General features: G+C 39.7%; 3 protein-coding genes, 1 long non-coding RNA gene and 3 pseudogenes across 33 annotated transcripts; 4 read left to right on the top strand and 3 right to left on the bottom strand.

Annotated features, from left to right (window-relative positions):
* Positions 1-67,933: 67,933 nt before the first annotated feature.
* On the top strand, positions 67,934-68,725 carry LOC118661474 (annotated as a pseudogene).
* Positions 68,726-93,407: 24,682 nt separating this feature from the next.
* On the bottom strand, positions 93,408-95,223 carry LOC118662013. The gene is made up of 2 exons (XR_004969571.1): positions 95,107-95,223; positions 93,408-93,629 (listed from the first exon to the last, which is right to left on the bottom strand). It is a non-coding gene; the product is annotated as an uncharacterized LOC118662013 (long non-coding RNA).
* Positions 95,224-117,558: 22,335 nt separating this feature from the next.
* RAPH1 (Ras association (RalGDS/AF-6) and pleckstrin homology domains 1) lies at positions 117,559-169,037 on the top strand. The gene is given in 14 exon segments (XM_036320598.1): positions 117,559-117,678; positions 121,014-121,119; positions 121,864-122,369; positions 144,830-144,907; positions 145,331-145,490; positions 147,909-148,030; positions 149,665-149,730; positions 151,057-151,200; positions 152,059-152,169; positions 156,462-156,560; positions 157,772-157,892; positions 158,878-159,020; positions 161,888-162,028; positions 162,030-169,037. Coding segments are annotated over 14 exon segments (3,726 nt in total). The 3' UTR covers positions 163,839-169,037.
* On the top strand, positions 127,635-133,103 carry LOC118662011 (annotated as a pseudogene).
* Positions 169,038-171,229: 2,192 nt separating the features above from the next.
* ABI2 (abl interactor 2) lies at positions 171,230-237,398 on the bottom strand. Of its 28 annotated transcripts, none has more exons than XM_036320600.1 (12): positions 237,091-237,396; positions 218,443-218,610; positions 212,870-213,046; positions 211,317-211,334; positions 205,133-205,230; positions 201,780-201,926; positions 200,952-201,073; positions 199,717-199,899; positions 192,559-192,717; positions 185,988-186,074; positions 182,473-182,646; positions 171,230-174,352 (listed from the first exon to the last, which is right to left on the bottom strand). In XM_036320600.1, the coding sequence occupies exons 1-12, from the start codon at positions 237,205-237,207 to the stop codon at positions 174,177-174,179; spliced, it is 1,626 nt and encodes a 541-aa protein (XP_036176493.1). In that variant the 5' UTR covers positions 237,208-237,396; the 3' UTR covers positions 171,230-174,176. The 28 variants fall into 28 exon arrangements, with proteins under 28 accessions (XP_036176493.1, XP_036176492.1, XP_036176499.1 ...); XM_036320599.1 differs by having other exon boundaries at positions 200,952-201,076; positions 237,091-237,391; XM_036320606.1 differs by lacking the exon at positions 201,780-201,926 and having other exon boundaries at positions 237,091-237,398.
* On the top strand, positions 196,320-198,650 carry LOC118661434 (annotated as a pseudogene).
* An 11,574-nt stretch (positions 237,399-248,972) lies between the features above and the next one.
* LOC118661721 (cytochrome P450 20A1) lies at positions 248,973-286,952 on the bottom strand. 3 transcript variants are annotated; one of them, XM_036320044.1, is made up of 13 exons: positions 286,804-286,952; positions 283,473-283,522; positions 282,457-282,623; positions 278,493-278,635; positions 275,893-276,060; positions 273,069-273,147; positions 269,328-269,443; positions 268,136-268,190; positions 262,214-262,334; positions 257,329-257,440; positions 255,689-255,753; positions 251,939-252,028; positions 248,973-251,852 (listed from the first exon to the last, which is right to left on the bottom strand). In XM_036320044.1, exons 1-13 carry the CDS (start codon positions 286,873-286,875, stop codon positions 251,705-251,707), a joined length of 1,386 nt encoding a protein of 461 aa, XP_036175937.1. In that variant the 5' UTR covers positions 286,876-286,952; the 3' UTR covers positions 248,973-251,704. The 3 variants fall into 3 exon arrangements, with proteins under 3 accessions (XP_036175937.1, XP_036175938.1, XP_036175939.1); XM_036320045.1 differs by lacking the exons at positions 283,473-283,522; positions 286,804-286,952 and adding an exon at positions 279,600-279,806 and having other exon boundaries at positions 282,457-282,543; XM_036320046.1 differs by lacking the exons at positions 278,493-278,635; positions 282,457-282,623; positions 283,473-283,522; positions 286,804-286,952 and adding an exon at positions 277,594-277,671.
* Positions 286,953-288,358: the final 1,406 nt, after the last annotated feature.

The raw sequence follows: 288,358 nt of genomic DNA, 5'->3' as shown, positions 1-288,358 counted from the left end.
TCTTTCTTATGGCTGAGTAGTAATCCATGGTGTCCATATAAATGTTTAGAATATTTGTTCTAGTTCTGTGAGATACACAACTAGGGATGTTTTCAACCATTATTTCTTCAAATATGTTCTCAGTCCCTTGCTCTCTCTCTCTTCTCCTGGTGGCCCTATGATGCAGATGTTATGTTTCATGTTGTCCCAAAGTTCCCTTAAACTATCCTTGGTTTTTAGTATTTTGGGGTTTTGGTTTTTTGTTGTTGTTGTTATTTCTCACCCAGGATGATTTTCCCATTGAGTTTTTAGAGAGAGTGGAAGGGAGAAAGAGAGAGAGTGAGGAACAACAATGTGAGAGAGAGACATAGATAGGAGCCTCACCAGAGCTGGGGATCAAATCTGCAACCCTTCAATGCGCAGGCCGACACTTTAACCACTAAGCAACACTAGCCAGGGCCTATCCTCATTTTTTAAAATTCTTTTTTCGTTTTGCTGCTCTGATTGGATGTTTTCTGCTACCTTGTCTTCCAAATCACTGATTTGATCCTCTGCTTCATCCAACTTACTGCTTTTTATTCATTCTATACCTTTAACTCCCTGGACCTTCTCCATCGTGCTCCTCTTGCAAATCCCAAGCCTGGCTAAATCCAAAGCTCCACATTCTTTGTACCTGTACTTGAACATGGCTAGGGCCAATCATACCACCACTTTGTTCTCGGTTTAAAGTTGTGACTCTCCTTATTGACTCTTTTTGAAGCATTCAACTTTGGTTCTGTAGAAACAATAATCCTCTCCCTTTTTGCATTCAGCCTTCCTGCGATTTCACTAAATAATAACAAAGTATAGTAACAAATGCAAGTGGAGTTAACAGGTTGGGAATAAACCAAGCCGACTCTTTGTAAGCATATAAATCAACTGGGAAGGAGAGAAGCATGTGTAGCCTACTAGCCTGGGGTGTTCAAAGTGCCATGGGCCTCAGCCAGGATGTATAACAGAGGGCACAGAGAACCTCTATTAATCTGCCAAGTTTGTTAACTGGGGGGTCAGGTAAGAGAGTGTGTATAGAACATGTACACATGAAAACTATGGGCTCTGAAAATAAAAATCTGTCAGTGACATTCTGAAAATAAGCAAAACAGGATTTACCTCCTACTACTTCTTTATTGACAATATGAAGTCAGTTTTGACCCAGGTTTATTGATTTACTAGTAGAGTAAAGCTACTGAGAAAGAAGCCTGTCAATTTGCCTCAGACTCTTTCATCATTTATTAGCCATTTTGGCTTTATCCCATCATGATCATTTCCTAATTGATGCTATGACATAAATATCAAATTCTTTAAGGTTAAGAAGCTTCACCCAGAAGTAAATTATCTCCTCTGTGCCGAACAAAGATACCATTATGAGCAATGTTTCTCAACCATTTGTTTTCATTATTGCCTTCCCTCTAAGGAACCGTTTTTCTAATCCCTCCCTGACCATGAAATGTTAATATAATAGGTATATTGTGTATCTGTTTACATACTGTACATCTATACTTTATACATTAAGAAAGTAGTATTACACACACACGCACACACACACACACACACACACACACACCCCAATTGTCTCCTCCTTGGAGATAATTATCACCCTGTTGAAACTGCAGGATATAGGGCATCCTACATAGAATTCATTTTTTAAATAAAAATTATATATTTAAGGTATACAACATGATGCTTTGATATACATAGAATAGTGAAGTGATTACTACAGTCAAGCTAATTAATGTTTCATAGTTACCTTTTGTGCATGTGTGGTAAGAGCACATGAAATTTACTCTCTGAGCAAATTTTCAATACTCAATATAGTATTATCAACTATAGTCATCATGCTGTGAATTAGGTCTCTAGACTTATTGACCCTACGTAACTGCAACATACACACTTTGACCAACATCTCGCCACTTCCCCCACCTCCTTGCCTCTGGTATCCACCATTCTACTCTCTGCTTCTCCTATACCATTCTTATTTGGCTGTTATCTGACAAGGGGAACACAGGGAAAATTGATTTCAGAAAGTGGCCTGCCTTAGTGGTGAGGCTGTCAGTAGTGGTTCACACTTTCATTTTTTTTCATTCTTTTATTCTATCTTTCTTAACTTGCTATCTTTATTCTTATCAATTCAGCTCTCATATTTTTATTAAAATGGTAAGCAATTGAACCCCAGACTAAGACTAAAGATTTTCATCAGAATAGCACAATATTTACCAACAGTTGCAAATAAGCTTTTCCTTTTCAGATTATTAGCAGTGTCCTTGACCTAAGAAATGAAATATCTGTGAAAAGTATTCTTCAGTATTATCATACCATTCATGTGCCCACTCAGCTCCATAATTTTTTTATCATCAGTATCATATGTCATTAGTATTAGCAACACATCCCAGAGGTTCACATGGTATCATTCAGGAAAAAGAAGATATGCATAAAGGAAAGGAAAAAAGGTAAACAAGACTAGAAAGAAAAAAATGCTGAGGGGGTTCTTCTAACGCAAGCATGTCAAACTCACGACCGGCGGGCTGCATGCCTCTAATGTATACCTACAAATTGCAAAGGGAGCTATGAAACATCAACTTAATAAAGTGTGTTGTCCTACTATATAAAAGAGGTCAGCTTGCTCCTCCAGTGTTCACCTTCTAATACTAAAAAGTGAATGTAAGTTATTTTCTTAGATCTGGAGCCAGAAAAAAAAATTTATGTTGTGCTGTATACAATTATTTCATGAGTAGTCTTTCTGACATTTGGAGAGCAGTCCAAATGACTGATACTCTTATTTTCTCCCTCCTGTATCTATTTGTCTTTTCCTATTCTTAATGTGCAAGAATATACACCACTGATCATAGATATCAGCATTTTTTTAGAATTCAAAAACTTTCATGCAAAGTAAGGTTCAGACTCACTAACTATCAAGGCCATTGGGAAATAACTTTGGGGGAATCAGACTGGTGTTTACCAAAAAAAAAAAAAAAAAAAAAAAGTGTTTTTCCATAAGCAATTGATCCAAGCCAAGCAGCTAAAATAACTATAATAAATATTAATGCATGTGCTTTTTCCTATAGAAATTATGAATCTTGAGTTTAAAAAGTTAATTATTGCAGGAGGGTAGGAAGGAAGAGAGAGAGAAAATATGAGTTACAATTCTTATAGGCATCCAAAAATCTGATAAAATTTCAAAATTTCCTGTCATGTTAGCTAAAATCTTGTATTTCAATATTTTTACCTACATTGCCTCTTTTGATAGAGTTAGGAATTAGATACTTGAGCGATCATTTATATAAAGTCTGTCTTCCTCCATTAGACTGCACACTCCACAAGAACCAGTGTCATGTGCATTTTGGTCACTATTACATCCCCATGACAAACACAGGGCCTGCACACAATAGATGCTCAATAAATGTATTAAAATTTGAATAAATTGGATATAAGGAGATATATTTTGATATAAGACTTTTCTCAATGCAAAATGTTTAAAAATCATCTGTTTCTTTTATCCATCTATCTTGATTTTATTGTTTACTCATCAGAGAGCTGTAATGTGCCAGAACAGAAACCACAAGATATAATCCCTAACCTGAAGAGATTCACAATCTAGAGGGAATGACAGACAATTAATCATAATATAGTGAGATATGAGAAATAAATATCTATGTAAGAGGTAGAGAAAGAGGTAGCAATCCAATTGTTTTCTATTGAAATCAGAATTTTCTCTCTGACAGATTACCATAGAAGCATAGAAAAAAATAAAATATTTAAAATGAACTTTTGTTTTGTTCTGTTTTTGTAACAGGACCATTGAAAATGAATCCAAACTAAACTGGGGACTTTGTCCATCTAACCATTTCTTGTTCTTGGCTTGAACATCACTCCTTCAGAGAAATCTCTGATCCCTCTTGACACACACATACACTGGGGTAGGACTCCTGCCATGTACCTTCCACTAGAGTGGGAAGTTCATGAGGCCAAAGAACATGTCTACCTAGTATACTGACTATTACATATCTAGAGCCTAGAGCTGTCTCTGGCACATACTAGGTGTTCCATAAATGTTTGATGAAAAAAAAAAAATCTCCCTGCAATACATTTATTTTTTCTCTTTTCAAACCAATTTATCTCATTTTTCCATTCTATAAGGAGAAAAAATAATTTCCCTTTCTAAATACTGTTCTTTTGCCCTTTCCTTCAAAATGACTGTTTCTCTAGTTTTCCAAGACATCATCATTGAATATCTAGAAGTAAGTTGCATTTTATGCATCTACATAAGTGGAGAATTGAGCCTGAAGAGGATATCTGAGGCTGTTGGCCTACTTGTAGACTTCCAGAATTGGTTCCCCAGAGCTCTTATTCACACATTTTCCAAGGGATTTGGGCTACAGAAGGGAGACTTTCTTCTGGGAAGTAGTTAAAGATTAGTTGTTCTCAGGGGAACGATGAAAGATCAGCATTCACTTTCTGTGCCCAGAATTAATTCTTACCCCCTCCCTTCACTAAAGGGAAGAGGGAAAGAGGAGCAAGATCCTGGTTGAAGGCTTAAAGTGTTCAGATATTTAGAAACAGAAACTGAGATGCCATGAAGGAGCCTCCCGTCCTAAAGCATCCAGCTCTGAGGTCAGTGAATCCTGTGTTTGGTGCTTCCCCAGGCATCTGGCTGCCAGAGAGAGATATTTTAAGTCATGGCAAGGCCATGTGGCAACCTCAAAAACCACACCCTTTGAATATCAGCTTCCTCCATCAACAAGTCTGAGATGGTGCAAGAAATAAAGGCTGTGCTATGGGGATACTAGTAGGTCCCACTTAAATGCTGTTGCCTTTTTTTAAAAAAAAAAAAAAGATTAGTAAGTTCCTTGAATTTTTATTTACTAAATGTTCTGCTAAAAACTGGAAAAGCCCAATTTGGATGTTTTCAAATGTCCAGATGTGTCCTAGATACAGCTTAGATGTCAGGAAAAGATTTGAATTGATTTAAAGATGAGAGGTTTTTTCACTGCAAAAATATCTCTTCTGAATTATATAGTCTTTCACATGACCCTTGGAGGAAATAGGGGAGAAAAGTAGAGTTACTAGGTGTACCGGTTAATAATGCGGATTTTGTAATGAAAGAAAACACAATAATTTCAAGAGAAACATCAAAAGTGCTTTATTCAAAGTAATGTCCATCGCTAGCTACACATTTCCCCCATCTTTCATATTTGTGGATACCATCCCAATAGAACTTTTCTGTTTTAAGGCAAACCATTCAGAGACCCAATTTTCCACTTCTTCGTACATTTTGAAGTGCTGCTCAGAAAGTGCATGTGCCATCTATCAGAACAAGTGGTAATCTGAAGGAGCAAGGTCTGGTGAATACAGTGAATGGGTTAATACTTCCCAGGCAAGATCTTTTAACGTGTCTTTAACTGGTTTTGAAGTGTGTGATGGTGCGTCATCAGGAAGCAAAATTACTTCGCCATGTCTTCTGGAACATTCTGGTTGTTTCATGATCAAAGCATGGTTCAAATTGATTATTTGTTGTTGGTAGTGATCAGTATTAACGGTTTCACCTGGTTTTAGAAGCTCATAATACACCACACCTTCCTCATCCCACCAAATGCATAACATTGTCTTCTTTCTGAAACGATTTGGCCTTTCAGTCGATGTTGATGGTTGACCTGGATCAACCCATGATTCTGTGCATTTGGGATTCTCAAAATAAATCCACTTTTTGCCGCCAGTCACAATTCGATGCAAAAAAGACTTTCTTTCATGCTGTTGAAGCAACATTTTACTGATGACTTTTTGGTTTTCCATTTGTCTTTGGTTCAGTTGATGTGGCACCCATTTTCCTTCCTTTAAAATCTTTTCCACTGCATGTAAATGATTAGAAATTGTTTGCTGAGCAATGTTTAATCTTTCTGCAAGTTGTTTTTAAGTTTGACACGCATCTTCATCCAATAATGCTTGTAATTGTTGGTCTTCAAACTTTTTCAGTTGACCTGGACATTCTTCATCTTTCACATCGAAATCATCACTTTTAACGCGTTTAAACCAGGGTTCACAAGTATCTTGAGATGGAGCATGTTCACCATAAGCTTTCCAAAGTATTCAGCAGCACTTTTCTTCAAAATGAAGTAATGAATTAAAACTCCCCACAAATGCTCTTTTTTTGGCATGAAATTCGACATTTTTAAGCGTAAAAATTTCTATGATGTTAACATCTTCAGAAAATTTGACATATGAAGTTTTGAAGCATGCTGTCAATACAACAAAATAAGATACATATCAAATTGCATATATATCAACATATGTAAACTCCAGCTATTGAAAAAAATCTGCATTATAAACTGGTACACCTAGAAAATGAAAATATACATTTTTTGCTGTTTCAGTTAACAACATATAAGAGGATGTTATACTGTTATATGCCAATTGTAACAACTAATACACCAGAAGTCTGCGGGTTTGATTCCCAGTCAGAGTACATACCTAAGTTGAGGGTTTGATCCCAAGTCAGGGCGGGTACAGGACAACAAATCCATGTTTCTCACTCACTCACGTCGATGTTTCTTTTTCTCTCACTCCCCTTCATCTCTCTCTAAAAAAAATCAATGAAAACATATCCTCAAGTCTTAGATTATAAACATCTTGGGGACAAGAACCATTCTTGAACTTTCTCCCAGAATATAGCACACTCTTCTGCATAGAAGAAGGAATAGTAACTATAAAATATACACTGTTGGTCCATTTTTAGGATAAGGAAGAATGATTTTGTTTCATGGGTATTTTATTTTTCTTCTTTAAACTAAAGGGGTTGCTTGTCCTAATAATATTAGACTCACATATAGAAAGACAATTTATCTAGAATGTGCAAGCAAAATCTCTCCTCTCCAAAGAGCTAGAGGACCAGCAAACATAGGATGATTCAGTTTAGTAGATTTGATATTGCATATTTCTAATTTTGCTTTAGTTAGAGACAGATTTGACCACTCCCCCGTCTCTTTTAATGATTTGCTGTGAATAAATCCTTGAAGAGTCATATAACCCATGCCCATCCTCAAAATATATCAACTCTTCCATTAAGTCCAGGAAGAGAATCCATTATCCTAGTGTACTTATATATAATGGTAAAGGCCATCAAAACATGAGCCAGTGTTCACAATGCCTAATAAGAACCTTACTAAAATAGTTTCCTCTCTTTGCTACTTCATGTGAGAGAGAGGACATCTGATCATGAGCCAAAATCTCGTTGACTTGAAGAGCAATCCTTGTCAGGGGTCCCAGGTCAGGAATAGATTATTACTGCTACATCTGTGGCAGGCCTTTGAAAATACAAAGCCATAAAGGACAGATTAGTGCCAATTATTATTTTTTAAATAATGCTAAATGTGTTTAGGCACCAGAACTAAAATCTAAGAGTCAGAACCTAAGCCTTAAGGATCCAATTCTTGTTTTCTGTAACAGAAAAGTAAATTACTCTCCAAGTAAAACAATCTCCTGTTTTCTGAATCAGTGGTTCTCAAAGTATGGAGTCCCCAAATTAGCAGCATTAGCATCACCTATGAACTGGTTAGAAATGCAAATTATCAGGCCCTATCCAAGACCTACTAATGCAGAAACTGGGGGTGGAGCCCAACAAATCATGTTTCACAGGCCCTCCAGGAGATTCTGGTGCACAGTAAAATTTGAGAACCACTGCCCTAGATAAGACCAAAGTGTGGTATGTGGACCAGGGCATCAACATCCCCAGAGAACTTGTTATAAATGCAGACTCTCAGGCCCCACAGACCTACTGAATCAGAAACCACATTCAACAGGATGACCAACTGATCTGTATATACATTAAAGCTTGAGCAGCACCATCAAGGATGAAACTGAGAAAATCAATAATCGGAATAAATAAATTAAATAAATAACAAGTACTTCTTCCTCATTTAATTTACTTTCCTCACCTACCACTTTCAGTACCTGGTGGGCCACGTATTACAATTTCCATCTCACATGTGAGACACAGGAGACTGGATGATCGCCCTGATGTCACAAAGCCAGCAAGCAGAAGAGCCAGGATTTAAATACAAGAAATTTGACTCTGAAATCTAGGCTCTTAGTCACCACCAATAACTATTCTGCTTATAACTCCAGTAGGGTTTAGGTTGTTGTTTTTTACCACATCACATTGCCTCTCTATTGGCAATTTCATTCATGAGTAACCAATCTAAGCCTTTTCCTAAAACTAAAAATAATATATATCCATTTTAGTTGAACAAATGTTTATTAAAGTCTGTTTTATAACAAACAACCCTGACCTTGTGGAGTTTATAGTGCTAGGCCAATAAGAGTAAGTGCTCAATAAATATTTGCTGAACCAATCCATCAGTGAATTACTTTTTTATAATATGCTAAGTGATAAGGAGCAAAAATGAGACACCTGTACACTTTCTGGATATTAAGATGTTTCCTGTAAATGATGTATGCTGAGCTGAACCCATACAGAGAAGAAGGGTCAACCGGACAAAGAAGGAGGGTAGGAGATCCCGGGCATACTAAGAGCTTGGGCTTTATCACGGGATTATAAGATTCACTAAAGTACTTAAGGGGAGATATGGACTTAAATCGATATGTATGCATGCATATATACATAGTTATACATAATAAATTCAAAATATCAAGAATGAAGCCCCCAAAGCAATCAGATCTTGAAGTCTAAAACTAAACCATAGGATTTAGCTTACTATTGATCATATTCTGCCAGAGGGTAGAAATGTGTGGTTTGTAATTGTTGTCTTACCTCTCTGCACCTGGGAATGAAGAGAAAGGGATTCATACCGGTTGTCTGCGGGAGGGACAAGGTCCAAAGGGAGCTGGAGGAAATGGAGATTTGACCTGGGAGCCATCAGAAAAAGAAAAGGGGAGCCCTCCCTTAGTTTCATTATCAGCTCTTAGAAAGAATTATAGAAAATAGGAGCAGGACAGCTCAATTTGAGTGAAACATCAATTTTCTCTTTGACACCTAAGTGATACCTCATTAAGATGTCTGCCCCTGAGAATTCCCCCGAAAAGTGGAATTCTTCTCTTCTTTAGCTTTGTGTGCAATTTTTAAAGTAGATTTTCTTGGAACTTTTATTAAGAATTATAGATATCCCAAGAATAATTTCCATATCTTAGTATCTCTATACAGTAATGGAAGAAAAAACCTATTGTTTTCCTTTCTCTCCTATTTTTGCTTATATCTTGTTTTATCTCAATGTATTAATAGATAAAGTAACATTGTTTAAGAAGACAGGGTTACTTGTATTATCCGTTGTATACGTCAAGCTTTTTTCTTCATCAAAGAAACCAAATTTCCTATGTTCTTTATTAGGGCTTCAGTGTTACAGACCTTCCCCTTGAGGTATTTTGTAAAGCACAAAGGGTTCAAAAGAAAAATGCTTTCATTCTCAGTTGCCCAAACCAACCGTCAGACTTGTAAGGCTTCCTCTTCAATAGGGTGTGTTGGAATCTAAACTCGTGTTTGAGGCCAAGCACCCCACAGTCAGGAGTGCGGGGATGGCGTTTTTTCTTTGTCCAGACACCATCGGGAATAAGGGACATGACCTTCCCCCAAAAAAGACAGACATGACCCAAGAGATTGTAGGTCCAGCAGAGATCAAAGCAGCCCTCCTTCAGAGAAACCCCTCCATAGCCTGTCCTCAGAGAACATCAACAACAGTCTGTGTGAGGGCAAAAGGAAAGGAGGCGAGGGGTGGGGCAGGAGGTGGCCAGTTCACTTCCCGCCAAATGACAGGAAAGCAACTAGAGAGAATGTCCACCCACCTGCAATAGCCTTGCTTGCCCTTAGTCTCTTTTCATCCCTATCTTGGCATCCCCAGTGAAAAAATAATAGGTCACCCAAATATTTTAATAAAATATTTTGCAAAAGCAGATTCAGAGTATTGGAACTACCTTAAAACAAACCAACACAGCAAAGAGAAGCCTCATGTACATTGTTCCTTGGTTCAAACATCAATTCTTGATATTCTTGTGATATCATAAAAGCATTAACCACATTGAAGAGAATTTTGATGAATAAATGTTTAAATTACCTATAAATTTCTACCATGTTAGTACAAATATTTTCTTGTGTATGTATTTTCTTCAGACTTAATTATATGAGCAAGTAAGGATTTATAGACACAGTTACGGGTCTATTTTTGAAACTACCTGTGCAAATATTTTGCCAAGTACTAAAGCCAAATAAGAGGATAATCAGTTTAAACAGCATATGAAGTTGTATTGACATTACACCAAATTTATTATCTATTCCAATTACCCCCAAATTTTGGAGACATAGCAAAACTGGTTATTAATGGATTAATAAGCATTTGATAAATGTCATCTGCTTCATTTCCCACACTTTAGAAAGCCATGTGCTTTGAGGGTGTGTGTTTTTATTAACCTCTTAGCAGTTAGACATTTCTTGGTCATATAAACAAGTGGGTTGTTGAAGAGACTAATATACTAACATTTAGTTTTTTAAATGCAGGGATAGCGTTTATCTCTAGATAAGAAGTTTAAGAAATGACAATACCATACCATGTCAAGTGGCTGATCATGTACTGTGATATTTTATCTCTATGAGCATGGCCCAAAAGTGGACTGTATGAAACCATGAATCCTCCCCTACAATAATACTGAACATTTCAACCACCAAAGTACCACTTTGCCATTGTCCATGGCTGTTCCTTCTGCCTGAAATATTCTCCACCTCCCAAATCCTCTCCACCATTAAATGGAAAAAAGCATTTCAATTTCTGCATTTTCTGTGAAACCTTCTCTGTTCTCTTAGAAATTTCTCCTTTATGAGACTTAGAAGTCTGTTACGCTAAAATAAATACATGTTTTTAATAAGCTTACAAGTTTGTGTAGAAATTCTATTTTGTGCCAAATGTTATATTCAGGATATAGAGAATATAAGTTTCTGTCTTGGGGAGCTTCTGCCTGTGAAGGAAGAGAGAGAACATCTAGCTAAATAAATTGTAATAATGTGTGTGCCTTTCTATGCTAGAGATACTCACAGGCACATGGAAGAAGCCCTTAACCTGGCCTGTGGCATCAGGATAACTTTCCAGAGGAGTAACACCTAAGCCTGGGAGGAAGGATTGTTGTCCAGGCAGATCGGGTCATGAAGTGTGTTTCAGAAATAGAGAATCACATATCAAAAGGCATGAGACACCATGTCCAATTTCAGGAATTCAAGTAAAGTGCCTGGAGTGTAAAGTGCTTTTTTAAAAAATATATTTTTTATTGTTTTCAGAGAGGAAGGGAGAGATAGAAACATCAATGATGAGAGAGCATCACTGATTGGCTGCCTCCTGCACATTCCCTACTGAGGAGTCAAGCCCATAACCTGAACATGTGCCCTGGCTGGGAATCAAACCATGACCTCCTGGTTCATAGGTCAATGCTCAACCCCTGAGCCTCACCGGCTGGGCTAAAGTGCTTTTGGGGTGGTGGGACATGAAGCTAAAGAGGTAGACAGGACACATTGGGAAGAACCATTAGTGCCTGTATCAGTCATCTGCTGATACAATGAAACTGCCTAACAAAATATCCCTAAACTGTGAGGCTTAAAACAACAGCCATTTATAGTTACTCATAAGTCTATAGGTCAGCAGGGTGGCTCTCCTGGTCTCATTTGGGTTCCCTTACACGTCTACAGTCAGAAGTGTGCATTGGGGAGGCACTCCAGCTGACCTTAGCTGAGCCTTCTCATGTGTTTGGGGGTTGGCTGGCTGTCAGGAGGTTTAACTGGTCTTGGCTCTTCTCCACATTCTTATCATATATCTGAAGTAGGTTAGCCTGAGCATGCTCTCATGACACACAGCAATGAAAAAGATAATATGTCCGGCCAGCATGGCTCAGTGGTTGAACGCAGGAGGTCACAGGTCAATTCCTGGTCAGGGCACATGCCTGGGTTTGGGGCACAATCCCCAGTAGGGGGCGTGCAGGAGGCAACTGATCAATGATTCTCTCTCATCATTGATGTTTCTATCTCTCTATCTCTCCCCCTCCCTCTCCTTTCCTCTCCCTGAAATTAATAGAAGTATATTTAAAAAAACAAAGCTATGGCAAAAGAGCTGACCAGCAATGAAGAAAGAGCGTATGTTTTCTGAAATGTGTAAACATAATAAGACATCAAGGTAAGGGTAGTAAACAACTGTCCTCACACCTAGACATGATGCAGAAAGTCCAGCATATAAGCCATGCCCGTGCTATAGCTACTATTATGGACATGAAGAGATAATGTTTTATTATAATGGGGATGGTGGTGTGTTTTGGTCCCTTGAAACCCTTCATTTGCGTTGCCAATAATTCTAGCTCTTGAACATGGAATACAAACAGGAGGCTGAGAACCTTGAATATAACAGAAAGCTTTATACTTTTATTGAAGATCTGGAGAATACATACAGATTTTGGTTATCTGGGCATTCTCTCTCACATGAAGTATGGAATAAGGGAAAGGCTTAATTTAAGGACGGATTCTGCATCCCAGAGGCAATTTTCAGAAATGAGTAGTCAAAGTAAATTAGACCAACCCTAAAGCTGGTGTGTCTAACAAAGGACATTATATAATCTAAGATGTTCTCCTTTACTCTAATTTGTGCTTGGAGATGTAACTATCCCTCAGGGTGCCAGAAATAGAAGAGAGTGCTCAAAATTCCCAAAAGTGTTCCTCTCCTCCTGCCTCTCTATCTTCCAACTAAATTGTATCGGCAGCCCTTTTCTCCCCTGAAGGTTTTCGTCTGAACCAGATACAATGCTGGGGCCTCTCTTGGAGAAGCTTTTGCTTCAATAAATTTTATATGAGAAATAAATGTGAGAGCCTCCCGTCTCTGTCAGTCACATTCATTCAAAATAATAGCGCATGCCAGGACCGGAGGTTGTGGGGAGGAAAGAGAGAGGGGGGAGGCGGTAATGTCATGAATTGTTTTCCTGCAGCTGGTACTGCTCAGTAACAACTGTTCATGCAAAACAAAAGATCACTTCAGAAAACCAGAGACAGACAGACAGACAGAGGCCAACAGAAAGAGATCATTATAATCATATTTTAGAGATCAAACAGTTTGAATTATGTTTGCTAGAGCCTATTTAAGTTTCCCAGTTGTTTCATATAAACATTACAATTTAACAAACCATTCCATAATAATATGGTATTAATGTAATGGCAAATGCATATAAGAGTACCTCCAAGCATCTAGCAGGTTTCTTATCTTCTATTATCTTCCCCGGTGCTGGGGAGGAAAGAGAAAAGATGTTAACACAGGGAGGCAGTATAGCACAGTGGTTAAGAGCACAGCCTTGGCATCACATCAGAATCAAGTCCCACCTTTGCCTCTTACTATGTGACCTTTGGACAAGCTTCTTAACCTCTCCAAAGGCTCAGTTTCCTCAACTGTTAAATGGAGGTTGAAAATTGATCCACTTGATGGTTATTGTAAGAATTAAGACAGTGAATGCACATAAGACATTGAGCGCAGTGCCCGGACCCATCAAGAGCACTTAGTAAATGCTTAGTAAATGCTTCATAATCAATAAATGAAGGAAAAAATACTTTTTTGTAGACCTCTCATTTTCTGCCCTCATCCCATGCCCAATCTAAGCAGAACGAGGGGAAGTTTTTGGAAGTAGCTACAGCAAGTCTTGTCAGATTGCTAAAGGAGAATGAGATGGCTCCAATACGCCCGACTCAGCTGTTGGATGAAAGGCCTGTTACACAGCTGTGCTTGCTGCAGAGGATCCCTTCTCTCACCCTCCTTCCCCAACCCCACCCTGGGCAGGTCTCTGGTCACACAGCAGCCACCACGCCTGTCCACATGGGAGGTGAGTATTACATGTCTGCACCCAGGTAATTCTTGGAAGTAAGGATTACACAACTTTTATGTAGGGACTCAGTCCCCTGGAGCAAAAGTCCATAGTGATAACAAGAGACAGGTGTGGAGGGCAGGGCAGAAGACTTCTGAAAAATCTTTCTTTTAATATATTTTTATTGATTTCAGAAAGAAAGGGAGAGGAAGAAAGAGATGGAAACATCAATGATAAGAGAGAATCGTTGATGGCTGCCTCCCGCACGCCCCATACTAGAGATTGAGCCAAAAACCCAGGCATATATCCTGACTAGGAATTGAACCGTGACCTCTGATTCATAGGTCTACTACGCTCAACCACTGAGCCACACCAGCCGGGCCTTGTCTCTCTTAAAATAGAAAAAAATTATGAAGCGTTCCTAGCTTTAGATCTTAGCTATTCCCCTAAGATGTTTACTTAACTGTCTACAACTTCAAAACAACAGCAAGAATGACCACATACCACATAACCTGGGGAAAAAAAAAAAAAACAAGGGCACATTATTTAGGTCTATGTGGACGATGAAATGCAAGAGGAATTTTACAATTACAGGTTGCCTTTGACAAAAGAACCAAACGGCCCTCTGCACGCCGAACTGGTTTTATCATTGCTTCGGCCTCAGAAGTGGGCACTGCGGTCACTTGCAATCGATTATAGACATTGTGAACGTCCACCCCAGGGGAAAAGAATCTGCTCACAGGCAAACCCGACTGCTGCTTCTAATGCTTCCCAAAAGAATACAAAATACTTAAACATAAAGCTACTGGCCTGTGTCAAAGGTACAGGGCTGCTCAATGACACTGAGCTCAGCTAGCCTAAAGCCGAGGGAAGCACTGCACCCTGTCAGAAATTACAGCGCTGTCATGGTGTCGTAACAAGCCTCTATCAATAATAAAGCACTGTGTTCCTGCTGAGTCTTGAACAAAAATAAAAGAATGACTCAGCATCTGGCTTCCTTGAAGGAAGGGGGGAAAGTGCGTCTTGGCTTCCATAGAAGAGGACATGCATTTGACCTCCTGAAGTACACATCTTGCTCATCATTTTTGAAATTCTGCCTTTCCGTGGGGGCTCCACGTGACCCAATTTGAAAATGCTTCTTATGTGCAGAAGATGGTGCCAGCTCCGGAGATTTCAGAAGGGCACTTGCTGTCTGTATAACTGGCTTAATGTACAAGAAATCCAGGTGGAGGCGGGAGGTATTGGAAACATGACACGTGGGTGAGGCCACATTTCCCTGAGCCAGCGAATGCAGAAACCTGGTGGAAATTTAGTGAGCATGTCCACAAGGTGTTTCCCCATTTTTGAGACTCAACTAGTTATATGGTAACTAAACTCAAGCGCATGTGCTTAAGTACGTACAGTAAGGCAACCCTGGTGAAAATCTAGGCCAAAACAGGCTGTTATTCCGAAGGGTTTGTTGCTAGTTAGGAAAGAACAAAGATCGCTAGAGGTTATTCCCTGGAGTTGTATGCTATGGTTGGTGCTTTAGGCTAGAGATGGCCTCAAGTTATATTTTGCCCTAATAAAATATTCTTACGGTTACCACGACCTAGCCCAACCCTGCTCTTCCACTATATCAATACTTCGAGCACCTCTTTCGCTTTGAAAACATAGAAACCTAATTTTTATCAGCAGAGGCATGTTCCAGATTGGTTTTGCTGCGTCTCAGACCTAGTCGCTATTAACATTTAGTTTCCGCTGGCCTCCAATCCAGAAGCGGATGTGTCCACTAGAGGGAAAAGCAAGAAATAGCTAATGGTATGGCATCTTTTGTGTTGTTTTTGCTTTCTCGGTATAGCTGTACCTTTGAGGAAATAATAATAGATATAGCTACCATTTACCAAGTGTTACGCTAGGCACCTTGCTAAAGTCTTTAAAGCATGGCCGCCTTCCAGACGGTGCTGTGAGGGGAATAGTAAGATTGGATAGAGAAGAGAGGAAGAGAGGCATGGCATCACACAAACTGTTGCATTGTTGACGTCTAGCCAGAGTTAGCAATTTGTGTGGTACCCAAAGATCCCAGGCATAAGAAGGCAGGGAGGAAGTTAACCAAGGTTCTCATGTGGGTCAGATTGCCTCCAGTTTAGGAAGGAATTCCAAATAAACAAACAACAAACAAACACGATCTCTTTTAATCTGTCCATTTTTTAAGTAAAACCTATTCTCTTCATTTTACAGAGAAGGAATTAGAGGCGTTAAGCAATTTTCCCAGGGTCAGAGGGCTGATGAATGAGAGCACAGAGTTAAGCCAGGCTGGTTTTGACATCCATTATGCAATGCAGCCTCCCAAGGCTGTTTGCGATGGGCAAACATTACACTTATATTTCAAAGGGCAAGGAAAAGAGGGAGGTGGAAGCTGCTAACTGGGAGAGAAGCGAATGGAAATTTTTGTGCTGTTTACTCACCCACAAAGTTTACTGAGGGACATACACATTTTCCGAGATCTTTACAGGGTGGCAGTACGGTGCCCGCCCTCAGGGTGCTAATGTTTTAACTGGAAAGATGCCTAAGGATCTGTCAGAGCCAAGTAAGTGCTGCAATAAAGTTATACACAATTATTGTGCATGAGAGGGTGGAGGAAGAAGGGATTTTTCCTGACAGCTTGGCAAACAGTTGGGAAGACTTGTTTTGCCTACTAATCATTACTATCACATCTGTTTTAATCTTCTTATTAAGAACATTTGGCATGTGTTTGCCAAAATTAATGAATATTTATATTGAATATTTGAAGACTTCCAAGTCCATGAACTAAAAAAAAAAAAAAAAAAAAAAAAAAAATCTGGCCGAAACCGGTTTGGCTCAGTGGATAGAGCGTCGGCCTGCGGACTGAAAGGTCCCGGGTTCGATTCCGGTCAAGGGCATGTACCTGGGTTGCGGGCACTTCCCCAGTGGGGGATGTGCAGGAGGCAGCTGATCGATGTTTCTCTCTCATCGATGTTTCTAACTCTCTATCTCTCTCCCTTACTCTCTGTAAAAAATCAATAAAATATATTAAAAAAAAAATCTGTTTCTACATTTGCAGATGCTTTGGTAGCAATGGAAACTGGTAAAATTTACAAAGAAATGACAGGCTATAAAGTTGAAGGTAAAGCTCAGTGGCTGAGTGAATTACTCAAGCTTATGCCATGAGGCAAGTGGCAAATCCACTGGTCCTAGCCCACTGTTCTTTCATGCAACAACTTACATCCTCTCTGTTTAATTTTCAGAGTGTTTGATAAAGTTATTCTTTTTTATATGCTGGAAGGAAATGTGTTCAGTGAGCATTTACTGGTGGAGAAACTTTTAGAAATTTCCTACTGTTGAAGATGCAAACATTGAGACGTTATGAAAGGATAACCTAAACCACTTGAGCATCTGAAAACTTTCTTTTCATTTTGGTCCTGGGGAAATGTGAAAATTATATGCTTTTGTAGAAAATTCTTTGGTTTTTAACCTCAGAAATGTGTGAGTGTTAAAGATTGTCTTTGTTTTGGAACTTGTGGATGATAGAAGATGATCTGGGACAATTTAGGGATATTCGTATAAAAGTATAAACTGCATAAACCTCTGTATCATTTTTGTTATAGAGACTGGCTTTCTTTTTTCGGCATATTTCCCCTCAATTTAATTCATGAGACTTTTTTAAAGCTCCTTTTTCTATACTTTTCACTATTAAAAACACTCTTTTTTTTTTCATTCTCCTCCTGTTGATAATTTTTCCACTTCTCATTACTGAATTATATAATGTTTTCATTACATCTCAGCACTTGGCATGAGGTTGTTTACATCAAATCCACTTACCCATACTTTAGAGATTGATAATTGTGCTCTTTTAGTAACGACAGGAATGTAGCCAGAACACATACTCCTCATATAATCTGCTCACTCCCATAATTGGAAAAAATCCTATTCTGAAATGTTATCTATTGGGAACCCGGCAACTTTTAAAGCCTAAAAAGCACATTTGCTAGAATTGTAAACCATGGAATCTTAGACCATTAGCCGTTGAAGAGGCCTAATTTTACACAAGAGGACACAAAAGCCTGGAGATCTTTGTACAAATTGGTTTCTTTCACCTGCTAGCAATGTGACTTCTAGGACCTGAAGTAAAAGATGTGGTGTCATTACTCATTGATTAAATGAGTAACGCGTGCTTCCTTGGTGGATTTGGTTTTGGAGGTATGTATTATAATGCGGGAGGAGTTGGGAATGCCTTTGGGCCCTCCTGTCCTTTAGTTTATAAACATAGAATCACTGGTTTAAAAAAGAAGAAGAAAAGAAGAACAAATGTACAGCATTTTTTCCCCAGCTGCGTGGGATCTTCCACATGAAGCCGGGTTATAGGACAGCAGAATCACCTTAGAAACGCCCTGCAAGTTAGTGACATGTTATTCCTTGTTGCTTCAAGAGTGGACATGAATAAAAAGTATGGACCTATGTTTTCCCTGCTGGAATATGCATCAGATGTGTATGGCTCTTTTTGACTATCTCTGCATTGAAGAACAAGAGAGCCAAGTCCAACCTCAGGTCACCTGTCTTTGATACGTCATGATTTTCTGATGATGGCAAATCCACAAAGCAAGTTCCAGTCTATGACCTGACAGAGAAAAGGGTTTTGTTCCAGGTGAATCATGACTATTTCAATAACAACATTTGGAATGTTATTTCTGCAATGTGTTATATTATGTTATTTTATGAGATGTAAATCTAGAAGAAGATATATTCCCCTCTTTCCCAAATAAGATGATTCTCTTTTCTTTTTTGACTCTGCTACTTACCAAGTGTGTGTGAATGTGGGCGGTTTCCTTACCTTTTGAGTTTGTTTCCTCATCTACAAAAATGGAATAAGGATACCCTCTTCACAGAGTTGTGGTTGATAATGAGAAATTATATAATATGCTTATAAGATAGAAGGTACTTAATAATGTTACCTCACTTCCTTCTCCACTCTTCTTTTCTATATCCCTGTCCTATTTCTTCAGAAATATAATTTAATACTTTATAATATCTTTAAAGTATAATGACTTTAATCACATTTTAAAATTTTTCATTGAGGTAAATTTATGTACAATAAAGTATATAAAGTACACAAAAAAGACAATTTTTATGTGTTTACACCCATGTAATCAGCAGCCAGAGCCAAACATAGAACATATATAGGCCCCCAGAACATTACACATGCCACCTCCAATTAATACCTAATCCAGAGGTGATGATTATTCTGACTTCCACAATTATCACTCATCTCAAATATTTTTAAATAGGAAAAAAATGATAATATATCCATACCCAGGAATTTTTTTTAAATGCAATAGTTCATGCATTCTAATGTGGAAAGATTCCGAAATACATTGTTCTGTATAACTGAAAATTAATAACAGAAGTGATCATAAAAAGAATGACAGATGGAGAGGAGAAAAGAAATATTATAAGTAAAGCTATTCTGAGTTTTTGAAATCCTTACCAAGTGTGGCCTCCCTTAATAACAGAGGAAGAATCCACAGTGAAGTCAGCCACCAGCCACCTAAAGTGGAAGAAAGCAGGCAGCACTGTGGGACCATATATTTCCCGCAGCAAATGCACTCCTCTCCCTCTAACTCGGACACCACCACTTCCTGCGCTGAGACTCCTTCTCACAGTACTTGCCAGGCTCCACCTTTCCTATCTCCATCCAAAGAGCATAGATGGAAGGCAGGGAACCCTTCTTGCTATGCCATAACATGGGCACCCCACTGCGGTTTATAAGACTCTTCCTAAAAGTCACAACCCAAGTGGATTCTTCCGGGATGTGGTGAACAAATGTAGCTGCAAAGAGCCTGTTAGTCGGTGTTAGCCAAAACCAATGTAAAGGGGCAAAGCTTTGTCTCAGAAAATCCCGAATCTATCTAATTTGCTTCTATACCTTCAGACTAAATTTTTGTTAATAACTGGATTTAGGAAGTCAACAACAAAACCATTTCAAAGAGTAGCTGGTTTGTTTTCAAAACAATCCAAAAGCTAGTATTTGAAAAGCACCTTCGTTCTTCCTTTGCAGGTAAATGTGAATGAGTGGGCACACCCACAGTTGTGCATTAATCATTTCCTCTACAATCACCAGCAAGAGCCTTGAAAGCCTCCTTATTAATAATTCTCACAGCCCCGAACCTTCTAGAGTGCCATGTAAGCTTCTCTCCTCTTGTCCTGTTATTTATAGAGATGGGAAACAACCGATGTCTTTTTGGTAATGACCCTTCAACTCTGTTAGACCTTTATTCTCCGAGCTAAGGAGCCCACAGCTTGTTGGCCTTTCCTCTTAGCCCTTATTTTCTAAGCCTTAATTACATTTTTGCTCTTCTCTGGAGTTCTGCCAGTACCCCACATCCTCCTTAAAGGGGAGACACAAAGTAGTCACAGTTGGGGTCAGACGAGTGCTGGGAAAAGCTGACAGGCCACTTCCTGCCCTTTGCCTTGCATGCATCCCACTATCTTGCTGGCTTTATAAGTAAACAGCACTTGTTTAGCTAACTCTAACAGGGCTGCCACACTGGCTTAAAGTCAACCTGTCCCCATCTGCCATGGCAGCTTTTGGGTTTTGTCCTGTAAACTTGTTGCACTTACCCCTTTGAACTTTATCGAATTCAAAATATCGTACCCAGTGAAGTTTCTGGGTCACTTTGCATTTGATCCCTACTTTCTCACTTCCTCACAGAAGATTTTGCAAACACAGGAAGTGCCTTCCCAGAAGCCAAGCCATTGATCAAGATTTACCGGGATTTTTTTTTTTTTTCTATCTCCCCCCAGCCATTCACAAGGCAAGTGCTGACAATAAGGTGATAATAACCACCATTTATGTAGATATTATGCTAGGAAATTTTACATGCATTAATTCATTATCTCCTCACAACAGCCATATGAGGCAGATCTTACTACCCCATTTTATGGAAGAGAAACCTGAAGTTAGCTAACTTAAGGAATGTGTTATGGCCACAGGATTCAAACTCCGGTCCCTCTGACTCCAGAATGCACTGGACCGCAATGCCGGGAAACCAGTGCTCACTGGCATTTGGGTGTAACTCACTAAGCAAATATGACTCTGCCTATAAAATATATGTATGAGTTATCCTGAAAGTCAATAGCAAGCATGGGTGCCTGACAGACTTAGGGAAAGGAAAAGGGATGAAAGTAAAAGAGAAGGCCAGACAGACAGGAAGGGGAAGAGAGGGCATAGTGGAAGGTCATTCAAATCTGTCTCCGGTGACCCTCTGGGAGGCTCCCGAACACCTTATTCTTTCTGATCATGAAAGTAATAATGTGGGGCAGAGACCAATTGTTCAGTGGCCCTGACAGAGTGTGGCACATCTCGTACATTTCCTTGGACACTAACAAAGAATTACCCAATTGAGGACCAGAGAAACAGGAGATTCCCTGATGAGATCCATTTATTTAATCAGGTCTTGCAACTGTTAATCTACTACTGACTGTTTGGAGGAGATAAACAGTATTTGTCCTGTGAAGTCTGTTACTGCTTTACCAACAAAATGAATTTCATGATTAAATGGAATCGAAACGGGGAGTACTTGAAAGCCATTTGTCGATATGTGCCAATAAAGCTGTACAGACATGTGAAAACCTAGAGAGAGGCAGTATGGGAAATGGAGGAGGGGCATCTTTCAAACAATACCATCTGAATGTTTTATTCCAAGATGTTTGCATATTATATATATTAATTTTTAAAAAATAGATTGTACTTAACATGTCATCTGCTCAAAACCCATTTTAAGAAATTTTATTGTTTAAAATAGAAAAAAACTCGCTTCTGAGGGCAAAATATTAAATAAAATACAGTAAAATAATATAAAGTAAAATTTAGTAAGAAAAGTGGATTTGGGGAAGGTTATCTTTTAGAAGTAGATTCTCTGAAATCAATTTTTAAAGTGCCTAAGCAGAAATGGAATTCTTAGTTCTCGATCGATATAAATTCTACAAGCCCAGTATGATTAGGAAGAGTGACCCAAATGTCAAACTTTCCCTCAAGAATTTGATGAACTTTCTCTACTGTTTTTTTCAAAGTCCTATTTTTTAATACCATTTCTAACTAAAGTTGGACCCATACTAAGTCAAATAAGAATTACTTTAAAAATGTAATACTACTTTCATGAATTTTCTAACAATCTTAACCTTACCTGTCTCAGAACACAATTTTACAGAGACCTGACAAGCTTATCAATACGTATTTAAAAGTTGACCATCAGAGAACTTCTATCATGCAGCTGTTCTGATTTAGATGTTTCTCTTATGAAATCAGTACATTTGTTGAACTTTCTAAACAAAAGGGTTTCAGGATTGCTCAATAGTCCTTCTAAGTCTGCTTGCTTTTGTATCCCGCTAGTTTACAAAAATAAATCAATTTCAACCACTGCCTGGCCAAAGTTTAAACTTAAAAGTAGACTCAACAAGTTAATCAATGGGTTGATCTGCTGATGCCGTAGAGTGTAGTTAGGCCTGACCAGAAGGCATCCTGCTAAAACAGTCAACAACATGGTTTTGGTATAATTCAGCACAGAGAATCTAACCTGGCAGTAAAACTGCATCATATGAATTAAGTGATATTCAGGTCCTCAATAAATGTTTGTTGAAATTGATATTGAATCAAATCTCTATGTTCCTCCATTATATGATATGATAACAGTAATTTGTAAATAGTTTACTAATAGGTCTACAATTAAGGTACAATCTGTTTTACTACAGTAGAGTTCCTTTAACACGGTAGTATTTATTATTAGGTAGTATTTTGAAAAACAGTAAATATATTAATCTAGAGTCTCAGCCAAAATTAATGTTGTCTGAGTTAATGGCTGTTTCTGTGTAAGAAAAGTTTCATAGTAAGAAGAATATATATAGTTGTATGCAACCTATATGTAATTACCTTAATTTAAACATGATCAAAATAGACCACCTCCTGGTTGACTCTGCATCAGATTGCATCAGATTTTTAATTTGTAAAGATGGTGTTAGAAGAAATTTAAATGGCAAGCATCTATTCTCAGTTTTGTTCTTCTAAACTTTATTTGCCTGGATTATCTGCAGGCTCAAAATGTTTGGGTATCTTTCACTATAGCTTTGAGAAAATCATGTGGCCAATTTGAGTTCACAACAAATTTTCCGCATCCGATGGTGACTGAGGAATGCCAGTAAAACACCAAACAATTTGGCATCAGATGAGTTCCAAAACTCCCATTTTGAAATTAAAGGCATCCTCAAACCACTGAACTAAAGCCAAGGAGGCCAGGCAAGTAACATCATTAACATCTCATGGAAAGCAACAGGGCAGAAAGAACTGCATTTCCTTACTTCTCTGCTAGAATGTGATGAACAGTCATGAGGAGTATATTTTATAGTATTTGTGCCTTATCTTTCCCTGCTTGGCTCACAGGTATCCTCTGAAACAGATGCAAGGCATCAGCAAGTGTTTGGAGTGTCTTGAAGTCAACACCTGGGCAAGCATGCCACCTAGGGTAGACGTCTGTATATAAACATAACAGACAGTGAGGCAGAGTGACGTCAATGGTCCCAGGCTGAGTCCCAGCCTCACTACAATGGCAGGGAAAGGCCAGGGACCAAGCAGCTGGGCTAAAAATTGCTGGAAGGCAGTGCAGATCATGGTTTAAGGGGAGGCCCTTGCAGCCAGCTAGTTTGCATCCCAGCTCGGACACTTCCTAACCAGATAACACTGAGCAATTTCCTTCACTGCTCTGAGACTCTGCTTTCTTTTTTGAAAGAGTGATATTTCATAACATCCATCTCAAAGTGTTGTTGAAAATATCAATGAATGCTTATAAAGCATGTACAACAGTAGTTGGCATAGTTGACACATGGAGAGCATGCTATTAATGTTAGCTATTCATTATTATAACTAAGTATCTCATTGTCACTATAACTCTCTGGGGGGTTTTTTTGTGTGTGTGTTTTTAAATATATTTTATTGATTTTTTACAGAGAGTAAGGAAAAGGGATAGAGAGTTAGAAACATCGATGAGAGAGAAACATCGATCAGCTGCCTCCTGCACACTCCCCACTGGGGATGTGCCCGCAACCAAGGTACATGCCCTTGACCGGAATCAAACCCGGGACCCTTCAGTCCGCAGGCCGACGCTCTATCCACTGAGCCAAACCAGTCAGGGCAACTCTCTGGTTTAATACTTAGATTTGTTATGCTTGATTCCAAGGCTCTAGTCTCTCCCTTCTCTGAACCACCTTACGGATGTCTGCCATGTTAACCTTTCTAGAAAGTCTCCTCCATCATTTCACTTTCCTGCTCAAAAGCATTCAAGGACTCGCTACATCCAAGAAAATGTCTCAACTCCTCAGTCTACCTAGCAAAGCTGCCTATACAGTCTGGTTCCAATCTGCCTTTCCAACCTTCTACTCCAACTAGACTGATGGCTCTCTTCTTGGCATCAGCCATCTGATACATATTTCTACTTCATGTTTCGTACACACACTACTAAGGACGCAACATGTGGCTGGTACCTCTTTGCTGATCTTATTTTTGCTCCTGCAGCCTGGAGTATAAATGTTATGTCTGACTGCGGCAGAGGATCCTGAGGCTGTGGTCTAACCGGAGAAAGGTTTGCACAGAAACTCCAGCCTCATCACAGTGCATCCTGGGAAACTTGGCAACAGTAACAGGGGTAAGCTAAGGCCACTGTCATAGAACTACCATAGTGTTTAGCCTCAAAAAAGTGTTTTTAAAAAATACATATTATCTATTAAAGCTATATATATATCCCTATTGAGAAGTTTGAGAGAAATTCTCAGGTGAGAAATCTAAAAATAAGGCTCTAGAGTCCTAGAGGTTTGAAAAAGCCATAGTGTGTCCTGGCCTAAATATTATCCTAACTGTAAATCTTATCCATTCAAGCTTCTCTCCATGGAGGCACCCACTTTAAGAGGAATTTGTTTTATCCCACCGGTGTGGCTCAGTGGTTGAGCATCGACCCATGAACCAAGAGGTTACCAGTTTGATTCCCCGTCAGAGCACATGCCTGGTTGCAGGCTCCATCCCCAGTAGGCGGCGTGCAGGAGGCAGCCGATGGATGTTTCTCTCTGATCAGTGTGTCTATCTCTCTATCTCTCCCCCTTCCTGTCTCTCTAAAATCAATAAAAACAAATTTTTAAAAAATTATTTTTTTAAAAAGAGAAAATTGTTTTGATTTATTCATACAAAGCTACAAAGGAATCTCTCCTTCTAATCAACGAAAACCTCCGGCCCCATTCAGAAAACTGACTTAAAACTCACTGTTATGATGACTTGCTTCCTTTATGGTGCCACTGGGATTTGGAGAGGACATAGCAGAAAGCAGACTGTGCCTGGGCTTAAGGAGAGGCCCAGAGTGGTGTGCCGATAACCCTGGAGGTTGGGGTGGGACAATGGAGGCGGATTCTCTGAGTGTTTACTCCTAGCTATTCACTGAGGAAGTGCAGGGCTACCCCCTCTGACAGTTTGCAAGATGAACACCTTCCTTCCAAGGACATGTTCTGCTTTTCATGGCAATAGAAAAGGGACAGGGGGAAAATAATTTTACATAATGTTAAATTGTGACAAAAGGTTGGTCAATAGCTTTCCCTTATACAAAATAGTTTTGCAAGCCACTTTCAACAAATAAATGCCCCAAAACTCAGACCCTCAATGTTGAGCTCTCACTAGACAGCAGTCACAAATTGGTGGCCTCGAGCAAAACTACAGCTCACAGATGTGCTTTGTTTGGTCCACATGGTGTTTTTCATTTTTTTAATATAATTGCCTTTATACCCAATATTTGTTCTGCAGTTTGACACAGTCCCCACCATTCCCTATGGCATTCCACTCTAACATTTACATTATCCACTAGTCCCTGCCTAGAGGCATTTGATTTTGCTATTACTACAAGAGTCTGTCTCTTTGGTAGCCCTCTTACGAATGGCCTTAGGTAATATGTCAGCAAGTGCCCCTCACACATATCCTCATTCCCCTTCTACCTCTGTACATCACTCTCTTCAAGGGTCTATCAATTTTATACTTGGCTCTTCTTAACTACACCTCAGAGGTTCCTGGGCACTTGTTTTTTTAAAATCATGCCATGATAGGAGACCATCCCCACTTCACACTCATCAACTCTGCTTTTCTCAACCCTCACTTTACCCACAGGGCTCTGCTAGGCAGTGGGTTTCTATAAGTTAGTTTCTGCTCTCCTGCTGAAAAGCCTGGGCTTTGGATGTGCCACCAAGAGCTTTTGGCTTCGCAAAATATCCTAAGAATAAGGCATCACCTTCTCTAAAAGGAGACGGAGAGGATGGTAAACTGGAAACTTAGTTCATCATTTTCAGTCTGCCCAGAAACTTCACACTGCTTCTCTAGTACTGCCCGCCTGGTCTGGCCCAGCAAGAGAGTGAAGCCGCTTTGTTGCTCTGGGTTCTACCAGGACATTTCATTTAAGTAAAATGCATGGCATTCTATTTCTTGGTCATGGGAGAGGGTAAAGGACAGAGTGGGCCTTTGACATAAACAGGACTCATCCAGTAAGTAGCCAGCGGGAAATGTTGGCAACGTGTAATTAGCCAGCTGGTCATCCTCTACTTAAATCCACCCTCTTCTCTAAATGCCAAGTTTTGAAGAATTAAATATTTTAGCATACCAGGCATAGTTCAAAACCAGATGTTTTAAATCTGCCTTCTTGCCCCCTTTCTCTTTCGTCAGTTGCACATACAAACTAGCAGTCAAGTAAGTTAATACCTTAAATAAAAGGCCGCTGAAACTTTTGGTTGGAGCCAATTGTGCAATCAGTATAAACTTTTCCTGAACTCTTGTTCAAGAGGAAAACTTCTTGGGTCTTAATTTTTTTTGAGGCAGGAATTCTCAGTGCCCATCTCCCAATCCTTTGCCTTTAGCAAAACCAATATTTCCTTTCTGCCAGGGTCATGAAAGAGACGCTTGGTTATCGAAGCAGCTGCTTGGTTCTCCAGAGCATTCATGGAGAACCCGAAAACCCTGGCTGCACTTGCTAAGACCCAGCTCTCATCTCTGTGCCTTTGCAAATCCCCATCCCTGTTCATGAGCCTGGGAGGTAAACAGTCTTCCCTGGAATTCTGATAGATGTCCATCCCAGGTCCCCTCCTTTAGGTTCAGCATTCCCGCAAGCCACCTCCTCCTGGTCTTTCTCCTCCACTGGTAATATGTTTACTTCAACTAAACTCATCTCAAATGACTTTAGTTGGTCCTAATCAAAGCAAGAGCATTTCAGCTCATCAATGTTTCCTTTTACCTTCTGATATTCAAGTGTGAAAGTCTCCATAAGTTTAGGTATTCTTGGATCAGAAATGTATAGCAAGGGATCAAGAGTTAAAGTCTCTTATCATGGAAATGTTAAGGTCTGTCCTCCATCCTGCTCAGATTAAACAGTGAACAGTTCATTTGAAGTTTCAGGAAAAATGACTCTCACAAAGGAAGAGCTTATGGGAACATTTCACTTTGGGGTATTCGTTGACTGAGATCATTTCCAATTTTGTTATTAATTGCTCTTTTACCATGAATAATAAACATGTTTTAAATTCTGGTTTCAAAGAGAAACAACAGCATATCTTCCTTGGCTCTTCAAACCCCAGAGCTACATGTTGTACATCAAATTTGCCACAAAACCACTTAGGAGAATTTAATCTCTCCCAAATATGCTACCAATTTTTATGGGCTTTATTTGTCAGAAAATACATGATTAAGACAATTGGAGAGTATGTTTCCCACAGACCCTGTGATACATAGAACCAACACAATGTGTTTCCCACAGACCTTGTGATATACAGAGCAAACACATTATTCTCTTTTATGACTCCGAAGAGAAAAATGCTTGGCTTTTTCCTTACCTACTTCACTCAGTGCCAAAACCCCTAATGTGTGTCTGGGGTCAGACGCAAAGTAGATACTATGAACCAAAGACCACCGGATATGCTGATGATAAATAGGCTAGGGAAAAATAGAAGTCGTTGGTAAACTATAACAAATTGCTCATCTCTCCCCCCAACCCCAAATTCCTATGGATAAAAAAGGGGTTCGACCAGAAGTAACCTCACAGGATGATCGGATCATAAATTCCTAAATGGACGGGTCATGCTGGGTAGTCAAACCCCAGGCATAAAACTTCTTTAATAAAGAGCTTATCTTTGCCTTAAGCAAGCCCTGTCCAATGTTTCTGTGCATCTAGGTTAACACACCTTTGAAATGCCTCTTTTCAGACCCTTCAGACCACCCTCAAGAGAGCACATAACCTTGTAAATGATCCTGCAATCCAATCCCCGCCTTGCTTCCTCCCGCCTTCATATGATCTTCCTTACATCCGCTCCTTAATTCCAACGGCCTCCAAGAAGCTGCAAACTGCCATGCTGAGGAGCATTTGAGATCTTGCTTCCCATAATTATCATCAGCCTTAACTCACATGAAACCTTATAAAAATTCTTCACAGGTTTGGACCATCTTACGTTGACATTTCTGTCTCCCCGTGCCTGGCAACCATGTCCAATTTCTAAAACTGGGTTTCTTCCTTTCTTGTTTTTGGACCCACCTGCTTGGCTCTGCATGTCCCTGCCCAGTTGTGCCCTATGGATCGCAGCCTGTCTGCTCCTGGCTAACTAGGGCTGATAGTATCTCAGGTGCCCTCTCTACCCGGTGCTTGTGTTATGCTGGGTACATCAGCTGGTTATTGCCACTTCACTCAATGTCAAGTTCCCTACAGCTTCTGGTGTGGATTGAGTTGTGTGCCCAAAAAGGATGTGTTCAAGTCCTAACCCCAGGTCCTGTGAGTGTGACTTATTTAGAAAGAGAGTCTTTGCAGATGCAATCAAATTAAAGATGAGGTCACACTGAGTTAAGGTCATACTGAATCCAATATGACTGATGTCCATATAAGAAGAGGGAAATTTGGGCATGGGGGCACAGACACCCAGAAAACAGAGGCTGCATGAGACAGCTGCAAGGCAAGGGATGCCCGGGTTGCCAGCAAACCCCAGAGTCTGAGAGACAGGCATGGAGCAGATCCTCCCTCAGAGCCTTCCAGAAAAAAACAACCTTGGCAACAACTTCATTTTAGATTTCTGGTTTCCAGATTAGTAAAAAAATAAATAAATGTCTGTCATTTTCAACCGCCCCATTTATTGTACTTTGTCATGGCAACCCTGGGAAGCGAATACAGTTCCTCTCACACTTTTGGAGAATTGCTCAGTTCATTTACCAAACACTTATTCGGCACCTGCTAGCTGCCAGGGCCTCTGCTGGGTGTTAAGGAGGCCGCCATAGGTGACAAGGTGTTTCTGCCCCTCTGAGACTCCCAGGCAGCCTGGTCAGTGAAATGATGTCACGGATAAGTGCAGTGACGGGTATGCACGGAGCTTGGAGGGAGCAGGAAGGACGCTGACCCGGCTCAGGGTTGGAAGAGGGCATCCTGGAAGAGATAATGGGAAGCATTTTGAAGAACTCCCTCCCCAGGGGACATCTGCAGGCCAGAAAAAAGAGAGCTTTGCCTCCACCACACCCACCTCTAAAAGCAGCCTCCTCCCCCAGCCAAAGGGTTTAAACGGCAAAATGAAAGCCATGTGGCACCGCAACGTGCTCTCCTCCAAGCGCTTTTCCACGGCCGGACGTTTCTTGCCAGCTTAGTGTTCATAAGCCCGTTTCTCCTTAGGCTTGATTTGGAGGGAGAGGGAGGGAGTCTGTTTACCTTTTGGGGTTTTGTATCTCCACTTTATGTCCTTGGAAATGTTCACGCAATATAATTTTTTATCTGTAGATATTATTGCCCTCTGAAACACAAAACGCTTCAGATAAGCTAGACAGGTAGCTCTTTCAGAGAGGGGGGCGTATGGAGTCCTTATTGCACAAGTAATGTATATAAAAACAGTAAAACAACTCAAAGAAAAGGTGATGCACAGATCATTTGGAAAATAGAAAGATGATTTTTTTTTTTACAAAAATACTCTCAGCCCCACTATCTAGAAGCTATTATTGTATTAACATCCCGATGGATTTCCTACTGGATTGTTTTTCATGCATAGTTTTTATTTTGTTTCTTCGTACTCTATAAACAACCTTGTATCCTGCCTTTTTTCGCACACCATTATAGCATAAACATTTCCCCAGGCCTTTAGAAACTCTTTATAAACATGGTTTTAATGGCTGTAAAATGTTTGGCTGCATAGATGCCCATGGTTTACTTAACCAGGCCCTGTGGTGGCCCTTTAGGTTAGAGCAGTGGTTCCCAACCTTCCTAATGCTGCGACCCTTTAATACAGTTCCTCATGTTGTGGTGGCCCCCAACCATAAAATTATTTTTGTTGCTACTTCATAACTGTAACTTTGCTACTGTTATGAATCATAATGTAAGTATCTGATATGCTATATGTGTTTTCCGATGGTCGGGACCCACAAGTTGAGAACCGCTGGGTTAGAGAATAACTTCTTAAATAGCCTGCAGATAAACTAACTAAGCTTCAAAATGGAGATTTCACTAAGTCATTTCATCATAGACTGACTGTTGTGTCATGATACAAGGGCCATTTTATCATCCGGAAGTTGATTTTAAAACAAACAAGCAAACAAAGACAACATCAGAGGCTGCTCTCTCTGCCCCCAATCGTCCTCCATCTCCTCCCCTAGGGCCACAGGTCTTCCCATCATGGGCTTGTGGCTCTGTATTGCTGGGGCCTATTAGTTTACCCCTTCCTATTCTACTCCCCCACCCCGGTTTCCTGGTCCAGCTTGGTGAGAGTAGGCTGGGCTCAGCACCCCTCTCCTTGGGCTGAGTATCACTGATCACCTCTCCTGTCATTCTGGCCCATGGCAAGTGCTTCAGTGCTAACCCAGGCTACTGCTTTGCACTCCGAGTCAAACTCCTGTGGGGTTCACGCAAGTTTCTCTTGCTGCTACTCTGGCTCAGGACACTGGCAGAGCCCAAATTCTTTCCAAATCATCATTCCCACCCCACCTCAAGATGTTCTCTAATCAAGAACCTCTCTCATCCCAGTACCCCAGCCAGTGTCATGTGGACACACACACACACACACACACACACACACACAGTTTGATAGAACTGAGCTTCTGCATTAGTCTGTATTGTTTCAGTTTCTATTATAGTAACCCATGTCCCTTGATGTCCTAGCCCTTGCCCTGACTCTCAGATGACACTTGGTACCCAGAGTGTCTTACCTGTGTTTACTAACCTGGGCTCTTGGAGAATCACCTACCTGTGGAGACACCTGCTGCTTCTTGAATCCCTGAAGCCAGCCATTTGCCTGATATGTGGTGAGATTGCTGTGCCCCTCAGGTGAAACACCTTGCCCTCCCAGCTCAAACTTTGCTATTAGATAGGCCCCCTCCACCCTCCTCAAGGTCAGTGAGCAATGCTAGCAGTGATTCCAGGCCTTACGCCCTTCCTCCCCCGCTCTCCCTCCGCCCCCCCCCCCCAATAATTCTGACTGGCTGTGAATGAACAAGACAGCATTAACAACCACGTTGAAAGATCCCTGAGTGCCGGTTCTAGATATAGGTCCACAATCTCTTATTTGTAATTCCCAAACTCATAAAACTGAAAACTCATTGGCTCAGCCTCATTTCTTTTCATAAATCATTTGGCAGCAAAACCTGACTGTATTAGTTTCCTGTGGCTGCTGTAACAAATACCACAAGCTTGGTGGCTTAAACGACAGAAATTTTTCTCTCACAGTTTCAAAGGTCAGTCCAAAAATCGGTTTCACTGAGCCCAAATCGAGGTGTCAGCAAGGCTACCCACCCAGAGGCTCTAGGACAGAACTTGTTTCTTGCCTCTTCCAGCTTCTGATGGCTGTTGTCATACCTTGACTGTGACTATATCACTCCGATCTCTGTCTCCATGGTCACATCACCTTCTCCTCTTCCATGTGTATCAAATCTCCTTGTGTCTTTCTCTTATAAGTGTACATCTGATGGCATTTAAGGCCCACCCAGACAATCTAGGATAATCTCACCTTATCAATCACACCTGCAAAGATATCCAAATCCTTACTTCAATCATACCTGTAAAGATCCTTTTTTCTTATAAGGTAAACTTTACAAGTCCTAAGGATTAAGGTAAACTTTACAGGTCCTAAGGATTAAGACCTGATATTTTTGGGTGGCCATTGCTCAGCCTACTATACTGACTTACATGAAAAAGAAGCTATTTATGATTCTTATGTATCCCTCTTAATATGACCAGCCATGTTTTACTAAAGAAATATTCATGTGTGAGATCACAGGGTGCTGCTATAGACCTCAATGGGGGTGTTGGGTAATGTGCAAGGTGGAAGGTACTTTTCCTTCCTAAAGTCATAAAAACTCGGCCTCATTCTGAAATACATTTGACCACAAAGGTTTCAGATAAAGATTTGTGGACCCATATCACAGTGTTGCACCCTGTCTGAGGCATGACATAACGTAGGAGGTTCTGAAATGCCCTGGCTCAGGAACACCAGTCCGTGCCATCTCAGTTAACCTACACATCAGTCCTATAAGGTAAGCAATGCAGGTGTAATTATCCCTGTTTTAAAGACAGGAACTCAAAGGGTTGAGTCTCTTGCCCAGGGTCCATTCATCAGTAGCAAGGACCAGAATCAGAATCTATGGTTTTCTCAATCCAGTATTTTCGGCTCATCACAACTGCCTCCTCAGAGAGAGAGAAAATGAAGCGAATTACTATTTAAAGCATGCAATTTGAATATTTTTATTGGTGAAGGTTAGAAATAGTACTTTGAATTCTGTCAAATGATAAAACAGATAGGCCCTGAGCCAAGATTAAAGAAAGGAGACAGGAAGGGTACAGAAAAATATTGTCTAAGAACTGAAGGCAGCTACAAAGGCTATACTGCTTATTGACTTGCCTTTTCATTTCTCCATATTATTTAACTTTCTATTTCTGCATTGTTTAGTTTTGAATTTGAGAAGAAAAATCGACATTCACATAGAAATTTACATCATGTTAGGGCAAGCTGACATTTTTTTAAAATAAGGATAATCGTGCTTCCTTTGCAGAATTATCATGAGAATTCAGTGAAAGTATATGAAGTGCCTGACATGGAGCCTTAATAAGCATGAATTTCTTTCCCTCCTCCCTTTCCCTCTCTCCCCCTGTTTAATCCCAGTTCAAGGAACCAACCACACAAAGCTGTGCTTTCAGAGACTGCCTATCTCAACATCCCCAACTCCCAGGCTGTTGAGCCTGTGTGGGACCTGCAGCCATGCTTTCCCGGTAGGGTCAATCTGACCTTTACCACCAAGCACACCATTCCATTTGGAAGCTACATGAATCCCTGCCATCCTGGGACAGGAGCCCAAGTGTAAATCTTCTCAATTCATCCCCCTCTCAGCCTTGAACTCTGACCCCATTACCCCCATGGTGTTCCACTTCTCTGTAAGTGATGGAAATGAAAAGGTAGCATGAGTAGCATGCCCAAAGGGCTTATGTCTTAAATGAAGAGAGAATTTTATATGTTGTTATTTGCGTTTCTCTTTTCTTCAAGCCCTGTATTATTCTTCAATTAACAATGTGTAAAATCTAATCAACCTTGGCATCAAATTCCCATGATCTCCACTGTACTCTGCACTTCTACTCCACCTAAGTCGCTCATTCCAGTGGCCTTATCCAGGGCCTTGGCATCAACCTGTAACTGTTTCACCTCTGAACTCTTGAGCACCCATACCAAGAGTCTCCTTATCATCCAGATCTCTCATACCTGCACTCCAGTTCCATATGCTCTTCCATAATTTCAACTTGCTCACATTGGTCAATCCCTTGCTAGCATTGATTTCTCTCCTGATCCAACCTCCAAGCCTACAGCTCATAGTGGATCACCTACTCTACTCTATTACCTGCACCCCCCCACTCCCATGCACACCTATTTCTTCTAATTACTTTGCATATTACAGAGCATTAAACCCTGACCCCAGGTCATTTCCACAATCTACCTCCTCTGCCCACTAGCTGAGCTGCTAACTTCTTCTGGAAGAAAAATCATACAACCTTGTATATTTTTGCCACTCAGCATTCATGACCAACAAACTCAGCTTTGCCCTTGTGCCACTGGACAATTCTTTTAACTGTAATGCTCAGCAGCCTCCTGCATTCACTCCTAAGCAGTTGGAATACTCCTAAGTATTCCAAAGCCTCAATACTTCTTAAATCCCCAAGCCACATTATTCTCCATTCATTGTCAGGAAGCTTATTCTCCTCACTGAAGAAAAAAAAATTTTTTAAGCCATCATGACCTACCTGAACATCCCAATTACAAACTAGCCCATATTGTCCACTATCTCCAGCTTCAGAAAATAAATCATCTCATTCCTGGTTCAAGGTCAATCCCTCCACCTGTGCTCTTGATCCCAATCCTTGCTTGCACCATCAGTTTTCCCTTCTCTCTTATATTTCTCATCTTTCTCTCTCTAGTAGCTCCTTCTCTCAGCCCATAAACATTATCTGGTGCTTTTAATTAAATATATATATTTGAGCCTAACTCCCATTCTAGCTCCTACCTTCTCAGGTTGAAATGTCATTACATTACTCACTCTCTACCTTCACTTCCTCACTTCTCATCACCTTTCAACTCTCTTGAATCTGTTCTATATAATGCCACCAAAGACTTCCATATTTCCAGTTTCAGTGGACACGTTCAGTCCCTCCCTTACTAGACTTCACTGCTGCGTTTGAGGCATTGACACTCTGCCTTTGTGGAACTCTCTGCTCCCATGACTTCTGCAGAAATATGAATTTAGGAGTAATGAGCACATAGGTGGCCATACAGGACCAGTGGCGAAAAGGATGAGCTCACCCTGTGGTGTCTAGAAGAGAGGTGAGGAAAAATATATATATATATATATTTTTAAAAAGCCGAAATGGGTTTGGCTCAGTGGATAGAGCGTCGGCCTGCGGACTGAAAGGTCCCAGGTTCGATTCCGGTCAAGGGCATGTACCTGGGTTGCGGGCACATCCCCAGTAGGGGGTGTGCAGGGGGCGGCTGATCGATGTTTCTCTCTCATCGATGTTTCTAACTCTCTATCCCTCTCCTTTCCTCTCTGTAAAAAATCAATAAAATATATTTTTAAAAAAATTATATTAGAAGAGAGGTGAGGAGTCTGCAAGGCCTATGGAGTGTATCAACTTGAAATCCATAACCTGCCACGACCAGGGTCCCAGCATACCCTAACCAAATAGCCTTCCAAGTCCCCTGCCCAAATCCTGAAGGCGGCCTGCACCACCAGGCTGTTCACACCTAGGCCTGAGGAGTGGCAGGTGGGAAGCTGTTCACAGCAGTGTGAGCAGAGCTTGGAGATGCAGGTTGAGGTGACCTCACACTCGCACACGAGTTCCTTCATACTTTTCAGACACCAGAAGGAATGTGGTAAGCCGTGGCCCATGACCGTTTCTCCCCCTGCTGCCACATTCCAACATGGAACTCTGAGGAGCAGGAGAATTTGGGGTTGAAATGAAGCTATATTTCTCACAGTTAGGAGAGTATATTGGCTTGATTTATAACTTTAAGGTATTTAGACATTTATAATATGTAGCCTCCATTTGTACTCTTATCCCAGACCACAAATGTTAGGAGTAGGCCTGTGTGGGAGCTGAGCATTCATATTTACCAAAGACAGTGACTAGCTTTCACCTTTCCCCTTAGGTGCCACCTCCAGTGGATCCATAGCACTTGCCAGGGGAACTGCAAGAATTCCTGGAGTGATTAGTGATGACTGGCCTGGGGCACACCTAACCCATTCTCCGACCTAGTCATACCGCTTCATTTCATGTAGGAGAAACTTGAAGTCAAGAGCAGTTACAATACTGTCCTGCGCTAGAGAGGGGCAGGACAACAGGAGGACTCGGGCCCTCTGGCTCCAGCTCAAGGCATTTGCTCTTACCATGCTGGAGGCAGGACAGAGTCACCTCAGAAGGCAGGAGGGAGAAAGTTCCTCCCAGGCTCCCCACAGAGCTGCTGGGCGTGTGCTGAGAGAGAGGATATACAGAATGGAATAATTAATTCAAAAAGATGTCATATGAGAAAAATTACAGGGTTTTTCCCTAACAAAGCCAGTAGTGTTCTGAATAATGTAGAAATTATTCTGGTTTAATTTTAATGAAAGGGATTTGAACAATCAGTTTGGAGATACAAAGACATATTTTACTGGCAAGGCTGGAGTGTGCCGAGTCTAAATGGGGATAAACTAGCGAGGTCTTTTAAGTAGATCATCTTAAGAAGACATACATAAGCTAATATTTAATGTTACTCTTGTAACAGGTCCTAAGTAGCAGACATCAGCTGAGCAGAAAAGCTTGACTGATATGGTGTGGAACCTGCTGAACGGCCTCTGATAGGATAAAGCCCTTAATTACTCTAAACTTCAGCTTCCTCGTTTGTAATGCAGGGGACATAATATATAGCTTATACTGCTGCTATGATGATTAAAAATAAAATGAGATAGAAACTACACATGCAGAAAGCAAACATTGGTGTTATGATCTATGTAGACGGTATCATTCATTCAGTCATATAACTAGCCTTTACGGAGCATGTATTATGCACCAAGCACAGTCGTGCTGTGTGCTGTACTTCCCCATCAAGGGCAAGAGAAACAAAGCCAGATACCATCCAGTTGGAGCCAATACTCAACCAACTAGACTGCAATCCTGCTTTTGCATATTCCGGCCTGTCTGCCTGGAAAGCGAGTTCTCGGAATGTTTCCAGTCTTCTTCCTAGGAAGGTAACAAAACCTCTGAGGATAATGAGGACAGGCAGTACTTTGTTTTGTGTCCAAGGCAGTTCATGCAATGGTGAGACGCACACTATGCAGCCCAAGGGCTTGGGTTCAACTTTTAGGTACACCGCTTACGAGTTGAGTCAGTTGCTTAATTTCTCTGTGCCTCAGCCTTTCCATCTGTAAAATAGAAATAATAAGAGTGCCTCTTCATAGCACTGTGCGGTCTAAATGAATTCACATATGTGGATGCAGCTCAAATAGGGCCTGGCACATGCTCAGTGCTATATAAATACCGTCACCACTTTAATCTCCACTAACCACTGACATGTAAGATTCTCTTATTTCCATCGCACACATGAGCCTTGTCCCTCCGTAACTGCTCCTCCACAGGGAGTTGCTTAGAACTATAGTGTGAAGAACCTCAAACTACTGGCACTAACAGGAAAGCAAATTATAGGTGCCTAGAAAAATCCCAGTACCCACCCTGGCACCACTTAACACAGGGTCTAGCTTCCCCATAACCATCTGTTTCACCCCCGAGTCAGCCCAGTCATTTTCCTTCAGTCTCAAGGCTGAGAAAAACAACCAGGAGCTTAGAATAAAAAGACTCTTTTCAAAACCTTTGAGCCAAGGATTCCCCTTCTGGAAAACCAAGCTAAGATAAATTACCATCCTAAGACAAATTTTTAACAAGAATTAAAACTGAAGCTTCAGCTCTGACCGGTTTGGCTCAGTGGATAGAGCCTCGGCCTGAGGACTGAAGGGTCCCAGGTTCGATTCCGGTCAAGGGCATGTACCTTGGTTACGGGCACATCCCCAGTAGGGGGTGTGCAGGAGGCAACTGATCGATGTTTCTCTCTCATCGATGTTTCTAACTCTCTATCCCTCTCCCTTCCTCTCTGTAAAAAAAAAAATCAATAAAATATATTTAAAAAAAAAAACAAAAAAAAACTGAAGCTTCAACTGAGGCACAAAAATGTAATAGTTGCTGCATTTTACCGTAAAGGAGGTGGGAGTCCAAATGCAAAATGTTGTAAGGATTTAGCTGAAGTTATATAACTTTTGAATTCCTGAGTTGCATTGGAGATATAAAAAGGGCTGAGAGAGCCCTGGCCGGTGTGGCTTAGTTGGTAGGAGTGTCGTCCTTTGCTTCGAAGGGTCTCGGGTTTGATTCCCAGGTTGCAGGTTCAATTCCTGATTGGGGCACATATAGGAGGTAACTGATGAATATTTCTCTCTCTCTCTCTCTCTCTCTCTCTCTCTCTCTCTCTCTCTCTTTCTCTAAAATCAATAAAAATGTACCCTTAAGTGAGGATTAAAAAGGGGGAGGGGCTGAGAGAGTGGGAAAAAGGAAGGTTTTCAGACAGAGAGACTTGGACTTGGGAGGAGACTGTGTTGTGGGTCCCCCTTCCCCAGCAAAGGAGGAGGTGGTGCTTCCCCTTCCCTTCAAGCCCCAGGAAGGAAATTCAAAGGGACCATTGATAAAGCTTGGGATGTGCTCCCTGCAGTTCAGGCACCAGGCACTGGCTCCTCACTCACATTTGAGAACGCTGTAGTGACGGGCGGCAGGATAGAGGGCTCAGTCAGGGAAGTGATGCAGTGGATTAAACATGTGTACCTCTCAGGAGTCAGATGCAGAACTCCTGAGGTGTGTGAAGAGGGATGTTGGGCACGACCACCCAGTGGCAGCGACAGACTCCAGCAGAGAAAGAGTGTGTGGAGTGGACTGCGAACACAGGGGCCCCAGGGAGAGCTGCTCTCCAACTGCCCTCAGGCACTGAAACCTCAGAAGTCGTGTTTGTGGGAACTAGGTCATTTATTGGGACCTGCCACGTAGGCCTAACAAACCCTTGGAGAATTAAGACAAACTTCCAGTTTGTAAGAAGCCCTATGGAGATGCCCATGTGCCAAGAAACAGATGCCGCCACTGAACAGCCAGAGAGGAGCTGCCTCCAGCCCCGGGTGAGCCTGGAGCAGATCCTCCCTCCGTGGCGCCCTGAGATGACTGTAGCCCTGGACAAGACCTTGACTGCAGACTTGGGAAGGTCCCTGATCAGAGGCATCCAGCTCAGCCATGCCCAGATTTCTGACATAACAGTAAAGTTTTTCCTTTAGCCACTAAACCTAAAAAAAATAAAAATAAAAACACTGAAAAACTAAAAATCTCCTTTGGGGGTAGCAGTTCCCCCTTGTTGATTAAGGCATCTCTTTCTTTCATGCTTTGCTTTCTTGAGCTGTGAACTGCCATTCCAGCCATTTTATGAGAGTACCCGTTAAGTAAGAACTTTCCCTTATCATCCCCCTGACCTCTCATTCCTCTTCCTGCCCCAGGTCAGGAAAGTAGCTACAGTCTGCCACTGGCCTACCTGGGAGTGAAAGGCCTCTTACTCTTTTTCCTTTTCTAATCCTCTGGAGCAGTGGTTCTCAACCTTCCTAATGCAGCGACCCTTTAATACAGCTCCTCATGTTGCGGTGACCCCCAATTTCATTGTTACAAATTGAACACTCTGGACGATAGGTTTTTAAATTGATTTTTAATGAGAGAAGGAGGAGGGGTCAAAGAGAGAAGGGTGAGAAACATTGATCAGTTGCCTCCTGTACGCGCCCCAACCAGGAATCAAACCTACAACCTGGGTATGTGCCCTGACGGGGAATTGAACCTGCAGCCCTTTGGTGCATAGGTCCGGATGACACTCCAACCAACTGAGCCACTCAGCCAGGGCGAAGGTGTCTTACTTTTAAATGAAGATTAGTGTGGCTTCTTATTTCAAACTGGATATTTGAATTTCTGAATGGAGATCATGAGACTTAAAGCAATTGGAAGACATTATAGTCAGAAAAGTCATCGAGCTGCCCAAGTTTTTCATTCAGCGTCAGGAAAATACTTTTCCTCCCTGAATAAATTTCGCTCCATGGCAAGAGTAGTGGGAATGGTTCTTACCCAAAAGGGGCCCTTAATCTGACACACACAGGGGCCAGAAATCTAGGTCAATCAGGATCCCTCTACTACCTCACGGTCTCTGCTTCCTTTCTCCCTTCTTCACATTCCTACCCCAGTCACGCTTGGGGACATCCAATGGCACTGCTTAACCATTGGCAGTCAAGAAGTAAATGATGTCCACAGTTACGCCACCTGGCATGGGCCACTTCTCTGCAGGTACTCTGATGTTCATAAATGATGTTCTGCAAACCGTTAATTCCAAGTCATCTGATTCATATTAGCATATTAAATATTTTTTAATGCCCTACAGAAAGGTAATTCCTTGAAATTAGCTCAATTTAGGATTTTTCACTTTTATTTTTTTTTTTTTTTACTATACACAATGGTTAATATATATATTAGCAACTAGTGTTCTAGAGAATCCTGTTTGAGAAGTGGCATCCTGATTTCAATTGGCAGGTTATTGCTAAGAAACTGGGTGGCTCTGGGAGGACACTCCATCCTTTTCCTGACATAAATCGTACCCTCTTGCCCTTTAATAGGAAACCGGAGAGCCCCACCCATTTAGCTAACATGAAGCAAAAGCAGGCCCTTGATTGATGGATGCATCAAAGAGGACTTTTAGAAGCGATGTGGTAGCTTGGAGAGTTTCTCTGGACTTTATTACTTTATACCTCAATGCTTTATTCTTTTGAAGGTTATTTCTCCACTATGTCTCTGGTAGATGCCACCATTTGTCTTGTTGATGTCCAAAACTGGATTGCTTTAAGTGAACCCTGTAACTGATATAAACCTGCCGCTACAGACAGGAAGAGCATGCTGGTCAGAGGAAGGAAAGTGAATATTTATCTAACCCCATAAATTCAGGCACAGTGATCTCCCTGTTCCTTAAAGTTGTCTGGAAGTGATGACTCCCTGACTCCTTTCCTGTTATCAAGTCCCCCAGAAGTCGTCTCCAAGGCCCGAATACCTATAGGGGCATGAAAAACCCTCAGAGCCGCTAACACAGCAGCGCGTCTGGAGTATGTCTAGAGTGCCTGATGGGTCCTTTTCCCTTTGCCAAGCAGACAATGTCCCACAGGGATTCCACCCAGGGGCCCGGGTTCCTCTGCAAGGACTGACATGGCTTGGCATTTCATCACACCCACCCATGACCTTAACCCCGCTGAGGACACGACTTCATTCCTCCTGACCACAGAAGGACCAGGCCTTGGATTCTCTGACACAATGAGACACTTTGGGTTGGTGTTATTTTATGTTTGTTTGTTTGTTTAGGGGGCATGTAATTTCACTATATGGTGATTAAAGCATTTTTCTTACACATGTGTGATGTTTATTTCATCCAATTTTATGTTTCTCCAAAACTAATCTCTTAAAATGTCGACTCTATCTCCATATTCCCACTTTCAAAACTGAGCAGGGAAAGTCCCGAATGCTGAGCATTAGCAGATAAACACTTACGCCCAGAGGGAATTGGAGGCACTTTTAAGACCAGCTGGAAACCATTTCGTAAATGCGTGGGAAGTGTTTCCTTTTATAATCTATATTTCATTGTAGAGCCATGTGACTGATAGTGGCAAGAAGTTTGTGGTTAAAACACAGTAAATGGGCAACAGAGTACTGTGACCAGAAAGGGGGGGGGGGCGGGGGGGGTTGTTATATGAGAAAAAAACACAAAAGGCATAAATAATAGATTGAGGAGGAGGTCACCCAATGTGAACAACTAAGTCACTCAGAGTTATGAAAGTCATAACTCTGAGTGACTTATTTATGGACCCATTGTTATTTATGGACCCATTTTTACGAACCAATGTTCTTCCTTCCTCCCAAATGTGCTCTGAATGAAGGACCCGCATGCTGTCCCTCTTGTGCTACTCTGGTTAATTCAGGGGTTTGGTAATTTTCCTAATGGCGAAAGATCAAATTCATAAAAAATGTTCACTGACTACCTGGCAGAGGGCCTGAGACCATATCCAGGATGTGATACAACACATCCATTTGATTGCTCTCTTTTGCAACACACACTGAGCTCTCCAAAGTTAGCTTTGCCTCCATTCCAAACTCTCTTGGCACAGCTCTTTCCTGGGTCCGCTGATGGAGTGAAAGAATCCACATTTGGAGTCTCATCCAAGGAAACAGATGATGTGAGTGAAAAGATCCAAGTGGGAACAACCTAATATAGATGTCGGGTGGGAATTTACCTTGATGTGAAGGTAGCCACTGAGAACACTCCCAGGCAAATTATCCCGGAAGCTACAGAACAGATAGGCTCAATTTCAAGCCTTGAAATTTATGCTCAAGTTGCATGTTTAATAAACTAATTTAAAATACATCACAGGAGCAAAGGAAACAACATGGGGTAAGTGAACACACTTAAAATAAGGTGCAAGTGAATGGAAAGATCACACTGATAATCTCTCTCTCTTTCTCTCTCCTCACCACCCCCTGACACCTACCCCACCCCCACCCCTCGACCGCAGTCCCACATCAGCCTACCTCCACATTAATGGCATGATTATGAGGACCAGAGATGAGGTCGCAACAAGGGGGCTCATAGAGAGAAGGTGCCCTGGGCAAATATCTCTCTCTTTTTTTTTTAATATATTTTATTGATTTTTTACAGAGAGGAAGGGAGAGAGATAGAGAGCTAGAAACATCGATGAGAGAGAAACATCAATCAGCTGCCTCCTGCTTCCCCCATTGGGGATGTGCCCGCACCCAGGTACATGCCCTTGACCGGAATCAAACCTGGGACCCTTCAGTCCTCAGGCCGATGCTCTATCCACTGAGCCAAACCGGTTTCGGCCGCAAATATCTCTTGATAAGAGACACAGGGGCAAGTTCATCTGGCCACAGCTGGAGCTTCCAGTTAGCCTGAGTAGCTCTGGTTTTATATTTGTTTCTTGGGTAGAGGATACGTGAAACTAAAATGGGTGTTGCCAATGGATCATGACTTGATCTCTCCATCCCTTTCTATCTATAAATAATATTCTTATTTTTCCCATCATATGTTTCATTCTGTCTTTCTCTAACACAATCTATAGATTGTTGGCTTATTTTTTATATGTAACACATCTTATGAATCTGCCTGTCTCCCAAGCTATTTCCTTACTCATTTTCTATACTTAACATTCTAGGAGTTTTACCAATGTCTCATAAGCTGCTAGTTTACTTTCTATGTATACTCACCATTTTTTGTGAACTTTATCGTTGGCCTTCATTTGTTTTCTTGCCTTCTACAGAAGAATTGAATATACAGAATTGAATAGAGAGCGGACAAGCAGTGCAACAAATGTATGTTATATCTGGACCTTCTCTAGACCTCTCAACAGAACCTACAGATAACATCACAAGAGGCAATGAAACACTCAGCATGGTCTTCAGGCTTTCTCTTATAGTTTACAAACTTTGATGCCTTCCAAGAGAGCATGAATAGTTAAGTATATTTTGAGTGTTAGTCTTGGGGACTTGACCTGGAACAGGGAAGACTGATTATGCTATGAAATCTTAGAGACCATAAACTGTTTCAATTCCAGTTTGGGATTACTTAGTTGAGCATGTTCAAAAATCCAGCCCTTGGCCTAATTCTCCTCATAAAAGTCACTTAGTATAAATCATCCATGTAGATTTTAAAAAGGAGCCTGGAACTATCGCCCCATGGAGACAAGGCACAAATTAACAGTGTAGAATCTGGCTAAGCTAATGACCTGATAATCACACACTTGGCAGTCCTTACACTGGGATGCCAGAAACAGAATTATTCCATTGCTGCTTCTATGAGATGGAGACTCAATCAAGACATTAGTTACCACCTAATCTCATGTATAGGGCCATCTGTGCAAGAAGGGCACACAAATCTACAGAAAGAAAGAAAGGTAAAGAGGACCTCTGACCTATTTCAAAAGGGTCCCCCCCAAAGCTTAGCTTTCTCCAGTATGGTACCAAGGGTGAGTCCATGACCAGTCTCTGAAGACATACAGTCATAGAGTCAAATCCCAACTCTTTAATGCTTACTAGCTGTATGATCCTAAGCAAATTAATTAACCTCTCTGAGCCTCGGTTTCTTCATTCATATGTTGATAGTTATATCAATTATAATAATATCCACCTTCAAGGGTTGTGGTGAGGATTGAATGGAATCCTATATAATAAAGAGCTAATATGCTAATTAGACTGGACAGCAGAACGACCTTCCAGACAACCTTCTGGAACAACCAGTGGGCTGGGCCACAAGGCCAAGAGGCAGCTGGGGCTGAGGAGGACCAAGCGCCTTGCATGAATTTCGTGCATTGGGCTTCTAGTAATTTACATAAATTATTTAAATAAGTGATTTACACTATACCCTCACACATGCCTTTCCAATGGTTGTTGCAGTCGATATTATGATAATTGCTGTTCTTGCTGCTATAATTAGCAGACCAACTTTATTTTTTAATTTAATTTTATTTTTTTCATCACCATTTATCCCCTCTATGCCCTCTTCCACCTCCACCCACTCCCTGCAATCACCACGCTATTGTCCATGTCCATGAATTCTCTCTTTCTTTTCTTTTTTACTCAATCTCTCCACCCCCACACCAACAACTCTCACCAGAGCTGTCTGCCTGCTCATGAGAGCAGACCAACTTTAGAGTAAGAATTATATTTCTTTTTTAATCCTAATCTGAGGATATGCTTATTGATTTTAGAGAGAAGGGAATAGAGAGAGAGAGCGCAAAAGAGAAACATTGATGTGAGAGAGAAACATCAATTGGTTGCCTCCCATAGGCACTCTGACCAAGGATTGAACCTGAAACCTAGGTATGTGCCCTGACCAGGAATAGAACCTGCAACCTTCTGGTATATGGAGCAACACTCCAAAAAACTGAGCCACAACAGCCAGGGCAAGACTTATATTACTTTTAAAGTAGTGTTCCCAAAATGCATCTCTACCTACTGAATAATGCTCTAAATGCCTTCAATAAAGCAAAGCCTTTTATTTTAGAACTAGAGGCCCAGTGCACAAAATTCAAGCACTGGGCAGGGCGGGGGGGTGAGGGGGGGCTCAGCCCAGCCTGTGCCCTCTCACAGTCCAGGAACCCCGTGATTGATCACCCCAAAGAGGCAGGCCCTTCCCACCTGGCCAGGGCTCCTCAATGGATCACCCCAAAGAGATAGGCCCTGCCCACCTGCCACAGCCCATGGGTAGGTGGCCTGGGCCTCCCTCTTTGGGGCGATCATGGGGCAATGGCTGGGCCCCCGACCAATCACATACCACCCACCTTGGCTGGCCTGGTGCCAGTGGGTGTCATAGTGTAACCGTCCAGAAGGTTGTCTGGACAGTCGTTCTGCTGTTCAGACGTTCAGTTGATTTGCATATTATGCTTTTATTATTATAGATTGGTAAGGAATCTTAAAATGAGACAATCTCCTTGGAACTGTGGCATGTTGATTTAAAGTCACACAAGGACTTAAATGTTAATGGTAAATTACTTTCTGGTGGAGGTTTTGAAGAGGATGGAATGAGGAATAGACAATATGTGTAAAGGGAGAAGAAGGGCAGAGAGGGAAGACGGGCAACTGTTCACCTGGGCTTTGAAACCTGGGATTTGATTCCAGACTCTGTCACATCACTGTTAGTGTGACTCTTTGGCACCTTAAGCTCCTCATTCATAAAATGGGAATAACTATGGAACTTGCCTCTTAGGACTTTTGTATGGGTTCAAAAAGACACAGCCTATGAAGCACATTGGATGACACATAGCAGGTTCTCACTAAGGCAGCGGTTCTCAACCTGTGGGTCGCGATCCCTTTGGGGTTCGAAAGACCCTTTCACAGGGGTCGCCTAAGACCATCGGAAGACACATATATAATTACATATTGTTTTTGTGATTAATCACTATGCTTTAATTATGTTCAATTTGTAACAATGAAATTGGGGGTCACCACACCATGAGGAACTGTATTAAAGGGTCGCGGCATTAGGAAGGCTGAGAACCACTGCACTAAGGGCTGCTTTCCTTCCTGCACAGTTACAGTGCTGCCGAGAATTGACTCATTTTCTCACCCTGGATTCTCCCTCCTGGCAAAGTGCTGGATTCCCTGCAGATCAGGAAGAGAAAGATCCAGAGGTTTTTAAGCTTGGATTTCTATATGAAAGAAATAGCAAATGGAAGCTGATGGTGCAATTTAGCTGAGAACATCCAAATCACTCTGATACCACTGCTAGGAAATAGCTAAAGCCTCTCTACCCCTAGATGAAATTCCAGGCTGGAAGTTTTCTTCAGTTCATCCAACCCTAAATGACCTTCCCAAGCCTTGAATTTCCCTGGACTATGGAATTCACCTAAAGTCAGCCTGGTTAGCAGATGGAGCTGGGAGCTCTGCTCTGCTCTATGCACAGACGAGAATCCTCCCTCAAGAACCTGGGCTCAGTGAAGGTACTGGCACCTCAACAGGCCCCCAAGAGCCTTGGAGCCATTCCCAGGTCCCCAGGGCTACGCCAGGAAAGGAGGAGGGCAGGCAGGGGCCATGAGGGCTCTTGCACAGCTAAGGTTTCTGCTGCTACCACTTTCTCACCAGTGGATGTGTTCCTGCTCAGGTCCCCCAGGAGAGAGGGAATGGGGTTTTTTGAACGGAGGGTTTTCTAGTAGCTCACATTTAAAAAGAGAGGTTGAGCTGCCCCAAGATTGGGGGTAGGGAGTGGGGAGAAGGTAAGTCAACAAAGTTCTCTTTACAGAATAATGGGGGGGAAATAACACTTTATGTGGTGCTCACTGAACCTGGCAGTGTTCTAAGGGCTTACTTACGTCATTCAATCCTCACAATAACCCTACATGGTAGTCCCCCCCTCTTTTACAGCTGAGGAGACAGAGGAATAGAGAAGGCGAGCAACTTGCCAAAAGGTACACAGCCAGTAAGTAGTAAAGGCAAGACCCCAAGGCAGACATGCTGGCAGTGGAGCCTGTGAGCTTAACCATTATGCTAAGCTACAAAGACAGCAGACATTAATTGAGCCCTCTCTTTCGGGCACTTCACTAAATGCCTATTTCACATGGATCACCTCATTTAATCTTCATAGTAACCCCATATGATAGCACTGTAATCCCCTTTTCACAGAGGAGTTCATGGCATTTGGGGACCTTGAGTGGTTTGTCCAAAGCCCCCGTGGTCTACTTGGTCCAGGCCTACAAAGAGGAAAGCTACTCATCTGGAAGAACCCTCTGTCATCCCATATCATAGAGCAAACGTCTTAGGTTGTTACGAATGAATAAACATTAGACAGTTTTTGCAACATCTCCTTCCAGCCATATTCATTTTTGTTGTTTATGGATATCAAGGCATATTTAAACGAAAAGGATCTACTGGAGGATGCAGAGGTTCTATGCTGTGCTTTATTTTTATTTTTTTAACTGTTTAGTAGAAATCCTGCCTGCTCATGCTGCCTCATACCATGGTCTTATCTGTTTTGCTTCCACCCTGATGTGAAAGACATTAGCTAATGAGGTCTGTGCTTGTGTCAGAGAGGAGGGAACTCCATTATCCATCAGCATGACAGCAGAATGAATCTAGTTTTCTTGCTGCCTAAAAAATAAAGCAAATCTTTGATTTCCATACTTTTGGTAAGTTTTTTTTTCTTTGTTTTTGCAACTGGTGTCTGGCTGCAGTCACTCCTCAGGCATGCTCTAGCTCCTCAGTGACTTCCTCAAGAGTGGTGAAATGATGGTATTTTGGTTTGGGGTTTGAGGTAGGGGAAGTTTGGGAAAGAAACACTAAACCATCTGTGATTTCTTCTTAAGTCACATGCGCAACTCATATTGCCTCTAAAAAGAGCAAAATTAAATGGAAGAAGGTCAGCCAGGCCTGACTCTGCCATAGGAGTCTGAGATAAGTCTCCCTGGAAACCTGGTTCGCAGAAGACGCAGCTGTGCCTGAGGGATGACAAAGGGCAACTTCATTTTGCAAAGTGATGAGAGATGCTGCTTGTGACAGGAAGGGTTTGCTTAGTGTTTTCCCCACAGGATCCAGTGACACATGTCTGGTCATCTCCTACAGATCTCGGTTGCTTCTCTTTTGTAACTCCAAATCTACGCTGAGCCCTGGCCTCATCACTCAGACCCTACCCCTAACCCCCACCACCACCTCCTTCCGCCCTTTCCAACCCCCTACACCTCTGCCAGCCCAGCCCTGGCAACCAGCAGGACCCAGAGGTGGCTAAAAGAGCCCCAATAAGCTCAGCATCTTAGCCTGTGGAGAGCCCTTGTTCACGTATGTGTTCCATAGCCATTAGAGAGGACCAAAGGATTAGGAGCCAAAAAAACTGTGGAAAACTGATGTGCCCTTGAAGCACGAGAGAAAAAAAAAACAGGTGTAAGAAATGGTCTCTGCATTTGCAAATTCTTTGCTTCCTCTTTCTTTCCCTTCTCCCTTCTCTCTTTTATGGACCATCTTCTCCATGCTTCACTTCCTTAGATAAGGCCTCTTTCTATTCCTTGTCTCTGTTCAAGTAAGTAAAAGAGCATTTACCTACGGCAGGCCCTATGGGGAATGCACACAAAGATCTGACAGGCCCCCTGCCCTCAAGGAGGATAAAAACGCATTGGGGAGATATGGCAAACACAGGAGTAATACTTAGGGGACAACCAGAACCACCACTAGTCCATTTGACATCTTGTGAGATTCTGAAAAGTCGCTCCTTCCTCTAGAAGGCCTGTTGGCATGGAGAAAGGAACATGGGCTGGAGCTCAGCCCTGACTCAGCCTGTTGTCCAGATGCTCTTGAGCAGAACACAGAATGCATGTGGGACATGTGGGCTAACGCTGGGAACAGTAACAACAATGTCAGGCCAATGTAATCCACTGCAAACAGGCATGGTTCAGAAACTACCTGCCATAGCCGCGAGAAGTAGACGTTGGTTAGTTTTATTGGGAAGGCTGTGTGTAGAAGGCGGGCATTGGACTGTGAGGGAAACTAGGAAACTAGGAAAAGGTCACTGTTCTGGATGGCAAAGGGCATTCCGAAAAAAGAAAAATGGACAAGCAAAGATATGGAGGTGAGAAGGAACATCAGTCCCCATACTGCTTCAAACCCTTTCTCCCTTTTACTCTTAGATGCCTTCATTTAAAATATTTCCCCAGATTCCTCAGTTCCATGAACCCATCTTTTTTCTGCATCTCTTCTTCATAAAGGTTGGGCAGACACTGTTTGCATGAGGAAGCCTGTTCTGATTCTGTCAGTGCTAAACCTCCGCAGTGGTAAATAAATCACTCCGGTCTCCATAGTTACGAACCCCGATCATGTCCTAAGCTTCAGACACACAGTAAAAATAAGGATACTTGAGGCTGCAGAAACATAGGACTTGGTGAGCCTTTGAGGTGACTTGGCCCTGTTCCTCAGCCCAGGCAACTCAGTTTCCAGAGCGTGATTTTTCATGATTATTCTCTTACTCTTTCGTCTCCATGTGTAGCTGGTGTTAAGGGAAATGGCTGAAGTGTAAGAGACATCAACGCCAATGTACTAATCATCAGTGGATAAACAGGAAATCAGATTGGCATAAATAGATCAATGAGTCTTTTATCTGCCACCAGCCTAAATAATATTTTTCAAATGGAATTTTATTTTCAGACCTCAGCTCTAGTTAGCAAACAGATGAAAACATAGCAGGTTGCCAGAATATTTATGTTTGTTTCCTTCCCAATCCAATACAAATAGAGTGACAGTTGTGGAAACAAAAGAGGTTGTCCAATGTCTTTTTCCATACAGTAATCTTTCCTACAATATCCTTGGAGGAGCATTATTTCATCTCCACTGGAAGAGTACCTGTGATAGAGTTCACAACTTTGGGGGCCACCCCTTCCATTGCTGGAAAGCTCTTAATGTTTTTTAATTCTTCTTTATATTGCATTTATTGCTTTCTGGTTCACCGACACTGATTGGTCCTAGGTTTGCCTTCCACAAAAGCATAGAATGTGGAAGCCTTAAGTTTTCAGTTACTTACGGTAATTGAAAGAGCACTAAACATAAGCCAGGGAACCTAATTTATTGTCCCAAAGCCTCCATTGAACTGCCATACTATGTCGAGCAAAATCAAGTTCATCTTTTTGAGCCTCAGTTTCCTCATTTATAAAATGAGAGCAGTATCTGCCTATTCTACCTCACAAAGACAATGTAAGAATCAAGTTAATAAAAATCATGAGATGCAATATGAATAATGAATAAAGGTGTTACCGTTATTCACATGCAAGCCCTCCAAATACAGGGTGGGAGGCGGGGGGGAGTAGGTTCACAGTTGTGAGTAGACGAAACACAAGAGTTTATTCTTTTATTATTATTTATTAAGTATTGTGTTATTTTCCATATGAACAACTCTAAACCTACTTTTGCCCCATCCTGTATTTGAAGACAATGGGTTTTACCTTGGTGTTTGCTGGCATGATAGTTTCTAGGTTACTTTTCCATCACAAGCTTCCAATTTACCATTGTCTCTTCTAAGCTTAGTGCTCAGAATAAAGCCAGCAAAGGAGAAGGGAGTGATTTCCCCCCTGCCTCCCAGGCTGACCACAGAACCACAGTGATTACTTCTGCCTCAGATCACATTGGTGCTTCTCCCAGCCTCTTCAGACTGTCACCAAACATTACGTTAAGGCCACTGAACACCTCTATGTCTCTTTCCACGTGAACTGCTGTCAAACCAGGTCTACCCTGTCCTGAATTCATTAATGTTAGGATGAATATCAATAAGTTCATAGTTATTTCCATGGAATTGATCTCTATTGAATGTCATCTTATTGGTGTCAGCTCATTGTCAAGGAATCGAATGCTATTCCATTATTCTTCAGCGACTTCAACTGACCTTTGCGTCTTGAATGGGGGTTTCTGCCAGAGTGTGTGACAGGAAGACTTCTGAGAAGTCCCAAAATGTTCAGTAAACAAAAACACTTAGAGAAAGATCTGTGTACCGCAGAAGGAAATCTCCCTAATCAAGGTCTCATAACTAGCATTCCTGTGGTGAGAAAAGATTGTTTTAATAAGATTTTAGTATTAAAATGATTGATAGTGGAGTATTTTTAACATTAACAGACATTTCCGCTTCTAGAGAGTCACAAACATAATTGCAGTTCCAACTTCTGATAACATTTTTCTATGCTCTAAGCATTTAACATGGATTTTTTTTAATGAAAATACTTTTTCAGTAAAGTAACACCTTATCCATCATGTGACACAGGAGTGATGAGACTTTTTCCAAAGGAGAAGCCAATTACTGAGCTGAAAGTATGGATGGATGGAGCTGAAGGGACATCAAACATCCTACATTATCCTTGGCCTCTCCAAAGGGAATTAGAGATGGCCCTCACCTCCAAGGGGCAAGGATTAGGCAGGAGTCCTTTGATCACAAGCCACACAAACCCATTGCCAAGTGGCTTACGCAAAAAAAATAATTTATTGATCTGTGTAGTAACTAAAACATCCAGAAGTTAGTTTCAGCAATTCCACTCCTGGGTACACTGCCAGGCATATATGAAAATGTTAATGACAGCATTGTTTACGGAAGCTGGGAGTTGTCATCAATCAGGAGCCCTAGCCCAGTCAAGTCTAGAGTTATAGACAACAAAGGCAGTTAGAACTTAAAAACACAGTATTAGGTTAAAAAGAAAAAAAAACGTACTGAAGTCTATAATACAATGTAATTTATATTTATTTAAAACATACACAAAAATCCATGCCAATATATGTTCTTTGACATGTGTGCACCCTTGAAAGTAGACAAATACATTTAAGTAGGTGCCTGTAGTGGGAAAAGAATGGGAGGAGGGCTGGGGGATGAGGATGAACAGTAATTTTTATAATGAGAGGCATCTTTTACAGACCAATAGTGATGTATTCCAAGAACTGAGGAGTATGATTAACTCAACTTCAGAGGCCAATGGTCCAATCATTTTTAAAGAATTTTCTCATCAAACAATGTAATCACGAATCAGATGGTCTCTGTCTCTCAATTCACTCCTCTCTGGATTGGCTTCATTCTCCATCAAGGTCTAACCACATAGAGGGAAAGGTGATGCTGGAAAGAACAGGTTTGTGTGTTTGTTTTCAATTTATGATCTCAGGAGGAGAAAGATTTACGACATTCCTACAAGGACTCTGCTTGCCACTGCTTGGGTCATGTGTCCATCACTGTCACCTGGAAGCAGGTTATTCTTAACTGGTCAGCCTGGTCACCTACCTGTTGATGGGTGAGACAAGGCCCTTTGATTGACAGCCCCACTAGTGGAGACCACCACCCACTATAGCAAAGCACCACTACCCTAATCCAAAAAAAAGTCCGAAGCAGTCCAAATTCAGAGATAACTTTACTCTGACAAAAATATGTTTATTAATCATGTTGGATTCTGTAGAGTACAATCAGGAAATGGCTTTCATTTTTTTCCCATTCTGGTGCTTCAAACCTACTCTGTCAGATCTCCTTTGCCTGACCCCAGACAATACATTGAGCAAACTGCATGACGTCTCCAGTTGCTTTTTACTTTTGTAACAGTCTTATCTCAAGATATTATACAGGTTCAATCTTCTTTAATAGCCAAACTTAGCTCTTTTATCTTCTTCACATCTTCCTCCCCTACGTTCCAGGCCAAATCTCTTAATAGGTCCCAGTAACCTGCAGTAGGGAAGTAGGTCACAGTCTTACTCCGACCACACCCAACCTTGTTTGTTGTTCCTCTCCAGTGAGGGGTGGAGGAGAAAGGAGAAGTGAAGAAGCAAAAGGTCTTCATTATTTAGCTGGTTGTGTCTTCTGAGATAGATGTTCAAATTCTGGCTGACTCTCTCCTGTGAGGAACTTACATGTGTTCTTTAGAAAAAAAAACCAGACCCTACTGGGGATCCCCAACACTTTCCTGTTCCCTCAAGTGGACGATATGTTGTCCTGTTGACCACTAATGATTCTCCTTTAGCTCCTGCGCAGACAGTAATCACACACACACAGAGTATTATTGGTCAGGGTCTTTTCAAGATGGTTACACCTCCTGCAGTGTCCACTTAGTCCTCATAAAATACAGTCCTTGCCTTGCTTACCATGGAATGTAGTTTGTACCCACTACAGCCTCCTCTCTTCTCTTTGCTATGAGGGGCAGCTCCAGCCAGCCTAATGTATAGACAAGGAGCAGACTCTATGCCCTGTGCTCACAAACTCCAGGCAACAGAGGTCAAATTGTCCCAAGACCTCACAAAAACATGAACATGAATGTTTATGTAGCATTATTCATAATAGCCCCACAGTGGAAACAATCCAATGTTCATCAGCAGATGAATAGATAAATAAAATGTGATATATACACAATGGAATAATATTCAGCCATTAAAAAAAAAAAAAAAGTAAAGTTCTGGCCCTGACTGGTGTAGCTGTTGGTTAGGCGTTGTCCTGTGCACTATGACCCAATTGCAGGCTCCATCCCCAGTAGGGGGCATGCAGGAGGCAGCCAATTGGTGTTTTTCTCTCCCTCTCCCTTCCTCTCTCTCTAAAAAAAAAAAGAAAAAATATATGTATATATATATTTTTTTTCTTTTTTTAAAAAGAAGTAAAGTTCTGAAACATGCTACAATATAGATAACCCTTAAAACGTTAGGCTGAGTAAAAGAAGCCAGACACACAAGGCCACATTTTGTGTGAATCCATTTAAAGGAAAATGTCCAGAATAGGCAAATCCATAGAGACAGAAAGCAGATTGATGATTGATGTTTGCGTTGGGCCAGAAGAAGGTGACATGGGAGTGACAACAAATGGGTTTCTTTTGGTAGTGACAAATATGCTCTAAAGTTATATAGCTATAATGGTTGTACAGCTCTGCAGGTATACTAAAAACCACTGAATTGTATATTTTAAAAGGGTGAATTTGATGGACTGTTAATTATATCTCAATAAAGTTGTTATTTAAATAAATTCTCCCAAAAGCTCTTGCTGGAGTTGGGTGATGGACAACTGGTCACAGAAACCGTTTAGGGCCCCTCTTAGCAAGCTCCTGTGTTGGTCTAGCTCCCCTCCCCCAAATAAGGAGGTACCATACTTGCTCCCTATTGTGCTCTGCGTGGGTCTCTCAACCTGAGACAGGAAAGTCCCATCTAGCAATTTCACACGGGATTTTATTTCCAGGCTCTAAGAGAAATAAGATGCATATACTAGTGTCCTCACCAACCTTCACATGGGCTATTCGCTTTTCAAGTTTTTAAGAAGTAGAAATCCCTGCCTACTTAGCTGCAGAAACTATCCCTGTCTATTCAAAAACCAGAGGCACTCCTCTGCTTTGAGATCTCAGCAATAAAGGAATGATATTCACTAGGTATCATGACTGACTCTATTACATGAAGCTCTAGTAGCTTAACCTCACACGAAGAGGTAGGTTGTTTTTTTGTTTTGCTCCCCTGATGGCATCATTCAACTGTTTCCACGGTTGATGATTACAAACATTGTTTTCCTAGTTTTAGGAGGAATTGCTTTATTCAACCACAGTTTTTCTGAGGGGCTCTGTTAGTGAGCACACAGGTTCCAAGGCTGAATGACATAGGCAGTCTCCTTGCCCTTACTGATTTTGCCTCACCTCACCTCCAGTTAAGAGGTATTCTAATGAGGCTGCCATACTTCTGTCAGCAATTACTGGTGATCAAGACAATTACGGCTCTAGGAGATACCAATGAGTTGCATTATATAATCAGAGGAAGGATCTAAGCTATTAAAAATATAATAACACGTAGACACACACACACCCCACCTCACCACCATGTAAGCACCAGAAATGAATTCCTACAAGATTATGTGTTACAAAACAGATGCTCTGTGGTCACGCCCTTTTTTGACTAAGTATTAGTGCCATAACATTGTAACTAACACAATGAGAGGAAGAGAAAGGCTCCCTTCCCCGAAACGTTATGGCAAGATTTTTATGCAAAGATTAATAAACCCATTGTTTTTTCCAAAGGCCTCTCATAGTGTTGCATTTATAGAAGTAGTTATACTTTGAGGTGTGGTGTTTGTTTGTTTGTTTGTTTGTTTGTTTGTTTTGTTTGTTTCCAAAAATCTAATACCTTAGTTACACTGATATTGAGTGAGGCTCTGCATGTGTGGGGGCTGAGGGTATATGGTAAATCTCTGTATCTTCCTCTCAATTTTGCTGTGAACCTAAAACTGCTCTCTTAAAAAAAAGTATTTTTTTTTTATTAGTTAAGGTATTACAAATGTGTCCTCATCCCCCCCATTAACCCCCAACCTCCCCCCCACACACACTCATGCTCCCATCCCCCTGTTGTCCATGTCCATTGGTATGGCTTATATACATGTATACAAGTCCTTCGGTTGATCTCTTCCCCTTACCCCCGCCCTCCCCTACTTTCCTTCTGGGGATTGATAGCCTGATTGCTGTTTCTCAGTCTTTGAGTCTGTCCCTTTTCATCAGTCTATGTTGTTCTCTATAATCCACAAATGAGTGAGATCATGTGGTATTTAAAAAAAATTCTAGCCCTAACTGGTTTGGCTTAGTGAATAGAGCATCAGCCTGCAGACTGAATGGTCCCAGGTTCAATTCCGGTCAAGGGCATGTACCTTGGTTGTGGGCACATCCCCAGTAGGGGGTGTGCAGAGGCAGCTGATTGATGTTTCTCTCTCATTGATGTTTCCAACTCTCTATCCCTCTCCCTTCCTCTCTGTAAAAAATTAATAAAATATATATTTTTTTTAAAATTCTAATGGTTACCATGTTTCTATTGACCATCATGCAGTGAAATTTTGTGATTGATATCCAGTTTGTTTCTCCCCTAAAAGGACATATTTTTCAAACTTCTCCCATCCTCTAATTCCTCCAGGTTTGCATTGAACTGGATCAAACACTGTCCCAGTCAAGACTTGCCACCTCACTCTACCTAAAATGAGTATTACATCTTTTCGAGAACAAGTCACCTCTTCCTACATCCCATTTCCCTTGTTCTCCCAGCCAACACCCCTCACAACTCTTGGTCCAAAGAAATACTTGGTGAGTGTGTGCGTGTGTGTGTGTGTGTGTGTTCACATTCCTCACTTGTCAGAGGTTGAGTAGGGGAGGTAAATATGAATATGCATGTTTGCACGATGTCATCCAACTTAGAACAGGAAGAAAGTCTATGGAGCATCAAATCTAAGTCCCTCACTTTTCAGATGAAAAGTGTTCCCTGGAGGCACACACTTAGTGCCAGAGCTGCAAGCTGCACTGGATCTTCAGGCTCCCCCTCCAGGGAACACCCCAACCCTCCCCCTCCATGCACTTTTTACTTATCCTGCCGCAATCCTTCTCGGTGCCATTATTTTCTCTTCTGTAGAATAGGAATAAGCACAGTTCTGCCTACCTCACAGGGTGGTTGTGAGAATTAATGAGGTAATATACGTGAATGTGCTTTGAACCCCCTGAAAATGCCAGATGCTGTTTAAAATGAAAGTTATTTCAACCAAGAAAATAAATGCATACCATAAGAAATGGATAATAACATAATTCACCAATGAGAAATACTCTGCCGATGACTTCTAGCACTTATAATTAAGTTTTCAATTAAATCTAAGTACCAAATAGGACTGAAGGGAAAATAAGATTGTTTTCTGTGCGTGGGGGCTAAAGAAATCAGCAGGTGCCTAATGGAAATTAGACAGCTACATGGGGCCTAACGAAAATTAGGTCATATCACTAAACGCAGGAATTGTAGCATGCCCTTTATTTTTCCCCTACTATTGACTCACTTTCACAACCACCTAGTTAGTAATGGAACTTTGAGCTTATTCTCTTAATAGATATGACTGGATGTTCTACCAAGAAGTGGCCATGTTCAACAGAAGTGAGTCCATGGAAAGAGAAGCTCTTTAGGCTGACATTTAAACCATATTCACATTTTGGAAAACTGAGGAAGCAAACATGGCAATGGGAGAGAAAAAGGGGGAACCCATGGCTTCCTGAAACATTTAACCTGCAGGTAAACACTAAAAATGAAAAATATGTAGAAAGAACTGAAGCCACAAACCAGAACTGCAAAACTATGACTTCATTAATTTAGGAGTACGGGGACAACATGCATGATTGGTATTGAACAAGGCTGGTTATTCAAGGAGATAAATTAGTCAAGAAATTTCCATCAAGAAGAGAAAGCCCACAAGTCACAAACTTTACACACAGCAACACCCTCCTAAGTACACCTCTGCCTAGACGCCGTTATTTATTACAGCTACCTCTAACACACACACGCCCCAAACCCCTTTGAACCAACTAAACTACACAGGTCGCTTCATGAGCAACACGGAGAATATATGACTCAGCCCTTCTCCCTTGCCATCTGCTTTCTGTCAGGAGGAAGGTTAAAGTGATGGCAGAACAGCCCTTAAGTGAGATGAAAAAAAGAGACTAAACACATGCCTTTGAAGGGCAGGCAGGCACTTATGAGAAACCAGTCTCATGAGCAGGGCATAGTGTCCAGAGAGAATAGGCATATGGATGCCTGAACGAGTGGGAGGGACATAGCAATGGAGAATCCTAGAGCAAGTAATTCAGAGATGTAGGCAGCCAGGTCTGGCAGCAGGGAGGTGGAACCCTGCTTGGAGAATGGTATGGAAGGGCAGACTGGCAAAGTCATGGCAGGACCTCTGCTCCAGAAAGTAAGGCAGAGACTTAGGATGCAGAAAAAATAAGACAAAGACCCAGTCACTACACCAAAGATACAAGGTGAAAGTTTGGTGCAAGGAATGGGGCAAAAGCCTTATTTCTACAAATGAAGTACAAGATCAAGACAAGCTGGCCTGCACCAACAGTCAACCTGATGCTCAACAACCAAACTCTGGCCTCTATTTTTGTATTTTTGTTTGTTTGTGGTTTTCTTTCTATCCGCCTGAGTGGGAAGAGGTCCTCAAACCTGGGACAGGGCTGAGTGGAAACAAAATGTTGATGTTGCCAATGGAAGTAGGTACTCCTACAAGCCCTGTGTATATCTTTATCGTTGCCCTTACTTATTTAACAAACACTTATATAGCATTTCATGCATTCTCCCACATATTTCATAAACATTAACTCCTATGACAACCCTATGAGGTAGGTACAGTGACACTCCCCACTTTAGAAATAAGAAAACTAGACACAGAGAAGTAACTCGTTCAAGGTCACACAGACTGGAAGTGGCAGAGCAAGAATTAGAGCCCTATCTGAACTCAGGTTCAAATTCCATGTTTCTAACCATTACCTCACACCATTTGCTACCTTTGTCATGATCTATCTGTGTTTCTGTTCCCTCTAAAGACTGATATGGTCTCTGCTATAGAGAACTTGGGTCACATCTTTGCATCTCCAGGGCCTAGTGCAATGCCTAGTACATAAATGCCTGATGGTTTGAATGAATACATGAATGAATGAACAAATGAGTATGGGCCTGGCATATCAAACACACAAACCCCAGGGACGGAGGAAGCAGCAGTATACTGGATTTGGTTAACGTGATCTGCAAGACTGTGTGACGGAAGGCAGCCAGGAGCCAGGACAGGGCGTGGCCAGTGAAGCTGCCTGGGGGAGGTGTGGGGATATGGCTCATAACAGCAGCTGTAGACCAGTCACTTAAAAAAACAGGTGAGTCAGAGGAGGCTGGGGCACAGGAAATGGTTATACAATAATATGCTACTTGGAGGGTCCCCACATCCCTCTTGCTATGTGGTCTCTGAGAGCCCCACACCTGAGAGAATATATGGAGTTGGTCAACCACAATTTGTGTGTGGAAATAACTATTACCTCAGGGCGTTGTCAACAGTCTTACAGGATTGGGCACAGCAACCTCTGGGTAAGAGTCAGCTATAATTAGCACAGCATGAATTCAACCATCAGAGGGACAGAACAATATGAAAAACAGAACTGGTCTACCTAACTGCATAAAAGCCCGAGAGGTCACTCGTGAGAGAAATCTTCCTAAATGTTTGAGCGTTCAATGGACCTGATCATGCTTGTGCGCGCAGGTACAGATACACACAGGAGTTACGGTGGACAGATGGCATATCCACTTATTTCTCCCTCTCCTATAAGGCCCTCTTCAACCAGAACTGTCAAGCTAGACAGTAAGTCAGTAATCATTGGGCATCACTTGTAATTTCAAGAGAAGGAGAAGATAAAAGTAGCTAACACTTATTGCGCATTTACTTGGTGCTGGGTGTTATTCTAAGTGCTTATCGGGACCTCATGACATTCCCCATTTACAGAGGCAAAGAAAGAAAGATGGCGACCTTAGGCGGTTTGTCCAAGGTCACATGTCAAATATCGGTAGAAGCGGGGTTCACACTGAAGGCGGTTTGTCTCTAGAGCATGTGCTTAGAACCACGACTCCATAGGGATCATGCGCTCTGAATAGAGCAAGTAATGCAATGACTGGAACGTGAAACTAACTTCTAGCAACCACACCCAGTTCACCTTTGCATACCCTATTTGGAGCTCCAGGCTGTGCTCAGTCACCCAGAATGCTTATCCTCTAGGTTTAATAGATGTAGGGAGTATAAGGATCCCGAAGGCTTCCTTAGATGTACAGTATAGTCTTAGGATAGAGCTTTTCCTAGTCATTGGTGGAGCAAAAACAGATCCAATAAATATTTAATCCAAGATACGACAATAAATTCTGCTCCATGCTAGGTGAGCACACACTACTATTTCAAGGGACTGTTTTTTCCAAGCTATGACTACTAGCTCTGAGCACCCCAACACGCTTTCTTCAGACCCAACTTATTCAAATTAGAGGATGCCTTTACATAACCAGGAAGCCTTTGGCATCAACTTTCCATCTTGGCAAGAAACCAGAGTAAGAAGGCCCTCCTCGGCCCATGCGGACCAAGCCCATCCAAAGCAAACAGTTCCCATAACTGTTTACTGTAGAGCAAGCTCCTTCCTTTAAAAAGGGCAAATGTGGAAAATCACCCAGCCAGACATCGCTTGTTATTCTAGCACTTCTGAAATTCAGGGGGGAGGCCATCCAGCCCTATTCAAATGGGGAATGCACAAGTTGGGAAATACATCAAATGTTCTGTTGGAATCTATAAAGATTTCATTGTTTTTGGAAAAGCACATTTTTATCAGAAGTACTTAAACAGTGACGATGTTTAATATCTCCACTTCAATAGCCCCGCCTGGCCCAGCTTGCAAACTCTCCCTGCCTTTCTGTGACACCACCCAGAGGAAATCCACAATCTGTCTGTGTTCCTCAGTCCTGGCCAGACCAGGGAAAGACCCGTGGTTGAGCTGCTTCCCAGTCGCAGGCTTCCACTGCCGCGTTATTCCTGCTCTCCAGTCGTAGACAAAGACTGCAACATTATTGCTGAAAGACTTAACGTATGCTAAATTTTTAAAGAAAACATGAGTATTCACAGCCAAGTCTAAAAATTGGTGAGCCAAAACAAGACGTCTGTATGATATGCAGGGTGGTTGGCCGCTTTATGGAACACAGATAAGGTCAGTGTAAGGGATACGGCATAGGCTAGTATTGGTGATTTGAGTAGCTCTACTAGTACATGGATTTGAACTTTTCTCTCTCTTTTTTTTTTTTCTAGTTTCCCAGGTGCCAGACATCTTATGTAAGCTTGAGCATTTGCTGTTTTAAATTCTGAAATGACTGGGCCAATTAAAATAATAGACACTATTAAATGTATTGGGAATAGCAAAACAACGCCTAATTCTTGTTTGTATAGCTCTATTCTAAACATAGGAAAGACTAGACAGCACAAAAAGATAGGAAATCACCCACTTAAGTCTTCATGTTCCTACACAATAAAAAGAAGAGTAGCAATCTTTAACAGGGAATTCTTTACTTATGCTTAAAATAAAGAAGGATCCAGGTGCCATACAGGGGTTAACCTGTAATTGCCCAAGATATTGACAACTAAGGATTCAGGAAAAAGGCCCCAAGGATGAAAATGACCGTGGGAACCCGCTGGCTTTACCCTTGGACGTGTACAGTTAAGATAGAGAAGGCCCTTTGGCCGCGTCTGCTTTTATTTGCCCTGAAGTACAAGGCTGAGGGTGGACGTCAACATTGCTGTCTAATTGGCTAATATGCTACCAGCAGGTGCACATGCCTCCAGAAAACTCCCCACAGATCAGCCTTTGTCTTTCTAATCTCGGGGATCTGGGGGCTGAGCAGGAACTGCAATTTCTGCCCTGTCAGTCTGGGAAATAAACAGCAGCAACCTCAGGCACCCAGGGCTGTCACCTGCAGTAAAAACACAAATACGTATACTTTCGTACATATCTTCTGAGATTGCATGAGATGTAAAAAACTTGTCTTCTGCTAAGTTGCTGCTGCTCCTATTCTTTTTTAAAATAGGAGAGATTCCTTGTAAAGAGACTTCACTATTTTTTTAATTTTATTGTTGAAAATATTGCAGGTGTCCCCTTTCCCCGCCCCGCCTTTACTATTTTTTAAAGGGAACTTTTCGCTTTGAGCAAAAAGGGGAAAAAATGAAGATATAATTTTATAATTAATGCTACATTGTTTACCATTAAAAACAGGATTTGGAAGCATATTCAATGAGTAATACTCCAATGACTAGTATTAGCATGTTCTTATTTTTTTTATTAAAATGCCTCAGACTCTTCTTCATTCACTATCACTTTATATTCTCATTTTCAGAGCACTAGAATAATCATTCTATTAAGCACCTGGTTATTTTCAGCAGTGTAAATAGTTCTTTTAGATGATGTTGAACACCGATCGCATATATTTATAGACTTCAGCTTCCTCTCTTTGGCTAGTTGAATAGACCTACCATGTCTAACCAAAGCCACAGAATTCAGTTTGAGTCAGTTGTGTTTGCTTTTTATTTATTTATAAACCCTGCCTCCTCCCAGAAAGGGTTTGAAGCTGTTCTTAGTCAACAGTTGGAGTCTTTAGGAGTCCAACAGTTGGTTGAAACCAGTATTTCTGGTTCCTTACTGCCTGTGGAACCTCACAAGGGCTGATTCACACAAATCACAGACCTGTGCGGACTGGCTCAGATAACTGCCAGTAGAACTAGCCATTCTAGCTTGCTTCATCAGCCAAGAGTGGAGCCAGCAAAGTGGAAACTTTATGGAGGGTATGTTTTTCTTATCAGTATAGAATTGACAATCACTGCTACCAAGACCCCTCACTCTGTGATAAATATATATATATATATATATATATGCCCAACTTCAAAGCAGTTGCTTAAAGATATTATGTCCTCGACTCTGTCAACTGTCAACACCGTCAACACACTTCTACCAACTCAAGGATACACACGTATGTTCTGTCATCATTGCACTTTCTTCTCAGACAGACAGCTTTCCAAATCCAGTCTTTTCATTCACATATTTTTAGTGTTTATTAGAAGCCGGAGATTTTTCAGGGAATCCCTGCTACATAGCTGGATGGACGAGCCATGTTTATATAACCCAGAGACACAATGTTCCTTCTGGGCTATGAACTTGTCTCCCTTCATTGAACTCTGGGAATTCTTAGATAAGAGCTTTCAGAGAGAGGTGGGAAAAAAATCTGATTCCACAGAAACGGGTTGATAATCCAAGTGGCAATTTTCTCTCTTGAGTAAGAATTAAATCAACACACTAGTTGAAACATGACCCTCCAGTCCCTGGCGTAGTTTGATTTAAAAAAAAAAAAAATACACCAGTGCTCACTAAAGGATTATGATAGCAAAGATATATCTTGATTCCTTCTTAAATGTTCTCATGGTTTCAAACTGGAAGCTGTTCTTGACTTTCTCTCTTCAAACCTACTGTGAAGTCGTAATGGTGCAGAATAGCCAGAGAACAGTTCCCCAAACCCTGTCCTGCCCAGCAGTGTTTCAACTCAAAGTTCTACCTGGCAGTTCTCCAGTCCCCCTGCCAACCAGTCCTTCTTCCTGAGTTCAGCAAGATTCCTGATAGGAAGACAAGAAGTTGGCAGCAGCAGCCTACTCCTCGTATTATTTAGGAATTTTTCTGTCAGCTGTCCCTTTCTTTCTCCACTCTTTCAGCCACCAACTGCTGGCAAACTCTTCCCCAACATCAAAGTAGCTTCAAGGATTTCAGGGAAAACTTTTCCTCTCAAAAGAATCCCAGACCTGGCATGACACCTGGCATATAATGATATAAAAAAAAAAGTTATATGAATTAAAGAATTCCTGAATGAATTATTCTCCTTCTCTGAAACTTCTCCCTTTTATCTCCAAACCCCTGAATAGTCCTTCTTTACATTTAAATAGCTCTGATTATTATTATACGTTAACTATAACAGCTTTTATAGAGGATTGTCAAATTGGAAGTGGAGGACAATGCTTCAGGAATAAGATAAAGACAAATTGCCTCATCTAACCCCTTATAGTGACCGGACATTCCACTTTCGGTATTTATTTCAATAAATAAAAATAATTACCTAAGTTTATTTCAATGATGTTTCCATTATTTATACCTAATTACCCAATATCTATGAGCACATATGTTTTTTAAAATAATGACATAGAAATATTGTCTATCTACATATCTTCGATTTAACTAGATGGAAAAATAGCCTTTAAAATAGGAGATAGAGTTTACAATGGTCCTGGAGTCAATTTAAAAAATAAACAAACACATATATTCCCTCTATCCCAGCAGTTCTCGACCTGTGGGTTACGACCCCTGTTTTTTTAGGGTCGAACGACCCTTTCACAGGGGTCACCTAAGACAATCGGAAAACACATATATAATTACATATTGTTTTTTTGATTAATCACTATGCTTTAATTATGTTCAATTTGTAACAATGAAATTGGGGGTCACCACAACATGAGGAACTGTATTAAAGGGTCGCGGCATTAGAGAGGTTGAGAACCACTGCTCTATCCCTTTATGTCCACCCAAGAGACCTCTGTTTATCCTCCTAGAACAGATTTGAGGTAAAATGGGAGCGTGTGTGCAAATAGGGTTGTAGAGATAGAAAGCAATAGAGAAATAAAAGATATTGTTGTTGCAGCCTTATTGTTGTTTCCATTCTCATCAGCTGGTTAATCCTACTGGAGAAGACAAAAGGGAAGTTTGTCATACAATTGTGTACCCATAGTCCCATTGCTTTGTCTACCGCTGCTCCAAACATCACTAAAGGAAATCTCGGGGTCCAAAGAGAAGCACAGAAGTTCAGGAGGAGAAATCAGCACTCCAAGACAGAGAAAAATCAATGACTAAAGTGACTTCACATGCTAAGCCCTTTGAAGTGGAATCTTATTGCTATTTTCCATCACCTACTCCAGACATCCCCCACTTCAATGCCTGGCTATATATAGTTTCCATTCGTGGTACTAACAAGTGTGAACACTATGGAAGACAAGCCATTCAGCTAGCTCAACAAAGGGTTTACACTGGCATGTGTGAGAAAGACTCAGATAACCTCACCAAAAGGTGATATTTTTTTTTTTTTTTTGCTAATCCATTGTGAAATAATTTCCTGTCGATATTGCATAATGTCCTTGACATTAAAGGTCAGCATAGTTGTTCTAACAGGAAAAATTGTGATCTTTGTGTAATTTGTTTTGCACATTGCAGCATATTTTAATTATTAATCTGGCTTCTGCTCCTGTCATTTTACCGAAGCTTCTCTCTTAAAAGGCATGAATCTCTTTCTAATCACTAAATACCATTTCTTCGTCTGGTTATATCCTCCTTGAGTCCTCAATGGTAATCCTCAGTGTTGCTCAAGTTCTTCCCAAAATCCTCTCTTAAATTCCATCACACTGCATTCTCCAGGTTCTGCTATGGCCCAGGCCATTCCCTCAGTATCTTAATTCCACTTTCTCTTCTTTCTCCTGTCCGTTAAAATCAGGTTTTCCCTAAAAGTTCCCAGTGCTCTTTTTCCTCCCAATGGCTTTTCTGGGTGATCTTATCCCCTCCACAACTTTTACTATTACCCCTGCATGTCCATTCACATCTCTACTCTCAAATTCTCTTAGACAGGCTTTTCGCTGCCTCCAGGATATCAATGTTTCATTGCCTTCTCAAACTCAACACATTCACAGGCTCTTCCTCCTAACTTCCATATTTCCATGAATGGGGCCACCATCTTCCCAGACAGCCAGATTTTTGGAGAGTCACACCTTTTGCCTCCATTTACCTTTTCCTGGACATTCTTCTGCTGCAAGCCATCGTGGCATATTGCTTATAAGCTCACTCCTGGCATTCATTTAAAGTTATCCTCCCTTGCAATTTAGCCAATTATACATTTATCTCATGCTCCCTACTAGATGTGAGCTCCCTGAGAAAAAGACTGTGCTTTTCTCAACTTTGTACACCCTGGAGAGTCTAGCACAGAGTCTGGTTACAGAATAGGTATATTTAGTTGAAAAGGTGAAATTGAGCATTCATTGATACATTTTATTCACATCTTTTTGTCCTTTGTCATCTGTAGTCAACAACAGTGAGCTAAAATTATTCTTAATCTCAGTACTCTCTGAGGCAAACTATTAAAGACACGTTCTAAGTACTACCACAACATGCGGAGTTCTTGCTGTACTGAATTTATTGTGCGTGCAGCCCACATTTTCATTCATTGATTCCACATGAGAAAAAAAAAAGATCTATATTTAGATGGGACACTGAAATGTGTGGGGAACCAAGTTCACACCTCATGTGAAAGCTATTCCTTAAATTTGCCTCCTCCGTAGTGGAATCCCTTCTCCAGTTCCCTATAATTCGCTTGTTCTGGTATTACTCCCACACTTGGTTATGAGAGCGCTATATTGTGAAAAGCTACACTCAAAACATTGCAATTTTAATTCAGTGAAAGCACGCACCTCCAAGGGTGACTCAGTGTTATAATGAGGCCCGCGCTCCTACTCTTGCTGATCTCTTCACTGACTCTGGAGTTTGGTGTTAACTCAGCACGATCACAAGTTTTCGTTTTTGGGCTTGGTTTTTGTTCTGTTTAATATCAGAATAAACAGCATAATGGAAGGTAGCATAGTCAAGCTTTCTGATATCCTGGCCTACATTCCAATGCCAAATGCATGGCTTTCAATCCACCAATAGGAAGAGGGCAGATGTTGGGTTTATTGTAGCCTGGAGAACTGAAAAGAAGCTTGCCCCAACCTGCACTCTGGTGAAGAAGTTTAAGAAAAATTTTAACAAATCATTCCACTGGCCTCTTCTTACTGAAAGGGCTATAAAGAGGTAAATAAATAGAGCCCTACCTCTGCCCTAAGGAATTTTTCCAGATTCATTATTTTATAGAAAGAAGAAGAAGAAAAAGGCAACTCGTGCCAGAACCTGCACTTTTAAGAGCACTTCATCCAGCTCAATAGTTTTTTTGTTAATGTCCAGCTAGTGGACAGTATAAAGCTAACACATACATCAAAACCATTCATGTGTGAGAAATTTAATGTATTGAATCCATCAGGAAAGCCACAAGCACAGAATTAAAGACCCATTTAGAACTCGAGCGTGGTTCACATCTAGTAATGGTTGACAACATCTCAAGCTCATGTTTGGACACGAGCTGATTTTTTAACATTCGCTGAAGAGGATCTCACAGGAAAACTGCGCTTCCAGGTTGTTTTTAATGAAGCCAAATTCAAATGGTATCACTCATCTGTTTACTCCTCCCCATGCCCTACAGTCTAAGTCTCACTTACTTCTCCTACCTATTTCCAGCGCCTCCTACTTGACACTTTCACCTTCCAGCCAACTGAACAACTCCCTCTCCCCATATCATCTCATGGATTTCTGCTTCTATGTGTTTGATGTGCTGTTTTCCGATCTCCTTCTCAAATCTCAGTTCAAATGTTCCTTCCTCCATAGAACATTCTTTGACTCGCCTTTTTCCAACCAATTATTTCGCTGCTGTAGCTGTAGCTCAAATAATTTCATTACTTCCTACTTTGCCTTTTATGGCTTGTTTGTTCACTATTTCCACCTACCTTAATTTCCCCAGCTAACACGTACACTCCCTCAGGAAAAAAATCCAGAAGGAATTATTTTTTTAATATTTAGAACATATGTTCCAATTTTTGCTCATGCAGATCCATTAATATTCCTTGGAAAAAAAGAACAAGTATTTCCCAAGGAATTAATGAGAATGGAAAACTGTTGGTGGCTTGACTCTACTTTGTAGGTCGATAATCTCTGAGTCCTCCCTTGGGGTTAACATCATTGATATGATTAGCACGGCAGCTCCTGACTTTTTTTCCTCAAAGTAGGCCGATCCACAGCTGCTGTGCTGAGCTTCTCCACTGTTAGTGGTTGTTCTTCAGCATACAGTGGCTTCACTACACAATATCCACAAACTGCATTAGAAGCAAGCATGAGGCACATGTTTTATAAGTTTCCATGAAAATAAAGTATCGAAAAACTCTCAGTAAGTAGCAATTTTACTCTTTCTATTCTAAGGCAATGCCAGCAATCCTGAAACAGCCAGCACATGGTCACTAATGTCTTGCCAAGTCTTCTTACATTATCAAGTCCATTGATATCAAAGCCAGGCATCATCATCGTTTGCTACTTAGTCAGTTGCCACAGAAGGCTTGGCATCACGCTAAGCACTTGAGTAAAAGTGTACCTTAATTGTTGAAAGCACAGTCCTTGAGCCCTTGGAATTTCCTTCTGAGTCAGTGCACATTGGCATGAAGTGTTACCACTAAGTTACAAAACTAAATTTTCATAAAAGAACCAGAAAGTAGATTTTTTTAAACCAGTCACGTTGGAAGGCAATGTAATTCCAATGATGTTATTTTAGAACTCTTCTTTAGATTCCTTTCTTTTCTTTTTTTCCACCGTTCATTCTGCCAATACCTTCTCCCCCTCTCCCCATCCTCTGCTATCTGTGTCTGTGCGGGTTTTTATTTGTTTGTTTGTGGGTGGGGTTTCGTTTTTGCTTAATCTCTTCACCTTTTTCAGCCATCCCCATTAAAGTCAATTTATATGGTATTTTTTTTATCAGAATCTTTTATCAGATGTTATCATGTTTCCTTTGGTTTAACCTCAGGTGGAATCGTCCAGTTTGATTACCCAGACCTGGCTCCAAATGAACGAGGGTAAGTTTGAAAATTCACATCCATCTTTGAACGGTGGAGATTTTCTACAACTGAGGACATTTCAAAGAGAGGCCCTCAAGGCTCTTCTAAACATATATTGATCAATAGCAGCATAATAAGAGTAGATGCATAATCTTACTGGGACTGGGGGGGAAACTTAGAATGTTTGTGTTTAGACATGTTTGCCATATAGTCACACTCAGCATGTTTCCCAAAAGAACTATAAAAGGCAAATAGAAAAAGCATTTGGATTTTTTTTCTTGCATTTATGTATAGTATTGCCTTTGAAAGAAAGTATTCAAAAATTAAGTATTCAGGCAGTGCCCTTAGCAATCCCAGATCTGTCTTTGCTTCAACAGTGTTTGGACGGAACAGACCCAGGGACGCCCCTTCTTCCAGCCTCCAGCCACTCTTCTGCGTCTTATCCAGTCACCACCTCAGAGCCACCTCCGGGACCAGCCAACACACCAGGGGTTTTTCCTACCTTCACTCCTTATTGCCGAACAACCATGAGCTCCCAAATGCCTCAGAATTATCCCACCGACGTGGAGGCTGCGGTCATCAGCCTGGCCAGCCTGCATCTGCGTGCCTCCCACACCTACCTCTCCCTGGGCTTCTATTTCGACCCTGAAGATGTGGCTCTCGAGGGCCTGGGCTGCTTCTGCGAGTTGGCAGAGAAGAAGCTGGAGGGCGCTGAGCGTCTCTTAAAGATGCAAAACCAGCTCTGTGGCCGCATTCCCTCCAGGACGTGCTGCAGCCTCCCCAAGGTGAGTGGGCAAGACGCAGAACACCATGGAGGCCGCCCTGGCCTTGGAGAGGAGCCTGAACCAGGCCCTTTTGGAGCTGCCTGCCCTGGTTCTACCGCGCAGCCCCTCAGCTCCGTGACTTCCCAGAGAACCACTTCCGGGGTGAGGAGGTGAAACTCATCAAGAAGATGGGTGACACCCTCCACAGGCTGCTGGCCCCCAGGCTGGGCTGGGTGAGTATCCCTTCTAAAAGCTCACCCTCAAGCACGACTAGGAGCCTGTGGAGCCCAGAGGCCTTTGAGGGGCCCCTCTGCATCCCCTGGTGTGTCTGGCTTTTACTCAGACTCTTCCCGAAACCCCTAGCCATTCTTTTAACCAACTTGAAGCCCTCCCCCTTGCATTGGACCAAATAAAACAATAAAGCTTTTTGCAGAAAAAAAAGTATTCAATTAATACTTTCTTCTACTGAAAATTAACTATACAGGAGCCAAAACGTAGATCTGAGGGCCAAATTGGACTCAGCCAAACCTTCAGACACACATCTGTGTAGTAGCTGGCTAATGGTCCACATATTTTAGTTCTTTCCTATCGTACAGTTTAATTTGGCTTTGGTTCTATAGGATTTCTCTGTTTTTCTAAATCACGCCGAAAGTTTTATGAATTAGGGCCTCCAACATGGATGTTTTGTTTCTTGGCAAACACTCTCCAAATCTGTTATGTAAGCACTGGAACTGGCACTTGAACTTGGGGGCATTAAGACAACACCATGGACTTCACAGGGTACTTGAGAAAGCACAGCTGAACCACACCATTTAGTCCCATTATATTGTGTCATGAGGGGGAAATGATCAAGGACCAAAGGTGGAGAAGATTCCTGTGTCATGTAAATGTATGGTTTGCAAATATTGTATGTGTCACAAATACCTTCTGACTTTTCAACTGCTTCACTGGCCTACTGCTGTATAAAGAACCTACCTCCCTAGAATGATCAAAATAATCTAAGCTATGAAGATGCTAAATAAAAGTCCTGCAAGTAATACATTGCAATTGGAAATGTGCTAAATTATTAGCAAAAACACCATCTTTCCACAAATAATGCCTTTCCACAAAGAAAGCACCTCCAATATCATAAAGGTAATGAATTATGGTATTTAAAGAAGAGTTCTAAATCTAAATAGTAGTGATTTTAATAGCTTTGTTCATTGAGCACCAATTATGTTCATGTAGGGCGTACTTTGAGGGAGCTATTAACTATCCTCACTTAACAGATGGAACAAATGAACCTCGGAGAGACATGGCTAGTAAATGGGCAACACCTGTGCTGTGTGGCAGACTCAAAATTAAGGTCCTCCCTGGAGCCTGATTCCTATAAACCCACCTCAGTTTTCAAGAATAATTTGAATGGCTATAAGAGAAAAAAGGGGGAGGCGGAAAGAAGGAAAGGAAGGAAGGAAGGAAGGAAGGAAGGAAGGAGGGAAGGAGGAGGAAGGAAGGAAGGAAGGAAGGAGGGAGGAAAGAAGAGATGCTGCAATACAGTATCCATTGTCTATACTCTTCATGGTTTTAATGATTCCACCTGAGAACCCATGACCCATCTACATGCTATTAGTTCTCTGTTTTTACTGCGTCTAAGGGAGTACACAGCCATTTGCCAAAGTGGGAAGAGGGTTGTGGCTGGTACAAAACAATGCTAATTCTGTATATTACAGTCCCTGCCTTCCTAGAGTTTATATTTTGTAAGAGAATATGTCTGTTTTCTTTCTAACATATCCCCAGCACTTGGCACAATGCCTGTCACAAATTGTACCCAATAAATATGTGTTGCTGAAAGCATGTTGAAAGAGTGTTTTGAGGGAAGTACGGGCAGGTTTAGGGATGTGGCTGCCCAAAATAATCATAGAGCAACACAAACTGCCCTCACTCAAAAGAACCTTTCAGGGATAGTCTACCATTTTACCACTTGGAGCTCCACTTGTATGGACAGGTTCTTCTTTGAAGAGGTAAACATAGCAGTCATTCCCATCGTGATGCCAATGATTTATTAAGTAAACATCTTGGAGAGGTGGTGGTGAGTCCAAGGAAAGGGAGTGGGGAGTTAGAAAGCGTAACTAAGAAAAAGTGGAGAGAGATTCCTCTTGCTCCCCAATGTCTTCCCCACTCCACTCCAACTTTTCAATGAGTTGTCTCCTTGGGCAAGAGAGTCCTTTATTAAACAAGACTGAAAAGCTTCTAATGACACCATTAATGCTACAATAGGAAGAGGCCCCCGATTGTACATGACCTCAGATCTAATCTCTGCTACTTTCATGCACACCTGCAAATGTGCATTCTCAGCCTAGGTTTTCTAATTCACTAATTCACTGCTTGGTCTTGTTACCTTGGCTTTAATTGTTTAACAACATCTATGCATTAAGCTGTGATTTTCACAAATTATTTTTCCAAGTGCGTGGGATATAGAAACATCGAGTTATAGATAAACACACAACACAGTGCAAAACAGTCTGCCTCTTTCTAAATGAGAATTGGTTTGCTCCAAGGCCTTAGTAGAGTCATGGAAAAGTGATGATCTTTTATTCTTAAGTCTCCAAGTCCTAGCCCTGCCATTTATTATGTGCTTGACCTTGGGCAAGTCAAAGTTTCCTTGAGCTTCATTTTCCTCTGTAAAAGGTAATAATAATTATATTTTATTATAATTAATATTATATATTTAATACATACAAATAAAACTGAGGGTTCTTATGATGTTAATTAAATTTAGTTTTAAATTCTAGCTCTAGAAATCATCTCTCTCTCTCTCTCTCTCTCTCTCTCTCTCTCTCTCTCTATATATATATATATATATATATATATATATATATATATATATATTCTCCTCCACTCCCCCTTCTCCAGACCTAGCCTTTTCCTCAGATAATCAGCAACCCCCAAGGCAGCAGAAAACAATAGCCCGGAGCTGACAAATGGTCACACTGCCCTACCTCTGGAAGGCTAAAGATAACATCTTGACCTCAGTTATGCTTCAGTTCCTGAGCCCTATTGTGGGCCCACCACTTTCCCATGAAACCAGACAGAGGATGCCAGAACAGACCTCAGAGCTATCCTCAAGACCTGAAGAAGTGAAATCCTGAAGAAATGATTCAGCACCCTTACCTCACCTTTGACAGATCAGCTCCCATCATGACCTGGAACCGCTAGCCCACCATGTCTTGTGATTTTTGCCCAATATAATCTGCAATCTACATGCCATTGGGGAGTTTGGGCTGTTGAGCATTAGCCTCTCGTTCTCCTGAATGGTGCATTCATAATAAAATAGCCAATATTTCTCCACTGCAATGTTTGGCTCTGCTAGTGCCGGGTGGACAAACTCTTTCTGTTCTGTAATACAAAGATATATATATAACTTTGTAATAGTGTATACCTCACAGAACTGTTGGGAAAATTAAGGTGATGATATATGGGGAAATGTTTTGTAAACTATAGAGCTCTGTACATATAAGGTACTATTATTGCTTGAAGAACCTGAATTATAGCAGTTAGACTAACTTGCATTCCAATCCTGGCTCCACTGCTTGCGAGCTGCATGACATCAAGCAATTATATAATCTGAATTTAAGTTTTTCCCCTTTGTAAAATAGAGATGAGTTTTGATGATAAAACAAGGAAATTCTTTTGAAGTACTGCCTGGAACACAGTAGGTACTCAGTTAATGTTAGCTCCCTTTCCCTTTCCTGCTGCAGTTTTAAATGCCTTAATTTTCCTTGAATCAGGAAATATAATAACCAGGATGAACCATGATGATATGATGCAACAACAGAGCAGCAAATAAATGATAAGACATAAATCATGGTGTTTCTCCATCTAGTAATAATCTCTTATTGTGCTGGAACCATCAATAGCCAATTGCACAAGTGCCAAATCAACAGCCTAAGAAACAGCATGAAACAACCATGGTAAGGTAACTTAACCTGGAAAGCTTACCATAAAAATATGAGTGATGATCCCGAAAATATCCTTATTTGTATTCAAAAACGTAATTGCAAATTGCTTAGACAAGCAGGATATGTTCGATTAGATTTTTGAAATTTTACCAAAAAAATGGCTTAAACTCTCTAAGACCTTGTGGAGTTCTGGGCTCATGATACACAAGCTCTTATACAATTCACTTAAGACTGCTTCTTACCACCAACAATTTTTTGGAATGCATAATATTGCATGCTCTGCCACTAAGCTCTACTGTGTGTCACCCTAATTAAGGATGCAGACAGGCTGTGCAGTAATGATGATTGATGTCTGCTCCACGCCTTAGTGAGGAGGAAGGTGAAGATGAGCATTCACTGTAGCCCTCAAGAGAAACGTGGTAATTGGTATTGCTCACTGCACCGCAAATCACGTCTTCCTGGAATTATAGAAGAGGCACTTAAGAATAGAGAATTATCTTCTGTAAAATTGTAGTTTTGCTCATCCCAAGGAACAATCCTGCAAGGCACAGTTTTCCATTCTTTTCTGTACATAAATGAATGACAATGTAATTTTTACCATTTCACTTCAGTTGGGCCATCACAATACCAGTAATAATCATAGTTCATTTTTGACTTTCTGACGTGGACCTCTGTTTTTATCTTTTGTATTTTTAGACTTTTGTGTCTTGAGATTTATCAGTCTTCTTGTCTGCATGTTTACCTGCCAGTGTGAAAACAGCTATTTTAATAGTAACAGTAGTGACTGTCCTTGAAATAATGAGAAGCAGTTCGTGAGTAAAGAGCTAGTTCAACAGTGTTGGCTCATGGCCCACTCCCACCCTCCTGTAGCTTGATCACTTTTCCCTCTAAAACGAAGCACAGAAATGATCACCAGTTAACAAACTCCAAGCACAGGTAATACAAGCGACCATTCCAGGTATCATGTAGGCTTCAAGCAGAGAAAGCTTTGCCTACAGAGACTGTACCTACTACTTGTCAAGAAATACAAAATTGGGCCTCCCCCCTGAAAAAGGCATGGATTCTACTCAAACAATCTTCTAAAGCCAACTTTCTAAAAAATGAGGGATCTTTATCTATACTCTCTAACTTACCCATCTAACAAATTAAAAAGTAGAGTTAAGACATTCATCAATTGGGGACTGATTCAATAAATTAGAGCATACCGAAATAATGAATCAACCTCGGTAAAGTCAATGCATTCTCTTTGAAGGGCAATTCTGACCAATTCTGAAAGAAAAGGCGGGAGTAAATCGGGGACTTAGAATTCGACAGAGCAGAAGGAACTGAGGCTATTTGGGACTATTTTGTACTCAAACTGAGGAGCAGAGTGTTATTAAGGAATGGGTTCACAGCTATGCCAAAAAAATTAAAAAGCCGAATACAAGCCAGGCTAGGTGGGGATCAAAATGGATGAATCTGACCACTGGGCCCATGCTCCCCAATTAGGTACCATTGTTCAACTGAGACAACTCAAGACAGAAGCACAAAGCTGAGCAAGAATCAGAAGCTGCTTTGGGACTTGGCCTTCAAGTTCTCTGGCTTTGCCAAGACAGAAACATCAGGGGCAAGACTCATCAGTGTTCCATTCACCCAGTCAACTTCAACCCGCCTTCTCTTCCTTAGAATTGTAGAATTTGTAGAGCTGATAAAAATTGTAGAGCTGAAAAATTTATTCATTCTGCCAAGGTGAATAGTGACCTAAGAACAGGAGGCCACTGTTTAGTAGAACACTGGCCAGGGAACTAAGGACATCAAAACTCTAATTGCCACTCCACTCATAACTACCTATGTGACTTTGAGCACATTACTCCTCCTCCCAGCCTCTTTCCAAAATGAACGAATCGCTTATCTCCAAGGTGCTAATCACAGACAATGGTCCAATGTTGCATTTCATCCAGAGGCTTCTGAATTTTAACCCTTTACTCCTGGAATAAAATATTTTACTTCAAAGGAGTGACTCTCAAATAATGGGAATTATAGGTAGCACTGCTGTCTGTTACCAATGCTTCCTTTTATTTCTTTGCCTGCATAGACTGATGTTACACAGCCAATAGTGATGCTAACAAACTTGAATTTAATTGAGTTGGAGGGTTTGATGGCATGAGTTTCTAAAAGCAGTTCCAGTCTTCAAGGTTGTACAAATTATGTATGATTTCGTAACTAGTAGGGTTTCCAACTAGTGCCAATGCTATTTTTCCAAGTCGGTTTCATTATTTGGAAAGTAAATAAAAGAAGTATTTTCATCCCCAAAGATATAATTTTATGTGCAGAGGGTTAGAAAAATGTTGCAAGAAAAAACACTGCAGAAAGAAACAGGCATTGGATATTGGCATTTTTAAGCAGAGCAGGGAAAAGCTTTTTTTCTTCTTCTTCAAGTAAAGGATAAGAGTTATTTTATTTGCAAATGAGAAAGATGACTAAATATTGACACTGCCCTTTATTGTAATTAGAATTATATGTATAAGATATGGTTGACTCTCCATAAGTCAGACAAAAGCATACCTAAAGCAATTCTCTTTCCATGTGTAAAATAAGGAATGATGCCTCAGAGTCAAGTATTATAAACATGCAATCACCATCATTCTGGATTAGCAAAAATTACCCAAAATTCTTCATCTGTTAAAAGAATGATCGCTCAGTCCCTTTCCAGCTCACTGGGAGCTTTCAGTGGAAAAAGAGCTAGTCAAATTAGCTAATTGCAACGAATCAGTGGCAATATGACTTTTACCGTGGGCAGCACTTTCATGTCTTTCCATGTTAATAGTCTCTGGACTTAAATGAAAACCCACATGGTTTAATTTGTAACTTAAGAAATAAGAACTAATTATTCTTCCTTATAACAAGCCATTTCTTTCAGAAGGTGGAAAAGCTGAGAACCTTTCTGGGTCTTTTTATATTGTTTTCAGTTCCATTGTGTTGAAATTTGTTGACTAATGATTTAAATACAGCATTGTCACAGGGTGGGTCCCCTAGTAGGTCCCCTGGGTTTAATAAACACAAAACAGCTAAGTACTGCCTTCCCAGAGCAATGTGTGAGTTCCCTTCCCATGAAAGATTCGATTCAGAGAGTTACATTCTTCTGAACATTTTCCTCCTATCACACTTGACATTCACGCTAGGATTTACATAGAGCAATTAAATTGCTTCTAGTGAACATTTCAGTGTCCAATACATATAAAATAAATCTGCTTCTTACAAATAGCATTTTCCCAAAATAAGCATTGAAAATTTCTCACTTCTTTAATATACTTCCCACACAGTAAATGCATATCTTAGTTGGAGTAAAAACCAACCACCACCACCCCAAAGTTTGGTTTGCAAATGGAATCATAATGTTATTTTGAAGGGAGAACAGAAACTCGGGAGTGCCCTATAGCTTCCTGAAAAGTAAAATCTGAAAAATGTGAGACTGTTTTGTTAATTGAATTTGGATCAACATTATTGCTTCTTGCTTTAGGAGTGTTATCTAAATAAATGAAAAATAACCTTGAAGCTCTGATCATAACGCTTCATGTATCTATTAAATGATGCCATCATGGTTTTCTTCCACTCAGTAAATTATCCCTTCTGAAAGATAAATTACATTAGCAAATAACTTTCAAATATATTATCTCATTTAACTCTAACCACAGTTCCACCAAATAGGTAATTTTCCTCACTCTTCTCAAACCTTCTACTCCATCCTTGGCCCCCTCCCTTTGAACCAAAGACTGAGCCCCCCCACTTCCCAAGACAATAGTGATCACCAGAAGAGAATTCCTTCAATGTCAGTCCCCCTGTCTTCCTGAATTCATACCCATCTCTGTTTCTTTCCCTCCTGCCCCAAAGCAAGAAGGATCCCTCCTCCTAAGGTTAACATTCCCTCAACCCCTCCCTGGCCCACTTTGTAGAGATTTTTTTTCTCTCTCCACTTGTTCCCATTCTTATCTTCCTTCTCTAATAGCTCTTTACCACCAGCATTTAAACACTTCACCCTTCAACTCCACAGGTGCCTCTACCTACCACACTCCATCTCTTCCTTTTCACCTCTCCATTTCTTGAATTCACTAGCCTCTCAAACTTGCTGTCCTCTTGAACCTTCCCTTCTGAATTCTAGTCATGCTCCTCCATTCCTCACCTCCCATTGGCCCCTTAGCCCATCATAAACTGGTTTCTGGCAAACATTCCACTAAAACTCTTCTTGCCAAAGTCCTCCCTGTCAGAAATGGACTGCTTTCCACTCCTGTCTTTTGCACTTTCTCTGCAGCGTTTGACACTGTTGATCACGCCTGCCTTCTGCAGCGATTTCCCCTTTGGCTTACAGGACACTATGCACTCCTGGATTCTCCCCTGCCCCTCCAGCTACTCCTTCTCAGCATCCTCCAAGGGCTCTTTTTCTTCGTGTCTCTTCAATGATGGTCTTCCTCGGGGTTTCTGGAGCCTCTCCTTTTCTCCATCCACTCAGCCTCCCTGGATAACCTCAACTCTACTTCTAGGCTTCAAGTATTCTCTTAATGCTGACTTCTTCCAAATCTCGTCTTCAGAACTAAACATCCAGCTCCTTAAGAGACATTTACACACGCAATTCCAAGGCCATTTATAAACTCATCGCCTTTCCCAGTAGCCACCCGATGGAGCAGGGATGGAGCAAGACACTCATCTCCCCAGCAAGGACTATGGGCAGAGCAGAATTTCCTCCCACCTGGACCCCTCCAAGCAGGTGTCTACACTCCAGCAGGGGGATGTGTTCAAAGAACAGCCTGATACTTAATTTCCCTGTTTAACCTGAGGGCACCAGGGATTCAGTGAATGGTTTTAAAGTCCAAACTTCTTACCTTCACACACACATAACAGTGTTCTTTGGCTACTCCCCATCTTTCATTTGATACTGTAGCTAAATAATAACAAGCCCTTGTTTATTATGTTATAGTCTGGGCACCATTCTAAGCACTTGTACATATTAAGTTTATTATTCCTCACAGCAATCCAATAAAGCAGGCTCTATTAGTATTCTTATTTTACAAATGAGAAAACTGAGGCAAAAGAGATGATCTTGCCCAAGGTCATATAGCAGCAGTCTGAATTCAAAACCATATGATCTGATGATCTGGCTTTGAGATTATGATCTATGTTATTCTGCCAAATAGGGCTACTTAGAGTTCCCAGAGCATGCTTATCCTCTGGTCTCTCTCTCTCTCTCTCTCTCTCTCTCTCTCTCTCTCTCTCTCACACACACACACACACACACACACACACACACACACACACACACACACACTTCTTCCCTATGTGCTTAGGTAACTCTTACCCTTCAGATCTTTGTATAGAAATCAACTCTTCTGGGAAGCCTTCTCTGACTCTTCTGCACCCACCCCACACTCCCAAGGTTGATGCCTCTTCTCAGGCGCCCACAGCACCCTGTGGGTGGCTCTGCCACCACATTCTACTGTGATTGCAGGTTAACTTGTCCGTCTACACTTGTAAACTGCAAGACCCTGGAGATAAGGACTATGTCTCGGTATCAGTTGGGTCTTCAGTGCTTCACACAGTGCCTGGAACATGGTCAGGGGATGAGTGGTAGTGGGGTAGGTGTTGGATAAATACAAGGAGAAAGTTCAAACAGCATCGGCACACAGACTGACTTGTGGCTGGGATGTCCAGATACTGGTCTAGGGCTCTTGAAATTGACCCAGACCTGACCCAGAGTTGTTCCCAAACGTAAGTGTAGGACTGAGTCTGTGAGTGAAGACTTCAGGCTCCCAGCTGTTAAACCAAAGGAGAGGAGATTGCAGAGAGCCGGGAGGAGACTAAAGCATTAGCCTGGACAGAAGCCTAAACAGATTTTATCAAGTGGATCACAACATAAGAAAAAATGAAAGCAGATAAGCAGGAAGGACAGCAAAGAATTAAAGAGAGCATTATTCTGGGAGGAAAAAAAAGAGGGAGTGTGGGAATTTGATATGGGAGCTTGATCTAAATTTAAACTGGGGAGTTTGAGTTTCCAACACCATACAACTGATCTGGAAAATGCAGCCAAGTCGAACAGCAGTCATGGTGCCTTTAGAGTAAGCATTTTTGTACGATTTGGAGAGCGCTCCAAATGATCATAATGATTCACTTTTCATAAATTGGGGCGAGCCTGGTATTTGTCTGTGTTTATTTGCCACTCTGGAGAGTAGTACTCGAGTCAACACAGCAGGGGAAAAAACGTCTATTCTAGTTCAAGGTCCATTAGCAAGCCTTTGATATGCTTTCTGGATGAAGATTGATCTTAGGTTATAATCGCTCCATTCACCAGGTCTTTTAATAGGATGCCTGAGTCTAGGGCAGAAACATTAATGTACTGTGACGGCCTTGACTAAGAAAAGCATCTCAGAAAGAAAAATTGGCACAGTTACCATCACAAGCAGTAAAATATCAGAAGTATCAAAAACATCATGCCTGAGTACCTATCTTAATGAACATTTATATTTCCAATGACTGATCTTATAATTATTATAAATAAAACCTCTTTATATTAAACCTTATTCTTTCAGATTCATTAATATAAAATATGTGATCATCAATTCTAGGTTCGATATATAAAAGGGAATTTTGTTTCTCATAGCAGTTTTATTTTTTCTTCAATAGAGGTCTTGCACATTTTTTTGGTGTCAGATTGAGATAATATATATAAAACAGAGAAGTCACATAGGAAGGGCTATAATCTTAAATGTTATGCTATTCTTTTTAAAAATATATCTTTATTGATTTTTAGAGAGAGGAAGGGAGAGGAAGAGAGAAACATCAATGTGAGTGTGAAATATCAATCAGCTGCCTCCTGCCTGTACCCTGAACAGGGATCAAACTCACAACCTGAGCATGTGCCCTGACTGGGATGACACCCAACCACCTGAGCCACACTGGCCAAGGCAATGTGATGCTATTCTTCTACTGAATTTAAGACTTCAAGAAAATAGTTTACCTACTTAAGAACATAAACTGTTATGAAAGACTTTAAAAATGTGTCCAGTTGTTGTTTAATGAGTATGGCGTTTCAGTCGTACAAGATGAAAAAGTCCTAGGGATCTGATGTCCAACAATGTGCACACAGCTAGCACTGTAATGCACACTTAAAAATTGTTAACAGGGTAAGTTCATGTTATATGTTTTTTTACCACAATTTAAAATAAAATCTGTATCCAAATGGTCTGTTAATTGCAAGTGAGTCTCATCTCTTCATGAAAGTAAGTACAGCCTCACCGATGTACAGCATCAAACCATGAACCAAGAGAACACCGATTTGATTCTCCGTCAGGGCACATGCCCATACAGGAGACGTTTCTATCTCTCTAGCCTTCTCTCTTCCTCTGTCTCTAAAAGTCAATAAAACATAATTTTAAAATAAGTACAGCAGGATCTCTTATTGGAAATCTCCAGTAAATGAGAGTCATAAAGGTACTTATACTGCTGGGGGGACACTAGCAGCTGTAACGAATAAACTTCTATTGTTGTACAGATATGACACAGTTTGAGGACTATTTCTTGCTCATGTGGTGCCTCTGGTTGGCAGGCAGCTTTCATTTTTTAATATTTATTTGTTTAAATTTTTTAAGTTTTTTTCTTTATTGATTAAGGTATTACATATGTGTCCTTACCCTCCCATTGCCCCCCATCCCCCCCCACCCCCCACTCACTCCCCTGGTGTCTGTGTCCATTGGTTAGGCCTATATGCATGCATACAAGTCCTTTGGTTGATCTCTCCCCCTTACCCCCACCCTCCCCTACCTTCCCTCTGAGGTTTGATGGTCTGATTGATGCTTCTCTGTCTCTGGATCTGTTTTTGTTCATCAGTTTATGTTGTTCATTATATTCCACAAATGAGTGAGATCATGTGATATTTATCTTTCTCTGACTGGCTTATTTTGCTTAGCATAATGCTCTCCAGTCCCGTCCATGCTGTTGTGAATGGTAAGAATTCCTTCTTTTTTACCGCAGCGTAGTATTCCATTGTGTAGATGTACCACAGGTTTTTAATCCACTCATCTGCTGATGGGCACTTAGGCTGCTTCCAAATCTTAGCTATGGTGAATTGTGGCAGGCAGCTTTCTTGCAGGTGGTGACTTAAGAATCCAGGTTCAGTTCATCTGTGGCTCCACCTCCATTAGGCCCCCATTGTCATATGCCTCCTGCCAGCTGGAGGAGGCGGGAGAGAAAATGCAAGAGGAGATTGCAGGTAGAAAGGCATACCTGCTTCTTTAAAGACTTAACCCCAAAGTGACAAAAGCCACTGGACTCTCACATGGCCACACCTACTTGCAAGGGAGGCTGGGAAATGTAGACCCTGGCTCAGCAGCCCAGTCCCAGCAAGAGCTGTAACCATGAAGGGAAGAACGGATTTCGGTGGCCAGCCGCTGGCGACCTCTGCCCCAGCACTGCATTCAGGCTTCTCAAGTTGTCATGCTCTTCGGTACTTTAAGTGGATGTTGCCAAAATACTGCAAAATTATCTTAAGATTCTTTTTACTAATAATTTTTTTCCTTTTACTTTTGTCACGTCCTTTATTTCCACATATCATACTTTTAAATGGGATTTCAAATGATTCAAGCATCACAGAATTCATTTCCAAGTTCTGAGTCCAACCCTGCTTCTGGCCACAGGGGATTTAAAAGGCCTGGAAAAAATCAGCCTCCGGCCAGTTATTCTCTGTCTGGACACATCACGGAGTTTTGACCTAGTTTCCTGTAAGCTATCTCCCATTTCTTACTCCTGTTTCAATAACTAAATTCCCATCCCCACCATTATTTTCTTTTTTTGTTGTTGTTGTTGTTTTCATTGTCCTTTTCCCCCACTTTCATTGAATTTACTGGGGTGACACTGGTTAACAAAATTATACAGGTTTCAGGTGCACAATTCCACAACACTTTACCCTTATTTTCCATGGAGTGTCTACCGTGATATTTATTTCGGTTAGGAATGTACTTGATGGTAAGCAACAGAAATCCCCAAAATGATGTAACCAAGCAAGTGTTCTTTCTTAAAAAAAAAAAAAAAATTACAAGAAATCTGGAGGTAGGGCATCTAGGGCTGGGACAGGACTGCACTCTGTCAGCACCTGCTTTTTTCCCTTTTCTTGCTCCACCAACCTTAGCAGGTTGCCTTTGATCCCCGTAGACGGAGGCAGTATGCAGCATGCTTGTATGCAAGGCTGGGAAACAAAAAAAGGAAAGGTTCCTGCCGATAATGTTAATCCCTATTTATCAGTAAAAGAACATATTTCCCCAAAGCCTGTTTCTTACTCCCAACATACATCCCTTAATATGTCTTATGTTAGAATTGGATCACATTCCCGCCCCCGCCCCAACACACACACACACACACACCCGGCCCCCTGATTGCCGGGGAGGAAAGCTGGTTTGGGGTATCAAGCAACTGTACCTTTTGTAGTTCCCACCGGAGTTATTCTGAGCCTGGGATCCGTCTTGCTTTTGTCCTCCTTGGAACTAAAATAGTGCCCTGAAGCTCAGACCCATGACCAGGGCAGTGCTATCCACTTCCAGTCCTCCCTGCTGCTGACCACCTGCCCGGTTCTACTCATCACTCTGACATGCCTGCGCGGCTGTTTACTCTCCGGAGACCGACGAAACAGCTTTCTCTGGCCTTCGCTGGCCTCATCCTCAAAGCACCCACTCTCTCCCAGGTGCTTAGTCTGAAACTGAGACCCCCACCCCACCCCTTAAGCCAAACTAGTCAGTAGGGCTGAGCCTCCATACTCACCCTCAGAGATCATTCAGCATTTCAATCCTAGGTGGTGTATGCTCTTTCTAGGAGTGTACCTGATACATGGTAAGCCCTCATTAAAGGGGTGTGTGTGTGTGTGTGTGTGTGTGTGTGTGTGTGTGTGTGTGTTTAATGAATGATGATGCCCAGGTCTACCTGATAGACATGGGGTAGAGGGAGAGACAGTTAGGCAAAGCCAAAAATGTAGAGGGAGTCATCTATGATAATTCTTTGCTCTGTGTGACGCTCTAGGAGCACACGTTTCTATGTGACAAAAATTTACATGTAGATGTGATTGATTTGCTCTTCAGTTGCTACGCTGCTAAGAGAAAGCTGGAAGAACAAGAGTTTTCCTCTCCTTGGAACCTTAAGGAAAGGATCAGGCACACATCCTCACATTACACTGAGAGCTATTAACTTCTTTTGTTGGCCTTCCATGCATGCAGGTTTAATGTCCCTGATTTTATGAACCATGATCTATAGACATGGATAATCGGTGGCAGATGTACATATCTTCTCTTCCAGAATGAGTTTAAGGAAATCTGATCTAACTCAGGAACAGTTAAACACGCATTGATATTTAAAGGTCTTGATCCTTTGGATCACACTTAAAGGAAATGCAGTTTTTGCTATACAAATAAAAGCATAAAATGTACATTTAAGAGATGATAAAAATATTTAGGAAAAAATCTTTCACTTAGAGTTTTGACAAATATTCTACATGGACAGACCTTCAAATAGAAAAAAAATGCGTAAGAGGCCCTTGTGGTTTCCCATTATTTGTTGTGGTAACAGCAAAGAAGCTCTGTTGTATGTATAGATATTACTCATCCTATATCACCATGATATTCTAATTATAACCTTTACTTAGCATTGCTATCACATGCATACGTGTATCCAAAACTGACACAGAGGAACAGAGAATATGAAATCTCCAGGCAAAATGGAAACTCCTGCTTCTCTTTGTCAACTTGGAAGTTTCTAAGAAAAAGAAAAACTGTAATTACATAGCAAAAATTATTACAGAAGTTACAAATACACTATGTCACTGACGAAACTATTGGTAGTGACTTGCCTTGCTCTTTACCAAATGATTTTAGGGGTAAGGGGAATCAGTGAATGAGTTAGACTTAAATACATGAGGGGATTTGCTACAAATGGTCTAGTGTGATTCTTCTTGCAGTATAACTGTAACTAAATTACACTCTCATCATCATTTTTAAGGGGGAATCAAGCTTTCAAAATCAGAGTCACTGCTGAAGTTTTCTAACTTTTATCTATTGACCCATATTATAGGCGGTGGTACTTCTAACATTTTTACCTACCAGGATTAATCTTATATTATAATAAATGTGAGCTACGGAAATAATTCCATGCATGCATTCTCTTCATGTCTCAGATCTTTGATTTTTTTGTTGTCTTCTCAGTCAGAATTTCTGGCTGAATTTGTAGAAGAGGTTAGGTATCCAGTAGCTTACTTGTGATTGAGACTTTGCATTAAGGTTTCAGGCAAAGGATTCTCACTGGGCTGAGCAAGCTTGGGCCGTGTGACTGTGTGGAAGGATGAGGCTTTTGAGATGTGCATTTATGGCCATCTCCTGTATTTCCCTCTTTCTGGCATCTTAAATTCAGGAAGGTAGCAGGCCTCGTGCTTCTTTGCCTCGGGGGAGTATTACTATGTCATCAGGGGGAAAGCAGAAGTTGGCTGCAAGATACTTCCCTTCTTGGTTTTATTTCCAAATGCCTAACCCACCCCACAGCCAGAAGTCGTCTCTGCTGGATTCCCTGGAAGAAGAGAACTGGACGTGCCTCTGAGGGGAAAGGGTGCGCGTGAAGAAAATGAGATGTCTGTGCACCTGGCGTTCTTGTCCTCTCTTCCCTGGCAGTAGCCTGAAGAAGTGACCAGACATTTCTAGTTCACCAGAGACTCCTTCCTGTGCCCACGGGTTGAATGAAAGTAGCAGAGTCCTGGACCCGAGGGACTTTAAGAACAAAGGCAGTGGGCGCCTCCGCAGAGCCCAGGTGGGTGGATGACTAACGGGACCTCCCAGTGCTTGGCGGCTATGTGAGGTCTCTGGGCTTCCCCGGCAGGGGGTGGGGACAACCGGGAGCAGAGTCCAGAAAGGACTGAGGTTGAGTTTCTGGTCTACCTCGTGGGAGGAGAGACGCCAACTCAAAATTATTTCAAGAAAACACATGTGATGGAGTTGTGGGGTTTTTTGCACATGAGAGTTTGAGGATCAAGATTGATAGCCAGAACGACCGAATGTGGATGCTAAAGAAGTACAGAAAGGAAGATCTACCGCCTCTCCGTACTGAAAAAAGGGTAGTGGTCCCTTTCACCAACAACTGGTATTCTTTAGGGAAAAAAATACAGTTTTTGTTACTGGAGAGAACCACACATAAGAACTAGTTGTGTTAACGTGAGAATGGGACCTTGAAATACATGTGAAACATTTGGTGTTCCAGTGTACATTCAAGTACAAAGACGGATGTCATTGCTCAAACCTCGCCATTCATTTAAGCCATCATTTCATTCCTCCCATTCATCCTTTTCCCGAGCTCATACACAACATTCATTTCCTGAGCATATTACATTGCCTGTCGTAATACTCACTGTCCAGCTTCTGCACTCGGCTGTACAGCTCATAAGAGAAAGGGCTTCGAAAGGACTTATTCATTATAAAGTGTTGTTATTCCCTTTTTTTGTTCAAGTTCTAAAATACAGTGTAATAACAAGAACAGTAAAGAAAGATATTTACTATTTTTCTATCCATGATGAGCCAGCATTAATGCCATTATGTTTTTCCCCTAAAATAAAAGTTAAAGTGGATACTAAGTTATTGCTGGGGTAGAAAAAGAAAAGGGAAAGTTTGTCAACAAGTACTTTCAGGTTTTTATGGAGGACAATTACATATCCTCCTTAATATTTGTTCATGGTGAGTAAGGAAAGCCACAAAGAAATGTTCATGGCTCCTAATTTAACTTGTTTTCAAAGAGACTCTGATCATTAGAGCAACAGGATTCTCCTGGGTGTTTAAAAAAATGCGGAGATAATTTATTACAAATAGATATTGGTTATATGTAATATTCTTAACAGAAGATAGTACTCTAGCTATTTTATGCTTAATTTCTTTTCCCTAATTAAGGACAAATTCAGGTGTTTAGAGTCACTTTCTTAAAAAGTATACTTTTTTTAGAGCAGTTTTAGGTTTACAGAAAAATTGAATAGAAAGTACAGTTTCCAATCTCCCCTTTGCCTCAACCATCCCCCACAGTTTCCCCTATTATTAACATCTTGTATCAGTGCAGTACGTTTGCTATAATTAATGAGGCAATATTGACACACTAGAAGCCTGGTGCATGAAATTCGTGCACTTGGGGGGGGGGGGGTCTCAGCTCAGCCTGTGCCCTCTCAAATTCCAGGAGCCCTCGGGGGATGTCCGACTGCTGGCTTAGGCCCATTCATGCCTAAGCTGGCAGTTGGACATCCTTAGCACTGCCAAGGAGGCAGGAGAGGCTCCCACCACCACCACTGTGCTTGCCAGCTGTGGGCCCGGCTTCTGGCTGAGCAGTGCCCCCCCTGTGGGAGCACACTGACCACCAGGGGGCAGCTCCTACATTGAATGTCTGCCCCCTGGTGGTCAGTGCACATCATAGTGACCAGTCGTTCTGCTGTTCTGTCAATTTGCATATTAGCCTATTATTATATAGGATTATTGTTAACTGAAGTCCATAATTTACATTAGGGTTCACTTTTTGTGTTATATGTCTATTTTATGGGTTTTGACAAAGGTATAATGCTCTATATCCATCATTATAGTATCACACAGAATAGTTTTACTGCCCTAAAAATGCTCTCTACTCCTCCTACACCCCCTCACTCCCCCTGGAATCACTTTTTGCCTGGTGATGGGCATATCATTGGTGCTCTACTCTCCTGATGGACAGTACTGTACAGAATTGGGTTCTGTTTTATGCTCATGTTAGAATTATTGAGAGAAGGGAGTCATTGTCCAGGTAGGGAACATTTTTGAGTGTTAAGTACCTTATTTGGTCTTAAAATTTATACTTTCATTTGATGCTAAAAAGGCAGAAATCATATCAAAGGCAGAAATAGGGTTACATCTGAACACAGTTAAGTTTCCCTTTGGAAGAAAGCAAATGAATAGATCAGACAAAGGTTTTTATCTTATTCCTATACATATTTGGAACAAGACATTCTCCTTCCATGGAGAAAACAATAAAAGCCCCTGCATACACACCGTGGCCAGTATTGCTCAGTGGATAGAGTGCCAGCCAGTGCACAGAAGGGTTTAGGGTTCAATTCTGGGTCAAGGGCACATAGCTGGGTTGCAGGTTCATCCCCAGTCCTGGTCCAGTAGCATGCAGAAGGCAACCAATCAATGTGTCTCTTTCACATTGATGTCTCTCTCTCTCTCTCTCTTCCCTCTCCCTTCCACTCTCTCTAAAAAAATCAATGAGAAAAATATTCTCAGGTGATGATTAACCAAAAAAAAAAAAGCATCTAATACATAGCTATAAAATTTAAATGTCATTTAAAATATTTTTCTGCCCTGTTCTAAGGCTTATAAAATAGACCCTTACTGCTAGTAGGTTTTTGTGGTCATCTGATTCAATTCCTTGCCTTTAGGCAAAATTACCCATAAGCCATTTTCAAAAGTTTCTTTTTTTTAAAGAACTGCTATAGAAATACACTCTGCAAAGTTCAAAATTCATTTCATTATTTGATACCCTATGGTGAAAAATCTATCTAAGCACCTACATTTCATTGTGTGATTATAGCCTTACTCCTCTCCTCAATCTTAATTTCTAGGGAGAAAGAACCCTATCTTCTGTATAACAAATTTTCACAGATGTTAAGACTATTGTTGGAATCGCTTCCTTCTTTTTTTTTCTCACGGATAAATGATTCTGGCTTCTTCATCTTTTCCCATCGGGTCTTACTTCCCATTCCTAAATTATCTTTGTGGAAATGATGAGAAAACATGCAGCATAAGGATGACAATTTAATATCATGAAACTGTCCTTCTGTGTACCAGGCCATTTCTAACTTATAAATACCCACAAACCATCATGCGTTCTTCCAAGGAGGACTCGATCTTAATATTTCTGAGCTTTTGCTAAACATATAATTCCATCAATCAACATAAATGGCTAGCTCTATGCGCTCAGTTGATTACACGTGGTAGGTTATTTTCCTCATGAGGTTTGTCATTTATTGGGAGTGACCTATTATAGACATATAGCCTGCATAGCACAAACATTCAGAGAAGGAACCCTTCCTGGCTGATTTGGGGGGCATTTCCTGGAGTGTCCTGGAGGTGGCTGGGAAGGTTGGACAGGATATGGATAGGTAGGGAGGGGAGGTGAAGGTAGTCCAGACAGTGAGGACAGCAAGAAGGAGTAAAGCCACAAAAGCAAATGCCATACAGTGAGGAAGGGAAAATGAAAAGGCCAGCCGGAGTGAAGCAATGTTGTAAAGTGGAGGCAGAGAAGGTGGGGATTGTGAGCACTTGGAAGCCAGTTAGAGGAGCTCATTTGAGGCAGTAACAGACCGCAGGGAATCGTGGCAGGCTTACCAACAGTCCTGACTGTTTTCAGATGACAGAAACAGCCAGTTTGGGCAGAAAGATAATCTTTTGCTTTATCCATTCGAACCTAGGGAAGGAGAGAAAAATAGCTAGCTGGCTCTTAGACAACCACAACCAAGGATGCAAATACCACTAGGGTCCCCCTGCTCTGTTCTCTTTATCTTTACTTGGTTCTCATATTTCCTATGATATTAGAAGAACCACAGTCAACAATACCTTCTGGTTTGCCTTTTTCTGAGTATCCCATCAGAAAAGAATTGACTTTTTCTCCTAGTCCTCGTCAAAAGAAAGAAAGAACAAGATGCTGGGAATACTTCTGATTATCCCAGATTGGAGCACGTACTCTCACCTGTAACCTAGAACCTCATGGTTGAGTTGGAGGCTGGTTGGGAAGAGCAATCCAAAGGAAACATACTATCTCCAGAAGAAGAGAAGAGGACTAGGCAGAGGAAATAGCAAAGGTTCTCTAGAGTGACATTTATTGATTTTGTTATTGTCACTCTCAACAAATAAAAAAGTAATGCAAGATTATTTTGAAAACTGGAAATCTAGATTATATTTTACTTTTTTACAAATTGAACACCCTTGATAACTTATTCTTGTGGGGCATGCTAAAAATTCACATCTATACTAATAAAAGGGTAATATGCTAATTAGACCAGATAGACCTGACATCTTCCAAACGTCCTTCCAGACAAGCCGCAGTCACTGCGAGCGCAGAGGAGGGCCGGCAGCCATGGTGGCTGCGAGGGCCAGCAGTGGCGGCGGCAACAGGGTGATGGGGTGGCGACTTCCCCTGATTGGCCGGGTCACCTCCCGCAAAGGGAGGCCAGATTGGGGCTTAGGCGGGCCTAAGCCATCAGTAGGACATCCCCTGAGGGCTCCTGGACTGTGACAGGGCGCAGGGTAGGCTGAGGGACCACCACCACCCAGTGCACGAATTTTCATGCACCGGGCCTCTAGTTTATTCAATAAAAATCTGAGACACAAACTGTCTGAAAGACTGCCTTAATGCACCACATTCACTGGAATTTTGCACAGTCTGTCTGTTGATTTTGCAATGATAGCAGTCTTTTGCTTTCAGCATTCTTTCAGCCTTGAAACCCTGGAGTTATTTGGATTTCTCTTCTTCTTCATGCCTTTGTTCCATCTGCTACCTATATAGTCAGTTTTTCCAAATATTTTAATTTCCCTCCTTTCTCATTTCTCATCACTTCATTCCAGCCTTCCAGTTACTTTCCTTACTCCAACTTATTTTTCACAATGTTGCCAGATGTTTTCTTAATCTTGTTTCTCATCATCCTTTAATTTGACAAATACTGCTGAACTTTTCTATGTACAAGGTATCATGCATGGAGGAGTCAGACACATGCACAAAAAATTATAATACCGATGTGCAAAATTTCATGGGAGCACAAAGGTACAGTAAATAATTTTATCCAGAAGAATTGGGGATAAAGGTGGATACAGTTGAACTGTAATGAATAGGAACAGACCAGACAGAGAGAATGGTAATTGCAAAGGCTCAGAACTGGGAAAATGGCTGGTACCTTGAAAAATGGACTTGACCATTTATATCTACTGCACTGATTCTCACGCCTACTACTTGGTCACCAAGGGCTTTCATAATCTATCTTTTTCCCATCTCACTGTCCCTCAACAGACCTCTTTAGCTCTAGTAAAACCATTTCCCCCATTTTTTACTAAAAATAACCTGCTACTTTCTGCTTGACACATTTGCTACAACATCCCCCAGACCTGGTCATGCCCCACACTGGAGGAATACTTGGTGGCAGTTCATTTCTGTCCTGTTCTTTCCTATATTACAGACATTTTTGAGATGGGCATAACCCTTTTAATTTATTATTTGGCACTGAACACACATCATTCACTCTTTCACTTCATATGTATAGCTAATACTACTATTAGTAATTTAGTTCTTGAGCTCAAAAACAACACTCCATAATATGTATGTAATCAGAGAATTGCTGATTCCTGATTGGTTAAATTCCTTTGTGGTCTGACCGTGAACGTCAGAACACTCACAAGGGTGCAGGTTGTAATTACTACTGTTGCATAAGAGTTGGTGTTTGTTCTAAGTCAATATCTGGAAATACCCAGTTCTACAGATTTAGAAGGAAAAAAGTGCTCCCCAAATGGCTTATTTGCAAAAAGCATCTACTATAATTTAAAAAATATATTACAAAGGACCTGTAATACTTCATATTTATAGTACACAGGGCTTTGTAAATCTCACTTCTATGAAAGAAACAGAAATGCTTTTATAGTCAAAGACCAAGTGTTCTGCAATTGTTCAAGTTCAAGTGGAAGGAGTGAGATATGTGTAAAATGGGCTATGCCAGGCCCTCGCCTCACCTTATGTTACTGCCCCTGACTCTGTTTCTCCCCATGGCATTCAGATGCTCAGTGCCAGCTACGTCTCACTTCTTTTATGATGGCATCTTAACTTGTTCCAAACCTAGTCAATTTCTCTCTTCTCTTAACTCCTATTGTACTGGCAGTCTGTTTCAGAGTTGAGTATTTAGTTGTCCTCTGGCTATTTCATGTTCTTCTCTCATCAACAGTTTCTTGAATGCAGAGATCCCCTTTTCAATTAAAATTAACTTTTTTTTTATTAAATAATATATGCTTTGTGCATTGCTTTCCTCAACATTTTGTTTTAGAGATCTGGTTTATTTAACTTCATAAATATTGATATAATTCATTAATTTTAATTGCCAGTTAAAGAATACAAAATCATCATTTAAAAATTAAAAAATTAAAGAAAGTACTATAACCAACCACTCTGCCATAAACATTTTTGTATTCTTGTTGTATTTGTTTTTTTTTTTAAATATATATTTTTACAGAGAGGAAGGGAGAGGGATAGAGAGTTAGAAACATCAATGAGAGAGAAACATCGATTAGCTGCCTCCTGCACACCCCCTACTGGGGATGTGCCCACAACCAAGGTACATGCCCTTGACTGGAATTGAACCTGGAACCTTTCAGTCCACAGGCAGACACTCTATCCAATGAGCCAAACCGGTCGGATCTTGTATTTCTTTCTAGATTTTCTTATGTAATGTTTTTTCATGAGTTCATCTTGTGCATAATGTTTGTAATTTTTTTATTGGTTAATATATTGTGAACATATTTTCAAATCAAATTTTTTTTTCCAGAAATCATCATTTTCTTAGTCTCATTGCTGGATATTGAGGGAATTTCCAATTATTTGCCATCATCCCACAATATCCTAGCTAACGTTTTGTTCTTACTCCTTGGAATAAATTCATAGAAGAGAAATTGCTTGATCATGAGATGCACATTTTAAGTTATTTTAATGTCGACAGCTAAACTCCCTCCAGAAAAAGGTTGTGATGATTTATATCCCCACCTGCAGGATACGAGAGTGTGTTTCTTTCCCTCATTGTCAATAGGGTGGGGTCATATTTAATCATTAGAGACTATTTCCAGTATTCTCTCATACTCATTAAGTGATCCGACAGAGCTGGGGACACAGTGGGCACTAGCAAAATAGTTTTGATAAATTGATTAATAAATAGTGTTCTTGCCAATACTTATGACAACTGATATTTCAAGTTAATAATTATTCATTCACTCAACATATTTATATTACATGCGATGGTCCTTGTTCTGTGTACTGAAAGTGAATCCAGCAGTTAGAAATGAAACAAAATTACTGAGTCATAAATTATGACAGTGATAACTAGTTTCAAAGGTAATGTGCATAGAAACTACTCTTAAAATGAAAGCTGTAGTGTAGTCCAAAGAAGTCCCTTGGGAACAAACAATTTGTCTCATTTTTCTAAGAATAGGAAGTACTAAAAACGTATCCTTTGGGGAATAGAACTATGAATTTAGGATATGAAACCTTCCCATCCAGAATCAGGGGAATCGTGCCAGAGATGAAATCAAAACCTGGTGTGGACTTTCATAGTCCTCTCCTTCAATATGAAGGGGTAGGGGGAAATTGACACGAAAATTTCTGGGAAGAGTTTTAATTCCTGAAAGCTTGTTTTACTTAAAGCTACCTCGGGGCTAGGGTGTCTAGATGGATATCCTAGTCACTTAGGTAATTTAATTCTACAAGGCTCCTGCCCGATTATCAAAAGATCATACTAAGGTAATAACTGGCCCTAACTTTTCCAATGTACAAATCTTTTCACTTTATGTAAAGGAGTAATCATTGAAAAGTAGCATAGCTGCAAAAGTTATTGATTTGAAACCTCATTTAAAAGAATATATCCCATAATTCTTTTATAGTATTTTTCTCCCTGTGATTGGCTGATGGAGCTAGAATGAGTTTGTAGCTCATAAAGCATTATGTAGTGGAAAGAGCATGTGAGCGGGGTCAGAAGATAGGGATCCTACTCCACTATCTTCCACTGACTTTCGGCAAGTCACTTCATCTCTAGGGGCTATCGTTTTCTCTGCCATAAACCAAAAATGTGGCTTAGGTCAGCATTTCCCAAAGTGTAGTCTGTGGAAAACATAACTTGTGAGGTGTTCCGTTAGAAAAAGCATTTCACGTTTCAATGGAATGGACTCCATCCACATTCTTCCCTCCTTTACCCACTAGACCATGGGCTTTTTGAGAGCAGGAATCACCTTGCACGTCTTTCTTGTCTTTGTATTTCTAGGTCTTGGAGCTCAATAAACCCTTGTGGAATGGATGATTTCATGGTTTGAAGGAACTAATGAGAACTTACTTCTCTCCATGGCTGACAGTTACTATGTTTCCTTTTCTAATTCGCTTTGACCAAACTAAGCACTGGAAGGAGAGAGAGTTGGCTAAGAGCTGTCTAAAAAGCATTCAATGGTCTCCTTTTTAAAATATATTTTTATTGATTTCAGAGAGGAAGGGAGAAGGAGAGAGAGAAACATCAATGATGAGAGAGAATCATTCATTGATCCGCTGCCTCCTGCACACCCCCCACTGGAGGGGGTTGGAGGGAAGGATAGAACTGTGACCTCCTGGTTCACAGGTTGACTATCAACCAGTGAGCCACGCAGGCCAGGCTCAATGGTCTATTTTTAAAGGAGATTTCGAATGAAGTGAATTATCTTCCTTGTTCAGTAGTATCACAACCTACTAATAGCATTCGATGACAGTAGGGATTTATTAGGTTTGAATTTCAGCAAACCTGGTCGTAAGGGAAAGGGGGTGAAAGGCTGTAGACAGATTTGTGTAAATTATCACTTACCAAAATATTTTCATTTATTAATTTAAAGATACTTATTGTGGAAGGTATTATGCCAGATATTATGGAAGATATAAAGATGAATACATAGTTGTAGTCCATTTATTGGGGAAGATCATAACTTACTGAAATAATTATAGAGATAATGAATGATGAATTCTACAAGAACGGAACAAAGGCTACGGGAATTGGTCAGCAACACCACCTTCACTTATAAGATAACATTATTCTGCACAAGACTATTAAAGCACCTACTCAACTTAAAATACAAAAGTGCAAGTTATGTTCCTAAAGTAGATAGCTCAAGTGTGAAATGCAGCTCATGATTGTATTATGTCGTTCTTAATACCAGTTTGAAGCAGACTGTGTACCACTTTGGAACAGATTGTGAGAAAAAAAAAAGAAAAGAAAAAAAAAAACCCAAAACCACTTGGAAGTCCTCAAGAATAGCAGAAAGAAGAAGTATAATTAGCCAAATCAAAATTTGGACCCAGGACAGAGAAATGAACACCCTCGTTCGTAGAAAAGGAGCCAAGATTTCCGAAATGTACAGTCAATTCTTTATTTGTGAAAATTCAAGATACAGTTACTTTCACTTCGCAAGCAGATGGAAAGATGTGAAAAAGCAGTGTTTGCTGCAACGAATTCCAGGTCAATTGTGTTAATGCTGACCTGTCAATTGTGTGAATGCTGTCAACAAACTTGCTTTGCACGTAGCCAGTTAAAAAGGACTGAATTCTTTTTTCTTCCTGCGATCAACTGTAGGAGGTCAAAAATCAAGATATAAATTAGAACTTAGAAGTCAAGCCTGCCTCGAAATAAGCAGTATCTGGGTAACTTAGAGCTGGGTAATAAGAAAACGTGCCACCACCTTCCTCCTAAGCAATTTCAAGAAGGGAGTGACAGCTATTAGAACCCAAGGTAAGCAAATGCCCGAGTTAAAAAGGCCTTCAAGATAACTGCCATGTCCAATTTTTAAAAGCTTCCCAATATAGTGCACGAACTGTAGAGGGTTGTTGCCCAAAAGGAAAGGATTTCTTTAAAAAAAAAAAAAAAAAGCCTCAGGTTGCGAGGACAGTGGTCCTTTAAGCGCCTAAACCGCCTCCGGAGTGCGGCCGGGGTGCCCGGTCCTCGGCACCGAGGTGCACGCAGGCCGGTCCCGGATCCGCTCCGGCCCCGGCGCCCCAGGGCCCGGGACGGGGGCCGCGGGCCCGCTTCCAGGGGGCGGGGCGGGGCGGCGCCGGGATTTCCCTTCCTCCCCATTCATTCCGAGTCACCGGCTCCCGCGGCGGCTCACGGGGCGCGGAGGGCGGCCGGCTGGGTGCGGTCGGGCGCCCGAGGGGAAGGTGAGCGGGCGGGGCGGGGCGCGGGCGCGGGCGGAGGCCGGGGAGCGCGGGCGCGGGCGCGGGGCGCGGGCGGGGGGCGCGGCCGCCGGCGCCGGAAGTGAGTGATAGGCGGGGGCGGGGGCGGCGAGCGGCCGGCGCGAGTCGGTCCGCCTGTGGGCCGCCCGGCCCTCAGCCCCTCCTTCGGCGTCTCGGCCGGACACGGCCGCCCCGTCCGCCGCGCGCTCCCCGCGCGCTCCCGACCCGCCTCGCGGCCGCCGCCCGGTCCGCCAGTCAGTCAGTCAGTCCCGGAGCGCGCGGCGCGGGAGCTGCGGACGCTCGCGGCGTCTCTCGGGAGGGAGCGCCGCGCCTGGGAGGAGGCGGCGGCGGCGGCGGCTGAGGAGCTGCCCAGCCCGGCCGCTACGGTCGCCGGGGCGGCCGGTCTCCCGAGCAGCTGTCGCGGTGAGTGCCCAGCTCGCCCTCGGGCTGGCGGGGGAAGCGGCGGGCGCGGGGCTGGGAGGGACGGCCGCTCTCCCGCCTCCATTTTCCCGGCGCCCGGCCCCGCCATCGGGCGCGGTGCGGGCGGCCGAGCTGGGGCGGGGTCGCGGCCGGGGCTGCGTGGACCTGGCCCGGCGCGGGGGACGGCCGGCGGGGGGACGGCAGGCCGGGCCTGGGCTGCACCCCGCGCCCCCGGGGGTCGCGGCGGAGGGAGACAATGCGTCCAGGGCCGCCGGAGAGGGTGCGGTTGGCTCTCAGAGCGGCGCCGCGAGCTGGTGGCCCGGACCGCGGGGCGGGGACGACGCCCCCCACTCGCTGCAGAAGCCGCGCTCCCGGCCCGGGCTTCCTCGGTCCCGGCGCCCCCTCCCCACCTCCCACCTCCCCTCCTCGTTCGCGTTGGAGTTCGGTGCAGAGACCTGGAAAGGCGGGGCGCCTTGGTTCTCATGAAGCAGCCAAGTAATTGCTCCGGGCTTCCAGCCCCGGCTCCCCTCTCTGGGTCTGTGTGCGTTCCCGCCGGAAATCCAAACTGCCGTTCCTGGGGGCGGGGGAGGGTGTGTGTGGGGGGGAGGGGGGGGCAGCAGGCCGTGTAATAGCATTGGGATGCCTCCGTGTGAAGCCGGCTTGGAAGGTGGGTTTCTTACGCAGCCGGTGCCTTAGGGTAACCCCGCACGGGGAGCCGGGAGCCGCAGAAACCCCGCTGCTGATGAGCGCGAGGACGCGGCTCCGTGGGAATAGCGGCGGGGAGAGTGCGGCGTCCCAGCCGGTGCCGTGTGCGTGCATTTCTCACTCTCCGTGAGCAGGGCGGGCGGGGGGAGATGGGGGGCTGGGAGGTCTTCCCTGAGCCCCCCGCGAGGCTTGCTGTCTGCAGCGCGCCTGGGCGAGCTGGCCGGCGGTGCAGGGGACGTCCACGGTCCAGGGCGCCGGCGAGGGGTGGGGGCCGTCGGGTCATGGGACGCGTGGCACGGGGTCCGTGGGGACGTGGCCTTCAAGCAGGGACCTGTGCCATGCCCGCTGCCTGGGTCGGACCGTGGTGGAAGCAGCTCGCCCGCGCCGGCCGGGGCCGCCGGCGGCTCCAGAAGCGCTGTCACTGGCCGAGCGGTGCGGCGCCGGCGACGCTGCTCCAGCCGGGACCCCGGAGCGCACCACCTGCCGCCCACCCCGAGGGTCGCCGGGCGCGGTAAACGAGATCACGTGTGCCAAGCGCCGTGCTGGGCACCGGGGGTCAACAAGTGTGAGTTCCCTTCTTCCCTCGCCCGCCGCTTTGGGAATTTTCTTGGGGGGGAGGTGGGAGAAGAAGGGAACGTAGGCCATTGCGATGCAGCGAATGATAGAATAAAATGTTGGAGTAGAGGTGCGAAATAGGGGAGCGAAGAGGAAAGAGCGTAATTCAAGATTGGGAGCTGGGGGGGGGGGGGGGGGGGGGGATTGATGGGAGTTTCGGCATTTAAATGGGACCTTTCAGAATGGGCAGGATTTCAGCTGATGTGCATTTGGAGGGGGAGGACCATCCAAGTAGAGGTGGTGCTGCTCTTGAGAAAGATGGGGGGGGGGGGGGGGATGTAGGGCTAAACTGAGACTCTCCAAAGCTCTTAGGTTCCTGTTGAGCCTGACGTGCGCAGATTGTCTCTGTTATTTTGCTTTTGGTGTTGTGAATTTCCCAGAAACCAGATCTAGGGTATTCAAGCAAGTACAGAGAGATGTCTAACAAAGCTTAATACATGATTTTTTTTGGATTAGACATTTTGTGTTATTTGGACTGCTGTTCTATTTGAATTTAATAAAGAATTATTTGTAGATAATTCCTCTATTTGGTAGAAAAAGCATCTGATTTTTCAGATTCAAAACTCTCACTCAGGTTATATATTAAGTAACTGGCTGAAAGGAGGGAGTAGTGGGCACATATTGGGTGTGTCTCAAACTTTTGATCCACGTTATTTGTTTTCACAAATATTTTAACACATATTTTTCCACAGAGGTGTTTTTAACCTTTGTCTTTGAAGATAATTAAAAAGGCCTGTTCTTTTGGTTTTGCTCCCTTTGGTTCCCACTCATGCGTAATTATTAGGTTGGTATGGTGGGTGACGGTCACGCTATTCATAGGTAATTAGACACACGGTATAAAATCTCATGGCTTTGCCTTGGTTCTCAAGTAGTTGAATGTCAACATATTAGTTTTGTTAATCCCAAACTCTTATTTGAGGAAAATTAGTATTAGTGAAACAGGTATGTGACCGCAGGCAAATCACTTATCAAGGATCTCAATTTCTTTACCTATAAAATGAGAAATATGAATTAGATCAGCGATTTTCAACCTTTTTCCTTTCATGGCACACATAAACTAATTACTAAAATTCTGTGGCACCCCAAAAGTATATATTTTGCCTGACCCTGCCCCCCCCCCCCCCAAGAAAAAAAGATATAAGTTTGATTCATTCACACTGGAGGGCTATTGTTGTGTTGGCTGTTGTTCTTTTTTTTTTTTTTTTTTTTTTTTTTTAAACAATCTAAGGGAAAAGATGGCAGTGCCCCTAACTAGTCAGGTATTGCAGGTTTAAAAAATTCTTGCGGCCCACCAGTTGAAATTCACTGGGTTAGACCACTATTTTTCAATCTGTTTTACTGAAGTCTGGAATTTTGAAGAAGACCTTTAGAGGTTCTGCAGATGTTTGATTTAAACCTCATTAAAAATGTATTTTAAACCCGTAATTTTAAGTGACTATTATATGACATGCACTGTTTAAAATGCTTTTACATATATTAATTTACTTAATCCTTGCAATAATCCTATGAAGCTTCTGTTAATATCTAAGAGGCACAAAATACAAAGCTATAAAGTGGTAGAGCTTTATAGCATAATTCTTAAGCTTGCATTCTTTTTTCTTTTTTTTTTCTTGTTAATCCTCACGCAAGGATATTTTCCCATTGGTTTTTAGAGAGCGTGTAAGGGAGGGAGGGCAAGAAAGAGAGAGAGAAAGAAAAAGAGAAAGAGAAACATTGATATGAGAAACAACAATTAGGTTGCCTCCTTCACTCAATCTGCAACTCAGATACTTGCCCTTGACCAGGAATTGAACCCGTGACCCTTCAGTGCTTGGGCAGATGCTCTAATCAGTGAGCTACACGGGCCAGGGCAAGTTTGTATTCTTAATCACATTCCTATACTGCCACCATAATAAAATAAATAACACACAAGTACTTTTTATTGTGGTAAAAATATACAACGTAATTTTTACCATTCTAAGCATTTTTAAGTGTACAGTTCAGTGGTATTAAGTACATTCACATGGTTGTGAAACAATCATCACTATCCATTTCCAGAACTTTTTCATCATCTCAAACTGAAACTACTCATTAAACAGTAACTCTCCATCTCCTCTCCCTCTCCAACCCTTGGTAACTGCGTTTCTCCTTCTGTCTATGATTTTGACTACCCTGGGACGTCACATAAGTGGAGTCATGCAATATTTATTTTTTTGTTGTATCTGGCTTTCTTCACTTAGCATAATGTCTTCAAGTTTCATCACGTTGTAGCATGAATCACAATGTCATTATTTGGGCATATACCCAGAAGTGGAATGGCTGGATCGTATGGTAATTTTGTTTGATTTCTTTTTAGAAACTACCCTGCTGTGTTCTCCAGCAGTCGTGGCATTCTACATTCCCACCAGCAGTGCACAAGGGTCCGTTTCTTCTGTCCTCACCAGCACTCGTGATTTTATGTTTTTGTTTTATAATAGCCATCCTAATGAGAGAGAAGTGTGAGTGGGGGCTGATTGCCCTGCAGATGGCGACCAGCAGTGGGGGACGAGTCCGCTGCCTAGCTCCCAGGCACTGAGGGAGCCAGGTGAGGGGGCTCGGCCCCGATCGATCATCCCACAGACAGCGACCAGCGGTCGGCAGGCCCTCATCACCTGATCGGGTCTGGGACCAGGAACTGGGGGTGGGTGGCGGGTGACCAACCTCCCGCTGGCTACCTGGGGACGGGGATGATGGGGATGGAGGTGGGATGAGAATGCAGGGTGTCCACTGAGCTTGCTCTCACTCTCCCTGCAATCCTCCCCCTGGAACACCACGGCTCCCACACCCAGGCCAGCCAGCCAGGGGGCGTGACCATGGGAGGTTGGCTGTGAGAGCACACTGACCACCGAGGGCAGCTCCTGCATTGAGTGTCTGTCCCCTGGTAGTCAGTGCATGTCGTAGCGACTGTTCGACCGGTCGTTCAGTTGCTTAGGCTTTTATATATATACTAGAGGCCCGGTGCACAAAAATTTGTGCACCTGGGAGGGTCCCTCAGCCTGGCCTGTGACCTCTCGCACTCTGGGACCCCTCGGGGAATGACCACCTGCTGGCTTAGGCCCGCTCCCCAGGGAATTGGGCCTAAGCTGGCAGTCAGACATCCCTCTGGCAGCCCGGGAGCCCTCAGGGGATGTCCACTTGCCAGCAGGGAGCAGGCCTAAGCTGCAATCGGACATCCTTAGCACTGCTGAGGAGGCAGGAGAGACTCCCACCACCATCGCTGTACTGGCAGCCGTCAGCCTGGCTTGTGGCTGAGCAGAGCTCCCCCTGTGGGAGCACACTGACCACCAGGGGGCAGCTCCTGCATTGAGCCTCTTCCCCCGGTGGTCAGTATGTGTCATAGTGACCAGTGATTCCCAGTTGCTTTGCTGTTAGGGTCAATTTGCATATTACCCTTTTATTATATAGGATAGAGGCCTGGTGCATGGGTGGGAGCCGGCTGGTTTGGCCTGAAGGGTGTCCCAGATCAGGGTGGGGGTCCCCGCTGGGGCGCCTGGCCAGCCCGGGTGAGGGGCTGATGGCTGTTTCCAGGCTGGCCACAGCCCCCCAGCAGGGACCTTCACCCCATGAGGGTGTGGCCATCCTGAGTGAGGGGCTGATTGCTGTTTGCAGGCTGGCCACGGCCCCCAGCCACCCAAGCTCCCAGTGGAGGCTGGCCGGAAGCAGGTATCTGGGATTTATTTAGCTTCTATAATTGAAACTTTGTTGCCTTTTGCGGAGGCCACAGCTGGCCAGGGCAGGCCTCCTGCTTGCTCCAGTTCCGTGGCTGCTGGCCGCCATTGTGGTTGGGTTAATTTGCATGTAGTTGCTCTGATTGGCTGGTGGGCGTGGCTTGGGCATAGTGAAGGTGCAGTCAATTAGCATCTTTATCTTTTATTAGTGTAGATAGATACCACATTTTGCTTATCCATTTACCTGTTAATAGATATTTGGGCTGCTTTCATTTCTAATGTTTACAAATAAATAAAACTGGTGACATTTATGTATAAATTTCTTCATGTCTATGTGTTTTCATTTATTTTGGGTAAATACCTATGAGGACATGCTGGTTACATAGGGTAGGTGTATTTTTAATTTGAGTCACTTTTTATGTTCTTATTAGCCTTCAGGAAGTGACTGAGTCTTTTGCACATTTTAAAAATTGGGTTTATCTTTTTTAATTTAATTATAGTAATCTATAATAATAAAAGCATAATATGCTAATTAAGCCAGATGGCTGAACAGCAGAACGACTGTGTGGACAACCTTCCGGATGAAGCCAGGGCTGCAAGGGCCAAGCCCCTTGCACAAATTTCGTGCGTCGGGCCTCTAGTTCTTTTATAAAACATGTTTTTTATTGATTTCTAGAGAGAAAGGATGGTAGAGTAATAGAGAGGTAGAAACATCGATGAGAGGGATTGGCTGCCTCCTACACACCCCCTACTGGGGATTCAGCTGGCAACCCAGGCATGTGTCCTAACAGGGAATTTAATGGGAACCTCTTGGTTCCTGGGTTGACACTCAACCGCTGAGCCACACAGGCCGAGCATTGTAGCAATTCTTTACATATTCTAGATACAAGTCCTTTATCAGCTATATTTGTGAATATTTTCTCTTAGTTGGTGGCTTGTTTATTTTTTTAATGGTGTCTTTCAAATAGCAGAGGTTATTGGACTTCATAAAAAAATGATCAGTATTTTCTTTTGATGGTTAAATTTTCTGTGTCCTAATCTTGGCGTACACCAACATTATAAAGATATTTCCCTGTGTTTTCTCTTAGGAGCTTTATCATTTTAGCTTTTACATTTCAGTCTGTGGTCCATTTTGAATTAACTTTTTATTATGGTGTGATCTGGGAGCAGCCTTCCATATTTATATCTGTTTCATTTTTATCTGTCAAGCATACCGCAATACAATTAGTAAAAAATATCTGTCCTCTTTACCTTTAACTTTGACATCCCTGTTGAAAATCATTTGACAGCATAAGTGTGGGTCTGTTTCTGGACTCTCCATTCTGTTACATTGATGTAATTTTCTATTCTTTTGTCAGTACTACATTGTCTTGATTACTTAGCCTTATAGTGAGTCTTGAAGTTAGTATAACCGCCCCCCCCCCAAGTTATTTTTCCAGAATTGTTTTGACTATTCTAGGTCATTTGTTTTTGCATATACATTTTAGAATCAAATATTGAAATATTGGTTATAATTACATTGAATACCTAGATCAATATGAGGATAATTAACATTGCATCTTCTCATCCATTCACATGGTATATCTGTCCATTTATTTAGATTTTTAATTTCAGCAGTATTTTAAATCTTTCAGTTGTATAAACACTGCATAGTGTTCTATGTGGATCATTTCTTACAGTCAAATCATTATTTACACATGCTTATTTTTATGATGAAAATTAAGATTTGGTATGGAGTTTTCCATATGATAATGTTTTCTAATGCATATATGAAGGGACCATCTATTCTGATGTGACAGTGCTAGAAACAGGAGACTAAAACATATATTTAGAAACATTAAAGCAGAACTTTACAACTATGTAATTATTGGCATAATTCTTTTGGCTTGTATGGTTGTGGATATTAGTATTTCAAGAGGCTTATTTTATTAATATAGCCTGATATTTTTAGGATCGGAAGTAAAACAGAAACTTATCAGATTAATTGGGGCATAAATTTTTGCCAGAGGATTTTGAATTTTCATTTTGTAGTTTGCCATCTTTTCCCCCTCTTTCATTAATATTAATGAAAATGTGTAACACTTATAAATGTATAAAAAGAAAATAAAATCCTATTATCCAGAAATCACTTTAAATTTTTTGGAAAGTATATATATGTGTGTGTGTGTGTGTGTGTGTGTGTGTGTGTGTTTATATAGCTCATTACTATATGCACAATTTAGTTCTTTCATTTAAACTTATCACTAGCATTTTCCTATGCATTAAATGCTTTATGCATAATTTGCAAAGTCTGCATTATAATCCAGGATGTACATAATACACTTGAATTTACATAGTTTTTCTATTCTTGTAAGATATTCAGTTGCCTTGCCCCTCTCCATAATTTTTAAAAATACTTGGCTTTGATGAGCATACTTATACTTATTCACATACTTTGTCTATATTTTGAATTTATTTTTAAAATAAATTTGTTTTTTAATTTTGAAACATTCTAAACCAAAGTATAAAACTTAATAAACAGCTACACACTCACCACCAGTAGTATTCAATTATTTATATTTTGCTTCAAATAATTTCTTTAAGAAGATACAACAAAAATCTTCCACCAGTGCTTCACTGGTGCATGTTTTAGTGCATTTAATGCAGATGTATCCATAAAAATTTTCTTATTGCTGTCTGTACTTTTGAATTTCATATGAAGGGTAGACTCTATTATTCTTTTAAAATTTGCATTTTTTTACTCAACCATATGGTTTGACATTATTCATACTGGTTCTTGAAGATCCAGGTCATTCTTTTATAAGAATAAGGTTGTTTTCTTCATTTCCCTTTTGAGGGATAGATAGATGATTAGGATCCTACAATGAACATCCTTTCACATTTCTCCTGATGCTTGTCTCATAAGTGCTTGGACACTTGGTGGTATTACGAGATCATCAGATATGTAATCTCCAAATAGCTCTCCAAAGTGATGAGTTATATATGTCCCTACCACCAGTGAGCATTACTCCACATCCTCTCCAACCTTCGGTATTATCAGACTTATTATTTTTGCCAACTTGATGGGTATGAAATGGATAATATTTTTTCTTTAGAAAATTTTTTAGAAATATAGGTATTAGGATAAGGAATATGAGATTTTATAGCATATTCAGTGAACCTTTTTATGAATGAAAACTGTATTCTTTCAAATGTCCATTAAGAAATGTTTCCAATCACAAATTAAAGTTTTTAAAGAGTTTTCAATGAAAGTATTGTTGTTTATTTACGGTGTCCTGGCTGTAAGACTGTTGGATATCAGAGAATTGCCTAAAATGAATTAACTTTTATTTTGTGATATCTGTGTAGATAATTTAGATAAGAGATTTTTAGCTGGTGTGCCACAAGAATTTTTAAAACATGCAGTACCTGACTATTTAGTCAGGGGCACTGACTTCTTTTCCCTTACATTGTCAAATAAAAAAATGACCCAGCCAATACAACAATAGCCATCCATTGTGAATGCCCTATCTTAAACCATAAATATACAGATCATATAATAGAGTTGCATCTTATCGATCACATCACATACTAAGTGTACCAGTTAATAATGCGGATTTTTTTCAATAGATGGAGTAACACATATGTTGATATATATGCAGTTTGATTTGTATGCTATTTTGTTGTATTTACAACAAGCTTCAAAACTTCATATGTCAAATTGCTGAAGATGTTAACATTAATAGATATTTTTACGCTGAAAAATATCGAATTTCATGCCAAAAAGAGAGCATTTGTGGGAAGTTTTAATTATTACTTTATTTTGAAGAAAAGTGCTGCTGAATACTTTGGGATGCTTATGGTGAACATGCTCCATCTCAAGATACTTGTGAACGCTGGTTTAAACTCTTTAAAAGTGATGATTTCGATGTGAAAGACGAAGAATGTCCAGGTCAACTGAAAAAGTTTGAAGAGCAACAGTTACAAGCATTATTGGATGAAGATGCGTGTCAAACTCAAAAACAACTTGCAGAAAGATTAAATGTTGCTCAGCAAACAATTTCTCATAGTTTACAAGCAGTGGGAAAAGTTTTAAAGGAAGGAAAATGGGTGCCACGTCAACTGACCCAAAGACAAATGGAAAACCGAAAAGTCGTCAGAAAATGTTGCTTCAAGGGCATGAAAGAAAGTCTTTTTTGCATCGAATTGTGACTGGTGATGAAAAGTGGGTTTATTTTGAGAATCCCAAATGCACAGAATCATGGGTTGATCCAGGTCAACCATCAATATCAACTGCAAGGCCAAATCGCTACAGAAAGAAGACAATGTTATGCATTTGGTGGGATGAGGAAGGTGTGGTGTATTACGGGCTTCTAAAACCAGGTGAAACTGTTAATACTGATCGCCACCGAAAACAGATAATCAATTTGAACCACGCTTTGATCGTGAAACTACCAGAATGTTCCAGAAGAGACGGCAAAGTAATTTTGCTTCATGATGATGCACCATCACACACTTCAAAACCAGTTAAAGACACGTTAAAAGATCTTGCCTGGGAAGTATTAACCCACCTGCCGTATTCACCAGATCTTGCTCCTTCAGATTACCACTTGTTCCGATCAATGGCACACGCACTTTCTGAGCAGCACTTCAAAACGTATGAACAAGTAGAAAATTGGGTCTCTGAATGGTTTGCCTCAAAACAGAAAAGTTCTATTGGGACGGTATCCACAAATTACCTGAAAGATGGGGGAAATGTGTAGCTAGCGATGGACATTACTTTGAATAAAGCAATTTTGATGTTTCTCTTGAAATTATCGTGTTAGATTACAAAATCCATCATTATTAACTGGTACACCTAGTAATAAGGTAGCATCTGATTGGTTAATTTATGGTACCAGAAACCCTTATAATACAAGTATAGTCACCTGATTTTTTTTTTAAGTTTCTGTGGAGCAAAAACAGTAGGTAAGCCCTGGCGGGTTTGGCTCAGTGAGCATCAACCTGTGGACTAAAGGGTCCCAGGTTCGATTCTGGTCAAAGGCACATGCCTGGGGTGCGGGCTCGGTCCCCAGTAGGGGGCGTGCAGGAGGCAGCCAATCTTGCAGGCTTTATGGACCCTTTCAGTGTTATAATGAAGGTTCTGTTCTCACTGATTAAAACTTAGGGCATAAAAATAGAAGATTTATCTGAATTTTCTTGTTAACCAGAATTTGTATTAAAATATTAGAGAATGTTTAGCATCTATAGTTTAAACACCCAACAGACTCATTCTGAATACTTTATATAGGCCCTATCCTTTTCACCCAAAGCAATTCTTGAACCTCTATTTTCATTTGTGGCTGGTTAATGTCAGGAATAAGAACCATCTCTGGTTAGTTTTCTGACTCCTGCCAGAAAAAAATACTAAGATATGCAAAAATGGAAGAACTACTATAGTCTGTGGAAAGTTATATTTACTAGTAATGTGACTTCTCCTAAACTTTGAGTCTCTATTCAGAATTCTGGTTAACTCTAAGTCTTTCTTACAAAACTGTATGAATTTTGGGTTTTCATATATGGCAATTGAAAGTAACTTTTTTGAGGGATACTGAGAAAGGATTGATGGGACAGAATGAGGAGAGAGAATCTAAAGGGATGGAGATGTAAAGCAGGTTGCAGGAGTACAGAACTTTGCGATGAAACCTTGGAGAGGAGAGAAATGGAGATGAAGGAAGGTGAGAGGAAATACATTGTGATAAATGTTTTGATAAATTTCCTTGGCTGAAAACTAGTTTTAGTTAGGTTTCTGTCACTTGCAAGAACCCTTACTAATACTCATTTGTTACTTTTTATGAAAGTCATGTTATAACACAGCTATTGAATCAAATCATGTCCTTAGAAACATATAACCTTATCCTATATAATGAAGAGCTAATATGCTAATTAGACCGGACAGTGGAAGGACCTTTGCAGAACAACCTTCTGGAACGACCAGTGGGCGGGGGGTGGGGCCGCAAGGCAGCTGGGGCTGCGAAGGCCTACTCTTGCACGAATTTCATGCATCAGGCCCTACTAGAAATATAAAACTGTTCTGTGGAAACTAAAGTGCATTATAGAATTTTCTTTGGTTTTTTAAAACTACCTCTATTGATAGGGAAATTAATTTTAAATGTATTGGTTCCTTTAAAGTAATATTTACTGAGAACTGGATAAATTAGCCACATTTTTTTTAAGTTCTTCACCTTTAGCTTTGAGTCATCTTAAATTAGATGTCATCTTAAAGCAGAACTATTTAGCAGAAAATAGTTGAATTTCAGATGAAGGGGAATATGATTATTTGTTAGTTGCTCTGGGGTGAAAATGAGAACCATATGTCTCTCTCAGAAGCCTATGACCTAGTTGGGTGTGGAGGGTGATAAGGCAAGTACACAAATAACCACCACATAATACAAAGCTGATTAGCTATAAATGCCATAGAGAGGTACAAAGTTCATGGGCCTCTCAGAGGAAGTAGTATATAACTTTCTTGTGTTTAACTCGCACAGTGCTTAGAGGTGTCTTTTTTAGTTTTTAAAAATTGAGATATAATACACATATATAACATTCACTCCTTTAAAGTGTAAAATTCAGTGAGTTTTAATATATTTACAAGGTTGTGCAACTTCACCACTATCTAATTCCAGAATAAACTTTAAAAAATTTGAATGTTTTTAACTGAGGTTTGCCCTCTAATTCTCAGGCTTTCCCACTCCCTATTGTTTACATCTGTCTACCAGTGGTATTTTTATTGGCCACCTGACGCCAGAAGGCATTTAAATTTGCTGCCAGGCTTAGAAGAATTGTTTTTGTTTTTTTAAGTTTCCTTAACCCTGGAAGCAAATGCCACAATTACCTTCTGGGTGCCCATGTGGATAATACTGGCTGCTGTCCTGCTGAGCATCTTTTTTCCCCACTTCTGTTCCTTTTCCGACTCTACCATCTGACTCCTTCAACAATGGCACCACCTCTGCTGCAGCCTTTTGTGAGAGATGACTTCTCATTACCCTAAAGAGGGCTTCCTTAGAATAAATTCCAAACTCCTTTTCTTGGTTTACAAATCCTTGCAAGATCTGGCTCTCTCTTCCCATCAGACTAATCTTTCTATTCCATGACACATCAAACTTGTATCCTCTACCTGGAATGCTCTCTGATCTTTGCACATCTGATTCCTTCTCATCGTTCATACCTCACTTTAAATTTTGCTCCCCAGGCCTCCCCTGTTCATCAAATATAAAGCAGCTATTTGATCACTTTTCACTCAGTCCTCATTTAATTATCACTACACTTGTCATGGTCTGATTTGTTTGGCACATAGTATGTGCTTAATACATATTTGTTGAATAATGCTGAGTAAAAAATGCTTGCTTTGAGCTATGGCTCCTGCTCTGGTTCATCTGGCTATATGATTCTACCATTCTCTTCCAGAAATTTACCAAATCTCTGGTCTTTTGATCTCTTTGCCATCTCCAGCTTTCACTGCCTTTATGAGTTTATTCCCTTTTGTAATTGTTTATTTTCATTTCAGTGGGATGTGATCGAATGAGAGAAATGTAATGTCATTCTTTTGACAGGTTGAAATGTGCACTCAGAAACATGTTCATGAAAACATGAACAAAGGCCAAGTTAAGAAAGCATGACTTGTTTTCTGAGAATACTAATTAGTTTAGGTTGATTGAAGGGTAGAAAATAACATTGAAAATTTAGGTTGAGCCCATATCAGAGGGTCTGAAATCATTTGATGAAGAGTTTGTACTTATCTCAGAATGTCATGAGGAACCCCTATGGGTGTATGAGCAGATCACTTGTGGGTGTTGGGCTAAGACAGTGCCCCTGCCTGCTTTGTGGGGAGATACTTGATGGATGGGTTCATCATTCTGTAAAAGGAATTCCTTTACAACGTGGTTCATTTAAGTGATTGATAAATATAATATTAACAAAATTGCTTTTGATTGGATTTATAGTTCTTAGGCATCTATCAACTGTTAAAATAGTTCTTATTTGTTTTTATGCATCCTTAAATTGATCTTTAGTTACTTCACAGTTAATGTACATGATAATGAAGAGGATATATTAGTTATATCCTGGGTTGTCAAAAACAGACATAGAGGAGAAGGCATAAAGGCGTGCATCACCTCCACTAGTGTTTCTGTTTCCTCTGGGTTAGGGGGTTTCACCATGGCTAGCCCCAAAACAGCACATCTCTCTATTAGGGAAGTACAGTTCCATGTAGAAACTGTACAAAACTGAGTCAGCTCATTCCCAGAGGACCAAGCCATCCAAGTCCCTCATGGCCAATTTACTGTGCTTGCTCCTGCAAAGCCTTTGAATAATGTAGTACATGTCTCCTTCCTAGACCCTTTCAACACTTAAAAGATCATGGTTTACTTTATTTTATTTTTTAACTATGTTTTTATTGATTTCAGGGAGAGGGGGAGAGAGATAGAAACTTCAATGATGAGAATCATTTATCAGCTGCCCCCTACTGGGGATCGAGCCCACAACCTGGGCATGTGCCCTTGATCGGAAATGAACCCAGGACCCTTCAGTCCGACACTCTATCCACTGAGCCAAACCGGCTAGGGTGATCATGGTTTACTTTAAATTTGCTTCACGTATGAGTTTACAAAAGGAGGGAACTTTGTTCTTAGATAATTTGTTATTCTTAGATAATTTGTTTACCATCCCCCCACAGTTAGGATCAATTTCTTTGAAGTTCTGGAAGGTATTTTTTGCTTCCTTTGTATCCTGAAAAATACTTTAGAGTAATGCTGTTTGTAGGCAGAGTATTTTAAAATGTTAGACCCTAAGTAGAACTTGGGCCTTTTCAGTTGAGGGCCACTAACCTACAGAGAAAACTTCATGATGTATATATGAAAAGACGGTTTTGGCTTTTTTTTAAAAAAGAAAACAAACAAACTCATCTTTACAAATTAATGACAACAGCTATAAAATTATGTTTCTTTAAGAATAGATACAACTGGAAGAGGATCTTCAAAACAAGAACACTGGTTTATGCATAGAATGTAGATACATAAATAAAAGAAGCATACCAAAAATGGGAGATTTTAAATATTGGGGAAATTCAGTTTAGATTTTCACTCACATTATGTGTCAAACTAAGATACCTATGTAAAATGTAGCAGCTATGTAAAAGAATGAGCCTGGCTGGTGTTGCTCAGTGGTTGAGTGTCGACCCAGAAACCAAAAGATCTTGGTTCAATTCCTGGTCAGGGCACATGCCCAGGTTGCGGTCTCAATCCCCAGAAGGAAACGTGTAGGAGGCAGCCAATTGATGATGTGTCTCTCTCAACAATGTTTCTATCTCTATTCCTCTCCCTTCCTCTCTCTCTAAAAATCAATTTTAAAACATATTTTAAAAAGAATGAATAATAAACTAAAAATTTACATAAATATTTATTTGATGATTGCTGGGTGAAAAGAATTTACTGAACTAAATAGTGTAAGAATTCAAAAAGAAATATGTTTTTATTGATTTTAGAGAGAGGAAGGGAGAGGGAGAGAGAGATAGAAACATCAGTGATGAGAATCATTGATCGGCTGCCTCTTGCACACCCCCTATTAGGGATCGAATCCACAACCTGGGCATGTGCCCTTGATCAGAATTGAACCTAGGACCCTTCAGTCTGCAGGTCAATGCTCTGATAACTTTAAAAAATAAAATTTACCAGTGTCTTAAAAAAAAAAAAGACTCGAACAAATTAAAAGGTAAAACCCGAGGAAAATGTTGCCATATACATAACATGGCTAATATATTGAGTCTCTAAAGAGCTCATGTAAATTCAATTGGTTTATTAAATTCCCAGTTTCCATTTGCTCAGTTTACACATGAAACCATTTAGTTCACAACAGGTCCTGTGTTGTAGGGCAGGAGAGAATCATACCTCTGGTGCCTTATTCAGATGAGTAGTTAATGGCCTTGCAGGGCCCCACCCCCCACAACTCACTTCATTTTACATCATGTTGTGTCCATTTCTCTCCTTTTCCTTCTCTGCTCTGGCTTCCTCTGGCTTCCTTTTGATGTCCTCTTCCTCTTTTTGTGCCTTACTAAATTTAACAGAGGTTTTTTTGTGTGTTTTTTCTTTACTGTTTCTTTTGTCTGATTTAGGTTTCCTTCCTCTTGCTTTTATTTTGCAAGTTTTACCTTGCACAGTTGGGGGCACTCCTTGAACTTGGAAGTTTTCACAGCTCCCCTTCTCTAGTGCCTGTTTTTCTTTACAATTATTTATCTAATTAGAGCAGCATAGGAGGTGTTTAAAACACCATTTTTATTTCTGTGTGTGATAGAGCTACTAAAACATAACTGGATGTAAAGAACTAGAATTTATCTCTAAATGAATAACTCTGAGAAGCATGGAACTATGGTAATGGAGGAGGGGTAATTGGGATATGTTAATTATGATCCTGATGCTGTCTAATTTCTTCATGGTTTTAGGGAGAACTCAGTCTAGGTTGTTCTGCCTTTAACCAAATTATGGTTACGCAAATTCCATTACTTTGTCTTGCAAGTCCTCCCAATAATTATAACAAAAGATACTACAGCTATAGTCAGACTTTAGTGGACATAAGAAGTGGGAACATTTTCCTCAGGTTTTACCTTTTAATTTGTTGAAGTCTTTTTTTTTTCTTTTTTTTTAAAATATATTTTATTGATTTTTTACAGAGAGGAAGGGAGAGAGACAGAGAGTTAGAAACATCGATGAGAGAGAAACATCGATCAGCTGCCTCCTGCACATCTCCTACCAGGGATATGCCCGCAACCCAGGCACATGCCCTCGACCGGAATCGAACCTGGGACCCCTCAGTCCGCAGGCCGATGCTCCATCCACTGAGCCAAACCGGTTTCGGCTGAAGTCTTTTTTTTTAAAGACCTTCTCAATTTGAGTTAACCACACTCATACAACATACCTCTACTATAGCACTTAACACTGTTTCATCATTGTTGGTTCTGAAAGGGCGAGGGCTACGCCCTCCATCTTGCCCCAGGGTAAGGACTACGCCCTCCATCTTTCCTAGATCCTCCATTTTTGGGCAGCCATGTGCTCAGCAAGGCTTCTTCCCGGAAGCCCAAGCCTCTGCTAGCCACACCCAGGACTTCTTTAAACTAACCAATGACAGTCAAGGGAAGTGCGCGCCATAGATATGACCACATCCTGTGTAACAAGACACCGACTTGCTCCTGGCCAATCGGCAGGGCCCACAGTCCTTTCTCCTCCCCTTACTCCAACCCCCTATAAAACCCCTCTTCCCACAGGGCTAGCTCTCTCTCTGCCACTTGCTGCTACATCAGTAAAGAGGGTAGGGGAGCCAAGCCTGGGCTTGAATAAAGACTCTTATGTTTTTGCATCGGACACAGCTGGCTCCCTGGTGCGGTCTCTTGGGGATCCTGAAATCTGGGCATAACAGCTTCCTTGTCTGTCCCTACTGGCCTTCAGGACATCTCTGTTCTTCCAGCGTCTGGCACATAGTAGGTGTATAGTACATATTACAATCAGAGCTTATCTTCCCTCTTCGGAATACTGCAGATTCTAGACTTAGACAAATGCCATAGTGGCAGCTCTGCACTCCTATATTCTGAGAGTTGTCACATGTTTTTAAGTATAGAGTACTTATTTTCACAAAAAGCAATTATTTTTGAATTATTAAAGGGACAAAAAGAGTAATAAATAAGGCACCCTACTTTTTCTCAGTATGTGACTTGTGTAATTTCCTTATCTGTAATTATGTCTACCTAATACATACAGTAGCCTTCTAATGGTCTTTCCCTTTTCTAATAACTCTTATGCTAGCACCATGTTCTTTGAATAAAATACTATTTCTCTCCCTACCCCTTTCATTTCTGTGTTTAAGAATCCAGTTGCCTTGGGCGGGGTTGGGGGGGTGGGAAGGGCTTGGCTTTCAAGTTCTATATGACCTGGTCCTGCCTTAGTCCTTGACCTTTAAATCTCACTCTTAACCTGTTTGTTTATATGAGTCATTCTCATGACAGTCACAAAAACACAGACCTTCTCCTTTGCTCTTTGTTATTTGCCCTACCTGGAATGTATTTATTCAAATTTTTAAACCCTTTAATCTAAGCCCAGCCTTCTCAATAAAGATCACTCACAGTGAGGAAATTGAATAGTCAACAAAAATATCTCCTAAGAGGAAGGTTTTAGGTATAATATGCCTGAATAATTAACTTAATGGAAAATTTAGTGGGAATAATATTGTTTCATACTAAAGCATACTAAATGGATGGTTTCATTATGTGGAGTGGAGCTTACTATATATATATATTACAAGTAACCTCTGATAATTGAAGCATGGTTGTTCACTGTTATCTATGAAATGAAACCAACCAGCATATAAGCAATGGCTGAATTACTCCATTACTATTTTTAAGTCATGAGTAAAATAAATGTAAATTAGCTTAAAATGTTAGTTAAGTCAGTATTACTATAATTTATTATTTTTATGTAATAAACATGATTTTGAAATAATATTTAGGCTAACTAAACCTCATTAGCTTAACTCTCCCTCATTTTTTTTCCAGTTAGATGTCTGCCCGATACCTCTCAGTCTATCTTCAGAACAGAATCCACACTCTCCCTCTGGGAACCTGCTCCAAAGGACAGGATGGCTGGAGGGGAGAGTGGGAAGAGAGGTCAGAGAGGTCCTTGAAGGCCAGGATTATGCTAGGACTTGTCAATCTGCTAGCAATGTTGGATTTAGTCTGTATTTAATATGTCTGTATCTTGGGTAAAGTAAACCTTTTCATTTGTGTTAAGATACATTTATTCTTCCAAGACATAGATATAATGGAACAGGGAATTTAAGATTAACTTTAATATACTCTCCCAAAGTACCTAATCAAATATAGTCACAAAATAATAGTATCTGTTCTAGTATAATTATAGTTTTCTTAGGACTGTTTCCACATCAAGGAAAAAATCGTATTAGAAGCTATCTGTTTAAATCCAGATTATTTTAAAAACAAAATTTATAAGTTCTATTTTCTTTTCCATAATTTTTCTCCTGTTTGGAGGGACAGTTGACTGATGTATTATGTTATTTGCATTTTATGCTGTCATCATTTTCAGTAAGGGCATTGTGTTGGTAAAATTCAGTTTTAGAATTGTGATTTAATTGGAGATGGGCATTGATTATATAACAAAGAATGAATTTCCTTACTAGATTTGATGACTTTAGATAGTGCAGAGCCTACAAACAAAAACTTTCTGGGGGCTTCTCATTTGGTGTGTGTAATAAGCAGAAATGGTGCCATAGGGGGGAGGTAAGAGAATGAGGATTAACATCAGCTTCAAGAGACTGGAAAGTGCTGTTTTCGAGTGTAGATCCTTAAAATGTTGTAAAATCTAAATTTTTATTCGAACAGTCTCTGAATAAGTGTCTTATTAATTTTTATAAGATAGCTCAGGAGGTAATAGGAATTCAAGAAAGGCGAAAATTGGCAAGTTATATAAATGGTATAAAAGTTGAATAGTTGCTTGAAAATTTACATTTATTTTATGACTCTCTGTCATTGTTTCCTATCCATATTTTACTCTTCTTGAGTCTATAGTAGTCTAGATAAAAATAAAACTATTAATGAAAATAGATTTTTAAAATCCAAATAATTATTGGGTTTGAATAGTAATAAACTCACAAAACACAGCAGACTTTGATGTGGAATCTATAATTCTATTTGGTTTTGTGAGAACTTAAAATACTCATATTCATTTTGAACTATTTTGTGTGCTGTAAAATTATATTCCTATTGTTTCTTTTTTTTTTTTTTTCCCAGTTCCTTGGGGCAATTAGAGTGTGAACTCAGAAAGAAAGTGCATTATCATTATCTCAGAGCAGGTTTTCTCTAGAATATTTTAGCTTCTGAGTTATTTCACTGTGTTCAGTTTTGAAAATTAGGGAGGAAGAGGAAGTTGACTCTTATCTTCCCAGTTCTGTTGCTTGTTGGCCCTCCTTATGAAGACTGGGTATTATTACAAACAAGCAACTATTACTTGAGTAAGTCACCTGATCAGATGAGGTTTTTCTTTGTACTAACTACTAATATTTTATGTTTTTCATGAGTAGATAACTTAATGAAGAATTATATCAATTGAGATTGATCTGTGGATAATTTAGTAATGAGTAAAAATCTTAGAAATAGTATTAACACAAGTGAATTATAAAAACCAAATCAAGAGCCACATTTATGAATTGGAAAATTAGTGGATGTCTTTTCTTTTGTCAAGGTAGAATGCCCAAATTAATACATGTTTAGAGCATGAAGTTAAGAAATCAAAATTATCAGTTTCTATTAGAGATATTGATAAGCTGTTATCCTTTGTTATTAAGCTTAAGAAAATTGTTTCCCTTCAGTGATTAAATGAGATATGGTCTGATTTTTAACATTGTTAGAACTAAGTTTAGTTTGGTTTTGCAACATTATTTGACCCTTTCTGAAAATTTTTATATAATAAAATAGGTTTAAATTTTAACTTCATGACATCTCATCAGCTAATTAGATTCCTTGCTTATCTCATAACCTTATTTAAGTATCACAGAGGTAATTTTGTTGATTGCTGCTTTGGAGGTGCAAGATGTGTGCAAATTCTTATTTGAGATTAAGGATATCTTTAAGTTCTGAGGAATTTTTAATTCAATTGTCAGGTTGTATTCCAAATGTAGCCTAGATTCACTAGAACGAAGTCTGTGTTTCAGAAATGTGAGTCAAGAGTATGGAATGTACAATGATGATATTCGTTATGTCCCTGGGAAATATAATAGGTATTTTAGTTGAAGGAAAAGGATTTGTGGTCAGATAAATTTAGAATATGTAGGACACGTTGTTTTAAGCAAAGCTAAGCTTTACTGGAGATTTCTCAGAGCTATTAATATTGAAATATTTTTTAAAATTAGATTAATCTTATTTTAAGGACTGTAAGTATCTGGTCAGTCATTGATCTTATTTTGTTTTGTGTAATCTTTTCCTCCCTTCACAAAATAATATGCAAGTTCCATGTCAGATATCACATTATTTTATTAATGGGAAGAAGGAAATGTCTTTTTATTCAAGGGACTTATAATTTAGTCACACATATGGGAAATTTCATATATGATTTATTAAAATGAAATGAATTTAATTTTGTTTGTTTTTTTTTGTTTGTTTGTTTTTTTTTTTTTTTTTTTTTTTTGTTGTTTACTCTTATACTATTTATTAAAGAACCACTGATGTTAAAGTAATAAACCAACTCATAGCCACAAATGCCATCAAAAGCGAGCTCTTGAAATTTGCTTTCATTCCAGTCCATTCAAGCAGTGCATGATTCTCTGCCACTATATTTTATTTTTGACAAAGTCTGGTTGCATTTTCTTTTTTTTTTTTTTTTTTTATTTATTTATTTATTTTTTTTTTTTAATTAAATCTTTATTGTTCAGATTATTACATTTGTTCCTCTTTTTTTTCCCCCCATAACTCCCCTCCTCCCAGTTCCCGCCCCACCCTCCGCCCTCACTCCCCACCCACTGTCCTCATCCATAGGTGCACGATTTTTGTCCAGTCTCTTCCCGCATCTCCCACACCCCTTTCCCCCCCAGGAATAGTCAGTCCATTCCCTTTCTATGTCCCTGATTCTATTATAATCAACAGTTCATTCTGTTCATCAGATTATTTATTCACTTGATTCTTAGATTCACTTGTTGATAGATGCATATTTGTTGTTCATGATTTGTATCTTTACCTTTTTCTTCCTCTTCCCCTTCTTAAAGGATACCTTTCAGCATTTCATATAATCCTGGTTTGGTGGTGATGAACTCCTTTAGCTTTTCCTTATCTGTGAAGCTCTTTATCTGACCTTCAATTCTGAATGATAGCTTTGCTGGATAAAGTAATCTTGGTTGTAGGTTCTTGGTATTCATCACTTTGAATATTTCTTGCCACTCCCTTCTGGCCTGCAAAGTTTCTGTTGAGAAATCAGCTGACAGTCGTATGGGTATTCCCTTGTAGGTAACTGAGTTTCTTTCTCTTGCTGTTTTTAAGATTCTCTCTTTATCTTTTGCTCTTGGCATTTTAATTATGATGTGTCTTGGTGTGGTCCTCTTTGGATTCCTTTTGTTTGGGGTTCTCCGCGCTTCTTGGATCTGTAAGTCCATTTCTTTCACCAGGTGGGGGAAGTTTTCTGTCATTATTTCTTCAAATAGGTTTTCAATATCTTGCTCTCTCTCATCTTCTGGCACCCCTATAATTCTGATGTTGGTACGCTTGAAGCTGTCCCAGAGGCTCCTTACACTATCCTCGCATTTTTGGATTCTTTTTTCATTTTGCTTTTCCGGTTGGGTGTTTTTTGCTTCCTCGCATTTCAAATCATTGACTTGATTCTTGCGCTCCTCTGGTCTGCTGTCGGGAGTCTGTATAATATTCGTTATTTCAGTCCGTGTATGCTTAATTTCTAGTTGGTTCCCCAATATAAGATCGAGGGTCTTATTAGTTTTCTTGTAGATCTCATTAAGTTTATCGACGGCTTCTAAACAGTTCTTGAGAGACCTTAAAAGTGTGGTTCTGAACTCTATATCTTCCATTGACAATTTTGTCCTGTTTCTTTGTCTCCGCATTTTGTTATGCTTCCTTGGTGCACCCCCTAGTGGTCTTTGTTCACAGTCTTATAGTTAAATCTTGATTGTTGTAGCTAATTCCAGGGAGGGTTTGACCTCCAGGCCAAGTGGCTATGAGAATCAGCTGTGTCAGCAGTGAGAGAACTTCTGTCCTCTAGGGAGGTGCTAATCTAGCCTTTGCCTGAGGCTATCCGGCAAATGCCTGTGTGCAGGGCTTGGGCGGGGCGGGCCGCACAGGATCAACAGGGTGGGCCGGAGAGAGCAGTTATGGCGGCTCTCAGTCCTGTCCCCAGGGGCTCTGCCTCTCTGAGTCCCAGCACCCGCTGCAAAGCTCAGAGAGAAAGCTGCACTCGCTCTGACCGAAGCCAGACAGTCCCGCTTCTCCCGTTTTAGTCTGGGTCCCTAAAGACTCGCCCGGATCTGGAGCTCAGAGTCTGCGACTCCCTCCCAATTGAAAACGCCAACCGCGCCCTCCGCCGCCAGCCCGCTCGCGCACTCCGCACCTCAGAATTTGACTTCAGCACTGTGCCTCCTCTGAGTGTCCGTATGCGTTTCTCTTTCCTCCTAGTTGTAGGACTTCCACTCAGGCAGCGTTCCTGTGGTTCTGGGTGATGTCCCTTCCGTTTTTTGGTTTCACTTTTGAAGTAGTTGTTCAAAGCAGCAAACTCCAGTGTTAACCTATGCCGCCATCTTGGTTCTCTTGTGTTTTTTATTTCAATTTTAGTTCCTTGGATTTTGTAGGAACTAATGAGGAAATAAGGTAAAAGATAGATGAGGTAGAAAATGAGAATAGGATAAATTCAACAGATTGAATTAGACTTAAAATTTTGTTTTGTCTTTTCTATGAAATGCTTATGGGACTAAGCTTTTGCAAGATACATGCATATTTATATCTAAACAGATTTTTACAAAATAAATAAGGTAAGTTGCTGATTAGAGTCTTCTGGAATTTTTCACAGTGGTGTTGGGGTATTTTAGAATCTATTAGTGAAGAGAACTGATCTGCTGTTATCCTCTAATTAATGGGAGTCATCTGCAATTTTTAAATTATTGCTACTTGTGATTCTGGTCATAATTTGATACTGCTCATTCTTTCACATTTTTCTAAAATTTGAGACTTAATCACTCCTTTCTACTCACTTGTCAACCCTGTTTCCAGTCATCACTTTTAATTTACTTCCTAGTTTTGAAGGTTTGACCCCAGAGAGTTGTAGTATATATCAGAACATATACTGCATACTTTTCCAAGTTTATCCTGTAACTATTCTACACAAATGTCTGTTTCAGATGGAGCAGCTATCAGATGAAGAAATTGACCATGGTGCTGAAGAAGACAGTGACAAAGAAGATCAAGATCTGGACAAAATGTTTGGAGCCTGGCTGGGGGAGCTAGACAAACTCACTCAGGTTAGAAGTAGTGCTTGGAAAACTGGTTGAGGATTTTAAGTCATCACCGTGTGCTAAAAGTTTACAGTATAATCATAAGGATATGGTGGATATAGGTTACATTTTAAAATATTGCTATAAAAATAAAATGTCCAAAACATTAACAAGTGAATAAATGTTATAGGACAAGATATTATCTTCTCTGGTTATTTGAAGGAGTTTTAAAATATACTTGTGACTGACTGAAGTTCTGTTTATCTACAGGGATTACTTACAATCTCTTTCATAAATTGAGATTGCTGGCTAGAAAGCTGTAAAGCCTAAAATTTTAAAGTCTAAATTTTAGCATATCCTATTTCATAATTTAGTGAATTTTTGAATACTTTACAGCATAAATAATATCTTCACACATGAAAATATTTTCTATTACATGATTGCAGAGTATTGATAAAATTTCATTCCCAGCTGCATTTTAAAACAGTGGAAAAGCCTTTTTGTTTAGTTTTCTTGTATCATGAGTTTTTTGTTTTATTTATTCTTTTTATTTAAAGAATGACCTTATCCTCTAAACCAGGTCACTTTTATAATAAAAGGGTATTCTGTTACTATCCCAGTTGATATATTATATTCAATATATATATAAAGATGGTTATGTTTATTAAAACAACTTTAACTTCATATCATTGAGAACATTAGAACAAAAATATTTTCATTCATCCTTAATATCTCTTGGAAGAACTTTTATGTAAAATTACTTAAATTTGAGATTCCTTAACCAGTAAAAAATTGGGAAGTAAGCTGGAAACTTAAAGTACTGGTTTGTTCCTCTCTGTAACAGTCTGTAATTGAAACTGATAAACTCTTCACATAATTCTAAGAGTAATTCTAAAATGGATCGTTTTGAAAAGCAGACATGTTTGTGACCATAATCTGTTAATGTTCAATTTTCAGGATCTCAAAAGAATCATTCCTTTCACTTCACTAGGTTTCACTTCTACTAGGATCTCAAAAGAATCATTCCCTTCATCTCCAATCAGGAGAAATAAAATACTTGTTGAGAGAAAGGTCTTTCTTATATCTGTAATTGTGAACCCATTTCAGTTTAATTCTTACATTTTTTAAAAAGGTGATTTTGGTGTAGAGATGATGACTAGGCTATGCATTTCTATGCGGAGGAGAAAAAGGAATGAGGAAGCAAAATGAAGGAAATCGAAAATGATAATATGTGCCAGCTGGCATGTGTGGGGTTGCTTTGACTGTATGGTTTTATTACTCATATTTGGGAAGGGAGCCAAAAAGAGAAAAGACAGGTAAGTATAACTCCAGCTGCTCTAGGTGGAGCAGTACTCCATGCTACTCCATTTCAGGTGGGCTTCTACTGGTTCAGTGCCTTTTATTCTTCTTTATACTTTAAATCCCCAGATTTCTAAATGTAAAGAGCCACTCACCACAAAAGTTGGCTCCTAACTAGTGCTGTGACTGTTCTTTTTATTATACAAATCTGTCTTTAGAGAGAAAGATTTAAAAAAACTCTTGTGTAATGTGGCTCACTGCTAACAGTTGTGTTTTAACACTTCAGAAAGTTTCAAAAACTTTTACTAAGTTAGTGGCTAAACTTCAAGTTTTTTAATTTATTATTTTAGTTCACTACAATGTGTCATCTGTGTGCCTCTATCACACATACAATGTTAATGGGATTTTCAATTTTATATTAAGTCAGGTTTAAGTTTTAAGTGGTTGGTGTCTCTTCTGAAATCATTTGCAAAATTTGTGTGTATTTGCGTTTTTCTGGAAGGTACATATAGCATATAGCTTTTTTCAAATACTCAATGACCTCCCTCCCCCCCCCCCCCCCCCCCAGAGAAAAGTTAAAAACCACCCTACTAGATTACGAATTTCTTGACATCAAGGAGTATTTCTTTCTCTTTCCCTTGTTGTCCCAGCAGCATGGACACAGCAGACAATTATAACAAATGTCTATTTACTTAAACTGGTAAATAGATTGATTTTTAATATGTCCTCAATTATATTCAAGTTATTTTACAGTAAACATTACCTATCTATTAGTCTTCATTTCCACTGAGAGAAGGAGGCTTAGAATTAAATTGCAGCAGAGACGTACGTTTGAGATTAAAGGACAATTTCCTGGCTGTTTTGTGCAATTTTGAAATAAGGCACTGAATGGTCATTAATGTCCTTCATATGATAGTTTTAAAACCAGTATGGACACTTTCTGAATGGATTTGTTTTATCTTGAGATAAATGAATAAAGTAGATAGCATTCTACTCTAATTCCACGATTCTACTCTCCAGCATTCTCCTTTATTTGAAATCTATTTGATAATTCTAGGTAGAGACTAACGTTTTAAAAGACTAATCCCAATATTTGTAAATTTATTTAAATAAATGCTGTATATCTACCTACCTTTACCCTGAATTTCTCTGTTTCTCTTATTTTCCTTATTATAGAAAGTTTAGAAAAAGTATCATTTTAAAAGGTGGTGAGATAACTTACAAGATACCCAAACATGAAGTATAGTATAATTCTAGACTTTGCACAAGCAGTGTAGCTGGGTTACTGTGTGCCCTCATAGAATTTGAAAAGAACAAGGATATTTAATTATTGTTTAAAGTTGTAGCTACTCTGTTAAGATCTTGAGTGACACTAATTTTGAGTCTAGAAATGTACCGTATCTTCAGGGTCTATCATGCCAGGAAGGACGCTATGCTGGACCTAAAACAAATTACTTTGAAGAAAGAGATAACAGAATTATCTGCATCATTTCTTCCTATTTATCTTACCATGCCCATATTCATATAACTAGTTTTATAGTGAATTTATGTAATATGAACTTAGTCTCTATACTTGATGTATTTGGAAAAATATGTATGACATTCTCAAGTGCCTTCAGTAAGATTATTATCTAAAAATTTAAAAAAAGTATAACCAAAATAATATGAAAACAAAAACTTTGGTTTTATTACCTATTCTATAACAATTCACTTAATCATTAAAACAAACTATTTGTTGTTGTTGTTGTGGTTAATCATCTCCTGAGGATATTTTTCCATTGATTTTTAGGGAGAGTGGAGAGAGAGGGAAAGACAGAGAGAAACATCAATGTGACAGAAACATCGATTGGTCGCCTCCTGCATGAGCCCCAGCAGGGCCTGGGCCTGGGAGTAGCCTGCAACCAAAATATGTTCCCTTGCCTGGAATCAAACCCAGGACCCTTTGGTCCACAGGCTGATGGTCTATCCACTGAGCCGAACAGGCCAGGGCAAACTGTATCTTTTTATATAATTGAAGTGTGGATATAATATGACTTATCAAACTTTCTTTTTTCTTTTTAAAGAGTTTGGATTCTGACAAGCCCATGGAACCAGTAAAAAGATCTCCTCTTCGCCAAGAAACAAACATGGCCAATTTTTCTTACCGCTTCTCCATATACAACTTGAATGGTAAGATGTAATTGGAAATAAAATGTAAAATAGTGTACTAAATTATATAACGTAAGAGCAGTGCAGCTACAATACCAAGTAGCTCAACAAGAAATGATATGCATAAGTTGACTGAGTTCTTATATTTCTTGATTTGTTTATTACTATTTCAAATGATCACAGAAAAAAACAAACTGGAACATAACTAAAATAGTTTTCTAGTTGAGTTATTAATAATTACAAAGTATATACTCAGGTGGAACCTAAATTCCAGTGAAGTTAGTTGTTAGTAATTTTAAAATCAGCCCTCTGGCCTTTATTTAATGCCCTCTACCAAGTCAACTTTATAGTGTTTGAAATTGATATTTCAATCTGTAACTTTTTAGGCCTTACATTTCTTTTTATGCCCTCAACTTTTTAGGTAACATCTCTACCAGGGCATTGATAATATTGACAACTTAGATCCTCTGATAAAAAGTTGCATTATGGATGAGGCTAAAAGTAGGAACGGTGTACAATTTTTGCATTATTTTTACTTTCAACTTATAATTGTGTTCTCTGATGGCTAAAAATCTTAAAAGATGGACTGTTTGCTTCTAAAAATTTCTCTTAAAAACCTGTTAGAAATACTATATTTGAGAGGCTTTAGGACCAATAGGATGAATTTTTTTGCTTCTTTCCCTGCATTCATTAACTGATTTATAATAGAATGTATACATTCTGATTCAGTTGTTCTGGAAACATCATGTATATTGTTCATTGCAGAAGCTCTGAGTCAGGGAGAAACTGTGGATCTGGATGCCCTGATGGCCGATCTTTGCTCAATAGAGCGGGAGCTCAGCAGTATCGGTGCAGGAAATAGTAAGCGTCAAATTGCAGAAACAAAAGCCTCTCAGAAATTACCTCCTAGCCGACATACAACAAAGCATGGCACCTTGAAAGGATTGTCTTCTTCATCTAATAGGATTACTAAACCATCACATGCCAACTACTCCCTGGAGGATATTACTGCACAGTTAGACCAGGCCTCTTTGAGCATGGATGAGGCTGCTCAGCAATCTGTACTAGAGGATGCTAAGCCCTTAGTAACTAATCAGCACAGAAGAACGGCATCAGCGGGCACGGTGAGTGATGCTGAAGTGCGCTCTATGAGTAACTCCACTCGCTCCAGCATCACTTCTGCAGCTTCCAGCATGGACTCTTTGGATATTGATAAAGTAACGCGCCCTCAAGAACTGGAGTTGACACATCAGGGGCAGCCAATTACTGAGGTAGGTAGATGAAATGGGTTTTTTTTGCTATTTTAGTACTAAAATAGAAAACTAGTTTTTAAATATAGTTTTAAATAACTTTCTTATTTTCTCTACATTTAAAATTTATCAAGGATACCTCTGAGCTAAGTTTTAAAATCATTGCAAAAGGAGTATATTACCAACTATGGCAATGTCACAAAGAAGAATAAGAGGATAGTATTTAGTTTCTTCATTTTTATTCTTGTGACTATTTTGAATTGTTTGAATTGATGTTACCTGTTTCACATTAATAAAAAAAAAAACTTGAAATATACCCGGCCAGCATGGTTCAGTGGTTGAGCTATGAACCAGGAGGTCATCGTTTGATTCCAGATCAGGGTACATGCCCGGGTTGCGGGCTCAATCCCCAATGTGGGGCATGCAGGAGGCAGCCGATCAATGACTCTCTCTTATCATTGATGTTTCTATCTCTCTCTCCTTCCCTCTTCCTCTCTGAAATCAATAAAAATATATTTTAAAGGAAAAAAAACCCACAAAATCTCGAAATGTGTTGTTGTTTTTTTGACATTTGCAAAGTTAGTATGGCTCGTAAGCTGATAATAATTGCTTAATATGTATTTATTATAAATTAACAACTTAAGAAATTTCTTAAGACTCATATTCCCATTGTAGTCCTCCAAGATTCTAGTTTTTAGGGTTCACTGAACTTTATTATGAAAGAGTCAGTGTGGTATAGTGCAAAGAGCCACTGGGCTTGGAATCAGAAAACTCAGTTCCAAGTGTTTGCCACTCACTATCCATAGAACCTAAGTGAGTTTATCCAACATCTGTGAACATCAATTTCTCAAAGTAAGAGGGAGCTAAGGGTACATGGTCTGTCCTCTTGTACAGTGGTTCGGAGTCAAAAGGATATAATATACATGAACAGATTTTTAAAGATGAAGTGGTTTATTTTTGTTTTGTTTTTGTTTTTGTTTTTTTTTAAATATATTTTATTGGTTTTTTACAGAGAGGAAGGGAGAGAGACAGAGAGCCAGAAACATCGATGAGAGAGAAACATCGATCAGCTGCCTCCTGCACATCTCCCACTGGGGATGTGCCCGCAACCCAGGTACATGCCCTCTACCGCAATCGAACATGGGACCCTTCAGTCTGCAGGCTGATGCTCTATCCACTGAGCCAAACCGGCTTTGGCAAGATGAAGTTTTTCTTGATGAACGATGAGGGTAAAGAATAGATTTGTGATAAAAATAAGTTTGGAAAAAACAGAGTTTAGTTTTACTGACGGTGAATTCTTGTGGGTTTTTTTTTCATCAAGAAGGCAATTTTGTTATAGGGTAGCAAAAATAAAACCAGCCTTCCATTCACTTTGTATTTACAATGTCCTCTATAAAAGGTAAAATAATCTATTCATAAATAATCAAAAGTAAACCTTATAAAACATTGTTTAAGGAATTGCACAGAAATGTAAAATTTACACCTATTGACAGTATTGATTTTCCCCCCATTGATTTAATTTATTAGATTACTTTTCATCACTCGGCAACTCCATTTATCTAGCTTTGTTCTAGGTAATGTGGAGCACAAAGGAGGTTTGGAGATAAACGAGTTTTATTGTTTCTAAGGAAATATGTCACTTTATCATGGTGGTTTGGAGATAAATGAGTTTTATTGCTTCTAAAGAAATATATCAGTTTAAAGAATAAACATTTATTTAAAATGAAACTTAAAGTGATAGATATTCTGTAGAGAACTTTAAAACTGATTTCTACCTTATGATACCTGGGGATTACATTTAGCACCAGCTATTTATTAATATGTGTCATTTATGTATTTTAGATTTACCTATTGGGAAATGACCAATATTTTACTGGGGATGTGCTTTCTTGGTTTTCCTGTGTTTTATATATTGATATTCCTTCTTTCCAATCAGATTATTTTTAATTGAGTCAAGATGCATGGAAACAGGTTAATCATTCAGGGTGTGTGTGTGTGTGTCCATGTGTCCATCTATAACATACCCTCATTATAAAAGTTCAAACAATGAAAGAGCAAATGAAGTGAAAAGTCCTCTCCCAGCAAACACTTCACATGGTATCCAGTGGTATCCATGAGCAAGGAAACCAACGTTCAGTGGTTTTATGTTTAACGTATGGCTTTAATACAAGGTTTGGTGAGTAAATGAAGAATCATACAAGAAAGGGAGTTAAGGTCTTCTCTATTCAGCCTGTTCTTTTTGCCTTTCCCAGATGGGTAGAAAAGTAATTTGCTGCTTTTGGAATTGCACAGAAATGTAAAAAGTATACTTTTTCTAGATGTAGTTTGTTCTGATTCAAGTCAAGAAAACTAAGGGAGTCTATTACTAGGTCCCAAATCCTTATTCCCACACTCATACACAATTTTTAAAAAAACATTAGTTTGGTAAGCGTGGAGCTCAAAGAGTCAAATGGTTCTATAAGATTTGTAAAAAACACTGCTGTGTATACACACACACACTTTTTGCCCTCCAACTCCAACCTTTCTCCCAGTTGATTAAATTTCATACTTATTTCAAACAAAATTAGTATTCTACTAATTTCATCTTAAATTGTTTCTATCTTTTGGAATCTTTACGCTAGGATCATTCTGAGGTCTTTCTCCAAAGCAGATTCTTCCAGCCTTGCCTGGAGGGCATATGCCGGCTCCCAGTGCTTTAGCAGCCCATTGGGAAAAGAAGGCTTGCGAAGTGGGATGGTCCTCAGTGTTCAGTACGTGATCTTCCATGTAATCCTAGGTCAGGGTTTCTTAACCATAAGTTTATTGACATTTAGGGCTAGAAAATTCTTCATTGTGAGGAGCTCTCCTGTGCATGGTAGGATGTTGAGCAGCATCCCTGCCATCTACCCACTAGGTGCCAGTTGTACACACACACCCTCCAGTTGTGACAACTCAATATGTCTTCAAACATTACTACATGTTCCCTGTAAGGCAAAATTGCCCTCATTTGAGAATCACTGCTTTAAGTTCAGAGTTAGTAGCAGATCTGAGCCCTTTTATTCATGGAAGATGATCTTGGGTTTTCCTTCCCTTGAATTCATTTACTAGAAACTTAATAAATCTAGAATGTTTTCAAGCAATATTGTTTGTTGTAAATTGACCCCTGATTGGTGAGTGCATATGAATCAGTAAGATGGTGAGTGAACTTTAGAAGCTGATGAAAAGTCACAGACCTTGGCTTCCTGGTGTGCAGTGTGTAACTCTTGTAAGTTAGCATGAACACATTTTTTGAGGGGCCATGGAACCTACACTCATCATTTGTTATTAGGGGCCCAGTACACAAATTTGTGCACCTTGAAAGGAACTGTGGGCTGCGAGGCTGTGGTGGGCACAGGGGTGGGTCTCAGCCCATCCTCGGCTCCCCCGCCCAGCCCCTCCGGCCTTAGCCCCCAGTCCCCTCTCTGCCAGCAGCCCCGCTCCCACCACCACTGCTCCCATGCAATGATGGCACCAGCCCCACTTGCACCCACTGACAGCGCAGAGTGGTTGGGGCCAGCGCTAGCATCGGTGCAAGCCGGTGCCGTCAGCAGGTGCGAGTGGCAGCTGCTTCCCTGATTGCCCCTCAGGAGCAGGGGAAGGTGGAGAAGCCCTCAGGGGCGATCAGGGCCAGCCGCCGCCACTTGCACCCACTGACGGCACTGAGCAATCGGGATCAGCACTGGGTGCCAGCAGTGGGTGCGAGCAGTGGCTCTGGTGCCAGCAGCAGGTGCGAGCACCAGGCGGGACTGTGGCATGTGGAAGCAAAGAATTTTCAGTAACCACCAGAGGTGAGCCCTGCCTTCATCTGGCGCCCCCGCTCACCACCTCCACCATCCTGCTACAGCTGATGCCTGCCATGTTCTGCACTCTGCGGCCTTCTGCATGTTCCGCACATGCCCGCTGGCGGTCAGCGCACGTCATAGCCGCGGGTTGTTCAGTCGTTCCGTTGTTCAGTCCATTTGCATATTAGGGTTTTATATATATAGATAAAACCTCAGAAGTTTGATCAGGAGATTGGGAGTTCAATCGTTCACTGTGATGTGCGCTGACCACCAAGGGGTGGCGCAGAACAAAGGAGGCCTTAGCCAGCAGCTGGCAGCCGGGGAAGGGAGGCCCAGCCAGCAGCCAGAATGTCCCGATCAGCCCTGATTACCGGCCAGGCCTAGAGACCCTATCTGTGCACGTATTTTGTGCATTGGACCTCTAGTATATAGATAATGTACTACTGGTTCCTGTGGAGCAGGAATTTTTTCTAGCCAGGTGATTTCTGTACTTATCCCACATGATCTCTTTCTCTTAACAATGGTTGGTCCAAAAAAGACCACTGGTGGGCTGTATAGATATCTTCTGAAGATAGGTACGTCTCATGCTAATGCACTGTCTTTGTCTTCCTATAGAACTAAGTAAGCCTGGTGCCAAGCTCTTCATTAGATTCCACATATGAGTGAGATCAGCAGTGAATATCAATCTGAACCAGAGATTGCTGCTGGTTGGTGAATAAAGGAGGGAATCTGAGAATTAACTGCATTCTTAAATGCTTTTAATCAGTCCTCCTGCCTTTAGTTTCATCTTCACTTCTCTGCTTCTGGAGAATTTTAAGATTACATAATGTAAATTGGGGTGCTCCTCTGCTTTTCTCCAGCACTGGCTTAGCATTCAGCTTTCCTTAGGCCTGCTGAGTTGGTTACCACTCTGCCATATGATTTCTAGCTTGCAAAATTTTGTCTTTTTTCTCTTTCTTTACTTTTGTTGGAATACTGTGCTTCCAGGCACTTCAGATATGTTATCTCATTTAAGCCTTCCAATATCCCTTTGGTAGGGGCATTATTCTAAAGAAGAGATTAATTAACTGAGAAATCTGTATTTGAATTGCAAAACTAAACTTTTGCCTTTCAATTTTTATCAATATCTTAAAAATAAAGTGAAGCTGATTATTAAAAATGATTATTTCCAGAATGTTAAAGAATGTTTTAGCATAAAAATATTTTCCATGGATAAATGTAAAAATGAATTCTAGAATAATTTCAATCAGTGTTTTTTTATTTTTTAAATTTATCTTTATTGTTGAAAGTATTACAGATATCCCCTTTATCCCCACCCCCCCCCCCTCCCGTTAACCCCACCATTCTGCTCCCGGCTCGTCCCCAGGCCTTCACCACAATATTGTCTGTGTCCATGGGTTATGCATATAAATTCTTTGGTTAATCTTTTCCCACACCCACCCCTCTGAAATATGTCAGTCTGTTGCATGCTTCAATGTCTCGGGATCTATTTTGTTTGCCAGTTTATTTTATTAATTTGATTCCATATATGAGTGAGATCATGTATTACTTGTCTTTCTCTGACTAACTTATTTCTCTTAGCATGATACTCTCCAGGTCCTTCCATGCTAGCTCAAAGGGTAGGAGATCCATGTTTTCCTCAAATGTATAGGCATTATTATTAAATGAAATCTCTCATGGATACACTGTTGTAACTAGTATAATATTCAGCATAGTATATCATAGCTTCAGTGCAATTCCTCCACTTCTTTTACTTGTCAGAACTATTTCAAGAATTAATGTGTGCAGAAATTTTGAGGTATTAGAAAGAAAACAGCAATTGTATTTATTGTAGCATCAGGGGGAAAACCTAAAGGCATTGAAGTCCACTGAATTATATTCTTAGCGAACAACCTTTTGGTCTGGAGTATTAACTGGGTAGGAGGGAAGCACAAGGCTTTCTGAAATTTTGAGGCCTGCATATATAAAAGATTGGGGTTGTTAATTGATTTCTCAATTGTTGCCGCTACATTTCTCTTAAAAGCCTGATGGCTATGTTTCTACATCTCACAGAAATTCATTCACATGTACCAGCGTGGTGTTTAATTTCAGATTTTGCTGACCTAGCCTAGTGAGGTTAATAGGAAAGAATAGGTATCAAGTGGAAGAAGAGCTTAGATTTGGCAAAAGCCAGGGGAATTGTCTAGGTCTCACTCACAAACATTTTTCAAACACATGAATTATCCCAATCAACTCTGGCATAAATGCTCTGATTCTTTTTGTGTGTATTACTTAGAAATCTGTGCAATTTTCCTCCTTTGAGGAGGTAAAATCGTATCTTTATTTGGTTTTAGGTCACTTTGTTTTTTTAAGTTGTGTTGTGGAGGGCTAGTAAAGGACCCTTTTTGAACAAGAATAGAAATATATCCATCTGTTTTTTAAATTAAGAGCAACTATAAAATACAAAAAGTTTTAAAAGCATTCAAATATTTACTGGTTAATTAATGGCCAGGAAAAGAAGAGGAATAAATAGAGGAGTGGGGGGAAAGAAACAGTAGCAGCTACTATAGTGAGTGCTTATTCTCTGTGGTGAGCATTGTGCCGTATCTTAACACTGAATCTGCCTGGTGCCTTGTGGAATGGGTACCACTGCCTCTGTTTTACAATGGATGGGACTAAGGCAGAGAGTGACTGAATATCTTTCCCAAGGATTTGAACCCAGACATTCTGGTTGTAGAGCTCATACTGCAATGCTTTGCTGCTTCATTACAGAGTTGAAGGAGAATCAAGACAAGGCTAGACTGACTGGCCAGGGCTCTCAGCTCCAGGCCTTACAGACAGGACTTGCATGGGCGGGAGAAAAAAGGCGATAAGATTTATGCAGTAACATCCCCATCTTGTGGTGGTGGTTAGTATATTCCTGAATACAGTTAAAATTTAACAACTATAAGTTATCTCTAATCTAAATGAATTGAGGTTTAAATAAAATTCAGATGAGGGCTGAATTCTAATTCTAATAGAATTCTATTTATAGCAACCTTTGGAGATAAATGCTATTATACCCCCATTTTACACATGAGGAAACAGGTTAAGTAATAAGAGTGACATTGCCAGTGAATAGCTGACCTGGGGCTAGAACTCAAGCCTCCAGCCCCAGGGTCCACATTCTTAACCATTGTGCTATGCTTTAAAAAATATTTGTGAAAAGCACATACATATGTCAATAAAAGGAATGTAAATATGCTCTATTGAAACACTAATGTGTGGTCACAAACCTCTATTCTTTCTTCCAGTTATAATCTAAGGTGTTAGCTATCAAAAGGAAGTGTCTTGTTTTGTAACTACAGTAGGTCCTCCGGTTATCCTACAGGCCTACATAACGAGATTTTTGCCATAAGTCGGAACCCACCTACATAAGCACCTACGTCACTCACAGGGAACACATACACAGCAATAATGAAGTGAAATAGTAGAAGAAATTTAAAAGAAAGATAACAATTCCTGACCTTTACTTGTGGTAAATAAATAATAAACATAAAGCACATATATACATACGTTGAAATGATGGAACTTTTCTTTTTATATAAATAAATGGGAGATGGTGACGTAACCACGAAACGACGTAAGTCGAGTCCAATGTAACCTGAGGACTGTATGACTTTGGTACAAGGCCATGTCTTGATTTATGTTTTGGCGTCTATGTTCAGATCAATGCTTTTCTATATACTAATACAAACCCCCTGCCCAAGATTCTGGCTCATAAATGCTACTACATTCTAACATGTTATAGATCAGTTCAAAAAAGTAGTAATCCACAACTTTGCAGATCTTTGTGGAGAATTTTTAAGAGATTGATGAAGAATTTGATAGTTTTATAACAAATGGAAGTTATGCGATTGGGAATGTTGAGAGCAAAATTTATGTGAGGAATCAATCCTCAAATTTCATTTTTTATTATGTGTTTTGAGCCCAGCTTTTAGATTTAAAGTAATGATGAAGAGTAAGTAAAAATTGGATTGGGGGAGATAATTTTTTGTAGGAAAGTAAATACTTTGTGGAAATGGACCCTAATTAACATGAAATAGTTTATGTCATTACATAATCCCTTTTCAGCTTTGTTAATGTAACAACATGTAATCTTTGTTTGTATGTCCTGTTTTCTATTCTTTTTTTGTCACTTTGCATACATATATTCACTTTTGATAAGGACTTGTTGAATTTCAATGACTATAATGTGCCATCATATTGTTTAACATGGTGCATAGGCAATCATCTCTTTTTGAATACTTTAGATTTAGATTTTAAACTAAATTAACCAATAACCATTTCGAAATATGGCGTGAGCTTGTGTGAGAGTCTAGAGAGTGTAGATTTTTTAAAACTTTTTATTTTGAAACAATGTCAAACTTACAAAAATGTGAAAGGATTAATACAAAGAACTCGGGAAACTCATTGCTAAGATTCACCCATTTTTAACATTGTGCCATATTTACTTTGTTGGGTTTTTTATGTACACTTTTTTTCTGAACTATTTGAGAGTTCATTGCATTTATCATGCCCCTTTAGCCCTTAATGTCAGTCTTTGTTTCCTAAGAATGAGGATATTGGCAGTATAGATTTGATAGGCCTCCTGTTGACGCGGTGATTGACAACGTGCTATAGAATATGTTTAATAAGAAAATGTAGAGGGAGGAAAGCAAAAAGAATCTTGATCTGGCCAAGCATGTGGCATGAAGACCAAAAAGAAATAGTTATTCATATATTCCATTAATGAGCACATAGGCACTGCACTGGGCTGTAAGAGATAAAACTATGAACTTGGCTATAACCATTTGAGGGCAGGAGGAACATCGTCCGGCATTGTTAGAGCTCCACTGAAGTTGCACTGATCTGAGCTTGCCACCAAGAGCCTAACAGTCACCATGATGCTGAGCATGGAAGGCAGGGAGGGTTTCATGGTGAAGGTCAGGGGCCTACCCTGGTCCTGCTCTACTGATGAAGTGATGCGCTTCTTCTCTGATCGCAAAATCCAAAATGGCACATCAGGTATTCGTTTCATCTACACCAGAGAAGGCAGACCAAGTGGTGAAGCATTTGTCAAACTTGAATCTGAAGATGAAGTGAAATTGGCTTTGAAGAAGGACAGAGAAACCATGGGACACAGATATGTTGAAGTATTCAAGTCCAACAGTGTTGAAATGGACTGGATGTTGAAGCATACAGGTCTGAATGGTCCTGATACTGCCAATGATGGCTTCGTCCTCCTTAGAGGACTCCCATTTGGCTGTAGCAAGGAGGAGATTGTTCAGTTTTTTTCAGGGTTGGAAATTATGCCAAATGGGATGACACTGCCTGTGGACTTTCAAGGGCGGAGCACAGGGGAGGCCTTTGTGCAATTTGCTTCACAGGAGATAGCTGAAAAGGCCTTAAAGAAGCACAAGGAAAGAACGGGGCACAGGTACATTGAAATCTTTAAGAGTAGCCGAGCTGAAGTCCGAACCCATTACGACCCCCCTCGAAAGCTCATGGCTATACAGCGACCCGGTCCCTATGATAGGCCAAGGACTGGCAGAGGTTATAATAGCATTGGCAGCGGGGCTGGGTTTGAAAGGATGAGGCGGGGTGCCTATGGTGGAGGGTATGGAGGCTATGATGATTATGGTGGCTATAATGATGGGTATGGCTTTGGTCTGATAGATTTGGAAGAGACCTCAATTACTGTTTTTCAGGAATGTCTGATCATAGATACGGAGATGGTGGGTCCAGTTTCCAGGGCACCACAGGGCACTGTGTACACATGAGGGGATTACCTTACAGAGCCACTGAGAATGATATTTACAATTTTTTTTCACCTCTTAACCCCATGAGAGTACACATTGAAATTGGACCCAATGGCAGAGTTACTGGGGAGGCAGATGTTGAATTTGCTACTCATGAAGATGCTGTGGCAGCTGTGGCAAAAGACAAGGCTAATATGCAACACAGATAGGTGGAGTTCTTCTTGAATTCTACTGCAGGAACAAGTGGGGGCGCTTATGATCACAGCTATGTAGAACTCTTTGAATTCTACAGCAGGGGCAAGTAGCGGTGCTTATGGTAGCCAAATGATGGGAGGGATGGGCTTATCCAACCAGTCTAGTTATGGGGGTCCTGCTAGCCAGCAGCTGAGTGGTGGTTATGGAGGTGGTTATGGTGGTCAGAGCAGTATGAGTGGATATGACCAAGTTCTGCAGGAAAATTCAAGTGACTGTCAGTCAAACCTTGCATAGGTAGAGAAGGAGCATTAAACAGCTACTACAGAAATGAAAGCTGTGCATTTATGGGAGTTGAATAGAATGGGAGGGCTGTCTAGCATATCCGATATGGTAAATGGGAAATAGATTCTGATTACTCTAGGTCAACTTTTCTTTCTTTCTCTTCCTCTCTCTCTCTCTCTCTCTTTTTTTTTTTTTTTTTTTTTAAGAAAACAAAGGTTACGTTTAATACTTTTGCATTACAGGCTTGTGATTTATGCTTACTGTAAAATGGGAGTCAGAATTGTTTTCAAGCTCAGTAATTTTGAACACTGAAATATTCAGTATTGACCGTACTGTTAAAACAATTTTCATCTTTCCTCAAGTTAGTTTATGTTGTAGGAGTGTACCTAAGCAGTAAGCATATTGAGGTTAAAGCAATTCTCTTAGGTTAAATGTTGCTCTTATACCACAAGACATTGAAAACTTTGGATGTATGTTGAGAAATATGCTTTTCTGTAAAACTCAAATATAGGAGCTCTGCGTCTATAATTCGAAGTGAAAACATTAAGATCTGGGACAATTTTGAGATGTAATACCAATTGATACTTTAGGAGTTGGGTCATGTCATTTGTATAAAATTCTGAAGCTTTGATTTAAATCTTTCCTTGTATTGTGATTTCCATTAGACATATTGTACTAAGTGAAACTTGTTAAATAAATCTTCCTTTTAAAAACTGGAAGAAAAACAAACAAACAAACAAACAAACAAACAAAAACTGTGAACTTAATACACAATGTCTTTTTGAGATTATAATGTATTATGTGAGGAGATGGGTGTCAATACAGACAACCAGCCGAAACCGGTTTGGCTCAGTGGATAGAGCGTCAGCCTGCGGACTGAAAGGTCCCAGGTTCGATTCCGGTCAAGGGCATGTACCTTGGTTGTGGGCACATCCCCAGTAGGAGATGTGCAGGAGGCAGCTGATCGATGTTTCTCTCTCATCGATGTTTCTAACTCTCTTTCTCCCTTCCTCTCTGTAAAAAATCAATAAAATATATTTTAAAAAAAATATTGCTAGTTTATAAGAAAAACAATAATATTTGTAAGTTAGTTTATAAAAAAAAAAGAAAAAATACAGACAACCAAACAAGCAATTTCAGTCAATGTGGTGAATACTGTGATAGGAAAGACAGTATTCCACCTTGGTTAAAAGGTCATTGATGACTTAGAAAATGAATTATAGACTGCATTACAACACATGGGATAAAGACTTTGGAAAAGAAAGATGTATGCTAGATGGTAGGGGATTGAAGGATAAGTGGAGGAGATACACTATAGCTGAGTTCAGGAAATTTGGCAGTGAAAAGGAAAATAGAGTTTAAGAGGAGGAGGGAACCCAGAAGACTTGATTATTTTTTGTCCTTCCTGCAACCAAAAAGCTGGACTAGTTGAGTATTAGAGGCTGAGCTATTAGAGAGGGGGGACATGAGTGGGATCTAGAACATGCTTAGCTTTGGAGAGGGGAAAGCATATTCATATAGAATTGGAGAGAATGAGAATATGGGTGTAGCTATAGGATACATTGTAGTGGTGAAGATAGATGGATGTGGTAGATGGATGTGATTTGCTTAGTTATGGAGGGAATTGAGGTCATGTGAAGAGGTGGAAGGGTAAAATTAGAAGCTTGAAGAACTTTGTAACTATTTAGAACAAACTTTGAGTGAGGAGGAAAGACAGAATGCTGACAAACATCAGTCAAGGCCCAATTGAGGTCAGAGCATGAATTGGTAATGGACACACTGTTTCTCCATAATTCTCCCTTAGAGCTCTACTTTCCAGAAGTAGAGTGAGGTTATCCTTAAATTATCAAAGGTTAGGATCATCTGGTTCTTACCTTTTTTTATTTTTGCATGCTATAATGAAAGATGCATGCAACTTTTCATTGGCATTTTATTTCAGTGATCTTTTCTCTTCCTGCATGATAATGAGAACTGCCCTTTTCCACCTCCTTTACCTATCATTTTCTTCCTTCCTGCATTTTCACAGCATGCTATTTCTCTGAGATGTCCCAGCAAGCCGGCCAAGCGTCATATTGACTTCACAGAAGAACAGGCTGAGCTGACACCTGTAAGTTCTATAAACATGTCCATGGAACTAGTTAAATATCAATGAAGAGGAATGCATTCTTCAGAACTTTTGATGATGAAACCTTATCATATACCTCAATTTTTCAATTAAAAATTAAACCAAGGTTAAAAATAAATGAGCAAAAGCAAATGAGCAACTCTACAATATGGCACCATTGAATATTAATACTTGTGGTGAGGTTATATAGGTTGTAGCATGTCTAACAGAAATTTTGTGTTGGAACCCCCAGCTGCCTCCTATCTTCCAGGACTCTAAGCTTTTTAAGAAATACTTTGCTGAACTCCTAATATTGGGTTAGGTAGTCCACCTAATACTTGGCTCCCATACCCCTCACAACCCCTGTTGTAACTGTCAGTTCTCTCCCTATTTGACTCTAAACTGTGAGAGTAAGAAATGCCTGTCTTGGTCGCCTTTGCATCTTCAGTGCCTGGCATGGTTGCAGGCTCAAAGTTGAAACCTAAAAATAATTGAATAAATGAAAGAGGGGAAGATGGAAGAGAGTAAGAAAATGGGCTAATAATAAATCAGTGAAATGGATTAAGATAAGACTAAGCCATTGACTTTGTGTTGTTAGTGATAAATGAAGGAAAATATAAAAAGGCCCCATTTAAATGAGCTCTGTACATTTTTGTTACCAGTAACATGTACCAAGGCTAAAGGCCGATTTAATGACATGCCCAAAGCAGTGTCTTTTACTTTTCTCACTCCTCCAATTGCACACCACTCTTCTCATCCATCTTGCATCTTTCTCCAGTAACCAGTTCTCCTGCCACCCCGCACCTCCTTTCTGAGGAATGCTAGAGTGATGTAGGGACTGGCACCAGTAGGAGAAGGTAGATAAGTAAGGCATTTATTGAAGGGAGAAATTTGCTGTTTCTGATTTCTAGATTTTGGGGGCGGAGGGGTCTGCAACAAATACTTGAAGCTTAGACAGAGGGAGCATGGAGATCTGGCCTCCCTCCCTGCTAGTGATTAAGCATTGAATAGCTGTCTATGATCATGTCCACCTAGTGCTTGTGGTCTCATTTTTAGATGTAACATATTTTGGAGTAACCAGCTATAATGACTATACCCCTTTTATTTTAAGATATTTAAACCTTGAAAATTTTTTAAGTGGATAACTCTTAGAGCCTTTAAATAGTTAGATATTCTTACTGATCAGAATAAGATGGGTTATTTTTTAGTGATTTGAAGTCTTGAAATAATTTGAATTTAAGGACTGATTGAGTACATCGTGTAAGATTTTTTTAAAGTTTAAACCTTACTTATATGTAGAATCTAATGAACAAAAGAAACTGACAAACAGAATAGGTCCAGAGGCATGGATACATGGAACAGAATGACAGATCTCAGAGGAGAAGGGGGTTAGGGGAACAGGAAGAGATTAACTAATGAACATATACCCGGTATGCATAGCCCATGGACACAGACAATAGTGTGGGGAAGACCTGGAGTGGGACAGGGGCTGGGTGGAGGTGGGGGAAATGGAGGACCTCTGTAATACTGTCAACTATTAAATAGCTTAAAAAAATACAGGCAGTGAAATACCATATAGCAAACCTAACTCAAGTGTAGATATGACTCAATATTAAGTTAATATTATATTCTGTTATTTGGAAGTAGTGTGTTTTATTATCTGTGACAAAAGAACTTTATGAGAGTAGATGCTGCTCTAGTATTTGTTTACGTAAATGAAAAGAATTTGTTTCAAGAATAACTTGATATACAGTTAGGTTTATAAAATATAAATTATAGAATATTTTCTATAACTCCACTTAACCGTGCCATGTATTGTTTTAAATGGTTGTTAGTAACTACATAGCATTAAAACTAATTCGGAATTATTTAGAGACGGAAGTCTGAATTACATATATATCAAAACAACTATAATTTATACTACATGAGTTTAAATACAGTTGCTTAAACTTGTAACAAGTTACTAAAACATTATTAAGGGGGAAAAGGCGGTTAGGGCTATGTTATTCGCAACCATTTTAATGAAAATATCTTAATTCCTTGAATTAATTTAACCATTTTAAGGCAACAGCACTTCTTAATATTTTACTTACATCATTCAATTGCTTTGCAAGTCCTTTACTGTGCAACACATTGTTAGTATCCTAATACAATGAATTAATAAAATTTTACTGAAAATAGGTGATTATTATTAGGCAAAATATTTATGGACATTTTTCCTCTTGGTGTGACTATCACTGAATTGTCAGAAATACTTGCAGAAGTTTTGGAAATGATGTAGTTTTATTCTCTTTTCATAAGATTATATTATTTAATGTGGGCTTTACAAGAGGAAGGAATATGTTTGTCATTAACCTTCGACACCTGTTTATTTGTGCTGTACGCACAGCACTCAAAAACACTGTCCTGGAAAAAAAACTGGCTGTGGTCTGTGCAGTGTGTGACCCATTTCCCAGAGTGAGGATCATCAGGAGTCGGCTAGACATGCCTGCTGGCATGGGTGGTATCTGTGCTCCCACCCACCCCCCCTTTTCTTTTTTTCCTCCCCTTTTAGAAAAAATTTCTTTTAGACACATTTTAGTGAGTTTAGGGGAAAGATATGAGGCTAATAATATAGAATCATTCTTTGTCTACTTTATATTTTAAACACATAAAACCTCCGCTGACTTCTATCGCCTTTTTTTTTGTTTTTCTCTTTCTGTACAAGCACTCCTATTTGGACAGGGAAACCTCCCTTCTTCTGAGAAACATTGCAGGAAAACCTTCTCATTTGCTGACCAAGGTGAAACCTCTTCTTTCCACCTGTATGTAAATATTTATTGCCTTATAGGTAGAATACAATTTCTGGGTTTGATTGCGCTCTCAGATTTCTCAGATTGTGCTTTCTTATTTCAGCACCTTTGTGCTGTACAGGAGTTTGTTTTTTTCTTACTGAAGGTAATTATTTACTGACTAATATGTTCTATTGAGAATAGAACATGTTTGCAGTAATTTACTAGTTTTTCACTGAAAATTTACTGTTGTAAATACCTAAAAGTCTTCACAAGTATATTGCACTTTTCTAGCTTAATATTGTAATTCACTTGAAAGTCTAAAAATGTTTAACTTTTACTACTAATGCTTATCTATGCTGTGAGGTTTTTTTCAGCCGACTTTGTTTTCTAATTCTTGTTTATATTATCAGCACCTCATTTAATTAAAACATTTGTTTATATAAACAGAATCTTACTTTACATTGGCTTCATCAAATTGGAAGAGAATGTTGAGTTTTAATTTCTCAGTTCTTCAATTTCAGAATAGTTTGAATTGGTCCAGCTAGATTTTCACTGGGTTGGTATTTTACATCAATTTTAAATCTTTTAGCCATTGTCATCATTAATTAAGGGAAACAGAATAAGGAAGCTGACTATAAATAGCTTTCTGCCTCTTTTTAAATAATGGTTTTATTTTATTATCTTATTTAAATAATGTAAAGTCAAGAATGTCAGACTTGGTTTTTGAAGAATATTCACAGGAATGATAGGTAATGTTTGTTAGTTATTATATCAGAGGGTATTTTTTTATTTCATTTTTTTCTTAACCGTATAAACTTGTGAAAGATGGTAAAGCTAAAATTAAAATCTCCATGAGAAGCAGCTCAAAGAGAAGATCCAAGAGTCAGCAGTAACCCTTTCTCTTGCCTGAGTTTCTCTCTCTGAAGTAGATCTAGGAATGGGTTAGAAGTAGCTTAAATATCAGGGAATGTAGAAGTCAAACCAGAGAATAGACGTGTACTTTCTCACCTTAGCAAAATTCTTTCCTTTTCCTCAGCTCTTCTCTGTTGACTGTCTCTACCTAGAATATTTACTCATAGCTTCAGCTAGCATCTCTGTTCTAGATCATATCTCTGAGAGCAACAAATTTTCAGATAGCCATCAGGCATTTCCTGTAAGATTACCAGTACCAATCCCGAAGGTCTTTAACTTCCTTGCCCTGGGACCTCACAATTTTTATTCAGAATCCTGCCATTTTCCCAGTTGCCCAGGTTTGAACCCTCTATCATTTTTGGTACCTTTCTTCTTTTTACTTACGACCTCAGCTCTAGTGAAGGACTTGCTATCTTGAGGATTTACTGAGTTCACCCTACCATTTAATTCCCATTGCCACCACCCTAAAACCAGCTCTTAATCTCTTACCAGAGCCATTACTACACTTGTCTCTTTATTCTTGCCTGTCCCTCCTCTTGTCCATTTTTTACACTGCTCACAGATTAAGTGCAACTTCTAACCATTTCCATGGCTTATTTACTCAACAAATATTTGTTGAGTCATGTGCTGTGCTAGCTATAACATTGTATAAAATGGCCATATATCCCCTGCCTCCCTCAGGAGCTCACAGTCTTCTTATGAAGGTGGATTTAAAAAACATTAACAAGCAAGCATGTAGACAAATTCTAAATCATGTTTTAAGTGCTATGAAGGAAGGCTGCATTGCCTTTAGATGGTGAAATCAGAAAAGGCCCTTCTGGTAGCATTTAATCTAAAGGTTGAAGGATGAAAAGCCATCTTGAGGGTCAAGGGAAGAGGTCCATGTAGACAGTCCCAGGGAGAACGGAGCTTGGCACGTTTGAGAAGCTGAAAGAAAAACTGGGCTGGAGCCACAATAGTCAAAAAATAAATATATATATGAGTGTCTTTATTTGGATTTGGAGAGGTAGCCAGGGAGCAGATTATTCAAGCATGCTAAGGAGTTTAATTTTTTCCCCCCTAAAACTGTTGAAGAGAATAACTTCATTCATTCAACAAATATTTACTATGTGCCACACAGCATTTACAACCCAATATGCCAGTGAACAAAAACAGTTTCTATCATAGAATGAGTGGTTCTTTGCAGGTTTTGGATAAATGCAGTCAATAACTTCTCATCTCCCTCTGCCCAAGTGATGGTGATGCCAACGGCAGCATCAGAGCCATTCCCTCCTCAGATCACATCTCCTGTTACCCCAGTGGTGGTGTTACTGGTGTATATAGTCAATATCCTGCTTTCATACAGTAAGAAATTGGAGCAGGAATGTGATTCTGTAGCATAGAACCTAAATATTTAGGGTGGGGTAGTGAATGGAGTCAAGGATGAAGTGGCAGAACTTCTAGATAATCTGAGCCACAGGGGCCTCTCAATGTCAGTGCCCTCTGTACCAGAGCACCTGGCTCTCGTGAAGCTAAAATGAGGTTATACCTCTTGGATAGCTGCTGTGTGGTCATCTGGTTCTCCCTACCCAGAGGACATGTGTCCAGGTTACTGACACACCTCTGACCTGCTCTCTTCCAAACTAGGACATTGTCACACCCAATGGTCAGTACATAGCAACACTGTGCTTAGGCCAGGGCAGCAAAAAGAATGGGTGGGGTTTTTTGTTGTTTTGTTTTCACCAATCCAGGCCAAGTGAAAATTTTTATTTTTGACAAGCAGTGTTTATTTACTGCTATCCCAAAGTTTGTGTTATAATCCTTAGGACAAAAGGAACTGTCACATTGTAGTGTAAAGAGCAAGCAGTCACTTGGTAGCTGCCAGTATAATCTTAAAAAGATTAGTCTTTTGGGGCCTTAATTTAGTGTGTGACAAGTTTCAAGGTGTTCAGATAATGTTAGTTCTCTTCTCAGTGAGAGTCATATCAATTTCATGATTTCTTTCTTTGCTTTATTTTTTTAAACTGATTTTAGAGAGAAGGGGGGAGAGAGAGAGAAACATTGATTTGTTGTTCCACTTAATTATGCACTCATTGGTTGATTCCTGTTTATACCTTTACCAGTATCAAACCCACAAAACGGTGTATTGGGACACGCTCTAACCAACTGAGCCTACACAGTCAGGACAGTTGCATGATTTCTTTAAGAGAAGTAAACTAGTTACTATTTTGGCCCTAAACAGTTTTCTAGAATAGACCACTTCATGGGCATCAAACTCTTTACTACTACAAGTTTTCTTTTAATTCTTTTAATTTACATAGCTTGTTTATTGTTATAATCTGTGAAATAAACTAGATCCCAAAGAAACTGCTAACTTCTCTTTAGCTCCGTAATTTCAATAAGATTTGTTCTGAACCCACAAAGCCTTGATAATTTCTTAGTTGAAGGAATTCCCTAGCCGTCTGTTAGCAACTGTAACTCTATAAGTATTCTGTTTTTTACACTGAAGACAATGCTCTAACACTTTGTGGCCACAGCATTGGCTTTCATTTAATCGTAAGATCTTCACTGAGTTTTTGTCCTTGATGTAAATTTGAGGAGGCTTGGCATTTGATGATTATTGATAGCCACACAGGGGTTTTTCAGGTAGAAAATAGGTTGTCTCTTGCTTTTGTAAGAGGAGGGCTAGGAAAGAAAGTTCAGTTATTATATGTGTGAGGTATCTTTTACATATATTTAGGATAGTTATGGGACAAACAGGGTGAAGAAAGGGATAGGCCAAAGATAAGGGGCAGAAGACTTAAACCCGGAGTTTGTTGGCTTTAACAGAAAGGAGAGACCATGAGATGAATAAAGCTCTGTTCTTTAACTTGAGTTGCAGATAGTAAACATAGATTTGCATTACCTTTATAAATAAACTATTGGATATCTTCTAAGTATATAATCTAAGTACATTAGGAAAGATTTATTGATCTTTCCTATATTGCACAATACTCCATAAGCTTATAACAGTTTCTTTTGTGGTTAAAAGATATGATCATGGCTTAAATAAAGTAGGTGAAATCAAACTTTCTGAGGAAGAATAAAATACTATGAATTTTGCAGTTTGATATAAACATTTTATTTCCACTTTTGCTCCAAACTCTAGAACTTAGAGGTATCTTGATTCATTGTTTCTTCAAAAAGCTCCTAGCAAGGACATTCTTGTTAATAAACTGGAGAAGAATGAACTTAAATTTCCCTAGGTTGAAATTAAGCTAGCTTTTAAATTTGAATTTGATAGTTTTAACATAGACCAATTTAAGTAAAGAGTAATATGTTAAGCAAATGGGAGAATAGCTAAATTTGGGTTTTCAAATAGCCTACCTTGCTGTTTTACCGAAAAATGGTTTCTTATTGATGGCTAGGAAATTTCATTGGTTTAATGTATGTTCATTGGTTGCATGTATCTTGTTTCTTTCTTTTTTCTTTTTTTTTTAATGGAATTTATTGGAGTCTTTGTTTCTTTAAATCTTTCTTCCAGTGTATCAGCTTTTTTCCTGTTGGCCTGTGGAGCAGAAACTGATCTGGGAGTTTAAGCTAATCTTATAATTGAAATACTTTTGATGTCATTTCTTCAAAAAATAGCACTGATTGTGTTCTAGATAGTATACTAAAAGGGGAGTTGTGAAAATAAATTTTCATAATAAAATTTATAACCAATATCAGATGTAATATTTGAATTCTTATATTTCTTTTTTGAATAGACTTTATATTTTATAGTAAAATTTAGAGGAGAGGTAAAGAGATTTCTTACATACTACTTACCGCCACACATGCATAGTCTCCATTATCACCATCTCCCACCAGAATGGTACATTTGTTACAGTTGATGGACCTATATTAACACATCATTATCACTCAGAGTCCATAGTTTATATTAGGCTTCACTTTTGCTGGTGTACATTCTGTGAGTTTGGACAAGTGTATAATGACATATATCTACTATTAGAATAGTTTCACCCCCACAAAAATTCTGTGCTCCACCTGTTCACCCCTTCCTCTACCCAACCCCCAACAACACTAATCTTTTTACTGTTTTCATAGTTTTGCCTTTTTCAGAATGTCATATAGTTGGAATGTATAGCCTTTTCAGATTGGTTTCTTTCACTTAGTGATGTGCTTTTCCATTTCCTCCATGTCTTTTCATGGCTTGATAGATCATTTCTTTTTTAGCACTGAATAATATTTTATTGTCTGGAATCAGTATAATTTATCCATTTACCTACTGAAAGATATCTTAATTGCTTACAAGTTTTGTCATTTTATAAATAATGCTACTGTAAATATCTATATGTAGGTTTTTGGGTGAAGGTAAGTGTTCAGCTCATTTGGGTAAGTGTTAAGGAGCATGATTGCTGGGTCGTATCATAAGAGCATGTCTGATTTTCTAAGAACCCACCAAAATGTCCTCCAAAGTGGTTGTACCATTTTGCATTCCCACCAGCAGTGAGAGTTCCTGTTACTCCACAACCTCAACAGCATTTGATGTTTACAGTGTTTTGAATTCTGGCCATTCTAATAGGTGTACAGTGGTATCTCATTGTTTTAATTTGCAGTTCCCTAATGACATATGATTCTGAGCATTTTTTATAGTCTTATTTGCCATATGTGTATCTTCTTGTATCTGTGTAACTCATTGTTAAGGTGTTTTGCCCATTTTTAAATTGGGTTGTTCATTTACTTGTTAGTTTTAAGAATTCTTTGTATAGTTTAGATCATAATTCTTTATCAGATATGTCTGATAAATATTTTGCAAATATTTTTCCTAGTGTATATAGCTGTCTTCTCATTCTCTTGAATATGTTTTATCCTAAAAATGTATTACGCTTTTGAGGACATCTAATTTTTTTAACTTCTGCATATTGATTATAATATAAAAGAATTTGGCCTTTTAGAAGTTCATGTTTATATTCCAAATATGCAAAGCATTGATTCTGCATACCAGTTTTTCCTCATCAGACTTTGAGATTTAAATTTATAGTAGTAATTTAGTTTTCTTATTTTATAACCTGCCTTAAGAAAAAATCTTGTTCAGATATATAATCAACAATAATTCTGTTGTTTATTTGCATAAAGTGTGGATAGGATGATTTAATCTTTTAATCAAATGAAAATATCTATAATAGTCTAAGAATTCAGTTTTATCTTACTCCTCTCCATTGTTAAAATAAAGGTCTTTGTTTTCTGTCTAATTGGGTTTACAGATAGTATTTCCAGACCTTGGTGGTTATTATGTTAATTCCCTAACTCCTTTCATTGACAAGGATCAGATTTCTGACAAACAAGCCCACTGTCTTCCCCAACCACTGGTTTTTCTCTGTTTCACAGAGTAGTGAGTAAATACTAAGCTCAAAATGAGGGGAGAAAGCCTAGAATGTGAAGAGGAAAGCAAAGCAGTTCAGAAACAGGAAAGTCAACAGAATTTAGGAGAGCAGTGAATCTCTTTTGCGGGGAGTTTTTTTACCCTGATAGCTTTAGATTTTTAATGAAGAATAACACACGGGTTGTGGTTTTTAATTAGAATCCACAGTAGATAGTGTTTGTCTGATATAATTAGGTTTTTCTTTTGTTGTTTTTTGTGTGTGTGTTTTTAAATTTTATATTAAATAAAGGAATCTACAAGCTGGTAGTTTATATTTTTCTTAGTTATTTTCCAGAGAAATCAAAGTTTAGAATTAGAAAGTAATCCTTTATAAGTACAGGTTTACTTACATGAGTTTTCAACTGGCAATTAATGCTACAGTGTACTATGGCCTATTGCTGGAAAGTGCAGGTAAGTACTGGTATTAGAGCACTATATGTTGTTTTAGGAAAAAAATAGATTAATGGTTTAAGGGTAGTTGTAGTTCTTGATAATTTTATTACTACTTATCTAAATTTTATAAAGTAGAAGTTAGTAGGAATTAAATATTTGAAAAATTATATTTAACTTAAAAATTATCAAAGAATTAATGGAAATAAATTTGAGTTTATTGACATGAGACATTGATTATATTGTGTGTTTTTTTCCAAAGCAGAGTAAAACTTATAATATACTGTAGCCTCTTCTATTTTTATTGGTATATTAATGAGAATGTACCTACATTTTTTTAATTAAGGATTTATATATGGTTGCAAATAAATTGATACTAGGATTTTTTGTTTTGTTTTGTTTTGCTATTTTTATGATGATACGTTTGCAGTGTAAGAGAACAAAACATTAGTATGCAAAAAATGGATTGCCCATGCTTTGGAGGGGTAATAAATTCAGAGTTAAGTATTGTGCAGGTGTAACAAATTGGCAATCTCACAGATAACCTATATACATTCATGTTTTCCCTACCCCAAAACCCCAAATTCATCTTCAGATGGACAGAATCAAACTCATTAATCTACTACAGTATAAGTTTCTTTTTCTCTGGAATATGGAATCTCGTCTAATAAGAGATCTTCAAGTCTGTATCTTTAAAAAAGTTTATAATATGTGAGCTCTCACTTTGTGAACACGGTTATTTTTAAAATATACTTTATATAATTGTGTGAGGTTATATTCTTGCTGAAATTTAATGCTAGCAACATCCTTAAGGATAAAAAGACTTCTTTTAAAAATCTCATTATTTTAGCATTAGTTTATCTGAAGTGCTTTTGTTCACAGGAAGAACAAGCAGCAAAATTGAAAGCTGAGAAGATCAGAGTTGCCCTAGAGAAAATTAAAGAGGCGCAAGTGAAAAAGGTGATACTTGGATTTTTTTAATCAGTTTTACAGATTTATAAAAAATTGCCTTGTTTATATAATGTATCTCTAAAATATGGAGAGGTAGAGGGGTATTTCTTCCTAATATATTTTTAACATGTATTTTTTGTGGATAAAATGCATTTTAAAAGAAGTAAATTTCTGATTTTAAGTTACCCTAACAGAGTAAAACAAAATAATCTTATTATGGTCTTAACCTGTTATAATTTTAAGGAGGCTTTAAATTTGTTTATGTAGGTTATTTGATACCTAATTTTAGAGTATTTTTATATAATAAATTTAAGTTTGTTTTAATTTATATTTAACTGAGGGCATTACTAAGAGCAGTACTCAATTATTGGAAGAAGTTTCTAAAATGTCTAATTTTTGGTTTGCATTTAATTTTCTTTTTGCCTTTTATAGCTGGTTATTAGAGTCCACATGTCTGATGATAGTTCTAAAACAATGATGGTGGATGAGAGACAGACGGTGAGACAAGTGCTGGATAACCTCATGGACAAATCCCACTGTGGTTACAGTTTAGACTGGTCACTGGTAGAAACCATCTCTGAGTTACAAATGGGTTAGTAATCTCATTGCTTCACTTACTTTTTAATTTCTTTTTAATTCTAACAGTTTTTGTGTTGGTTAAAAGCACTTGGAGACATATTTATATTTTATCCCCTATAATATAAAGTTGGCTTTTTACATTATCTTTTTTTTTTTTCAAGTATTTTGAGATTTCTATGAATATGAGGTATCTAGTTGAGTTTAGATTTTCTTATAGAACAAACTTTTTGTGTGTTTTTTAAGGTAACAAAATACTATTGCCCTTCAAATAAGAACTGCATAGATCAACACATTTACTGAAGACCAGTTTATTCACATTTGTATTGAAGTCTTTATTCCTGCATATGATTTTCAGGGGACAAATCAAGCACAAATATCTTATTTTTAGCTAGGTGTATTATGTCTTAGTTTCCTAAGATTTGTAGTTTGGTATGATGTCTTCTAATTATAAACATCCTCATTTTTATATCATTCTTGACTTTTAAAACTTTTTTTTTGGTAATATTAGTTGTATGATTACAGAAATCTTGCAGTAATTCTCTTAGCATACTTAATTGAATCAGTAATCAATGTTAACTTGCTATTTTAAAATATGTATTTGCATTTCTCTTACTACTTACTATATTTTTTAAGTATTCACAGCAATTTACAGATAAATAAAAAATATAATTATTAACCCCTTCTCTCAGAAAATATCTACACAACTCCCAAAACTAAGTCATAAGTTATTAGACCATCATTAACATGAATAAAAATGTATTCTCGTAATACTCATCTATAACTCTTCTTAATTAGAAAACTTGTTTGAGTTCATAGATGTAGTAGCATTATGATACACAGAAAATGTTTGAATGCTAGTTTTGGAATATTTTTATGATCGTGGTAATATTTCTGTATTACCTCTTATATAATTGACTATGGCGTCTTAAGTAACTATTGTTTAATCATATATACATGGCACAGTGCTTCAACTACAGTATGAGGTGAACTCATAGATACAGAGATCAGACTGGTTGGTTGCCGGAGGGGAAGGGGGTTGAGGGGCCAGGTGAAAAGGGTGAAGGGATTACATGCAAATTAGTAGTCACAAAATAGTCACAGGGATATAAAGCTCAGCATAGTGACTATAGTCACTAATGTTAATAAGTGTATATAGAGCCAGGTGGGTACTGGAGATATCAGGAGACCACTTTGTAAAGCAGTATATGGTTGTCTAACCATTGTGCTGTGCACCTGAAACTCATAAAAAATAATAGTGAATGTTAGCTGTATTTGAAAAATAAAATTATATATATATATATATATATATATATATATATATATATAGTCATTCAGTATTTGTTGAATGAATAAAAGAAAAGAAAACAAGGGGCTACTAAGAGCCCAAATAAGTTGGTAGAAACAAATTATGATAAATGTAAACTACTCAATTAAAGAAATATTATTAGAAAGGATGAATAAATAAAATGCAACTGTTTGCTGTTTATAAAAAAGACCTATTATCTAAAGACACATAAGTAAAAGTAATGTGAAAAGACACTAACCAAAACAAAGGTAATTAACTTTGTTAATAGCAGACAAAATAGACTTTAAGCAAAATGCATTACTAGAGATGAAGAGAACACACATATTCACTAGGAAGAGACTATATTTAAAAATTTTATCTAATAGCATTAAATTGTATAAAGCAAAAGTTGACAGAACTACGAGGAGAAACTCATGTCAGCCTTCATAGTAGAACCTTTTCAATGATCAGTACAATCAAGCAGACAAAAAAGGATACAGGAGATTTGAAAAATAATTTGTTTGATCTATGAAATAAATTTAGAACACTATTTAATTACAGGAAAATATACATTCTTTCCAGCAGAAGAGGAATATTTCTAAAAATTCAAGTATGAGGCCATAAGCAACCTCAAGAAATTTCAAAAAATTAGTATCTAAATGGGTTCTTTGAATATATATGTTCAATCTAAAGGTCATGTGCTTTGATTCCTAATTTGGAAATTAGAAAATATGTCTATGTTTAAAAGTAAAACCCATGACTCAAAGAAGAAATTATCTTGGAAATTTCTTAAATTACAAGAACTGAATACTATTGGAAATACTTAATATCAGAATTTATGATATGCAACTAACATATTCTTTCTTAAGGATGAATGGGAAAAGGCTGAAAGCTGAAGACTACCTAGAAGAATTAGATTCCAGTCCTAATTCTTCCATTTAGCAGGCGTGTGACCTTGCTAAAGTCACTTACCACCATTAGGGCATGTTCCCTTATTTGAAAACAGGTGGAAAATCTCTAAGGGCCCAGGACTGTAGTGTCAGTAAGGATTCTGTGATTCTGCTGTGAATTATTTTGCATGGTTTCATATATTTGATGCAATTCTGGTGAATACTAACAAAGTACTGGTATTTTATTTTGGGACAGAGAGAATCTTTGAAGACCATGAAAACTTGGTTGAAAATCTTCTTAACTGGACAAGAGATAGTCAAAACAGGCTTATGTTTATGGAGCGTATAGAAAAATATGCACTTTTCAAAAATCCACAGGTGAGACTCAAAAACACAGAGGTTGGTATTTTTAAATGCTTATATTGTTCTGTCATTACTAAGTTGATAGAGTTAAAAGATTGGCAACCACCTGGTTGGAATACTGTGGTGGTAAAACCCCAAGGGAGCATTCACTACTGCTAGGGTGGAGGGACTGCTGGGCCCAGGTTGTCAGGCCCGAGGGAGGTTATCAGCCCAAAGAGCCAGATGGGGTGAGCCCTTGGGGCAGCAGAAGTAACTCCAGGGAGTTTCCAGGTTTCTGCTCTAATCCAGAGCTGTGTTCAGTAGCTATTTATTTGGTGAGTTTCTATCCATCAAAGAAAAGTACTTACATATTTAAGTTTCTCTATTTCAGCCATTTATCCAGTTGAGATTTTGATTTGTTTTTTAAATTATTTTTTGATCTTAGTAACCTTGATTATAAATGGTTCCACATACTAATACCTGTGACCTTGCTTTACTTGGCATCTTTGCTTATTTCAAAACAATGTTTGAGTTAATACTTTCTATTGCCCAAATCCTATCTTATATAATAAAAACATAATATGCAAATCGACTGAACGGCGGAATGACCAGTCTCTATGGTGCACACTGACCACCAGGGGGCAGATGCTCAACACAGGAGCTGCCCCCTGGTGGACAGAGCACTCCCACAGGGGGAGCACTGCTCAGCCAAAAGCCAGGCTCACAGTTAGCAAGTGCAGCAGCAGTGGCGTGAGCCTCTCCTGCCTCCACTATGGGCGGGTGGTAAGGAGCGAGGGGTCCTGAACTGCTAGAGCCCCAGACTGCAAGAGGGATGTCTGGCTGCCGACTGAGGTCCAATCCCCGGCGGACATCCCCCGAGGGGTCCAGGACTGTGAGAGGGCGCAGGCCGGGCTGAGGGACTCCACACCCCCTAGTGCATGAATCTCATGCACTGAGCCTCTAGTATTTTATAAAAATCAATAGGCAAGAGAAAACAGCCCCACTATAAAAAGTAGTAATGAGGGAAAATAGTAGCAGTGTTAAAGGTATTGAGTCGTCCTTCAGGTGGCTTAATCATGACACATCTTTATTTGACATTTTAAGTGAAGAATACCCATTTGGGAATATGGATAGATCTTTTTATGGGTGATTGTTGAAAATTTTTTCATAAGGCTAATATTTAGAATTCATATTTTAGTTGAGTCACCAGAATGAGATTATGGTAGTCTCAGAGAATTTGGGATTTCTTCTTTAAAACCCAGAACATAGAATTACATTTTCTGCATCTGGATCAGTTAAGCTCAGCATATTTTAAGGAAATTTGCTTTCTTTGTCATACTTAATTTGTAAACCTTTCAGGTCCTGTAAACACAACTTTCATTAGATATATCAAAACATAATATTGTTGCATGTAGTATTACCTCAGGATTTGGGGGAGAGCACTTACATTGAGTAGGTCAAGATGAATGAGGAAAATAAGGAGGAAGCCACTGTTAGCCATTTAATGATGGTGTCCCTGCACAGGTTGCTTTCCAAAGAGTGTTCCTTCTCTACACAGCCGGAAACTGACACAGAGGTGCTATGTCTCTAGAAGAAATCACATATGCTCTTGTGCCAAGGGAATAATAGAATGTGTTTATCCTTTAACTTTCACTTATTCATTTTTCCAGAACTATCTTTTGGGGAAAAAGGAAACAGCTGAGATGGCAGATAGAAACAAAGAAGTGCTGTTGGAGGTATGACTCTTCACTCTCCCATTATAATATTAAAATATTAACCACCATTTTTTTAAGTCAGTTATGTCAATGCAGTATGTTTATTTTTGCAGTGTAACTAGAGGAGACTCTATTTTTCTATAGCCTGATGGAGAGAGTTCAGCTGGTATACTAAAAGGGGCATGAGCTTTTTGGGAGCTGATGAGTGGGAGAAAAGGCAGGTCAATGAAGCGTATGATTGTGCTGTTTATCTGCTTACCCAGAGAGAAACTTGAATATAAATAGCCGTTTACAAAATATTTCAAGCCTTAGTCTTACTGAATGTTTACATGCATAATCATTTTTAAAAATACATACATCTCCTTATTTTGAAGAATAATAAAACAAATTCATATTGAATTTTTGGCTTTTGCTAATTTAAGAGCATTAAGACCAAAGACGTTCATATGTTTGAAAACCTGAATAAATGCTTGCTTACAACAAGGCAATTAGGAAAGTGAAGATCAGCACTCAGCTTTTTATATGGTACTCACTACAATTAAGAAAAATCCTTTTTGTAATTCCTAATTTTTCTGTACTTCAGGGAGAGAGAAATTAATTTAGGCTCCATATGTCCTATGTTAATCTTTAGTGAGTATTTCTAAAATTCTTTTACTAAATACATGGTTGCTTTTTGTAATCATTCACTTAGCATGTTGCTTTCTTTTAAAATGCATTCCTATTTAGCTTGACAGCTAATCTAAATGTGTTATTAATTTGGATAAATATAAAGTTCAATGCTTATGTTAGTTCTGACACTTTTATTAAATTTAGTATAACTGTGCTGTTTACAAATGCATTTAAGTGTCGTTACATGCAACTCAGTTGACATTTCATCTATTTCTTCAAAACTGTATATTAGGCCCTAGCTGGTTTGGCTCTCTGGATAGAGCGTCGGCCTGCAGACTGAAGGGTCCCAGGTTCGATTCCAGTCAAGGGCATGTACCTTGGTTGCAGGCACATCCCCAGTAGAGGGTGTGTAGGAGTCAGCTGATCGATGCTTCTCTCTCATCGATGTTTCTAACTCTCTATCCCTCTCCCTTCCTCTCTGTAAAAAAATCAATAAAATATATTTTAAAAAACCCCGCTGTATATTAGGTAAAATTTCACAGGGACTGCCATAGCAGTTCTAAAATAAATCCATATGATGTTACAATAGAAAGTTCTAATTGAGGTATAATTAACAGCATGGTTTTAATACAAAGCCACTTTGGTTTAATTACAGTGTCATACATTTTACAAGAGTAAACACAACTTTTGTTCTGAGAATCCAAGAATTATATGTCTTTCCAATTTATCATCATTTAGGAATGTTTTTGTGGAAGTTCTGTAACTATACCAGAAATTGAAGGAGTCCTTTGGTTGAAAGATGATGGCAAGAAGTCCTGGAAAAAGCGTTACTTTCTCTTGCGAGCATCTGGTATTTACTATGTCCCTAAAGGAAAAGCGAAGGTGTGTCCCTTCTGCTAGCTTTTGAGTTTCTTCATTGTGCTAATTGATTTTAATTTGTAGTGAGTGTGCTGACAGGGTGAATCCAGGCTCTGATTTGTTTCAACTTCTGTAGGACACAGAAATTGCTTTGTTTACGGATCTGTTATAAAGAAGAAGAAACCTGAAAATGTTCACTCTCTGCCCATTAGTTGGGCCCATCTCCATTCTCTTGCCAAATTTGAAACTATCCTTATATGTATTATTTTTTGGGACTTCTACCAGAGTAGTTTTTGCTGCTTGTTGTTTGGGGAGAATAGCTTTCTGGGATTATGGATGTTTCAGCCTTACCTGTTGCTTTTGTGCTTACGGGGGGGGGGGGGGGGGGGGGGCGGGGGGGCACTGTTTTAAGCTCCTCACTGTATCACTTCTTCCAGTCTTTACTGCCACCCCGAGAAGTACCTACTGTTGCCCCTATTTAACTGGTAAGGAATCCCCGACTTGAGAATCACTGTGCTTGAGATATGTTTGGACAGACACTGAACTGCATTATTTTCTTGTTCTTTCCAGAGAGCTCTACTATACTAGATTATTTTTAATATACTATACCATAGTTAAAGTTTGTTTAAAATGCCACCGTTTTCCAAGCAAGTCAGTGTTAATTGTAAATGGCAAGACAGTAAAAGAGATGGCCTTTTTTGTTGCATCATGGGTTAAAAAAGAAACATTTCTAGAGAATCTCACTGTCTTGTCCTCTGTAAAATAGCAGTAATTTTTACGTGGTAAAATTTTGATTTTTCTACTAGAAACTGTTACCAGTTATGATATTTGCTTGCTTACACATTATTGTTAATTTATCCATTTGGCTGTGTTTTATCTTAGGTTTCTCGGGATCTGGTATGCTTTCTCCAGCTGGATCATGTCAATGTTTATTACGGACAGGACTATCGGAACAAATACAAAGCCCCGACGGACTGTTGTCTGGTGCTGAAGGTAAACATGTATCTCTTTTTAGGAATTTTAATTGATGTTAGACATAGGCTGTGTTATTGGACATTTTAGAATAGTTTGGATCTTCATCAAGTATACTGGTTTTGCTTTTTTCTGTAGATTTTTAAGGGAATAGTGAAGGATAGTGAATAATGTGCTATACCACAGCTGATCCTTAGCTAAGTAGCTCTTATTAGATTGATGCCACTAAAAAATGGATACTAGATCATAAACTATTCTGTACTTCAAATATATTTGAGTCATAATATATAAAATAGATTAGATTATAAATTTGAGGCTTTCATTTCATAGCCAGGCTTATTTTAGGAAAACTTAGATCAGAGCCAAATAAATGTGGGACATAAAATTGTATGTGGTTTTGTTTTTCTTCTGTACTTACTCAGCAGAACCATCAGAGGGCACTGTGGTCATAGTAGACTGGCTCTCATCTGGTCCATAAATAATTATTGTCTCCCCCCCCCCGAAACACACACACAACTGTACCCCTGGTAATCCATGCATGTAGGTAGTCCATGCAGGTATTATTGCCTGTCTGAGTTGTTTTTAGGGCTTTTTCCCCTCTGCTTTATACAAAATTTTTAGCTACTCACACCAATTATATCTGTACTTTGAGAACTGATATTTTTAGTGAAGTTTTAGTGATCTGTAGGGACACTAATAAAAACAACTTGTAAAAATCCTGGATAATTATGGAGGTGATTATGTCTTTCTCATTAGCTCCATCCTTAGTAACCCTTTGGTAGCTATTAGGTCTACATGTTTATGTCATTGTTTGATTTTGCTTTTCTGAGAATTGTCATTTGGGTTTGGGGTAGTGGTGTTTGTTTAGTGTTTTGGTGTAGAGTTTTTATTGCTTTGATAAAATTAGGTATATTTTAACAGTAACCCTTTTGTAGGTAAACCTTTCTTGGAGAATACTGCTGTATCTTTTAGGTTACAGAAGCAAATGATTTTTAAGTCAGTAGAAAGCTTAATCCAGCAATTTTCCAAATGAGGTCTAAGGTCCCCTGGGAGTCCCTGAGGACCTGACAAGGGGTCCTCATAATTACTTAAACATAAAAACATAATTTGTTTGCTTTTTACACTCACATTCTCTCACATATGTATAATGGAGTTTTCAGAGGGGTTATATGACATGTGAAGATATCTTTGCTCTCTTAGGTAGTAAAATGTGTATTTGTGTATTCTTGTATTTTAATTTCTTATAAAGTAAATACTAATAAACTTAACCCATATAAGTAAAATTTATTTGGGGGATCTTATTACATGACAGTAAGAGTTGGTTATTTTAACGACTCAGATTGTCAGTGAGAACCTAAATTCTTTCTGTCTTTCCCTGCCCCATTTTCCACATGTCAGCTTATTCTCAGGCTGGCTCACTTTATAGTCACAGATGGCCACTACAGTTCAGGCATCACATGTGACCCAGAAAACCCATCTGTCGATGGACACTTAGGTTGTTTCCGTATCTTGGCTCTTGTAAATAATACTACAATGAACACAGGAGTGCATATATCTTTTCAAATTAGTGTTTTCATGTTCTTTGGATAGATACCCAGCAGAGGGATTGCTGGATCATATGGTACTGTATTCCTAATTTTTTTAGGAACCTCCATACTGTTTTCCATAGTGGCTGCACCAATTTACAGTCCCACCAACAGTATGCGGTGGTTCTCAACCTTCCTAATGCCGCGACCCTTTAATACAGTTCCTCATGTTGTTGTAACCCCCAACCATAAAATGATTTTCGTTGCTACTTCATAACTGTAATTTTGCTACTGTTACGAATTGTAATGTAAATATCTGATATGCAGGATGTATTTTCATTGTTCGTGACCCACAGGTTGAGAACCGCTGAAGGGTTTCCTTTAATCCACATCCTTGCCAACAGTTGTTATTTATTGCAGTATTATCTAACTTCCTTTTGCAGCTTATAAAATTCTTAGGTTAAGAATATTTTTGTTCTAAGGGGTTATTTTTTTGAGGTTTAGAAGGATCAAAAGTGTTAGAGTGGGTGGAATGTTACATGTTTTTATTTTTTTACTTCTTGCATGTTAGTTGAGGGAAGTAATTTTCAAGTCTATATGTGTTTCCAAAGTAATAAATGGTGAGTATACATTCAGTGGTTTTCCTTTGGCACTTGGACTGTGATTTTATAGCATCACTTTTAATTACAGAGTTTTAGAAATTATCAGTCTCAATCTAATGTTTGGCATAAACATAAAAAAATAATCAAATAGCACAATAGTAATCCATAATTTATTATATTTTTAAATGTTCTTATTCTCAAAATTTTTACCTTTTATTAAAGAATGCAAACATTCCAAATCAACATCATTTTAGAAGTGAAATAATTACTTTTGGTGTAGCTATTCATTTGTTTTGGAAGTAATTGCATTGTATGTTCTCTTTGGAGTATTTAATAATTTAAATGCAAAGCTTCTGATTTTTAGCAAAGACTATCTCCTCCATACTTGCTCTCAGCTCTTGTGCAATTTTAAAAGTGGTGGAATAATATTACGGAAAAGAGAAGAGAGGCAGCAAATTGGGTAGAAGATTCCACCATTTATGAGGCAGTAGTGTGGCATAATGTTTAATAGCATGGATCCTGAAACGAGATTGCACGATTTCAAATCCTGATTCTTTCACTTGTTGGCAAATAACTTTGAATGCGGTCCTCACCCCTTTGGGCCTCCATTTCTTCTCAGATTGTGGAGGTAATTATATGTGACTCATAGGGTTTTCATGAGGATGGAATAAGCTAATATTTAGCATAATGCTGGTGCATGGTAAGTGCTCAATAAACGCCACTTTTAATAAAATAACATTATGTTAGTGGAACAGGCATTCTCCTGCGATATTGGCACAAAGTCCGAATGACCATATGAAGGCTATAGAATGAATGCCTTTATTACACGGGAGATTGAGAATTTTTGAGGTCCTAAAATGCATTTTAAACTAGCAAGTAACCTGCAAATACTCAAACAATCATATCATAATACTCTTCAGGGTGTTACTTTGATTCCCAGGTTAGAGATGAGGAGAGAAGGATAAACGATAATTTCTCTTTGATATTCTCTGATGTTGTCTTGATAAAAACACTCCCTTTGTGTAGAGAAGACACACTGTCTCAGGCAGGGTCACCGCTACAGTGGAACACCCTTGGTTTTAGCCCTACTCTCAGGAAATGGAAGGAATTAGTCAAGAACAGTTTGTAAATCACCATAAAGGGAGGAGTAGGGATAAAGGTGCAGAGCCATCCTGTAGCCCCTTGTTCAGATGTCTGAACCCTGCTGGTGAGCAGTGTCTCAGGGAAGCAGGAGATGGAGAACAGCTCTTTTAGCCCTAGTTGGCAACACTAGAGAAAGCTTTTTCAGTCAGCCCATTTTATCTTCTGCACAAACTGTGGCCTCTTCTGTTTTGTATCCCAACATCTACTTGAAGCATCTGGCAGATAGTTGTAGCTCAATAAGAATTTGTTGAATGAATGAAATGAAATTCCCCTTCCTCCTCTTATAGAAAAGTACACGCTCTTCTGCCTGTCCTCTGCTCTTTCAAGGTTGCTGTGGTGGTTTATTTTAATGTGATTCATGAGGAGAGAGAAGGGCATGTATTCCAAGACAAGGCTGTGGAGCCTATATTATCAGGAGAAAAAACTGTTAGATATTGTTTTTGCTAACCTCTTATTGTTGAAGTGTGATGGTTAAAACTGACTGTAGCATTCAATAACTAAATTGGTGTTAAATGTCTTATCATAGGAACTGAGCTCTAAAGCAATGTGTAGAATAGAATAAATGAATTTACATTTCTCTCATTGTAGACCAGAGAGACTGATCTTTTAACAATGCAGATATACAACTTACAGTGGTGGCCACGTATTCCTGCTGCAGTGTTAACTTATTCAAATTGCTTATTTTATTGATTTCATGGGTTTCCACAACAAACAAATATGGTTAGAGAATTTTTAAAACCTCTTATAATTGAACATAATTTAAATACTTTAGGTAAAATATAGCCATTTTAAAAAATGTTCAGAATAACTAAAAAGAGAAGTCATAATAAACAGTCATTACATCTAAAACTGAGTGTGATTTAGGGTTTTCTTCTCAGAGAACAAGTGGTTGTGGCCCAGTGGAGTTAAAACAACTTAAATTTGTGCTAGCACTTGCATTTTGCAGTCAAGGTCAGGTCAGTCACCCACCATCCAGCCCTCACCTGAAAACTACACTTAGTTCTCCAGCAGACTTAGTAGGACTTTGTCTTTAACCTTGCAGCACCCACAGATCCAGAAGAAATCTCAGTACATCAAATACCTTTGCTGTGATGATGTGAGGACCCTGCACCAGTGGGTCAATGGTATCCGCATTGCAAAGGTGAGTTTGATGACAGGACAATGAGGTACTTAATTATATGGTTTTGATTGTCATGATAATTATTCCGGTTGTTTCATGTTTATGATTTTGCCAGTGTCTGGTTTTCTCAGGCCTTATGTTTTAAATATCTTTTTTTTCTTTGGGGCTAGACATAAACTTTTAACAGTTGGTATGTATCTATGGAATAATACTGCTAGTAAAAGCTTGTATAGCGTCAAAGGTGATTTATTTTGGCTTTGGAGCATGTATCATATGATTCTTATGTTCAGAATTCAGCCTAGACAAAAGAAATTGCTTTGGGGGGTGGATGAATAAGCGGAGTACAGGATTTTTAGGGCAGTAAAAATATTCATACTCACTCTATATCAGTGGTTCTCAACCTTCCTAATGCCACGACCCTTTAATACAGTTCCTCATGTTGTGATGACCCCCAATTTCATTGTTACAAATTGAACATAATTAAAGCATAGTGATTAATCGCAAAAACGATACGTAATTATATATGTGTTTTCCGATGGTCTTAGGTGACCCCTGTGAAAGGGTCATTCAACCCCCAAAGGGGTTGCGACCCACAGGTTGAGAACCACTGCTCTATATGCTACTATAATGATGGGTACATTCATTATTCACTTGTCCAAATCCATAGGATGTACACCACCAAGAGTAAACCTAAGATCAACTACGGGTTTTGAGTGATGATGATGTCAATGTAGGTTCATTGATTGTAACAAATGTACATTGTGGTGGGGAGTGTTGGTAACAGGGAAGCTGTGCATGTTAGAGGCTGGGAGCGTATGGGAAATTTCTGGAACTTCCTCTCAGTGTTGCTGTGAATCTAAAACTGCTCTATAAAAAAAAGTAAATCTTAAAAAAAAATCTTTTAAAGCACATTTTGAAGATGATTATATTAAGTAACTGGAAATAAAATTTATTATAGCTATAAAATCAAAGTTGCTTGAGGAATAACTGAAAAAAAACTTTATATTGATAATGAATACAATCAGGTGTTAACTTCTTGCTGCCTTTGTAAAAATGAAGAAAAATAAGAGATTATAATTTACTGGTATTAAAAGTATTTTTGAAGGATTATTAAGTAGTAATTTTAATACAGACTATGAATCAGTAAACGGAAATGTACCCCCTTTCCTGCCTCACCCGGCTATATCATGCCCTGTGAAGTTCAGATGTCCTCACTTTCTGCTTCTATTTAGTATGGGAAGCAGCTCTACATGAACTACCAAGAAGCCTTAAAGAGGACAGAGTCTGCTTGTGATTGGACTTCCTTATCCAGCTCCAGCATTAAATCAGGATCCAGCTCTTCCAGCATCCCAGGTAGTGTGAAAAGCCAGTGCACAGTTTACTAGCAATATGAAGGTGTCCCTGTAGAGTGCTAGTAGACCTGGGTGCTTCAGCATGGTTCCTAAAAAACAGCCAACCTAATTTCTAAATTATAATAAATAGGTACATGAGCTTTTTTTTTTTTTTTTTTACACTTGCTAGAGGGGACAATATCCTGGGCAATCTAATAATATCCACATCTCATAGAGTGAGTGGATAGGACTAGCTGTAACATTGGCATCTCTACCAGATGTCAGGCACTGAGCTAGGTGCTTCTGCATGGTAATCTGACTGACCTGGAGTCCAGTAAAATAACCTTCCCAGTCCCCTCGCCTGGGAGTCACTCAGATTACACTGTGTCCTCAGCCATTCCCAGCCCCCTGAAGACTTGCCCTCGCACCTTGCCAGGAGGCCAGGCTGTCAGTGCAGCTGCTGCCCTGTGGTGCCAAAACCTAAGCCCTAGGAGACATACTTCCCACTTGGGAATCAAATTCTGAGTACTGTTCATTGCTGGGAACAGGATGTGGTCATCACGTAGAGATCTGAACTCATAAGTGAGTACTCTCTGGGATGGCCTGGAGCAGGGATATATAAAAAGATTGAATTTTGATGTAATGAAGATAAAATTGAAGAAAAAAAAATTCACTGCTCTATTGATGGATCATTTTCTTATTTGCTAGGAGTTCTTCCAAGATAGATTGGCAGGATACCAGTTATATCATATGAGCCTTTTATTGTAATTATCAGTCTCTCACGGTGAACTGTTTTAAAAGAATCAAGATTTCCTATTAGCCCCTAAGGTAAAGGGAAGTTTTCTAGTGGAAAATATGGGCGGTGCTTTATAGGAAATGCATAAAAGTAACTTTTTGCTCTTCTATAAAGCACCTGGTCTTGTGCAAAAGATCTGTCTGAACTACATATTCATACTGTCAGAATACTGACATATGTAATACTGTTTCTGAAAATCTATTTTAAACAGAGTCTCAGTCAAATCACTCAACTCAGTCTGACAGTGGGGTGTCCGACTCCCAGCCAGCGGGACACGTCCGTTCCCAAAGCATCGTGAGCTCCATCTTCTCCGAGGCCTGGAAACGAGGCACGCAGCTGGAAGAGTCCAGCAAGGTAACACCTGTGTCATCAGTAGAGAAAAGCCTGTGGTGTTGCGTGGGTTTAGCTTGCTGCTCTTTTATTCCTGTACAGTGGGGCCTTGACTTACGAGTGTCCCGACTAACAAGTTTTTTGAGATACCAGCTGTCTCTCGGCCGATCTTTTGCATTGAGTTGACAGAGTAATTTGAGTTAACGAGCTCCTGAACGAGCTCGGTCTTGGAACGAATTAAACTCGTAAGTCAAGGCCCCACCGTATTAGGAATCTTTCTTGGCTCTACATGATATATTCTTTCTTTGGTTTCTCCTCAGAAATGAGTATTTGTGAATGGGCTCTAGTGATTGTGATTTGGAAAAACAAACAAAAAACCCTGGCAGTGTAGCTCCTTTTCAGTGGCTCACATTGTAAGAAATACTGATTTCGTCCTCCTCCTAAGTCGGTTTGAGTAGAGCAACACCATTCAGTGCCAGTGCCCTGATCTTGCTGCGAATGGTTGAGTGTTTCTTTATGTATTATTAATTTAGTTTATTCAGACTCCTTTATCTTCTTTTCTTCTATGCTTTTTGACATTTCTCTACACACTGATGAATTTTCTCCAATTATGGTATATGTGGAAGGCTACATTGAAATTAATCCCCTTAAAATTTTGGATCCCTAAGCCTTGCATAGTAGCTTGTTCAGTGCCACTGAAGGACAAGTGTAATTATTGCAAGACTATGTAAAAAAAATGGAGAAGTTCTTTAGAGGATTGTAAAACCCCATATCAAATTGCCTCTGAAATGAGAGTGCGGGTGTGTCCTGGCCGCACTCACCTGCTCACGCCGCTGCTGAGGACCAGTGGCACATTGACCTGACCGTTTTGTTTTTACCCAATACTGATTTTGAGTTTTCTGTTCTTTTGGTCTGAATCACTTATGCAAGTACATTCACGAATGAGAATTAAATGGTTTTCCCTCGGTTTATTCCTTAATTTTAATATTTAGTCCTTGGGAAGGTGGAGGAGGCATTAGTAACCCAAAGTGGAGGCCTCTTAGAAGTAAATATTTGAGAATTGGTTCTAATGGCCTAAATTCTCAAAGCACTTACAGTTTAACTTCCTTATCAGAGGCTGAAACTTTAAGAAATAGTCCTCTCCTTTCTTCCACTTAATGTGGATAGAGTGGCCCCCTTTCTGGTGCTAATTACTCGATGTATGTAGTAGAGAAGCAGGTTTACTGCAGACATCTGGAGAACAGTCTTCACCTTACTGCGTGTTTAATGGTGCTGTCCATGTGCATTTTAAATGAAAGGCCAAGGAAAACAGGATCGCCTGCCCGTGATCCAGCAGGGCACTCCCATTGCAGTTTCAGGAGCGTGCGCCCTGCGGTGCAGCAGTGACGATGTGTTTGAGTCTTGATCCTCTTGTGTTTCTTCTGTTACCTCAGTCTCAGGTGCCAAATGAGAAGGCCAGCACAGCTAAGGTCTACACCCCTGCAGCAGCCAAGACAGGGTCAAGTTAAGGTCAGGGGCTGCTCTATGGAAACACATTAACCTGGGTGACTCCTGTAACCAAGTCTTGCAGACTAATGCTTTTACTTTGATGTGCAGTTTTAAAAGAAGCATTCGAGTGTCCTGATGAGCAACAGAATTCAGCCCTGTAATGAGCCTTCTAGTTCACTAACCTCAGCTTTCTACATGCTAATTAGATTTCATTCATAATTGAAAACAAATGGTTTTAACTTGGATCTTCATAGGATATTCAAAGAGCCTAAAACAGGGGTGGGCAAACTTTTTGACTCGAGGGCCACAATGGGTTCTTAAACTGGACCGGAGGGCCGGAACAAAAGCATGGATGGAGTGTTTGTGTGAACTAAAGTGAACATCATTACATAAAAGGGTATGGTCTTTTTTTTCTTTTTAGTTTTATTCATTTCAAACGGGCCGGATCCGGCCTGCAGGCCGTAGTTTGCCCACCCACGGCTGGCCTAAAAGATGTACCCAAAGTTATTAAGCAAGGGTCCTTCCTCTGCTCTTTTCAAACATCCTTGAACCACATCCATGCATGAGGAGTTCCATGAAATCAGTGACTCAGGGTGATAATTTGGGCCATGCTAAGAGGTGCTCGCTCGATGGGCTGGCCAGCAGGTTGTTGGCAAATTCTAGCTCCCCTTTCTTGATACATTTCCTTTAGCCTTCCAAACTTTCTTACTGTCTTCTGCCTTTTTTGTCGGATATTGTTATGATCTTTTGCAGTGATGTTTATGAAGCATTTCTTTGTGTATTTTCCAGTAAAATGTAAAGAATGCCCCCTGTTTACCTGCATTGCTGGACTTCTGTGTATGCTGGATGTGTCTCACATGAGCATGTGTGTGTGTGTGTGTGTGTGTGAAGCTCGTTCACTCCTGTGTGACTGTGCACGCCCGCTGAGCATTCTTACACTCTCAGTGTCAGCTTACTAGCATCCAAAAGCCATCCTCATTCTCAGAAGGCCCTCCATCAGCACTCCTAAACCCAGCGAGGGCACCTGCCTGATGTGGACGAGTCATGGACTGAAACAACTCAGCCATCACATCTCCCCTTGCCAGAGTTTGGGTAGGGCAGTGCTCAGAGGGTGGGCTCCCGCTTGGAACAGCCTGCCTCCATCAGACAGCACTGCAGCAAGAAGCTGTTCCTAGACTGTTGGGCAGTCGAGCTATTTCAAAATGTTGGATAAACAGACTTCCCCTGCGCCCTCACTGCCCAGGGAGCCAGATTTTAGCCTTCCTGCCTTGCTCATCTTTATGGTCACAGCTGCTGCGCTTTTTCATGCATGTCCGAGTCCTTGCCTTTTATTTTTACCCATTCACAGCTGACATCTGTAACTATTATGTTTTCTCTCACCCCCCCTTTTGTACTCCTTTTAGGCCAGAATGGACTCTATGAATCGATCCTACACTTCACTTATGCCCCCTTTATCCCCACAACCTAAACTTGTCAGCCCCTACACGGCCTCCCAGCCTTCGCCTCCTCTTCCACCCCCACCCCCACCCCCTCCTCCTCCCCCTCCCCCCCCCGCCCCCGCCTCCCCCTCCTCTGCCCAGTCAGTCTGCACCTTCTGGGGGCTCAGCAGCCACGATGTTTGTCAAGTACAGCACAATCACCAGGCTGCAGAACGCCTCTCAGCATTCAGGACCCCTGTTTAAGCCCCCACCACCCTCGGTGATGCAGTCTCTGTCCTCGACCTCACAGCCAGCAAAGCCTCAGATCCCGGTGCCCCCCAACGGAGTTGTGCCCCCACCCCCGCCCCCTCCACCGGCCCCCACCCCTGGCTCGGCCATGGCCCAGCTCAGACCCGTGCCTTGCGCCCAGTCCCTCCCACAGTTCAGCCCCCCGCCACCTCCACTGAAGATTCATCCTGTCCCGCACGGTATTCAGGCGGCCTCTCCCACACCCCCACCCCCGCCGCCTGCCTCTCCCCAAGCTGCTCCCAAACCGCTGGTGACCCTGCCGCCCACCAGCACCAAGACCGCGCCCCCCGTGGTGACACAGGCCGTGCCCCCTACCCCTCTTCCCCCCGTCCCCCCCGCAAAAAAGCCGGCTTTCCCCCACATCCCGCCCTCTCCAGCCGCTCCTCCGGGTCCCGTCCCCCCGCCCACGCTCCCCAAGCACCAGAGCTTCGGCGGGAAGCCGCCGCCCGCCCCGCCGTCCCCCGGGCTCTCGGTGGTGAAGGCGATGGCCAGCCAGTTCCCCCCGCCGCCCGCGCCCGCGGAGCCGCAGCCCTCGAAGCCGGTCCCCGCGCACGTGGCCCCGCAGTCCCCTCCCGCCGTGAAAGCCAAGCCCAAGTGGCAGCCCAGCCCCGTCCCTGCCCCTTCCCCGGACTTCCCGCCGCCGCCCCCGGAGAGCAGCCTGGTGTTCCCCCCGCCGCCCCCGCCGCCGCCTCCACCCACCCCGCCCCCGCCAGCGACCCCCACCGCCCCCGCCCCGGACAGAAGCGGGTCTCCCGGCAAGAAGGCGGGCAAGACGGCCAGCCCCGGGGCGAAGAAGCCTCCGCCGACCCCGCAGCGCAACTCCAGCATGAAGTCCAGCGGCGGCGCGGCGCCCCCCGAGCCCAAGAGGCCCTCGGTGGACAGTCTGGTCAGCAAGTTCGCGCCGCCCGCAGAACCCTCTGGGTCTCCCAGCAAGGACGCCCTGCCGCCGCCTGCGGCGCCCCCCAAACCTGGGAAGCTGAACCTTTCCGGAGTCCACCTCCCTGGAGTCCTCGCACAGGCGGGCGCGGCAGCCAAGGCCGCGGCCCCGAGTCCGCGTGGCAAGGACCCCGCGGGGGAGTTCCCTTCTCCTCCGTCCGACTCTGACTTCCCGCCCCCGCCCCCCGAGGTGGAGCTCCCCCCGCCCCCCATAGAGATCCCCGCGGCCTTCCTGGGAGCCGCTTCTCCCAAGGTGGCCGTGGTCAGCCCGCAGCCGCAGCCATGGTCCAAGCCGGCGGTGAGGAAGGCCCCGCCGCCCACGCGGCCCAAGCGGAACGACAGCACCCGCCTCACCCCGGGGGAGCCCTCGGAGCCGCCGGCCGCCGTGCCCAGCTCGCCCAAAGCCGGCCTCGGGGTCCAGCCCGGGTTCCTGGCCGACCTCAACCGGACACTGCAGCGCAAGTCCATCACGCGGCACGGCTCGCTCTCCTCCTCCCGCGCGTCCAGAGCAGAACCCACGGCCACCATGGACGACATGGCATTGCCCCCGCCTCCCCCGGAACTGCTTTCTGATCAGCGGAAAGCTGGCTACGGAGGCAGCCACATATCAGGCTATGCAACCTTGCGGAGGGGACCCCCTCCCGCCCCCCCTAAGAGAGACCAGAACACCAAGCTCTCCAGAGACTGGTAGCTACCGCAGGTCTTTACTGTCATGGTTTCTGTAATCAGTTCTACAATCAGCTCGCCTGGTCATCTAGGAATTCAGGTGTCGGAGCCTTCTGGTATGTTATTCAGGTAGTGTCCAGCTGTGTGCGTGTGTGTGTACATACCTCTGCAGTGTGTGTATATAAGTGTGTGTATATATATATATGCGTATATATATAGCTGGGAGTGATTCTATTTATTCCCTTTCATAATCTGAAAGTGGGTTTTGTGTATTTTGGGCACCAGAGGCGTGGAAGGGGATGTGTCCTTTCCCTTGCGATTTCTATTATCTGTCATGTGGATTGGACCAAAACAACTTCTGATGACTTTAGAAGGTATATTGTAAGTCTCCATGTGCGGCTACCTGTGCATGTTACTATGTACTGAGGAGTACACGTATAATGTGCTGTTTCTCAGTTTGAGAAGACAGCCACGACGTTTGGTGTCTCATAGGGCTTTTGTTTTTCCCCGGTTGGCTGAAGTTATAACTGCTTGATTGACACTTCATTACTGTACATAAAGGGGCACTTTAATCAGGAAACTCTCAGCTTCATAGAACGGGTCAACGGTGCGGTGTGGGGGAAGTTCAGTCACTACACGGTTGTGCAGTAACCACCATTCCAGCTGCAGTGCAGCTGCAGTGACCGCTGAACCTGGGACGTGTTCTCACAGGTAAGCTCTTTGCCTACAACACGTGGATAATGTCGTACTGTAATCTTGGGTGTTTTTATGCTGTTGGAATCCTTCCGTGGGCTCTGTGAAGCTTCATCAAGCGTGGCTTCACGATCCTTGCTTTGACTCATATAAGAACTATCTGACATAGTGCCCTGCAATGCTCAGTCCAGGATGTCTTTGGGTCACTAGTTATCTTCTAAGTGTGTGCTTTACGTAGATGTTGATCTTAGGGATCTGTAACCGTTGCTATATCAAGTATTCCCATCCTATGTCCAATATAGTGCATCATCATGAAAAACAAATCACCTTCTGAAACGTCTATATTGCTCTCTAGAAGGTCGGGGTGATTACAGAAGGAACAAATGGCCCCTGTGCAGGTATCATTAATCAGGTTGTACAGGGGTTGTAATGTGTAATACAAAGAATTCTGTAAGTGTGAGACCATCATAGAGGGAGGGAAATGAAGACGCCGGCTGCAGCCAGGTGGGGAGTAGTGTAGTCCAAGCACAGTGAGTGGCATTACATATTATGCATGTGCAGTTTGGCATAACAAATCATTGCTCTAATGACTCAGTAATCCTGTGTGCTTCATGCTACACTTCATGTGGTTTTTTTTCCCCTGTGAATTTTCTTTTGTATCTGAGAAAAATGTGATAAATTGACCATTAGGAATAAAACGCAGTCTCAGAGCTGCTCTTAAACAAAAGAACAAAGACTAGCTCCCCCAGGAGCGATACGTGAGCACATCTTGTAATGAAGGTCTGCCTGTTGTGGCTGAGGATGACCAGGGCAGACACCTCCTGACACTGTCCCACAAGGAAAATGTGCCCATGCAGTGGGGCAGATAGGAATGAGAGAGTAAGTGAAAGTTGAGTATGCAGTGTCCAGATACCCATATAACCCACTCCAAGGAAGGGCTGCATCAGAGTAAATGGCACCGACCTCTCCATTGCCACGTCTGCAGGATATTGTTCAGTATATTCCTGTGCTTGTAGAGCACTAAGAACATATACCATTGTGCATTTTTTAAAGCCCTGCTTCTTTAAAAGATACTTTTTGGGTCTTTTCAATTGTTCACAAGGTCTGTGTGCTTGATATCGTTATGCTTATGAAGTGACCTTTACCACATCTGCATTGTTGATTTAGGCATGCACAGCAACTTGGATAACATTTGAGTACAGATTGCCAAGCTTCGGTGTGCATCATGAGTGAAATAATTTCCCAGTCTCTGCCTGCAGTTTTATATTCTAAGAATCACCCTTATTTGTGAAGTAAAAGAGCTATTAGGAATAGGAATCCAATGACATATTCACTAGGGGTTTTTACTGTGGTGGTGTCATTTTTACATGAAGGTGGACAATTTCAACTTTTGTAACATACCCTCAATCAATGATGTGAACCCTAAGGTACAGCCTGTTCTTTTTCAGTGCGGGCTTTCCTGGGCCTTCTTGCTGTGTCAGTGCTGATGACAGCCCTCCTAGACTGATGCTTTTGGTGCATCATCCTCCTGAAAGAGCAGAACACTAGGGACACCCAGAAGCGAGCTGGTCGGGGAGGAACTGTCATTTATACCCCAGTCCATTGGCATGTCTGACAACAGGCTGTTTACATTTCTCCAAAGATGGAAAAGGCTGTTATCTATGTCATGGTGAAACAACTGAATCATAAACAAATAACAACACTTTAGGTTATACTTCCAGTATTTTAGCTCCCTGATGGAGTTTTTTAATTTGGATTTTTATTGGATGAAGTTTTGTGGGTTTGTTTTTGAGACTATTTTCATTATTTTCTCTGGTGTGTGCATGGGAAGCCCACTGCCAGATGGCAGTTCTGTGCCTTCCTCCACTGCCTCCTGCTCAACAGCATAGGTCCCCAGGTCAGAGGAGGAAGCCTGGACGCTGACTGGGCTGCGCTGAATGTGGACGAACATCCTGTGGAAGGCAATGCAGACAGTTGCCTATCAGAGCTAGTGACTTGGTTAACTTGAGGGTGTCACTAATCACCCTACAATTAACGTTTTGGTACCAACTCTGAAGTCAGCTACAACTTAGATCAGGTTTACAGGCATTAATATAAATGTTAGGCTACTCTCTATTGAAATGTTACCAGCTTGGCTTTTATTACTCGAATAAATACATTTTTCCCCTTAGCTACTATAATTCTCACTTGGGAAAACTATATTTTTTTTCTTTTTTAACTATTCTTAAGGTTTTTACAGATGCCCACTTAACGATAAATTGGATTTTTAAAATTTGAGACTTTTTAAAATGAGAAAGATTGCTGACTCTTACAAGTTATAGGACACGATTTTAATCAGAAAATTTCAAACAAAGTAATGTGGACACGGTGTTTTCCAGTCCTCTGAAATCAAGGTGCTGCTGGCCACTGACGGCGTATTCTGCTAAGGGCTGTGAACTATCTTAGAAGTCCCTCTCTACATAAGTTTACTGCACTGAAAACAGTGCTGAGGTTATGAAGAAAGTTTAAATAAAATTAGAGCGACAACGCAGATCAAAGTTCATAGGAGCTGTGCATCCCATTGGAGTTTCAGAAACTGCTATCCTGGGAAAATGGTTGTTAATAAGCTTGTGTCAGAAATGTGATGTCATGAATTTAGCCTGAAAAAATTCTCAGGTAATGATGTGGATTGGTTTGATTTGACTATCAGGTCACCAACAGAACTGTTTGTCGCCTTCCTTCTTCTCTTAAAAGTAATTTTATTTTAAAAACATAAACACGTTATGTTAAAATTTTTAAATGCGTAAAAAACTGTTTTCTTAATTTTATGTTACCAAATTTTTAAAACATGTCATCTATAGATATGTTTAGAAAACTGATGTAATCTCACAGATTTTATTCACATTTAGACCAAGTAAACCTGAATGACCCTGACTTGCTTTAAGTGAAATAGGAATAATTTGGATTTATACACTTGATGAGAGGATCCTATCTCTAAAAATCACTTTAGGTTGCAAGCACCTTTTGGCACTTTGTGTTTTGTTTTATACACTTTACATCATTTGTATAAAGCAGGATATCCCTGATCCTGCAGGGATATGGGACTGCTCATAAGATTGAGATCTGATTCACAGAGAGGCGAGTAGAACAGAAATATCCCACTATCTTTTACGATTTATTTTCCTTTAAAAATTCAAGAGAAGTACATTTCTACACCTTACCGGTCTATCCCTTAACTAAGTGCTCCATTACTGTTGTATACTTGGAAGGTCTATATGTAAGAGAAATCTGATATTTATCTGTAAAATAAACTTGCTAAACAAAAATAAGCAAACAATATACTTGATAAACACTAGAAGAGGGAAAAATCTCCAATTGGTTTGCCCTTTGCTTGTTCGAGTAATGAACCGTTTTGAAGAGAAAACAGTATCTGCTATAATCCCCAGTGCCTTGAACTCTTTGGGAGGAATAGCATTAAAAAAAACCTAACAAGCAGATTTTGAGGTGCTAGTGAAAAGGAAGGTATTTCTAGTTTATGCAAAAATAGAAAAAGTCACTGTCTCACAAGAGATGGCTCCATCTGCCTAACGAGGACTGGCTGCTTTCTACCAAAGACAGAAGTGAGTGTGTTGGTCACAGACGGCTGTTGACACCTAGCTCAGCTCATAAATGCTGAAGCTTTCTTAGGCAGAATATGCTTGCAGCACTTAGAGGGGAAAAACCTCAGCATCTTTGGAACTATCCACTGTTTCCACTGTTGAATTTATGGTAGCCTAATACCAAAAACTGCCATTTTCCATGATTGCCGTCTCTATATTTTTCCTTTACTTGTAAATAATCTCTCCTAGAAGGTAAGCATTAACTGGAATGTTTCAAATGATGTTTAATTTTATTGTCAGTCACTAGTGAACTCCTTTTACAGAAATGTACATTTAAAATAAAATATCATTAGCTTGTGCTAAATGGTGTAAAAACATTGTTTACTATTTTAAAGGAAAATTGCACATAATATTTAACTGGGATTGCTCCCTCTCTTCCCATTTCTTTAAAAAGTTAAATCAAGGCTCACATTGACATGTAGGCTGTGGGAAGCTTTGCTATAAATAAGTAAATAGATACAACATAGGAATGTACTTTTTTAAAGCATGAAAAGAAGACAAAAGGAACTGCATTATAAAGTAGCCGATAGAGGACATTCAAATGATTATGCACAGTTCGGTGAAGATGAAGTTACAATTTTCCTTTCAGCTTTGTTGCTATTATTTTCTTGTTTAAATGTACGCTCTCATTTCATTATGTGCCTTGCTCCCTGATTGTGCAAACCTATAGATATATATAGATATATATATATGAGAGAGATATATTCAGTACTACTGACGATGTTTTTGTTCTACTGCTAGATTAAGTTATTTTCCAAGTTACTCTTGCCAGTGAAGTATTGTGATGGCTTAGGACAGTAGTCAGTCAGTGTAAATTTGTTTTCCAGTTACATGTTTTCACCATGTCAGCTTACCCAACCCTTAATAAAAATAATGCATAGATTTCGTTTAAACATGGGGACTTCACTTGACTGTTTGTGGATTGGCACCATTAAGAACCTGGTTTTGCTATTTATGTTGGGGTACCCTAAATAGGTTGTGCAGTAAGAACAAATTAAGTGTGAAAGTGAAATACAATTTGAAGTGTTCAATTGGTTAATCTTTAAGTACACAAAGTAGGACACTTTGGTTGTTAAATAGATGTTTTTTTTCTTTTAAACAGAAGTACAAACTAGTACAAAAGGGATCCTTTTTGTTCAAAACTTTGGTATCACAATTATGTTGGACTGCTATGTCAAGGTATGCATGAAGGTGTATTTACAAATCACTTTATCATTTACCGAAACTAGAGGAAAAGGGATCATAAAACTTTAGGTTCACCTACAGCAAAAATAGTGATAGAAAACAGCTGTCTTAAAGAAAAGAAATTTCACAGAGATTAAAATTCTTTTAAGGCTCAACATTTTAAATATTTGAAGTTTGAAGACTGACTTACTAAAAAGGAGCTGCTGGTTTGGAGCAACGGGAAGGATTCTCTCCACACTTGTTACATACCACCTTAGAAAGAAAGGTTACTTGCATAAATAATTCACAAAACACTTAGATACTTTGTGGAATTTTATTTAGGTCAGTTCTTAGTACACAGCAACAATTCCAAATACAATTTCGAAACTAAGAAGTGAATGCTCCCCACGCACGGAGGTGGTTTAATGGCGCACGCGAACATCACCGGCAACGGCGCTCCCTCAGTTTTCCTGCGCGGTTTTTACTCACACCAACCTTCTCTCTGGGAGCTAAAAGTACAACTGGCCAGATCACAGATGGTTTACCTTCTCTTTGTAAACCATTTAGTTAAAAGATTCAGGGACACAAAATATTATAAAAACTGCTTTTTCATAGCAGTCTGAAGTTGCAAAAGACATTTCCATTTTAATGTGAAAATAAGTTTTTTGGTTTTGGGATGCTTTTTTGTTTACTAAAGAAAAAAAATCTCAAGATATTTAGCAAGGATTATTTGTCCTTTAAAGAATTATGTGATCGATTCTCAATAAGAAATAGGAACAAAAATCAACATGAAGTAAATCTAAGGTAATGACCGCAATGTCTGTTTAACGAAAACCTGTTTTATAAGGCTGCTTGCTGTGCTCCTACCAGTGCTGAAAGAACATTTCTGCTACATCCACCTAATGGAAAAGGCCATTTGTACTGAGTAGTTATTAAGGTTGCAGTTAGTACACGCCTTTAAACAAGTTTACTTTAACGAATACTGTGGTGGTATTAACTGAAATAATAGCTTTTCAAGTATCTTCCTGAAGACATCCAGGAGAATCTTAATTTTTGAAGAAACATACAGCATATTCATTTAAGACACTAGAAATAGTAACGAGCGGCAGAGTCAGAAACTACCATTATTAATTAGCTCGTATCTGAAATGAACCATCTAACCTCTTCAGTAAAATGAGACTGAACTACAATCTCTTCTAGCTCTAAAGCTATGATCCTAAATAAATCATGTGAGGAAAATCACCAATCAAGCATTTGTGGTCTGAGTAGTTCAGAAGTGATTCAGGCAGGTCCCCTTTCTTTCAGAGATTGGGCAGTCACCTGCCAATTCCTCCATCGAATCCTTTTCAAAGGGAAAGGTGGCCCTGCTCTCCACTGAGCAGAAATAAAATAATTTGAAAATAGTTCCTAATGCAGAATGGTAACCTGCTAAAAGAAAACGGACACGAAAGGATAAAAGCCAACTACCATCATTTTGAGGGCTCTCAAATCATCTCCAGTCAACCTGAGACTGCCAAGGAGCACAGCTACATTACAGAGATCCCTGGAAGGCGAGTAAGACATTCTAGCTGGGCAATAAACAAGCAGAAGGGAAGGACAGGGAGGAAAGCGCCCCACCTGGTGGCCTCTAGCAGTACACAGCACAGCAGCAGGCCCTTGCAAACTCTACCGTGGCCCAGAGGGAGACAGACAGCAAATAGCCAAAAGATGGAAATACTGAAGAAAAGATCCCTATTTATTTTAACACAGCAGGCGGAATCTCTTAGGTCTAGATCTTGACACGTTGATACTTTTTGTTTCTGATTTACTGCCTTGGCCATTAGGTCAGTGACAAAAGTATTTTGATTCATACCACCATGGCCTTTCAAACAACCGTACCAAAAAATAAGTTAATTAAAAGCAGTGACTTAAAAGTTGTTCCTTTTTTTTTTTTTTTAAGAAAACAGGAAATGGACAGCAAGTCAAAAAGGAAAAAAAATTCCCTCTCCCATTAGATTCTATCCTGATAATGTTGCTTGCTTGTCAGCAGATTTAGACTTGGATCCCCTTTGCCACAATATTATGTAGCATGTGAGATTTCTACATTCATTTGGAATTCCTACTGCCCACTATCTCATCTCATTTATAAAAAGATAAATGGGGAAACTGACAATAAAACAAGAAATACTACCATCACAGACTATTAATAGCATGCAACCTATAAAATATCACATACATTAAAAGTCTCCCATTACTGTAGGCCTGGCCCATCGTTACATAGTATCCTTCCAAGACAATATATGGAAAGCAAACTGTACAAAAATTTAAAGTATGCAGAAAATCAAAAGTTTTTTAAAATCACACATTAGTATTAAATAATATAGGAAAAAGTCAGCTGACCCGTGGATCCCCTGCTGCCGGCCATCACCACCAGCATCTTCTGCTCGCCTCAGTCCAACAGGCAAGCAGCCGCCACCAACTCTGGTTGCACAGTTGTCTGCCATCGGTGTGAGGTATGGAACTATTTGCTGGATTTCAAAATTCCTTCTTATTAAATCCACTAAGCTTTCTCAGCAAAAAGGTATTTAAATAAATAACTGGAACATCTAATTTTAAAGATTTTCCGAGTTACACACCAACACCAAGAAGAGCGTAATCTGTCCCAGGGTAGTATAGGTGGGTTCATAACGAAGCCGACAGCGCGGAGGACACTCAAGGCCATTACTTCAAAGGAAAACAGGATAACGGATGTTGGGATGACCTCACGAAAACATGGAGGCAAAGCCAAATTCAAAGTGTTAAAGAGCTAAAGGCAAAATAGCTGACTTGCAATGTATGTGTGGGGGGGGGGGCCTTCAACTTTACAACAAAAAGTCTTGACAAGGGACCTGTGTATCTGGGTCTCAGTAAAATGGTGAAGTTCTGTGCTGACAGACTCACGACTGGAATGTTCTGCCTGCACCATCTGAATTCCCTCGCACGCTACACCACGTCCATTTTCAGTTAAGTCCTCTCTCTGCACTAGTTCATGTTCCAGGCTTACATGGGAAGCACAGTTGACCCTTGAACAGCACAGGAGTTAGGGACCCTGAGACCCAGGCCATTGAAAATCCACCTATAACTTGACTCCCCACAACTCTACTACAGTCAGCCATCTTTATTGAGGGGGACTGGTTCCAGGACAGACACACACACACGCACACACACGCACACACACCCCAAAATCCTTGGATGTCGCAGTCCCTTATACAAAATGACAAAACAATGCACACAGCTGGTTCTCCACATCTCTGGTTCCCAGCTGCAGATTGAAAATACTGCTTTCATTCATAACTGGTTGAAAATGCAGATGCAAAATCCAGGGATACGGAGGGACGACTGTATATTTCTTGAAAAAATCCACGTGTAAGCGGACCTGTGCAGTTCAAGCCCGTGTTGATGTTGCTCAAGGGTCAACTGTATATGCAGCTATTACCTCTCCCCTTTGAGCCCCGCACAGGGAAGTCGCCGGGCAAAGCTCTCTCTGGCCAAGTCACTGGGACTGGGAAGAGCCCATCACAGCGTGGGCCTGACCATGAGCTGCTTCATCCCAGAGTTTCACGTGCTGAGCAGCAAAGCCCTCCTGGGTTTTTAAAACATTTCTTATACTGATTACAGAAATGATTGAAGCCATCTGACTTACCGACTCCACTGAACTTGAAGCTATAATTGGGCAGATAAAAAAAAAGTGCTGTATTGCAAAATCCTATCAGTTTTTAATCTATGTAATTGGATAAATATTTGGCCTTACCCCACTATTCTTAGTCTGCGATACAAGTTCAAATTCTTACCAAAGGAAGCTACTTCCAAGACCAACCACAAAACCAAGCGAGTATTTCCCTTTTCTAAAGTCAAGTGAGTCAACAACTCAGCAGCAGCTAACACTGGCCACTAGTGTCACCAAGATTACAGCAGCAAGCCTTTTATTCCCAGAGACTATCAAGAAATTTGAAAATAACTGCTATTTTCCCCAAAAAGAATGTTTTACTCAATAGTGAAAGTAAACAGCTGGTCTAACTTCCAAAATCCTGCTCCTCACACCAGTGCCTAAGGCAAAGCCTTAGGATGCCTGTTGGGCAGCAGTTTCTACAGTCCAATCTTTTCAGGACCTTAAGCGCCTTCGCGGCCAGCGTCACACACCTGGTGTGCTGGCCCTTCGTGCAACGCAGTCTCATGCAGCAGCAGCACATTCAAGTCACACTGGCCATTGCCAACCACCCTCAGAATGTTGGGAGACTCATTTCATCATCATCTACAAACAGAAACATGAGGGATGCAAGTCAGTTCAGCATTCACTCTGGCACGCGCAAGTACTGAGAGAGTGCAGAATTTACCTGTGACAGGAAATGAGCCCTCGGAAACAACTAAAAATGGTTCAGTATGGTATTCAAACATCGGTTCCCTCCTCATACAGGTGGAAGAAAGTGGGGTACGCAGTAGGCCACAGGCTAACCCTTTGGCACAGGCACTGAAGAATAGCCAGTGCCACAGGTTCTGCAGAAGATATCCCATGGTGTGCAGTATTCCTGAGAAAGATCCCAGATTTTGCTCTGAATCAGTCTTAACCTGATTTGTTTTACAGTTAAGCTGTTATTCCTCGACATATTCAGAAATGGTCACTTTATTTCAATCCAGACAGATCAGCATAGTACAAATGATGACAGAAAGATCCATTTGTTCACAATTAGGTTTGCTTTTTGCTTTAATACCGGGGGATAAACTGAAAACAACAACACATACGTAGTTTTTATCATTTGTATCCTTCATTCACTTCACTGAGGGGAAGGCCAGGGCCTTGGGATGGTCTGGGAAGTCCTGCCTATTCCTGGGAGGGAAACGGCGGCAGAGCTTCACTCAGAATAATGCATGATGGACTCGACGTAATTCCCCGGGAAGAGCCCCGTCACTCCATTCATAACTCCCTCATACCAGCCATCGTCGTTCTTCTTGATGACATAAATGATGGCTCCTTCCTGAAAAGACAGCTCGTCTTCCTTGTCTTTTGTATAATCATAAATTGCCACAACTAGAGGGGGAAAAACAGGATGTGAAAAGTAATATTCCTACAAAGATAGAACCAAACAAATGAATATCCATCCTTTCCCAACTTTTACAGCACTTCAAACAGTGACTTTCTAAACACAGACCAAAACCCCTTCTTTTCCTGATACCCAGTCCTGTGTAACGGGATCCCATCTTCTTGGGGAGGGTAGGCTCCAAGCAGTTTAAATGGCAAAAAAAAAAAAAAAAAAAAAAATCAGTGAAGTTACCTTTCAGCAGCCGATGGAGAAATACCTCACTGAGGTGCGACAATCCCAGAATCGGGAAAGATGACTATTCACTTGAGCTTGTGTCAAAACACGTCTTTCAACATTAGAATTATCTAGTGCAGTGAGGCACACCGTGAGAGGCAAGTGAGACGATGAGATGAACGAAAGGGATACGGGAGTCCACGCCCAGTCACTGAGTACAATAGTGGTTGAGTTCCCACAGGTTCTATGTGCGAATGCTGGGGGTCCGTTATATATGTACTCTTTCCAAACACATGGGGTATTATGCCACCAATTTAACACATCCCCATAACACACTCAAAGTGTCATGGAAACCAAGGTACCTGTAAGCTCTCCTGAAACTTTTCTTGGTTAAATAATTTGGTAACTGGGGCCTTTAGGTGTTATCTGGGACAGCCTCAGGCTCCTGTTGCATCTACCTCAACAGTTTATTTAAACTGGGAGAGCCTAGTGCTCAAATCCACTTGAAGATTTACCTTTTTAAAAAAATGTATTGTTTCTTATTTCAGAGAGAAAGGGAGAAACAGAGAGATAGAATCATCAGTGATGGAGAGTGAATCATTCTCTGGCTGCCTCCTGCACACCCCCCAGTGGGGATGGAGCCTGTAATCCAGGCACGTGCCTTGCCTGGGAATTGAACCATGACCTCCTGGTTCACAGGTTGATGCTCAACCACTGAGCTATGCTGGACTGACAGATTTCTCTTTTCTGTAAAGAGATCCTCTGTATCGTTTTAGATCACTCAGAATTTCACTCAACAACAATCTCCATCTACCCATCATTCTGAGAAGCATATACTGACTTTGTTTCTCATGTAACTTTAAACCTCAAATAAGAAACAAACTACAATAGGAGTTTATGATATAGTGCAACTTGCCCCAGTTCATTTGTGTGTCTGGCCTACTTTAGAACTAAATGGCTTTGTTAAACTCTGAGTTTTTGCCATTAGAGTGATCTGTTAAATGTCAGAAAATACTTCAGAGGCCTAGGAGGAAATTAGTGTGTATTTCTCAAAACATAACCAACCCCCTAAACACAAATATATATTAAATGATAAAAAAGTTTAACTATAAAAGTAAAAGAAAACAAGATATGTAAAGTCTTTACTATTTCTGTCAACCTAATCTTTATCACTCTTAGTTAACACTCGATGCTTACCAAAATGCAAACCCAATGAAAAAATAATTCAAATGAGACTGTCCCTAAGTCCTGCTAATTCCACCTCCTAAAGCTCAAAACCAACACCTGCATCATCTCCAGCGTCACGCTCGCTGCCCGTCCGTCAGCAGCTGTCTTCTTATGGAATATACCTAACCCAGGGGGACCGGAAGACTTTCCATGCAGTATGAGTGTCAGACGATTAGGGGAAACTCCTTCTAGAGTCCCAAGTTTTATAAATATTGCTTCCAAAACTGACCTGGGATGATACCTCAGCCAGGCATCAGTCACAAAAGTTCTCATTTCCTCTCTATCATTCTCCTACTTGTTAGTACAGTGTACTGTTTTAAAGTATAAAAGACTTCTGGGTGTCAAAGAAACAACTCAAAATCTTCGTGTGATATTGAAAAAGAATTACTCCACTGAATAACCCAACTTTTTGCAAGTGAAAGTTAGGTGGCTCCATTCCTTTAGACCAGCGGTTCTCAACCTTCCTAATGCCGCGACCCTTTACTACAGTTCCTCATGTTGTGGTGACCCCCAATTTCATTGTTACAAATTGGACATAATTAAAGCATAGTGATTAATCACAAAAACAATATGTAGTTATATGTGTGTTTTCCGATGGTTTTAGGCGACCCCTGTGAAAGGGTCGTTCGAGTCATCAGCTGACATGTAAAGCATGTTTAAAGATGGAACATTATTTTACTTTTGGCAAGTAACTCAGAAAGAGGTAAAAGAATTGAGTGACAGTGCCACATGAGAAAATGCTTCCGTTTGTATCACTTATGAATGGGAACAAGGTTTTCAGCATACTGCTGTAGCTAAGGTCCTCAGCTCTTCCTTAGAAAGGTATCCAACTTGGTCTTCCAACTCCTACTTGCTTCTTTTCTTTTATTTAAAAAATTTTAATTGATCTTAGAGAGAGGAAGGGAGTAAAAAAGAGAAAGAAACATCGATGTGAGCAAGAAACATTGATCAGTTGCCTCTCGCACATGTCCCAACTGGGCATCAAGCCCACAACCTTCTGGTGTACAGGACGAAGCTCCAACCAACTGAGCCACACCGGCCAGGGCCCTGCTTTCCTTTCTAATGTACTCTACACTGTCATCAGGTAATTGTTTTTAAGTTAGGATATAATACATGGGAACTTATCATTAACCTGCGTAAAAATCTTCCACAATTTTCTATCAGATTTTTTAAAAAAGGAAAAAGATTCAAACATCTCAGCATGGTACTCGAGGACTTCCTTCCCAATTACAACTTCCTACACGCACACCCCAGGCCCTCTCTCCCTACACCCACCCACGTCCTCTTGCACATGGCACCGCTCACCATGCTAAACAGCCATGCCTTCACTTAAGACCCCTCGGCCCGGAGGCCCTTGCTCGCTCCCCTCTCTGCCTGAGAAAATCTTCATATTCAGGGCACATCACAAATGCCAGGTCCTCTGACAAGCTTCCTGGGATCCCCAGACAGAATGAATGGAACTCTTCATTTTCTGACAATCGTTAATGGAGCATTCATGCTGATTTTTAGAGATAGGAAGATGAACAAGACAAACGGTCATAGTCTTATGAGGACAGAAATGTAATCTGATAAATGACCATACATTGTTGATACTTCTACCAAGAAGTTATATCACTGAGCTGGAGGACTACAAGAACAGATGGCTTGGAAGGGACAGAAGAATTTAATGCTAGTGAACTGTAGAGCCAAGACTCAATCAATCCCAGGTCTGCCAAAGCCCCCACTTAGGAAAGGCTAAGAATGTGCGCTCTGCAGTTATACCACGGAGGTCAAATGCCAGCTCTACCAGTTATTAGCTCACAGAACACATGAACGTCCCTAAACTCCTTTTTCCTCACCTGTATAATGGAAACTAGCGTAGTGCTAACACCTCGAAGCACTGTTCTATTAATGAGGCAATGCACATACAACACCCAGCCCGGAAACTGTGTATGTGAAACAGCCATAGAAACGTTAGCTTTTATTATCATTAGTAACTATTAAGATATACTGTCTTTTCTCTGGCACTAAGATTTTCTGTTATATTCTATAACAAATTACCTTTTAACATCATTTTCTAGTCTGCAAGATGGGGAAACTATCTTACATGTGTGGTTAAGTCTTACATTATGCCAGGCACATGACGGGCAGTAATCAAGGGTTACAATAAGCCTCCTATGGCTGTGGCTCTCAACCCTGGAATTACCTGAGGAATTTCTAAAAATTCTGACACAGTCCCACCGATTCTGACTTAATAGGCCTGGAGGGGCAGACGTATTAAACACGCACTCGGTGACTCACATGTGCAGGCAGGGTTAAGACCGGGTCCTACGGTCTAAGATAGCAAAACGAGTCAGTAGGCAACACCTTAACATTCACACTCACAAGCAAAAGAGCCATCATAAGCTGAACACGGTTGGTTATGTTTTTGTTTTGCCAGAAAGAGTAAGGAAGAGCTTATTTGGTTTTCATGTTTTGAAAGATTTGAACTTAACAGAAATAAGCCAAACTTTTAAAAACAGTTTAGGGAACAATTCAGGCATGTTCTTTACAACTTTACAGGGTTCCTTAGACTCAAAACAAACTTACTTTCTTCTCACAAATCTCTCCAGATTTTTACAACATGTTCACTAAAGAGTCAATTTTTAGAAAGCAAAACTTCATCGCGCTCTTCTCTTAAGGAATAACTGAGATAGTTTTCCACGGCTGGAATGGTATCACTTTGTCTAGGACAGTGTTAAAATCAGCTAAGGAATCTGTAAAACATGTCAATGCCTAAGGCCACAGCCTAGTTTAGTACCTTGGGCTCTTTTCTCCCCCCTTAAAAAACAGCTTTACTGAGGTATTAATTTAGATACAAAACACACGCATTTAATTGCAGAATTCAATGAGTTTTCACAAATGTATGCACCTGTATATATGATAAATGTATAACGACGACCACAATCATCAGATACAACAAGCCCATCACCCCTCAATTTCCTTATGCCCCGGTGTGAATTCCTTCATCCACCAGCACCGGTCCCTGAAAGCCACTGATCTAGATTTCATGTAGATGGAGTCATAAAGTAAGAGTCTTTTTGGCCTTTTTCATTAGGGTAACACTTGAAACCCGTCCACATTGTTGCTTATAACAGGAGTTCCTTTTCACTGAACAGTATTTCATTGAATAGATGGATATATCCCACAATTTATTCACCAGTTTAAAAACATTTGGGTTGTTTCCAGGTTTTGGCAACTATGAACATTCAAGTCTGTGTGTGAACACAATCGTCACTCCTCGTAAGTAACCACTACAGGAAGGAGGCCAGATCAGCTGGTAGGTGTATGTCCGGCCTCATAAGAAACTGCCAACTATTTTCCAAAGTGACTGAGACATGGTGCATTCTTACCAACCATGTGTAAGAGCTCCCATTGCACCGCTCTCTCTCCCACTTGGTGTTGTCAGCGTTTTTAATTGTAGCCATTCTAAGGGGTGTGTAGTGGTACTGAGTTTGGCTCACAGTGGCTTTAACTTGCATTTCCCTCAGAACTAACACTGAGCATCTTGCCTGGCCAGTGTGGCTCAGTGGCTGAGAGTCGACCTATGAACCATGAGGTCAGGGTTCAATTCCAGGCCAGGGCAGATGCCCAAGTTTCAGGCTCAATCCCCAGTAGGGGGTGTGCAGGAGGCAGCCAATCAATGATTCTTAGCAGTGATGTTTCTATCTCTCTCTCCCCCTCTCTCTTGCTCTCTCTGAAATCAATAAAAAGCGTATTTTAATACTGAGCATCTTTTCATGTGCTTATTTGCAATTCATGTGTCTGTTTGGTAAAATGTGTTCAAATTTTTTTCCCTACCAGTTGTCACCTTAGTGAATTATTTTGCAAATATTTTTCCCAGGCTAATATGGATTGCCTTGTCATTTCTTCACAGTGTCTTTGAAGAAAAGTTTAATTAATGAAATTCAATTTATCAATTCTTTTCTGTTTAAGTTTCATGTATTTTTATGTAGTCTCCACAAGACTTTTTCCTGACCCCAGAACATAAAGTTTTTTCTCCTACATTTTCTCCCAGAATTTTTATAGTTTAGGTTTTACATTCAGATCCAAAATACATTTCAAAGTAACTTATGTGTATTGTGAGGTAAGGGTGGAAGTTCATGTTTTGCATATGGATATCCAATTGTTCAACATTATTTGTTGAAAACACTATCCTTTCCTCACCGAATTATTTGGGTTCTATATATTCTAGTCTATTGATTTCTATTCCTAGTCTTACACCAGCACCAGTCTTGAACACTGCAGCTTTCCACTAGAACTCTGAAGTCGGGTAGTGTAATTCCTCCAACATTAGACTTCTTTTCAGATTGTTTTGACTATACTAGGTCATTTGCATTTCCATATAACTTTTAGAATCGGCTTGTCAATTTCTATAAGACTTCTGGATTTTTATTGGTATACCATTTTGGGGAAAACCAGTCTCAACAATAATGATCAAAGAGCATCATCCAGTTCTCAAATTTTTTTAAGACTTATTAATTTCTCTTAATGTTTTAGTTTTCATCATGCAAATCTTTCATATATTTCATTCAATTTATCCCTAAGTATTTAATATGTTATTACAAAAGTTTTATAAATTTCAATCTCCAACTATTTGTTGCTGACGAATAAAAATGCAATTAATTTTATACATTGACCTTGCAACCTCTTTAGTTCTACCAGCTTTTTGTAGATTGCTTAGGATTTCCTAAATGAGATCTTCTGCAAAAAAAGACTCTTTGATATTATCTCACATATCTATTACTGTGTTTAGTATTTGTTCTTTTCTCATGCCTCATTTTGAATAGTTTGTATTGTCATACCGCCAAGGTTGCTGATCTTTTTTTCTGAAGTGTCACTTCGGATACTGTATTTTTTATCTTCAAAAAAGTGAGTTTTTCTTCTTTAAAAATGCATTCGTTTTCTCTTATGTTCATGTTTTCCTTTATCTTCTTGAACATATGTGGCATTTATAATAGCTATATTACACCCTTATCAGGTAATCCTATTATCTTGGTCATTTCTGGTCTATTTCCATTAACTGTCTTTTCTTTTAGTTATAACTTACATATTTTCCTGCTTTTTTACATGGCTTGCAATTGAATAGCCGTTGGACACTGTAATCCTGACTTTTGTTGAACACTATTGAATTTTGTCCTGGAGCTCAGTTAAGTTACTTGGAATCAGCTGGATCTTTCAAAGGCCTGCGGTAAGCTCTGTGAGGGTGGTCCACAGCCACTCCCGTCTAGGGCTAATCTGCCCCCATTACTAAGGGGACACACTTTTGAGGCCTCTTCTCTAAGCCTGTGTATTACACGTCTTTCTATTCTGATGGGTTTGAGAACATGAACTATTTCCAGGCCTGTGTCATGTGCAGTAATTTTTCTGCCTAGTCCTTTCTGGTTTTGTTCTTTCAATATATCAGGTCGTTTCTTCACACACATGTACAAATCAGTGCTCAGTTAGACTCAACGGGACCTTCCGGAAGTCTCCTGAGCTCTGTCCTCTGTGGCCTCCAAAAATTCTCATCTCTACCTTCTCTACACAAGTCAACGCCCACACTCGGTTTGGTTACATCCTCCTTGCACTACGGCCTGGAAACTGCCTCTAGGTAGCAAGCCAGGGCCTCAGGCTCACCTTGAGCTCCTTCTCTCTGCGGTCAGAGTCCACCACTGCCTAGTGCAGCCGTGGGCAAACTACGGCGCCCGCGCCGGATCCAGCCCGTTTGAAATGAAAAAAACTATTGAAAAAAAAGACCGTACCCTTTTATGTAATGATGTTTACTTTGAATTTATATTAGTTCATACAAATACTCCATCCATGCTTTTGTTCCGGCCCTCCGGTCCAGTTTAAGAACCCATTGTGGCCCTCGAGTCAAAAAGTTTGCCCACCCTGTCTACTGATTCACAACCATTACCTTAATTTTTTCTGGGTTCCTGTTTTAGGGGAGAGGGTAAATCGAATTACTGTTGCTCTATTTTGACCAGAAGTGCAAGTCTACCATTTCTTAATATAAGTTCCCCAGGTGATTCTAAATGTGGGGTCAGTTTTGAAATCAGTGAGTAGCTTTAATTTCCTTAAAACTTCCTGCCCGACAGCACCCTTTTTCCTGAGCTGATTAGTGCTGATAAGATTTGGAAGTCTGTGTCCCAAAAACACCATGGCATGGCTTGCTAGTATATTCAGAGAAACTTTCAATGAAAGAAATGCCCAATACTACTTTGTAAAGAAACGAAGAAACCATTCTTCTTTGGAAGGAAGTTTCATATGGAGATACTTAAACTGAAATATCTGATAAAAGATGCCACAAAAGAAAGCTTTATAAACCACGGGGGCAGAAACAACTAATAATTTGAAGAAATCCTCCTCTTCCTGAGGCATTCCAGAAAAATCCTTTTTTTTTTTTACTTTTATCTCACAGAAACCATTCGTAAAGCGCATGCTCAACAGGAAAAATCTGTTAACTATCAATAAAAAATCAAACAGTCACAGAATTTTACTTGCATGCTTTCAAAACCATAAAACCTGTAAACTAAGTAAGAATATACACGTAATATAAGCGAAACTTTTCTCATCAGTAAAACAAAAAATTCTCTTTAGTACCAGTGAATGTCATTCCTATGTGCAGATTTCTTCCCATCCCTCCAGACAGCCCTCGGAAACTTACCCTTTTCCAAATAAGACCTTGGAGCCCAGGGCGGGTCCTCCTCAGCGTATGGGTCACTGTACTCCACCACGGCGGCCTCCTCCTCTTCGTAGTCTTCTGGAGGAGGGGGTGGAGGGGGGGATTCGTCAAAGACTGGCTCTTCCGCAGGTGGTGGTGGGGGTGGTGTGTCTGAAACTAAGAAGGTACCAAGCTGATAACAAACTACACCTAATGCAAAGTTCTGTATTTCTTATCTAAGCTAAGCTTCTATGTTCATGAACTATAAACCTACACTTGAAAATAACCTTTAAAAAAATGAGTGGGCAAGAGAATTCCTCCACCAACTATAATGTTTCCAATCTCCAAGCATGGCTTTCTCCTTCCCATGGGTTAGTGTGTATGGATGCTAAATAAAGTTTAGCCAAAATAATTAACTGAGCCTTGGAACCTTTTTATGCTAATATAATATAGTTTGGCTTTATATACTATCCAAGAAGTGGTTATCAGAAATATTAATAATTTGGATACTTATAACCATATTTAGTTTATAAAAATTAGAATGACTCCAATGAAAAGTCAAATTTTAATAATCTGCTACTTTCTCTCAATGAATTTCTTAAATATAGCACCTTACCAAATCAGCAGGACAGAAATCACAAACAATTTTGGGTAACTTCATCCATGCAGATGTTTGTGTTTAGTTTGGTTATTTCAGAATTTCTCCAAGGTAAATATATGAGTGATTTAAAATATTTTAAATATCTCTTTATTGAGATCTGCTTCCACAGCTCAGGTGTCAACATATAGTAATGTTTAAAATATTATCTCCAAACTCAGGAACTCAAAGCTTTTAAAATGCTTGATATACACGAGCACAGCTCAACAGAATAAAACAAATAAAGAACGTTGCATTGATCAGTTGTCCCATTTTAATGAACAGCACAAAGTCTTATTTATGAAGTACCAGTATTGTTTCTGTGAAATTCTCTGAGCAATCTGTTTATTTTCTATTTTTTTCTCTAAACCTACTGATGGAATCAAATGGATTTTACAAGATTGCTGGCCTGGTGAGGATTATCAACTTCATACTCTGCCCTATCCCAGTATTCTTCCCATCTGCTGAGCCACTCTCCTTATTAACCCATCTACTTTATGAACTTTAAAACTTTACCCATTACAAGTGTTTCTTTTAGTCCTAATGTGTTTTTTTAATAAACAAAACATATAAGTATGTGATTTTAACATAAAGTTTATGACAAATTATATGTAGTTGGGGTAAGAATCAACAATATATCCTGTTTGCATTTAAACAATTCCACAAAAACATACATCCAAATGAACTCTGTCTTTCAAAACAATCACCTTGAGAAATTAATTACCAAATTACTCAAAAATGCTGCCACTGCTCATTTTTACCTTTTCTAATAACCCCCGAGGGCCAATTTATGAATGTGAAAACTGGCTTTCATGCCTACAGAATTAAGTGGAAGAGCAGAAATTGGAACGCCAATGTTTATTATCTTAAAAGCTTACAATACTATGGGATAAGATAAACACACTAACTGTAAGGTAAAGTTTCATTATTTTTCCCTCAACAAACATCAACTGAAAGCCACTATGGTTAGGTACTTACTACACTCAGCACTGGGAATAGAGCAGTGAGCAAAAGTCTTGGAGACATGGACAGCCAAACTTCTGTTTATAATTAAGTGCAGTAAGTGCTTTAAGTCGTTATGGAAAATACAGCAGTAGACTAACCCTCTTACATGGGTTTCTGAAACCTGAAAGAATGAGTAAGAGTTAATGTCTAGGGGGTGGAATGGAGTGGGGGTGGATATTTCGTGTCAGATGTAAAGGAAAAAACAAATGCAAAGGTAAGAAAGCAAGGAACTGACCAAGGTTCGGCAGAAAGAGGCTTGAGGAAGCTAAAGAGGACTAAGCAGGAAGGGCCTTGCAACAGTTTGAACTTTATCCAAAGAGCAAGGGGGAGCCATGGAAGGGTTTTAAGAAGAATAACGGGATCATTGCTACAATACTTAGCACAGAACTGGTTCCAAATAATTCCAAACTTCTTTCAAACATCAATCTTAATACAGAGTGACTTCAAAATAATGTATTTGAAAGCTATGACGATAATCCCAAAAGATAGGTATGTATCTTTCCAAGGTGAATGTTTTGAAGAGGACAACATTCATTTGAATGTATAAGTCCAACTATGTCTTTAAATCAACCACAGCACACCTCACACAGAAAGTTTCTTATTTTTATACATTTTGTAGGTGAGAAATGTTTATGACTATGGAAAGAAATTAGAAAAGATAACCCAGAGGCAATCACATTGTGGTAAACACTGCAGGTGTCATGGAATACCCTCCAATACACTCAAGTAATATAAGCTATTTTCAGAAACTAGCAAGTAGAGGTGCAAAGGCACCTGGAAGAGAGATTGAGCCCTCACGCTAGTAAAACTGGATTATCATCAGTTAAAATACAAGAAGAAATGTGTCAATAAAAACGGGGCTTTAATTCACTAGGGAAGCACAAAAAAGGAGGGACTAAAAGTGTTTGCTATGTGTCAGATGCTTTCCTAAATGCTGGGCAAACAGCCCATGAACAAAACAAGCGGAAGTCCCTGCTCTCACAGCGCTTACATTCTATCCCTGGCAATGCCCACGTCCGAAGGAGCAAGAGTCCTAAGCAACAGCGTGCACGTCTTCTGTCCCATTGGTGAGGCCATCCCTGTTACTAGATGCCAATGGGCTACTTCAGCCTGACAACACTAAGTCTTCCTTTAATGCCATTTCCCTTGTTCAGATTCCATGCCCACCAAGCATCTTCTGATGACAATATAATTCCTCAGGCAGACTGCTTGCAGAGGAGTCATCACCCAGTCAGACTACGTTCACTGATCTCTGTACAATTCATCACTGAATGTTGATACAGGCCTCCTGCTTTGCAGATATCAGTCTCCTGAGATTCCCTAATACTTCCCTCGGAGAAGACTCAATTTGTCAATAAAATTAGTTACGTGATCCTGCATAACTCAACACCAGACCACAGGCCAATGGTAATTCATTGCCGATCTATGAGGCCTCTTAGGAAATAGAGAGGCAATTTGGTCCCCTGAGACCTACCATGGCCTGGCCATTTTTACACCTGAAATCACAGGACCAAAGGAAAATTCTCAGGCCAGCCACAAAACCCTAAATTCCAGTGATAAAACACTAGGCTACTTGTTTGAGCATCCCAGAGGAGAAAAAATGGGCTAGCTAGTGATTAAAGAACATCTCAGATGTGATCTTTCTTTTCTTACATGTGCCTTATTTAAATTTTTTTTTCACTACCAGATTTTAAGTTATTTGAAAGTAGAGAATTTCATCTTAATTATTTTATCATCCTACTAGCTGCTCATATAGTGACTTATTCATAATATTCAAATACTTGAGGTATCAGCAAATGAATACTTAGCCAATCATACATAAATGACATTTTATGCCTACAATCTGATCTACAGCATAAAGAAGACATAAACTTACTATTTTCTTGGACTCTGGCCACAAATCCCATTAAAGGTAACTGAGGAGTTACCTGTAGGATGGAGGGAGGAGGAGGAGCAAGAGATACTGTAAAAACAAAAAAGGTGCGGAGGATAAGGGGTAAGGGCGAGTTACATTAAAAGAAAAGGATAATACAATAAAACGAACATGTAAGGAGGGAAACCACTATGCACGAACATGTTATCAGATACACTAAGGGTCCTCTTTGGAGGGACAATTCGTCAGCACACAAAACCAAGTATTAGGATTACAACAGGAAGCAGTCATTCATCCACACGGGCCTGCTCTAACATGTAACGGCAAACTGAGCTCTTCATACCAATAACAGGCTTCTCAAATAAAAGGATTTCTTCAGACTACAATGAATAATTTGGGTTTCTGGAAATTACCTTGATGGTTACAAATTTAACTATTTGTCAGTAGAAGGGAAAAACCCATTATATACCAACATTCTAAAGTTATATTTCATTACATTAACAGGCAAATAAATTAGTTCTTTACTCATTAATTAAATGAATATTTACTGACTTCCTACTAAGTGGCAAGCACTCCACTAAGAGACCAATACCAAAACCATTCTCTGAGAGTCAGGTCTGTGTCATTAAAATTTTTCATAGTCCCAATTCATACCACCTGCTCAAGCAGGTACATTTTTCTCCCTGACCCTGCAGAAAAGTGTTGGCCTCATTCCAGTCATTCTCCTCTCCTCTCGGTGCCTTTTCCTTATCTCGAACACCTGGTACAGTGTCTAGCACTAGTAAGCCTGCAACAAATGTCTCACATATGTAAACACACAGATAAGCCAGGTATGTGCCCAACAATTTCCCAGGATTAACTCTACAGTTATAGTTTCCTTCAGAATGGGTATAAAGTATGGCAAGCATCTTCTTATGAAGAGAGAATATCTTTAATAACTCCAAACTACAGTTAAGACTAATAAAACTTAAAAAATGAATAGTTACCACCCTCAAAGAGATCACATTCTAACTGGGCATATAAACAAAATAGCAATGTTAACCCAACAATTACTTGTAGCAATTTCCTGCAGGTGGTGATGGTTGGTGAGACGTGGTAGTGTTAGTGGAGGGGTAGCAGGGAGGAAGACTAGATGTGACTTGAGGAAATGAAGCTGGACTGACAAGCAGACAAGAGCTGAGAAAGACAAGCTGAGAACCAGGTGAGGACAGAGGCTTAGAGGTGAGCAGCTCGCGGGCCCGGAGCTGTTCCGCACAGCTAGCATAAGTTACCCCATAGAGAAGCAGGAAGCACAGAAAGAGAACTTTAACATCCACCCGATGTTACAGTGAGAGACCTTGTACGTTAGGTGAAAAACTTCTCAGTGGAAAGAGACTGGACTTTAATGTCACCCAACATCTGTTAACCTGATTCACCATTTCCTTGATGTTGGAACAGTGAGTTAATTAGCTTCTTTGTGCCTATTCCATAAATGTGATATTTTAAAAGATAGGTAACGCAACCTACTTTACAGAGTGGTTGCAAGTAAAATTTCCAAAACAAAAAATGTATGCAGAAAGCCTGGCACCAAAAAAAAAAAAAAAAAAAAAAAATAGGAGAGAACTTAGTAACACAGTGTGGAGGAAGAATACGTACAAGGATTGGCTAGTACATGAAGGAGATCAACAGCTAAAGACAACAGCTAAAGATGATTCTTAGATTTTTTTAGTTTTCATAACTATGAAGGTGGAGGTGCCATTTAACCACATTAACCTTGGCAGGTAGTACAGGGAAAGGGCTGGTGAGGAAGCAGGTCAGGGAGAGATGTGATAACTAGGATGCATGAAAGTGATGTGGGCATAGATCTGGGAGGCAACTGGAAAGCTTGGGTTAAGTATGTGAGAAAAATTGAGAGGTAAAGAGCTAGGAGAGCTCAGTAGAAAGATGACATGCTGTGGGTAAATGCAGGGAGAACATATGTACTATGCAGACAAGAGTTAAGCAGATAATCATGAAGCCTATCTAGATTTAAGGGGCAGAGTAGTAGAACCTTAGAAATCGATACCTTTCTTTAAAAGATATCTTTTGGTTAGGTTTTTCCCTAAAGTCGTATTTCTTGGTAATCCTTAAGCTGCATGCTGTCTCCTCCCCTCTGAAACAATTGTGGGTATGTTCGCATTGCCCTGCTTCCCAAACGGGGGTAAGAAGGAGAATCAATGAACAGACAAGGCAGCAGATAACACTGAGAAACAGCAGCAGACAGCAACTGGCATTAGGAAAGTGCAATTACATAAATGTTCATATCAAATAAGGTGAAAAGTTCCTCTTCTGTCAGCACCCGTCCCAACCTCCCTGTAACAGGAAGGCAGGACATTTCCCACTTCAGTCATTGTCTCTCCTCCAAATGAAAAACAAACAAAAAAAGACCTTCTGGTACTCCAAAAAAGGAATGATTAGGTGCTTAACTCACAACAGTCTTTTTGTAAGTAGGCTGTTTAGCACTTTTCTTTTCTTAGGATATTTTTTTCCATTGATTTTCAGAGAGAGTGGACTGAATGTTTATGTTCCCTCAAAATTCATACATTGAAATCCTAATTCCTAATGGTATTTGGAGATGGGGCCTTTGGGAGATAAGATTAAGTCATGGGTGCAGCCCTGACGAACAGAATTAGGACTCACATAAAAGAAAGGCTGCAGGACACAACATGAAGACCACAGTCTGCAGCTGGAGGGCTTCTCACAGAGCTCCATGTTAGCGCCCTGACCTCCGACTCGCAGCTTCCAGGGCAGTGGGCAGTCTCTCTTGTTTATAAGCCACCTGGTCTCTGGACTCTGTTACGGCGCCTGAGGCACTTACCAAACTAGGTTTATATAAATAAATGTATACAAATAAGTATACATATTTATTCCTTTTTAACACCAAGGTGCTTCATATTTAAATTTAAAGTAAAGTAAAAACTGTTAACTTGTGATTAGTCCTATTTGTTTCAATGACCCTACTTAATGCTGACAAGATGAATGATAAATTGGTGCTGCAATTTCTTTGGCTGGATTAGATTAAGAAACAATGAGAACCAAAGGGTTTAAATTAGGCCCTGAAAGTTACTTTCATCAACTTGTTTCTGAAATAATCTCATTAGAAAAGAAATTACTGTGCTCCTAAGACTAGACTCCAGACACTGGGTGTTCTGGATTTTAATTCCTATGTTATAATCCCTTCCAAACGCAAGCCAAATGTAGTAACAGTGATGCTAGAGTTACATCTCATAGAAAACCCCAGTGAATATTCACATGAATCCCAGACTGTCAGCTCACTTCTTCAGAAGCATGCATTCATGTCAAGTCTCCAAATGCACACAAAAAAGCTCATATAACACATATCTGGGATCATTTTGTTAAATCAGGTTATTAGCTACTTGAAAAATCACAACAAATTTTCTCATTTTAAATATGAAAAAACAAGGACCACTGTAAGACCAGCGGAGGAATACATGAGATTAAATGACACGCTAAAGCAAATTAAATAAAGGAGCAGCTAATAGCCTTCAACACTGGTTTGCAAGATATTAAGTCTTGCAAAAAAATGTTTTTCAAAGAACATGTTTTAGGAAAAACATTTTTTTTTTTTCGTTTAGAAAAAGCACTGATTAATCAGCTAGCAAAGCTGTAGCTACCCTCTGTAAATCGTTACCAAATCCTGGAGTAGAAAGGCAGAAATTAACACAGAGGACAGGAACAAAACAGCCAACTAAATTGTCTCACACATTACGCTGAAGGCTCATAATCTCAACTCACTGTACTTTCATGAGCATAAACAATACTTTCATTAACATCATTCCATAGAGTAAGGTATTCTTCTACTTTAACATATTCTTTCAAGTATATCAAAATCAGACTTATAAAGAAAAGTATTAAAATAAGAATTTAAACCATGTATAAATGTGCTTAAACAGCCTTCAAATAACTTCCCCTATTATGTGCACAGCACAGAATACCCTTGCGTACAGTATACGTTCTGTGCATTGTGCACAGTTGGTCCCAAGCTCTAACAGGGAAGCATCTTGGCCCCAGTACAGAGGGCCAGGGAGAGAGCTTACCTTCAGAACTATGAAATAACCCACATCTAACAAACTTCAAGTTAAAAATAAAAATGCACTGAGGTACAAAATATCTCCTATTCAAATATGGGTTTGGGACACTATGACTTAAGAGAATTGATGAAAGGACAGGCAGATTTGTCAAAATTAAGCTCAAGATGAGTTAAAAAGAATGGTGCAGCCAAAATCAGTAAGCGTGATCAAAGATAGCAATAAGATAAATATATTTCAAGTAAGGCAGTTGGCAATCACACTACAGGGCACACTATAATTAGTCTATAAATTTGGTATTTAATCTACAAGAGAAACCCAAACCAGTAAAGAGATTCGAATAAAGGGACAAGGGACTCATTCTACATTTAACAAGTAGTTACTGAGCACTATCCCAGGATATCTATAATAATAAAAGCTTAATATGCTAATTAGACTGGACAGCCTAACGTCCTTCCGGACAACCTTCCAGACGAAGCTGGGGCTGCAAGGGCCAAGGCAAGCCACCGCAGCTGCAAGGTCTGAGCCCCTTGCACAAATTTCTTGCATCGGGCCTCTAGTCTATAATAATAAAAGCGTAATATGCTAAGTAGACCAATGGCCTTCCGGACAAAGCTGGGGCTGCGAGGGAAGCCCGGTCCTGGGTGCCATAGGGAAGCTGGTGCCGGCAGCAGGGGAAGGAAGGCCTACTCTTGCATGAATTTCGTGCATCGGGCCTCTAATAACTGTATAAAAGAATGGCAAGGACTCAGGCTCTGATGCACTTTACACGGTGGACATCTTCCTCCAGACAAAAGAGAACACAATGAGAGGGTAAGAGAAGGATTTTTTGTGTTTTTTTTTAATTTTACTGATTTCAGAGAGGAAGGGACAGAGATAGAAACATCAATGATGAGAGAGTATCATTGATTGGCTACCTCCTGCATGCCCCACCCTGAAGATGGAGCCTACAACCCAGGCATCTGGCTTGATCGGGACTCTAACCATGCCCTCGTGGTTCATAGGTCAACACTCAACCACTGAGCAACACTGGTCGGGCAAAGGATTGTTTTTTAATCTAAAGGTAGGTAGCATAGTTAAAACAGAAAAAACATGGAATCAGATAACCTAAATTCAAATCCTAACCTGATCATCACTTCAATCTTAGTTTCCTCACCTGTGAAAATACAGATGAAAATGATCACATAATTATAAGAATCAAATGATAAGTATAAAAGTATTACTTAAACTGCATTTATGAAGGGGGAGCATATTTCTTCTACATGACTCCAAATGCAACAAAGTTTCACCAAAAGGTAGTAGCCATAGGAGACAGATTTCCACTCCATAAAATTTAGGCTATAATTTTAAATTCAGGGTTTATCAAATATGGAATGAACTGATTGGCCTCATTTTATTTATATATATATTGATTTCATAGAGGGGGGGTGTGAGAGGGAAAGAGACAGATAGAGAGAGAGAGAGAGAAACATCAATGATGAGAGAGAATCACTGATCAGCTGCCTCCTGCACACCCCCTACTTGGGGGATCAAGCCTGCAACCCGGGCATATGCCCTTGACCGGAATTGAACCTGAGATCCTTCAGTCCGCAGGCCAACACTCTATCCACTGAGCCACACCAGCTAGAGCAGGGGTCCTCAAACCACAGCCCACGGGCCACGTGCGGCCTGCCGACAACACCCGCTGCTGCCTGTTGCTTAGCAGCAGACTCGTCCTGGGCCCGCAGTGCGCATGTGTGGAATGTGCGCCGCACTCTCCGACTCCGGCCCTCCAACGGTCTGAGGGACGGTGAACTGGCCGCCTGTTTAAAAAGTTTGAGGACCCCTGAGCTAGAGCCTGACTGGCCTCTGGACAAAAATCCAGAAGAACATAGTAGGCTGACATACCATGTCCACAACAGTCATAAAGTCTAAGATGTGCTCTTACCCTCTCTGGAGAAGAAGTAAAAATTATGACATATACTATTAAATACATGTGAGATTACGTTTTCTGTATGCATGCAACTGAAAGGTGATTGCTCTATCTGAATCAATCTGTCCAAGTCCGTTTTCCATAGGCTTGATAGGAGAAGTGAATAAGAGAGTACAACTCCCTTGCACAAAGCAGATTCAAAAATGTCCCTTTTACTTCACCACTTATAAACTCTGTCCATGTACACTCAATTTTCATTATCTGCTATTCATAGAGCAAGGATATCTGATTAAATAGGAAGAAAATATTGTTTACCGCACTATTATTTTTAAAAGCAAATAATCACTAGCACATTCAAAAAGATTCTGTTCAAAAAATTAAGTTCTACAACTTTACATGGAAACCATTATTGAGTTAAAAAAAAGGAAATGGAAAATACAGTATTAGTAACCTTTTATTCATTCCTCCATTTATTCAAAAAACTAGTACTAACCACCTAGCATGTGCTAATGGCTTGTAAATAAGGGTTTTATTCTCTCTGTGATTGAAGATTTTTAACCAGGTATGTTCTATAATTTGCAAAAGAAAATCTAACCTGGATTCTGGCTATAGAAAGGTCCTCCATTCATCTGAGTCTGAAGGCTTGTTTGTGAGGTGATGGAAGGAGGGCGTCGATAGGGCAACGAGCCCCCTACTGTTGGGGGAGTATGGCGAGAGGCAGGTCTGTTCATGCTATAGAACTGAACAGGATGACCTGGAAAAGGAAAGAACGTACATATGCCATTAAAAGAAAATTATCTCAGGCAATGAAATACTTCAGGTATGCTTGAATCTTAATATAATGGAAAATGAGAGTTTAGCTAATTAGTTATCTGACAAACAATGCAAGGTAACAGTTACTGCTCAGCAGACATACTAAAGTGAAAAAACAGGAGAGTAGATTCATGATTAGGCTTGGAAAAGCTACATGTAACTAGATTATTAATTAATATTTTAATTGTATTAAATTAATAATTGTAAAGGGTTTCAAAATCATCACAATTAATTAAAATTTATGGCTCACTTCCTCGGCCCACTCCCCCCACCCCCAAATCCACTAAAAATACTGAAAATTAAAACTCAATAAGATAAGAATGCCATTTGGGAAAACAAAAGAAAAAAAGTTTGACACACACTTATTCCAAAATAATAATAATAACTGTAAGGTAGCAAAGCAATTAAAGGGAAACAAAATATTTTTGCAAAAGGTCAATTGACATAATTAAATCAAACACATCTTCATTCAAAGACATCCATCTCTAAAACTAGATTGTTGTATTAAAATTACAGTTTAAGAAATTACAGTTATAACTGAAAGAAAAAAACCACATAGTCATATCAGTTGATGCAGAAAAAGCATTTGACAAAATCCAACACCCATTTTTGATAAAAATTCTCAGGAAGGTGGGAATAGAAGGATCATACCTCAACATAATAAAAGCCATATATGACAAACCCACAGTCAACATCATACTCAATGGACAAAAACTAACACCATTTCCCCTAAGAACAGGAACAAGACAGGGATGCCCACTCTCACCACTCCTGTTCAACATAGTCCTGGAAGTATTAGCCATTGCAATTAGACAAGAAGAAGAAATAAAAGGCATCCAAATTGGAAAAAAGGAAGTAAAACTGTCCTTATTTGCAGATGACATGATAATATACATAAAAAACCCTAAAGACTCCATCAAAAAACTATTAGACTTAATAAATGAATTTGGCAAAGTAGCAGGATACAAAATTAATGCCAAGAAATCTATGGCATTTCTATACACCAATAGTGAACTTACAGAAAGAGAGACTAAAAAAACAATCCCATTTACCATCGCACCAAAAAAATTAAGCTACCTAGGAATAAACTTAACTAAAGAGGTGAAAGACCTCTACTCAGAAAACTACAGGACGTTGAAAAAAGAGATAGAGGAAAACATAAACTGATGGAAGAACATACCATGTTCTTGGATTGGTAGAATCAACAATATTAAAATGTCCATACTACCCAAAGCAATCTATAAATTCAACACACTTCCCATTAAAATACCAGGCATATTTCACAGACCTAGAACGAACTCTCCAAAAATTCATCTGGAATAAAAAAAGACCCCGAATAGCTGCAGCGATCCTGAGAAAGAACAAAGTAGGTGGGATCTCAATACCAGATATCAAGCTGTATTACAAAGCCACTGTTCTCAAAACTGCCTGGTACTGGCACAAGAACAGACATATAGATCAATGGAATAGAATACAGAGCCCAGAAATTGACCCAAACCAATATGCTCAATTAATATTTGACAAAGGAGGCAAGAATATACAATGGAGTCAAGATAGTCTCTTCAATAAATGGTGTTGGGAAAATTGGACAGATACATGCAAAAAAAAATGAAACTAGACCACCAACTTACACCATACACAAAAATAAACTCAAAATGGATAAAGGACTTAAATGTATGACAGGAAACCATAAAAATACTAGAAGAATCCAAAGGCAACAAAATCTCAGACATATGCCAAAGCAATTTCTTCACCGATACAGCTCCTAGGGCATTGGAAAGTAGAGAAAATTAACAAATGGGACTACATCAAAATAAAAAGCTTCTGCACAGCAAAAGAAACCATCAACAAAACAACAAGAAAGCCCACTGCGTGAGAAAACATATTTGCCAATGTTATCACCGATAAGGGTTTAATCTCCAAAATTTATAGGGAACTCATACAACTCAACAAAAGGAAGATAAACAATCCAATAAAAAATGGGCAAAGGACCTAAATAGACACTTTTCAAAAGAGGACATTCAGAAAGCCATATGAGACATATGAAAACATGCTCAAAGTCACTAATCATCCAAGAGATGCAAATCAAAACAACAATGAGGTACCATCTCACACCTGTCAGACTGGCTATCATCAACAAATCAACAAACGACAAGTGCTGGAGAGGATGTGGAGAAAAAGGAACACTCGTGCACTGCTAGTGGGAATGCAGACTGGTGCAGCCACTATGGAAGACAGTATGGAGCTTCCTCAAAAAACTGAAAATGGAACTCCCGTTTGACCCTGTGATCCCACTTCTAGGAATATATCCCAAGAAAACAGAAACACCAATCAGAAAGGACATATGCACCCCTATGTTCATAGCAGCACAATTCACCATAGCTAAGATCTGGAAACAGCCTAAGTGCCCATCAGTAGATGAATGGATTAGAAAACTGTGGTACATCTACACAATGGAATACTATGCTGCTCTAAAAAGGAAGGAACTCTTACCATTTGCAATGGCATGGATGGAACTGGAGAGCATTATGCTAAGTGAAATAAGCCAGTCAAAGAAGGAAAAATACCACATGATCTCACTCATTTATAGATAATAAAGACCATTATAAACTTATGAACAAAAATAGATACAGAGGCAGAGCAGCCTCGAACAGACTGTCAAACTACAGCGGGAAGGCCAGGGAGGGTTGGGGGGGGGAGGAGGGGGGATAAGAGATCAACCAAAGGACTTGTATGCATGCATATAAACATAACCAATGGACATAAGACACTGGGGGGTAGAGAGGCCAGGGGATTTTCAAGGGCAGGAAAAAAAGGAGACATATGTAATACTCCTTGCAATACTTTAAGCAATAAAACAATTTTTAAAAAATTTAAAAAAAAAAGAATTACAGTTATGAGAAAAAACTAAAAGCAAATCAAAATATACCTTATTTTTAATAACATCCATTAACCTATTTTTCGGCAATTTCACTGTATTTTGATCTCTGAGAGCACTTCAATAACTAATGCCAACTGAAGACAGTCTTTCCTAACCATCCAATTTCCTCATGCAAACCAGTTCCTAAATTTTGTCTTCACTTCCCCTCCAAACCATTTGGCTGGGGCGTACTGGTCCAGACAGACAAAGCACTCGAGCACGCAGAGAGACCACTCCAGCAGGCAAGAGGCAGAGAGGGCCCTGCTGGATAGCTCAGTTGGTTCCATGTCATCCCCACACACCAAGGCTGCAGGTTCACCTCCAGTCAGGCACATACAAGAAGCAACCAACCAAGGAATGCATAAATAAGTGGAACAGCAAATCGACGTTTCTCTCACTCTCTCTAAAAATAAAATTAAGAGGGGGAAAAGAGAAGAAGAGAGGGAAGGGGAGGGAGAAAAGGGAGAGAAGGAGTGAAGTACAGGGGAAGAAAAGAGGAGGGAAGGAGAGAGGATAAGGGGAAGAGAAAGAAGGAAGGGAAAGGAAATGAAAAAGGGTAAGTGAGGAAAGAAGGGAAAGTGAAAGGAGAAAAGAAAGACAAGACACATTTTTTGATGTTATCCATGATTGTAAAATGGTCTTACATGATAAAAATCAGTCTTCAGGAACTCCATAGATTTATCAAACCTGGACTCATGGACTCATATAAAGACTATCATAAGTGCACTCAAGATCTGCTGTAACTTGTCTTTTTGCCCTGGGAGCAGCTCTGCTGCCATACCTCTCATCCCCTGAAAACATACACCTGTACCAAGTGGTCTCCACCCCGTCCTTGGTCGGGAGGGCCTTTTAGCTGCTGAGCTGGTCACTGTCTGCAGTGGTGCCGAACTGGACACTGGCAGGTGAGAGCCTCAGCAGCTTGGCAGCCCCGTGCCCCGGACCTCACTTATTTCTAGCCGCAGCTTCTAAACCAGTATCATTTCAAGAGACACTGAGAGAGCAGCGAGGTTCATTGGGGCCGGGGTGCCACAGGAGGGTGGCAGGCTGTGGGGCGGGGGCTGGGGCTGGGTTAGGGAGCCTCATCACTGGTTCTGCCAGGAAACAACAGCGCTTCTCCTGTGCTCTGGGCTGTGTCCTCTCAGAGGCCACGGGACTCTGCCTGATGGGCCTTTCTCATCCTCTTCGCCATGGGAAGGGGCTGTCTCCACCTCCCATAGTTCTTTCTCCCGTGTCTGGTCTGCCCTGTATTTCTTTTCCTAGACCTCCTGGGCGGCCTGGGGAAAGTGGTTGGCTCAGGGTTTGACAGAGGGAACACAAATAAATACCGTATTAATAATAATTTTAAAAAGATTTGCTATGCCACTTTTTACATTTGACAGTACTGAAACCTAAAAATCAATTCTATTGTATAAAAATCTTGAGTATGAAAGCTTAAACATAATCCACTGTTAACTCACTGTAACCATGATAAAAAATAAAAAAATATTATTTAACAGGTACATTCTGTCATTGGAATCACCAGATACAAATACATTATTGGCATTTTAGTAGTTAATATGGAACAAACTAAAACAAGCCTAGGATCAAGTTAAACACATTTGATAATTCACACCATTATGAAGTCTGTATAGTTAGCTACAGTCTGAAGTCCCACATGTGGTAAGTCCCCCATGACTCAGAGACACTAAATGAAAGAGACCATGCATACCATTACTAAGGCATTTACTTTGCTTTGGGTTGAAAACCAAAACAAAACCACAGTTAGTGACCATAATCCTAAGTGTAAAACCTAAAATGACCTCTAGAAGGAAACAGGACAAAATCTTTATAATTATAGGCAAGGTAAAGAGTTTGTAAATATGACACAAAAGCACAATCCACAAAAGAAATAAAATGAAGTGAAAACCTAAGCTCACACAAAAACCTGTGTGTAAATGTTTACGGCAGTTTTAGTCATCATCACCCAAAACAGGAAATAATCCAAATGTCCCTCAAATAGGAAAGGTATAAACAAATTGTGTTCATCCATACAGAACACTATTCAGTAATAAAAAGGAACAAAATAATGAAACATGCAACAACACGGATAACTATCAAATGCAATGTGCCGAAAAGCCAGACCCCAAAAGGCTATATACCATATGCCTCCATTTACATGATATTCTTACAAAGGCAATACTTTAGACACAAAACAAAAAAACAAAAAAACCACAAAAAAAAACCAGATCCCCTGGTTGTCAGGGGCTTGGAGTGAAAGTGAAGGACTGACTACACGAGGGCATGGAGGAAATCAGAAGGTGTTAAGACTGTTTCTACATCCTGACGGTAGTTGTAGTTATATCAATGCATACAATTCAAAACTCGCAGAAATACACATTAAAAAGGATAAATTTTACTATACATAAACTATACCTTAATAAAAAGAAAAAAAAGTACTTGGGATTTGAAGACACAGTATAAAAAAAGATTTAGTCTATATAAATTGTTATTGAGGCATTTACTACTTTGCTTTTTGTTTTTAAAAAACCTGTAGTTATGCACTCATACAACATGTTTATTCAGTGCAGACTATGAACCAGCATCTGCTATTAAATTATAAAAATGTTGACTCCCAGGTGGGGTAATTTGTCCTTTCTGGGCCTACAATGATTGCAGGATGTATCATTTACCCTTATCAATGCAGGGGCACAACAAAATTCCCATAGTTAACTTGCCAGTCTGGCCAAATAGAGCTGTCTGCAGATCAGAGAACAGCCCATGTTTACATCTGCACACTGTAGGAAGCTTTTCTTAAAAAATGCTATTACAGAAGTTATCCCATTGAACACCATCCAAAATCCATCTTGACTAAAAGTGTCTAACACATTTAAATATCTGCTCATAGCAGCAGAGCCAAATATATACTACTAGATGCCCGGTGCACAAAATTTGTGCACTGGGGGGTGAGGGAGGGTGTCCCTCAGCCCAGCCTGCACCCTCTCCAATCTGGGACCCTGTGGGATCGGGCCTAAACCAGTAGTCGGACATCCCTCTCACAATCTGGGATGGCTGGCTCCCAACTGCTCGCCTGCCTGCCTGCCTGATTGCCCCTAACCGCTTCTGCCTGCCTGCCTGCCTGATCACCCCTAACTGTTCCCCAGCCGGCCTGGTCACCTCCAATTGCCCTCCCCTGCTGGCCTGGTCACCCACAACTGCCCTCCCCTGCAGGCCTGGTCGCCCCTAACTGGCCTCCCCCGCCGGCCATCTTGTGCCCACATGGGAGCTGCCATCTTTGTGCAAGGGCGTGGCGGTCACTTTGCGTATTACCTCTTTATTATATGGGCTATGAAGTTCTTGGCAAACTACGGTGATGTGTAACCAAACACATACATTTTTACCATAGATAAGAACTTATTTACTCACCAGCATCATTATTATCTTTGCAAATATATTTTGTAGCAATTGAGCCCTTTTCTCCTTCCCCATCAAAAAACAGATTTTAGGTTATAATTTTAAAACAACAAAACACAGTCAACCTTAAATAAAACTTAAGTAAACCTGAAATTCTTTAAAAGTCCATTGTCTATGTTTCCAATCCTGCTATAATAAGCAACAGATTCTGTAATAAAAGACTAATAAGAGACTTACAGCTATATCAAATATCTCCTATAAAATATACCTTAGAATTAGTCATAGATTTTTTTTAATAACCTAACCTGTAACAGACAGTATTTCTAAATGACAACTTTCCAAGACTGTTTATAAGACATCTCCATAATAAATTCATAAATCTCTAGTAAATGAAATTCAGGCAATAAAAAATTTCTATTTGTGCTGCTCTATTGGAAAAAATATATGAGAAACTTTACCCTAATTTCTTTAGAATATTTTATTTTGGTCATGTGCCATTTTCCAGTTAGTTAGTAAATTATTCTTATATATACAAAGCACAAACAAACAAACATCACGAAGCCAGAGTTCCAAGTAGTAAGAGAGCCAGATGACTGGAGTGTGCCTGCCAAGGAATAAGCCAATACTCACCTGTAGGGGGAGTAGAAGAAACAACAGGGGGAGTTGGAGAAGCGAAGCCATCAGCAAGGGCCTGGGCACCCCCAGAAGCTGCGTCTGGGGCAGTGGAGGAAGGGACAGTAGCAGGAACAATAGGGACAGGGGCAGATGCGGAAGTAGCAGGAAGGGGAGGAGTACCAGCAGAGCCAGCAGGGGCTGAGGGGAAAGAGGAGGAAGAGGCAGCATTAATGAGGCAATCTGAGTAGGCAGAGGAGTAAGGCATAAGAGGACTTAAAGTTAGATATCAGTGCTCAACACTAACCAAAGAACAGAAGAGGACGTTAAAAAGCAAAATGAATAAAACTTATGTTACAGGATTATTAGATGTGCAGCAAATAATTCAAGACACAATTAAATGAATTCTTTAATTCATTAAGAAACAAGCATTCCTTTTTACCTGACAGCCACTATTCTGTAAGAAAAATGTTCCCTTCATATTGTAATCTTTAGCATAATATTCTGTAAGTGATATACAACACTAAATACTAAGAAACAACAGCATTCCAGACCGAATTACCCAAATCAGAAAACAAGCATATGTTCCAGACATAAATATCTTATCAGGTAAAAAAACATTCAGAAAAACACAAATCTCTCTTTTCCATCGTTTTTTTAAAAGGTAGTATCTATTTGTTATTAAGATAAGTAAGTTAAATTAGTAAATTAATTATGTGATAGTCTATCCCTATGTCTTTTGTGTCATGCTTTTAAAACTGAATTTTAACTTTGGTGTCCTCAGATTAAATAAAAACATTTTTCTGTTTCAGAGAAAAGAGGGTAGCATTTCAGAAACTATTCAATTCCAACACTCCACTAAATTTAACTGTCAAAATTACTGTGATATTTGTCCAACCCTTTGTTATAAATATGATTTCTCACACTGAGTCTCCTGTGTCCTAAGGCATGCACTGCCATCACACAGCTGGAATGGAACATACAATACACCAAGGTGGGGCCTGAAACCTCTAAGCACCCACAGAGCTTGCGGCACCGAAGACGTAAAACCAAAGTACAGAGAAGTGTGTGAGCATCAACTGGCAAATTACTTGGTTAAAAATAACAAAAGCACAATAAAGATTTCCCAACATTTATGGAGTCCAAAAGGAAATACAAATCGTGATTATGAAGAAAGCCCACTGTAATGAAATCAGAAACTGAATTTAAACTCAGAAAGGACAAGTGAAGATGAAGCATCATTCATGTTTTACCTGGAAAAACACTGGGAGGAGAGGGAGTAGGAACAGCGATGGGAACGCCTACACTCCCACTTCCACTGTTCTCCCGGCTGCTGCTCCGACTACTGGGGTGGCTTCCTCCACTACTCCCACTGCTGCTAAAGAAACAGGAGCCACCAAGACATGAGTATTTATATGCAGAGAGGGATCTCCAGCACTTCCCAGCATTTTCTGATGAATACAGTAACAATAAAAATAATTCAAGCCTTTTACTTCAAAGATGAGTTTCTTAATTAGTAGAGGAAAAAGCAGAATTCAAGAAACTTGTTTTGACCACTGCTTATTAAGCATATATTAAAGAAAAAAAAATTTTATAAACATAAATAATAAATGAAGGGGCTCAAAACATAAAAAAAGACTTTCTTTTACTCCAGTTTATTGCCTGTCTGAAGAAACTTCTGAACAGACTATTTGATTAATTTTATTTGTCATAGTATCTTGATATACTATCTCATATCAATGTTTTACTACATGTAGTTTTTCATCTGTAAAGTTCCACCAAAAAACAACTTGAAATTTCCCATATCTGGTCTATATTTTTTTAAGGTCAATTATAACTATTAATTTTGCAGAGAAGTTTATACTTTAATATGTCTACCCCCTCACCCCTCCCCCCAACTTCCTGACTGCGCAAAGTTGCATCAGAACATGAGGAGAGAGAGGTGGAATTAGATGAGGTTTGGGAGAGCAGAGTGAGGAAAAGAACTTAGTGCTTGGAAAATGAGAGAGATTTAACTGAAGTGATCTGCACAAATAATGGTACTGTGACCATCACATTCTGCACTGAGGTAGAGAAAATACCTGTAAGTTCGATTTCTTTGATTCACAGAAGCTGTCCTCACAGGGCTCTGCTGCGAGGGAGCCATATTACGGGTTGGGCTAGGTACGTAATCATTGGGTACCACTGGAGGACGCACTGGCTCCAGTGTGCGATAGGGGGAGTGCCGCCTACAAAAAGAAGAGCGGATGTATTGTGTGATCAGCAAGTTTCGGCACAATAAATTCAAAGAATTGCCAGTAGTGAGATACAATTTGTACTGAGAGATAGAAAAATGTGTTTACATAACCCAGGTACCATTTCAGTCTTTCCTTAAGTAAAATTTCTCCATCATTGTGATGAGTATTGTTATTTTTTAGTCTCCAACCTCATTTCCCTGTGCTAATGCAATTTTGTTCATTCATCCTCAGTGAGCACAAAGGTTCTCCCACCAGATAAGCCAATGTTTCAGACTCTTCTTGGATGAGTTCAAATTATTTTAGTACCATGTCCAAGTCTCCCAACGGCATTGCATGAATGCACCAATTATCTTCCTCACCCCTCTCTCCCTAACCAAAGATACACAGAGACAGGCTCCACAACCCCACATTGAAGATCAGTAGCAACTATAACCCTATACTTCCTTTTCTATACAGTGACTACACAGAAATTACACTATATCCATACACTAAAACAAACAATTTCATCTCATCTCCTTCCATTCTCACCTCACTTCCTCCTCTAACTTTCACCTTGATCTCTCTACCTCTGACCCTCCCTCAGAGTTCAACATTTAAAAGGAAGGGGGGAGGTAGAAAAAGGCCTAAGTCTTTCTACCTTATTTACTCTGAACTATAAAGTACAAAACAAATTGGATTCTATTAACATATTACCCCTTTTTTTTCCTTTATTGATTAAGGTATTACATATGTGTCTTAATTTGCTTTTAAAGGAAGAGAATGAAAAGAATAAGAAAGGAAATACAGTTTCCAAATTATTTTTTGGTGTGTGTGTTAACATTTAGATATATTTTTAATTGTTTATTTTTCAATCACAGTTTACATTCAATATTATTTTGTATTAGTTACATGTGTTCAGAGTATAGTTTCCAAATTTTTTAAGACAATGATAAATTCTCAACTAACATTTTGTAGATGAGATTCTGATCTTTAAAAGAAAAAAATTGGGCCCGGCCGGCGTGGTTCAGTGGTTGAGCGTCAACCTAGGAATCAGGTGGTCACGGTTCAATTCCCAGTCAGGGCTCATGCCTGGGTTGTGGGCTCGATCCCCAGTGAGGCATGCAGGAGGCAGCCAATCAATGATTCTCTCTCATCATTGATGTTTCTCTCTCTTTCTCCCCCTCCCTTCCTCTCTGAAATTATTTTTTTTAAAGTATAAAAAGTGGGATCTCAAGATGTGAAAATTAAACTTTCTTTTCCTGAAATGATGCTGCCCACTTAACTTATGAATGTCTCAATTCTCGCCTCCAAAGCTCCCAAGTTTCCTTTCAGTTCTGCTCTCTTGGGTTACTCACATCATGGTTCACCGATTTGGGATGAGATCACTTTGGAAGACCCCAGCCACTCCGCTACCCTCAAAATCTCCTTGCATAAATACATACGTACATTTATAACGAAAAATAAATAAGGGGCACTAGATGAGATATTGGGTTAAAGAGGGGGGGAAAGGAATGTCAGGACTTTGCACTTAAAATACTAAAAAGTTTAGGCATCTCTGAAACTATGCATAAATATGAAAAACCATAATAGAAAACTGATTAATTTCCAAACATCTGATTTCCAGACAATTTTTCCCAGACAACAAAAACGTTCTGTTTCAAGCAAGAAAAAAACTTTTGCTGACTAAGAACTATACAGTGAAGGCAATGACAAAAACAAGGTAAAAAACAAGGGACGGAGGAGCAAAATGTGGTGGCTAGACAAAGACTGCATGATGGCCAGGCTATGACCCTCAACCAGTTTATGGTGCCCAGAGCCTGATGATCCTGCAGAATCCTTGTTAACACACAAGTAGAACAAGTACTGGTATATGAGTAAACCGTCAAAACTTGAGAGCAACAGAAAATTTATTTTACTAGTGACTACAGTGGGTTACCTTGCTAATAATCTTGATTTAAAACCTAACAAAATCCATAGGTGCTATACATGACAGAACTGTACGTGCTCACAGGAAAATAAAGCAAGCACTTCCTGTTGATTTGACTCTCTTTCCTCTGCAGTTACACTCCACCACGTCGTCTACATCCTAGCCTGAGGAGTAAATCCTATTTGATCTACTAGATTCGTTCCTCTCTAATCTAAGCAGAATTTTTTGGTTGTTTACCTAAATAAAATCCTATTCCTGGCTGGAATTCATCAGAATTTTTTTTTTGTCTACCTAAATAAAATCCTATTTCTGGCTAGAATTTTTATTCTTTTGTTTCCCACTGTCCTAATTATAATTTCCAACATCATCCTTTTTTATATCCCAATTCATCTTTGTCTTCTGATTCACATTGCTTGATTATGATTTTCTGTGTGTTTTTGGTTTTCATTTGTTTTGTTTTGTTTCTGTTTGTTTTTTGTGTGTGTTTTTTGGGGTTTTTTTGGTGAGGGGGCCCAAAACAAGATTGTCAATTAAAAATGTTTAAGCATATATCATAAAGACAATGGTTGTCAAAGCAATTTGTTTTATCTATTTTTTTAAAAAATCCAATTCATGGTAGTGACTCTGAAAAATTGATAAATGACAAATATTACCCCCTTTTACAGATGAAAAAACAATTTACTAAGAGGCTGACGATATCAGACCACAGAACAGGAGCAAGGCTGGATCACAATCTTGGTCATCTGACTTCTGAGGTGTATTATGCCTACCTGATCACAAATCTCCACGATAAACCAAGTTTTTATACTGCGATGCTACAGAAGAAAAAAGTCAAGCTTTTCTATTAATTGAACATTTCTGCCAAAAGTCAAATCCAGAGCCCACTTCTGTAGGATCAAATTAAAGCTCACTATTCTCATAACTTGAGAGTACAGAATTTTATAATCTGCAGTGCTCTTCAGAGGAATAGTCTAAATAAGGATAGCAACTATAATACAAAAGACTAAAACTTTTATGAAAATAAGAATTAGAGTGCAATTTATAATAACCCAGGAACTTTAGTTAGGATTTCATCTTAAATGTAAAATTCATTAGAAAAATAAATTCTAAAGAAAATCTTTTTAAGTATTAAAATGTTTCCCAAGAAAAGGGAAAATTATCACAAAAAGATAATGCTAGGAAGGAAAATGTTATCTTTTCAAATCTTCAAAAATAAATTAAATATATGTAGTGTTTAGTTTCCCATAACACTACATGAAATCATTTTCTTATTACTTAGTTACATACTCACCCAAGTGTCCCTTTCCCTGACATAGGGGGGCTGGGAGGTTTCTGAGTTGGAGGTGTTGTACGTGGCAGCCCACCCATCTTCATATTCTGGGTACTCACCTAAAAAGTTTTGAGGAAAATTCAATTTGTATGCAGTGAAACAAAGTAGTATTTTGGGGAAATAATGTTATGCTATTTAATAAAGAAGGGGAAGGTTTAAATAGGGAAAAGAATTGGAGGCCATGCATTTCAATTGCAATTTCTACTCCACTATTATTCTACAGTTGTACTCAAAGGACTCTTCCTAATGTGAAATTTTCAAATGATTGTAAACTTGTATGCAAAGACTTTATTTGCCATTAGGCCATCACACCAACAGATCACTGGTTGGACCATTTGATACTACACTCAATTGAAATTAAATAGGATAACTATAAAAACTTCAGTTTTAATAAAAAATAAACTCAATCAGATACAATGACACTCTTAAACAATTCCTTGTTTTTTAGATAGTAAGTATATCATACAAAACAAAATACGCTTCTCAAATAAAATATACAACTATAGTTTTGATCCAGTAACTAGAAAACGCAAAATAAAGTTCAATTGCATGATATACAGATAAAATTTTAGTTTTTTAATAGTGGATCAGCCTTACAATTCAGATTTCTTTCAGTTCTCTTATGAAGGAATCACCTACCTACACACTGCCAGAAGTTAAGGCATGTTCCTAAACATCTGAACTAGAAAGTTAGGGCTGAGATATCCCTTTCAACTGTGAGCAGTACAGGGACCACAGGCAATGTCCTTGTTCCAGTGGGAATGAGACCCACTCAGGCCCAAAATGAAGATTAATTCAGTCACGGGAAAGATGTCAGCAACACAGTCCTGAGTCAGAGCTGGGGCCTGACTCCTCACTATCCTATCCCCAACTAAAAATGCAAGTGCAGAAAAGCTGGGTAAAATGGGAACAATAGATAACACAAAAGGAGTATGTCAGCACTTACACAGCCAGCCCCAGAAATCAGGATGTTTTAAGGAGCTGAGAAAAGTCATTCACAAATGTAATTCAAGTGCAATCTCAAATTGTTTGAGATTTTTAACAGTGTAATATTCACCATATAGGCTCATGCCTAACGCTATCTTAAGCCCCTGGTATTTTGGATTGCTAAACACTTCAAAAGAGAATCTTAACTTTTCTAATAAGAATGTGTATAGTATTCAAATTACATGAGTAAAATGAAACTTCAAGACATTACACCGCTGGAATCAGAATACATTTAAATATGTAATTTCAAAAATAAAGTTTAAGAAAATAAATCATAATTGTATACAGAGTACTGAATGGAATTTTTTAAAATCCTAAAACACTACCTGTCATGTGAATAGGCAAGAAATAATAGAACAAGAAGCAAACTCTTCAAATGAATAGCCCAGTGAACAAGTTGTGTGTGATGATAAAACAATCTTTAATGACAAATGATACCTTTGAAATGTCAGTATTTTTAAAGTGAAGCATTTATCAATAATCCTTTTGTTGTTGCTTTTAAACAATGTAAGACAAACTGGTTACCAAGTAAGAATAAAATAAAGATTAACTTATCCTTGTTCTCCCCATTATCAATAAGCAGAGGGTATCATATCTTAAAATGAAAATGCCAGTAGTTTTTTTAAAAAATCAATCCACATTTGTTGAAAATTTTAGAAGTAACATGACAAATAACTAATAGCTTTTAAAACTATAAATTTTAATTTATGACAAGATTTTTTAAAAATAGTAACCAAAGTCCTTTAAGCTCAACCTTAAACAACACAGACCCCAAAGTTACTTTAAATGATGAAGGAGAAGTCAGTGAACCAAATACTAAACTACAGCAATTTGCTATAAAGGAAGGAAAAGGAGCAGGGATAGAAAAAGAGTAAAGGAAAATTTTATTCTATACATGGAATAAAATACATGAAATCAGCTTTCCAACTCTGATTTAAGTTTTTGGTATGTAAGGTGTTTTCATTTAAATTGCAGTATCTTCTTTAGGTCTTTTACTCCACCAACCAAAATATAAAATAAACAATATATAAATTAAAATCTGGTGGAAATTTCTATAAATAAAACTTGGTACATTTTATTATCTGTAAAATCATCATGTTTGTATTTGTTTGGATTATGAGGTTTGGATGAGTAACTTAAACCACTTAAGAAATCAGAGTCCCTACGGAATGTTGGAAAAATCTGTAATTCATACGTCACTGATCCTGTACTACCTTTACAATAAACAAAAAGGGTTTTCAATGTTTTGTGTTCAAAGGGTTTATAAATTAAACTCTACAACTTGTTTTCCTCAATCGACTGAAGAAAAAACAACCCAAATTACAGATGAAAAGAACCTTTAAACCAGGGGTCCTCAAACTTTTTAAACAGGGGTCCAGTTCACTGTCCCTCAGACCGTTGGAGGGCCTGACTATAGTTTTTAAAAAAAACTATGAACAAATTCCTATGCACACAGCTGCGGCAAAAACACCCGGCGGGCCGGATAAATGTTTTCGGCGGGCCACAGTTTGAGGACCCCTGCTTTAAACACTATCAGAAGACCCTGATGGCCGCAGTAATCTGGAGGAAGAACACCATAGTTGAAGGGATCACAATATCAGCTATCAACTATATTACAAAGCCACTGTAATCAAAACAGCCTGGTACTGGCATAAGAACAGGCATATAGAACAATGAAACAGAACAGAGATCCCAGAATTTGATAAAGGAGGCAAGAGCATACAATGGAATAAAAACAGTCTCTCAACAAATGATTTTGGGAAAATTGGACAGGTACATGCAAAAATAATAAAACTAGACCAACTTACACCATACACATGAATAAACTCAAAATGGATTAAAAACTTTAATGTCAGTCACGAAACTATAAAAGTCCTAGAAGAAAACATAGGCAGTAAAACCTCAGACATCTCATGTAGCAGAATTTTCGCTGATACATGTCCTAGGGCAAGAGAAACAAAGGAAAAAATAAGCAAATGGGACTACATCAAAATAAAAAGTTTCTGCACAGCAAAAGAAGCCATCCACAAAATGAAAAGGAAATCCACTATATGGGAAAATATTTGCCAATGATACATCCAATAAGGGGTTCGTTTCCAAAATATATAAAGAACACATACAACTCAACAAAAGAAAGACAAACAATCCAATTTAAAAATGGGCAAACGACTTAAATAGACACTTCTCCAAATAGGGCATACAGATGGCCAAGAGACATGAAAAAATGCTCCGCATTACTAATCACACAAACTAAAATGGCAATAACACCTCACACCTGCCAGAACGGCTACCATCAGTAAATCAACAAACAACAAGTGCTGGCAAGGATGTGGGGAAAGGGAACCCTAGCACACTGCTGGTGGGAATGCAGATTGTTGTAGCCATTATGGAAAACAGTATGGTGTTTCCTAAAAAAATTAAATATGGAACCCCCCCTTTGACCCAGCAATCCCACTTCTAGGAATATATCCAAAGAATCCGGAAACACCAATCAGAAAGAATATATGCACGCCTCTGTTCACAGCAGTGTTTTTTACAATAGTTAAGATCTAGCAACAGCCCAAGTACCCACCAATAGATAAGTGGATAAAACAGCTGTGGTACATTTACACAATGCAATACTATGCAGCTACAAAAAAGAAGGATTTCTTACCCTTTGAGTCATCATGGATGGACCTGTAGATTTTTATGCTAAGGTGAAATAAGCTAGTCAGAGAAAGACAAGTTTCACATGATCTCACTTATATGTGGAATATAATGAACAAAATAAACTAACCAACAAATAGGTCCAGAGACATGGAAGCATGGAACAGACTGACAGATCTCAGGGTGGAGGGGTGGGGGGATGGAGGCAGGGAGAGATTAGCCAAAGAACTTCAGCCATGGATACAGACCATAATGTGGTGAAGGCCTGAGGTAGGGCAGGAGCTGGATGTAGGTGGGAAAAATGTGGGACATCTGTAATAACCTCAACAATAAAAATAAAATTTAAAACACACACCAGAATATGAGGTTAAAAAGTTTAAAATTCAACTTTTAAGCATGGAAGTCTCTTTTGAGTCAATTCCCATGTGTCTGATCCCAAAGTACTAACTTTGTTTAGAGTCTATCCCAAAGGCATCAAACCTGACAGCAATGAGAGCAAAACAGAGCGGAAGAAGAGCTGAGGAGAAATCAAAAGAGCAGATAACACCACCAAATATCAGGAGACTTCCCTGGCACCTGATAAAATCCACAGGTCACCAAGAAGCTCAGTTGGAAAACTATGGGACTAGTTAGTTATTTGTAGTCCCTTATAACTTTAATCTTTTTTCCTTTAATTCTATTCTCTACCTCAATATGTTCTATTATTCCATTAATCACCCTTCCAAAACCACTAATCTTTTTTTTCCACCATGAAAAGAGAAATGATTTGCTATATGCTTAATTTTTCACTGTTTTGGTTCACCCAAAATTCTTAAGGTGCCCCAAGTTTATATAGCGGACAGGCATATTCAAAGAGGAATAGGAAGAAAGAAAAGACAGCATTGGTGCACTCTAGATCCTAGAGTAACCTCAGGGGACTCTTCTCACCCTGTCAACTCCACGCAGGTACAGTAGAAACAGCTACACTTTACAGAGCCACTGTACTAGGGAGAGGAGCTATCTGGTACAAAGATGTTACGGAATCTTATCCAAGTGTGATGTTTCCATATTAGATCTTTCTTTCAAGGAGTCTCTCATTTCCCACTCATTCTGCCCTATCTTCCACATGAAGATCCTGAATCCAGAAAGGTCAAGAAGAAATCATAGTAGGTTTGGAGGAAATGAGCATGGGATAGTAGCTTAGGCAAGCTGGTCTAAACTTTAAAGGAAAAGAATTGATCCATTTTGTTCATTTCTGTGTTTTTCCTTGTTAATCTCTGTGTATTTCATTTATTTTGAAGATTAACATATCAATAGCCAAAATCTGAATATAGACTTTAGAGAGAGAGCCAAGGTAGCCACACACTATTTTGGGTCTGGCTCTACCTGTTTGATACAAAGGAAATCTCCTCACAATTCCACAAGCCTCATTCACCAAGCCTGAGAGCACGGAGCCAGCATGATCACTAGCACAGGAAGTGCATTTGCCTGGCTCCTCTAATCGCATCTCCCTGCCACAATCTATTGAAATTTCTGTGGCCACATGGTGCGTAGCTAGTTAATAATTCAGATCTCAGTGATTTTGTCTTCTTGCTATCACTTTCTACATTGAAGACATGGCAAACAACTAGGTATTAGAAAGAATATGTATTTGAAAATTCACCTAAGGAAAAAAGAAAAGAAAGAAAATGCAAGCTCAATTTGGTGAAATAATTTTAGTAACGTACTATTTGATAGGCTTCTTGTAACTAGAGTGTCTTTTACCATTAATTCTCCAAAATATTAAAATATTACTAAAACAAATAACCAAAGAAAATATTTCTAATTCTTAACTTGTATTTTGTTAAACACTATCATGCACTTTTGATGTTTTGCATATAATTAATCCTCGGCTTGGAAACTCAAAGTGATTTTATATTGAAGCATATATTTTACATAGCAATTTGAAGAAAAAGACTAATTTTATTTTTTTGCAAAATACATGATACTGCAACTTAAAAAACACACCCTGTAACACTGAATATTTTCTGCTTCTCAATTTCTTTACATTAAGAATCAAGAGATAATGATATAGTGGCCACAAGGTATATAACATAGCACACCATTTATAGAATAAAAAGGCTATTACACAGGGGGAGGGTTAAACAAAGCACATTAGTTGGCTCTCCAACCCTTAACAAAATTTCTACATTTACATAATCCAGCTAATTTTATTTCATAATAACAGTTTATGATAGGGTAACTTACATTTCAGTTTCACAGAATATATTAACCATTTATTGAATAAATATTTACTAAGCACCTAATGAAGAGTCAGGCACTAGTCTAGGCACACAAGATAGGGCAATGAATATACAAAAATAACTGCCCTCATGGAACATGAAGACACCACAAAGTTGCATGACAAAAATAAAAATAAATAAAAACAGGAATTATTTGGTTTTAAAAGGCCAACTGCCAAATATCTCTTCACTCCCCATATGTAATGTTCTACATAAGAACAGAGAATGGAAATCCAGCCCTGGAATCTTACCTTAAATCTAAGCAACCACTTAATGCATAAATGGAGCAAATAAAAGAGGTAAGGAAAAAAAGCATTGAAAGGTTAGTTGGAACTTCAGGATGTAAAGAGAAAGGGAAAAACAAAGAAAAAACAAGTTAAGCATTCAGCATTAAAAAATAATGTTTCAGTAGATCATAGAAAGAGTGGTTAAAGCAGAATGTGTCATGAACAAGAGTTTTTTGATGAAATTATATGACACTGTTTTATTCAAAACCTTAACTTTATTAAAGATTTCTTCAAATTAGTGACCCTAACAACTAAAAGTCCAAACAATTGAAAGGGACTGCACACTCCTAAAACAATAACATTTTACTTCAAGAATTAAATGAGCATTGAAGCAGAGAATCACCATTTTATTATATAAGTGAGCAAGTACAAATAGTTTTATATTCAAAGTGCCTTTTTGTCATTAGATTCTGGCAGTACCCTAAAATTTTCTATTAGCAGTTGCTAGTCTTGAATAAATCTCAAAAGGTTTTCCCAAGCTGAAATAAATTTCAATTAATTATCTATCCAATTACACATCCTATATTAACATGTTCTAATACAGTAATCCAAATATATGTAGGTGTCGATTATAAAATTAAATATCAAATTCCAAATAGTGCTTATTATCAAAATTCTGAGGAAGAAAAAGTTTTTAAATTTACATTGTACATTTTCATGCACATACTAGCCAAATAGCAGAGTATTTTTTAATTTAAATTTGCTTATAGTCATAAATCAACTGCATAAACTATACAGTTTCACTTATAAGCATATATATTTATTCAAGTCACATTTCATAAGTTATTGACTTTAAAATCATTGGTGAGATGCAAATTTTAAATAACTTAATACTTAGTTAAAATTCTGAATACTTTCTTAAGTACAAACACCAATTTAAATAAAATTTATATACCTCTCAAGTTTTGATCATGGTACTTTATATACATAGCAGGCACTCAAATGAATTTTAGAAGATAGCCAAAAAATACAATGACCATATATGCAAAAGCAGTGGAAATATTAATTCACATATTACTTTTATCTAAATTATTCTCACCCAAAATGTTAAGATAAAATTATTTTAGAAAAATCAAAGTGCATTTTTGTTTATTTATGTTCTTTCTGAAAACTAATGCCCAAAGTTTGCTAATAAATTTTTATCGTAAAAATTTTAAGATTAATACTTAAAAACATAATGAATGATTTTAATCAGTCATATTAAATCATTAAAAGGTAAATAAGATTATACCACATTTATTTATCATATATATGAGGTATTATCATTAACTAATTATTATCATTAACTAAGCAAATGCAATTCATTCAAAGATAATTATTTAAAACTTGAGAACATAGCACTAAGAAGAAGCAAGAAGTTAAAATAGTTTAAAGCAGGAAGGACCCTTCAGAACCACAACTGGGCTAAGATAAGAAAGACTTCGTTCTCTAGAAAAGGAAAGATAAAAGCTTAATTTTCTAGAGTTAGTTCCATCATGGGCTATTGTTTTAAAAAGTTTGACAAAAATTATACTTACCTTTACTCCATGTCCAATATCATCTAGAATTGTATAGTCAATAGGTTTTCTAATATAACGAACTGGTCTTTCAAGATTGGCTGGAGCAATAATCTTATGTGTCCTTGAAGTGTTTTTATTGGTAGTCAAAATACCAATTTCTCTTCTTGCAACTTTCTCTTTATGAATATCAACGGTCTGCAAAATTTAAATACAAACAAAAAAATATATAGCTCTAATATCAAAAAAAATCAAATTTAAATGTTTAGAAATTTAACATCGTTATTCATATTTTTAACCACAACTGTTAAATTTGCTACTCTGCACCAATACTGACTTTCTCCAGTTTTAGGCTAAAGCAAGGTTTGGCAGACCATGACTGACAAACCAAATACCACCCGCCATCTTTTTCTACAACCCAAAAGCTAAGAATGGTGTTTACATTTTTAATGATTGAAAAAATAATGTTGTGATGTATGAAAATTATGTAAAATTCAAATTTCAGTTTTCATAAATAAAATTTTATTGGAACCCAGCCATTCTACTTGCTTAAGTATTTTCAAACTACAATGGCAGAGATGACCAGTTATAACAGAGACCTTATGGCCTGCAAAGTGTAAAATGTTAGCTGGGGCTTTACAGAAAAAGTTTGCCAACCCCTTTCCCTCCCTCTAAATAAATAGACAGATAAATAAATAAAATAAAAAATACTTTAAATGTGTGTTTCTTCATTAGTAAATTAATATTTCAACTAAGCCTTTAATTACTCAAATTACAAACACGGTTTAAATTATTCACCTTTCATAAAACAGTTAGTTACTAACAAACTGAACTGGGTAATTTCAGTTACTCATTTTTTATAAAATGATGTAAACTACACTTTTGAAATTAATTAGGAACTGTATAAATCCTACTTTCCATGCATACTGATAACCTTTGGGATTTCCTTAATTTGGGAATTTTTAAACAAGAGGGAGAGTTTTTTAAAGAAAATACTATCTTACATGGTAAGTTTCTTAGGGTTTAGATTTTCCACTCTCTGTTAGTACCTAACTTTGGAATTACCTCCATTCTGCTATTATTTTATACCATTATTTTCTATCTCCTTTACTTGCTTTCGACTAACTACTTGAACACCAAGCCCAGTACGTTTTAGCTCTTGGGCAGACTGGAGAAACACTACCTTTTCATTCACATTGCCTTTGATCTCTCGTGATTTTTTAAGACACGAGGAACTAAAGCAGACAGTACCAGCTGTTTTCAGTAGTTGAGAGAAGAGATAGGAATGGCTTAAAAAAATTTTAGTTTATAAGAATTTTAGTTTGAATAATGTTCTATAAACCTTTCTTATAAACTTACCAGAAATGGACACAGTAAACAGCATTCATTCTTACACATAATGCTACACTGACTTAAAAAGCAGTTATATTACTTGTACAAGTATCAATAAAATTAAATGTTTGTTCTGATAACTATATTTTCTTGAAAATATTTAATGTTAATTTAAATCCTAATCTCAGTTTGAAGATTAACATTTTTTAGCTTTTTTAAAATATACTTCCAAAGATTTGAGAGAACAGCAAGGAAGATAGAGATGGAATTTCTTAAAAATTTATCATCCTTAAATTACCTAAGATAAACCACATCAAGAACCTATCCTAATACAGGCATATCTCAGAAATATTACAGGTTCGGTTCCAGACCACCACAGAAAGCGAGTATCGCAATAAAATGAGTCACATAAATGTTTTGGTTTCCCAGTTCATATAAAAGTTATGTTTGCACTTTACTGCTAAATGTGCAACAGCATTATGTCTACAAACAATTATATACCTTAGTTAAAAAATACTTTATTGCTGAAAAAAATACTAATCATCACCTAAACCTGTTTGGAAAATGGCACCGACAGATTTCCTTGACGTGGGATTTAAATAAAAGAAAGCAATGCCCTAACTGGTTTGGCTCAGTGGATAGAGTGTCGTCCTGCGGACTGAAGGGTCCCAGATTCGATTCCGGTCAAGTGCATGTACCTTGGTTGCAGGCAATCCCCAGTAGGGGGCAGGCAGGAGGCAGCTAATCGATGTTTCTCTCTCATCGATGTTTCTAACTCTCTATCCCTCTCCCTTCTTCTCTGTAAAATCAATAAAATATATTTTTTAAAAAGCAATAAAGTGCAATAAAACAAGGTATGCCTGTACTTCCTTATGGATATGGAGAGTGTGGTATACATTAGTACACTATCTAATACTACATTGTCCTCTTAGTGAAAAATAAGGTGTCTAATACTAAATATTCATAATTCTGTCTTGCATTTAAAAATGTTTGACATTTAGAGAATGGGTTATTACTTTGTTGTTTTTTTAAAGTATTTCTCCCTGATACATAGTTGATAGAGTCAATGGAATTCTAATCCTTAGGTTCAAATTCATAGTGATTTGGGGCACAGAGTGAAACAAATAGCAGAACCAACAGAATAAAAAGAGAGAAAAGCAAATACAAATCAAGTATCATTTTAGGGAATCTCAGAAGAATACAGAATTCAAGATGAAAGATAGCTCAGAAATAATCTAATCAGTCCTATCATTTTACAAGTAAGAAAAGTAAAGTTCAAAGAAACCAAATGTCACACAAGTCAGCCAAAGAACCAAGATGAAACCTAGATCCCCTACCTTCCCCCCTCCCAATCCTACTCAAGTGTTCATTTCCACTAAAATGGAGAAAAGAGCTAGAGCACTAGGAGACTGAAAAATGATAAGGTTCTTACCCAGGAGACAGAAAAAAGATATTGATGAGGAAAGAAATCAAATAGCTCAGATATATGATATCGGCTGGTCCTAAACCAATCTATCAGACAACCCTTATATAACTCTTGACACCTACTACCATTCCAGGCATCATGTGATCCTAATCTTTGACCTGACTGCAGCTCCACTTCTTTGCCTCTTCAATCTTCTCTCCAAATTCTCCAAACCTAGTATTTTTGCCCAAATTGCAAAAAAAAAAAAAAAAAAAAAAAAAAAAATCTGGTCTCAAGGTATCTTAAGAACATCTGGTTCCCTCTAAAAACATAATATTTTTAATAAAGCATTAACAATAAATTTTAAATACCAAACATTTGGGGGGGAAGTATTTTAGAGTAAGGGCTTGCAAACTACAGCCTAAATGCCAAATCTGGCCCAAGCCTGCTTTTATATGGCCCACAAGCTAAGAGTAGTTTTTACATTTTAAATAGTTGTTTAAAAACATACACATACAAAGAACAATATGAGACTGAGACCATTTGTGGCCCAAAAAGCCTAAAATATCTGCCGGTTTATAGAAAAAGTTTGCCAATCCTTGAATATTTACTGAGAATTTGCTTTGTAAACAGAAAACATTTTCTCTTAAACTATAGAATAATCTTTTAGTCTAAGGAGCATCAAATAGTTCTGATGTTCAATTAACTTTTCAAAGAAAGAACTCTAGCTCAGTTGGTTGGAGCACTGACCCCACAGACCAAGGTTGTGGGTTTGATTCCCCATCAGGGCACATACAAGGAATCAACCAATGAATGCCTAAATAAGTGGAACAGCTGAACAACAAATTGATAAGTCTGTCTCTCCCTCCCTTCCTCTCTAAAATCAATCAATCAATCAATCAATAATAAACCAAAGAACTCTACCTATACATTAAACATAATTGAAATTTAATCCTTAAAAAAATTGCTAAAAATGTAATTTTTAAAAAATTTACTCTTATTTCACAGATATAGCCTCCATCTGACCACTTTTCCTACTCAAACCTTCATCCAACATATTTTGTGTAAATTTAACAGCTGCTACACCTGCAGATCCCACACTCCTTCAGGTATTGCCCTCCACACACTCAAGTCCAAATGAGGACAGTTAACATAGGCTTGACAGCTCTGACTGAGGCCCCTGTTATTTCTGACCCTCTCATCTCTATCCATTCATCTCTCCTATGTTTTACTTATTCCATTAGAATAACTTCAAAAGATAGTATTAATTAGACCACATAAATTAAATATAAATTTATGTGATTCTCAAAAGTAAATGTTCTCATTGAATGACTTAATATATGTATGTAATTACAACCTAGAGTAGACTTATTCACCTTCCTCTTTAAGGCTGCTACTCTTCTCTACCAAAGAACTACAGAATTGTAATCAGAAAACAGATTATTATAGTTCACTCTCATTTGCTTGTTGTCATCATCTACCTACCTACACAATCTCTCCTACTCCTACAAACTATAAAAAGTTGTACCTCGTTTTTAGAAACTCTAATATATTAACCTATCTTTTGCATTTGCACTTTCTTCTTACTTTCTTTTTAGATCCTTTGTTAAGACTGCAAACTTGCCAAAACTTTAAGTCTCTCAAGTATAACTTACAAATTCTATATCAGATTATTAATCAACATCCCTCCTTCTATAGAAAATCATTTAATCATATACTTAATAATTTAAAATGCCACTGACTGCCCAGCCGGTGTGGCTCAGTGGTTGATCATTGACCCATGAACCAAGGGGTCACCAGTTTGATTCGCAGTCAGGGCACATGCCCGGATTGCAGGCTCGATCCCCAGTGAGTGTGTGCTAGAGGAAACCAATCGATGTTTCGCTCTCATCAATGTTTCTATCTCTCTATCCTTCTCCCTTCCTCTCTCTCTAAAATCAATAAAAAAATTTTTTTAAATGCCATTGACTATTTCCACTAGGTCTTTTCAGAATAAATGTTCTCTCTCATTCATTAAAATTCTTGTTGTTGCTGGATTTTTTAGTTTGTTTTTAGTTTAAGAGACACAAAAGTACAACATACAATAAATCATTTAATGTCTACAGAAGTTCATATAGGATGGGAAGAAACACTTATAGTGGAAAATTCAGATTTAAGGTTAAATAATATTAAATAAGATATTCCTCTAATTTTTTTTCAAGTTCTATATAAAGATAATTTTATAAGGTCACTTAGATTACTCCTTCTGTTAAGGTATGGTACCATCCTGGTAAACAAAAATCCTACAAGCAGCTATCACATTTATATTTTTCAAAAGATAAAATGTGTGATCTGGTAAAAGATGGAAGAAACAGACAAATTTCACTTGAAGGCTGATAATTTTAACATGACAACTGAGTTTTAATGAACCATTAAAATTTACTTCCCTAACAAAATCAGAGTAGAAAATCACTCCACAAAAAGATACAGTGTGGCTCAGTTGGTTGGAAAATTGTCCCTTACACTGAAAGGTTGTGGGTTCGATTCCCAGTCAGGGTACATACCCAAATTGCAGGTTCGATCCACAGTAGGGGAACCTTGTATGGGAGGCAACCCATCAACATTTCACTCTCACAACCATGTTTCTCTTTCTCTCTCCCTCTCCCTTTCTCTCTCTCTAAAATCAATAAAAGCATGTCCTCAGGTGAAGATTTAAAAAAAAAAAAAAAAGAATAAAAAATACTTATTTTGAATACTGAGTTTGTATTTTCCAAATCATACATGAGTTAACTCACATAATAAACACTGCCAACATCACAGATCACCTGTGTTTATTAAGTGTTCCTCATAACAATACAGAAAAACAGTATGGTCTCACTTGTGAAATATGATTGATTGACGACTCCATCCTTCGCAGCTGGGATGCCTGGATGTCCAGCATCTGCAGGACATTGTTGGCCAAGGTGTTTATCAGGTAGGCAACACTTGCTAAGGACTGGGTGGTGTAGGCTTTGGTTTCCTCTAGGGCTCGCTGCTTATCTGCTGACTAGGAAAGAGAAACAATCATTAATCAAAGATAACCTAGTCTATCAATCTAATCAGCAATGACACACATCAAAACAATTCTGTTGCTGAACCTACACATACTAGCTAATAATGTTCTGAAAACTAGTTATCATCTGATGTAAATCTTTTTAGTAGTTTAATGTATACTGGCTTCAGTTCTCAATAACATGGCACCTTTAAGATAGTCACGCTGCTATGTCATCTACCTAGACAAGCTACCTATGGGCTAACTGGAAACAAGGGAGGCAATAAACTTGATATTCACCTCCACATCTAAAGTATCAGAGGGGAAAGGTTACTTTAGAAATAAGACAAGTGATCATAGACGAATCTGTTTGAGATTCAGGAAAGAGTTATTTGCTGAGACTATGGCTGACTATTTTGCGAAAACCTATATTGCTAAAGCCAAAGTGGAGTTTCTAGAAAATAATGAGAATAGAAAAGATAGCGCATCTGGGTTCTTATTCTAACTCTGCTATCTTATCTGGCTGTCAGTAAGTCAATTACAATCTAAAGGACTCAGCTACTACACATTACAATGAAAATACCAGATTAGATGTCAGTTTCAGCTATAAAATACCATGATTCTTTTTTGGAACATAATTTGAAAGTAGGCCATTTTAGACTGAACTGTGACAAATCGTAAGTTTTATAATAGTACCTACTTTAGATTAGGAAAAAATGAGTGAGTCCATTTGGTAAATCTGACATGAAACTTGATTTTTAAAGGCAGACAAGCTCACCTTTACTCATTGCCTTTTTTTAACTCCTCACCCGAGGATATCTTTTCCACTGATTTTTAGAGAGTGGATCAACTTTGGTACCTGCCCTTGACAGGTAATAGAACCTGCCCTTCAGTCAGGCAGGCTGCTGCTCTAACCACTGACCAAACTGGCTAGGGCCTCATTCACCTCTTAACAACATTCCAGATGACCCTGGCCAGGTGGTTCAATTGGTTGGAGCATCATCCTGTATATGAAAAGGTTACAGGTTCGTTCCCTGGTCAGGGTGCAATTAATATTTATCACTCACATTGAGGTTTCTCCTTCTCTCTCTCTCAAATCAATAAAAACATATCCTTGGGCGAGAATTTTAAAAAGTATTCCAGATGCCTCCCCATCCCTGCAAAAAACAGGCAGAATGTAAGCACAAAAACTCTTGCAATCTGGCTCAGTGGTTGAGCGTTGACCTATGAACCAGGAGCCAGAATTGCGACCTCTATCCCCAGTGTGGGGCGTGCAGGAACTAATCAATGACTGTCATTATTGATGTTGCTCTCTCCCTCTCAATTCCTCTCTAAAATCAATAAAAATTTATTTTTAAAAAACATATATATATATATGTATTTTTAAAAACTCTTGCAATCTTTCTAGTGCTGTCCTACTACCTGACAAATAAGATTAAAAAATTTTTAAATAACTGCATTTTAAAATATGTTCTAAAACATAGCAAATTAATCACATTTATGCTTAGGTTAATCACACACACACACACACACATACACGCCCCATTAAAATAACAATAAAGAGACATTTTAAATGGAAACAAAACCACACAAATAGAGGTGCAATCTAAAAGGTCCAAATCTGGCCGAAACCGGTTTGGCTCAGTGGATAGAGCATCGGCCTGCGGACTGAAGGGTACCAGGTTCGATTCCGGTCAAGGGCATGTACCTGGGTTGCGGGCACATCCCCAGTAGGAGATGTGCAGGAGGCAGCTGATCGATGTTTCTCTCTCATCGATGTTTCTAACTCTCTATCCCTCTCCATTCCTCTCTGTAAAATATCAATAAAATATATTTAAAAAAATAAAAATAAAAATAAAATAAAAGGTCCAAATCTGACTAATAAAATACAAGAAAGAGAAAACAGCAGAAACAAGTTACTTTTGCAGAGCTAACGAATATAAATATCCACTAAGTGTGCTCATTAAATGATCAGTACAGTCACTGACAGAAGACCCATAGCAAGGAACATCAGGAGGAATAAAAGCTTCAACAAGCTTCCAGACAGGAAGGGGGGGGGGGGGGGGCGCGGGTATCCTATACAAAGAATCAGGAAGCAAAATGGCACTTGACCTCTTAAAAGCAATACGGAAGGCTAGTAGAAGATGAAGAAATCTAAAGAATACTTTCACAATATGAGAGAAAATTATTTCCAACCTATAATTCTATATCTATCTAGTCAAACTATTAATCTGGTGAAAGTTGAATAAGATTTTCAGCACATAAAATGTCAATTTTTTAAAACTTTCCAAGTTATTTTTCTTCAGGAAGCACCAGAGGATGTGCATCATCAAAACAAAAAGCTAAGGAAGAAGGAAGCATGGGAAACAGAAAACAGGATCTACATGAAAGAGGCAGGCCCATCAAAGGGAAGTCCAAGACTGACTGCAAAGGAAATTTCTGAGATGACAGCTGTGCTGTAGACTACAATGTCAATAATGCAGACAATCCAGATTGGAGAAGATGGCAACATGGAAGATATCCGTCTCCTGTAGGAAGAAATGAAACTGATACTGAGAGACAATTCTCCATGGGTGTGTTGCACTTCTTGACATTGTGTAAACAGAGGCACTGGCTGCTTGTTCCAGACTGTCCAGGATGTCTGTACAGAAACTAGTCTTAGAAGCCGGGAAGAGCATCTCCCTCTGGAACAAAGGGCAGGCATGCTTATCAAAACAAAAGATTCAGATTCCTAAATTCAGGCTGCTTCTCAATAATATAAGCCAATGCATGTGCAGCTACCACCTGGCACTCCTCATATCACACTGATAAAATGGATTATAACCCAATGAATAAAATGGGCGACAAGTTTAATAAGGAATAGGATATATGCATAGTATCAGTACCTTCCCAACAGGTACTTATTAATTACAACAAGGAATATTTCAAGAATAACTTCACCAGTGAAAAAACTTGTCAGACACAATTGTAATCAAGTGAACAAAATGAGTATCATCAGTAACGGGGCAAACTGACTCATCAGTAATGGAACAAATTGAAATCAGAACTTGATAGGAAGAAGAAAAATAACACAGCATCATTTCTGATATTACTGCCAAAAATACATTAACTTGAATCTAGTCATGCAAAAACATCAAACATTTAAGGATACTATTAAAAAAAAATACTGCCTGTAATCCTTAAAAGTGTTACGATCATGAAAACCAAAGAAAAATGAGGAAATAAGGAACTATTCCAGACTGGAGGAGACCAAGAGTCATAACAACTAAATACAACGTATTTCTGAACTGGATTCTTTAATAAAGTACATTAGGAAAGTTAGTAAAACTCGAACAGGGATATGAGGATTTAATAGTAAAAATATATCAGTATTACTTCCTATGCTTGTTGGCTATTTTGTGATTAACCAGGAAAATATTGTTATTTCTAGAAAAAACACAAAGTGTTTAGCAGTGATGGGACATCAGCAAACTTATTTCCAAATGGTTCAGAAAACAAGAAGTTCTTTAATTTCAAATAAAACTAAAAGAAATCCCTTACTTCATCTAGATGGGTGATAATAAATTGCTGTGAGTTTTAAAAATTGAGAAAAAGTCTCCAGTAACTTAAGATTTCATCATAATTAAATTCTGCTCATAAATCTACTAACACCCAACTTTTAATTATCCTGTCAAAACATAATTAAGCACATAAAAAATATATTTCAGTCACTTCTTCATATAAAAGGTTTGCTTATAAATTATGCATTTTTAACCATTCTTCTCAAGCTAATTACCTTCTGAATGCTTCATACCAATTAAAATAATGAGTGAGTTTTAAAGAACTTTTCATGTTTAATGTGGAGACTGTTACTCACCAGGAATGAATACACTTGAAAGTACTATACTGAACCTTAATTACATTTATTCTTACTTAAGATGCAAATGCTAAATCTTTTCTCTTTCAAATCATTTCTCTTCATCTTATATATGACACATGGTTAATGACCAAATTTTAAATATCAAGAAAGCATCCAAGTTGCACAGTCTGAAAACATTGTAAAAAAAAAAATAACTCCTATATGTGAATGCTCTGACACAACTGTCTGGTTTTAGACAAAGTTTAAGAACAGACCTAGAGTACTTTTAAAGTATCACCACAATCCATATATAATTTCTATTCCCAGCTCTCTAAAACAGGAACTACTGTTTTTATGTCTGTTCTCTCAACTGACCAGAAAGCTAGCACATGGTGGAGGTCAACAAATGTCTGCTGAGTTGGCCTTCCACTTCCCACTGCACTTTTTCCTTGGAAAATAATCTCATTATGCCACTTAGAAGTTATGGTTATCTGTATACTGATCTTCTTTCCATAGGCCTAGATGCATCTTGAGAACAGGAGTCAAGAGTTTACTGACTTCTTTTTAATTTCCCAAGCCATCAAATCTCACACAAAAGAGTATTAGTTGAAACCAGTGCACCTTTGATCTATGAACAAAACTGGAATAAAATCAGAGTCAGCATAACATCCATCCCATTTTCAGATGAAAAGAGCAAAAAATAACAAATGAATTACTAGATGCAAAACTGCAGAACTCAAGTTCAGATCTCATGATATTTATACTAAAAAAAAAGCTTTCCACTCAACTAACTTCTATGGTTTGGCCATGAACCAACCCATCACTTTTTTGTATTCTATGTGAAGACTCATTACTCTCTGAGACATGCAATGCCTCTAAGCAAATGAACAACAAAAGTACATGATGTATACCTTGGATTTAAAGAACAGAACTCCAGCCCTAACCGGTTTGGCTCAGTGGATAGGGCGTCAGCCTGCGGACTGAAGGGTCCCAGGTTTAATTCCGGTCAAGGGCATGTACCTTGGTTGCGGGCACATCCCCAGTAGGGAGTGTGCAGGAGGCAGCTAATCAATGTTTCTCTCTCATTGATGTTTCTAACTCTCTATCCCTCTCCCTTCCTCTCTGTAAAAAAAGAACAGAACTCCATTTGATACTCAAGAGAAATAAAATATTACCTAAGTAAAAAAAAAAAAAAAAAAAAAAAACTATAAAAAAATAATGCAAATTCAGGCTCAGTAAATAATAAATGAATGACTGAAAAAAAATTTTAATTCACTGTACCATATGAAGTGGGGTAGCAAAACCAAGGGCACTAAATGGGTCAATTTTATAATCTAATACTACAAGAGTAGAAGATGAAAATATAAAGGAGTGACACTTCATGCTACATGCCCTCCTAACCGCCAAAGGTTTACTATTGTATACCTGCTCTCCTAAAGGAGTAAACTAGCTCATCATCTTTTCCTACTTTCAGGTCAGTATCACTTCCCTCAAAGGCAAGATGTTAACTAAAAAAGATAACAGGCCCAACAGGTGTGGCTCAGTGGTTGAGCATCAACCCTTGAACCAGGTCAAGGTTCGATTCCAGGTCAGGGCACATGCCCAGATTGAGAGCTCAATCCCCAGTGTGGGGCAGCCAATCAATGATTCTCTCTTGTCGTTGATGTTTTTATCCCTCCCTCCTTTTTCCTCCCTCTATGAAATCAATAAAAAATATTTTTAAAAATAAAATAAAAAAGATAACAGAAAAATGGGATGAGGATAAAAAGAGCACAAGTTCACAAACGAATTTAACTTAACCTAAGAAAATAAAAAGGAGACAGAAGAGTCAAAGACTTTAGGAATTAAAAAATAACAAATATGCTGTATTTATAACAGCTCCAATAATGGATAAACTTGAAATATAGCAGATAACTATTTCTCAATTCCTCACTTTCCTTCAGTTGATGTGTTCATCTAGCCAGCAACATGGTATTATACACACTGGTCAAAGACACTAAGTGGCTTATTTCCCCAAACTGAAATATTTCCTCAAAGATTCAATACAGTATTCTTTTTTATTAGCACAAAATGAAAAAGATGCCAAATACAAAAACAGCATTTAGCAGACTCCTCTGGTTTGTTCATGTCAGAAACACTAAATTTCTCAGATTTAAGTAGTTGGGAAGGAGCTTCGTATTCTGAAATCTTATTTGAAAGTCCATACAGTTACATTACGAGCAAACTTTTATTACAAGCAATACCTCCTTATTAAAAAATTAAAATTATAAAAAATTACACTGTTCTTTAGTTTTCATTGGAATATACTTTTGCCACTTAAAAGCAATGACTGGCACAGTTGGGGCTCTTTTAAATTATCATTGAAGATTAAGTTCCCCTTCTATGAATAATATTCACTACAGTCTTTGCTTATAAATACAAGATGGTAACTTTATGCTCCCAAGTAAGATTCTTTCTAAACAAAGCTTAAGCGCATCTGGAAAAGTATAAGTCAACAGTAACATTTGGCATTTCAAGACACAGGAAATTAGAAATACCTCTAAATTCTTTATTTATAGATGAACAAAAATCTGCTCTTCCCATAAGCAGCATGAGGTGACCTCTGAAAATGGTTCGCGCTGTTCACTTGACGCAGAAAACCTCACAAAATCATGCAAATCAAGAGATTCAAATCCTTGTGTTCACTTTAAGAGCATTCGTAAAACTGCCCAGACTATCAAAGGAATGTATATCCAAAAAGCACCAAGTATCTGAGGATGTCATTTTACAGAAGCAGTCTGTGCCATTCGTTGTTACAATGGTTAGTTGGTAGGTGTGCCCAGGCCTAAACAGTGGGCTGGGCACAGGATGGGTGGGCCAAAAAGAGTGCCTGAACAGACAGTGGAATCTCAGACTGAAGGCGGGAGTAGGTGGGGAGGTGGGTGGATGGGAAGAGATCACCCAAAGAACTTGTATGCATATATGCATAACCCATGGATACAGACTGTGAGGTGGCGGAGGCCTGGGGTGTGGGGGAAAGGGGACTATAAGGAGTCAATGGGAGAAAAAAGGGGATATATGTAATACTTTCAACAATGAAGATTTTTTTTTAAATGCTGAATTTTTGTTGCACGTTCTGAAAAATACAGAGAGTAATGTTGATTGGGGTTTAGAGGTAGATTCTCTGGCCACTGAACACATTCAGATGAACAAAATTCCCAAGATGTAGCTCAGAACTCACAGGGCCATGGGCGGATTAAACCATACATGAGCTCTCCCTGCCACACTGAGATGATACTTAACTGAAAAAGAGCAAACTGTTCCTAAATCATAAGAGGAGGCTGCAGAGGAAGAAAAAGATATCCCAGAAGAAACTGAACAAACAAAACTTATGGCCTGGAAAATTCAGCATCAAATTGATGTTAAAAGTAAGAAAAGGGAAAAAAAAAATCTGAAAATATTAAACTCGGAAATCTAACAAAATAAGGCCATTTGAGAATCTATGTATTTTCTCCACAATTCTGAAATACTTTTAACTAAAATTATAAACACTGGAACATTTATTGATTAACTTCCCTTTTCATATTTACATTTTTCTATATACAAAGTATCCATAATGAGGAAAAATGTTAAAGCACAGATGATCATACATGAAAATAAAAATTTAGGTTAGAAACCCCCACAGCCTAGGTAAGACATCGGAGGCCTTTCAGCTGTGCTCCTGCACCTCTGCCTTACAGAAGAAAGAAACCCAATGACACTATATTCTAATTCAAAGGCAAGAGATATTAGAGTTCAATAAACAGTAGCATATATGTCCTAAAGAGAGATCATGGCAACTATCCTATCTAATAAAAGAGAAACATGGTAATTGGCGTACGACCGCTACCCTTCCCATTGGCTAATCAGTGAGATATGCAAATTAACTGCCAGCCAAGATGGCGGCTGTAGCCAGGCAGCTTGAAACTAACATGAGGCTTGATTGCTTCAGTGACGGAGGAAATCAACGTTACCCACCTGCCTTGACGGCCTCTGAGCTTGCAGTTTTAAAAACATTGTAACAAATATAAAAGCTAAACAAAACCCCAGAAACCTGCTTTCAGCTAGCCTGGGATCTCAGAGCTGGAATTGATACAGAGTTTCGATTATAGAACCGAAACAAACCAGATACCTTCTTTCAGCAGCAGAGGCCTCAGAGCTGGAGCCTCCGAGCTAAAGCTGGCCCAGAATAAAAAAAGAAAAAAGAAAAAAAGGAGTTGGGAGCTTCAGTCCCAGCCTGAAAACAGCCCTCAGCCCCTCACCCAGACTGGCCAGGCACCCCAGTGGGGACCCCCACCCTGAAGGGTGTGTGACCAGCTGCAAACAGCCATCATCCCCTCACCCAGGCTGGCCAGGCACCCCAGTGGGGACCCCCACCCTGATCCAGGACACCCTTCAGGACAAACCAGCCGGCCTCCACCCGTGCACCAGGCCTCTATCCTATATAGTAAAAGGGTAATATGCCTCCCAGCACCGGGATCAGCGGAGCCGAGAGGCCTCCCAGCACCGGGATCAGCGTGACAGGGGGCAGCGCCCAAACCCCCTGATCGCCCTGTGGCTCTGTGTGTGACGGGGGCGGGGCCACAACCTCCCTATCTGCCCCGCTCTGTTCCTGACAGGGGAAAGCGCCCCAACCCCCTGATCGGCCCTGCTCTGTGCCTGATAAGGGGGAGCTCCCCAACCCACGATCGCCCTGAGGCTCTGTATGTGACAGGGTGTGGCACCCCAACCCCCCAACGCACGGGCCCTGCTCTGTGACGGGGTAGACCCATAACCTCCCCATCGGTCCTGCCCTGAGTGTGAGAGTGGCGGTGCCCCAACTCCCTGATCGGCCCTGCTCTGTGGGTGATAGAGGGCGGCACCCCAACCCCCCCTCCCCCCACGGGCCCTGCTCTGTGTGTGATGGGGTAGAGCCATAACCTCCCCATCAGCCCAGCCCTGAGTGTGACAGTGGCAGTGCCCCAACCCCCTGATCGGTCCTGCTCTGTGGGTGATAGAGGGTGGCGCCCCAACCCCCTGATCCGCCCTGCTCTGTGTGTGACAGGGGGCGGTGCCCCAACTCCCCTATCGGCCCTACCCTGAGCGTGACTGAGGGTGGCATCGCAACCTCCCAATCCGCCCTGCTCTGTGCATGACAGGGGGCGGCGTCCCAACTCCCCAATCGGCCCTGCTCTGAGCCCGACCAGGGGCTGCACCTAGGGATTAGGCCTGCCCTCTGCCACCCGGGAGCAGGCCTAAGCCAGCAAGTCATTATTTCCCGAGGGGTCCCAGACTGCAAGAGGGCACAGGCCAGGCTGAGGGACTCCCCCTCCCCCCCGAGTGCACAAATTTTTGTGCACCGGGCCTCTAGTAGTTAATAATACCGTATTGCATATACAAAAGTTGCTAAGAGAGATCTTAAAAGTTCTTATCACAAGAAAGAAAATTCTGTAACTATATGTTGACACACATAAACTCAATTTGTTTTTTGTTAATCTTCCGGGAAGTTATCTTTCCCATTGATTTTTAGAGAGTGGAAAGGAGGGGGAGGGAAGGAGGAAGAGAGAGAGAGAGAGACAGACAGACAGACATCAATATGAGAGACACATCAATTGGTTGCCTCCCACGCAAGCCCTGGCTGGGGATCTAGCCTAAAACCGAGGTGCATGCCCTTGACCACAATTGAACCTGTGACCCTTTAGTGTGTGGACTGACTAACTACTAAGCCAAACCAGCTAGGGCCACATTAACTCGACTTATTATGGTGATAATTTTTCAGTATATACAAATATCAATCATTACATTGTACCTAAAATAACATAATTTATATGTCAATTATATCTCAATAATAAAGAAATAAGCAGTAGTACATAAATGCATCATAGTTTCTCTTTATACCCAAATGTCTTAATAGTAACATAAGTATGACAACATGTACAGAGGCAAGGAAAAAACACAATGGAAATTCAGTTAAATGGCACATATTACACTAAATATACACCAGGGGTGTATACCAGACAAAATTCAGTTATAAAAAACAGTGCCACAGCCATGGCCAGGTGGCTCAGCTGCTTGGAGTGTCATCCCATACATCAAAAGGTTGCAGGTTCAATTCCCTGGGAAGGCACATACCTAGGTTGTAGGTTCAGTTCCCGGTCAGGGTTCATACAGAAGGCAACCAATTGATGTTTCACTCCATCTCCCTTCCTCTCTCTCTGAAATCAATTAAAAAAAATTTTTTAATGGGCATAGGACCTGAATAAACACTTGTCCAATAGACATGAAAAAAATGTTCAACTTCACTAATCATCAGAAAGATGCAAATTAAAACTATAATGAGGTATCACCTCCCATCAATAAATCACTGGTGAAGATTTGGAAAAAAGGAAACACTAATACAATGCAAGTGGGAATGCAGATTGGTGCAGCCATTATGGAAAACAATATGAAGTTTCCTCAAAAAATTAAAAACAGCCCTAGCCAGTTTGACTCAGTGGATAGAACATCGGCCTGCCCAAGTTCGATTCCAGTCAAGGGCATGTACCTTGGTTGCGGGCACATCCCCAGTAGGGGGTGTGCAGGAGGCAGCTGATCAATGTTTCTCTCTCATCAATGTTTCTAACTCTCTCTCCTTTCCTCCCTGTAAAAAAATCAATAAAATATATTTTTTTAAAAATTAAAAACAAAACTGTGATTTGGTAATGGTTGCACAACTGCAAATATATTAAAAACCACTGGACTTTACACTTTAAAATGTAAAACTGTAAGTTCTATGTTATATAAATGTTTCCTAAATTTAAAAAACAAATTTTAAACACTGAAATAACAATTGTTACTTTGGAAAGGTAGAGAGGGGACCAGACCAGGATTAGAGTAGTAGCCAAAGAGGCCCTGATTTAATTGATATATTTTGAGTCAAAAGAGCCTATGTCCAAATAAAATTAAATAATAAACTGAATTAATCAAATTTTAAACTATTTTTTAAAAATCATGTTAATAATGCTAGAGATACAGTCTTAAATCAATCATAAAAAGAAGAAAAGGCTGGGGTATAAAGCCTTGTCATTATCAGTGGTTCTCAACCTTCCTAATGCCGTGACCTTAAATACAGTTCCTCACGTTGTGGTGACCCCCAACCATAAAACTATTTTCGTTGCTACTTCGTAACTGTAATTTTGCTACTGTTATGAATCGTCACGTAAATATCTGATATGCTATATGTGTTTTCCTGTGGGCGCAACCCACAGGTTGAGAACCTCTGATATAGACAAAAGGCTAAGTGTCTGTCCTTCCCTCCGACTGGTCACTATGACACACATTGACCACCAGGGGGCAGATGCCCAATGGTCATTTACAAAGAAATGGCACCACGAACCTGGTGCTGACAAATCAACACTCGGCTTTCCCCAAGTGGGACACAGGCCCTGCCACCACTTGGGAGCAACACCCCACCAAATCACAGCCAACGCTGCCAAGACCCCAAGGCGCAAAATACAGCCCACAGCCCAGCCCAGAAACGGTCGCTGTGGGTGGTGCCGGGTAATGACATCATGTAGCAACACCCGGCTTCCTCTCCCTAGCAACTAGCTTCCTTGGAGTTTCTTCAGCCAGGAACCTGACTTACTTTATAGCCAGGTGCAAACATTTTACAGTTCAACCAAATGTTTGTGAAGCGTTTTCCTGTGCCTCATCTCATTTGATCCTCACAGAAGTCCTGGAGTAGGTAGATGGGAGACTAAGTAGAATCCAATTTTCTTTTCATTAGCAAGACAAGGAGATTTAGAAAGTTTAGAAAGTTTAGAAACTTGACCTGACTGAAAAGAAGAAATGGTGGACCTTGAAAATGACTTCAGGTTTTCTCACTGTGCAGAATATAATCAAACACTGTTGCAGTTAAATATTTCACCCTTTGTTCCCCCTGCGTGATCTACAATAATAATGTGCTTCGTGTTGACATTTACTGCTGTGTTGCTTACAATTATCTGAAAGAGAAGTTGGGGTGCTTCTTGCCCAGGCTGGAAAAGTTTAGCTAAATCAGAAAGTAGGTCTAATTAAGCAAGTTTATCTATATATATATATATAAAAGGCTAATTTGACTTGCGCATGCGCAATACATATAAAGCGCTCACTGGCACCAATCGCACACGTGTGTTTCAATCTGTCATTGTTGATCATGAATTTTGTTGACACTACTATTATAGAGAAAGGGCGAATAGCGATATTAAAATATTTCTTCTAATTAATTTCCTTTCAGTGTGCATGAATCCGTGCACCAGGACACTAGCCCTAAATAATAAAAGGCTAATATGCAAATTGACTGAACAGCAGAATGACCGGTTGCTATGACACACACTGACCACCAGGGGGCAGACGCTCAATGCAGGAGCTGCCCCCTGGTGGTCAGTGAACTCCCATAGGGGGAGCGCCACTTAGCCAGAAGCCAGGCAGGCTCATGGCTAGCGAGCACAGCAGCAGAGGCGGGAACCTCTCCTGCCTCCACAGCAGCACTAAGTACCCCTCGGAGGATGTCCGCCTGCTGGCTTGGGGGAAGCGGGCCTAAGCCAGCAGGCAGACATCCCCTGAGGGGTCCCAGACTGTGACAGGGCGCAGGCCGGGCTGAGGGACCCCCCCCCACCCACCCACAGTGCATAAATGTTGTGCACCAGGCCTCTAGTATGTACATAATGTTTAAAACATATAAAACTGCTAACATTAAAGGTATATTATGTGTACATTTTACTTACACATGAATAAAATTCATAACTATACATATTAACATTATAAACAAATGTATAAGTGATAAAAGCCTTGAAACAATGTAAACTTAATGTCAATTAAGTTTAAACTTCCTCTCAAAAGCAGTGCCATTTATCAAGCTAAGTAACTCAAAGTCTTTCTGTGAACCTAGCCTTCCATACGTTCAGCAATTTTCTGCCCCTCAACGAGGAAAGCACACTTGACCCTGTCACATTTAGCACAGTGGACCCACCATAGGCGCTGCTGGCATGTGTTTTCATTTTAGACAACAGCATTAGAACTCCAGGTCTCACCACAGGAATTCCTCGAACTCAGCCTGGGCACAGGCCCCATGCAGATTCTGGTGCTCTCCCAACCTTCCTGGTATAAAGATAAGCAATTCTACTAACCAGGGTTTCAGGACAGCCTAGTTTTTGTTAGAGGCTGTACTGGAGGACAGCCTTGGACAATATGTCAAATGCTGGACCCTGTGAATGCATGAATACACCATCCCCGGAAGCGCTCTTATCTGATTTTTTTAAAACAGGAAATCTCCCTTGCTCACTTCCTAAGAAGCTGCAGATCAGCTCAGGCAATTGATGAGCATCCTGCTCTAAGTGAAAGTAACTGATCTGCCATTTGTGAAACAGGACTGTCAATTGTCAGTAGCATCTACATTAAATATACTGAACAAGTAAAAAGCATTGAACTACTTCATTTACCTATACATAAACCTACAAACTCTTCACATTTGGAAAACTACTTCATGGTTTTCAAGTAGATATTTTCTACTGCTTACTAAAAAGTACCTATTTATTCATTTAACAAATATTTACTGAATGCCTGTTTTGTCCCAGGCACTGTTCCAGGTGCTAGCAATGAAGAGACAAAAACTCCCTGCCCTCATGGAGCTCATATACCAGGGGAAGGAGATAGGCACAGAAATAAATGTCATGTTAAATAAAAGTACAAGCAAAGAAGAGAGTGAACAAAGGGCAGGAGTATGTTACTACTTTGCATAGATCAAAAAGGGGTCATCAAGACGGTGACATTTGAGAAAAAGCCTGAAGGAGGTAAAGATCCAGTCATACAACTACTATCTGGCAATGAGTGCTTGTGGCAGAAGACATAGGCAATGCAAAGTAACAAGGTCCTGAGGCAGAAGTATGCCTGGTATGTTCAAGAAAAAAAGGTTAAGTGGCTGCAGTAGAGTGAGTGTGGGAGAGGAAAGAAGTAGAAGCTACACTTGCAGCCTGTAAGAAATATGAAGTCTTGAGTGTTCTGAACAGAAAGGTGACATGATCTGGCTTAGATTTTTAGCCCTGGCCAGTAGCTCAGTTGGTTAGAGCATCATCCTGATGCACCAAGTTTGAGGGTTCAATTCCCAGGCAGGGCACATATAAAAATCAACTAATGAAAGCATAAATAAGTGGAACAACAAATCAATGTCTGGATCTCCCTCCTCTCTCTCTCTCTCTAAAAAAAGTTAATAAAAAAGATATATGCTGTATGTTGTATATATCAAAAAGGTTTAAAAGTATAAATACCAGATATATATTCAAAATGATTAGACAATTTTAAGTTTCTTTGTATTTTCTAATAATCTTTCAACAATGCGCATGTATCCTATGGCTTTTATTAAATAAGAGTTTTAAATCTTAATATAATTTCAGTGATTACATTTTTATGAAACTAGCTGGGAATAAGACATGACTCTATTATCGCCTTATAAACCTTTCAATGCAATTTTTAATGATTTCTGGAATATCTTTGTTGATAGAAAGAAAAAAAAAGGAAGCCATTAATGATAGTTCTCCTGGTATTCAAAAGAGAAATAATTCAGATAAACTATTAAGGTAAATTCCTAATTTCTGTTCTGAACAAATTCATGTTATTGGATAATTTTGCTTCATATCCAAATAATGTGCCATGGAATTTTACTATGTATGTGAATTATCACTCACAAAAATCAGTAACTTTCTTTTATCTAAAAATAGAAAAAAATGTAAATACAAACAAGATGGTTTTTCAGTCTTAATTAAGGAAAGTAACAACTATAAATGTATTTCATCTACCAAAATATTAAAGCAAATATAAAATTCTTCGCCCTAGTGGGTAGCTCAGTTGGTCAGAGTGTCATCCAAATTTGCAAGGTTGTAGATTTGATGCCCAGACAGGGCATAAGAATCAGCCAAGGAACGCATACATAAGTGGGACAACGAATGGATGTTTGAATCGATGTCTCTCTCTCTCTCTAAGAAACAATAAATTAAAAAATAAAATTCTTCTATTTATAAAGCTGTAGATTCCAAGTTAATCAAAAATGTGTGTAGTTTTTTTTAAATTTCTGGACACTTCCTAGATTAGGCATAAATATTTACATTAATAAATGAAGAAAAGAAACATTGGTCTTACATGTATCTCAAAAAAAATCCTTAACGATTACTAAGTTCTTTTTTATAATCAGGTAAGTATCAGCAAATTGTAGTCATAACTTTCTATCATCACATTTTAGAAAAAATTGTTTCTAGAGATTGAATAAAACAAAAATCTAAAATTTTACTACAGATTATTTTTAAGTTTCTGTTAACCACATTAGTAACATGGACAACTACTACTTACAATCCAGCTCTGCTTTACCTGTAGATGTTGTGTGCTCATACAGACAATATCTGTTCACTTCTAATGCTGATAATATATCTGCAGGATATTTTTATAACACAGAAACAATTTAAAGAGTACAATGGTTTTTAGAAAGACTACACAATTATTTCCCTCCTTTGTCAATTTCACACAATACAACCCACATTTAGAACATACTTATTTTTCTTAAATTTTGGATACCCCTTTGCATAAAACCAGCTACTTAACACATTGTGCACCAGTAGTTTTATTGCCCAGTGGCCAGATAAGTTTCTATGGAACGAGTACAAAAAAACGTTTTACAAAATATCACACTTTAAAAAGATATTAGCTTGTAAGAACATGTAATAAATAACTTCAAAATGCAATGGGTATTTGATTTTAAGGCGTGCCTTTCACATTTATGTAAAACACTGTGTAATATGAAAACACAAGAAGAATGCCCATGATCCGCCCGCAATGTGTTAAAAACACTGAGCAAAAAAAACCCTTACCTTTTGTTACATATGATCAACAGATCTGTCCTTTTTCTCCTTTACAAGCAAAAATTACATTATACAAAATAAAATCAGTGTCGGGTTACTTAACTTAAACTAGTGGTTAGGGCATGATGCTATAAGGCTAAATTAACCACTTGGTCACTGATCCCACCAATTACCTTTAATCTATTGCAGGGTCAGAGGCAGCATCAAAACCCCTGCTGGTCAATTCTTTGGATTGCAAGGAGAGCTGGCCAAATGTGCAGCTAGGTCAGCACAAATCACTATCATCATGTTCTATTTATCAACTTTACTACAACAGTTCATGTAGGAGCTGCCATCTAGAAAGAACACCAAGAATATACCCTCTGAATCCTACAACAGATGAGAATCTAAGGTAAAAATGTAAAATCTTTTTTAGATGCTAAAACTGAACAAGTATTTTAAAATCCAAATCCACTTCTATTAATCAATATTTATACTTTGAATTTCAAAATGCCACCACTAAATTTTGAGTCCCCCTGCTGAGACAGGGTGTGTAGGTATAGAAAGACAGCCATCACTGATCTCTCTCACCTCTCAGCTTTGTTAATCCAGGTACTTGCACCTTTACGTAACAACTGTAACCTACGAGGAAGTATACCTTGAAATTACAATTAAAATTATCTTCCAAAGAGAGACAAATCTGTCTCTTCTCTTTACGCACAGATAATTAAGCGCAACTACAAACTGTTGCCCACCCTCGATTTCTTTCTGACCTTTAACTCTTTCCTGTAGCTCGCTGCCCACAGCAATAGGATGACCCCTTCAGTCTCTCCTGGAGGATGTGAATTCCCTGAGACAGCACAGCTGCTTCCAATCCTCCTCCCACCTGAAGTCCATCACAGAGCATAAGCTGGCACGGCAAACAGTATTCACTAGCTCACAGAGCAGCTTCTCCTGCTAACTGCACTATGCAATTCTGCAGACACTAGGTGCCTAGCAACCCTTGACACAGGGCCACGCCGTAGGCCATAGAACACTTCTGACTACATTTGGTGGAAATTGAGCAACTGAACCTTTGAATCTCTACTACCCCACTCAGTATCAGAAAAGCACCCTACAAACATGGACAACTGTATTTTTTGTATGAATCTCTGACCCAAGAAATATTCTTGGGTCAGAGCACCAGCCATACTTTCAACTGCCTCTTTGGATTGTGCCTGGTTCATTCTACAATAAAAATATTCCCTACAAGATAATACAGAGTTCATTGCATTGCAAGTAAAATCTCACAATACCGTCCTTGATTAACCACGTGGTCCTTATGAAATTTATGAACCTATACATTTTAACACCTTTTTTAAAAATTTAAACTAAGACTTGAGAATGCGTCCCAATATCTGATGTTAAAAAGGAGAAACGGGGATGGGGGCAGGAGGGGAAAAAAGACCCTAGTGTAGGAACAATTTAACCTACTTCTTCCATTTCCACCTTCATGCCAAGTGAATTTAAGTGGGAAGGGGGAAAAATGGAGGTAGACCCTGTGATTCAGAAACAGCCATAAAGAAAACAAAAGATGCTGAATTTCTAACCTGTGCGTTTTAACCTATTCTTTCAAATAATTTTCAAAGGATTTTTTTTTTTAACCCACAGAGTCGCTGGCCTCACCCAGGCGCAGCGGCGCCTCATCGCACTCAGTAGCCCTGGCCTCCGAGCCGCAGACACAGCGCTGCACAGGGTCCCTACGCCGGCCCAGCGCCACCGGGAAAGGAAGCCTGAGGACCATCCCCGATGCTCAGTCAGTCACTCCCGTTCCCACCGGAACACCAGTGACCGAGTCCGGCGGGGTGGGGGCGGGGAGGGGGTCCCAGTCCAGCGGGGTGGGGGCGGGGAGGGGGTCCCAGTCCGGTGGGGTGGGGGTGGGGTGGGGGCGGGGAGGGGGTCCCAGTCCAGCGGGGTGGGGGCGGGGAGGGGGGTCCCAGGCCAGCGGGGTGGGGGCGGGGAGGGGGTCCCAGTCCAGCGGGGTGGGGGCGGGGAGGGGGTCCCAGTCCAGCGGGGTGGGGGCGGGGAGGGGGGACCCAGTCCAGCGGGGTGGGGGCGGGGAGGGGGTCCCAGTCCAGCGGGGTGGGGGCGGGGAGGGGGTCCCAGTCCAGCGGGGTGGGGGTGGGGTGAGGGTGGGGTGGGGGCGGGGAGGGGATCCCGCAGCTCCGCGGCGCCGCAGGGAGGGAAGCAGCACAACTTCCAACAGGAGACTACCGCTCTTCCTGCATCCCGACGAGAAGCGGACACACAGCACCCCTCCCAACACACACCCCAACACACAGCACCCCCAACACACACGCACACGCACGCAGAGGCATTCACATCAATAGAAAACGGAGGCACTTCGCTTGGCAACGGGCATCGCTCCTTTTAAAACCTCCTCCAGGACCTGGGGGCAGGGGGGACCCATCACTCCCGACACCCCTGCCGCCCAGGGGAGCAGGATTCTGTCAACAGAAAATGCCACCGTCCGCTCCTCCCTCCGCCCCCGGCACACGGACCGGCACCGCGTGCGGGGGCGACCGAGGGCAGAGGAGCGACGAGGCGGGGACACCACACACCCCCAGTTCGTGGCTTTTAAACGTGGCTTTTAAAGCTACACTGTCCTCCAACCGGAGGGTTCTCGCCCGCCCCCAGCCCCCGCGGCCACCCTCCCCCACGCCATCGCGGGCTCCGTGGGCCGCATCCCCGCCCGGCCTCGCCCCGAGCGCCCTGCGCCCCCGGCCCGGGGCCCCCCGCCCGCCCGCCCGCCCGCCGTGAGCCGGGCCGGAGCCTCACCTGGATGTAGTTGTTCTCGCAGTAGTCGGCCACCCGCTCCAGGTTCGTGTAGCTGTCGAAGAGGGCCCGGCGGCCCCCCGGGATCTCCTCTTCCAGCAGCATCTGCAGCTCCGCCATCTTCACATCCTCCTCCTCCTCGCGCAGACCGCGGAGGCAGCGGCGGCCGCAGCGCCCGGGAAGCCCGCGCCTGGCAGCGGAGGAGCGGCGGCCGCTCGGGAGGAGCGAGGACACCCGGCGGGAGCGACGGGGGAGGGGGCCGCGGGGACGGGGGCGGGGCGCGAGCCGCGAGCCCACGGCCTCCGCGGACGGTCACCCCGGCGACTGCCGGCCGGGCGCGCGCACGCGCGCTCCTCCCTGCGCCGGGCGCCGGGCCAGGATTCCCACCGCGCCCCGCCCCCACTTCCGGCGTCTCCTAGAGACGGCGAGCGGGGCCGGGATGCAGGCGGGAGGCGCGTGCGGTTAACCCTTGGGCCCCCGCAGGTGGCGTGGCTCGGAGACGAAAGCCGCGGCCATTGGCCTGCGGGATGTCCGCCCACAAACTTCCATGCAGCTCGGAGAGCGCCCGACTCTGCATTTCCTCTTCATCCTCGACCTCAGCTGTCCTCTCGGGGATGCGTAACCACCTCCCGGTTCCTAACCCCGCCTTTCCCGCGCTCCAGCTTCTTTTGCGCTTTATCGCCGAAGCTGCTCTGCCCGTCCCCTGGACCTCAGCCTTTCGTGCTTGCCCTCCGACTCGCTCCCTCTCTGACCACCTCTTCTGCCATCTCTCTGGTTCTCTCCACGTTTCTTCCTTGATTTGTTGGGGGGGGGGGGGGGGGTGTCCTTGAGAAGGGCTCCAGGTGTTAGTCCAGTGGGGTCAGACCAGGCCTGGGTTCAGCAGCCTCAGTATTGGAATCTAAATAGGAAAAAATTCAGAGCCATAAGAGAACATTTATCAAGTCACAGAGTCAGTCGTAGAGGAGGACATTCATAGAAGAAAAGGGCTTAGGAGATAGAAGATAAGTTACAGAGGCGAAGGAAGGTCCCTTAGAGCTTAGACGTGACCAAGGTCAAGGCCACCTCTCTGGGGAGAGGGGGAGGGGGAGGGAAAGGCAGGACTGCTCCCAGGAGAGCATGCCAGGTCCCCCTTCCGAAGGGCTCTAAGGGAGGAGGTTTCAGGGGAGGACCCAGGGGGATCTCAATAGAACAGGCAGCAGCTTTCCAGGTGTGTCCGCCCAGGGCTGGGTCTCCACTGACGGACTGGCAGGCACCAGCTGGGTCATTAGTCAGTGCAGCTGGTCCTGAGGTCAGTGGGGGCTTGTTGTTGCTTTTATCTGGTTTTGCTGCCTTTCTAGGCCTGGAACTGAAATACAACTGAGGCCCAGATGTTATCCCGAGGTAAGAAAGGTCCTAGGGTCCAAAGCACATGGCCAGCAAAATGCCAGTAGCTAGGGGAGGAAAGGGACCTGGGGACGGGGTCCCACCCCACAGTGGTCCTTTGCTGGGCACCCAGGGCGTGATGCCCCAGTGACTTCCGTGCTTGGCCCACAGTCCTTACTCTGCTCATGTGTGTCTAGCTGCCCACCACAGATTCAGTAAAGTCTTGGAAACCGTACTAATTTCCTTCCTCACAGGGCTGTTACATGAATAAAATACGAGTTAAGGTGAAAGCACCTTGAAAAACATTAAATGCTAGAAAAAGTCAAGGTAGATCATTTTGATCTTGCAGTTTTGTTCTTATTCTCCCAATGCTGTATCTTTTTCATAAGTCTGACTATTCTTTAAATTCCTGACAACCACTGAGCTTTTTGTAAAGTCTGTGACCTTTTTTGTACCGCGTAAAGTCAAGGTTGTAGTTTAGAACAAGATCCATTATTTCAACTCTTGTTCTCACTTTTGTGATCTCTTATTCCTTCTACAGTGATTCCCTGCACCCCCCCCCCTTTTTTTCCCCCAGATAATGAGGAAACTATATTATACTTTCTCAAAAAATTATTTCAATGACTTACCACTACAGATTTCTGGAGCAATCTCTGATGTTACTATATTGGCTTAATGACAAACATGTTAGCAAAGTGTTTTGAGTTTTCACTGTGGAACCCAAATGAAAAGACACTGAAAATGTTGGTCCCGTCCAACCAGTTTTACTCTTAATCACGTTAAACAGCTTCTGTATTAGTGACTATCTAACTTCAGTGCGATGAGCTTGTTTAAAAATGAAAGCTGCAGGATCCCTCTCCAGAGATTCATTAGAGAGCAGAGTGAGGGAATGGGGTAGTAGTGACTTAAATAGCACATAAACTTGCTTCAGGGAATAAGACACTTATGAATAATCAAGCGAATAAAACATATTGGACCAAGCAAAGTTTTCTTTTACATAATAATATGAATTGCGAAGAGTTTGAAATGTACCAGTTTTTCTGATTGTACATTAATACCATTAGAACTTGTATGCTGAAAACTTACCTACAGCATGTATGATTCCCACAACTGCCACTTTTTAAAGAAAATATATTTTTATTGATTTTTTACAGAGAGGAAGGGAGAGGGATAGAGAGTTAGAAACATCGATGAGAGAGAAACAGTGACCAGCTGCCTCCTGCACACCTCCCACCGGGGATGTGGATGTGCCTGCAACCAAGGTACATGCCCTTGGCCAGAATCGAACCTGTGACCCTTGAGTCCGCAGGCCAACGCTCTATCCACCAAGCCAAACCGGTTTTGGCAACTGCCACTTTTTTTTTATAACAATCTGTTTCTTGTCAGTTTCAGTAATATTGCAAAAAGGTTACACTTGGACAAGATTGCTAACTAAACACCATAGTGCATGCTAATAAGTTTTACTTGTGTAGTAAGTACAAGGTTGGTAAGAACAAGGCTATTCTTTGCTGTGTTCATAAAACGGAACGTAGAAGAGGTTAACAGAAAAAAAAAAGATTCATTATTTTCTTTGTCAAAGAAATTTTATGTAGCCTCTTGGAAAGAAAGGCGCAAAACAGAATAATTTTGATATTTTAAAATGGCCGGGAATGCTGAATTTAACTACATTAAAAATACATCAGTAGGATTTCTTCCTTCCTCCTCCACAGGAATTAACAATATATTTCTCACAGACTTCTGTTAGCTACTTGTATTATCTAAATGTCTACCCAGATGAATAAGTGAATGACTCATATCACTGAAATATAAGGTTTTATGATGGTATTTCAGGGGAAAATACCATTTTACCTTCCAACAGAAAAATCTTCAGCAATGACGATTAAAATACCGGAAAGTAAGAGTTCCCTCAGTGAAAAGGGGTCTACAAATGAGATTTTTAGTGTATTAGATGATCCCAGGAGGCTGGATCAGTTCTGGGGCTAAGAGATTTAATCCAGAATTTCCCAAATTTCCTAGGACCCTCCTATAAGTCCTCTGAATAAGAAAAAACAGAAACTCAGAACAAACTCATGGTTCTACTTCTGTCTAAAATGTCATCTTGGATTTGAAACCAGATCAGTCTCTGATCATGGAGACAGGATGACATTTATCTTGTTGGAATCACTGTGGTACAGAATTGCTCTATTGCTTGATTTGCATTTTCCAAAATTATGTAATTCCAACAGGGCACCATGCAGATAGAAATAGACCACAGTGACCAATTCTTGTGATTAAACCATGTATTGGGAAAGATGAAAACCTCGGAGACAGACATAAAATGTATACACACATTACGAAAGGTTGTCATGGCAACTTTGCTTGAAGATATGTATTTTTAAATCTAAGCAAATTAAACATTCAAAACACATTTGCATCTTCCTCAAAGGTTCTGTATCAAGAACATGTATTTTTTAAATTCCCCAATTCCTTCTGAATCGACACCTTGAACACAACAAAATTCTATAAATATAATAGCAGCATAGATTGAAGCACATATTTTCAAAAGAATATGAGAAAAATCCAAAGCAAAAGCCTAATAATGTTACTACTCCCAGAAGTCCCAAGCTTCTCCCTCGAGTCTAAATTTTTAGATTGTGAGCAGGCTATGCCATATAATCCTTACAAGATCCTTTCAAGCTCGAAAAATCAGTTATCTATTAGCAGATGACCTTGCCAGTACAAGCAGCAAATCGTGAAAGTTGAACACACCAAGTGCTGCCATATAATTAAACAATTCAGCCCTAGCCAGTTTTGCTTAGTGGATAGAGTGTCAGCCCGTAGACCAAAGGGTCCCGGGTTCAATTCTGGTCAAGGGCACATGCCTGGATTGTAGGCTCCTCCCGGGCCAGGCCCTAGTCAGGGACATGCAGGAAGCAACCAATCAATCTGTTTCTCTCACATTGATATTTCTGTCTTTCCCTCTCTCTTCCACTCTCTCTAAAAATCAATGGAAAAATATCCTCAGGAGAAGATTAATAAAAATAAACAATTCATACAAATGGCGGTAATAAATATTGCTCTTGAACCTAGTCCAGTGATGGCGAACCTATGACATGCGTGTCAGAGGTGACACGCGAACTCATTTTTTGGGTTGATTCTTCTTTGTTAAATGGCATTTAAATATATAAAATAAATATCAAAACTATGTCTTTGTTTTACTATGGTTGCAAATATCAAAAAATTTCTATATGTGACATGGCACCAAAGTTAAGTTAGGGTTTTTCAAAATGCTGACACACCGAGCTCAAAAGGTTCGCCATCAAACCAATTCTTGGCTTTATTTGTTCTCCATCTGAAAGTTCTCCAATATTTCTATTTAGCATCAGTGTTAAGTTTTCCTTGATAAGATACCTAGTTTCATTACCTTGCTCATACACTAAAAATAATGGTTTGATTCCCAACAGTTTCTTCTGCGTCTTCCCCAACTACAGCCCATAACAGAAGTCTTCCTGTTCTTTATCATATACTAGTAGCTAACTGCAAGTTACTTCCTTTTTGGGCACTAACCTAAAGGGTCCTTGAGGTGCTTCCAAACCCCAAACCCTGGACCTAGCGAGCTCTGAGTGCTATTAAGCTTTGGGACATAAGAATTTTGGGTTCTCCCTCCTGGTGAAGCATAGGAGAGAGAGAACACCATAATACTACCACGTGTTTTGTTCACTGCTGTATCCCCAGTGCCTAGCATAAGAGCTGACTCGCATTAAGTGCTCAATAAGAAAACAAAAACAAAAACCCTGCTGCTGGACTGCATAGGTCCCATTTCTTTGGAAGTCAGGACAGGGGTAAAGGAGGGAGTCAGTAGAGCTACAGGATGCTGTGCTCTGGCAGAGCAAACAGGTGGAGGGAAGGGAGCGAGAGAACATGGAATTCGGGTGGTTGGTTCTAAGACTGTGGTCACTCCTACTCTAGAGAATCTCTGGACCATGTACAATTGGAGGATCTAGCTAGGACAGGTGTTAACCTTGAGATTCTTATTTGTCTCTAGATCAGACAAAATGAGTTCTGTTCCCTAGAACAGTGATTTTTCAACCTTTTCCTTCTCATGGCACACGTGAACTAATTACTAAAATTCTACATCACATCCAAAATTATACTTTTACCAATCTGACAAAAAGTGAGGTATAATTTTGATTCATTCACACTGGATGGCTACTGTTGTGTTGGCTGTTGTCATTTTATTTGACAATCTAAGGAAAACAAGGTCAGTGCCCCTAAATTAATAATCAGGTATTGAACATTTTAAAAATCCGTGCAGCACACTGGTTGGAAATCGCTGCTATAAAATATGACTTCTATGAAACATTGGTTTTATAGGGTAATAGGTATGCCTGAAAAAAGGGATATCTTCATCAAATACACTTGGAACATTAAGTGTTAAACCAAGCACTAAAATAGGTTTCTTTTCACTAGAACTTCTTAGTACTACCAATATATTAATATGCAATACACACACACACACACACACACACACACACACACACACACACACACACACACAGCTAAGGAAGAACTTAGTAGGGAGAATCTGAGTATGAATGAATATGAATATGATCCAGGAATTTTTTTCTCAGAGTGACTCACGGGATAGTATTCCATGAGACATACCTTGGGAAATAATGCTCTCTCAGAGCCAGGGGAAGGCAGGTAATGGGGGACATCTAATACTCTCAAGATAAACTGGGGAAAAAAACCCCACCTAATTCTTAAACATTTCCTGGTTTAATGATGATCTGACGATATAGAAGGACCAAAGAAGTACTTACTTAACCGTTCCGGTTGATATTTTTAGTAACTACCACCTATTATAAACCTACTAGAGGCCCAGTGCAGGAATTCGTGCACATTGAAAGGAAATTAATTAGAAGAAATATTTTAATATCGCTATTCACCCTTTCTCTATAATAGAAGTGTCAACCAAGTTCATGATCGACAATGACACATGGAAACACATGTGTGGAATTGGCACCAGCAAAAGCTTTATACATATAAACTTGCTTAATTAGACCTGCTTTCTGATTTAGCTGAACTTTTTCCAGCCCAGTGAAGCACTCCAACTTCTCTTTCAGGTAATTGTCAGCAACACAGCAGTAAATATCAACACGAAGCACATTATTATTGTAGATCACACAGGGAGAGCAAAGGGTAAAATATTTAATTTTAACAGTGTTTGACTATATTCTGCACAATGAGAAAACCTGAAGTCATTTTCAAGGTCCACCATGTCTTACTTATTTTCAGTTGGGTCAAGTTTCTAAACTTTCTAAATCTCCATTTTCCAGCTAATGAAAAGAAAATAGGATTCCACTGAGTCTCCTATCTACCTACTCCAGGACTTCTATGAGGATCAAATGAGATGAGGCACAGGAAAATGCTTCACAGACATTTGGTTAAACTGTAAAATGTTTGCACCTGGCTATAAAGCAACTCATGTTCCTGACTGAAGAAACTCCAAGAAGGCTAGTTGCTAAGGAGAGGAAGCTGACCGTTGCTACATGACGTCATTACCCGGGGCCCACAGCCACTGTTTCTGGGCTAGGCTGGGCTGTGGGCCGCATTTTGTGCCATGGGGTCTTGGCAGCATTGGCTGTGATTTGGTGGGGTGTCGCTCCAGGTTGGTGGTGGGGCCTGTGTCCTACTTGGGGGAAACCAAGTGTTGCTTTGTCAGCGCCAGGTCCGTGGTGCTGTTTCTCTGTAAATGGCCAGTGTGCATCACGGCAGCTCCTGCATTGAGCATCTGCCCTCTGGTGGTCAGTGCGTATCATAGCAACTGGTCAGATGGTCGGACACTTAGCATATTAGCCTTTTACATATAGATAGTCATACCTAACACAGGCATCACTGAACGGTGTCCACATAACATCTTGAATACGTCCAGTAATGAGATACTTAGCATATCACAAAGTACTATTAGCAGTAGAGGTAGTTTGGCTATCTGGAAATCTTTCAACTATTTAGTAACTTCAATAATTTCCCCTGGCCAGGTAGCTCAGTTGGTTAGAGTATTGTCCCGATAGGCCAAGGTTGTGGGCGCAATCCCTGGTCAGGACACATACACGAATCAACCAGAGAATACATAAATAAGTGGAACAACAAATTGATGTTTCTCTCTCAAAGCAGTAAAATAATTTTTAAAAAATTTTACTTTATTCTACATGCATAGAAAACCTCAACAAATATTTCACTCATTTATTCAAAAATATGTATTGTCTTTTTGTAGACAGGCACTTAACAGTTTTATCTGTGAAGTAGTTACAGTGGTGAGGTAGCACAGTTTCATTCATTACTATCATTTGTTAAAAATTAAAACAAGAATTTGCAAGTATTTTAGATGTAAATAAATGTGTATCTTTTAAAATTACTCAACAGGATATATTTGTGACTTATTTGCTCATGGCATTTTATCACAGGTTCTAACAAGAGCCATTCCCAATCTCTAGAAAAATGGCCACAAAACTGTAAACCAATTATTTGGGGAATGCTACTTGAATAAGAAATGTCATTTCCTGACTTTTGTTTATTGCCTGGATGTTTTACAAAATGGTTCCCAATTCAAATTTTACAATTATACATTCATTCTGTCATAAAATTTTATAAATTAAACACTAAATTGATTTCTATTTTAAACGTTTATTCACCCCCAAAAAACATCTATCTATTCCTTGAAACCCTTGCAAAAGTAACAAAGGAAAATGTCTAAAATTCACTAAGTGAAAAGTAAACCATATTGTTATAATTGCAATAGGTAAAAATATGTATGTGTAAACAGGACAAAATTTAAACAATTTGGTTGAGTTTGCAGCATTAGTTTTTTTAAAATATATTTTTATTGATTTCATAGAGGAACGGAGGGAGAGATAGAAACATTAATGATGAGAAAGAATCACTGATCGGTTGCCTCCTGCATGCCCCCTACTTGGGGATTGAGCCCACAACCCGGGCCTATGCCCTTGACTGGAATTGAACCAGGTACCTTTCAGTCCACAGGGCGATATTCTATCCACCAAGCCAAACCAGCTAGGGCAGCATTAGTTTTTGGGGTTTTTTTTAATGATTTATTTTAATACTGCTGTTACAGTACTCTTTTAATCATTTTCTTCTAAAAAATTTTAAAAATTAATTTATAGATTATAGAGCAAGAGAAAGGGAGGGGAGAGAGAGAGAGAGAGAGAGAGAGAGAGAGAGAGAGAGAGAGAGAGAGAGAGAGAGAGAGAGAGAGATTTGTTGTTCCACTTATTTATGCAATCATTGGTTGCTTCTTGTCTGTGCCCTGACTAGTGTTCAACCTACAGCACTGGCTTTGGGACAATGCTCTGACCCACTGAGCTACCCTGCCAGGGTGTAATCGTTTTCTGTATTTATTATGAATAGGACATCATTTAAAACTACTCCCTGATTCCCTTTTAAATAATAACAAATACACCAATAAACCCCACTGAAGATATGAAGATAAGTTGAAGTTTAGATCTCTTACTTCATTTTTTAGCTAGATTCCCCCAGTCTTTATAGTATTTCTTCTAGCAAGAATGAAAAACTATTTTAGTTTGTCACTGAACCGAATGTTATGCCCCAAGGACTAAATGAGATAGGTATATAAAGTATTTGGTTTGTAACAAATGCCCTTCCAGTCCCGTTCTACTTTCAGCTTAACTATTAATCCAAGTTTCAGTCTCACTCCTTTTAATCACTGCAGGTCACTCCCAACCTTTCAAAGCAACATTGTAAGAAGCCTTTTGGCTGTGCTGATTTCCTCTGACTTCTGTAGTAACAGTCACTGCTTTGTTGTCATATCCTCTCTCCCAACTCCACCCCTTCTACCTTAATCATTCACTGATTAGAAACTTAGGAAACAGGCAGAGGACTAGCTAAGAAGAAAGAAAAATGAGGCCACTGGTATCAATCTGTTGACATTATAAAAACTTGCCCTTGAAAATAGTGTCCTTTTCTCACAGCTATCTTCTCACAACTACTAAACTACTCCTTGATGCTGCTACTAGTCATGTCCTCAGTTTTGCACATAATAGAATTGCGTTTTTAAGCAGTTTTCAATCTGTCAACATAATCACATGTTAAAAAAAATGTTATAGGTTAACAGTGCTTTTTATGAATTTGGGGGGAAAAAATAAAGGTGTCTTCAGAGAAGAATCTTAACCTGTTTGCCCAAGCCCAAAAACAGTAACAAAGATGCTTATGATTTCCTCTTAAAAGATGAAATGCCTTCTCATTTGAACTTTTCCTTAGGACAACAGAGTAATTTCATTTTTTTAAAATCCTCACCTGAGCATATTTTTTCCATTGACTTATACAGAGAGTGGAAGGGTGGGAGAGTGAGCGAGGAACATCATTGCAAGAGAGACACATTGATTGGTTGCTTCCCACCTGCACTCCTACCAGGGCTGGGGGACCTGCAACCGAGGTACATGCCCTTGACCAGAAATGGAACCTTTGACCCTTTGGTCTGTGGACCGACACTCTAACCACTGAGCAACAGGCTGGGGCCAACAACTGTTCATTTTACATTCTTCTATGACTTTAGCAACTTAGATGTACAAATATATAACTGTTTTGTTAGAATGGATGGAGAAGAAAGAATATTTTTAAAGTTGAAAAGAATAAAAAGAATATCTGAGGAGAAAAGTAAGCGTGCCAAAAATCTGTGCTTACTCTCTGTGTGAAAAGAATACTAATATTCCGCCCTAGCCGGTTTGGCTCAGTAGATAGAGCATCGATCGGCCTGCGGATTGAAAGGTCCCGGGTTTGATTCTGGTCAAGGGCATGTACCTTGGTTGTGGGCTCATCCCCAGTAGCGGGTGTGCAGGAGGCAGCTGATCGATGTTTCTCTCATTGATGTTTCTAATTCTCTATCCCTCTCCCTTCTTCTCTGTAAAAAAAAAAATCAATAAAATATTTTTTAAAAAAACCTGGAAAAAAAAGGAATACTAATATTCCAATTGTTGGAAATGCTAGTGCTCACAATATACTAAATGAACAGAACAGTAGATATGTCTGTAGAAATATGTGGATACAAAAGAGAGTAAAAGGATCTATCTCATAAACTTAACACTGGCTAACTTCAAGTACAGTGGGGCCTTGACTTACTAGTTTAATTCGTTCTGTGATGGAGCTCGTAACTTAAAGTGAACGAGTGAGACACGTGATGCTGGGCTGATGTTGTGGCGTTCACTGTGACATTCACTGCGCCAACTAGCGGTGGGGTATGTGAAGCTGGCTTGTAACCCGAATTTTAGCTCGCAACTCAAAGCTCGTATCTCGAAAAACTCATTAGTCGGGACACTCATAAGTCAAGGCCCCACTGCAGTAGGACTATCACTGAGTTTGCTATTTTTGTGTTTCTGTATTTCCTAGATTTTTCTACAACAAATAGAAATAATCTATAATAATAAAAGCATAATATGCTAATTAGACTGGATGTCCTTCTGGACGAAGCCGGGGCTGCGAGGGAAGCCCGGGTCCTGGGTGCCTGCTGGCGGCCAGAGCAAAGCCCAGGTCCCCGGTGCCAGAGGGAAGCCGATGCCGGCAGCCGGGGAAAGGAAGGCCTACTCTTGCACAAATTTTGTGCATCGGGCCTCTAGTCCTATATAATAAAAGCCTAATATGCAAATTGATCGAACAGCACAACGACTGGTTACTATGACACGCACTGACCACCAGGGGGCAGACGCTCCACACAGGAGCTGCCCACAGCCCACAGGCCCCAGGCCAGCCAGCGGGGGCCCCCTGGTCACCCCACAGAGGGAGGTGACCAGCGGCGGTGGCAGGGCCGGAGAGCAGGCGGCGCCAGACAAGCCAAGGAGGGTGCCAGAGGGACCACCCCCTGATCGCCCCGCCAGTCACCTCACAGATTGACCCTGATCACCAGCCAGGCCTAGGAATCCTACCCATGCATAAATTTCATGCACCGGGCCTCTAGTTTTCATTAAAAAAAACCAGAACATTCTGCCAGGCCAGTGTGGCTCAGTTGGTTAAATGTGGTCCCATGCACCAAGAGGTCACTATTTCTTTTTTTTTTTTTTTTTGTTATGTGTGATTTGCCTTTTTCTTTTTTTTTTTAAATTTAAATCTTTATTGTTTAAAGTATTACATGTCTCCTTTGTCTCCCATTGACCTCTCCCCACCCATTCCCACCCCCAGCACATGCCCTAAACCCCCTACTGTCTGTGTCCATGGTTTATGCTTATATGCATGCATACAAGTCCTTTGGTTGATCTCTTAACCCCCTGCCCCCCAGAGGTCACTGTTTCAATTCTTGGTCAGGGCACATGCCCAGGTTTCGGGCTCGATTCCCAGGGAGGGGCATGAAGGAGGCAGCCGATTGAGGTTTCTCTAGAATTGATATTTTTCTCTCTATATATTCCTCTCTAAAATCAATAAAAACATATTAAAAACAAACAAACAGAACATTTTGTTTTTAAAATATAAACTTTTTTAAGATAAAGAAAAATAAATTTTGACATTGGGTCTATAAATAAAATAGAATCTATTTATTTAAAAAATAAAAATAAAAGAAACTGCACATTTGTGGGCCATCATGTGAGTTTTCCATTTTTCCCAAACACATGCACAGAACTAATGCTATATTGAGCTATATGAGCACAAAGTGTAGAAGAGCTCTCCCATTCCATAAAAATGTGTTGTGCTAATGCCTTGAACAATACACTTCTGAACTATCAAAAAGAATGCAAAAAAAAAAAAAAAAGAATGCAGATCACAGTCAGTGAACAAATAGTTTTAAAAAAACAAAAAGCTACAAAACTTAAGAGGCCTGCAAGAGTTATGCTATGAGCCATCAGTGACACTGTGGCTACTAAAGTTTCAGTCATTTGATAAAGGGCAAAATAAGACAACAGTTAATGGACAACTTATTTTATACATGATTAACATTATGTTTATTGTTTTAATCCTCTTGAAGATGATTTTTTAATGTTTTAAGTTAGTCATGTAACTATGAATAACATGTGCTTATTTAGCTGATTCTTCTAGCCTCTATTTTCCTTGATGTCAATCATTATTAGTAATTATATAGGTCCTCATTTATTGGGTATATGCCTACTCCCTGACTCTAGTTCAGCTACTCTGTTTTTGCCTTGATCATTGCTGATCAGGTCTCACTAACTTTAAATTTCCACTTATCACCCTAACCCCGTGGTTGGCAAACTGCGGCTCACGAGCCACATGCGGCTCTTTGACCCCTTGAGTGTGGCTCTTCTTAAGCCTTAGGCGTACCCTAATTAAGTTAATAACAATGTACCTACCTATATAGTTTAAGTTTAAAAAATTTGGCTCTCAAAAGAAATTTCAATTGTTGTACTGTTAATATTTGGCTCTGTTGACTAATGAATTTGCCGACCACTGCCCTAACCGATTTGGCTCAGTAGGAGTGTTGGCCTACGGGTGGACCCCAGGGTCCCGAGTTTGATTCTGGTCAAGGGCATGTGCAGGAGGAAACCATTTGATGTGTTTCTCTCACATCGATATTTCTCTCTGTCTTTCCCCTCTCTCTACCGCACTCTCTAAAAATCAATGGGAAAATATCCTCGAGTGAGGATTAAAAAAAATTACATTTATCTCATCTAATTTTACTGACACTTGGTTTACATATCTATTGCCCACTCTTACCTTTTACTGCTAATTTCCAACCAATTAAGGTACTTGGAAAACAAAGGAAGATGTGCTACCTACACAAAACCATAGAAAATGACAGGTGGGGTGGGAATAAATTTAACAATTTATTTTTTTTAGAAACATGGTGCTAGGAGCTATGAATACTTAAATTTGACTTAAAGTTTTAAAATTTAAATTAGTCTAGAAGTTAAATGTTTTGTCAGAAATAAAGCCTGCATCTAATTAAATTCTACGTTCATCACTCATAACTAGGTCTAAAATGTTAGCTATTTAACCATAAACACAGCGTAAAATAATAATAACTAGGGTACATTCTTGGAACTAAATTTACAAATGAAATTCAGGGGTGTCAAAAATAAGCTCACCTGCAACACTTTTCATTTTTCTTCCTTTCTCGCTATCTGTACTTGGCACATTTCCTTCAGTTGACTGAAGGAAAAATGCGTTTTAAAAAAATCTTTAAGAACAGCATAAACAAAAAAAGTGGATTAAATACAATGCTATCAATAAAAAGTATTAAATATAAAACTTATCAGTACTAAAGTGTTAATGTTAAAAGATACTTAATTTGTTTTTGAAAAAGCTCCAATATTTCTTTGCTTAGTGAGAATGACCATTTTTCTAAAAGTTTACTAGCTATTTTTTCCTATAAAAGCTGCTATTCATGTTCTTTATCCATTTATCAACTGTATGTTTTCTTACCAATCTGTATAAGCTCTTTATAAGTAATATAGTTATTATCCCTTTCTATCCTATATTTTGCAATTATTTTCACCCATCTTTGTTTTCTTCTTAATTTGGTTTGGATTTTGATTAGTGCTCTCTCATTTCTTTCTTTTTTTTTTTAATATATTTTATTAATTTTTTACAGAGAGGAAGGGAGAGAGATAGAGAGTTAGAAACATCAATGAGAGAGAAACATCGATCAGCTGCCTCCTGCACACCCCCTACTGGGTATGTGCCCGCAACCCAGGTACATGCCCCCGACCGGAATCGAACCTGGGACCCTTCAGTCCGCAGGCCGACGCTCTATCCACTGAGCCAAACCAGTTACGGCTCTCATTTCTTAATAATAAATTCATTATGTTAAGTATATGACATAATAAATAAATTTAGAAATTCTGTTTTTTCCACAATTGAGAATTAGTAGAGTAATTTAGTGCTAATAAGAATTCCAGCCCAGCCATGGTGCCTCAGTGGTTGAGCGTCGACCTATGAACCAGAAGGTCACAGTTCAATTCCCGGTCAAGGCACATACCCAGGTTGCCTGCTTGATCCCTGATCATGCAGGAGGCAGCCAATCAGTGATTCTCTCTCATCATTGATGTTTCTATCTCTCTCTCCTTCTCCTTTCCTCTTTAAAATCAATTTAAAAATATTTTTTAAAAAAAAGAATTCCAGCAAAACAGAAGGACAAACAAGCCTCAATTTTAGTTTGTCACTTAGAAGGGAAATTACAAAATGCATAAAAAAAGAACTGTATTATTTTCCACAATGTTACTTGGTTTGTAAAAGAATTCAATATAAATTTTCTAAGTGGGCGTTTTCCTCACCAAAGTGTAATGTAAAATTTTTACTATCTCTTTGAGACAGTGATCCAAGCTTCTTCCTTGGAGGATGTTACCAGTTCATACTTAGTTTCAATAACTTGACCCTCCACAGGCAGCAGGTGCAGTCTCCTCACCAACACACTCAGAAGTACTGTGGTCACCATATACGCAAACCTAGTCAGGGAGAAAGTTGACTGGTTACTATTAACAATTACACTTTAATTATATCTGACATCTTTCCTCTCACTTTATCATCTCACCTTAACTCTGAGCATTCCTGTGTGCCTGAGAATCCAAGCAAGGAGAAAGTATTCATTACTGATTCATCATTAAACCGGTCTGGATCAAACCTAAAAAGAAGATTGGTATTTAATTTTTAAAAAGTCATCCCAGTATATTTAATTTTTAAAAAAAGAAGTTTGGGGGCTAATTACAATAGAACGCCATTGGCCTTTTACATATTTCCACTGTAAGAGCACAAATAAATAATGTTTTAAAAACTACTGAAAATAAAAACTGCTGTCACATTATATTTAAATTCCACCTATTACTATGTTCCTAAATTATTCAACATATATCTTTAGTCTCTTTCTGCTTATTTTATTATTCTATACCAGGGGTGGAGAACATCTGGCCTACGGCTGTATAAGACCTGAGAAATCATTTGGTCTGGCCCTGCCAAAACATTAGAGGTGTTAATTAAATGTCTGACCACATACAGCAGGCTAATTTTTAAGCTGATAATTTTGTATGGCTGTGAATGATGTTATAAATATCCAAATGGCCCTTGGCAGAAAAAAGGTTCCCCATTCCTACTAAAATAATAGATGCAAAATACTTTTCTCTGGAACCAATAATGAATAAGATTTTGACACAAGCTTACATCATTGTATGAGATATAAAGATAAATCATACAAAACCACATAGTAAATATTTACATTTAAGTGTCTTCAACATATCTGTTACATGAGACCATCTGATCAATATGTAAGGTATTCTACATTGCCTTTTCAATTAAATTTATTGCTTAAAATTGGAGACATCAGACTTAAAAACTTATATTCATCAATTATGTTACACTCAGACTTACTAATAACTGAAGGAAATAAGGAGGCTAAGGTTTTTTTATTGTATACAATTTCACTCTGTAAAAAATTGCAGGGAAAATGGGTATACTAAATAAAACAAATAGATCATAAAATTTTGTCTTAAAAAGAAATGTTTCTTTGAAAAGATCAACAAAATTGATAAACACTTAACTAGACTCAAAAAGGAAAAAGAGAGAGGACCCTAATAAAAAAAATTAGTATTGAAGGAGAGAAGTAACAACTGACACTACAGAAATACAAAGGATTATAAAACAATATAATGAACAACTATATGCCAATATATTGGGTAACTGAAAAAAAATAGATAAATTTCTAGAAACATACAATATTTCAAGAATGAATCAAGAAGAAACAAAACCTGAACAGAACAATTACAACAAAAGAAATAGAAGCAGTAATCTAAAAACTCCCAACAAATAAGTCTTGGACCGGATGTGAATTGTATGGTCCATAAACATTTAAAAAACTAATAGCTAACCAAAAAATTCAAGAGGAGAAAATACTCCAAAGCTCATTTTGTGAGGCCAGCATTATCCTAATTCCAAAAACTGATAAAGACACTACAATGAAAGAAAATTATAGACCAGTATCTCTAATGAACAGAGATGCTAAAATCCTCAACAAAGTATTAGCAAACCGAATTGAGCAATTCATTAAAAAGATCACACACCATGATCAAGTGGTATTCATTCCTGGGGTGCATGATTGGTTAAATATCCACGAATGGCCCAGCCAGCATGGCTCAGTGGTTGAGCGTTGACCTATAAATCAGGAGATCAAGGTTCAATTCCTGGTCAGGGCATATGCCCGAGTTTTGGGCTAGCTCCCCAGTGTGGGAGTGCAGAAGGCAACCGATCAATGATTCGCTCTCATCTTTGATGTTTCTCTCTCTTCTCTCCCTCTCCCTTCCACTCTGAAATCAATAAAAATATATTTTTAAAAAAATGTACCTCTGGATTTTCCAAAAGGGATGGATAAGGAGGTATCAAACTTCAGAAAGCTTTTCCTTAGCTTACAACAGTAACACTAACATTTCCTAAATTTAATTACATTTGATTCCTAAAAATGATTTCCACATTTAGCATATATTTCTTTTTTAAATTTTGTTTTATTGCTTAAAGTATTACAAAGAGTATTACATATGTCTCCTTCCCCCACCCGCCTTGACCTTCCCCCAGCCTCCCCTGCCCCCCAGTGTCTTGTGTCCTTTGGTTATGCTTATATGCATGCATACAAGTCCTTTGGCTGATCTCTTAACCTCCCCCCACCCCAACACTCCCCAGCCTTCCCGCTGTAGTTTGACAGTCTGTTCCATGCTGCTCTGCCTCTGCATCTATTTTTGTCCATCAGTTTATAATGGTCTTTATTATCCATAAATGAGTGAGATCATGTGGTATTTTTCTTTCATTGGCTGGCTTATTTCACTTAGCATAATGCTCTCCAGTTCCATCCATGCTGTTGCAAAAGGCAAGAGTTCCTTCTTTTTTACTGCAGCATAGTATTCCATTGTATAAATGTACCACAGTTTTTTAATCCACTCATCTGCTGATGGGCACTTAGGCTGTTTCCAAATCTTAGCTATGGTAAATTGTGCTTATATGAACATAGGGATGCATATATCCTTTCTGATTGGTGTTTCTGGTTTCTTGGGCTATATTCCTAGAAGTGGGATCACTGGGTCAAATGGGAGTTCCATTTTTAACTTTTTGAGGAAACTCCATACTGTCTTCCATAGTGGCTGCACCAGTCTGCATTCCCACCAGCAGTGCACGAGTATTCCCTTTTCTCCACATCCTCAATTTCTTTCTCTGTTTTTCAATTTTCAACCTAGATTTTCTGATCTACCAATGCACATCTTTACTTTTGTTATAAAAGCCACTTGGAATATAAAAATTTACTTAATTTTTATTTATAGCATATTTCAAAGGATTGCTATTTCATTTATTAATAGACTAGAGGCCTGTTGCACGAAGAGATTCGTGCAATAGGCCTTCCTTTCCCCTGGCTGCTAGCACCGGTTTTCCTGCAGCACCCGGCACCCAGGCCTTCGCTCTGGCCGGGCTCCAGCCAGAGCTGGCCCCGTGGCCGTGAGGCTTTTGCTGCTCTGTGGGCCCCATGGCTGTGAGGCTTTTGCTCCAATGCTTGGAGCCTATGTATGCAAATTAACTGCCATCTTTGTTAGGTTAATTTGCATACTCTCCTGATTGGCTGGTTAGCATAGTGAAGGTATGGTCAATTTACATGTTTGTCTATTATTAGGTAAGATTTCCTTTAATATCATTATAATATTAAAAGCCAAAATGGTAGAAACACTTAATATGTTCTATCCTTATCCTCCAAAAGAAGGTTTCCTAGTACTTCAACCATGCCACCAACCCTGCCTCCTGATTTTCACACAGTTGTTTTACTCTCAATCAACTCGATATATAACCTTCTTCTAGGACAGTAAATCCTAACCATTTCCTTAGGATTTTATTAGATGCCTATTTAAGAGGCAAACAAAAGCAGCTGTTCTTCAGCTTTTCCCTTCCTCATCATTCTCACATATAACACTTATACACACAAAACCTATTTTCTGAATTTGACTAAAGCACTTAATAGTTGAGACAACTTAACCAAAAAAAAAAAAAAATTCCAAAATTTCACTGAAATTGAAAGATAGATGTAGAGATCAGGTAGTTAAACAGATCTTAGGATGGAAGTGGTAACAGGAGAGACACATAGAGTAGCAGACAGCAGATTCATGAAAGGAAAAGTAGTGAGTGAGCAGAAGATACAAAGGGAAGATATAAATGTATCATTGTCACATACTGTTTTCTCCTCAAAAATTAGAAAAGTAATGCAACACATAAAAACACATAAAAATCAATCATCACAATGACAGTGACAGATATTTCATACTTGTATGGTGATGGCCAAGTACTGGGATCTTGAAGTACCACACCAAGGGCATAAAGAACAAGGGTCTGCAAACAAACATAAATGTCTTCTAGTTAGTCAAGGCCTAACAAAGCAAGCGACTCCCAGAAAGCCAACTCATCCTAATTGCTCTTTTAATGTAGACAATGAATACAAAATAAAAATATAAAACAACAGAAGAAAACAGAGGCCATGACTTTGGTAATCTTACAGTGAGGAAGGCATTCCTAACCCTGTCACAAAAGCCATAAAGTAATAACAGATTTAATTATATAAAAATTTTAAAAACTGCATCCTGTCAAAACAAAAAAAATACCAAACCATATCAAATAGAAAGAAAAGATACTTGTATAATATACAAAAAGTCATGTATAATATACAAAATGTATAATATACAAAAAGCATGTATAATATACAAAAAGATATATAAGCTCACTAGAAAGAACAGTGAGTTACAAGCAGATAATTCACAAGACAAGAAATACAAACTGTTTATATATGAAAAGCTGTTCAATCTCTCCAAAAATTAGGGAAAAGCAAATTAAAATCATAAGACAGTTTTTCATATAAAATTCACAAAATAAATACAATTTATAAATCTATAGGTGGTGATGACATGGAGACAAAAAGCTTTTTCATACATTATTGCTAACAATATAAATTGTCTTTTAGGTAACAATTTAAATTCAACATACATATGCACTTTGACACAAAAAACTCCATTTCTACAGCTCTATCCAATATCTGTCCAAGTATATAATTTGAAATAATAAAAAAATAGATCTAATTTCCATCTCTGAGAACTGCTTAAATAAATCGTGGTAATGGATTACTATGCAGCCGTTAAAAATGAGTTGGCCCTAGCCGGTTTGGATAGCGTGTTGGCCTGTGGACTGAAGGACCCCGGGTGTGATTCCAGTCAAGGGCACATGCTCAGGTTATGGGCTTGATCTCCAGTTGGGGCGTACAGGAGGCAGCCGATCAATGACTCTCTCTCATCATTGATGTTTCTATCTCTCTCTCCCTCTCCCTTCCTCTCTGAAATCAATAAAAATATATTTTAAAAATAATAATAATGAGTTGGATCTGTATCAAGTGCCAGCTGTACTAGTAGTCATTATACACGCAATAAAAGAAAATTAAAGAACAATATATAAAGAGTAACCTTTCACATATAAATTCAGTTTTTAAAACATATACACATATCTATGTGTATATACATACACAGAATAATATACACACACAGAAAAAGATCTATAAAAATATACACTAAAGAGAAAGAACTCATGGACATGGACAGTAGTGTGGTGACTGCGGGGGTGTGGTGGTGGGTGGAAGTGGAGGAGGGCATAGGGAGGGAAATGGTGATGGAAAAAAATAAAATAAAGAAAAAAATACACATTAAACTATTAACAGTAGTACCAATGGGCAAGAGAGCTTTTCTTTTATATAGTTTGAACTTTAGAACAGGCATATATTATTTTGTCATTTTAAATGACTGTGCCTTTGATTTTATAATAGGTAGCATTTATTGGACACTTTAAACAATAAAATTTAAAAATACACACTAAAAGAGTTGAAAAGAATAACTGAATGAGTTAAGTATACTAAATGTTTCCTACCTCTCTAGGAATAATGAATTTGTCGATCTTTCCTTCAATATCTTGAAGCCGGGCAGAAACTGGGGTCAGTTTGGCAGTCCGAACAGTCTCACAAAGCACTTGTCGACAATATCTGTTTTAAAAAATTTTTTTTGAGATCTTTACTATGAGAGAGACAGTTTGAAATGTAGAAATATTTCAAAATGTCATTCAACAACTTTCATAACTTGAAATAGTCACATGATGATTCTTTGTTGGTTGAAGATATGTTATATAAATATATAAAGTCCATGTGGGTAAAGATTTAAACAAATAAAAACATCTTTAAAAGTACCAAAGAAGCCCTAACTGGTTTGGCTCAGTGGATAGAGCGTCGGCCTGCAGACTGAAAGGTCCCAGGTTCGATTCCGGTCAAGGGCATGTGCCTTGGTTGCGGGCACATCCCCAGTGGGAGGTGTGCAGGAGGCAGCTGATCGATGTTTCTAACTCTCTATCCCTCTCCCTTTCTCTCTGTAAAAAATCAATAAAATGTTTTTTAAAAAAAAAAAAGTACCAAAGAAAATTCAAAGCAATATTTTTATAATTTTTTAGTAGAAAAATCCTATATTTTTAATAAAGAAATTAATAAAAATTTTAATAAAGGACTTTGCTAATAAAAAATTATATAAATATTGACACAATGACAGAAACCATAACGAAAAACACAATCTGATTATGGAATTTTTTATATATTTACAATCATCATACATAAAATTAAGACAACTAGAAAAAAATTTTAAAAGACTAGAAAAAATATTTACAGTAAATATATATTTAATGTATCAAAGCTCTTTAAAACTTCATAATTAAAATAATTAAACACCCCAACAGATATGTGAACAGAGTATACAGAAAAGCAATTAACAAAATATATACAAATGGCCTGAAAACACATGAAATGATAATCTCATCAACAATGGAAAGACAGCCAATCAGAGCAATTTTTTTTACTTGGCAAATTTGCCGAGATGAAAAAGAATAACATTAGGCAATAATAATAATAATGGGGGAAAGGCATTGATAGTCAATTGGTGGAAATATAAATTGGTATAACCTTTCTGAAGGATAATTTGGCAACATACAGTGTAAGATATTAAGTGTGCATCACAATGAGAAGAAAATGTATTGAAATCTTGCCACGACACCGTTCTGTTAAATAGTTTCTATGCAGTATCTCTTTGTTGTTGTTGTTAATCCTCACCTGAGGATATTTTTCCATTGATTTTTAGAGAGAGTGGAAGGGAGAGGTAGAGACAGAGAGAAACATCGATGTGAGAGAGACACACAAATTGGTTGCTTCCTGCATGCACCCTGACCAAGGCCGGGGAACCTGAAACACAGGTACACGCCCTTGACTGGAATCGAACCCGGGATCCTTCAGTCCCTGGGCTAACACTCTATCCATGGAGCCAACTGGCCAGGGCTATGCAGTATCTCTTTTAATCCTTAAAAGAACCTCAAGGATCCCATTATTATTTTAATTTTACAGATTAAAAAAGAATTTAATGAGGCACTATACTATTGCATATATCCTTAAATACTAATCTCATTATTTATTAAATGAAACAATTAGAAATATTAGCAAAGAGGTAAGCATAGGAATGCTAATTTTGTTCATAATATCTAAAAACAACAAAAGAGGAAAAATCCTTTCCTCTTTGAACAAATATTTATTGGGTGCGTCCTACATTAGAAGCTCTGTGTTAGATACTTAGCTAAAGCAGTGAACAAGACAGATACCTCCAAAGGGACTCAAAGTCTAGTTGACAGGGGAAGGGAGAAAAGTGGGGACATCAAGAATGAACAATTACAAAAGCGCAGTAACTGTTATAATAAAGAAAATTCAGGGAATTGGGGAACACATGGCAGGAGCACCTAACTGGAGAGGACTATGCAGAAAAGTAAACACTCGGGCTGAGACCTTCAGGAAAAAACAGGAGGTAGCTAGGAGAGAGAGAAAGAAAGAATCTAGACCAAAAAAAAAAACAGTCTGCCAAACCCAGAAGATATGAAAGAGTGCTGTACCTTTGAAGAAACAAAAGAATTTCAGTACAGCTGAATCCAAGAGTATGAAGAGGCACAAGTAATAAGAGATAAGGTAGAAGAGGAATGCAAAGCTAAGCTATTGAAATGCCTCAGAAGCTCACGAAATGCCTCATGGGTTTAAATTTTATCTTAACGGCAACCAGAAGTCGCTGAAGGATTTTAAAGTGGAGAGTCATCTAATCAGACGTTACTCCCCATATATATAAAGATCACTAGCTCAGTGACTCTCAACTTTGGCTACACATTACAATAATTTGAGAGGCTATTGAAAACCACCAATGACAGCTTGTAGTCTCTGGACTGTTCCCAGGTTATCTGTATTTTTAAAGCACCTGAGGTGACTTACAGTCTCCAGTAGTAATTTCAAGAATGAATTGGAGGGGAGCAAGATCTAAGACTGTTGAAATGTCCCAGACAAGAACTAAAACTAAACTTCCAACTGAAGTTGTTTGGAAAGCAGAATCAATAAAATCTGATCACTGATTGGTTGTGTTGGGAGTTACTACATTGAAGAATACTATCCATAAAATATTTAGAGAAAAAAATGGAATTTACAGAAGTTATATGTTATATATTTTTTAATGTTTTTAAATTTTTTTGTTTTAAATACATAAGTATATGTGCATAGAAAAATCTGAAAAAAATAGTAAAATGGTTAACAATTTTTATCCTTAAAGGTACATTTATAAAGAATGTACCTTCTACAACTTCTATTTCATACACTTCTGAATTATAAAAATTTCAAAAGACAAGCATGTATTACTCTTAAAATTAAAGATAGCTACATTCAGTGTAATAGATAAAACTCCCACCACTTTGAAGACTCTGTAACAGAAGCCTCCCCGAGAAGTCCATGGCTTCAAGTTTTTGCCAATGGCTGTCTCCCTATCTTCGTTTCTAGGGTTGAAAGATGCTCCGAGATAGGGCTGTTTGTTACCCAGACTCAGACTTCCAATCCATTCCTAAGCAGTCACAGCCACTATTTTTAAAAATCTTTTAAATTATTACATGTAAAAAATTCATCTTTTTAAAAATAATTTTTATTTTTCAATTATAATTGGCATACGTTATTAGTTTCTGACTTCACTTATATGTGGAATCTAAAATATTTTTCATTTATTTCAGTTGTATAATTTGATGAGTTTACACAATTGTGTAACCAAAACTACAAGCAAAACACAGAACAAGAACACTTCCCTCACCCTAAACATTTACTTCCGCCCCTTCATAGCTCATCCCATCCACATTCCTTGCCCCAAACAAGCACGGATCTGCTTTCTATGACCCTAGCTTTGCCTTTTCTCTAATTTCACCTGAGTGAAATCATACTGTAGGTAATCTTTGTGTTTGACTTCTTTCACTTAGCATAATGAGATTTCCATTATGTGTGTATTGATACTGCGTTACTTTTTATTTTAAAAATATCTATTTCCTTACATCAGATTTGTCTTTAAAAACGTAATTCTATGTTGTGTTCTACCACATTATAAGTAGATTTAACTGAGAAGTATAATTTCATGGTCTTTTCCCTGTAAATATAACAATAAGGACAACAGGGTAACTGTCCTATTTTTCTTCAAGGCGGCTCCTCCTGTTTTGGGAGTTAGAGGAGGGAGGACAAGCTTCTGTGCCTCCCTGGTGTTTCTTGAAGCTCTAGCAGAGACCTTCTCTGTAATTGGTTTTCCATATTTGCCAAGAGTCTGTTTCCTCTTAACACTCAACATGTTTAACAGAAGTCTTGTAATAGTTCCAAAAATAATAAAACCGGTCCCCAACATAAAAATGATACATACCACAACACATTGGTTTTTCCTAGTGGCTTTGGTTTTGTTAAATTCCATTAAATAATTTTTAGTGTCAAATTATGTGGTAGAAATAAAAAGTTTTTCTTTAGAGTAATCAAACCACTGAAGAAATGCAGTTCAATGACGTGTGCAGAGGGTGAGAATCGTCTGTACAGAGGCCAGCCCAGGACAGTGTGGCCACCTCAACGCCTAAGACTTCCCGTTAGTGATAAGTGGGCGGCTTAACTTCAGTGCTGTATCCCCAGAAGGACAAAAGTTTATTCCAGGTAGACGCTTCTGATATAATATCTGTAAGGCTGTTCTTGATCTGATGAAATCTGCTTCTCAAATTGTCAAACATTAACATGAAAAAGTAACCCTAGTTTGTATTTTATCTGACCCTCCCATCACTCCTAAGACAGTGGTTAAAGTATTCCAACAATCAATTTCTCTGCTTTATTAGATGTTTGACCAGTGAAAAATTTACACTTCCTTTCAAATTACTGGGTTACTCTTTCTTACTTGGTAATATTCCATAGTACAAATATAATACAATTTGTTTATTCACCAGTTCACGAACATTTGGACTGCTTCCAGTTTTTTGCTATTACAAATACTATTGCTTTTGAACATTTGCAAACAGGTTTGTGTGGACATTTATTTTTATTTCTCTGGTGAATGCCTAGGCAAAGAATTGCTGGGTCAAATGGTAAGCATTTGTTTAACTCTCTAAGGTCCTGCCACACTGTTTTCCTACAGGACTGTTCCGTTTTTCCATTCCCACCACCAAGGTATGAATGTTCCACTTACTTGATCGACATCACTGCTACTATTTTATACAGGCCAATGTAAAGCTTTCCCAGAACTACCGAATGGTTTTAGAAAGTAAATTAATTTATTAAAATCTTATGTGAATATTTCAAGTCCTATAAAGATAGATAGCTTTCCAAGATATTAGCCATTAGCTTTAAATGAGATAGTCAAACTGCTCAAATTTACCTTTTAATGATCTCCTCTTCCTTTTATTGTGTTCTTACCTGAGCTGCTCCATTTTCTCTGGAGTAATAGGACCCTTCCCAAAAACTTGGTCTATCTCTTCATATAGTTTTTTCTGTACTTCTTCAGAGGTGGTTAAAAAACAGATTGCCCAGGTGCACACTAAGTGAAGATTTACATTAATAACAATGAAAATAGCTACCTCACAGTTTGGGTGCAGAATAAGAAAAAAAAAAAAAACCTTTATTTTTTTGTATTTTCCTTCCCCCCCCCCCCCCATACAAAGATAAATAAATGCTACCAAAAACAAAAAAGTAAAGCAAGACTGTTCACAGGATTTATATTTCACTGAACAAAACATAAATATCTACAGAATACTCCCCAAAAGAAATAAGGCAACCTGGAAGATTTCTTTCTTAAACTGGCAAACAATTAAAGCCACTTCTTAAACTATTTTACTTTATTTTTTCAATCACCATTTATCCCCTCTGTACCTTCTTCCACCTCCACCCGCTCCCCCCCCCTCCGCCCCCCGCAATCTCCACACTGCTGTCAATTGTCTGGTTCACTCACCCTTGTAAAATAAAATACTGATTTATCAGTTCACTCAAGAGCCCTAATGAAATGACTCATACAAATCAAAGTAGCAGGAGCTTTACCTACAAGTCAATATTCTAAATTTTCACTTGTAAGAGTAGATACACTGGCTTAAGAACTGGGACTGGTTATTGCTTAGGACAGTGGTTCGCAAAAATCCCCTCACACCCACAGATTCTGATTTAGTAGGTTTAGGGTAGGATCGAAGCATCTAACAAATACCACAATTATTTTCATGAACACCAAAATTGGAAAATCACTAGCGTATGGTTTACTTTTGGTTAAAATGGTTTATGGATTATATTCACTGTGGCAATGAAAAGGTAAGAAAATTACATGATGAACATAAAACAGAGAAAATAAAGTAGTTAGATTTTCTTTAGTAATCCACTGGGATTACAACTATTCAAAGAATTAAACCATCCACATTATATAGTACTTCTTTCCCTAGATTATGTTTGACCCAGCTCTACTTTTTCTATGCCAAGTACTTTTCAAAATACATTTACTAATTTGTACCTCTACTTAATATTTCTTTCCTGAGCTAGTAAGGGCTGCTATAAATTTGTCTCAAATTTAAATGTTAACTCACATATTATCCAATTCCCATGCTTGGAAAAGACAGAATTCACTTTCTGTACTAAATATTACTAATAAAATCAATAGCTACCTGGTCCTCAATTATTTTGATAATTGCTCACATCTAGAGTTCAAAAAAGGCACATGATGAGTAACTGCCTGTCCTTAACTTTTTCCTACATATGCTTCCTTCTTATGGCTTTTGAGTGAACTGCAGACTTTCTGTTTCACAAAATAAATGAAGAAGCAGAAAAGAAACAGACTCACAGACACAGAGAACATTTTGACAGTTGCCAGATGGGAGGGGGGTGAGGGTATGGTGAAAAAGGTGAAGAAATTAAGAAGAACAAATTGGTTGTTACAGAATAGTCATGGGGATGTAAAGCACAGCATAGGGAATACAGTAAAAAATATTCTAATAACGATGTATGGTATCAGATGGGTGCAAGATTTATCAAATACTGTGTGAATGAATGGTACTCTGCTAAACTAAAATTAGTAACTTATGTAATGTCTAATCACTGGGGTGTGCACCTGAAACTAACATAATAATGTATGTCAACTGTAACTGAAAAATAAAAATGATTTTAAGATGAAAAAAAGACGAGTGACATGAAAACTAGTGCAGATAGTGTACAATATGTATATGTATGCAATTTTACAAACTTGCATAGTAAAAAACTGAAAGAGTTAACACAAAAATTTGAATATAGTAGGCACATGTACACCCAGCTTGACTAAATGGTCATTTAAAAATTAACATCACTGTACAAGCTTCATAATTTCAACATTGGTTCTTTTGCAGAGCTCTGTTAAAAATAAAGTATGAATGGAGACAGCTTAAAAGTGTGATTTTAAGCCACTGAACATTCTTTAATTACACTGCTGAACCAAGACATGATTTTATAGTTGGAGGGTACACCTTGGAGGTCGTCCACAGCCAAACCCTTATTTTAGAAAAGGAGACAATGCAGAGGTCAGTACCTTGGCTCAAGGCTAAGTCGGCAGCAGAGGAGGAACTTGATGGTTTCCGGCCTATCTTGCCTCTCAAAAACTTCAGAAGTGACTTAAAAATAACCAGCCCGCCCTGACCGGTTTGGCTCAGTGGATAGAGCGTCGGCCTGCGGACTGAGGGGTCCCAGGTTCAATTCCGGTCAAGGGCATGTACCTGGGTTACGGGCACATCCCCACGAGGGGTGTGCAGGAGGCAGCTGATCGATGTTTCTCTCTCATCGATGTTTCTGACTCTCTATCCCTCTCCCTTTCTCTCTGTAAAAAAATCAATAAAATATATGAAAAAATAAAATAAAATAACCAGCCCAATGCAAATAAATAATCCTCTGAAAATTTCTCCTAAAAACAGCAAATCAGATTAAAATGTTAACTCAACCTTGGAAATTATCACTTTTTATGATATCTAAAGGACAACTGATTCAGATTTATTTTAAGGACTTTAGCAAAAATATATTTTAATGCAATAAAATGTTAAAACAAGTTTAAGCATTTTTTAAAAAGATCCCATACAGCCCTGGCTGGTTGGCTCAGTTGGTTAGAGCATTGTCTCCTACACCAAAAGGTTTTGGGTTCAATTCCTGGTCAGGGCACATTCCTAGGTTTCAGGATCCCCAGTTGGGGCTCATACAGGAGGCAACTGATGTCTCTGTCTGTCTGTCTCTCTCTCTCGCTCTTTCTCTCTCTGTCACTCTAAAAATGAAAAATCAATAAAAATATATCCTCAGGTGAGGATTAAAAATAAAAAGGTTCAATACAGCATATTTACACAAGCTTACCTTAATTCCATTTAATTTATAACATCTGGACCTCTCTTAATATTGAAAATTTTACAGCAAGAAAAATTGATGGGGAGTTGTATTTGTAGTCTTTGTTTTTAAGAAAAGGTCCTTCAACAGAAAGAGTTGTAAATGAATCCTTCAAGTGAACATGAATTTTTTGGGTTTTAAACTAATATTTTAATACTTCCTTTAACATTTTATGTTATTATATTTTTATAGATATACACAAATTTTTATAAATACCGTATGAATGAATGGTACTCTGCTAAACTAAAATTCAGTAAGGAAACTTAGAAACCTATCACACCCATTTTAGATTTTGAAAGAAAAGCACCTTCAATCTGACAAAAGAGTGCTTCTGAATCATGAATCCTGTGACCCATCTCTTCTGCTGGGAGACCTTAGTAATCGCAGCCCAAATGGAGTCAAAGTGAAATGCCCCAGCAGGAAACTGAAACGCTCACTGCTCGGCTGGAAAGGTGCCAACAGCGGTTCATTTTTAAAGCACTAACTAGAATTCACAATCCACAAACCGTGTCAAAATCTTTATGACACTGTTCAGAGGTGGCATACAACACCCGGGGTTTTTAAAAAGTGCCTGTGTGAATCAAGTCTTGCAAACAAGAATAAAAAAGAAGAGGGGGGAGAAACTAAGATGGCGGCATAGGTAAACACCGGGAAATTGTCGCCTCACACAACAATTGAAAATTACCGCAAAGGACTGAGCAAACATCATCCAGAACAACAGAAAGGCTGGCTGAGTGTAAATTCTACAACTAGAAGGAAAGAAAAGCACGCTGAGAGCCAGAGGTGCTGCGGAGGTGAAGTGCAGAGGTACGGCGGCTCGCGCGCGCGAGGAAAGGGGGTGGCACCTGAGGACACGGCTGTCTTTTTGAATCACAAGCTCCCGACTGCTCTGAACTCCGGTTCCGGGAAGTCTCTGGGGACCCAGGACTCATACGGGGAGAAGCTGGTCTGTCCGGCAGCGGGCGAACTTGAAGGCGGCTTTCCCTCAGAGGTGCTTGCAGCAATTAGCGGGTCACTGAGACCCGCGACTCCCGGGCGGAGAATCAGCCATAGCTCCTTGATCCGCCCTTGGATTCCCTGAGACCCCGCCCCACCCAGGCTGCGGCAGAGGCTTTTGCATGTGAATGTACCTAACTGCAGCCGAGCCAGGCAGACCCGGAACTTCCTAGAGAAGGCCCAAGGCCCCGCAGCGGCTTGCATTGCTTCACAGCTGAGCCTCTTTGTGGCTCCTGCTGTGTGGCCTCAGGCAGAGGCTGAATTAGCACCTCCTTAGATCCAGGAGCCACTGTACCCAGTGGTCAGAGGGGGACCATCCAGACTGCAACTCCTCAGATCCATAAGGGACACACTCAGGGAGCAGACTCAGTGAGCACCAAAGCCCCACTGAAGCAAGTCTTGCCCCAGAAGGGTGTCTTCAGCACAGAAGTTCTCCCACTTTAGACACAGCTGATTCTCACAGCCAATTGGCCTGGAGGTCAATTCCTCCCAGTGATTCTACAACAACCAAGGCACCAAGAGTGCACCAAGAGTGTCCACCCCAGGTAACTGGGGAGGCTGAGCTACTGGGCCCTACAGGACACCTGGCGCGCAGGGCCACTCTATCAACACAGGGAAGCTGCCAAAATGTGGAGACAAAGAAACAGGTCACAAATGGCAGAAATGGAGGAAAGAAAACGATTGGATATAGAGTTCAAGGCCACGTTTATAAGGTTTTTCAAGAATTTTATGGAAACCGCCGATAAATTTAATGAATCCCTCAATAAGTATAGTGAGACCATGGAGGACATGAAAAAGGACCAACTAGAAATTAAGCATACACTGACTGAAAAAAAGAATAATTTACAGAGATCCAGCAGCAGACAAGAGGATCCCAAGAATCAAGTCAAAGATTTGAAATACAAAGAAACAAAAAATACCCAACCGAAAAAGAAAAAAGAAAAGAGATTCCAAAAATATGAAGATAGTGTAAGGAACCTCTGGGACAACTTCAAGCGTACCAACATCAGAATTATAGGGGTACCAGAAGGAGAGAGAGGGCAAGATATTGAAAACCTTTTTGAAGAAATAATGACAGAAAACTTCCCCTACCTGGTGAAAGAAATGGACTTACAAGTCCAGGAAGCGCAGAGAACCCCAAACAAAAGGAATCCAAAGAGGACCACACCAAGACACATCATAATTAAAATGCCAAGAGCAAAAGATAAAGAGAGAATCTTAAAAGCAGCAAGAGAAAGACAGTCAGTTACCTACAAGGGAATACCCATACGACTGTCAGCTGATTTCTCAACAGAAACCATGCAGGCCAGAAGAGAGTGGCAAGAAATATTCAAAGTGATGAATAGCAAGAACCTGCAACCAAGATTACTTTATCCAGCAAAGCTATCATTCAGAATAGAAGGTCAGATAAAGAGCTTCACGGATAAGAAAAAGCTAAAGGAGTTCATCACCACCAAACCTGCATTATATGAAATGCTGAAAGGTATTCTTTAAGAAGAGGAAGAAGAAAAAGGAACTCTTACCATTTGCCACAGCATGGATGGAACTGGAGAGCGGATAGATACCACATGATCTCACTCGTTTGTGGAATATAATGAACAACATAAGCTGATGAACAGGGACTGATCCAGAGACGGAGAGGCATTGATTGGACTGTCGGGTCTTGGAGGGAAGGTAGGGGAGGGTGGGGGTAGGGGGGAAAGATCGACCGGAGGACTTATATGCAAGCATATAGGCCTACTCAATGGACATGGACAACGGGAGGGTGGGGGCATGAGCGGGGGGGGTGGGGGGGTAGAGGGTAACGTGGGGACAAGGACACATATGTAATATCTTAATCAATAAAAAATATATTTAAAAAAAAAAAAAAAGAAGAGGGGGAAATTATAAAGAGTGTTTCCTTTATTTTAGAATAGCTTTAGCCTTGTATACTTTATACTCTATCTCCAGAAGGATTCAAGGAATACTTACATTTTGCAGTTATTATGCAACTTGCCAGAGAAAATATCATACTGTCTTCTAGGATCTAGAAAACAAAGTGAAGTTTAGAAAATATGAAATGCAAGGTGGCCTGTATCAGGCCCTACTAAAATAACCTATTCTGTAATAGGGGTCAAGGTAAGGGGAAAAGTCTATATTATGTTTCATAACTAAGTCTTTATTATGTTTCAGTTAAAAAAACTATATAAGAACCAATCTAAATATCGTGTTGCCTTTTTCCATGCAGTAAACATTTATCTATATTACTGTCTCAGGGTAATTTTTGCAAATAAACTGGCTCAGTCCTCCCTTTCTGGCTTGGCCTGGTGCAGCAATGAAGCCTCAGGAACCACGGAAAGCCTGCCACTCACTGTCCTGGGAGCCTGATTCAATGCCTGCACTCACACACACACCAAAACGCCACTTCTGTCTAGGAAGACTTGCATGTGCGGAATAAAAGGGTGTGGCAAAAATGGCTCCCCTCCTGTCTTTTGCCTGACAACACCATAGGTGTGCTGGGGGGAACAGACACACACTGGAACAAGCCAAGCTGCACATCTGGTCATGCAGGCAGAGCAGCTTAGTCGATAAAGGCTTATAGAGGCCATCCTATTTTATGATCAGAGATTTTTGGCTCAATATTTGCTTCCAGATCTTATATAATAATAGGCTAATATGCAAGTCAACCAAAAGGCACAATGACTGGTCGCTATGATGTGCTCTGACCACAAGGGATCAGATGCTCAATGCAGGAGCTGCCCCCTGGTGGTCAGTGCGCTCCCAGAGGGGGAACACTGCTCAGCCAGAGTCGGGCTCACAGCTGGCGAGTGCTGTGGCAGTGGCGGGAGCCTCTCCCACCTCCGCAGCAGTGCTAAGGAACCCACTGGGGGATGTCCAACTAATAACTTAGGCCCACTCCCCATGGGTGGGCACAGGCCGGGCTGAGAGAACCGCCCCCCTCGAGTGTATGAATTTCGTGCACTGGGCCTCTAGTTATTAAATGATAAACAACTGCTTCAAAGAGCTAAATAAGAGGAGACTAAATATGAATACTGTTTATGGATGATGTACAGTAAAAGAAAGCCATTGGATTTTGGAGGTCATCTAGATTAAATGAATAAAAACCACACTCTATACATGTGTGATTATGTTTTATTTGAAAAATGTTTAACAATTACATTACCTGTTGGTCATTAAGGTTTCCCTGTACTAAGGAGTCAATGAAAATGCGTTGACTAATGTTCTTTCCTTTTCGTTCTTTTATGATTTTCTTCAAAATAGATTCCAGTTGCATAAGGGCTTAGTGAAGAAAAAAAAAAATTTAGAATATATGCACTTGTAAAGATTAAACTTTAAAACATTTCTGTACAATGCTATTACTACAGAATAAAATTTTCAAAGGTAAAGTAGTAACCAACAATTTTTAAAAAGCTAATTTATGTTTAAATTCATCTACTTTCTTTTCCTTCTCTTCACTAAATTTTATACGTGTACAAAAAAGTACATAAGATATATATGCACCATCTAAGGAATAATTACAAAGCAAACACCCATAATATTGCCACCCAGGTCAAGAAGTAGGACAATGCCAGCACCTTAGAGGCCTCCACACACATATACCTCTCCACTGATATTATCCACCTCACTTCTAATTTCTGTCCTCTTAACTTTATTCTTCTCTCAAATCAGGCATCACCCAGTTTAGGGACAGAAACAGATGTGAAATAACAAGAAAGGACACAGCCAGCATGCCTCGATGGCTGAATGTTGACCTATGAACCAGGAGGTCATGGTTGGATTCCCAGTCAGGGCACAGGCCCAGGATGCAGGCTCGATCCCCAGTGAGGGGCGTGCAGGAGGCAGCCTATCAATGACTCTCATCATCGATGTTTCTATCTTTCTGTCCCTCTCCCTTCTTCTCTGAAATAAAAAATAAAAAAAAAAAATATATATATATATATATATATATATATATATATATATATATATATATAAAGAAAACTCCTAAAACCTAAAAGATATAGAGTAGCTGATATCCAACAATCAAAAGAATTATCCAAAGATCATTTCTCAGTTCCCATCTTACTTGGCCTATCACAGCACTTGATGATGTCGACCACTTACTTGCAAGAAACACTTGGTCATCTGGCTTCCAGGATTCACACTCTCCCAGATTCCACGCTTTCCTCCCACTCTCCTACCTGCCCATTCTCAGTCTCCTTTGTTAATTCCTTCTCATCTCTAGAATTTTTTCATGGTAGAATGTCCAAGGTAACATATCAGTTTTTGGAACTCTTCTGTGTTGCTATTTACATTCAGTTAGATTGGTGATCACCAGCCCCAAGGCTTTAAATACAATCTATGTACTTAACACTCGCAAATTTATATTTCCAGTCAGGACCTTGCCCCTGAACTCCAGACTCATGTATCTTATAACCATCTCAGCATCTCCTCTTGGCTGTCTGAAACATATTAAACATACCATATCCAAAACTGACCCTTGATCTTTCCCCTCAAAGCTGATCTTCCTAGTCTGTCCATCTTATTTCCCAATAGCTTTAATTTCCAATGACTTAGGCCTAGAACAGTGATGGCGAACCTTTTGAGTTCGGCGTGTCAGCATTTTGAAAAACCCTAACTTAACTCTGGTGCCGTGTCACATATAGAAATTTGTTGATATTTGCAACCATAGTAAAACAAAGACTTATATTTTTGATATTTATTTTATATATTTAAATGCCATTTAACAAAGAAAAATCAACCAAAAAAAGGAGCTTGCGTGTCATAGGTTCGCCATCACTGGCCTAGAATCTGGGTATCCTCCTTCTCGCTTATACCCCACATCTAATCTGTCAGCCCATGTTGGTGGGTCTGTCTTCCAAATACAGAATTATTCTCCCTTATTTTTTTTCTTGCTATATTTTCTGTTGCCTGACACTGAGTCCACACCACATTATTTCTCTGGCCTGGTTTATTGCAATAGCTCCCTAAGTAGTCTTCCCACTTCTGTTCTGGGTACCTCCAACCTATCATAGCAACCAGAGTGATCCTTTAAAAACAGAATGCAGCCCTGGCTGGTTTGGCTCAGTGGATAGAGCGTCGGCCTGTGGACTGAAGGGTCCTGGGTTCGATTTCGGTCAAGGGCACATGCCTGGGTTGTGGGCTTGATCCCCAGTGGGGGGCATGTGGGAGGCAGCTGATAAATGGTTCTCTCTCATCATTGATGTTTCTATCTCTCTCTCCCTCTCCCTTCCTCTCTGGAATCAATAAAAAATATTTTTTAAAAAACATAATTCAGATCATAACTCTGCTCAAAACCTTCCAGTGGCTTCCTATCTCATAGTAAGAACCTATTCACACAATGACCTACAAACCAGACAAAATCTGTCCCTATCCCCAGTCATTCTAGACTCATCTCCTATTCCTCTCTGACTCACTTCACCACAGACACACCCTGTTATATCTCAAATATACCACGGAGAATCCCACCTCAAGGACTTGGCAATTACTTTTCCTCTAAAAGGAATATTCTTCCCTTGGACATAGGATGTCCACATGACAGTTACCTTACCTCTTACAACTGTTTGCTCAAAAGTCACCTAACTTGGTGAGGCCTTTCCTAATGGCCTTATTTAAAATTGTAACCTCCTCACCTCTAGCACTCCCTATCCCGCTTCCTGACTTAATTTTCTCCGTAGCACTTTGCATTTTTAACACACTATTGCGTTTATTTATTTAGATTATTGTCTGCCTCTTTCCACTAGAATGTGCTGCCACAAAGACAGGAATTTGTGTTTGCTTTGTTATACAATCTACTTTATTTAGAATCTAAAAAATTATAAGTTATTCATTTCCATTTATATTAATTGAATCAATGTTTGTGAAATAAATTTTTTATTAAGGGGAGTACTCTAAATGCATCCATCGAGATAATCAGAATGGTTACAAAAACTAGATAGCAGAAAACATATCAATTAAATTGGCTTTTCTGGACTTAGTCTGGACATCAAAGGAATCACTGAAATGGTCAGCCCCGTGAGGACAGGGATTATTGTCTTCTATACAAAGAAGAGGGCCCAGCACATATGGGCCTCAGTAAACATTCGTTGGAAGAATAAAGGAAGAGAATCCTGAGGAGCAGTACTGTTATATGGAAAACAACCCATTGTTCCAATGCAGTCTATGGATTTAACTTACCCCAGCCTACCTCCAAAAGGGACTGAAGCAGCTCAGAATACAGGTATGAAAGCATTACAATCATTAAATTATTGACAGAATATGTAAAATAAAATAAAAAGGGGGAGAATAACTTGGGAGAGCCATCTTAAACTAAAACTGCTATTTTTCTGAGTTTACAAAGTTGTAACCAATGCCAAACATTTTTGAAAATATTGTTTTCAAAATTATATATGTTATAATGGCAATAATTTTTATGTTGCTAACATTTTTTACAAATATTACAAAATATTCAATTATATTGATATGATTTTCTTAACAATTCCTATGTTGTTGGACATTTATATTGTTTCTGGTTTTCTACTTGCAGAAACAGCAGGGACAGAAATATTCAAGAAATATTTTTCTCTTGCTAGGTAATTTGAGCCATCATTTATCAATCTTACCATGTGTCATCAAAATGCTTTCCTAGGGTTGTACCCTTACACTCTCCATTAATCCTGTAGGCTATTCCAACTCTACAGCATTCTCATTCTGTGGTGAATGCTAGAATTCCATTTATAAATTCACTGCTTTTTCCTCTCGTTTGTTTAAGAACTTCCATTATGGGAAATGTAGGGGCGGGGGGGGGGGGGGGAAGAGAGAGAAAAAACCCATGATTTATAATTTCATTGTTCCGAAATAGCCCTATTAAAATAAAGCACATATCCTTTTATCCTCACTAGAAATTAAGAGTGGCAAAACTTACCATCTTCATATTGTTTTTTCCGAGTTGTACTTTCATCAAGTGATCCATCTAGAAAGCCTTTCCCGATCTCAGACCAAACCTAAAAATAGAAAAACATACCTACTATCTAATATGTAGATTTTCTAAATAATAAAGCAATCTAAGCTAATAATTGAACTCCAGCCTCACGAACAGAACTTATAATGAAGCTCTCACTTTTAAATAAGCTACATAATCATTTACTCCATAGTCTATGAGAATAGGACAAATATATTTTAATAATTTTCATCAAGAAACTTTCAAATTAATTATAACTGAAAAGTCCAAAGTTCCTTTTCTGCCCTCGCCGGTGTGGCTCAGTTGGTTGAGCATTATGCCATGCACCCAAAGCTTGCCAGTTTGGTTCTATTCTGGATCAGGGCACATACCCAGGTTTCGGGTTCAATCCTGGTTGGGGTGTGTGTGGGAGGCAACTAATCGATGTTTCTCTCTCTCTCTCTCTCTCTCTCTCTCTCTCTCTCTCTCTCTCTCTCTCTCTCGCGCGCGCGCGCTTCTTTCCTCCCTCCCTCTCTTTGTCTCTCCCACCCATCCACTCTCTCTAAAAATCAATGGCAACAATATCCTTCAGTAAGGATTAATAATAAAAAACAAAAAAGAAAGAAAGAAATATGGGCAAAAGACATGAAAAAGCACCCCACAAAAAAACAACACAAGTATTCAACAAAAATATTAAAAAATGTGTAACCTCACAAACAATAGAATAATTATATATTTTAATCATGAAATCATTTCTGAACAATTAAGTAGGCAAATATTTAAAGGACCAATAATTCTAAATGTCAAAAGCACACGGAAAGAGCACACTAATGTTGGTGAGAAAATAACTGGGACAATGTTTCTGGAGAAACACAGTCAGCGACTGAATGTGAGGTGTACATTTTTCACACTCAACATCTGTGCAGTCGGTATGCACCTTACAACTGAGGCCGGCTCCCAGCTGCTGTCAGCCACGAAGTGGTCATGATGAAGTTGTTATCACCTCTGCATTCACAACGTGGTTATTATTCCCGGTGACATGCACCCCTTGGTGTTTCAAACATTGGAAGATCATTTGAGGTAGGATTTCAAGTCATGTTTATGTGGTAGGCAGTTAGACAGACATGGCCAGAGTAGGGAGGATGGGCTAGGTATAGAAGGTCACCAGGGTGAAAAGTCTCGAATGCCCAGCAAAGGACAAATGTAGGGTGGGACCTCACCCTCAGGGTGACTCTTCCTCCACTAGCTTATCCCTGGTCATGCATGGGGTTTGGATACCCTGGCCTTTCCTCCCTAGAGATAACATCTAGTCCTCAGCTATATTTCAGCTCCAGGCCCAGAAAAGCAGCAAAACCAGACAAGTGACACCAAGGCTGACCTCAGGACAAGCTGCATTGGATAATGACCCCCTGCCCTGGCACTGACCAATCAATCTGTGGAGACCTGGACCCTGAAAGGACACACCTGGAAAGCTGCTGAATATTCTATTGAAACCTTCCCCTGGGATCTCCCCTGAATCTCTACCCTTAAAACCCTTAAGATAGAGGATCCAGTGCACTCTCCTCCCAGAGCACCCCTTCACCTGTCCTCCCCCACCTCTCATCTCCTCTCTTCCTCCCCACATGTGCATCACCTTGACCTTCCTCACTTCTAAGCGCTAAGGGCCCCTCCTTTGCCTCTATAACTTGTTTCCTAATCCCATTTCTTCTATGAATTACTTCTACCTCTGTGATTTTTCCAAATAAAGGTTCTCTTATAGTTTGAGTCTTGGCTCTGAATTCTTTCCTAGCTACACTCAAGTACTGAGATTGCTAAACCCAGGTCTGATCTGACACCACTGGTCTAACACACCTGGTGCCCTTCCTACTACCTCCAACATTTATAGTCTGAAAACTTTTCTTTGACAACTTCTACTAATGTTAAGAAATATACATTTCTGCCTGGTCAGTGTTGTTCAGTGGTTGAGTGTCAACCTATGAACCAGAAGATCACGGTTTGATTCCTGATCAGGGCACATGCCTAGTGGAGGGCAAGCAGGAGGCAGCCAATCAATGATTCTCTCTCATCATTGATGTTTCTATCTCTCTCTCTTCCTCTCTCTTCCTCTCTAAAACCAATAAAAATATATTTTTTTAAAAAAAATAGAGAAAAATCAATTCCATATGTGAATCTAGAAAGGGCACTAGTAAATCAATTTTAAACTGAATTAGCCCTTCTTTAAATCATATTAATCCCATTAGCATTATTTTGCTCATTAGCTTTAATTCCTTTCTACATAGGACATAGTCTAGTACTATTAAATATAGTTTTTTCTTTATTCTAGAATTCAGTATTATTTCATAATATATGTGGTATTAAAAGAAAATTTATTTAGTTATCTAATTTTTAAATTTCAAAAGTAATATTTAAATTTTTTAAAGAGACAATTATCTTCACTTACATTGTTGTTTTTAATCCCAAACAGTGAAATTCTATACTATAGAACCTTAAACATTATTCTTTTTTAAAAATATATTTTTATTGATTTCAGAGAGGAAGGGAGAGGGAGAGAGAGAGCTAGAAACATCAATGATGAGAGAGAATCATTGATCGGCTGCTTCCTGCAAGCCCCCCACTAGGGATTGAGCCCATAACCTGGGCATGTGCCCTTGACTGGAATCGAACCTGGGACCTTTCAGTTCACAGGCTGACGCTCTATCCACTCAGCGAAACCATCTAGGGCTAAACCTTATTCTTGAGAGGCAAAATCTACATTATTTAACTATCTAATTTGATGAGAGAATAATTTTAAATTTGGTCCTGGACTTACTGTGCCATGATTCTTCTGGAAGCGAATGACTTCCTGGTCATCTTCAAATGTACTACCCATTACCATCTGTGTAACAGACTTCATAGCAAAACCAAGCATATGCTGGCAAAGGGGTATGTGCTGGGACTCTGGGTAGGAGAGCCATTTATTTAATAATTCTTCTGAAAGCTGAAAGAGAACAGAAGCCCACATGATTTATTGTTCTCTCCTGAATAAGCATTCAAGTGATTGGTTAATTTGTCAGGCTAAGTGGCTCCACCTAAAATTACATCCTCAGTGGTTTAGATTCAGATTCTGTCAAAGGGTTGGTTTGCGAAACAAAACAGGACCAGGACCACCACCACCACAACAAAATATATATTTTAAAAGTTCAAAGGCTGGTAAAATCTTAAGGCTAATGGAAATTAAGAGGCTAAATTCTTAGTATCTAATTTAATATAGCTATGACCATAAAAATCTTGTTACCAATACTGTCACTTGCATCACATAACTGACTTTTGACTTGCTCATGGCTTAATCCACTTGTTTTGCACCTTATTCTCTAAATCAATGCAAATACCATAAATAACTCATACAGGATTTTTCTCTAGGCAAACAGGTCTAGATCTTCTGTTAGAGGATTATGTGAATATTGACTAGTTTATATTAGGTGGGAATTCTATCTGTTGATGAGCTTCATTTGATAGTCAGATCGGTGTTATATATTAACTTATTATTGGTAGAAATGTCCAAATCTATGATAAATGCTTTCATTCATAATACACTTTTTTTTAAAATATCCTTTCTAATTTTGCCATGTGTGATATATGTATATTTATATGAAAAACTACCATGTGGTTGAATAACAAGAATGTGTTTATGCTGGAATATTCTTTTACTAGCTATATTTATATGATAAATAAATTACATATATATGATACATAACTATAAAGACCATAAAAATATATGCTATTAATCTTATCATTTATCCTGAATAAGGACACATGATACACAATAACTTACTTCTTCAGAATGTTCATGTTAAAATACCATATTAATTTCAAGTAACATAAAATTATATTAGAGAAAACAAGTCAGTCTACCTAGAAGCTGACTTACAATTCAAAAGATAAGATTTTAGAGTATATATCAGTTTTCTGAAAGAATACAAACTTTCTTTTTGAAAAAAGTTTTTAGGTAATTAATCAGTAATTATAGCAAAAATATTAGAATTTCAGAGAAAGCAAAGTCTTTTTAATTCCACCTTACATTAAGATATTACTGTGACTGCAATACTCAAAAAGGTTTTTAAAAAGAAGAAAAAAAAATCGCTAGCCAAACAAAACTACATTCCAGGGTAGCAGAATCAAGCTATAGAGCAGCAATGTGCCAGACTGACTGGGATCAAATCCTAGTCCTACTATTTACTAGCTATATGTCCTTGGACAAGTAACTTAACCACTCTGTGCTTCAGTTTCTTCATCTAAAAAAAGAGAAATAACAATACATACCTATAAAGTTCTTATGAGGATTAAATGAGCTCATGAAGCTATTGAACCAATGAACTCAATAATTTTGGCTATTAATATTATCACTAAGCTGTCAATTAAAAGGACAGTCATAAATTCTAAAATCCAGAAGTACTTGTTAAATCAAAATTTAGACTCAAAGTCACAGCATAATATTAGATTAAAGCACACAGAAGAGAGAAGTTACACTCACAGAATTAAAGTGGAGGTTTACACTCAGCCTTGGAACAGAGACAGTCAAGACAGGAAGGAGTCAGAACACACGGGATGAGCTTTGTGAAGATGAGAGAAGAGTCAGAACAGAACTCAGATCTGGACCGCCCCCCTCCAAAAAAATAAAGGCAAAAGGTTTAGTAAGTCAATATGAAATATACAACTTAATTCGGGGTGGTAACTCTAGGTAAGCAGCTATTCTCTTAAAGAAAACCACTGGTATAGACAGCAGTACTCTTCAGTCACATGAAAGGGGCTCTATTGTCTCAGCAAAGCAGGAGGCAAGGACAGCCATAGCAAACAAAAAGGGTGGGTAGGACTAGCAATACTACTTTAAGGGTGAAGGTTTGTAACAATCCTATGAAGATACAGAGAACTAACAGAAAGCACACAGGGTCCCTTTCAGACAAAAAGGAAATGGTATTAATAAGTATTATTTTCACACTCTGTAAATCATTTGTGGAGCTCCTTAAAAATGTCAGATCCACCCCTCCCCCAAAAGGTCAGATCCCTTCCCAGTGATTCAATTCATCCCAGTAGATTCCAAGTAATCTACATATTTAACAAGAGAGAGTTTCAGGTAAACGTAGACCATGTTTTAGGAAACAGTGGTTAAAAGTCTGGCCTGAAAACAAAGGACAAATCTACTGATATAGAAAAAAATTTCAGGTTCTCTCCACTCCCATAATTTCCATTTATATAGGGAGTCTGGGTGTTAAGTTTTTTGTTTTGTTTTTGTTTGTTTTGTTTTAGAATTTCAGGACGATAAAGATCAGCTTAGACAGACAAGTAAAAAAGTAGCAAGAAAACAACACACAACAGTTAAAAAATATGTTATCTGAATTGCAGAACTCTAGGCCAAACTACTTATCACCTTACCTTTAGCAGGAGAGCAAAATTACTCTGCAGAGAATCAGTCACACCATTTTCATACAATTTTTTTCTTGTGTAGTTTTCACTCACATTCCCACCACCAGATTGATACCTTAACAATGACTTTAGCATCGTTTCAAAAGGGTCCACTGAAACAGACAAATTAAACATTTCAAAGTCAAAGTAATCACTCAAACAACAACAGAACTTCCAGCAAAAGGACATAGAGATCAGGGAATTATGGGATTGTAACGGAAAGCATGGCAACTTTTTCCCCCCACAACTCCCTTAAGAGGCAATGAAAATTGTCAAGAATAAGTACAATATCCTGACTGGGAATTCCACCATAAACCATTAATACATGCATACACTTTCTACCTACATGACAACAATATCTTTGACTTCTAAAAAAAAGCCTCATGCCCTAGCTGGTGTTCTCAGGGGTAGAGCGTCAACCTGCGGACCAAAGGGTCTCAGGTTCAATTCCCAGTCAAGCAAGGGTACCTGGGTTGCAGGTTCTTTTCCCGGCCCAGGTCGGGGCATGTGTGGGAGGCAACCAATCAATGTCTGTCTGTCTGTCTGTCTGTCTGTCTCTCTCTCTCTTTCACTCTCTCTTTCTCTCTCTCTCCCACCTCCCTCTCTCCCTTCCACTCCCTCTTTAAAAATCAATGGGAAAAATATCCTTGGGTGAGGATTACCAACAACAACAACAAAGCTCATGCCACTGATTTTAAAGCAAATTTGATGATTCTGTGTAATGGTCAAGTGTTTGAGTTAAAATTATTTAGCTGAGTTCAAAAAAAATTATTTTCTCCTTTATCCATTATTTGAAGTGTTTCTTTAATAACTTTGTTTTCACATACGTACAAAAATACACTGTCATGGTAAACAATTAAAAAAGAAAGTAAAATACATCTAAATCTCACCACAGAGATACCCAGATAAACATTTTAGGGATCTTTTTTAGAGCTGTTACCATTTCTTAAGAGAGAGAACATTCTGTCAGACTTCACAAAGAACTACAGCCCCTTCTTTCAGAGCACGTGTCTCAGTTCATTAGTGTGATCATTTATTTCCTCGGTGTTTACATGCTCCCCCGTCCCCAACACTAACCTATAATCTCCACAGGACAGAGACCACATCTGGTTTTACTCAGCAATGTATTTCCTGGCAGAGCCATCTTTCTATGATGTGGAAAGCTCAGTAATTAAGGCCATGAACTCAGGCCAGACAGCCTTGCTTCAAGTCCCAGCTCCATCACTAATTAGTGGTGTGACCCTGGGCAAATAATTTAACTTCTCTTAACCTCAATTTTGTCTTCTGTTAAATAGAAATAAACATAATACCTATTTCATAAGGTTGTTCTGAGAATTAAATGATTTAACACTTATAAAAGGTTTAGAATAAATTGCTGGCATATAGTAATTGCTATACAAGTATTTGGTAAACAAAATAAAACATATCTGTATCATCATATTAAGCCTGAAAGTAATATTAAAAGTATTCTTTTATGTAGCCATTAGTAAGTATATGTTTGCTTCAAATTTTCATTATAAATAATGCTAATGTCTTTTCTCATTTATGTGATTAGCAATTCATGATAAATTCTTGAGGATTATAATTGCTAAGTCAAATGTTACTGCCAACCTTCTCTCCAGAAGGTTTGTAAACCATTTATACTCCATGTTGCTCCATTCCTTCATCAATAATGAGTTGGTCAATATTTTTCATCTCTTTAGTCAGAGAGGGAAAAATCTCATTTTTATTTGCATACTACTGATTATCAGTGAGGTTGAAATTTGCTTATTGGCCATTTATATTTCTTTCTTAATTACCTTGTTTTTACCCATTTTCCTACAATTGCATTTTATTTTTTTCTTATTAGGTTTTTTAAAAATTTTTATTTACTTTAACAATTTATTTTTAATCCTTGCCTGAGGATATGTTTATTGGTTTGAGAGAGGAATGGAGAAACACTGATGGTTGAGAGAGAAGTATCAATCGGTTGCCTCCAGTATGTGTCCCTATAACCTAGGTATGTGCCCTGACCAGAACTGAACCCACAACCTTTTTAGAGTACAGATCAATGCTCCAACCAGCTGAACCACCAACCCGGGTTTTCTTATTTGTTTTTATTTACTTTATAAATATATGGGTGGGAAATAGTTTTCCCATTTCTTTTAAACTTTTTCATTCTTTTTTATTTTATAAAAATACTAGAGGCCCAGTGCACAAATTCATGCATGGGTGAGGTCTGGCAGGCCCGCCCCGATGGGGGCAGAGAGGGCAGGGGACATGGGAGGTTGGCTGGCTGGCCCCGCCCCTGATCGGGGTGTGGGGGCTGATCGGGGGCAGGGCTGGTCAGGGAGAGGGACCCCAGGCGGTTGGCAGGCCAGCCCTACCCCTGTTCAAACTCTGGTTAAGGGGACAATTTGCATATTACCCTTTTATTATATAGGATAGTCATTAACTAATACACACTATGTATAGTAATGAGTGGCCAGCATTTTTCCATTTCTCTCTTTTTCATACTTTTTTAAGGTTTCTATTATAATACAATTTTTCATTTTTATGTAGACAGATTTATCCAATTTGTGTTTGATGGGTCCTAGATCTCATGTCATGGTAAGAAAAGGATGTTTATCAATACCACCCGCAAAATTTAATATTTAGCTATTTTTTTCTATTACTTTCATGACTCCATATTTTAATCATTTGGAATTTTCTTTGATAAAGAATAAAGCATATTTTCCTCCCAAATAGCTAACCAGTTTTCCCAATATCATTTATTAGCTTTCCCTTTATCATAAAATGCTATTTTTATCATGTATACTTGGTTTGTCTACTGGACTAATTACTCTATTCCATTGGTCTGTCTAGTCCTATCACAGTACAAGATTCTTTAAATTAATCTAGCTATATGATACACTGTTCTGTCTGATGGTAGAGGTATTGCCCTCATTAATGTTTTTTTCTAGATATTTCTTGGCTGCTCATGTACATCCATTCTTCCAGATGTACCCTGGAACTATTTTTTCAGGTTCCCCAAAAAATTTACATTGGGATTTAATTATATATGTACTAGAGGCCCAGTGCATGAAATTCATGCACTTGGAGGAGGGCGCTCAGCCTGGCCTGGGCCCTCTCGCAGTCTGGGAGCCCTCAGGGGATGTCTGACTGACAGCAGCAGTGGGACATCCTTAGCACTGCAGCGGAGGCAGGAGAGGCTCCGGCCAACGTTGCAGCGCTCACCAACCATGAGCCCAGCTTCTGGCTAAGCAGCGCTCCCCCTTGTGGGAGCGCACTGTCCACCAGGGGGCAGCTCCTGTGCTGAGCAGGATCCGGCTGAAACCAGCTCTCTGACATCCTGAGGAGTCCCGGATTGCGAGAGGGTGCAGGCCAGGCCGAGGGACCTCACCAGTGCACAATCAGGGCCAGAGAGGGACGTGGGAGGTTGGCCAGCTGGGGGGGACCGCGGGAGGGCACCAGGGCGTGTCCGGCCCATCATCCTCAGTCCCGATCAGCCAGACCCCAGCAGCAAGCTACCCTACCAGTCAGAGCATCTGCCCCCTGGTGGTCAGTGCACATCATAGCAACTGGTCGACCGGTCAAATTACTGCCCCCTGGTGGTCAGTGCACATCATAGCGAGCGGTTGAGCGGCCTTAGCATATTATGCTTTGATTGGTTGAACGGATGACCGGACACTTACCATATTAGGCTTTTATTATATAGGATTTATATAGAGAAACATATAATTAATATATATATGTGAAAAAATAATCATTTTATAATATTGTGTCTTAAATCAGGTAATAAATATAAAAACTTCAGCACAATGCTTGGCCCATAGGATAAAGCATTCAACAAATGTTAGCTATTCCTATTCAAAAACAATGTATAGCTCTTTATTTAAAGACAGTTATTCTTAAAAGATATGGATCGGCTAATTAGAAAGAAAATTAAACTTACATGTCTTATTGGGGTTGATATGCTGCTTCAGCACATTGACAGTGCCCAAGCTAACCACTGGGCGCCTGCCAAACCAGAAGGAGACCACAGGCCCATATCTCTCATGCAAATTTACCAGGAACTCATGCAAACTTCCATTGTTCACAATATCTGGAAGATTACCATCTCTGAGAAAAGAGCAACATTGAACAAAATAATCAAATTAACTTGGAAGAATCAGAAAAATAACTGTGTCAAGAGATGAAACCAAAGGTATAAGAAATTCAATTACTGCAAAACCCAAAACTCAATTATATTTGACTTCTTGCTTTCTAAAGATATATTTAGACATAGATTTGTCTGATATTTTTAGAGTTCATAATACTTCAAACCAAGTAAGAAACATCTGATTTTGAAACTGGAAAAAAAATTTTTTTGCAGCACCTCATTCTGAGGCAGCAATGAACATCATCAGAGACTGATGAAAAACATCAGACTAGCTATGGCAATTTTTCATCATTCTATCTTAGTCCTGTCTTTCTATTGTCAACTTTCTCTAATTAAGGGAAAATGACAGAAATTGAAGGTTTTTATTTATACAGCCTTCCTTTCTGTTCTTAATGAAATTTAGGTTGTATGCTAAGAGGTAAGTTAAAGGTAAATAAAGGAGCCCTGGCTGGTTTTCCCAGTGGTTAGAACATCAGCCTGCAGACCAAAGGGTCTCAGGTTCGATTCCAGGTCAAGGGCAATTATCTTGGTTGCAGGTTCGATCCCCAGCCTGTTGGGGCTCGTGCATGAGACAACCAATAAACATGCAGTGAATGATATACATCAATATTCCTCTTTCTCTCTCCCCCTTCTCCCTCCCTTCCACTCTCTCTACAAAAAATCAATGCCAAAAAAAATATCCTTAGGTGAGGATTTAAAAAAAAAGAGTAAATAAGGAATTAAATGAGCTAGTATTCTAAAAATTTGACTTAGTCTCCATACCAAATTAAGAATTGACTCTACTTGATTCCAAAAAAGTAATTACTCACTTTTCATCCGTTGGAGTAATCCCTGGAATTCCTGCAGCTTGTCTGGAAGCCTTAAAGAAAAATTTTGCAATAGTTCATTTAGTATAATGAATTATCATACATCCCATAAGTCAGATGTGTTTTGCTAAGACATCTGCAGGACCTTAAATAATGGCTTTCGGGCCTAACCGGTTTGGCTGAGTGGATAGAGCGCCGGCCTGTGGACTGAGAGGTCCCAGGTTCGATTCCAGTCAGGACCATGTGCCTTGGTTGCGGACACATCCCCAGTGGGAGGTGTGCAGAAGGCAACTGATCGATGTCTCAATAAAACATCTCTTCCTCTCTGTAAAAAATCAATAAAATATAAATATTAAAAAAAAATAATGGCTTTCCAATTTGGTTGAATCTCAGGAATTATTCCTATGTTAAATACAAAAACTGGGTTCTTTGTCATTTAAAAGGACATTTGTCTTCCTCTGTGCCAATTAATCTAAGGGGTTTGAAGATTTAACATCCATTCTACATAAATTAATACATAAACAAGTACATTTTTCTTTGTTCAGTTTTTATATATGGTCCCAACTGGCTTGGCTTGAAAAATAAATCAATGTCACTGGGGAATTTTAATTTTCTTTAATTTTGAATCAGGTTTATGGTTGCTGTGCTTGGGGTCAGTGTTTTTTCTGATTTTACAACCAGCATATCACTTTTATAATAAGACTTTTATAAAATATTTTTTTAAACATATTTTATTGATTTATTTTTTACAGAGAGAAAGGGAGAGGAATAGAAACATCGATGAGAGAGAAACATCAATCAGCTGCCTCCTGCACAGCTCCTACTGGGTATGTGCCCGCAACCAAGGTACATACCCAGAATCGAACCCGGGACCTCTCAGTCCGCAGGCCGGAATCGAACCCGGGACCTCTCAGTCCGCAGGCCGACGCTCTATCCACTGAGCAAAACCGGTCAGGGCTAAAATAATTTTTAAATAAACTAAATGTTTATAGAAAAAAATAAACCTAAAATATCAACTCCAGAATCAATTCTGAATGTTGTCAATGATTTTCAGTAGTACTAATCAGAGTTTACCTACTTGGCATATTCTACTTAACATTATGTAAATAAAAGAATCTTGTTTATTTATTTGAACATGTAAAGGAAAACTATGTTCCATCATGGAGCCAGAATTGCTTAATCATTTTCCTTCTCTACTGTCATAAAATATCTGGGCTCTTTTCTTTCTTCAGTTTTCTCATTATTACACACAGTGCTATGAAAATCTTTGTACAACTTTATTTTTCCTCCTTTGGGGTATGTATGCCAAAAGACAAATACTAGGTAGAAGGGGACTAACTAAAGAGTTTTATAGTTTCTACTAATTACTACAAGAATGCTATCTAGACCAGTGATGGCGAACCTATGACACGTGTGTCAGAGGTGACACGCGAACTCATTTTTTTTGGTTGATTTTTCTTTGTTAAATGGCATTTAAATATATAAAATAAATATCAAAAATCTAAGTCTTTGTTTTACTATGGTTGCAAATATCAAAAAATTTCTATATGTGACACGGCACCAGAGTTAAGTTAGGGTTTTTCAAAATGCTGACATGCCGAGCTCAAAAGGTTCGCCATCACTGATCTAGACAATAGTGTGTGTACCTTGCATTTAAAGGATAACAATGAAACCTACAATGTATAATTTTGTAATCGTCTCATCAATAATAAATATTTTTCAAAGTTATTATAAATGGTGGGGAAAAGGATGGAAGAAACCCTGTAACTTGAAAAAGATAGTCAGTGACATAAAAAGTCTTATTATTGCCCTGGCCGGTGTGGCACAGAGGGGTAGAGTGTCCTGGGTCCTGTGCTGGGAAGGGTCACAGGTCTGATTCCCAGTCAGGTCATATACCCACCCAAGTTGTAGATCCGATCCCCGGTCTAGGCGATTACCGGAGGTAATGATAGATGTTTTTTCGGTCTCTCTCTCTCCCTCATCCTTCCCTTCCCTCTAGCATCAATGAAAAACATATCCTCTGGTGAGAATATTTTTAAAATCCTATTTTTATTTTCTAGGCTGAAATTACTACTTTTAAAATATTTTTTTATTGATTTCAGAGAGGAAGAGAAGGATAGAAACATCAATGATGAGAGAGAATCATTGATTGGCTGCCTCCCTCACCCCCTACTGGGGACCGAGCCCGCAACCCGGCCATGTGCCCTTGACCAGAATCGAACCCAGGACCCTTCAGTCTGCAGGCCAAGGCTTTATCCACTGAGCCAAACCGGCTGGAGCGAGGCTGAAATTATTAATCACTGAAGCAAGTTTCCTGACTTCCCTTTAAACATTATAGATTGGTAGCGTTCATCTATTCTTGCTTCTGAAATCCCATTAAAATGAAAGTGAAGAAATAAAAAGAGGAGAAAACAGGGTACAGAGGAGCCCGCAGCGTGGCTCAGTGTCCACTCTGAACCAGGAGGTCACGCTCCATTCCGGGTCAGGGCACCCACCGGGTTCTGCTGGACCCCCAGTGGGGGCGAGCCAATCAGTGATTCTCTCTCGTCACGGCTGTTTCTCTCTCTCCCCCCTCTCCCTTCCTCTCTGAAATCAATTTTTTAAAAATCTATTTTTAAAAAGATATACCGGAAATTCCAGCTTGTGCAGTTGCACTATTCCGGCCTATTTGCCAGATGGGCACTGTCTGCGGTGCCCCCATCCCCAGTGGTGTATCTGGTGCTGAGCAGCTACTCCACACCGCTATCTTGTCTGCAGAGCACGTTTCAGAGACGATTCCTCCTTGGCTTTCGGGGCCACCCTCCGAGGGTGACAGGGGCAAGTAGAGCAGTAAGACGGGCAGGAGGCCCCAGACAGAGGGCAGTGCCCAAGTCACGCTCAAACGCTTCAAAGGGCACCGAACGAACACACACACACACACACACACACACACACACACACACACACACACACGGCGGAAGAATCCTCGGGAAAGGAAAGGAGGGAGGGGCGAGCCCCGGAGTTTCCTCCCAGACCCAACCAGAAAATGAAATTTGGGGTTGACAGAGTCCCTGCGAGGAGTTACCCAAAGAACCTGAGACCCGCCCCGTCACAAGGACCCGAGGACCAGCCCGCAACACCCGCCGCCCCCGGCCCCGCGGCTTTCCCTCGGCTCCCCGGCGCCCCGGCCCGCGCTTCCCGGGGCCTGAGAACTGGCCGGGCCCGCGCCGCACTCCCCGGTCCCGCTGCGCGCGCCGCGCCCGCCCCCGGAGGCCACCGCGGGCAGAATAAAGTGGACGCGGGCACACTGCGCCGGGGGCGGCGGCCGGAGCCCTGGAGGCCTAGAAGCGGTTACCGGGTAGAGGTAGAGCACCGCTGCCACCAGCGCCAGCAAGAAGGTAACGGCGAAGATCGCGAAGTCCAACATGGTCTTCCGCCCGGAGCCACGTCTCGGGTCCCCAGCTCCCGCAGCCGCGCCTCGGCCAGGGCGGACCTGAGGAAGGAGCGAATGGGTAGCGGGGGCGGGGCCAGGGCCTGGCGGGGGCGTGGTTAACGCCTGGCGGGGGCGGGGCGGGAGGGGCAAGGCCCGGTCCTGGTGGGGCGTGGTTAAGGCCTGGAGAGGGCGAAAGGGGCGGGACCAGGGCCTGGTGGGGGCGTGGTCAAGGCCTGGCCAGGGCTGGCGGAAAGGCCGGTGGATTGTGAAGGGGTGACGGCAACCCCAGCCCGGGGTACCGCCAGGACTTCAGGACACGCCCACAATGCAGGGTCGGAGTCCCTGTGGAAAGCAGAGCCCAGGCTTCTGAAAACCATTAGCAGTTATCATCGCTCTGCCCTGACCAACACTTTTTCCAGTGGATTTAAGATTAGAGCCTCTAGAACAGTGGTTCTCAACCTTCCTAATGCCGCGACCCTTTCATACAGTTCCTCATGTTGTGGTGACCCACAACCATAAAATTATTTTCATTGCTACTTCATAACTAATTTTGCTACTGTTATGAATCATAATGTAAATATCTGATATGCAGGATGTATTTTCATTGTTACAAATTGAACATAATTAAAGCATAGTGATTAATCACAAAAACAATATGTAATTACGCGACCCCTGTGAAAGGGTCATTGGACCCCCCCCCAAAGGGGTCGCGACCCACAGGTTGAGAACCACTGCTCTAGAACAACAAATGATTCTCACAGTGTGGTTCCCTGGACTAGCAGCAGCAGCATCGCTGGGGAACCTTCTGGAAGTGCTGATTCTCCATCCCACTCAACATCTACAGGATCAGACGTAGGGGGTAAGGAGGAGAGAGAAGGGCCTGGGGCACACAGCAATCCGTGTTTTAATAAAGCTGTAAAACGCAGTGAGAGCCACTGATGTAGGGTAACTGAACTTAGAGGTGTCCAGAGTGAAGCACCTTTAGATGTTCCTTGTTTCGAAAAGAATTGATGTTTGAAGTGGTAGATGTGAACCCCTGACGCTCATGGTGAGCAAGATTTCCTGGCTCGGCTAGACTTTTGGTAAAATTTATTGAAATCCCTAAACTTCCATCTCTGTGCAAAACCGTGGAAATAATACCACACAGAATTGTCTATAGGGTTAAATCGGATATTCTATTTTGCACAAATAACCAGTATTCTATTTGGCACTGCTCCTCCTCTTTCACGGGAGTTTTGACAAGGATAATGTAAGGCAAAGCCCACTATTTGCGGGTACTCCATTTAGTGCAAGCGTCCTACGAGTATTTGTAGATTTTATAGCTTTAATAATACAAAGTGACCAAAGGGGAGGGGCAGCAATTCAGCAAGAGAAATTGCATTTTAGAGCTTTTATAATAAACTAATTTTATGACTATGCATGGAACATAGCATTAAAAATGGCAAATCTTTTGGCATCTATAGCAAAGGTAAAACGC

Source organism: Myotis myotis, unplaced genomic scaffold (assembly GCF_014108235.1).
Source record: "Myotis myotis isolate mMyoMyo1 unplaced genomic scaffold, mMyoMyo1.p scaffold_m19_p_8, whole genome shotgun sequence".
NCBI classification, from domain to species: Eukaryota; Metazoa; Chordata; class Mammalia; order Chiroptera; family Vespertilionidae; genus Myotis; species Myotis myotis.
This window is presented reverse-complemented; position numbering and strand designations above follow the sequence as displayed.

Bases quoted from the DNA above. Each gene is read 5' to 3' on its own strand.
- ABI2 (XM_036320599.1), bottom strand. From the start codon at position 237,207: ATGGCGGAGCTGCAGATGCTGCTGGAAGAGGAGATCCCGGGGGGCCGC. The intron at 199,900-200,951 runs GTAAAACATGAA...CTTTCCCCTCAG, and splicing joins TCCTCCCAGTGTTTTTCCAG to CCCCTGCTGGCTCTGCTGGT. The intron at 174,353-182,472 runs GTAAGTTTCCGA...TTCCCCCTCTAG, and splicing joins AAGGTCTTATTTGGAAAAGG to TTGTGGCAATTTATGATTAT.
- LOC118661721 (XM_036320044.1), bottom strand. From the start codon at position 286,875: ATGTTGGACTTCGCGATCTTCGCCGTTACCTTCTTGCTGGCGCTGGTG. The intron at 269,444-273,068 runs GTAAGTTTTGCC...TTCTTCACTAAG, and splicing joins GAAAAAACAATATGAAGATG to CCCTTATGCAACTGGAATCT. The intron at 255,754-257,328 runs GTAGGAAACATT...GTTTGTTTGCAG, and splicing joins AATTCATTATTCCTAGAGAG to ACCCTTGTTCTTTATGCCCT.